This window comes from Myodes glareolus, chromosome 4 (assembly GCF_982192425.1).
Source record: "Myodes glareolus chromosome 4, mMyoGla1.1, whole genome shotgun sequence".
Lineage (NCBI taxonomy): Eukaryota > Metazoa > Chordata > Mammalia > Rodentia > Cricetidae > Myodes > Myodes glareolus.
In genome coordinates, this window is record NC_142029.1 from 26,800,422 (window position 1) to 27,088,779 (window position 288,358).

The window sequence follows — 288,358 nt, forward strand, 5'->3', positions numbered from 1 at the left end:
CCGCCCCTCATCAATAGAGCAAGATGGAAAAATAATAAGCAGCCCTAAAATAAAGGAGTGACTTCAAGTAGATCTCTTACTGTTTCCTTAAGGGTTCTGTGAATGCATATTGTTTGTGTGGGTGCACATGCCTGGGTATGTGGCGACCAGAGGCCAAACTCAGATGGTGTCCTTAGAGACTAGCTATCTTATTTTTTCAGGTAGGATCTTTTCTTAATCAGGAGTCCACCAAGTAGGTTAACCTGACTGGCAAGTAAGGTCCGGGGATCTGCCTGTCTTAATCCCTCCTTGGTGCTGGGATTTCAAGTTTATTGCCAGGCATAGCTTTCTATCTGTATGGGTTCTGGGGAGCAGACTCAGGTAACCATGCTAGCATGGCAGCCACCTTACTTTGTTATTCCCCCATCTCATTGGTTTAAAGATTGGACATCAATGATGATTAAATTTTAAATATTAGTGGAATGCAATGTGTTCTTATATTTGATGTACATCCTCATTTTAATAGTATTTAGATTTACATATGCCGAAAGCATCTAATTTGCAAACCAGAGTCTCAAGTCTTTGTTGTGTTTTTACATGGGCCAACTCCAAATGCAGGCAGACTTGATTGTGTATAGGCCAGAACCCCTGGTCAGATGTTTTTAACCATATTAAATTTTAGGCACAAACAAGGAAAAATTCAAACTTTCCCCAAGTCACAGATGTTATTGTTGGAAAGACTGTCAGGTTTTTAGGAAAGGAAAGCTGAGATAAAATAACTCTGCAGATGAACTTTATTAGGAAACAAAAAATCCAGTCGTGGGCAGCATGGTTGTACCTTGAAATCGGAGAACACTAGGAGAGATGGTATTGGACCACAGGCAGCCGCGATGCAACTTTCAATTCCAGAGGAAAAAGTGGGTTTCTGACTCTTAGAGGCTTTGGGGTGGCGGTAGAACACAGCCCAGCTTGGCCTAGCCTAAGTGTCAAGAGTCACAAGGCAGGGAGGCAAAATAGTTCAATGTTGTCTTGAAACTGCCTGCAGCTTCAGGGTGGTGCTGTTTCCAGTGGTGCTGGTGGTAATGGTGCTGGTGATAATGGTACTGGTGGTGTTACAAGGCCTTAGTCACCATGCTTCATTAACTTTGAGATGGGGGAGAATTTGAAGGTTTTCTATTAACAGTTATATTCTTGGGAAATTGGTTCATATATAAAAGCAGATTTTAGGTTCACATAATTGTAAGAGGGTTTCCTTCTATATTCCAATTTCATGTGAGATCTGAGCAAATTACTGGTTGGATGAATATATCATTCCTTTTACAGGCTGTTTAACACCCCAAGGCTACCCAGCAAATGTGCCCCATGTCCCCACCCTCATTGTGCTGGCTGGAGCCTTCCCCACAAGTTACCAACGTGACCCTTGGGACGTGCTCTTGGCTCATGGAGAGCCATTGCTTTAAGCATGGCTTTATCTAATCTGCCTGTTGCCCAGTTGCTGCAAAGCGAGCCCCCTCCCCCATACTCCTCCATGCTTGGAGGAAGCCCAGTGACCAAACCCACATCTGTTGCCTTGCATCTGGCACATGTGGCTTGCTGGGACGTGACCCAGCTGCTGTGATACTGCACGTCATTAACAGCCCACTCTTTCACCTGCCCCCTCCCTCTAGTAGCAAGTCCTGAAGTCCCTGAGGAGGACACGCACTAGGGAGAGTGAGGAGCAGAGCTGATGACAATGACGATGATGATGATATTGTTGATATTGATGATGATTGATCCCTTTGAAATGATGCACCACATTGATTCCTATCACTTTTGCGGGAAGTACAGAGTACAAGCAACAATTTACACTGTAGGATTCCCCTGGCTGTCCTGTCCCTCTTTCTGTAACAATAGGGCTCTTAAGGTTAAGTGCCTATCCAACAGTTTCGCTATCCACGTTGCTGCTTGCCCGTATGCTGGTGACAATACTGTTAATAGAATTAATTACCCCAAAGCAACTATCCTACACATTTCTGTAGGAGACCCCCCCCAAATGTACTTATACCGTCATGGTCAATCCACAAGTCTGGGCTGGCTATGCTGTGACTGTCCCTCCCCCGGCTCTAGTCCCTGAGGGCACCATCTGCTGACATACATGCAACCTGGGCCGTGTCTGTGTGCGTGATACACTTCAGACCACTGCTGCCTGCAGACTGCGGCTGCCTCTAATCATTTTAGCTCTGGATTAAATTAACAAGCACTCATTAATCAACTGGCAGATGCAAAGCTCTGCCCTCAGCACGGAGTGGGCGATGTAAAAGGGGCCCTTGACAAGCTTATCACCTAAGTGCACGAGAAGCATATGGCCCCGGCTGCTATTTTTAGGTTGGGAGAACTCGAGGTGGGTTAAGTTGTTTAACCTTGTTGTAGCTCGTCTGTGGGAGGGATTCATCTGATGCTTTACCACCTCAGAGTATGCGATATAAGGATTTGAAGGCGGATACATGGAAGCTAGATAGTGTACATGTTAAGGAAGTCGTAAGGATGTGTGTGTGTCTTGTATGTGGGAAGTGCACATGCACACTTATGCAGGCTCGAGTTTAATGTCAGGTTGTGTTTCTTTATCATTCCCTGCCTTTCTTTTTGAGGAAAGGCCTCTCACTGAACCTGGAGCTTGGCAGTCAGCTAAAATGACTGGCCAGTGAGCCATGGGGACCCTGCTGTCTCCATCTCCCCAGTGCTGAGCTTACAGGTGTGTGCTGCTGTGCCTGAAACTTTCTGTGGATGCTGGGATCTGAATTCAGGTCCTCATGCTTTCTCGGAAATCATTTTACCCATTGAGTGATCTCTCAGATCCATCAGGTTAGACACTTCAAAGAGATAGGCTTATGTTATTACCTTCTATACAACCTAAGAGCTGTAGAATATAAAATTTGTTGGGATATTGTAACTTTTTGCATTTAAGGGACTCAGTTTTATTCCAATGCCAGCTAGAAAGTATATCATGCTTTTGAGTATCTACTGGACATATTTATTCCAGGGATTTTCTGGATAGTTGCTTTCATTTTTCTGCTGACAAGGCATACAAGATACACCCTTTTCAGGGGAAGGCTGTGAACTCACAGTAAGATATAATCAATGACTTTAATTAATCCTTTGTCATAAATGCCATCGTCTGACTTCCCCTGAGGAGCTCTTCCACACTGCTCTCATGATCACACCGAGGTAATAAAGTTGCTCCCACCAGAAAGAGACTCTAGGAAGACTGGTGGGGTAAGTCACTAAGTTAGTCAAGGGTCTTGAGTGCAAGAAATAGAAATATATTCTAGTCATTTAAGAAGAGAATGACTTTACTGTCTCATGGGATCTCAAGAAGGCTAAAATATCAGGCTTCAAAAATGGGGGAGACAAAGGGAGCTTCTACAGTGGGAGCAATTGATAACATTGTGCCCTGCACCTGCCCAGTCTGCAAAGATTCAGAGGATGCAGCAAAGGTTGCTTCTCCAGCTGGAGCAAGTGATAACAAGCGTGCCCAGCGCTTGTCCAGTCTGCAAAGATTCAGATGATGCAGCTGCTGTAACAGTTACGATGCTGGCATGGACCTGGCCACGCTTCCTGGATGCCATATCTGAGAATGTCTGCTTGGCCACACCCAAGCACTTGTCATAGTGACAAGGAAAGATAAGGACGCGACTATGATCTTTTCAGCCTCTGGGAAGAGCAAGTTATTTAGACGCTGGGTAGTTGTTCTAGTTTTATTTATGTTGTTATGAATAAAAATCCTAAACAAAAGTAATTCTGAGAGAGAAACGGTTCATCTAACTTACAATTTCAGGATACAGCCCGTCACTGAAGGACGTCAAGGCAGGAACCTGAAGGCTAGCCTGCTTGCTGTTCCATACAGCATTACCTCCCATGGTGGACCTCTCTTCACAGCAAAGGACATGGCAGGAACCGTAGAGGATGCTGCCTGCTGGTAGGAAGCTTGTGCCCAACTATTTGTCCTATGCAGTTCAGGACCACGTGCCTAGAGAAGGGCTCTGCCTAAAGTCAATTAATTCCCTGTGGCCCGGACATGACCTTAGGCCAGCCTGATCCAGGAATTCCTCATTTAAAATTCCTTTTCCAGGTAATTCTAAATCACGTCAGGTTGACCAGCTAAAACTAACCACCACAGTGTGTAAGCAAGGAAATATGTCTCTTTCTCACAAACGGTCTAAGAAGAATGTAAGATCTGGGTGTGTTCCATCTTTCTCAACTGGTACCTCACATTTCCAATCTTCATTCCATCTTCTAAAGAAAGAAAAAGGAAAATAAAGAAAAGAATAAAGGAGTCCATTAGCATCTTCACTGTTTCTCCAACAACTCATGTCTGGAAATAAAGAAAACGTTTTTTTATCTGCTTGAGAGGTTGACAGTGCACACAGCACAGGATTTCTTACGGTTATCCTGTGTCTCTATTTCTTCACTGTCCTGACTAAGAACTTGAATGAGTCCCTTTCATCTTCTCAGTCCGTCCTCACAGGTCACCTGGCGCCATGATAAACGGTCACCTTGCCGTCTGTCTTTTTGTCTTCTATAAGGAAGAGTCGGCTCCTCCCCATAACTCTCCAGTAGCTAGCCTCGGCAAGACCCCAACAGAAGGCCCCTCCATAGTCAGGGTCAGGCATGTGGGCATCAGCATGTGAACTGAGAAAGGTTAATGTGATCTGAGTATGTCCAGAGTGCAAATCATAAGCATTGAATGGGTTGGCATTTAAAAATGATTATGGCATTAATGATGTTAGTCGTGATGCAAACTTGCACATAAGTGCATACCTGCTTTAGCTATGCTCCTTCTCCTCTTAAAGGTTTATTTTTATTTTATGTGTATGAACATTTTTCTACCTATATGTATGTACTTTGTGTATGTTCCTGGTTCCCAAAAAGGCCAAAAGAGGTCATCAAATATCTGGGAATTGGAGTTAAGGATGGTTGTGAGTCACCATGTGAGCTCTGGGATTTGAACCTGGGTTTTCCCGAAAGAGCAGCCAGTGCACTTCTTGTCTCCACTTACTATTTCACTAAGGGTTCTGAGATTACAAACACATGAGCTGCCATTCCTGGCTTCACAAGAGCTCTGGATATGCAAACTCAGGTCCTCCCCTGAGCTGGCTCCTTAGTCCTAGATTATCTCTTAAACATCTGGTTGCAGTATTATGGTCCTGTTGTACAAGTATAGACTGGTGTTATTCTTGCATGACAATGGAAAGAAAATATATCAGACACCAATGCATGTCAGTGGTCTGCCCAACCTGTGCCCTGTGGCCCACATACCACTGTATGTGTCCTAACATAAAATCAGATTACGAGATCTGTGGGAACATTTGGAAGAGGGCAATCAGATTGTATAGTTCTTGAGTGTGAATTTTGTAGGTAACAACATTGCATTGTAATATAAAAAGACTGGCTATGCCTACCTAGGTCTACTCCAAAGGCTACTGTTAATAAATCATCTTATGTAGATGGAGACTGTGTGTTGGGTTCCTAGCTGCCAGACCCAAATAATCTCACTGGAAATATATTAATTACAACACTGTTTGGCTGATGACTTAGGTATATTTCTTGCTAGCTCTTTAATCTTAAATTAACCCATTTTTATTAATCTGTGTATTCCCACTGGTCTATGGCTTACTGGAAAGGTTCAGGGTGCCTTCCTCTTTTGGCAGCTACATGGCATCTCCTTGATTCCGCCTACTCTCTCTATATCTCTGTTTGGAGTTCCTGCCTGGCTTTATTCTGCCCTGCCATAGGTCAAAGCAGCTTTTTTGTTATCCAATGGTAATAAAACATATTCACAGTACACAGAGGGAAATTTCATATCAATCCTGTCAGACACCTGGTATTCTAAATTGTTCCTTCTTAATTCATCAGTGGCTAAGCATCTTTGGATTAAATAGACAACACTAATTAAAAATTAATGTGGCCACAGATCCCTGCACTAACTGAACAGTTTGGAGTCCCTCTTCTCTGAAAGATGTGGTTTCTGGTGATCAGCTGTGTTCTGAGACCTGGGGGCAGCACATGACTCCTCTGGGTTATTAGATCACTCTGAGACCTACATCACTTTCATCACCATCTGGAGATTTTCTTGGAGAAACATTATTCTTGGCCAGTCTCCTAGGCCTCAGAATCTTCTGTCATTGTCAGCAAATACTTGCCACAGAGAATTATAATCTAGAGGATGTGGTGATGTTCTCAGACTGGGAGTTTTGTCTCCATGTATGTCTGTGTACCACATCCATGCAGTACGCATAGAGGCCAGAAAAGACCCCTGGCACTGGAGTTACAGGTGGTTGTGAGCTGCCATGTGGGCACTGGAAACGGAAACCAGGTAGGTCCTCTGCAAGAGCAGCTGGTGCTCTTAACCGTGGAGTTGCGTCTCTAGCCCTGAAAAGGAGTCTGTGCAAGTTTTATTTCTGACAAGTCTTGCTTCTGCATCCACCTCAGAACATTTCTTTCACCTCAAACCAACACAGCAAATGCTACTGAAGGACCTGTGTAGGGTAGGAAAATTGCACAAAGCACATTGACTTTGCATAGTAATCTAAGCAGCCCAAAGTTACAGAGTTACAGAGCTAATAATGTGTTTTATATTGGCATATTTTTAAATTTTTTATTGTTACTTATGGTTTTACATTCTAAGGTGATTCACATACTATTTTTTTTTTTTTACTCACGAAGGATGTTCTTTGGTTATGAATACAGTCATGTTCCCGCGTGTGACAGCTTTATGTGGGCAGTTCCAGGAACATCTGTTGTTTTTTGCCTTGCTACTGTCCCTGACTGCTCTTCTAGGACAGCGCTCCCCTCTCCCTGAGGTTTTATTGGACATCCAGAAGAAATCCTCTTTGGCCACTCTGGGTTTGATCTAAGAAGGTCACATGGCTAAACTTGGTCAGTCAGAGTCTCTGTTAGGGACCTCCTGCTTTCTTCTGAGGGTATTAGTTTGATAAAAGGCTATACATGCATGCCTAGGGAAATGACCTTAGTTCAGATCACAAGCACCCACATTTAAAAATGCTGAGTGTGGGGAGATACATTTATAATCCCAGCACTGGGATGGCAGAGACAGACAGGTCCCTGGAGCTGGCGGGCCAACCATTCTAACATCAGTGAGCTCCAGATCCATGAGAAACCCAGTCAGCAAAAGATCGGTGAAAGGTCACTGACGAAGACACCAGATGCTTGCATGTCTCCACATGCAAGTACATACATCTGCATATATACCCACGTGCACATACATATGAACATAGAAAACACAGACATAACACCAATCTATAAATGCTGGCGGTTTGGCCCCATTAATCATTTCCTCCACTTTACAGAAGAAGTTTGATGGCAGATAGCAGTACTGGGGGCTGACTCGGGACCTTGCCCATACTAGGTAAAGGTCTACCACTGAGCTATATCTCCATCACTGTTTCTTACCTTTTATTTGGAGACAGAGTCTTGCTAAACTGCCCAAGACCTTGAACTTGAAATTCTCCTGCTTCAGCCTCCTTTGTATCTGGGATTATAGGCACAACCAATCATCTTTTTTTTTTTCTGGGCAGGGTTTCTCTGTGTAGCTTTGGCTGTCCTGGAACTAGCTCTGTAGACCATACTTGCCTTGAACTCACAGAGATCCACCTGCTTCTGCCTCCCTTAGCACTGGGATTAAAGGAGTGCGCCACAACTGCCCAGCTATAACCCAGCATCTTTTAAAGATCCAACATACCACCCTGATGGACACTATCCATCTTTGTGTACCCTGCTGCCAGCGAACCATCACTGTCATTGTTTGCAAACAATGTTTGTCCTAACAAGGGCTGGTCACTTAGCTTACATGTGTGTTAAGCTATGCTAAAGATTTAAGTTAGCTCTGAGATCATATTTTGTTCTCATGACCACTCTAGAATTTTCATAGGCCCAATTTCAATCCCCAGTGCATAGTGAAACTGAGTCCCAGCAATGTTAAGAAATGTGTCCAAAGTCACAGTCACTGAGAAGCAGAGAAGTAACCCAGAGCTTCAGTCAGGGCTTCTTTTATTTTTTTAAACATATTTATTGTATTTTCTATTTTATGTGGTGTGTGTGTGTGTTTGTGTGTGTGTGTGTGTGTGTGTGTGTGTGTCTGTGTCTGTGAGAGCAGCTGCTCATGGACACGAGAAGAGGCCATCAGATCCCCTGCGTTGGAGTTACAGACAGCTCTGAGCAGTTGTGGATGCTGGAAACAGAACTCATGTTCTCTCAAAGAGCAGTACAAGCTCTTAGCTGTGGTGTCGTCTCTCCAGCCTCATCCTCTTGGGATTTTGAACTGGAGGGGATCAGATTTCCTGGAGCTGGAGTTATGGGCAGTTGTGAGCTAATGTGGGTGCTGCAAACAGAACTCTTGATAAGTTCTTAACTGTGGTATCATCTCCCCAGCCTCATTCGCCTGGGATTTTGAGCTTCCAGCAGGAGACAGAAGGAACCCCAGTGTTATGAGACCGTTTCCTCTGAGACTGAAACATTCCATTTTACAGGAAATCTCCTTAAACAGGAAGGCAGACAACTCAAAACAGCTGCAGGAAGTCCCTGAAACTAACCGGATTCAGTCGGCCCCTCCCTGGTACAGTAAGCTATAAAAGCTCAGTGTCCCTCTCAGAGGAGTGGAGTTAAGCTGCAAAGAAGACTCAGACAAGCCAACTGGTGAAGGTTCTGGGACTAGACAGTTTCTGGGAGGAAGCAGAACCCAGCCATGCTGTCTGGAAGAAGTTTAGAACAGAGTCTCTTGGAAAGGACGCTCTCCAGCCTGTTGAGTTGCCTGCAGGCTGTGCAGTGTGCTCCGGGTTTCTCAGCTTTAATGAGCTGTTAGCCATGCTGGGGTGGGTCTTCGTGTTGCACCCATCATTGAGTCATTTCTGGTCCTTCATTCCTCATCCATATTCCTGTAAGTAACCCCAGTGTCCATACTTTGGTCTGTCATGGGCTCCCTATCTGGAATGAGTAGACATGTGTGTAGCATCTCCCTAGGAGAAGTTTTGTCCCACAACACGCAGGGATCCAGGCCTCCTCCATGAAACCCTTCTTCATTCCAGAGTCCACACTGTGTCTCAGGCTTACTTGCCCTTGTGACCATCAAGTAGTTAAAACGGCAGCACACCCTTGAGACTCTAGATTCTGATTCTCACATGGCCTCCTGTTAGCAGTGTAACCTCAGTCTCAGTGCCCTCATTCAGAGGATAAACACACGTAGAATCTAAGGTCTAAAGTGTTGAGCGTCATGAATGCTAAGACCTGTGCCGCTGTGAGAGCCCGAGAAGCTGCCAGGAGAGCATTTGCTGCTGCTGTCCTGATGTCCTCTGGCTGTTTTGATATTTCCCTTCTGAATACAGAAGATAAAGACCCTTTGTCTGAATAAGCTGCATCTTAACACCTTCAGTTCAAAAACAAGTGGAAGTGGAAGCCTGTGGTTCAGAGTTTCTGGCCTCTGTCAAACAGGTACTTCTGGAGAATTGCCCTCCTGGCCAAGCATTTGGAAACCTGACACCCAGCAGGCCTTTCCCAGCATTGGCTTTGGCAGGAGGTGGCTGGGGGAGGTGCGGGAGGGAAGGCAGGAGGCCAAGGGAAATGTGAGCTCTGAGAAAACACTCGCCTCTTTCAAAATATCACTGACAGAAAGAGGCGACGTCACATCCAGCTGACATTTCCATTTTATGGAAGATGCAAACAAGTGGCTGACAGAGGGCCCCAGGCGCTACTGAATCATGCTAATAACCTTCGGAGTTTTCCTTGGCGAAGTCACAAACCCCACCAGGCTTGCCGATCTCTGGTGGCTTCATAGCTAAATCTTCTCTGCAAGAGGCTATGCGAGAGCACACGTGGCTTGCTCCAAATTTCTCAGTGCACACGTGTTCATGTATGTGGGTGTGCAGGTGTGTGTACATATTTGTATATCTGTTTCTTCCTCAGATGCTATCCACTATTGTTTTGAGATAAGGTCTTTCATTGACTTAGAACCCCTCCTTTAGATTAGGCTGGGTGGCCAGCAAGCCCAGGGATCCTCCTTCCTCCTCCCCGCAGTGTTAGGATTATAAACCAACGCTACAGCTTGTAGCTTTTTTTGTCGTACATGTGTTCTGGGGGTTTAATGCAGGTCTCCAGGCTTTTCCAGCCAGCACTTCACCAACTGAGCTCTCTGTCCAGCTCCTAACTTTTTAAAAACTTGCTTTATTTATGTTTATTTAGTGCGTTTAGATGTTTGTCTGCACATGTATCTCTGTTCACTACCTGCACGCCTAGTGCAAGTTGAGGCCAGAAGGGGGCATCAGATCTTCTGGAACTGGAGTTACAGGTGACTGTACACAGCCCTGTGAGAAATGGGAATCCAACCTGGGTTCTCTGGAGGAGCAGGCAGTGCTCTTGTTTGTTTGTTTGTTTGTTTTTCAAGACAGTGTTTCTCTGTAGCTTTGGAGCCTGTCCTGGAACTCAGGGAGATTTGCTTACCTCTGCCTCCCAAGTGCTGGGATTAAAGGCGTGCGCTACCACCTGGCTGCAGTCCGTGCTCTTAACCACTGAGCCAACTCTTCAGTCCACTCTCCAAATTTTTTAAAGCAGAAGAGAGCAAAGACTTGGGGGGTAGAAATGGTCACAGAACCGTTGCCTATGACCTCATAGCAGTTCAAAGTCTAGAGCCGCCTCTGGGAAATGGAGAGAAGCCCCACTCTGTTGAATTGCTGTGAGAAGGTGATATGATACACAGGGCTCACTTTGCGAATAGTAGACCCTCAAAAAGCAGCTTCTACAAAGAATAAGGGTCCAAGAGAGTGGACAGTCAGCTTGGGTTGGCTCTTTGCAGAGGCGTTGCTGCAACTTCACTGGGATCACATGTTCTGCCATCCAGAAATAAGGAACAGGAGCTGCACTCTGAAGACTGGGCCACATTACATTCACATGAGGGCTCGGAGTTGGCTTCAGAAATGGAAAGTGTTCCTCAAAAACACACAAAACGTTGGGATGGATATGTACCTAGCTTCAGCATTATAGTTCCTGAGCTTTAATTGGTGCCTTCTGAATAAAGAAAAAAAGAGAGAAAAATGTAACACAAATAAATAAAAGAAAGGTCCAAACAAAGCTGAAAAGGGGACAGCAACTTCTTACTTGGTGCCTCTGGGAGACATTACTGACTGGTCGCAGTTCTTCTGTAGCTGACGTTGAACCTGGGTGTGGCTTCTATGCCTTCAAACACTGCTGAGCACCCTTCACTAATTGATCATTTCAAAGATGAGAGACCAATTCTGCTTGCCACACTGGATTAAACTGTGATAATTTCAGAAATAGAGGCTATGGAGATGTGTGAGGCAGGAGGATGGACACTTTGTAGTCTTCTGGGACAGAAGCATACATCTCCCCTGCAACAGTTTCCAGGCTGAGCTATTTGCTTGAATTCAGATCAAGGCTACGTATTTTCTTTTCCATGAATGGGCTAGTGCCCGCAGCATAGGTACATATGCGGAGGGATCCCTGTGTGTGTGCATGTGTGTGTGTGTGTGTGTGTGTATGTGCATGTGGATGCAGTGGGCAGAGTTGACGTTAGTCATCTCGAGTAACTCTCCACGTCTGTGTGAGACAGGGCTCTCACTGAGCCTGGAGCTCCCCCATTAGGGCAGGCTTTTGGCTAGGGAGCCCCAGGAATTGCCTTGTTTCCCCTTCTCCAGCATTGGGATTACAGGCGCATACAGCTATACCTGACTTTTTAATGTGGGTTCGGGGACCAAACCCAGATTCTGATGCTTGCATGGCAAGCACTTTCAGTCATCTCTCCAACCCACGGATCTGTGTTCTGAAGTCTCAGCAGAATGCTGGTCCCTTGCTGTTACCTAAAGGAGGAAGGACAAGAATGAACACACACACACACACACACACACACACACACACACACACACACCAGGCATCGTTGAAGCAAGAACAGCTTTAGTTGCCCTCAAAGTCGGATAACTGGTATAGAAGTGATTTTGGCTAGATATTGATGTGGAGTTATATAAGCCAAATGTTTCCCATTCTTCAGAATTTAGGTGTTCAGGTGTTTAAGCTGGAAATAAAATGAGACCTGGCAGATCACTCCATCCTTCAGATAAGGAAGGAGAACTCGGGGCTTTAGAGCCAGAAAAGAAAGAGAGGCAGGCCACTGGGCTCATATATTAAAACTGTGCTTTTAGAAGCCCAACAGGTTCTGGGGGTCAAAAGAGGCAGCTACGTGAGTTGGAGAAGAAGACTGAGGGGTGGGCCTTGAAACTCTCCAGATCTAGGATTCTTTTCTCAATGCCTGCTACTGCGCTGGTCTGAGCTTCTCATTTCTGGCCTGAATTAGGCACAGGCCTCCTCGCTGGTCTCTGCTTCCACTGCTGGATGGCTAGCCATCTGCTCTCAACAGGTAGCAAGAATGTGGTGTAGTCACTGCCTCCGCAAGCCTGCATGTGCATCAGCTTTTCTCCGAGCCCTTCCCCATGTCTTCCTCTGTCACAGTTTCCTCTCACCTCCTGAGCCTTTGGGAAATCCTCTACCCAGGCTCTCGATTTCATCCTCTGGGGTAGTTACCACCTTTAACACACACTATACTTTGTTGACTTACTATATTTTTTATCCTGCCCCCCCTTGCTAGGTTATAAGTTTCATGAGAGCTGAGACATGTGCCTGTATTGCTCACTGGTATTTCTTAGAGAGAAATAAAAACACAGTCCAGCACAAAACATAAACAAAACCAGAGAGGGCTCAGAGATCAAGGTTGGCCAGTAGAGTGATTGCTGTCAATCATGAGGACCAGTGTTTGATCTCCAGTAACAACAACAACATAAACAAAAATTGCCCCCGTGGCTCATACTTGGGATCCCAGGGCTGGGGAGACAGAGACAGACCATCCCTGCGATTGTCCCCCTAGGCCTCACTGGCCAGCTAGCCTAGCCTACTTGGCAAGCTCCTGTCCAAAAAGAGAGACTCTGCCTCAAAAAAATGAATGAAGGACTTGTGAAATGGCACAGCAGTTCAGAATACTTGCTGGTCTTCCAGAGGACCTGGGTTTAGTCCTTGACGACAACATGGCAATTACTTAACTCCAGTTTCAGGGATCCAGCGCCCTTTTCTGGCTCCACAGAACCATGCACATAATGGCAGCTGAGATCGACCTCTGACCTCTACACACATATACAAACACCTCACACATGCATGCACCTGCATACATATGAAAAAGAAATAAGCAAAAATATGTATTTCAGAAAGAAATTCCTGTGTTGAGAAATGATTGAATAAAAGGCTTCTGGGTTCACTTCCTTTTCTTTAACCAGAAACACTATCTTGGCTGTTACTTTTGACTTCGAGCTCTGTATAAGATACCATTTGCAGAGAGGTCTCCAGGCTGAGAAAGTGCATTGGGAAGCCACCACTGTTGCCAGACCCTTCATTCCCACAGAGAGGGAGCCAGGTCTAGAGGAAACCCCTGCCTGGTCAGAGTAGAACTGCAGGATGAAAGGCCCGTCTCTCCTGACTCGTGCTGCCAGAAACCACAGGATGCTTCCTACTCATCATTCCCAGAAGGCCCTGTTTTCATCTTCACCCCTGCATTACAGATGCTCTGCTTCCCAGAAGGCCCTGCTTCCGTCTTCACCCCGCCTTACAGATGCTCTGCTTCCCAAAAGGCCCTGCTTCCATCTTCACCCCTGCATTACAGATGCTCTGCTTTCCCGAAGGCCCTGCTTCCGTCTTCACCCCTGCATTACAGATGCTCTGCTTCCCAGAAGGCCCTGCTTCCATCTTCACCCCTGCCTTATAGATGCTCTGCTTCCCAGAAGGCCCTGCTTCCGTCTTCACCCCTGCATTACAGATGCTCTGCTTCCCAGAAGGCCCTGCTTCCGTCTTCACCCCTGCCTTACAGATGCTCTGCTTCCCAGAAGGCCCTGCTTCCATCTTCACCCCTGCCTTACAGATGCTCTGCTTCCCCGAAGGGCCTGTTTCCTTCTTCCCACCCGTCTTACAGATGCTCGGTCTCACGGTTACTCATTTCCCTGCTGAGAAGTGCTAGCAGGAATCCGACTCCCCAAAGACGCTCTTCCCCATCTCTTCTAGGCTCTGATTACTGCCAGTTACAGGCTCAGCAGGCTGTGATAAGCTGGGTTTTCTATTTCTAGCTCAGGTATGATTAGGCACATTGATGCTGTTGGTACCAGTAATTAACTTTCATACTTTTTTTTTTAATCTGCCGCTCGGTTCCTAGAAATTTCGCAAGCATTCCTCACATATGCAAAGGTGGAAGAGGTGGTAAACACCACCATCTGGCCTTCTGGGCAGGTGGTTTACCCCTTTTGTCTTCCCTTCCTTGTGCTTTATGAGAAGAAACATCCGACCAGCCACAGACTCGCCGCTAGGTCTGTCTTCTCCACTTTAAATAAAAAGAAAGCAAGCGCCCCCAAGGCCACAGCTACCGCTTTTCCCACTGAGGTGCTGGAGTTTAGGGATGAACAGTTCGACACACAAGTGGAGCTCATGCCCTCCTTCCAGGTTGAGCAGTTGGAGCAGAAACTCATTGTCAGTCACTATGGTCACTATGTTCCCAGGCCTGACAGGGCTGGCTTGACCTCTCTCAGATGATTTCTGTCTGCCAAGACAGGCCTTCCTTGGCCGCCAGCTTCTGTTCCTTCATTCTGCTGTATTGCCTTTCTGTTACCGATTGTATCTGCCTTTTCCTTGTGGTCTGTCTCTAAGTTCATTGTTATTTGTATCCATTTGCACCTATAGTGTATTTGCTGTGAGATCCCGGGCCCCATCTTGTTCCTGGCTGTTTTCCAATGCCTGGGAGAAGGCTGTTGGTGAGTTAAGCACATCCTTCATGAGCGCACTGGCTTATTAGCCTGTGGCTCATTTGAACCATTCATTTTCAAGTCCCTTGGTTCCCACTTGCCATCACAGCTCTTCCAACCCGGTGTGCATTGTAATAGCAACTTAAGACAGGAAATTTGTTTTATCTCGGAGTTTAGAGCAGTGGTTCTCAACCTGTGGGTCATGACTCCTTTGGTAAACCTCTATCTCCAAAAGCATTTGCATTATAATTCATAGCAGTAGCAACATTACAGTTACAAAGTAGCAACAACATAATCTTATGGTTGAGTGACTCCCCTCTTAAATTGCATCTGTAGGGCATTTTACTACTGCACAGAGAAAAGTAACTACTTTTCTCTGTAACCACTTGGGAGGCCTTCTGGCTGACTCACCTCTCCCTGCTTTGTCTAAGTCAGTAAGGTTAAGCATCAGGTTTTTACAAAAAGGTAGGTTTTCACCAGCGAAAGATCTTGAATGAACAGAGTGAGTTCTTATCCCTAGGTGTTAGCCTGGTATTCTCATGTTTATGTAAAAATTAAAGTGCCTGTAATGTCATTGTAGACAGCTGTGTCCCATTGCAGGGAAAATTTTGTTAGCCATGAAGTCTTGGGTCCATAGGGATCTTTAAATAATTTCAAGACAATAACTCTTTTTAAGACAGTTCTCAATAGATGGCTCTGCTTTGCTCAGACACAGGAGCTACACTGTTTTTTTTCTGGGGGTAGATCCCTTTTATTAAGTTGCAACGTTATAGCATATATTTAAAGATGAATCATTCCTGGTTATGATCCCCAAATACCAGCAGCATTCATTGTACATCCTTATATTTTTATTTTGTTCTTGTTGGCCTTATATTTTTTATAGTACAGCACAAATACTCCTTTTTACTTTAATCTATAATCTCTTTTGTTTTCAGTTTTTTCTTAGTGTTTTTTTCTATATGTATGCACATATGTTCATATGTGCACTGGAATAAATACATATGTGAATATAAAAGCCAGAGCATAGCCTCTGGTGTTCATTCCTCATTCTCCATCCACTTTGTTCCTTTTTAGACAAGGTCTCTCACTGTCCTGGGGCTTCTAGTGTTTTGGAGGCTGAACTCAGGTCCTCGTGCTTGCAAGGCAAATGCTTTTCCAACTGAATAATCTCTCCAGCACTGCAGTGTAATTTCTACTTAAAATGTTGTGACTGGGGAGGGGGTCTGGGTTATGTATACTTCATTCTCCCCTCCTCTCCTAATTTTCCTCTCTGTAACTCTACTGACTTTAAGTATGTTCCCCCATCTGACCTTCTAGCAGGGGGATGATTGAATGACTTGTCTGAAGGCAATAGTACAAGGCAGTGTCTCACAGGGCTGTGACTTCTGAAGCAATATTTGCCTACTTTTTAAAGTTCAAAAACTCTTTGTTTAGACCCCTTCATTTGGATCTAGACTGGGGTTTTGTCTTGACTTTATGTATCTTTCTGGTCCAGCAGTTTTACAATCCAATTGCACATTTCTTGAGAAAACCTTGAAGGAAGGGTAGGTACTTAAGGAAGTCAAATAGAGTAGGGAGCCAGAGTGCCAGGGCTATAAAACTGAGAGACTTCCAGCTAGGCTTTTGTTGGAGGCCTGGGCATGCCAGCTAGGAACAGCTTCTCCTTGTCTTGTCACGAGCTCCCCATAATGACTAGTGTTATCCTAAGTCAGAAGTTTCCCCTTTATGGAGAGTTAAAAAAGAAAAAGCCTTTCTAGAAGAAGCAAAGTTCTTTCTGAAGGAAGTTGAAATCCTGATGCAGACAAACTCATGACAAATAAAACAGTGTGTTTGTCAACAGTGCCTCGTGTGCAAGGTGAGGCTATGGAATAAGCAACTTGGCAGCTCTCAGACTGATGGCCGACAGGGCGAGAGTGAAAGGGGACCACAATTCTTACCTTCAGAGTTCTAAATAAATTCAGGGACAAGACTGCCTCCATCAAGGTTTGGAGGGAATCTGAGGAAAGGGTACCACAATTCTTGCCTTCAGAGTTCTAAATAAATTCAGGGACAAGACTGCCTCCATCAAGGTTTGGAGGGAATCTGAGAAAAGGCTTTGCATCTAGTTTGGGATAGAGTGCTGTCAAGTCTAGTCTCCAGTTTTTAATTTATGTTTTAAAAAATGTATTGTGTTTATGTGTATGTGTGTGTGCGTGCGCGTGCACATGCACTTTCTGCATTCAGAAGCTTGTGGAGGTCTAAAGAGGTGGTGGATCCCCTGGAACCTGAGTTGTAGGTAGTTGTGAGCCACCATGTAAAGACCGTGAATTAAACCCCAGGTCCTCTACAAGAGTGGTAAGTGCTCTTACCTGCTAAACCATCTCTTTAGGATATGCCCTCCTTTTAAACTGAGACAGGGTCTCGCTATTATGCAGCTCTGGCTGGCCTGGAACCCACTCTGTAGACCAGAACTTGAACTCACAAAGATCTGCTTGACTCTGTCTCCTGATTGTTAGGCTTAAAAGATATACCTCATCACACTCAATACCTCCTCTGAAAACAAAAACCCAACCTTTGAGGTTCCATGCAGACCCGTCTCAGACCCACTGTGTAGCTCAGAATGACTCTAATTTCTTCTCCTCACCTCTGAGCCCTGGGATGACAGGCATGCACCAGCATTCCCAGTTTACATGATGCTGAGACTTGAACCCTGGGCCTTGGACATGCTAGGGAAGTATCTCACAACAGAGCCATATCCTCAGCCACACACCACTTGTTCTTTTTAGGCCTCTTCCTTGTATGTTCAACAGAAAGAGGAAGCAAAGAAAACAATGGAAACATCTGATCCAAGACTTTTTACACACGGAATAACGTCAAAAGCAAAGCAAACGGCATAGTGAGAAGATTGATGGTAAGAATATTTATCAAAAGAGACATCTTTTCAAAACAATATGTCTAAAAGCTTTACAAAAGACCTTTTTACAAGGGAGAGGGACCGCTTGTTTTTCCCGGCCTCTCTGGTAGCTTACACCCGAAATAGTCACACAGAAACTGTATTCATTAAAACACTGCTTGGTCCATTAGCTCTAGTTTCTTATTGGCTAATTCTTAATTTAACCCATTTCTATTAATCTGTGTATTGCCACGTGACTGTGGCTTACCGGCAAGATTCTAACCAGCATCGGTCTCAGGCAGGAGATCCATGGCGTCTCTCACTCCCTCTTCTTCCCAGCATTCAGTTCTGTCTTCTCTGCCTACATTAGTTCTGTCCTATCAGGCCCAAAGCAGTTTTTTTTTTAATTCATTAACCAATGAAAGTGACACATGAACAGAAAAACCTCCTACACCAAGACCTAGGTATAACTCTTACCACATTGTGTATTTCTAAGCCAAAAGTTATGCTTAATGTCTCTTCAACTTGAAGATGGTTGGAAATGAGTGAGAAACATATGGAATCTGGGCAAAGGGAACAAGAGAAGTCCATGTGTGGTCTAACAGTTTCTTGGAATATTACCAAGATAGTCTTCAAGAGATGTTGGTTGAACTATAGATGCATTAAAGGGATTTCAAAATGCAAAACCAAAGCTGAGTTTACTCAAGGGAGGGCTATGTTATCAAACACTGCTCCCAGAGGAAGAGCCTGGTATTTTCTAAGCTTTGGGGAAGCATCAAGTCCCAGAGATTGGAAGACTTTTGTAGGTGTTGATGTGGTTACTCTGGGACACTGGCATTGTTTGGTTGGCACTCAGAGCCATGTTTAGGAAGAAAATACGGCTAGCCAATTTTTAGAAGTAACACTTGACACTGATTGGTTTGTGTGCGAGAGTATGCTCCTTGAAGCAAGGAGTTGATTGAATGGACGAGTTTAAAGCCAGTTTTGGTGACTTCTTATCACAATTACCTAACACTCTTTTAAGTTGTTGAGAACCCTTCTATTTACACTTAGCCTTGACAGCCATGCCTATCTTACTCCAGGTCTGCACTCTTTCTTATCTTTCTGTCAAACAATGTTTCTTTCAAGCATATCTTTCTTCAAATAATGTTCTTGATATTTATAATTCATGATAATATTTTTCTACTTTGAGACAGGATATCATGTGGTCCAGAGGAACTTTAAACTCACCACATAGCTGTGGATAACCTTGAACTTCTGATTCTTATGCCTCTGTCTCTCAAGTGTTAGACCTGCAGGTGTGTGTGACCATACTTTTTTTTTTTTTTTTTTTTTGTGGTGCTAGCTACCTAATCTGCGTTTTTGTATGGTAGGCAAACACTCTACCAGCTGAGATACATGCTGAAACACGATTAATAAAAACTCAGAGACAGAAATTGGGGTTCAACCTGAAGGTCAGAAAAGCAAAGCAGCCAGCCACTGGCTCTTACCTCGACCTCTGAAATGACAATCCTGCCTCTAGGAATCTCAGAATGAGACTGAGACTAAGAGCTGTCTCCTCTCTAGTTCTGGGATTAAGGGCGTGCACCACTACTGCCTGATCTCGACAGCAAGCTAGGTATGTGTCATTGCTGCCTGGCCTCTAAGGCTGGCCAGTGTGACTGTTTTGTTTTCATGATCATCAGGCAAGCTTTATTTTTTAGAACACAAATGAAACACCCTACAACATCCCCAGCTACAGCCCTTAAACAAGGCATTTAACTTTCCTGAGCTTCAAGCCCCTCGTCTGTAAAATGGAATTTATACTTTTCTCTAAGATTACTCAGAGATTAAATGGTATAGTGATTAAGAAAACTCTAGAAATTATGAAGCCTAAAAGAATATAAACATATTTAAAATCCTCTTAAAATTAATAATATGCTAATATGACATGCAAACTGCAGTGTCATGTAATTGTGGCTATTTATCCTTTTAGAATTAAGTGCTGGAGTTATGGATGGTTGTGAGTCATCGTGTGAGTGCTGGGAACTGAACCTGAGTCCTCTGCAAGAGCAGCAAGTGCTCTTTACTGTTGAACCATCATCTCTCCAGCCCCTGCAGCTCTTCTTCTTTTTTATTTTAAAACAATCTTTTATCATTTTACATACTAATCCCAGTTCCCACTCCACCCCAGTCTCCTGCTCCCCCACCTGCCCCCCACCCTACCCCATCCACTGCTCAGAAAGGGTAAGGCCTCTCATGGGAAGTCAACAAAGTCTGGCATATCACTTTGAGTTGGGACCAAGACCCTCCCTCAACATCTAGGTTGACCAGGGTATCCCTCCAAAGAGAATGAACTTCAAAAAGTCAATTCAAGCCACTAGCGATAATTCCTGGTTTCACTGCCAGTGGCCTCACAGTCTGCCCCAGTCACACAACTGTCACCCACATTCAGAGGGCCTAGTTTGGTCCTATGCAGGTTCTCCTGTTGCCAGTCTGGAGTCAGTGAGCTCCCACTAGCTTAAGTCAGGTGTTTTTGTGGATTTCCCCATCATAGTCTTCACCATGATGTTTTTGATAAAATTGTCATTTTTATTATGTTGATCCTACCTATCCAAGAGTACAGGAGATCTTTGCATTTTCTGATACCTTCAATTTCTTTCTTTTTTCTTTCTTTTTTATTTTTTTTCAGTTTCTTTCTTCAAAGACGTAAAGTTCTTGTCATACAGGTCTTTCACTTCTTTCGTTAGTGTTATCCCAAGATATTTTGTTACTTGTGATTATTGTAAAGGGTGATGCTTTCTAATTTCCTTCTCAGTCCTTTTATCATTTATATATAAGAGGGCTACTGATTTTTTGAGTTGCTCTTGTGTCCTGCCACATTACTGAAGGTGTTTATCAAGTAGGGGTTCCCTGGTAGAATTTTTGAGGTCACTTATGTATACTATCCTATCATCTGCAAATAGCAAAGATTTGACTTTCTTCTTTCCAATTTGTATCCCCTTGACCTCCTGTTGTTGTCCTATTGCTCTAGATAAGACCTCAAGTACTGCATTAAATAGATAAGGAGAGAGTAGACAGCCTTGTCTTCTTCCTGATCTTAGTAGGATCACTTTGAGTTTTTCTCCATTTAATTTGATGTTGACTGTCGGCTTCCTATATATTGCTTTTATTATGGTTAGATACATTCCTTATATTCCTAATCTCTTCAAGACCTTCATCATGAAGGGGTGTTAGTATATGTCAAAGGCTTTTTCAGCGTGGAATGAGATAATCACATGGTTTTTTCTTTCAGTTTATTTATATGGTGGATTACATTGACAGATTTTTGTATGTTGAACCATTCCTGAGTCTCTGGGATGAAGCCAACTTCATCATGGTTCTTGATTTTGTATGTGTTCTTAGATTTGGTTTGCCAGTATTTTATTGAGTATTTTTACAACAATGTTGATTGGTCTGTAATTCTCTTTCTTAGTTGAGTCTTTGTATGGTTTGGGTACCAGGGTAACTGTAGCCTTGTAAAAGTTTGGCAATGTTCCTTTTGTGTCTATTATGTGGAACAATTTGAGGAGTGTAGGTAATAGCTCTTCTTTGAAGTTCTGGTAGAATTGTGCTCTGAAACCATCTAGTCCTTGGGTTTTTTTGGTTAGGATACTTTTGATGATTGATTCTATTTTCTTAGGGGTTATATGTCTACTTAAATTGTTCATCTGGTCTTAATTTGATTTTGGTATGTGGTACCTATCCAGAAATTGTCCATTTTTTTTAGATTTTCCAATTTTTTTAAAGTGCAGGTTTTCAAACTATTACCTAATAATTTTCTGAATTTTCTTAGTGTCTATTACTGTGTCCACTTTTCAATTCTGATTTTGTTAATTTGGATTCTCTCTCTCTCTTTCTCTCTCTCTCTCTCTCTCTCTCTCTCTCTCTCTCTCTCTGGTTTTTGGTTAATTTGGATAAGGATTTGTCTATCTTGTTGATTTTCTCAAAGAATTAACTCTTTGTCTCATTGATTCTTTATATTGTTTTCTTTGTTTCTGTTTTATTGATTTCGGCACTCAATTTTATTATTTCCTGTTGTCTACTCCTCATGGGTGAGTCTGCTTCTTTTATTCTAGACGTTTAAGGTGTGCTTTTAAGTCACTAATGTGAGATTTCTCCACTTTCTTTATGTGGGAACGTGGTGCTATGAACTTTCCTCTTAGCACTGCTTTCATAGTGTCCCATAGTTTTGGGTACATTGTGCCTTTATTTCATTGAACTCTAGTAGTCTAATTTCTTTCTTTATTTCTTCCTTGGCCCAGGGGTGATTCAGTTGAGAGTGAGTTTGTAGGCTTTCTACAAAATAGTGTTGTTGTTGAATTCTATTAAGCCATGGTGATCTGATAAGATAAAAGGGGTTATTCCAAATTTTTTGTATCTTTTGAGATTTGTTTTGTTACTGAGTATGTTGTCAATTTTAGAAAAGATTCTGTGAGGTGCTGAGAAGGTATATTCTTTTGTGTTTGTGTGGAAAGTTCTATAGCTGTCTATTAAGTCCATTTGAGTCATGACATCTGTTAATTCTTTTATCTCTCTGTTAAGTTTCTGTCTGGCAGACCTGTCCATTGGTGAGAGTAGGGTGCTGAAGTCTCCTCCTACGATTAGTGTGTGGTTTTTGATATGTGACTTAAACTTTAGTAATGTTTCTTTTACATATGTAGGTGTTCTTGTATTTGGGGCATAGATGTTCAGGATTGAGACTTCATCTTGATAAATTTTTCCTGTGATGAGTATGAAGTGTCCTTCCTCTTCTCTTCTAATTGATTTTAGTTTGAAGTCTATTTTGTTAGAATAGGATGGCTAGACCCACTTATTCCCTAGGTCCATTCTGTTGGAAAATCTTTTCCCAAACCTTTAATCTGAGGTAATGTCTATCTTTGAGGTTGAGGTGTGTTTCTTATATGCAGCAGAAGGATGTATCCTGTTACTTTATCCATTCTGTTAGTCTGTGTCTTTTTATAGGTGAATTTAGTCTGTTGATATTAAGAGATACTAATGACCAGTGATTGTTAATTCCTATTGTTTTTCAGTGGTAGTGTTTGTGTTTCCTTTCTTTGGAGTTTGCTGGTGTAAGATTATCTATTGTCTGTGTTTTCATGGGTACAGATAACTTTCTTGGGTTGGAGGTTTCCTTCTGGTACTTTCTGTAAGACTGGATCTGTGGATAAGTATTGTTTAAACCTGGTTTTGTCATGGGATATCTTGTTTCTTCTGTATATAGTGATTGAAAGCTTTGCTGAGTTTGGTAGTCTGGGCTTGCATTGTGATCTCTTAGTGTCTGCAATGCATCTGTCAAGGACCTTCTGGCTTTCAGAGTTTCCATTGAGAAGTTGAGTATAATTCTGATAGGTCTACCTTTATATGTTACTTGGTCTTTTTCCTTTGTACCTCTTAATATTTTTTATTATGTATGTTTTGTGATTTGATATGGCTAGAGGACTTTTTTTGATTCTGTCTATTTGGTGTTCTGTAAGCTTCTTGTACTTTCATAGGCATATCTTCTTTAGGTTGGGAAAGTTTTCTTCTATGATTTTGTTGAGTATATTTTCTGTGTCTTTGAGCAACAATTCTTCTCCTTTTACCCTATTATTCTTAGGTTTGGTCTTTCCATGGTGTTCCAGATTTCCTAGATGTTTTGTGCTAAGAATTTATTGGATTTAACATTTTCTTTAACTGATGAATCTATTTCCTCTATCATATCTTCAACTCCTGAGAGTCTCTCTTTCATCTCTTGTAATTTGTTGGTTATGCTTGCATTTGTAGTTTCTGTTCGTTTACTCAGATTTTCTATTTCCAACATTCCCTTGGTTTGTGTTTTCTTTATTGCCTCTATCTCACTTTTCAAGTTTTGAACTGTTCAAACTGTTTGCTTCACCTGTTTGATTGGTTTTTGTTGACTATCTTTATGAAATTTATTGACTTCTTCCAATTTTTTGTTTGTCTTTTCATCTATTTCTTTAAGGAATTTTTCATCTTTTCTTTAAAGGGTGATAGAGATCATCCTTATAAAGTTATACTTAATGTCATTTTCTTCTTCTTCTGGGTTAGGATGTTGTAGGACCACTAGTTTTAGGTGTTGCCAAATTGTTCTTTAGGTTGTTGGATGTATTCTTACATTGATGCCTACCCATCTCGTCCTCCAGCTGGTGTAGGCAATGTCTTTGCCTCTTGGTTCAATCCTTGTAAGTCATTGTCTATGTCTCAGGGATTCTCTCTTGGGTGGATTGTTGCAGTTGCTGTCTGTGTCTCAGGGAGCCACTGAGGTCTCTGGGGATGGGAGAATTTGGGGGCAGAGTGAGTCTTGTAGATTACAGGGTCATATGGGGGCTGTTGGCACAACCTGCCTGCAGGAGGCCTGCCCACTGGCAGATCTGTACAACTGAGGTGGGTGGGGGAGGGACCTGGGGTTTGCCTTTGAGCATAGGGCCAAGAGACTGGTTGTCCAACTGGGGGGCTGGCCACTCACCTCTTGGTCCATTCTGTGTAGTTGCAGTCTGTACCTAGGAGAGCCACTGAGGTCCGGGGATGGATGAGCTTAGGGGTGGAGTGGGACTTATAGATTACAGGGTCCTGTGTGGGGTGTTAGAGCATCATGCCTGTATAAGGCCTGCCCACTGGCCAACTAGAGCATGTCAGTGAGGGGCTGGGGTTTACCCTGGGTTCTAGAGCCTAGAGACTGAGTTGTCCAGCTGAGGGGCTGGTCTCTCACCTCTTGCAGTCTGTGTCTTGAAGTTCTTCTTCTTTCTCTTCCTCCTCCTCCTCCTCCTCCTCTTCCTCCTCCTCCTCCTCCTCCTCTTCCTCCTCCTCCTCCTCTTCCTCCTCCTCCTCCTCCTCCTCTTCTTCTTCTTCTTCTTCCTCTTCTTCTTCTTCTTCTTCTTCTTCTTCTTCTTCTTCTTCTTCTTATTATTATTATTATTATTATTATTATTATTCTCTTTCTCCTCTTCTTCCTTCTCCTCCTCTTCCTTCTCCTCCTCCTTCTTCTTCATGACAGGGTTTTTCTGTGCAGTCATGGCTGTCCTGGAACTCACTTTGTAGTTCAGGCTGGCCTTGAACTCAGAGATTTACCTGCTTCTGCCTCCCAAATGTTGGAATTAAAGGCACGAGCCACCATGCCTGGCCCCTGTGGATGTTCTTATCTCTCCAATCAGTGTTAAAGTTGCTTAAAGCAATCCTTCATTAAGAGCAAAATCAGAGCTGGAGGACTATGGTTCTGGGGTCTAATCACGGCTGCACCATAGAGAACCTGTGTAGACACAGCTGAGCAGCTAGGAGCATATGTCCCAGAGCCAAGACCACATCACGGAACTATTTTCAGCCTAGCATTCAGGCAAGTGACTTTCCATTTAGTGGCATTGCTCCTGAGTTAAAACCTGCTTGTGCCAGGCACAGTAGAGCACTGGCCTCAGGAGGTGGAGGTAGGGTGATTGCTGTAAGTTTGTAGCCAGCTTGGTTGTACGGAGATTTCTAGACCAGCCTGGATTATCTAGCAAAACCCTGTCTCAAAAAACCAAAAGGAAGCATCCAATAAAACAAAACAAAGAAAATGAAAACCATCAAACAAATTCCCCTTCTTACTATGCTGGATCTACTTTCAGTCTTTCATTTCACAAGAGGAAACCAAGGCCCAAGGGGGAGGTGTCTTGCCCATGAGTCACAATTCAGTTCCTGTGTCTCCTTTCACTTCCGCTCCTTTCCTCTCTCCTATAGCTTTTTCCTTCCTCTCCCCTTCCAACTTCCTTCTTTCCTTCCTTCCCATCAACTTTCCCCTTCCCTTTCTGTTGCTTTCCTTTCACCTCCTTCTTTCCTTTCTTCCTCTTTTCTTTTTAACAGGGTCTTATTCCTAGCCCAGGCTAATCTTGGGCATGCAGTCTTCTTGACTCAGCCTCTAGGGTGCTGCCATTGCAGACGTGCCTCACTCTGGCTGGCTTCCTACTCCTTCCCACCTCCCTGGTTCCTTTTTTAGTATCAAACATCATGAAACATGATGTGTGGCTGATGTGCCTGACAGAGGTGGTGAAGTCATACTGTGTGTATGGCAAATATGTTAACCTTTCTCTTCTTTGTTTGCTCTTTGAAATGTTTTACAGACACATAATCTGGTATGCATTTGCAATACCATATATTGTAATGCAGATACTGTGTAAAGTTCAAGTTAGGGTATATGTATCTGTCTCCTCAGACACATACCACTTCTCTGAGACAAAACTGTTCTCCACCCATTCTTACAGATTTTTAAAATACACAGCACATTGTCACCATCTATAGTCACCCTGATGCAGCAGACGTGAGAGCTTCTTTCTCCCATCTAACTGTGCCTTGGTTCCCATGGACAACTTTCCCCCGTCCCCCCATTCTGAGAATCATGTTCCCACTCTCAATTCTACATGGCCACCTCTTAAAATTTTCTGCTATGAGTTTATGTTGTATGTGACGTTCTGTGCCTGGTTTACTTAATCTCTTAATCTCTCCATTTCTTTTAATTTTGTTGCAAATGTGATCCCTTATTCTTATGGTCAAATAATATTCCATGGTGTGTTGTGGGAATACTCTTCTTGTATACTGTGAAGATGTGTCTTTGTCAAGACAACTTCAGATTTGTTTAATAAAGAGCTGACTGGCCAATAGATAGGAAGGAGGGGATAATCTTCTGGAAAGATAGGAACTCTGGGAAGAAGAGAGGTGAGATTCACCAGCGAGAGGTGGAGCAAGTCAGACATGCAGTATGGAGGGGAGGTCATGAGCCACATGAAAGAATGGAGTTTAATGTAAACAGGTTAAGTTAAGTTTTTAGAGTTAGTTGAGAAGAAGCTTAAGCTAAGGTCAAGCTTCATAATTAATAAGAAGTCTCCATGTCATTATTTGGGAGCTGGTGGTCCACAGAAAGTCTGACTACAATGGTGTGTTCACACTGCACTTTTTCTTTATCCCTTCATCAGTCTGGGCGTGCTTAGGTTGGTTCCACTTCTTGGTAATTATGAATACTGTCCCTACAAACATGGGCGTGTAAGCGTTTTTTAAAATACTGATATCGTTCCCTTATTTACCTGGTAGTGGGATTTCTGGGTTGTAGGCTAGGTCTATTGTTTTATTTTTTGAGGTGTTTTCATATCATTTTCTTTACTAGCTTACCCTCCCATAGCATTCAAGGACTCCTCTTCTCTGTGTCTTCCCCAGCACCTGTTAGCTTTTCTCATTTTAGTAGCAGAATATTTTTTGAAAAGTGTTTTATTTACTTAGATTTATTTATTTTAGTTTATGTGTATTGTGTTTTGTTTGTATGCATCCCTGTGCTGTAAGCTTCTGCACTTTTCTGTGGACACCCGAAACCTCGAAACAGGCTCGTGCTTTTCCTGACTCGAGCCCATGAGAACGGACGACTGCCCTAGGGGTTAAAACACATGACACATACACAAAGAGACTGGGCTCATCTGCCAAGGAGCAAGTGGCAAATGGCAGCTTTATTAAGCATAAGTCGGGTATATATACTGTGGGGCAGAAAGACACCAGCCCCCCATCAGGAACAAGGAAAGAGAAAAGTCAGGGGACCGCACCCAAGGTCGGAGAGCAGCTGAACAGAGAAAAGAGGAAGCCAGGTGGGCGTGCTCAGGCTCAGAGAAAAGCTGACCTGGGAACCTTGCCTGCAGCAAGAACCTTGCTTGCAGGTGGAATTACCATAACAGTAAAGGGAGAGTTCTCTCTAAGCTACACCCTTGGGCCGTAGGTGAAATTAACATAACAAGAGAGGGCAGTTCTATGCTACACCCTCAAGCTGATGCAGTGGAACCAGGAAGCAGAACAGCCCTGCATAGCGCCTCGGGAAAAGTGGGGAACCTGTGTACCTACACTGTGCGCCATATTTGTGCCTGGCGCCTGCAGAGACCAGAAGAGGGAGAGGATTTTCTGGAACTGGGGTTATGGATTTTGGGTGCTGGCAGTCAAACCTGGACCTTCTGATGCTCTTAGGCACTGAGTCATCTCTCCAGCCTCAATTTCTTAGTTGTCTATGATGAAGTTCGTGAAGGATATCCAAAATCTCCCCAGTACATACCCTCACCCCTTCCTTCATGTTGACCACAGTCTGAATCAACTGGACACATGGAATTCTATGTACCACACTTTCCTTGCTATGTATGTTAATTAATTAGTAATGCACTGCTCACATTCATGATGAAACTTTAATTTTGAAAGTCTAAGAATATTTGCATGGTATCAGTTTATTCTCTCAGTAAATCAAGACTGACTTTGATGCAATGAACTCATTAGTCCCAGCTTCTTTCCCAGATGTAGTGATATTTCTTTTGTATTTTAATAAATAAAGCTTGCCTGAAGGTCAGTGCAAAGTAGCCACACTAGTCAAGCCATACAGAGCAGGCGGTGATTTCACATACCCTTAATCCTAGCAGTTGGTTAAACAGTTAAACACTAGTTAACTAAAGTGGCCAGGTGGCGGTGGTACACGCCTTTAATCTTAGCAGTACAGAGGAATATAAGGCGGGATCTTTCAGTCTGAAGATTTCATCGAGGTCAGAGTTCTCTAGTGGCTTGGCTGCTTTGCTTTTCTGATCTTCTAGTTGAACCCCAGTATCTGTCTCTGGGTTTTTATTATTCATGCTACACCCAGACACTTTTGTGGGCAGTTTACACATCAGGAAAGGTAGTAGTTGTTTTCTTTAAAAAAAAAAAACCCAGTACAGTGGAAACTTCCTGGAACCCATGAGGGTGATCCTAGTAAGCGCTCCTGGTAAAGGAGGACACCAAATCCGAATTGGCCATCTTTTGTAGCCCGGCAAAGCTTTCAGTGGTGGGATTAGGTTGCATTTAGTTGAGTTGTTGGCCAAGGTAGTCCTGTGAAGATCCCTAAACAACCCAGGCTGATGCTAGAACAGAGGGTCACTCTCCAAAAACTGACAGTGGGGGCCTATTGCAGAGGACAACATCCATACAGGACATTGAATGTCGAGAGGTTGAGCTGCTGCCTGCCTGGAACCGTCACCTCTACATTCTAATCTCCTCGGCTCAGGAAAGTACTCTGCAGACTACAGAATGAGAAACTTGGACACCCAGCCCAGCCACAAAATCCTATACCTATAATCTGTCCTCTCTGTAAAACGTGCTGGGCCAATGGTGGCACAGAACTTGTGGAAGTGGCCAACCAATGTCTGGCTTAACTCGAGGCCCATGCCACTAGAGGGAGCCCATGCTCAACACTGCCTGGATGGCCGGGAAGTGGAGACTGGAAAGACCTAGGACAAGTGCCTTGTCTGGTTGTCATCAGAGAGGCTTCATCTGGCATCAGATGGGAGCAGATGCAGAGACCCACAGCCAGACACTCTGCAGAGAAAGAGTCTGAAATGGAGGTCTGCCTGGATCCCTCCCTTTGGAGCTGCAGAGAAAAGATTATAGGAGTCAGAGGGGATGGAGGTCACCAGGAGAACGTGGCCCACTGTAACAACTAAGCAGGGCTCACATAGGATCACAGGGACTGAAATGGCACAGGGCCTGCAAGGACCTGCACCAGGCCCTTTGTGTATATGCTACAGTTGTTAGCTTGAGGCTTTTGTGTGACTCCTATAAGGGGGAGCTAGTGTGTCTCTGACTTTTTTTGCCTGCTCTTGGGACCCTTTTTCTCCTATTGGGTTACCTTGTCTAGTCTCAATGTGAGGGCTTTTGCCTTGTCTTATTGTATCTTGTTCTGTTGTGTTTGATTGCTGTCACTTAGAAGCCTGCTCTTTTCTGAAGGGAAATTGAGTGAGGAGTGAATCTGGGGGAGAGGGAGGTGTGTGTGTGGGGGAGCTAGGTTGAGTAGAATGATGGGAAATTGTGCATGGGATGTATTGTATGAAAGAAGAATCTGTAAAAAACAAAAAACAAAAAAACAAAAACAAAAACAAAAGGTCACAATGGAAATAGCACTTTTGCTGTCTGAATCTTGTTGCCGTGATCTAGATGTGGAAATGGGGTTGGAGACAGAAGGGCTTCTGGCTCCCTGGATCTCAGAGTATCAGAGCCTTTCGGGAGACAATAGTGGACGTCATTGTATCAGTCACAGCAGCCTCTCTCCTCTCCGCTCTGTCTGACCTGAGGGAGCAGAGGAAGCTCTGTGCTGTCCACGGACAGGCTCAGTTCCTTACTCACATACCTAGTAAGTTTAGGATGCCCCCCTTCCCGGCAATCCTGTCTTTCTTAGTTCACTTTGTCAAGAATATGACAACCAGCCTGGAAGAGTCCGTTTAGGAGTGAATGCTACCTGTGGGCCAGCACAATGTTCGCAAGGTTTGCTGATAGACTCTTAAAATTTTTTTAAAGGAAAAATAAAGTCAGGAGAGTGAAGAAGTTCAATAATAGAGAAATAAACATATTCATTATTACATATTTTCTTCAAAGACTTTGCTAATAAAGATTTAATGACAACAACAGCAATTCTTAAATTATAGTCATAAAAATGTGTATTTTTATCAGGACCATATGAACATATTCTCACTTAGGAGCAAAGGCTGGGTGATAGTAAACAAAGATAAAAATACTTTAGGTCTTAGTTGAAAGAAAAGTGATCATATTTTGGCAATGGTCCATTTTCAAAGATACTTTTTATTTATTTATATTATTTTAAAAGTGTGTGTAATATACACATATGTGATGCGTGCATGTGTATGCACATGTGGCAGCCATGGATTGCCTTCCTCTATGGGCTCTTCACCTTATTTGCTTGGACAAGGTCAGCCACTGAATCTATAACTCTCAGAGTGGCTGATGAGCAGGCCAGCAAGACTGCAGATCCTCCTGTCTCTACCTCCCAGGAATGAGATTACAGGTACACACTGACTTTTTATATGGGTGCTGGGGATCCGAACTTAGGTCCTCGTGTTGGCATAGCAAGCACTTTCCCAGTATAAAAATCAGCAATACATCAAGGTAATTAGTGCTGTGTTGTGGTTTACGAGTCAGGCAGTGTCACTAACTGGCGGTTCAGACCCGGGGAGCCCATTGCTTTCTGATCGCTTCTTCTCCACCTACAGTGTGAAGATGCTAAGCAAGTCATTTTTAAGTTAACGGGTATATTTAAGCTCTGTCCCCTGTTGTGGAGTTTCACCTTAAATCACTGTTTTAAGGTGTTTAAGGACAGTAAATATTTACCAAGTTTCCAGGCCTTTGTCCAGTAATGAAACTCTCAGGCCTTCATCTAAAACTCAGGAAAAAATATGGGTTAAGTAAAATAAAAAATAATAAATCTATCTTGACTTAAACCCAGGTGTTGTATCTTTAGTACAAAAGCTTTGGTTTGCTGACTTTTCGGGGTAGCTTCTTCTTTCGGCTGCTGCTGACTGTGTCATTGATCACACAGCCGGATGCTTCCCAAAGATGGAGGGACCAGGGTCGTCCGAGGGTAATCGAATATAATGAGTGAATAACCGGAGTTTGACTGCTGTCTTCTAACTGTTCAGGCAATTCATATTCTTATTCTGTGTGCTGAGATGTCAGGAGGTTAGGTTCCCAGCAACATGGTCACTGAGGGAACCTCCCCTGAAGGAGCTTCCATGGACTTTTGGGATGTTTCTGCAGCTCGGTTTGGTTGTTCTCCCAAACTTAGTTCCTTTAGTAAGGCTACATTTTTTTATCCCTTTCCTCTGGGGACAAGAGGCCAGCCCTCCAGGGTACCAGGGTCTAGCAGAGGACTTGTGGTTCATGGGCATACATCACCGCCTTCGCTGGGCATCATGGTCTCCTTGTGAAGTCCTCATTCTCTGGCTGTGGCTTTAGGGAACCTAAGCCTTAGTGTGCACATTTAGTGTCTGGGATCTTGTGGCGCGCCCCTTGACCAGCAAGGAAGAACAGCCACGAAGTCGAGGATTCTTCTCAAATCACACTTTATTGGAGCCTCTTGATTGAAGGGAGAGTGGGAAGCGAGAGAGAGCAAGAAACAAAAGAGAACAAGAAGAGAGAGAGAGAAAGCAAGAGAGAGAAAACGAGAGAGAGAGAAAGCGAGCGAGAGAGAAGGCTAAGCGGCATCTGCTTATATAGGTTGAAGGGACTCTGGTACTGCCCTGATTGGTGAATACTAGTCTGCTGATGCCCGCAGCCTCGGGATTGGCCAGGGACAAGGCTCAATTGTGCATGTACAGGCAAAGGGCGCTCAGCCCCACGCGGCAATACCAAATAAGGGCCTGTATACCTCCAAACTGCAGGACCGCTGGCGCCATCTTGTAATGGCGATAATCGGAGGGCTCCTTATAGGATCTGATAACAGATACTTATTCAAATCCTTCTCAGTTTCCAGGTTTTAAGGATCCCTGAAAACCAGGTGTGGTAGCAGCTGCCTGTAAGCACATGCGATGCAGGGGTAAGAAAGAAGATCAGAAGTTCAAGGCACACCCCAAGTAGATGACAAGTCAGGGGTCAGCCTGTGCTACAAGAGACCTTGTCTCAAACAGAGAAAGAATCTTTCCAATATTATTGTTTGGTACCTTCATCGTCTTTCCCAAATGACTCTCCTAAGTCCTACTTTCCCACAAAGTCTTTCAGCTACAGGGGCCTCGCTGGGAGACAGCATCGGCCTAACAGGCTACAGTTGACTAGAAAGTCTAGTCTGTTACGAAAAAGGAAACAATGCAGGGACTTTATTGAGATGCTCTGGGAGCCGGCTACTCTTCTCAGAATTTGAAATAACATTATCTCCTTTCATCCTTTAAAAATCATATGTGCGCCCAGGAATAATGGCACACACCTTTAATCCCGGCACTCAGGAGGCAGAGAGAGCACTCTATGAGTTTAAAGTTAGCCTGGTCTACATAGCCTGTTCCAGACAATCTGCAGCTCTAGAGTAAGGCCCTGTCTCAAAAAAGAAAAATCACACGTTGTTGGTGATACTACTTTTCTTTACTCAAGAAGAAATGACATTTTGAAAGGCTAGCTGATCAAAAGACACAGGCACTAAGTGATAGCTGAGAGTTGGACACATTAAATAAAGTCACGTTCTTCTTATTTTATATTTAAGTTCTTTGGGAAACGTTTTGCAGTCACCTTGGATTCTAGAGGTAGAGCTGGGGAGGAGGGGACAACAGTGTTATTAATAACCGATACTTCATAGAGTTGCTGTGGAGAGGCCAGGTCCAACATCCAATCTGGATTTGTGGACCGAGTGGAGCCGTTGACCAGTGGCTGTTAGAAACTGGCTCTGCTAGGCGCTGTGGCTCTGATGTCAACAGACAGCTCATATTTCTGCTCCACCAGCTGCTGGTGATACAGGAAGGGAAGATGGGATTGTCAGCTTCCTGAGAAGTGGCTTCTCTACAAACCCACGTAGGTTCCTCTACCTTTTATGTAGATTCCAGGGTTTGGACTCAGGTTGCCAGGCTTGCTGGGAGGTGCCTTTACCCACTGAGCCATCTTGTTGGCTCTAAACGACCTAGATTTGACCATAAGAGTATCCCCAGCTTCCCGTCTCCAACATGTACCACTGCACCAGCAGGCTCCGGTGGAGCCATGAATAGCTGAGAGAGCTGCAAAGCAGCTTCCCTAAGAAGATGCTCTCAGGGAAAACAAGACAACGGAGGAGATTAAAAACAAGGGCACCAAGGCAGACTGAAGCCCCCAGCCCTACAGATACGATGAACAGTAAGCACACTATAACACACCAGATAGACAGACACAAAAGGCCTAGTGGCTCAGATTCCACATCTCTAGTACATTATGTTCATCTTTCAATAAAAATTACAGGGCACACCAAAGACAGGAGGGGAACAATTTAAAGAGACAAAGCAGAAGATCTAGATTGGGATATGATACACAATTTTCATGATCAGATCTGGTGGTTTTAGTATCTCTGTTTGAGGTGTTAAGGTTTGAAATGGGAAAGGTAAATAGCACTGAAGCGGGGTGTGCGGGGACAGTGTGAGCGTGTAAACTGCTAAGATAGCCAAAGGAAACACTGTGACAGAGCGAAGGGGAGGTTTTGATAAACAGAGCATGGCTAAGGGACGGCCAGAAGAAAATGATGACGGAAGAACTCAGGTCAGGAGATGCAGGAACCGAGGGACAGCTCCAGAAGACGCAATGTGAGTTACGTGCTAGGAGAAATGGAAAGTCTGGAACAAGTGAGATGGTTGGGCAAAGGGGGAAATGTCTGATAAAAAGAATGGCAGATACCAAAGAGCAGATGTGCGAAGTGACCGAAGACAACAGTTTAAAGGGTAAGAGGAAACCGTTAGGATTTCACGAATACCCGTCACTGCCTGCTGCGAAGGTCATCAGAATCTTCAGAGACAATTTTGTGAAGCCCTAAAAATGGTTGTATACAGAAAAGGTAGAAAGCAGGGAGGATGGATTTGTTTGTTTGTTTGTTGTTTGTTTTCTTCAAGACAGGGTTTTTTGGTGTAACCTTGACTGTCCTGGAACTCACTTTGTAGACCAGGCTGGCCTCAAACTCACAGACATGCACCTGCCTCTGCCTCCTGAGTGCTGGGATTAAAGGTGTGCGCCACCGCTGCCCCAGCTAGAAGGAGGGAATTTTTGCAGCTCCTGCTGGTAATAATAATGAATTCACAGAAGACTGCCAGAACCATGACCTTACGCGTGGGTCACCAGGCCTTCTATGCAGACATTGGCCAGCACTTATCTGCTTATTTGAACTACTGCCACGCTTGCTACTGATCCCTGTAGCCAAGGTGTTGTTTTGAAACACCGCGTGTGATATTTCCGATTTTACCTTTAAAAACTTCCTCTTGCCTCAGCCTCCTTGGTGTTGCCCACAGTTCACTGTGTGTTTGCACACGTGTTGTCATTGCTCTGCTAGCCCCAAATAAATATTTTCCTTTTGTGATCCTCTTCCCTGTTACTTTAGGTTGACCTCATGGATCAGTGTAATGCTACTAGCAAGTGGATTTCGTCTGCTCCATGACACGTGGCAGTAGTCCTAGCACAAGGAAGACTGAGGCGGGAGAATCAGGGAGTTAAGGTTATCCTAGGCGGCATAGTAAGTTTGAAGTCAGTTTGGGCTACGTGAGACCGTAAGATTCTGTCTCAGAAAAACGTGGGTTATATTTAGTTATTATTACATATTACATATATATAATTATTACATATATCCTAGTTCATATACTCCATACACTTAAGGACTAGGGAAACTCGTAGAAAAAATATGAACATAGTTGAAAAATTATAAATGTAGTCAATATGCCAGGAGGGAAGAGAAAATAGTCATGTAAGTGCTCAATTAAAGTCTGAGACTGGAGGAAAGTGAGAGAGGGCGAAAGAAATGAGAAAGCCAGAGAACTAGAGAACAGCTCAAACAGGTTGCATGCAACAAAGAATCTTGGCATTGCCAGTCAATGGCCATCTTCAGCAGTATCAAAGAACAGACCACTGATGTGGGAAATGACATGGATGCGCTGCACAGCAACCTGGGTAGCAGGAGCCACCCCTGTCAAAAGGAATACTCTGCTTTTCCATTCACATAAAATCCCCTAAGTGCAGTCATTTCAGTAATAGAAAGCAGACGAGCAGCTTCTTGGATTTGGAGATAGGCGGTAAGAGGAGGAGGGAGGCTCGGATCACTATGGAGCATCAAGAAGCTGTTAAGATTATCATCTTGTAGAGGGCCCAGGTTCAGTGCCCAGCACTCACATCAAGCTGCTCACAACCACCTGTAACTCCAGCTTCAGGGGATTTGGCGCCCTCTTCTGGCCTCTGTGAGCAACTGCATATATGTGGTGCACATATAGACACGTACACATACGCATATGTAAAAATCATGGGAAAATATTGGAGAGTGGGATGGGAAAAAAGGAGTGCTCATGTTTCTTGCGATGCTCTAGGTATCTATCACTGCATGGAATAAAGCACAATCCTGCCTCCATGGTTTAAATGTCTTAATAGACTCAAAGAAAACCTTCCAGACAACAAAGTAATATGCCAGTTTAAATGACTTTTGTTGAGTAAAAGTTTAGAAACCACTACTTTGTTACTTCATTTTGCAAAGACAATGCATTCGACCCCCAAATATGAGCTTCAGCATGGCTTGAACCTGACTAGGAGATGACTTGGGACTGATTTTTCTCTTACGCTTCTCCCTAACAGTTCATTCACAGAGATTCCTAGGGCTTAGATGAGAACACTAGATTTGAAATACAAGAAAAAGCGGCCTGTAGGTGTTCTCCACGATGTTAAAGCTAGAGAAGAGGAGAAGATGAAACGCTGTCTAAGTGTGTTCCGGCATGTGCAACCAAGAGTCCACGGGATTCACGTAGCCACGTTCTAACACGGGTAGCTATGAATGGGCCCAAATGCAAGAGAGTGAACTTACTGAAAACATGAGTGCTTTTGAGAATTCGATTGTGAACTTCATGAGTATGGATGCTGTAGAAGGTGGTGCCATTTTGCAATGTCAGCTAGGTGATCCATTGCAAGGTACCACTTTCCCAGCAAGTCTGTTAGTACCGTGTCACTAGTTGGGAGTATTCCCAATTGAATCCTGGTCTATAAAGCGGATCTTCTGCCCCCAGACTTGTAAAGTCAACATAAAACAAACAGGAAATTAAACTGAAATCTCCTACTATACTTATAAACCCAGCTTTTTATAATTTTTTGGCATGGACATAGTGAAATTTTATTAGCTATGAATTTATTATGGGCCTATAACAACCATGGCATCATTTGAAAGAAGACCACGCTCTGCTCAAACTGGCTTTTGGGGCCATTAGTGGATGTATTAGTTAGTTTTTCTCAGTTTTGTTACTGAATACCTGACCAAAACAACAGAAGGGAGGAACGAACAAAGGAAGCAAGGAAGGAAGGAAGGAAAGAAGGAAAGAAGGGAGGAAGGGAGGGAGGGACAGAGCGAGGGAGGGAGGGAGGGAGGGACAATCTGGACTCCTAGCTACATGGTGCAGTACATCACGGAGGGAATCACAGAGGCAGGAGGTTGGAGCAGCAGTTCACATTATTTCTTCACTCATTTAAAGCCGCTTTACAACATCACTCATAGTTACTTTTTAATTATTTATTTTTTTACTACAATCTGAAATTAATAGACAACTTCAAGAACATCTGGTTCTAAGCCAGTTGTGAAGACAGATGTCTATAATCCCAGCATTTGGAAGGCAGCGAGAGGAGAATCAGGAGTTCCAAGTCATTTTTGACTACATAACTTGTTCGAGATATCCAGACCGGACTATAGGAGACACTATTTAAAAAAGAAAAAGAAAACAGAATTTTGGATTACCTGTGATGGTCTAACAAGGTAAGAGCCACTAACAAACCCTGGAGCAGTCCACTAGAGGGCAGCAAGTACAAGTCAAATTTAACTCTGCCCCCAGAAATGATCCAATGCCCCCAGAAATGATCCATGGTATGCCAAAAATATATATTACAAACATGAATTGTTAAATGAAATTCAAATTAATTTAAATATGTGAAATAAATGTTTCTTTTTGGAATTAGTCGTGTGGGAGTTCACTAGATTAAAACACAAATGGATTAGTTCTAGTTTTAGCTCTTACAGTAATGTGACTTGAAGCAATCTAACACTTGCCCTCCTGGCCCACTCTTAAGACATTGCATAGCTTCACAAAATGATAGTGAAGTTCTTTTCAAACTGGAATTTCATAGTTCAGTTATTTTATTATATTTCAGTCTTTTAGAAATCCTTCCGAATACAGTCTTGGACTTTAGGTCACCCATAATTTTAATTGATGGAGATTCTAATTTAGAAGTACCCACCAGGATATCTTGCAGAGTTTAGAACTCTCAAATATTTTAATTCACCTTTCGGGGGAAATTGCCTAATAAAGTGACATGCTTAATATCTAGTAAGGACAGAGACTGCAGCGCTATCTAGAAAAAGGACTGGCTATACCTCAACTACTAGTGCAAAGAAAACAGAAACCCACAACAACATGTCATAGAGACAAGTTGTTTTCACTTTCTATTTTCACTTTGAAAAACCTCTAAAGTTATGGAAAAGTTTAGATATAAAAAACAAGCTGGGTGGTGGTGGCACACGTCTTTCATCCCAGGACTCAGGAGGCAGACGCAGAGGAATCTCTGTGAGTTCGAGACCAGCCTGTTCTATAGAATGAGTTCTAGGACAGCCAAGGCTACACCAAGAAACCCTGTCTTCAAAAACCAAAAACTAATCAACCAACCGAGAAACCAAAACCAAATCAAAACAAAACAAAACCCAAAAACCACCACCACCACCACCAAACAATTGGCTTGAAGGCAAGATTATTGTCAATAGGATAAAGGGCACGAGTTAGACAAGAGCCACTGTTGCATCATCACTCGCGTGGCCCGCAGCAGCAAGCTTCTGGAAGCAGGTGATTCAGACTGTGGTGCTAACTTTCCTGGGGCTGCTGTTGTACATCCTCACCACAGTCACCCGTATTCGTCCGAGATGTGTCAGAAACGGAAACGCCATTCTAAATCGCATTCTTCACAAGCACCCGTGGTTAAAACTGCCAAGTCCAGTGGCAACCGGAACCATTCCTAAGTCCAGTTTGATCATGGAGCCACAGCGTACACTGTGTTGTATATTTTAATGCTTTCTACCCTTGCTTAGAATGTGTTTTCCATTTCCATGCACACAAAAAGGAGTAAACCAGCTTGATAGGGAGTAGAAGTGATGAAGAAACTCATCCTCAAGACACAGGAGGGCTTATCAGGAGCCAGAACACATGGTTCTTTGTGCTCTCCAGACCGCTGGTCCTGGCAGGTTAGCTTGACCTGAGTTAGTGGATGGGGTTCTGGACCCTGTGGATCTGAGGTGGGTTAGCTTTCTCCTCCATCTCAGGATGACATCATTAGCATTCATTCATACATCACTATTTCCAGTCTGCTATCCCTGATGAAAGTGAGGAATATGATTTCAAACTTGGGGCCATTTTCAGACAAGTAACAAAATCCCATTACTTTCAGAGGGTGAGCATGTATTTATTTTATTTTAGGCTGGTTCCCATGTAGCTTGTGCTGGTTTTTAACTCCCTGTGTAGCTGAGATGGTCTTGAACTTCTCATCTATTGGCTTCCACCTCCCAGTATTGAGATTGCAGGTATGAGATAATAGGACTTAAGGTTTGTGCAGTCCTGCAGATAGAACCAGGACTTTGTACATGCCAGGCAAGCATTGGACCAACATACCCCAATTCCCAGACAAGCATTTTAATGAATGAAATACCGATGCCCTACATTCGGACCCAGACTTCTCTTTATTCTGTTCTCATCTGCACAAGGGGGATAGCGGTGCTTCCTATCTAAGGCTGCTCTCCAAATGAAACAACTTAAAACTTGTAGATCTATTATTACTGTTACTTAAATATTAAAAAGATTTTCACTTCTTTATTGGATTCCCAGCAGGATGGAGCTTAGGATATGAGCAAAGTCCCTGCTTGAAGTCATTTCTTCCTGGCCTTTTATTAAAAATGATTTAATTACGCTATTTATGTGTGTTGGGGGTGAGGTCATGCCAGAGGAAAGCCTGCAGGGCTTTTTCCTCTCCATCATGCAGGTCTCGGACTTCTCACTAGATTCAAATCCAGGTGATGAAGCACAGCAGTCAGCACCTTTCACCCACTCGGAGGTCTTCCTAGACCCTGGGCCTTTGCTATGCAACGTCTTAATGCTTCATAAGTAACCGACGCTCTAAAGCTCAAAAGATGCCATGAAATGAACGAACTTTTAAAACGAGGCTGGTCTAATGCTGCCTGACATTAACGATCTTCCAGTCCGAGTGTGTGATACACATGAAATAGAATTGCCGTCTACAGTGGGATACCTGCTGCCAAACATTATCCCATTGCTCAACAGAAATGTCAAGGTGCCTGCCCACACAAAAAGAAGTGACACCTGCTACTGTGATAACCCTGGATCGTTTCTGCCAGGACTGGCTGGAAACAAAGCTCTGATTAGAAAAATGAAAACATGTTTATTTTGTACAAATGGCTGTTAATGTCCAAGAGCCAAGAGGCTGTGAGTGTGGCAGGATAAGGTAACTCTTAGGGTCCAAGAGTTGGGAGTGTCTCAAACCCAAGTGACCGTAAGGGTTCAAGACCTAAGAGGCTGTTGAGTGTTCCAGGACCAAGAGCAAGTGTCCCAGGAACAAGAGTATGTGCATCTCAAGGCCAAGAGACCTTCAGTGTCCATGCTCCCACGGAATCCAGGCTCAGAGCAGCAGTAGCGAGCCCAGCAGCAGCTCGCCCTGGCCCAGCGGTCGTCCACGCTCCAGCCCGCGGCCCTTGCTCTCAGCCTTGATGCGCACGGCCAGGCGGCGCAGCTGCTCCTCCGAGAGCCCATCGAAGCAGCAGTCCTGATCCAGGGCGGCCTTGCGGCTGCGCCGGAGAACGCTGGCGCGCTGCTGGCCCGATGGCCGCAGCACCAGGCTGAGGCTGCAGCCCAGGGCGCGGGGTTCGAGCGCGGCGGCCGGGCCCTCGGCGCGCAGTAGGCGGAGGCGGAGACACGCGCTGCGCGGACAGTACTCGGCCGCCAAGCGCAGTGTGCAATCCCCGCGGCCCAGAGCCACGCTGGCCTCGGCTTGCAGGCGCTCGGGGCGTGGGCTCGTAGGGACCGGGGGCGCACAGGAGGCAGCGCGTTCGAGCTTGTCGCCGGAGGACGGGGAGCGCGAGCTGGTCCGACCTCGAGGGGCCCGCAGCGCGAGTCTCAGCAATCCATCTGGGGCGCGCAGGAGGCGGCGTCTGCGGGGAGCAGGAGAGGGCGGCAGGACCCGGGCGGCATCTAGGTTATGCGGCGCAGGATGCGGGGTGTCTGGGACTCGGCGCGGACTTGCGTAGGTGTGCGCTCGGTGGCGAAGTCCGGGCCTGGGGGCCGGGGCACCTGGGTGGCCGAGGAAGAGCGACTCCTTTCGGCGCGTGTGCGGGCTCTCGAGCAGCGCGCAGAAGCCGTAGGCGGTGCGTGCGCGGGGCAGGTGTGACAGCGAGAGGGCGGCCTGTGAGCGCGGGTCCCAGTCGGTGCGACCAGCGTGGTCGTCCCTCTCCGCGTCTGCAGCCCAGGCATCGCGCAGCGCAGCCCAGGCTGTGTTAGGCTCCAGCCTCGGTGGGATGCAGAACTCTGGGATGCGGTCAGGAGTGAGCACGTTCACGCATGCAGTGGACGAGCGCGCTTTGGTGCGGCGGGCTAGCCCGGGGAGAAACCCGTCTCGGTTCCGCAGGAGCCGTTCCAGACACCACATCTGGCCGCTGGTCCTGGAACTGGGTGATCCTCTGTTTGAGCCTGCCTGCTACATACAAATGCACACCTGTCAGAGGCAGCCTGAAAGAAAGTGGGAATTTCAGTCTCCTTTATTCCACTTCATCCTGTCCAGATCCGTACATGCAAAATCCCTCTCCCCATTGCAAATTGTTTTCAGAGACTGAGAAACAATCGTTTATCACCCGCCCTGTCTCCAGTCGGCTGTCATGTAATTTGTAGCTTGCTGTAGTCTTCTCTGTCCTCCCTTACTGGCCCTGCTACCTTTGTCTTTTAATTTGAACCTCTGACCTCAGTGCCAAAAGGCGCTTTGCTTTGTGCATTTGTACATCTGTTCCCTGAAACCTCTGAAGTCTAATATCGGTCCAGTCAGTGAGAAACACACACACACACACACCCCAGAAACAGTGACTCCTTTCAACGATCTTCAAGCCACCCAGGTCTCACAGCCTGGACCGAATTGGGTTCCCATCCATATACCTGGTTTTCGTAGTCAGATGATTTTCCAACCTGAGAGACGTTGAGAAATTCAAAGCACCCGCGGCGGGTTGATCGCTGCTGTTCCAGGAGAGCTGCTCAGGGTTTTTATACCAGCTGTCGCAGTGCTGCCTGGTAACCTGACTCCTGGTCCTCCCGGGTCCCTCTGCCACGTGGATGGATTTGCTGATCTGATCCCATAGAAGGCTGTTCTGTGGGTTGGAGCCGTCCTCTCCCAAAACTCTGAACAAATTTGTTTCCTCACGTGCAAAATAGGATTAAGTCTGGATCATATCGCAGTTCTTGTGAGGACGGAGAAACAAAATGAACTGGAGCGCACAGAATCACTCACTCAGCGTGCCCCATTTGAAAGGAGCCAGAAGTCGGGTTTGTCTCACACAATGATTTTTCTCATATCCAACCTTCTTGCTGCCTAGCGTTGAAATTCTTCACTTTCTGCATTCAGTTCTGATTTTAGAGGTCTTTTCTCTGTGGATTTTTAATCAGTCTGAGTTGTGGGGTTGAGGAGGGAAACTTTTGGGATTCCGGAAACGTTCCATGTTTGTCTTGGGTGGGGTTAAAGGGGTGTATTCCTATGTAAAGAAGTCATCTAGTGTACACTAAGATTAAAGATAAATCTATATCAATTAAAAAACCACAACCTTCATAAGAAGGGTGCTAATTTTTAATAGGGAAATATCCTTCATACATCTAGCCATTGGCATCATCCTTTGGAGACACACACCAACCATATCTAACCTTTGGAGACTGTACCCCTCTGAGACCCCCATCCCTTTCTCTTGAAAATTGGTGTTTATCCTTCAAGAGAGTTGTTTGCAGCTCGAGCTGAAAGAGGTGCTGAGATATTTCAGTTAGAGTTTGGACACAGGACGATTCTAAGATGCTGCCTTGTGAAGGAATGGCTCCTCCAAGCAGTGTTGAATAAACTAAGTTGAATTCAGGCAGAGGGGGTTTCAGTTTGTGACATGTTGTGTGTGTTTTGTATCCAGGACGCAAGACAATGTGCTAGATGACTTCATCTCTAGAGTTGTCACGGGGACCTTAGGAATCAGATTATCCATATTTCATAAGCAGCAGCAGCAGCAGCAACAACAAAAGAAACAATCCTTCAGAGGTTAAATAACTTACCCATAGTCATCAAGGAAAGGAAATGCAAGGAATGTCCACTAATCGGTAGTAAATGAGTTATTGGGGGGTTAAGGTATATTATCACGCAGTGTGTATGTAACATAGCAAATGTGAAAGACACAGAAGCAATGAATATCAGTATTGTTGTTAACATTGAGAGTGGTATCACTGACAATAGTTAAGAAGATTGTGTCTGAAATCATAACAAATTTTGATTCCAGAATAGGAGCTTCCTCTGAACAAGTTACCAAATGTGTCTGAGCCTTGGTATCCAAGGTAAAGACCACGATAGGACACACGATTGGTTTGCCCTTGAATAAAATAGGTAATCCAAAGGAACAGTTCTACATAGGACCTGATGCACATCATGTCAGCTGCTATGTTCATTGTTATTTAGGTAAATGCTCCTTAGTTCATTCATGTGTGTAAAGCAGAACTTAGGAAAGGCTTCCTGGGTTTTAACCGCCTTGAGAGATACATGAATTCAGGCTGTACCAGATCTTATCAGCTTATGTACAACTCTTAGAAGAGAAAGGGAATGGTAAAGTTGAAACATTTGAACTCCATCTAGCTAGCGCAGTAGCAAGAAGGAAAAATGTAAATATATTTTGTTTTAAATATGTGTATATGCACATGAATGCGTGCACACATGCTCGTGCACCCGCATGTGGATGCCCCAACGGGCCTGAAGAGGGTGACAAATCCCCTGGAGCTGAAATTCCAGGCAGTTGTGAGCTGCCCCGCTTGGATGATGGGAGCCAAACTTGGGTTCTTTACAAGAGCATCTAGTGCTTTTAGCCACAGAACCATCTCTCTAGCTTCAAGAGACTTTGGATTCTATTTTATATTTAGTCTGATAGGGAGAATTGGAGCAGGTTCCTGCGTTTACCTTGTCTGTGACTAGCTTCTTCTTCATTTTATAACCTCTATTCCTGGCTGAAATTCTTGGACCAGGGTTCAGTCTCTACGAGAGTAGTTACATACCCAAAGGACATGCACCTACGTTCAAACTCATTTTTTTCCCCATAGGGAATGTGCTGTCTATTTCATGATATCCCAGCCATTGGTTAAAATGACAAGTACTGTAAGAGCCCAGTCTGATAAACTGTGACTCAAAGTCACTAACGTGTTGGACCCAGCTTGTAAGATGGAAGCTGCCATACCTATCGCACAGACTGCTGTCAGGGTAAGATGGTCCCGAGCTGGCAGATAGTTAGCTGTTGTCACTGTTCCTGTGCGTGTTTGCGTAGCCAGGCCTTAGGTGATTCACACTGAAATTCTTGAAAAACGCCTCTCTGCCCAGCCACGCAAGGCAGGCTTGTTTTATTTTTATCAACAGCTCACCTTCTTTAGTAACACCTTGACAGCGTTTCCTGTGTCATGTTTCTTGAAAACAGCAGAGGCACGCTCTCACAGGCCAGTCCTCTGGGACTGCAGTAAGGCTCTTGTTTTACTTAACACAGAAGCATGCACCATCCAGTGCTTGGGAGGCTGGGGTGATCTGGTCCTGCCCGGCGCCCAGAACATACAAATCCGCGCAGAAGAAGACTACGTTCATTCTGAGCTCATACCTGTAGCCATGGGGATATGAGAGTTGGAGCTGTGGAAAGAACATAAATAGATTGCTCAACGTTGTGGCGGGAGGTACACTCGCAGTCAATGGAAACTGAATCCGTTTAAAAATAGATTTATTCAGGACGGATTGGGAGAGGTTGGATAACGGGTTAAAGTTAGAGAAGCGATGTGTTCTAGTGGTCTGTGGCGCAGTAGGGTGGAGATAATTAGCAATATTGGGTTATGGAAATGCCTAGAAAAGACTTTGAATGCATAAACCATCCAGGCAAATACAGACTTAAAGTGATGGCTATGTTAATTATCCTCATCAGAACATTCCTTGATAAGTAGATGAACCCCAAATCACATGGAGTCCTATCTAGTAAAAGGAACAATTTTTTTCTGTGTCAATAAAAAGAAAGTAATAATAATAATAAAAGGTTACCAAAATAGTGTGCTGGAGGTTGGGTGTGTAGAAAGCAAATGAGGTTATCGGCTGATGCTCTAAGTTACAATCCCATCCTCCCAGGACAGCATGGCGGAAAGGACCTGTGGGCTTCAGCTTTAGAGTCATCAACGTGTGGAGCATGGGGGGAGCCGCTCTTTCTCTGTGGTCTTCAGTGTCTTCTGTTAATTCAGGTGGTTAGAATAACCAGATGTTCTGTCAGCTTCCTTGATGTGCTGCCTCCTGTCTTTCACCTGCTTAGGCCTCCTCGTCAATCTGTGTGTGCGTGTGCACGTGTGGTGTGTGTGTGCACGCACATGTGGTATGTATGTGTGTGTGGGCGCGCGCATGCGATGTGTGTGTGTATGCAGGTACGTACATGCTTTGGTGCACATGTGGAGGACTGAGACAACCTAAGGTGTTCTTACCTTCATTACTTCAGGTTTAAAAAGCACGTAATAACCTTAGTCACTACAGTGTTCATTTTTTTTAGTCTATCCCCTGCTTCCAATTTATCTGCTCTATAGGGTTGTACTTTTGTGATTGTGCTGCTGATTGTGTTTTAATTTTAAAATTACTCTTGTTTTATTTTATCTGTCAGTTTCTGTGCACCACAGTTGTGCAGTGCTCATCGATGGTTGCAAGCAGCACATCTGTCCACCCATGGTGGTGTTTCTTGACATTAGTTATGCTTGTTTTAAGATGGGGAAAGGTAGGATGAGGTGGATATGATGCAGACGCAGTACCCATGTATGAGGTTCTTAAGTTTTTCTGTTTATTTATTGATAGGTTGAGGTAATATAATTACAACATTTCTCCATTCCCTTTCCTCCCTTCCAACTCTCCTACAGATCCTCCTCTTTCCCCCTCAAAGTCATGGCCTCTTTTTCATCGATTGTTATTGCATGTATATATGTGTATTTATGTGATTATGTATATGTGTATATCTTCCTAAATATAATCTGCTCAGTCCTTATAATGTTACTGATGTGTATGTGTTCAGGGCTGACTGTTTGACACTGGACACCCATGATATGCTTTTCCCTGGGGAAGGCCACCTCAGCATTTTTCAGTTGCCTATGGTTCTTTGTGTGGTGTTGAAGCCTTGTGGGATTTTTCCTGTCCAGTTTGATATCATAAATTCTTTAAAAAATTGAAAATGGAATGTCCATTTTCAATTTTTTAAAGGAATATGGTGAATTTGGGCTGTTCCTGGAGGCACACAGCCAACCACCACACCTGTAAACAAGCTCAGAGTGGGAAATGGTGAAATCTCGTATTAGCACAGAATACCACTATTTGCACTAAAGTGTTTGAATTTCCTACTTCTTCTTCTTCTTCTTTTTTTTTTATTCTGCTAGTAGCCTTTGAAAGAACGAACAATGACTGATAGTCTAGTGGTGACTAAATTGTGTGATTGTTGACAGGGGAAAGGGTGGCAGTGTTCAAAGAAGGAAATTAGTAATTCCCACGTGATCAGGAGGAATCGCTTAGCACTCCGAGCTTAAATTTCAACTACAGTTTTCTCTAATAGGTTTATACTATTAAAATTAATTACCCTACAAATTGTTAATGAGTATTACAGGAAAATGACTACTAATGACAGAATTCCTGAGATACAGGTTAAAAAAGATGGAATTAGGCTCATAGGAGCATATTTATACACTCTTTCAAAACTGTGAAATGCTGTTGAGATTTAGGGAATGATCATTGGAGAGTTAGCCTTGCCCACACCTCTCACAAGGTTGTATTTTCTCCTTTGTTCATTTGACCACAGTGTGCTGCTGTGCCCACTTTTCTCGTCTCACTGTTTTCCAAACACCCTTGTGTCATTTTGCTTTGTTTTTATTGCACACCCCATATCAACAGCAACACCCCATACCGGCAGTAACATACTGTTTCTTTAGACTACTCAGTGGACAGGCAGTAGGGCCAGAAGCAGGGACAGGGAGGGCTTAGGAGGGACTGTAGGCACTCCCATTGCTGTGATCTAATACGACCAAAGCAACTTTAGGACAGAAGCGTTATTTTGACTCACAGAGCAAGGCGTTAGAAATTTGAAGCAGCTAGTCACATGGAGGCCACAACCAAGAAGCAGGGAGGAGGGGGAGAGAGAGGGAAAGGGAGGAAGAGGAAGAGAGAGGGAGACGATGCTCTTTTATACAGTTCAGGATCCCAGCCTCAGGAAGGGTACCACTCACAGGAGGCAGCCTTTACCATCTCAGTTATCCAAATCAAGATTAATTCCCCAATGACATGCCCAGAGGCCCATCACCCTGGTGATTGTGTATCTTATCAAGTTGACAACTGAGATTACCTATCCCAAGGGGTATGGAGCCTGAGACAGATTGAAGTGAGTGTTCTAAATGCTGGACACTGTTGGATAAGATTGAAGAGTATATTGTAAATATCAGGTTATTATTTTTTAGCAGGTGACTAACAGATTCATCTGTGCTTTGGAAACGAGACCTCTGGTGTCAGTCTGAAGAATAAAGAAAGAGACCGGAGGCCAGTGGGGCCAGTTAGCAGTTACTGGTGAGCTGGAACAAGGGAGGCAGAAGAATTAAAGAAACAATCAGTATAGAGCAGGCAGATTTGCTGCTCATTGCTTATGGAAAGGGAAGCTGGGAGGATCTGGGTTTAGTCTGATAGAGTAAGGAAAAACAAATGGTTGAGGATTTATTTTACGTGGCAAGAATGGAAGACTGAGGTAGGTCTTTAATCAGTTACTGGTTAGCACTGTTGTTTTTTGTTTTTTCCTTGTATTTTCCCTATTTTTTATTTATTTGAGACAGAGGCTCATTGTGTAGCTGTGACTGGTCTGGAATTCATTAGGTAGCCTAGGCTGGCCTTGAACTCACAGAGATCTGCCTACCTCTTAGTGCTGGGACTAAAGCTGTTTGTCACCAGGTCCAGCCTTAATTAATTTATTTTTGAGACAGGGTCTAAGTATGTAGCCTTGACTTTCTCTCTGTATGTGTGTATGCAAGGCCTTTACCCGCAGAGCCATCTCACCAGCCTATTTCATTACTTTAAAAAAAAAATTCTAACACAGGGCCTCACACAGCCTAGTCTGGCCTTGAACTGGCTTAGTAGCCAAGGATGACCTTGAACTTTTAACCCTACTACCTCTGTCACTCCAGTGCCGGGATTAAGAGGTGTGCACTACTAATGACTGGATTATGAGATACCGGGGATTCGAATGCGGAGCTTCGTTCAGGAGCCCCACACCGCTTTGCCCCAGGCCTCACTCTCTCTCACGTCGGCCCCCTGAAAACGCGAGGCCGGTGGGGGAAGGGCGCCTGCGCACTGGCGGCGTCGCGCACGCGCGGCGCGGGGCGGGCCGCAGCTGTCAGTCTCGGCGCGGGCCACCGCCCTCCAATGCGTGCTGCGTTCCGGCTCCTCCCTCTCCCGCCTCCTGGTCCCCGCCATGGTGCTGGAGTCGGTGGTCGCAGACTTGCTGAACCGCTTCCTAGGGGACTACGTGGAGAACCTGAACAAGTCCCAGCTAAAGCTGGGAATCTGGGGCGGTAAGCGCTACGCCAAGGCCGGCCGGCGTGGGAGCGGGGGCTGCGCGTGGAGGAGCCTGGGAACCCCAGGGACCCCCGCTGGGCATGCTCCTGTGGTCGACTTCCCCGCGCAGGGGTATCGCGCTGCTCAGCGGTCCTCTAACCCCTCAGTATAACAACAAGGAAAAAAAAAATATTTACCTCAGCTGCGGTCGTCAGAGCGCGGCTCATGCTCCCCACAGTGTTAGCCCATCTCCCCTTGCATCTCATGTCCCCAGGACCGGGTTTCCTTCTTTGGGTCCCAGACCCGAGGAGGTCGGATGGGCAAGGATGACATTGAGAAGAAAGGCGTGCCTGTCCCCAAGGAATCTGAACCCAGGGATTCCTACCTTGGGCCACTTCCTCGTTCGTCAGAGGGCCCTGCAGTTTTTTGTTTTGAAATAGATATTCAAGCCACTGGCCAGAGGCGTCATTAATTAGGGTTGTCTGCTCGGGTGCAAGTGCGGGAAGACCTGCCAAGGTTTTTATCCTGGAGATTAGGGGTAGAAAAGTCTTGTGATTGTAGTCTACTTCTGCGTTCTTCAGTAAGCTTGCCTTTGCGAGTGTAACTCAGTGGTCCTGCGCCTGCCTCAAGCCTCCTCAGCACCACAGAATTCCAGCACAAATTGGGGGTTTGGGGAAATGGAGAGTAACTTTCATTTGTTTACTAATTTACTGTAAGATTTGGGAATCTTGTCAGCTTAGGGAGAAAATTAAATAACAACAGCCAACTGAAATGGATGGAACTGCGTTTAATTGTCAGCAGTTTAAGTACAGTCTTGCTCTGTCTGGTTGGCGTTCACCAATGGGGAAGTTAGCCATTCTACCAGTATTTGAAATGTGCGTGACCTGCTCCGAGTTTAAAATGCACTGGGGTTTGAAGATGAGCATTACTTCTAATGGAGTAAAAAACAGTATCTCAGTTATGTTGACTGCCTGCTAAAATGGTATCCGAGTAGATGGGGTAAGCACGTTATTAAAATTCAAGACCATCATCGGGCTATGAAGTCAGTTTATGTTGAGGTTACAAGAAGCAGAATCATGGACCTAGAATGGATGGGCTGTTCCTATCCACTCCGCTGGGCTCGTTTCTCATGTTACATTACATTTCTACATTAGCGATTACAAAGGATTTCCACATTACGTCTGCCACAAACTCTGGCTCCTAAAACGAATGGTTACACAGAGGCACCCCATTTTTATTGGACAATGCTGCCACAGATTTATGACTTGTCTCCTGAATTGTGGAAGAGCTTGTTGTATTTTAAACTAGGCTTCTGCTCATTTTTTGGTGGTTTTCCTATAAATACATACTTTGGATACCCATCCCTGCCACAGACCGCAAAAGGGAAAGTTGCTAAAAGGAGGTAAATGTCTAGAGCCTGCTGTAGGTGTTTGTTCTTCAGAATTCTTGCAGTAATGTCATTTATTAAAGAACAACATTTGAAATGGGAAAAAAAGGGCTTCAGATCAATGCGAACGCTGATAGAGAAAGCCCATACATAGTTCTAGACCTGCTGGTGTGTTGGAAAAGCATTTACTGTATGGACCTTGGCTTCTTCATTCCAGCTGTGACAGAGAACGTGTTTGTACGGTTGGGAGAGTTTGAGTCACTCCTGGCAAGATGATATTCCCGTGTAAGCACTGCTCAGGCCTTAGCAGTTGCCTGTCCTGTGTTTAGGTCTTTTAAAAATGAAATAAAACGCATGGGTGCGGTTGCAGATTCCTTCACTATCAACTCTTGCTCACTTCCAGCATTAGAAGTTGGACTTGCTAGCCTCTGAGGGCCCTTCCAGTGTCAGTATGGTGTAGGGCCGTCTGCAAACAGTCTGGACAGTGAACACAATCTGGAGGTTCTGAGCTCCCTCACAGCTGAGTTTCAGGGTTACAGTGCTGTGGCACCCCCGGCCTCACTGTCTTGTAGTGAGATCTAGCAATGGAGACTTTCCTTTATCCTGTTTTCTGCCACAATTTATTTTGTGGTCCTGGGGGTCAAACTCCGGGCCTCGATGCTGCCCAGTGACACTCTGGGACGAGCTTCGGTCCTCAGCTTCGTTTCATTTTCTCTTTTAGAATAATATAGTTTGTCAGTAGTCTGCATTATAGTCTGCGTTAACTGTCCACTGTGCCAGAGCGGATACACGGGTTTCTGTCAGCAGCTGTCCCGGGAACAGTCAGCGACTGAGTTTTGCTCCCCGCTCAGCTCCCACACAGCTTCACTAATGGCCTCTGGAAGTCATGTGCTTTGTAGTTGTTGCTCAACATGTCTTTTAATCCCTATTTGCCTTAAGATAGAAATGAGACGAGTTGTCTGACTTGACTGTTACTCTTGACAATACTGCTGGAGAAACTGATATTAATCTTTGTTGGGGAGCTTAATATCGAATGGGAATGTTAATGAAATTGTTGATAAGATACCCATGATGCTGACAAAACTTTTCAAGGAAGTTTGAAAATTATATATAATTCTGTTTGAGAACTCTATGTGTGGTAGCAGATAAAATTTATGTGTCACTGATTTTTTTTTCCTTCAAGTTTTGCATGTTCAAAACTTTGGAACAGGAGGGATCTTCTTGTAGAAGTTTCACATATTTAGATTTTTTTGCTATTTGAAGAATAAGTTAGTAAATCTTAACTGGCTTATTAGACTAGCCCAAAGCAGTAGTTCATTGTCAGGATGGGAGGGGTGTAGTGGGGGGCTGTTTGGCAGTGCCTGAAATGCTTTTGGTTCAGGAGGTTGCTGCAGGCATGTATTAGGCAGATCCTAGGGAGATGGGAAGTCTGTAACCGAAGGGTTGTTCAGCCCTGCGTAGTAGTTGAGGAACTGGTCTAAGACGAAAATGGAGATTGTCTCCTGCGTGTAGTGAGACCTATTGGGTGGGCAGATTTTAGTTAAGGAGTAAAAGAGGATCTAGAGAAAGTACGTTACCCTTAAGAAATTTCTAGCAAGAGGAACAGGTGTCATAAACGACTGCCATGTATCCTGTTTGTAAAAATGCATGGTGTTTTCTTGGATGTGCCCAGGGAGTTCTGAGAATCAAAATAAGGTGGTGCCATAATTTGAAAACCATTGTGCTGGGCCTATGAGACATTCACACAGTGAAAGCCACAATAAAGAAGAAAATTGTAGCATAGAAAAGAAGGACAGAAAATTAGAAAGTCTAGAATCAGGTTCTATACTCTGGATATTGCTTTTAAATTGAAGAAGAAACAAGGCCCTCCAGCCAGCACAGTGGGAAGTGCGCTTGCTGCCAAGCCTGAGTACCAGAGTTCTATCCCTAGGATGCACATGGTAGAAGGAGCGAACCGACACCTGCATGTTCTCCTCTGACCTCCACAATGGTGTGTGCCCCAATATAGAAATAAATGTAACGGCTTTTAACTGAAGAAGCAAAACCAATAATAATGATAATGAACTTTCAAGGAGCCCAAAGGTTCTCAACTTTGTGGCTGTCTTTTGGAATTTATTCTTTAAAGATTAATGCCAAACAGTTCCTAAATGTTTCTGAAAGTGGTTTATGCAAAATACCTTTCAGTAACTTGCTGCTGTAGAAACAGGCCTCAGTTATTCACCAGCTATAGGATTCAGGAGAAGAACATTTTAGTTCTCCAAGCGTCAGTTTCCTAGTCTGTAAAGAGAACACACCACAGTGTCTGTGGGGGAAGTCTAAGGGAAGTCTTCTGTAACTGTTAGTGATAGGTGCTAATGGTGGGTGGGACAGCCTGCTGTTGCCTTTTCTGAAACATGTTTCCTCTAACATAAGACATCTGCTAACATCATACATGCTTGTTAATATCTTTTGTCCCCCTCCATTCTTAAAAAGCAAGTAAACTTTTTGCAATCGGATTTATACTTGCCAGGGCTCGCGTTTTCTGTAGCAGTACGTAGGGCAGCCTTCAAAGGCTCAGACTGCCTGGTGGGCAGGTGCTGCCAGATGAGAATGTTTATCTGGGCTTTTGATCCCCACAAACTGGTACCAGCAGATAAATTACACAGCCCTTAGCTGTTTGAGAGGTATCCAGGATTTAATTGCTTTAAGAGTAACATGTTTCTAAAACGGTGTGTCGAAATGTCAGATCTTTTGCAATTTAAGTCCTGTTCTTGCTATGTAGGATCTGCCAATTTGATTTTTCCGAGCTGTTTACTGTGGAGGACCAGGAAGAGCCTCCATTTCAGATTCGGTGGCTCTCACTTCCTTTAAATCAGTGGATCACCCCAGACATGGGTGTAGGATGCCAGGGGTGGCTGTGGTGCCCAGGAACAGGAAGGAACCAGGGTGTAGTGCACACAGAGTTCACAACCCTGCAAGCCAGGCTCTGGGGAGTGGTTTCAGGTCCCGTCCTTCACCCTGGAGCCTTTCTTTCCCTGCCAGCCCACGGTTATGGGTGGGGTTTCTATTCTAAATACTGGGGGCTGGAATTCTTGTAGATTCTGAACTTTGTTTTTCAGAATTTGGGATATTTATGTGTATAACGTTATTTCTTAGTGACGACACCCAGGTTAGCATAACATTCCATTTCACTGCATATACATACCGTGCAGTAGCCTCCAGTTATTTTCAGCGTGCTGCGCTTGGCAGTTGTGTACCATGCAAGATTGGGTGTGGAAGTTTTCTATCTGTGGTAGCAAGTCAGCGCCCAAAGGTTTGGATTTTGGAGCCTTTTAGACTTTATGTTTGTGATGCTTAGCTTGTCTCGCTGGCAGGAAGCAGCACATGGAGAGAGAGTGAGTGCTGGGGCACACACCAAGGATGAGGGAACAGGACCGGGAGTTCACCTTCACTGGGACTTTTTGGCAGGACATGAATGGGAAGGAAGCCATTTGTTTCTTCTCTGTAAATAATGAGGCGACTCCTTTGGCTGTAAGCAAGGTTGAGCTTGGTTGAGCAAGGCTGGAGCAGCCTGAGCCGCCCTTAGGTGTGTGCTGCTGCCCTGTCCGCAGCCAGTGCGAGGCATGCTGGCCCAGTGCACAGCTCTGTCTTTCCTTCTTCCTGGTGGTGAAGGACCAGTCCCGGAAGACACAGGTGAAGAAACTACATCTACTGCATGACAACCTAGCAGGTAGCTACAGGGCAGCAGGGAATGATGGAAAAAGCAGGTGTTTGATTCATTTTTACTTTCTTTAGCCTCATTATATAAAACATTGTAGTGTCTAAGTACTTCTAAACCCGTTGAAGGAGTGTTTTTTTTCTTTAAAGAATTTTACTTTATTTTGGATTTTGCCTGCATGTACGTGTGTGCATCATGTTCTTGCAGTGCCCATGGGAGCTAGAAGTGGGTGTCTTGACTTCCTGAAACTGGAGTTAGGGATGGCTGTGAGCCACCATGTGGGTACTGGGAACTGAACTTGGGTCCCCAACCACTGAGACATCATGTCCTTAGTCCCAGAGGGAGGTTTTTTCCCCTTTGCTTGAAAAGTTAAATTGGGTACACCTTTCTGTGTTTTAAAATAGGATTCTCATTAGTTAAAATCCACTCCTTTTCTAGAAATAGAGCCAAAAATTGGTGCTTTGAAACCATTGCTAGGAAGCTGTGCCGAGTGCCTTGGGTCTCAGGCTCCATGTGGTGTTTGAAAGGAGAAAGTCTTGGTGATGTCACAGCTTTCTGTTTTTCTCTGCCAAGACTTCTTGTTTCACCAGGAGACTGGAAAGGAAGAGTCAGATACTTCCTTTCTCCTGCACAGCAATCCTCCAGCAGAAACAGTCTGGGTTGGCTCAATTTGGAGTCAGATAGTTCGATTCATTTGGAACGAATTGGTTCAATATTTTCTTCGGTGTCTGTGAAAACATGAGTCATTAAAATAAATTGATTCGTGCTTTTGCAGACTGCTTAGTGGTTGAGCACATTTCCTTGGGAGATGAGCGTCAGTAAACACTTGATACAAGCACTGTAGATACATCAGTCTCCAAGAGACACGTGGCACTCACTGTATAGGTGTTTGTCATTGTTTCAGGCCATGTGGCTAGATTGGGGCTGGTGTTTTTATTTCTTGTCATTTTTTTGTCGTTGTTGTGTCATAGTTTGGACGAATCTTCATGTTTTATATTAAGAACTGACCAGGGAGTCATGAGACACAGGCTCTATTCATAGTACAGTGGCACAGTCGCCTTACAGCCTTGGAGAAACCACCCTGCTCAAACACTGCTTCTTTATGTGCTAATGTGAAGAGGGGAGGGAGTGAGATCTGCACGTCCTGGAGTGATTCTGGGGTGTAGCTTAGGAACCCTTTTGGATGTAAGGTCTGGCATGGCCATCTGCAGCGCCATCTCCTGTGTCCCTGAGGGACTGCTCTTGCAATCCCAACTCCACTCTTCACTTCTCTTTTGGATTTTTATATAACCTCTAAAATGAAGAGCCCCAGAGTGGCACCAACAGGCCTCTCAGTGCAGAGTCTGGCTACTGTTTGGTAAATGCAAAAGGTTGAACCCTCTGCCTTTCTACTTTGCTATCCGGAAGAGAGCACGGTGTGCTGAAACCTGACATTGAATATCAGAAGAAAGAATGTTGGCTCTTCCATGTGCAGGTTGTCATGGTATCCATAGGACTTTCATTTAACCTCAAGGAACCTTCTATTTCTCTTCCTTGATATGCACCACCTGCCTCTTGGCCAGGAGGCTGTGAGGATCCAGTAATGTAACAATCTAAATATAGATTTTGGAATATCACTTGATGGCCTCATTGTAGTTGCTTCTGTCCTTCTGTAGTTAAGTGCATTCTAAGGTGATTAAGCCACTGTTAATTCAGTACCAGTGATGAGGGACACCGGTAAGGAGTTCATAATTGTATTGGGGACTTTTGTAAACTTAAATGTTAAATAATGTAAGGGATCCACAGCCCAACCCTTTGAAAAATGGAGAGATGGTTTCTGGTTGAAAGTATTTAATACCAACACTATTTTTCTTTCTATTTGTTTTTTTTTTTTTTGAGACAGTCTCATGTAGCTCAGGCCAGTCTCAAACGTCCTATGTAATCAAGGATCACCTAGAACTTTTGGTGCCCCTGCCTTTGTTCAGTATCTGATATTACCACACAAGATCTGTGTGTGCTGCTTGAGATAGAACCAGAACTGGGTGCATGCTAGGCAAGCACTCTGCTTATTAATTGAGCTACACCCCCAGCCCTTTATGTTTCATAGTCATGTAGTCCAGCTCTCCTTGAGCTCCAGTGCAGCTCAGGCTAGCTTTGGTGTCCTGATCCTCTTGCCTCTGCCTCTTGAATGCTGGGAGAACAGGCATGTGTCACCAGGCCCAGAGCAACACTGTGTTTCCCATGTTTACTTTGTAGATGACTGCATGTATGAAAGCTATCCTTGGACTTAGAACTTAGGCAAGCATATTTCATGTTAGAGTTTTATTTGATTAAAAAAAAATTGAGGGTTTGAGTGCATGTATGTGCGTTGTGTGTGTGCCTAATACCTGCAGAGCCCAGGAGGCCAGAAGAGGGCATTGGGTCCCTCTGGGGTTGGAATTATAGGTGACTGTGAGCTGCCCAGTGTAAGTGCTGGATACTGAACTTGGGTCCTCTGAAAGACCAACACGTACTGTTAACCACTCAGCCATCTTTCTAGCCCCTCTATTTTTTTCATTCATTACATTAACTTGGTCGTTTCTTCTAATTTAATATCTGTCTCTTTTTAAAAGATGGTGTTACTTACTGATTTAATGAACTTGCTTTCATTTTTATCTTTAGTTCATTAGTGAAGATTATTTTGCACATTCTGATTTGGTTTACCATGTTAAATTGCCCTTCAGCCTTGACTCTGAAGCTTCCTGTGTAACTCTTAGCAGGGTGAGCTCATCCAAAATGCCTGGAGTCTTTTAGTGAGCACCGAGTGAAGTTTCCTTCAAAGCTGGACTCCTACACTCCACTCCTTACCCAGATCCTTCAGTCCACACCACAGAGCTCCTTACCTGTCTCTCTCCTGGGTGTCCGTGGACTTGAGGTTAAGTGCCACCTGGCAGTGTGCTTGGCCTTCGTGCTTCCCTTGTGGGCAGAGTATAGCCTGTCTACCCCCATTGTTAGCCTCCTGACCGCATTTCTTTTCTTTATTTTTAAGATAAGACACAGTTATTTGTCTATGCTTTTTTTTTTTCCCCCTAGAAATGTTCTGTGGCTTCTGAGTGTTCTTATCTCTGGTGATCTAGTTGAACAGGGAAGTCACTTCAGTGTGTTTGAAATTACTATTTCTGGAAGGAAAGCGATATCTTTTTTTTTTTTTCGATATTTTTTGCTGGTGTTCAGCTCATTATGAAGTGATCGATTTTTAGGTGAGATATGTTTTCAGTCTTACAGATTATTTAAGTGGAAGTTTCTGCATACTTGGGCCATGGGATGGAACGGATGCACATGTACCTGCAGAACAGCGTGCACTGCGTTGGCGAGTTGGCTGGGGCTTCACCTAGTCAGGGAACAGGCTACGGGCTGAGGGATGAATGCTCTTTCCCCCATTCACTGGGATGCTGCTGATCTGCAGACTGCTCATTTTCCTTCCTCTCTTAGTACTGGACTTGTGGCTCCTCCTTTAGTGCAAATAGCGACCAAATGATACTGTTTGTATCTTGTATCCAGGAAGTATGAGCAAACCTAGCTAATTCTTTGTTAGTTTTATGTGTCTGAAAGTAAAGTAGATGTAAAGTATGAGAAAAAATAATATACAAATGTTGAGACAAATTGAACTTAGAGTTTACTATTTTATTTTTTGTTTCCTCATTTCTCCTATTTTGTGTCATGATTTTACTTAAAAGAAACCTGGTAATCATAAAAATTGGAAACTACAGGAAACAGTTAATAAAAAGCTATCCTTTGTGTAACTGGAGGTTTCTCTCCTGCCTTCCAGTTCCCAAATAACCACTCTGAGGCTTAAAATTATTTACAAACTGTTTAGCATTAGCTAAAGCTTATTGTTAACTAGCTCTCGCAATTTAACTTAACCCAGTTTATTATTCTGCATTTGACTGCGAGGCTTGTGGCTTGTTATCACACATCTTGCTTCTCTGGCTACTGTTGGCATCTCTCAGACTCCACCTTCTTGTTCTCTTATCTTTGCTTGAATTTCCTGCCTGACTCTATTCTGCCCTGCCTTAGGCCATAGCAGCTTTTTTATTAACTAATGATAATAAAACATATTCACAGCATACAGAAGGGTATCCCACTTTTCTGTTTAGTTAAAAAGGAAGGTTTTAACTTTAACATTGTAAAATTACATATAATAAAACAATTTTCAAGCAAGGATTACAGTTATAATATTTAGTCTATTTGTAGCAAAATTAAAATACTCTGTCTTTGAGAGCTTAAAGTTTTATATTTATCTTTTATTATAACTACAGAAAGCTATAGCTATCTAGTCTTCAACTCCATCAAAGATCCCAGAAGGCTATAATATTACCTAAGTAAACAGGAAGTGCATTGTAAGGAACTTCCACAACTCTAGAAATGACAGAGACATCTGGCTTCCTGGCCAGTCACTCATAGTTCTCTAATGTCAGTGCATCCATCTTCAGCCTACAGGCCCGTAGTATCTGGCAGACTTTTCAATGAAGCAGGAAATTTGAAAGGCTGTCCGACCTATATTGTCAGCTTGTCAATCACTTTTTTCTGTGTCCTTTAGAGTGTCTGGCAGTTTATTCTGTGAAGCAGAAACCCTGAAGGACCACCCTACTTTGTTTTGACAAAGTTTAGTGGTCATTTTCTTGTGGGTCCTGCATGTTCAGTTTATACAGCATATAGCCAAGCCATCCAGGCAAGAGCAGTTTTTTTTTTTTGTTGTTGTTGTTTTGTTTTGTCCAAATGGCTAGCTTTGCCACATTAAAAACAAACTCCATAAGGAACTTCTTCAATGCCCATCATCCTCTTGAAATTATTGGTGCTGCCAGGAGCAGACATGTCTCACTGTTGAGAAAAGTCTAAGTTCTTAAAATATTTTAAATGCCATATTCTGTATGTCTTTGAAGTGTTTGAAGATTACCTATTCATCTGAAATATATCTCATATCTCATGCATATATAGAAAACCTAACTAACATGATTGTAAGTTTGACTATTATAGATGACTTTTAATTTGTATTTTTGACTATACATTTTAAAATGAGATGCATAAACATATTTAAGAGTAGAAATATACATATAACAGAATTGACTTTAAATTTTTATCAATAAACCAAAATCCATACAAGTATAAAGTATTTTGAGATTAACAGTTGTTTTTGGATTAAAGTAGATTCAATAATCTACCTCTTTTTCATCATTTCTATATCATATCCCTCTTTTTTCTTTAGAAAGAGATTGACTATGACCATTGATCATTTATAATCAGTCACCTTTAAATGAAAGCAAATATTTATAAATAATATTTTGGGACTTTGGGTGTAGTTTTGTTTATTCTGCTTCCTGCTGATTGGGGGTGCTGGTAATATTATGGGGATCCTGATAAAATTTAGAATTATGGTTAAATCTTGACTGTAGTAGTCTGTGAGGCCACATCATCTCAGGCAGTTGTCTTGAAGCTGCTCTGGATGTTGAATCACCTTGGCCATCACTCCCATGGAGATCTCTTAGGGGGTCTTGCTGGATCAAACTATATTAGCCTGGAAGGAATTCACAGCTTCTCATCTACTGTGGAAACAAAAGTAGATCCTCTTTTCCAAAGCCACATAACCTTAGACCCAAATTTTGAAGTCAAGATACCTTTATGTTGGTTTAGCTTAGCAGCTCCCACAATCAAATGTCTCTCTGCAGTTAGTTCATTAACAGTCAAAAAATTCACACGTAGTATATATACATAATCTGGACTCTATATTTTCCATTTATTAATAATATTTTTATTGCTCTATTTACTTTTTAAGAACCTCAGTTTATTATCTTTATTTTTTTAATCTATGACTCTGTTTATCCTATATCTTCTCTCTCTCTCAAGCCTGTGCAAATTTCTCAAACATTATGACCCATTTAGAGGCCTTTTTGTCTGAATCTGTCTTTATTGTGCATCTGTAATCATTTTTAAAAAGAGTTTTAAAAATACTAAGCAGGCATGGCTAGGACCAAAACCTTGGCTTTGACTGATGGCTCTGCTGTATTCGGGTTTCCAACATGACAAAGATATGTTCTGTGCCCGGGATCCATGCTCAGCACTTCAACTCTAGGGGCACAGTGAGTCCATCAAGTAGCTTGCAGCATGCTACCCACGAATCTCATTCAAATGTTCCATAGCAGGACCTCTTGAAAGAGCAGTCCCTGCTGCTAGCATGAACCAGGAAGTCATCTCTTAAAGGAGTTGTGCATCAGTTCAACTCCAGCAAATAACAGCCTATCTGAAAAATTAGAGCTACCAAGAAACTGCACTTGACTCCCATTTTTGTGGGTCTAGAAGCCCTCCTTTTTTAAGTCTTATGTGGGTTTTTTTAGGTCTTATGTGGTTTTATGCCAGATGGTGGGCACCATTTTTAATTGGAATTGTCTCTCCTGCCCACTAGTTGGCGAATAACCACTCTGAGGCTTAATATTAACTACAAACTGTTTAGCTTATTAGCTCAACCTTATTATTAACAAGCTCTCACAACTTAAATTAACCCATTTCTATTATTCTATATTTTACCATGAGGCTTGTGGCTTGTTACCTCACATCTTGCTTCTCCAGCGGCTGCTGGCATCTCCCAGACTCCGCTTTTTTTCTTCCTACATTCAGTTTAATTTTCCCACCTGGCTATATTCTGCCCTGCCATAGGCCAAAGTAGCTTCGTTATTAGCCAATGGTAATAAAACATCGTGACAGCATCCAGAAGGGCATCCCATATCACCTTTGTCCCACCATTAGTGATGGATCACTACTTACAATATTCTGTTAGTTTTTTTCTTTGTGATTATTTATTTATTTATTTATTTTGTTTTTACATTCCTACCACAGTTTCCCCCCCTCCTCCCTCCCAGTCTCTCTGCTCCACCCCCACTCTACTCCTCCTCCTCTGTTTCTCTTCAGAAAAGCTTGGGCCTCCCATGACTGTCAGCCAGCTATGATATATCAAGTTGCTATTCTGTCAGTTTTTTTTTTCCTTCAGGACAGGTTTCTTTGTGTATCTTGGAACTTGCTCTGTAGAGAAACCTGGCCTTGAACTCACAGAGATCTGCCTGCTTCTGTCTCCCAAGTGCTGGGATTCAAGGTGTGTGCCGCCACCACCACCCTGCCATTCTGTCAGTTTTTAAAGTATACTTCTTTAAACCCTATTTGCCTTGTTGGCAGTGGTCGATGCCAGTTACTCCATTGTAGAACCATAGTTCACTGCTGTAGAAACAGCTCTGTTTCCTGAAGATATACATGTTTATATATTTTCACATTTGTATGTTACATGCATTTTACTGTCTTACCAATTGTGAAAATATCATTTTCAGTGTGGATGATCTGAGCACTCCTGGTGACCATTGGCCCACTCATTGAGAATCTCTGGGTGGAGCAGTCAGAGCTCATGAGGAGGCTCGGGGTGCTCTGGTGACCTTAGGGCTTGTTAGACTGCTTCAAATGGCTGAAAATAGGTGTTCTGTGCACCTCCTCTGTTGGCTCAAATGGGGCCTCTCTGCAATTCTATGTAAGACATCAGGTAATACAGTTGAATACAGAGCTATCTCTGTGCCTCTGTGATTTTAGAGAATACCCTCATTAAGAATGATTTCTCTGGGTGAGAAAGATAGGTAGCTTGGTGGTTAAGAGCACTGTGGCTGCTCTTGCAAAGGACCTGGATTCAATTCCCAGCACCTAGTTGGCCTCTCATACAGTCTGTAACTCCTCTTCCAGGGGATTTGGCACCATCTTATGGCCTCCATAGGCATTTCATGTGCACAGGCAAGCATGAAGACAAAATACTTGGATACATTAATACAAAAAAAAAATTCATCCAAGTGCTGAATACTCTTCTAGGATTGCCCTATGATTTTTATGTTTGGCAGTGATGCCATCCTTTCAAGTCTGACTCCAAAATTAGTTTTTACTGTGATGGCCCCTGATTGACACTGGAATTACTACTTTATTTTAGGTATATATGTATGTATCTCTGTGTGTATATATGTATGTATTTATGTATGATTTTGAGGGAGAGGCTTACTTCTGTAGTACAGGGTGACTTAGAATTCACTATCCAGTCCACACTGGCCTCAAACTAATAGCTGTCCTTCAGCCTTAGCCTCCCAAGCGCTGAGGTCACAGGCATAGATCACCGTATCTGGCTGTTCCTGATTTTAGTTTCCTTCCAGCTGTATTGTAGAGACTGCCTGACAGCAGAACTCATTGTCTCCTCTCTAAGTACAAGCCTGTAGTATTTCCCACCCATTCCTGGGTGGGAGTGGCTTCCCTGCGTCTTTGCCTTTCTTGTAACTTTCAACAATTGTTTTAGAAAAATTGAAATATTCCATATACACGGGAAACACGTATTAGTCGTGGAAGTGGCATTATGGTGTCATGGCTTATGTTTGTTTAGTTTCTGTTTGTTGGTGTTTTGCATACATACACATACATAGTTTTAAAAAGTTATATCAATCTGGGTGGTATGTAGCCTTTTAGTAAACACTGTTCTTCAAACATTTTCCCATGTCCTCCATTGTTTTGTTCCATAATGCAGATACGTTCTAGCCTCTGCCTCCTGCTGGACTTTGAATTCTCACATTCTTTCACCTATGTTCTTAACTGTAGCTTTGCATCCTTGGTGTTTGGTAGATGTGACACATTATACTGATGACTGTATTAATGTTGTATTTCTTGTCTTTTCCTTTTACAGGTAATGTGGCTTTAGATAATCTGCAGATAAAAGAAAATGCTCTGGTAAGGGTTATTATTTTTAAATTACGTGTAATAACTCTGTTAGTTTGGCAGGCTCTTAGAAATGTTTGGTTACTAGGCATCTGTACCAGGTACCAGATAAAGTGACTGAGCCACACCAAGCTGGGTTCCTTATTTAACTATTTGCCATTGGAAGTTATGGATTAAAGATTTACAGTTTTCCTCCAATGATCAAAATAGTGCTTTTTATTTTTTGCAAAATGTAATTCTTTCCATGACTTAATTTGATTGTATAGCTTTTAGTATTTTTTCTTTTCCTTTTTTCTTTTTTCTTTCTTTCTTTTTCTCTTCCTTTCTTTTTCTCTTTCTTTCTTTCTTTCTTTCTTTTTTTTTTGTAAAATGGAGTTCTTTTTATGACCTAATTTGATTGTTATAGCTTTGCTATCTCCATTTGTCTTACAGAAATATTTTTCTTCAAATTATCCTTATACATTCTCCAGGCAAATTACGGCTTGGTGCTAACCAGTGATCTAGATGGTATGGAGGTACCGCAGTGATAAGCTAGCCTGGGAGTACTGAGATAATAGTAAGGTACTGACACCTTAGCTATAGTGAGGCATTTGCATCATTTGTTGTTGAGCTGAAAGCAAAGCAGCATTCACCCTCTCCACCCAATGGGTTTACCTTGTACAAAACTGAAATCTGATGTCACTTAAGAATGTGTATTGACCACATTTCAGATTTCCTGCATGTGTGCTTCCTGTGTGCATGCATACATGCTTTTTTTTTCGCTTTTGAGATAGGGTTTAATGTAGCCACATATTCACTATATAGCTAAGGCTCACCTTGAATTCTTGATTCTCCTGCCTCCATTTTTCAAATGCCAAGATTACAAACATGTGCTAGATTTTCTTATTTCTTAGTTTCAGTGTCTTATTATGCTTGAGCATTCATTCGGTAGCAGACCACGCCTTGGCTTTGTGGCCTGCCAAGATGAGAAAGAGAGCTGGCACACTGGAAAAACTCAGAATACTTAACTGTCCTTCCCTGAGTTTATGTGGCATGCCACCATTTATAACGTTTTATTTAAAAATTTAGAACTTAATGATTCTGTTGATAGGGGCTAGAATCAAGTTTTTCTTTTTCTCATTTTATGAGATTTTGTAGGAAATAAATATAAATACAACCGTGGGCACAGTACTCATTTACATTCCCAGAAGACAGATTGAGCTGTCAGCTATTTTTTTTCTGATTAAAATTAAAATAATAAGTTGCTTCATAATTCATAACTTTATTAGTTAAAATTAGACCCCTTTCATAATTTAACCAACTCAGTTTTGTTGATGGTTTTTCTTTATGGTTTTGTGGGTTGGCCCTTACGTCTTCTGTGTGCCAGGCAGGTGCTGACACACTGTGCTGTGTCCCTAGCCTGAAGTTTTACTTGGAAATGGGAACTTTATTCATTGTTAAAATTATTCCAAGTGTAAAAAAATATGAGCACAAGACAGCACTTATTAAGTGCCTCATGTTGAATATACCTTTCTAGACCCCTGGAAGTCAGAGTTACTGTTTTTTCTAATTCTTTTGTCAAAGGTACTGTGTTCAGTTCCTCTGAACCCAGGATGTTTGTGGAATTGTATGCTCATGAAAATGGATTCTTTGTTAGCTATAGCCTATAGTATTGTAGTTCAGTGTTCAGATATTCACAGCATTCCTATATATTAGGTATTAACTAGCAGAAAGTCTTATTAAAATCTAATAATTCTGAAGATTTGTCATCTTTATGAATGAGAATTATGGCTTAGCAACCAGGAGTCCAGATGAGGCTAAAATTAGTATTGTTTGGCATGTATAATTTATTTAAAAGAAATGATAGCTTGGTAGATAGTCGTTAGCGTCTTCCTTTCCAGGGGGTTTTGTTTACTCATTTGCTGAGTGTATTATCTGAGAGAATTATTAAGTAATTGTTTTTAGCTGACTTAAGTGCACGGATCCCGTTCTTTCCCACTTCTTGCATTTCAGGTAAACAGTGTCTATCTGTTTCATTTTAAAAAATAACCTGTTTATGCAATCACTTTCCTTATGAATGCCCTTCTATTGATAATTTTGCTTCTCTGTGACTTCTTTATGTAAAACCACTGTTTAAGGAAGCATTCATAGCCATGAGTTGCTCAACTGTATATCATTGATGTACAGAAGTGATTTGGGGGTTGCATAGAGAAGCCCTTTAATGTTTTTCTTTCTTCTGAAGAGTGAATTGGATGTTCCTTTCAAAGTCAAGGCTGGCCAAATCGGTAAGTACTTCACCCTTCATTGAATTACTTAGTCTGTTATAGTTTTTACTTTACCTGTACTGTTAAACTCGACAATTCATCTTTGCTTTACCAAAAGTGTGGGAAGTTTTTGGTTTAATTATTTTCAGAGTTTTAAACTAATGTATACCATATATAATACCTATGTACTTTTTAAAGGACAAAGGATTAGAAAGTTACTTTCTAAAACAGAAGGGCATTTTGAAATATGGTCATGACTTCCAGTCTTTGACTACTACACAAAACATCTTTATTTTCAAAGCTGATAACCCAATTTCCTGTATATTTTCTTTATATATGTGAAAGTCATACAATTCAAAAACTCTGTTAAATAGACTTTAAATGAAGTTCATTTCCCTCCTGTGTGTTCACTCATCATCACTTAATATATTATGCAGCAATGTGGTATGGAGGATGTGCTTTGGTAAGTACAAAGTCTCCTTTACAGCTAAATTCTCATCTGTCATCCATAACTCAGCAAATGTGTATGCTGAAGAAAATTTTCAATAGGAAATTTAATCTACAGAGTTCTCTCAAATAGTCCATGTGACCTGATTTTAACTTAAGGAAACAAAATTGTCTATCTGAATCTATCAGTTATCTGTCTACAATCTATTTACTATCTATCATCTATCCATCCATCTATCCATCCATCCATCCATCCATTCATCTGTTTATTATCTATCTATCTATCTATCTATCTATCTATCTATCTATCTATCTATCTATCTATCTACCTACCTACCTACCTACCTATCCATCCATCCATCCATCCATCCATCCATCCATCTATCTATCTATCTATCTATCATCTCTCTATCATCAATTTATCTCTCTACATGGGTTACTATTACTGTAGAATTTGACTTAATGACTCATTTGTCCACTCCTACCCTACTGCTAGATTCTATTATTCCCCTTCTTCAATCACTATTCTACCAAATTTTAGGGATTTATTCTTTGCTCTTTAAGCATCCTTTCTACCCTTTGATTGAAATAGATTTTTTTCTCATATAATATTTTCTGATTACCATTTTCCTTCCACTAATCTCAGTTCCTTCCCACCTCCCCTCCCATCGGGATCCAAAGTCTCTCATTAGAAAGCAAACAGTCTTCTAAAGGATAATAGTATAATAAATATAATATAATACAATATAATGAAACTTAACACATTGGAACCGGACAAAGCAAACAGAAGGAAAAGAGCCCGAGAAGGCACAAGCGTCAGGTGCCCACTCATGTGCGTGCTCAGGGATGCCATGTAAACACTCAACTGGAGTCCATACTGCATAGGTGCAGGACCTGGTACAGACCCTGGTGCGGGCCCTGTGCATCTTCCTAGTCTCTGTGAGTTCATAGGAGCTTTGATCATGTTGATTTAGAGGGTCTTGTTTTCCTGGGGTCTTTCATCTCCTCTGGCTCTTATACTTTTTCTGGCTTCATCTTTCTCAGGGTTCTTTGTGTCCTGACAGGAGGGATTTAACAGAAACATCTCGTTGAGATCTCTTATTCTTTGCATAATGTCTGACTGTGAGTCTTTATTTGTTTCTATCTACTGCAGGAGGAAGTTTTTTTGATGTTGGCTGAGCAAGGCACTGATCTATGAGTGTTTAGAATGTCATTAGGAGTCATTTTATCGCTTTATTTATTTATTTGGCTTTTTAAAAGACAGGGTAGCTTTGGAGCCTGTCCTGGAACTTGCTCTGTAGACCAGACTGGCCTCAAACTCACAGAGATCCACCTGCCTCTGCCTCTGCCTCCAGAGTGCTGAGATTAAAGGCATATGTCACCATCGCCCTATTGGTACATTTATTATTATTAATTTTTTAAAGTCAGTAGTATTTGGTTTTCCCTTAGGTCCCTGGGATATGTAGTCTCAGGTTCTTGTTCCTCCAAGCGGTATTGGGTATGACTTGCATCTTGTGGAGTGGGTCTTAAATCAAATAAGACATTGATTGGTTACTCCCACAAACTCTGTGCTACCATTGCCTTAGTGTATCTTGTAGACAAGACAGCATTGTAGATTTTAGGGTTTGTGGGTGTGTTTATGTTTATGTTTCTCCTTTGCTAGTATTCAGATATCTTCCTGTACCAACGATGCTAGAATGTAGGGTTGAAGACTCTATCTAGGGAACAACTCGGCTTCTTCATAGTCACTGAGTTGTGTAGTGATGTCTTTAGCGTGAGGTTTTGCCATCAGTCTGTGCAGAGCAACCTGTAGTCTTGGCACTAGCCTGGGTTGTTTGGGGTTTCGGGCCCCTTTAGCCAGCAATGAGACGGCCAGTTGGGGCTCTGTCTCCCCCATTATCTGACTATTTTATTTAGATCGCCTTCATATATGCATAAATTTTAGAAAGCTTCTACTGTAGTAGATTTCCATAATGCCAGTGATTCTGATCATATGACTTTACATCCACACATGAGTCAAATCAGATTCTTTTCTAATAAGTCTTGCTAGCGGCATTCGCCTAATGTCATTACTTTTTATAATTATAATGAAGGGGACTAGAGCGATGGCTCTGCAGTTGAGAGCACTGGCTGCTTGTGCAGAGGAACTGGATTCAGTCCTCAGAACCCACATCTCCTAACCCCAGTTATCGGGATGCAACACCCTCTTCTGGTCTCTCCAGACATTGGGCATGCATGTGGTACACATACATACATGCTGTCTGAGAAATCATTTGGATAAAATAATTAAATAAAAATTACATTGAAGGTAGATAATTGATACTTTATTTTTGGAACATGGAAGCCAACAGGGGTAGGAAAGGTTAGGACAGAATTGTAGTAATCATGACAGCTGGCCGGGACGTTAGCTGTCTGTGGCCTCGGAAAGAGGAGTTCTAGAGATATGGAAAAAATAGAGTTATGATAAGGTGCCCCTTTTTACTTGTTTTAAAATTCAGATCTCTTCTCTCTTCTGCCGTGCACTCCTCAAACAATACCAAATAAGTTACTGAGATTAGGACCATAGTTCTTCTATAAAGAGTGATAGTTTTTATGGGTTCATTTCTGCCTCTCTTTGACTTTGAACTGACTTTGAACTTGCTGTGTGGTGAGGCTGGCTTTGAACTCCCAATCCTCCCGCTCTCATCTCCCAACTGCTCACAGAGATTACAGGTATGCACCATCATGCTCCACCTAATACCATTGTTTTAAAGAGAGAAAGAGTGTTCTGCTTTGTCAGTATGTGTTTGTAAAGTAACAAATCTGAGTTGTATAGCATTAGCACCATAAAAGAAGTTAATGCTGATTGTGAAACAGCGCGCCTTGCCTCCAGATCTGGCCTCTTCCTTCCATAGCCGTCTGACCTGCTGCCCACATTCATAAAAGAGAGAAGGGATTTCTCTGCTGCTTTGGTTCCTGCTTGCAGACACTGTTTACAAGGGTTGTGTTGATGGCCACAGGTAGTATTTACAGTGGCCGTGTTGATGGCCAGGCAGTACTGTGTTGATTCAGTTGTTGGTGAGGCAGGAAGAGCGTGTGCAGTCTTCAGGTGTGTCCAGTGCAGAGCTCTGCCTCCAACGTCCTCACTGACGACCTTGCTGAACAAAAATGATTAATTTCACCCCTCTCAGACTGAGCTGCCTTTCCTATTCCAGATTGCTGTGATTACTATTTGATCTATCAAATGAAGTACTTGTCATAAAGTTTGGAAAGTATAAAATATGTACTTTAAATACCATCCTTCCCTTTTATCCCCAAATGACAAACATACTAAATGCCTAAAGAGTTTTGTCCTTTTCATGGGAAGTGAGAAATCTATTTGTATCCTCTTTAGCAGTCAAATAAGGATTTATGACGGAAATTATGTTTCTTTAGATAAATTAACTTTGAAGATTCCTTGGAAAAACCTTTATGGAGAAGCAGTTGTTGCCACCCTAGAAGGATTATACCTGCTTGTAGTCCCTGGAGCAAGTATGTTGTTTTACATGGTAATCATTCAGTGTCATTGCAATGAAGTGAAATTGTTCTCCTGTGAAGTAGTCTAATATAACGAGGAAGGTAGAACATCCGTTAGAAACTGATCACATAGTGTCATGAATAAGCATCCAATTGTATGCACACGTTTTGCTACATTTGTATACCAAATGTTTTTCTGTTGTTGCTGAAGACAGCAAACTGTCTATTTTAATTTTATTCCCCATGATTACTTACTTTAAGTTGTGATCCATTTGACAGATGTACTATTGAAGTAATTGTGTGAATTGAAGTAAGAAAATTAGAATGCACCAAAATATTTATTTACTTATTTCAAAACTGGAAACTTTTTCCATGTTTTGTTGCTTCCGATTTTAAACAGGTGTTCTTTCAAACATATATAGCAGGTTTTTTCTTCCTTAGGAATCACAATATTTTAATAATTACTATTTTGAAGCTTAATATCTTTAGTTAGTAGTGTTTTCAGCTAAAATGGACAATATGAGAAAAATTTGAATGCTTTGAGAAAAATTGCTCAGTTTCTCAACCATAGTATAGATACAGTGTTTACAATGTAGCTATAGTATTTATTTTTGCACCTTGCTTGGTTCGCTGTTGACAGTACTAGAGTCCTTACTTAGTAGTTACCACATTAAGCACATAGCATTGGCTTGACGTTTTCATGCTTTTTGTGTCTCATGATTTTCAAGGTGATACTGAAAATTTTGAAAAGTAGTGAATATTAGCTGTCTTTTGCTATTATGAAATACTATGATTAGTTCCCTTTTTGTCTCTTATAATTTTTTTTTAGTTCATCATACAGATAATGCCTCTCATCATGGCAGCTTCATATATGTGCTACTATGTTTCATTCAAAATCTTCTTCTTATAGTTTTTTTTTAACTTTTGATTTTCTTAGACTATTGTTATCAGATATGAGATGACAGATCAAATGATGTGTTAGTATTATGATTTTTTACTTTTTTATTTTTTTATTTTCAAGATAGGATTTCTTTGTGTAGCTTTGGTACCTGTCCTGGAACTAGCTCTTGTAGACTAGGCTGGCCTCAACTCACAGAGATCTGCCTGCCTCTGCCTCCCAAGTGCTGGGATTAAAGGCGTTCTCCACCACTGCCCAGCATGTGTTAGGATTATTAAATATTCCTCAGATGCTTTGTGAAAACATTTTTGTCAATCTGTATAGACACCAGATGATAAGTGTTTGTTTGTTTGTTTGTTTGTTTTTGAGGCAGGATCTTTTTGTGTAGCACTGGCTGTCCTGGAACTCTGTAGACCAGGCTTGGCCTCAAACTCAGAGATCTTTTGTTTCTGCCTCTGGAGTGCTAGATTAAAAGCATGAGCCACCATCACACCTAGCTTTTCTCCCACCCTCCCTCCCTCCCTCCTCCCTCCCTCTTTTCGTCTGTCTCTCTGTCTCTCTCTGTCTCTCTTTGTATTTGTGTGTGCCTGTGTGAGTTTCAGCTCACCACATGTGTGCAGGTGCTCCTGAAGGCCAGAAGAGTGTGTCAGCTGCCTGATGTGGGTGCTAGGAACCGAACTTGTGTCCTCTGCGAGAGCAGCAAATGCTCTGAACCACGGCACCATTATATCCAGCACTCTTACTTATTTTTATAGATAATAAATTTTTTACCACTCAATCAGTGAATATTCTGATAATATTTTTGTGTCTCCTGCTTTTTTAAGTGATCTAACCAGCCTTTTCTGTTTTTTTTTGTTTTTAGCTACCTACTGCTTTCTAATTTCTTTCCTTTTTTCCTTTGTGATGCTTTATAAAGAAATAGGAATCATCTATGTGTAAATGATTTTTATATAATTGTAATGTAATTTTTATGTAAAATGTAAATTCTTATATGGTTAATCTTTACAGAAGTGTTTTTAGGCTTATAAAAATAGTGTTAACTTATGATTATGATGAGGTTGAAGTTTTCCATTTGTGTACTGATTTCATTTTTTTTTTGTGAGAATTAATTATATGTTTTTAGGTATTAAGTATGATGCAGAGAAAGAAGAAAAATCCTTGCAGGATATTAAGCAGAAGGAACTTACCAGAATCGAAGAAGCCCTTCAAAAAGCAGCAGAGAAAGGTAGAATATGTTTATTTTAAATACCTAGACATACCTGTATTTCAGACATATTTCCTATCATTTCATGCCTTCTTTTTTTCCTGTGTTTTTCATTTTTTTTCAAGACAGAGTTTCTCTGTGTAGCCCTGGCTGGCACTCACTCTGTAGATCAGGCTGGCCTTGAACTCACAGAGATCCACCTGTCTCTGCCTGCTCAGTGCTGGGATTAAAGGTGTGCACCACCACCATTCTGCTCTCATACAGACGTTTTAAAGCCCAGTTTTAAAGAATCTTCTTTTCAAATCTTAAAATACTGTTTATAAATATTTTATTGACCAACATTGAAGATCGATTGCTTTTGCCTGGTGACAGCTGTGTTTTGAGAACACTGAGATATGTGTGCTTTATGTGCTGCATTCATCTTAGCCTGTGTTTTTGTGCGATGGCCAGGGTAAGCTGTCACAGTGCAGATGTGGCGAGGCACTGCTGCTGTGACCCTATTTCCCCATCTCTTCATAAGATAAACGATTTTCAAAACAAGTCTTTTCTTCAGGTTTCAACATTTGAACACCCTCAAAAATTTGTTTTTATAAAAGAGAAGTTTGATAATTACATTATATTTTGATTTTGACTCTGATTTCTAGCACCAGAGCGAGTGAAAGGAGAAGCGTTGTTAGTCCGTAGTGTGATGACTGAAGGGCTCTCCAGAGTCCAGTGTGTCTGCCTCTTTAAAGTCAGACCATGTCCCTATCTGACTGAGGTATGACTCAGTGTCTCACAGCGGTTTTCAGTCATTTGCTGACTGTGTATGTGTGGGTTGCAGTGATGAGGACTTATAGTCTCTGATAACATAAGGCCAATGTTTTTGAATTTTTATTGTTCACTGTGTATGAAATTTCTTTTTTTTGTGAACAAAACAGAACAAGACAAGGCAAATTTTAACCTAAAAATCGCCCGAATTACAGTTCCACACAAGGGAGGGCTCTTTCTGTGGTCCTGGTAACATGAATCAGTGAGAAGTCTTTTTAGAAATGACTTCTTGAGCTGAATGTGGACTCTGACTCTGGCTTCTCTGGAGGTTAATGTGGGAGACCATGTGGCCCAGTAGTGTGGGCTAGCCTGGGCAACATAGGAGACCCTCCTTGAATATTCATAACAATATCTGCTCCTGGAGGTTCCTGATCACTGACCCTCATCCCTTTTTGTCTGAAGTATGTTTTTCTTATGCAGAAATGTTGATTCTTTACGAGAAGTTACTAATGCCAGCTATAATACAGAGCCCTACTGTATTCGAAGAAAATGTTTCCTTTTTCTCATTTCTGCTTTAGAGTGTCATCTTCCCATTGAAACTTCAGTACCTGCATCTTTAGGAAGTTTTCTGTATTTGTGCTGCTTCTTTTTTCAAAATAAAGCATGCTGAGGTTTTCTGAGGGAAGCCCAGTAGGATTTTTAATAAACAGTTTTGTTTCATTAGAGTATGTAGAAATAGTTCAGTAAAAATGAGGTGTGATACTTGGAGAGCACTAGAATTTTATTTCTTTCTATAGAATTTCCAGAGTAAATATATTTTCTTAATTCACATGCACATGCACACTGCCCTACGTCTGTATGCGTATGCACACATACGTGTGTACATACATACACACATATAAGGTATAATGGCATATTTAGGCATACTGGTACATAATTATATATTTATAGTCACATATGTAATTAATAAGTTACCTTTTATGAAATCTCCAATGTCCTTTTTTGGCAGGACTATTGTAACTGCTTAAAAAGTACTTTAGTATTTCCAGTACTCTGTAAGAAAGATGTGAACTGACCTGTTTTAGTAGTTGATGGTTTAATTGGCACACTGATAACATCCTATACATTCTGTCCTTTGACTGTAGGTATTTAGGGCTTATCTCTGAGCTAATATGCTTGGGTCTGGCGGAGAATCATGGTTCTGTATAGAAGGTGAACACATGTGGAACTGGTCCTGCACGAGTAGGTCCATTAGGTCTGTCTGTCTGTCTGTAATGCAAGCATGGCAGCATCTTGGGTGATAAATTTTGGGATTTGTTAGAATGTATTTAAAATTCAGAAAATAGGTCCTAGAGAGATGGCTCAGGGGTAAAGGCTCTTGCCACCAAGCCTGACAAGCTGGGTTTGATTCCCCAGATCCACATGGTGGAAGCAGAGAACTTGCTCCTGCAAGTTGTTCTCTGATTTCTGCATGTGCACTTGTTCACACATACACATATGTAATAAAATATAATGTGAAACAATAAAATTCAGAAAGTGAAATTCAGTTTTCTAGTTCGGTTTTAATGTATAAGTTCTGAATGTAAAATAGTTGAATTTGTAATTGAGAAATATGTTGAGAGATTATTTCCTGTAACTGAAGGAATCTGTTTAATCGTTTTGACTGTGTTGTAAATATTCTGTCCTCGTTTCCCTGGATAGGCATCATCTTCTTAGGATGCTTCTCACGTGAATGATAACTACATCCTTTAAATGCTTCACATCTTACCGTAGTGATGAGTTACTTAGTTATCACGTTTTCTTCAGTCTTATCTTCCCGCTCCTCCTGGATTTTGTTGCCTGTGCAGCGACCTGGGGAGATGAGGAGAGGGGGTGCTCAGGCCTGCATGGGCAGATAATAAGAGCAAAGGTAGAACCTTCATGCTGACCCACTCTGAAACGTGTAACCTCTTAAAATACTGCTACCATGGTTTGGAATAAAAACTGAAGTTTTTATTTTAATTTTAGAGAATTTACTTAGCTGTAAAAATAACCTTTTTCTCCTTCCCAGTCTCTGGAGTGGCTTTCTGTACTTGGGAAGGCGATCATACACAGCTTCCCATATGTTAACTTCCATATATAAAATGTTATTTTTGCAAGATAATACACACACACACACACACACACATACACACACACACACACACACACACACACACACACACCCTTAAGCTAGAATAACTTCCCTCCAAGAAATCTTCAGCCTCCCAAATATACCAACAACATAACAATAAATAGTCAAAATGTAATATTAAGGAGGTTCAGAAGTAGGATTTCGAAGGCTCCGTCTGCTACCTGCTGGGTAATTTTGTGCCACTTTGCTCTCTTGTTGGAAATGGACCTCTGATGTCAAGCAGTTCATTTCAAATGGACAAATAAGACATTTTTTAAATGACAAGCAGGAGAAAGCATTAAGTCCTATCAAAGAGGCCCAGGTAGAGTATGGAGAGTTCAGAATGAGGTGACAGTGTGAAGCTGTGTGCTTTAGTGGGTTCTGTGAGTGTACAAGAGAGAGAAAGAACACTACCGATGGGGAGACGGGGTAGAAAAGTACAGAGCATGGTGGTGAATGGCTTTAGGGTTTGAGAGATCATAATTGTATATAAGGTTGGGAAACTAAGTTGAGATCAATTTTAAGAGATTTGAATGACAGGGTGATGACAAAGATGGCAACAACAACAACAGCAAGAAGTCATTTATTGAGTATCTATTATTTACCAGACACTCATCAAAGTCCTGTCTGTGAACAAACTCACTTCATAGTTACCCAGTGCAAAAGTGAACTTTAGCCTCTAGCCAGTGGAGGAGTAGGGAGTTCAGAAGTTTTCCTCTCTCTAAAAGCCTGAAGCTGCAGTCCGGACTATGCTTCATTTGGGAGGGGAATGTGAGAGGGTGCTGTCTAGCTGGCCGTTATTGACTCCAGTGGGTAAAGGGTGCAGGCAGCCTATCTGAAAGGGACACATCACACTAAAGTATGATGGGATTTTCTCACCTGACTTTAAAATGAATGGATGCTATCCAATGAAAATGGATGAAATGACAGGCAGGAAAAGAATCCAGAGAGCATTTGTGTTGTGTTTGAAAATGAAAATTACAGTAAGACCTGAGCTGTCATTGCTATTTACCTGCTTTGATTTACTTGATTATTATGGTTTTCATGATGTAGAATTTTTGTTTTAACCTGAAAATAAGGTTTGTATGTTGAAAGAATGGGCCTGATGTCACTGGGGATGTCTCCTTCGGAGCAGGTGGCTTTCCTGTGACACGCTGGCTCTTCGCTTGTCCTGTCATGCGGTTTCTGAGTCTTTGCAGCTAAGTTTAGGTGCATTTCCCATGCAAAACTAAAGGTGTCTTATAATGCTTTGCATTTCGGTTACTGCTGCCATGGGATGCAGGCGCACACGCAGGGGAGTTCATGTATGGCTTGGAAAACTTGCTTTACAAGGACGTCAAGCCTGGTGGGTATGCATGGTTATTTATACTTCATGAAATCGATGTTCTTATCCATGCCTGAGCTTTTAGTGGAGTCCATTCGATGGTGCGCCATTCTTTGAGAAATATGGAAATGTAATTCATGTTCACACCCTCATCATCCCTTCCTTTCCCCTCCCCTCTGCAGCCATTCACTCATTCACTGAGTCTTTGAGTGTCCTCTGGCAAACTCCATGCTGGGAGCCTGGTGTTCGTGGGTGAGCGAGCATAGTTCACTGCCCCTGCGGTGCGAGCTCTCCTATCTGCAGATGATGGTGGAATTTGCACTGCCCTTTGGCCTTCGTGTTCTAGGACAGTGGTAGAGCTTTCCTCCTGACTGCTCTCTCTTGCTCTGAGTGGGGATTTTCAAATTTGCAAGAAGCAGTAAGATGGAATTATTTATTTATTGTAGTACTTTGTTCATTGCCTCAAGGCGGGACTTTCTGATTGTGTAATCTTCTGTAGTCTGCTGTCCCTTACAGTGTATTAAAACCTGAAGCTTCACAAAGGCAAACTGATGACTGTTTACTGTAGGATTTGGAAGGGAACCTTTTGTACACTAGGACTTGTACCAGATATATAGCAATGATTTTTGATATTTTGAATAAAATGTTACTCTTCAGGAGTTTTTTATGTTAATTTAATCACATTTTAGATTTGCTTTGACTAAATGGTAAGTGGATCTGCATCTGAAAATTTAATTTTAAAGTTTAATTAGATTTTAATTTTAAAGTGTTATGTTAGAATTCTTATGCAGATAGAAGCTTCTGTAGTATGTATGTTCATTTTGACAGTGGAGAGAATTTGCATGGTAGATTCACAGCATTGAGTGAAATTATCCTGAAATTATTTCTCTTTTTACAAGTCTACCACGGTGGTAACCTTGGCTGGCTGCTGGTTTGTTACTTGGCCCAGCACAGAGGACAACATGGGCGGGTAATCCTGGGCTCACTGTGCAGTTGTACAGGCTGTGCCGAGTCGGCTCTCTGTCGTCACTGGTGCCGGATTTTCTGGTCTTTCTAGGAAGACTCTGCCTGGAAGCTATAAATGAATGTCTGTGACCCATTCTAATACGTTCCACACTGGGTCTTGTTAAAAGCCAGCAGAAGTCACAATGCAGGAAGCCTTAATTGCTTCATCTTTCTCCTTGGATAAAGTGAGGGTCGTGTGCAGTGAGAAGGTTCCTTTGATGAGGGCTTCATTCCCTTAGCTGGGAGCGAATGTGTACTTTATGACCATTTCCTCTTTCAGTTTCCAAGTGCATATTCTCCCCTTATTTCCCGGCATTTTTTTTTTTTTACACTTAAGAGAAGCGATTCTCAGAAAATCAGAGCTAGCTATTTTCATAATGATATCAAAGCATTTAATTTTTCATGGAGTTGACATTTGTGTGCAGGAATGCAAGCAGTGCTTGTAACTCAGCGGTTGTCATGGCCCGATTCAAGGCGGGACACCTCACTGTATCACTAGTCATTGTGTTCTTTGCTACTGTGCACTCATTACAAAAGCAAGAGGAAGTGTGCCAGGATAGCTTAAAGTCTTTTTTTGATAAAATTGAACTTTAAGTTTAATAGACATCAGTTCTTGAGCAGGCCTCTAAAGTTTCGTGGGACACCAGAGAAAGCGTGTAGGAAACATTTCTGAATGCTGAGGTGGGTTGTTTGCAGGGGTGATTGCTTGTGCAGATGTGGGAGTTGTTAGCTGAAGTTGCTTCTTATGGACAAAAGCTATTCTTTTTTTTTTATTTGAAAGATTGACAGATTGTCATCATTCAAGTTTGAGTGTGTAGCCACGTCACAAAAGTGAACTGGCATATTTGAGTGGTAGCACATTGTGCTTTTAAGGAAAAATTAGAATTTTAAGAACCCCTCATTTGCCACCTCGAGCTTAACAGCCACCCTGGATGGACAGACTTTCCCACGAGACTGGGGGTGGTTCCAGCAAATGTGCCTCTTGTGTTAGACAGTGACGAGGCTGAGCCTGAGGGCCTGGCCCAGCTCATTGCAGCATGATTTCCATATAACGAGTGGGCAGTGAGCCACGGATGTGTGGAAGGCCCACGTGATTGTGAGGTGGCCCACTGATTGTAATTCGCCTGATTATAAAACTAACTGAGAAACTCCACTTACTGAACTTGGGTGCATTCCCTATAATTATACAAAGACCATGAAAACATTCTTTACTTTTCCTGTTGCATATCTGCTTTGAAATCATATTTTCAGCATGTACTTCAGTCAGAACAGTGTATTTCAGTAGATTGAAGGCAGAAGCAGATATGTGAATCCAGCCATCTTCTACTAAATTAAGGGGATTCGTAAAAATGAGAAATCATGTGATTCTTTTCACTGTGACTTTAAATTGTATGTATATATGTCTGTGTGTATGATATGTATATACTAGTGCATAATTATAAGTATTTAAGTGATGATTTAATATTATTTTGAATTAAGAAAATAGTTTATATTTTTATTTCCAGCATGATATATATGAATAATTCCAGCCTATGATACTTAAAATCTCTTCAGATTGCTTATGTTTTATGTGAATTAAAGGCTTCTGAGACCAAAGTTTTGAGAACTGTTATAGAGTATTGATAATCTTAAATTTATTCTTCATTATATTAATTAGGAACTTTCATCACTATGTAGCACTCTTGTAGATTTAGAATGCGTTCAGGAGAACTGACATTAAAGACAGAACAGGGAGTAGACCAGTTTCGAAGCTAGAGAGATAACAGCTTGGTCTGGAGACTCCAGCGAGTGAAATGGCTTCTGAACAGCACTGACTTTCTGGTTATTTTACACGTGGTGTTACTTGAGGACTCAGTCGTTCTGCATATTTGGTTTGTGGAGTGGAACCAGGAACTGTGACTGTGTTAGAAAATGTTGGTGTCTGTGCTATCCAGCTTCTGTTATGTGTGTAAGCGTTTTCTTCTAGAAACGTGAGTTTATTTTTGTAATCCGAGTTCACTTTTTAATTTTAAGGTGAAACAGTTTGCAAATATCAACAAAACAAAATAGAGTTTGCATTTATATACAAATATATTTCTCTTATTTATGTATTTTGTTATAATGTCTACGTGTGGATGTTTTAATTCATTTGAACAGACAAGTATTATGTACTTTTTGCTTGGGTATGACTCTCTGTCCTTGGAAATCTCCTGCTGGATAGGAACCTCTTGCTCACTGGCAAGAGAATCAGGCAAAACTGCAGATATAATGCCTGTGCTGTGTATTAGACTTTTGTGTGAGGACAGGCCCTGAGCTGCTCTGAGGAGCTCTGACAAGCTTCACACAGGCAGTGAGTCACATGGCAGGAGTGTTGAACACAAGATAGTGACAATGAAAAGTTTGCTCAGTAACGAGTTTGAGGATGGCAGCCCATTTACGGAATGATGTGTAGGGAGACAGAAGGCATTGGCATTATTATGTGTGTTTCATAATTACAGTTAGCATTTCTGCAGTTTCCCATGATGGATGACTGGCAGGAGTAACAGGGATCAGGCCTGTGTCATGCAGGCACATTTGATTTTATTTGGCAGGCTGCAGAGAGCCTTTAAATGATTTTGAACAGGGATTGATGGGCTCAACTAGTATTTTAGATGTAGTAGCAATGCAGAAGGTCCTTTAGCAGAAAGTAAGGATGGGAGCAGGAACATGTCCGGGGAGTTTAGGTCACAGCTAATGCCTGGCTGTCCGTTGAGTAGAACGTTCACAGACTGGGTAAGAAAGGTGTTGGTTAATGTGAAAATGTCAAATAAAAAAGGATGCAGTTTAAAGAAATGGCTACTAGTTGAATATACTGTTAGTATACATTTTATGCCCCGTGCCCTCATACTTTTATGAGCTATAAAGCATGCCTAATGCACAGTTCTGTTTGTGAAGGGTGTCATCTAGAGAGGCCATCAGCACTCAACCCATCCATCCCATTTGTATTCCTCTGTCCCTGCCACGCATTGCTCAAAACCTTTCCCTGATGCTTTTAGATCATCATCATTACATTTCCAGTATTTTGGTAACATTGAATTTAAAGTAACACTGTAAATGAGTAGCTGTAAACATTAAAACACCATTGTGAATGGATACATTTTATCCATATTTTGTATAATTGTTCCTGCCAAGTTATTCTCTAGATTTAAGGTTGTTCTTTACTGCAGAGTGTTTATCTAGTAAAGGAAGCTTGTGAGTTTGTGTTTGTGTTGAAGTAGTAAGTCAGCCAGTGTAGACGGAGGTAAGTGACGCTGAGCTTTGATGTCAGGAAGAATTCTCTTATTTTCTTTTCTGTCCTCTTGTCTGCTAACTTGACTTTTATCCTTTTCTCACTAAAATGCTTCCACTGAGAAGGACGTAAGCGTAAAAAGCACAAAAAACATTTTAAGAAACGTTTTAAAGGTCTTGATCGCTCCAAAGGTAGGTACATGCAGTTCTCCCTGTGCTGTTTGTACACCTTGATTTTTGTCTTGGAAGGTAAAATGAACAGTAAAGTGCAGCTTAAATATAAACCCGAATTTTAAGTTGAAACTGTCTGTCAGACTCTAAAATAGACCTAAGAAAGGGCCCTAGAATACCTTGTAATTTCTATTACGTAGTGGCATTCGCGCTCCTTGGCCGTCGGTTCTGAGGTGTGTGAGAACTGCGAGTCTTGAGCTCTTGTTTTTCTGTTTCCATAGATAAGCCCAAAGAAGCAAAAAAAGATACATTTTTGGAAAAATTGGCAACTCAAGTAATAAAAAATGTTCAAGTGAAAATCACAGACATTCACATTAAATATGAAGATGACGTAAGTAATTTCAGTATTTTAAGTTGGTCGTTAAATGTGTTTTATGATATTCTATATCTTATGATATTTTGTCTGCAGATTATTTGAACCTAATTTAAATTTCAGATTGCCACTCCTGTAAATATGCCAGTGTTTGACCTTTTCTAAGAGGCTGTGTTAGCTGGGCTATACATAAATAAATATAGTGTAAAACCACTCCATATAAAACCATGTAACTGTTCTTTATGGTTTATTTGTTGTACATGTTATGGTGTAACTTTAAGGAATGAATTTCATGTTTATATTGTCAAAACATTGGTGATGGAGTGACGTTTGGTAATGACACCAGCAGTCAAAGTAGTTACAGCTTCCTATCTGTCCCTGGAGTGGTCCTGAGCTGCTCGCGAGCACCCACAGTGGCCTTGAAGCCTGTCTTGATGCAAGTCAGCTTAGATTCTCTTGCTAATTTGCCGTAAGATCTGACTAGATTGGAAGCATTCTGTTAGACAGGGTTTTAGTTCCCTTTCCTGGGTTCTCTGTGTACACTATTCAATAAGACGTATTTGTAGATTGAGAAAAGCAAAATAAAACACAGAACTCTGTTCCTCACGTCATCTTTTGGCTTTCTGGAGGAATTAAAGTGGACTTTGATAACAAATGTTCTTGGTTAGAATAAATCGGAAAGCGTTGTGCTCTGTGTATCATGGGAGTGAAAGAGTTCTTGTTAAAGCCGGGTAGAGAAATGGGGCATTGCTATACTATGGGTGCAATTGCTACAACTAGTTTGAGTGCTTTCCCCCAAAATCTAAAATTAAGAATACAATAAGATTCACAACCCATTTCTGGATATATGACCAAATAAATTGAATTGAAACATCTTGAAGAGACATCCACAGCGTAGTTCACAATAATCGAGATACAGGAGCAGCTGAAATGCAGTAGGCAGATGAACAGATAGCAACAATACTGTATATTTCCACAGTGAGGTACTTTTTGGCCTGAAAACAGGCAGTTCTGCCATCCCCATCAACATGATTGGAGCTGGTGATTGTAAAAAATTGAAATAAACTAGTTACACAGAAAAATACTGCATGATCTCACACAGATAGCCAACTCTATATATCTATATCTGGTATCTAAAACATCAAATGCATAGTTGACTGATGGTTGTGAAAAACAGGAAATGATCAGTGTGTGAGGTGAATCACCCAGGTTCCAGTCCTCCACAGCAAACCCAGTTATGGAAACATTGCATTTCACTCTGTATATCCTAGTGACATCCTATTGAATGAGAACCTCAGTTTGAATCTATCTAAGCTTCTCACCACTGAAAATACAATTAGGAAGTCATGTGACTTCTTTTTATTTAATACGAAATGTACAGAGATCCATAGGAGTCCCCTCAGTCATATCTAGACTGGTATCTGTGGCATATTTACCTGTGACAACATGTAGTACAATAACCTAAAAGGAAGAAAGTTTAAATGTGTGAACAGTTCTTATATCACATGTCTTTCAGTCTGGTTGCCTTAATTATTTTATCTAGAAGCATATCAGAAGTATGGGATGTAAGAAATGGACCTTGGGGAATTATGGTCTTTTAGCACTGTAGCGTTGGGCTGTATCAGAGGCCCGTCTGAAATAGCTGGAAGTTATTTGAAGTAGTTATCAAAAGATGACTAAATCATTTCCCTCTTCCCATCTCCCTTCTCACACACACACACACACACACACACACACACACACTTTTTTCTGAGACAAGATCTCATGTAGCCCAAGCTGTCATTAAACATTATATATAACAGCATGACTGCTTGCCTCTAGCTACTGAGTACAGAGATTAAAAGTGTGTACTACCATGCACAGCTCCTTATATACTTATATAAATTAAATATTTATGTGTATTAATTGCAAATAAAATCCATGAAGCTGTTTGTGCTTTCCAGCTACCCCAGAGCATGCACATGTACTTCCTGTTTGAGAAGGATCCATGTGACAAGACTGGAGTTCCATTTGGATGGCTTAGAACAACACTTCCTTTTCTAGTGGTTCATACCTCCATCACAAGCAAACAATTGTCTGTGGCTTCTGAACCTCTTACGGCAGTCTCAGGCAATGACATCATGTATGTCATGGCACAGGCTAAACACTGTCTATATCACATATCAAAGTTCAGAGATAAAAAAGCAGTTTGTCATTGGGAGATTTGAGGTAATAGACTTGGGAAATTACGTACTAAGATTCTGAAGCCGGATTGAGACAGGAGGATTGAAAGTTTAAGGCCAGGCGAGATCCTCTAGCAAGAAAAACAACCCCAGCAAAACCCCAAACCTAAGATTTTCCCTTTCCAGGCAGTTTTGAAGCTTCAAGGCAAGTAAAAGACTATAAAATTGGTTCAAGTTTCCAAAGATGAAAATCCGAGGTGTTGGAGTAGTCATTTAGTGGTAAAATCATTGTCTGTAATGCCTCCTTGTACCTGCCTGTGAAGAACATTCTGTGAGTCTACCCGTCACAGTTAGAGAGCTTCTTAGTTGTCGGAAATCAGGGTTCTGGGAAAATACCGAGTTAGTGGCATTGGCTTTGTCATGATACTCCTATGGACACATGACTGTATCAGGGCCTCCTCTCCCTCCTTTGAAAGTCCCTTGGGCTGTGTGACTTCCTCCAAGACACTATTTATAATTTTTATTATTAACTTAGCATTTTATTTTTAACTTAAATTTTTATTTTCTGAGAATTGCATATACAAATACTATATTTACATAATCTCCACCCCTCCCTCCCAACTCCTTCTGTGTTCCCCTTACTTTCTTTCAAATTAACAACCTCTTCTTTTTAAATTCTTATTTTTAGTTACACAAAACCACAAACTATCCCTGAATTCATTTGGTATTATTTGTATGTACCTGTGTTCTGGGCCAACCACATTTCGGGGAGATGCTGTCTGTTTTAAAGGTCCTACCACCTCATATTTTAATGTCCCCTTTCTTCCTCTGTAGGTCACTGATCCAGAAAGGCCGCTTTCATTTGGTGTCACATTGGGAGAATTTAGTCTGTTGGTAATGTTGGCTTATTAAAAGTTTCTGTGGGATCTGTAAAGTATTAATAAAGTAATTAAGTATTAGTAAAGTTTAATGAAATAAACTGCATTGCCTAAGGTACATTGTTGCCTCAAATAGCTTTTGCGTTTCTGAAGAATTCTCTTGCTGCACATTTGCTACAAGTTCCCCATTTTCAGTGATGCTTTCATATTTAGTAATTACTTTGATTTCCTTAATGCTTCCACATAACAAGTGTTAAATCATTTAGAAGAAATGAATATTGCACCTTACACACGTGGGGAGGGGACAGATGACTGTGTAGTGTTCTGAACTCATACTTGGTATTATTTTGTAGGATCCCCAAAAAGTAGACAAAATGTGTGTGTGTGTGTGTGTGTGTGTGAGAGAGAGAGAGAGACAGACAGACAGACAGACAGACAGACAGTGGAATGTGTTGTTATTCATTTTGATTAAATACTTCATAATACATTCAGATTATTTTCTGTTTAATCTCTTAAATGTAAGAAGGTATGCATATCCTCAAAGTGGATCTTTTACTGTTCTAAGTAACTTAATGATAAGAAACATGGTTGGGGACATGAAGTAGCTTTTGATAAAACAGAATCTTCTGTAAGACCAGAATCTGAGTTCTTAAGGGTCAAGAGAGCATTGATTCAGAAAACTTAGCCTAATTGTGTGTTCACAAACAGCGTCCAACTTAACTTTGAACATCTGACAAGACATAAGTACTAGCAGACTCCTCCGCCTGGTCTGCAAGGGCATGCTACTGCAGATGGTCTCCTCATTATGTGCTGTTGGGAGTCCCGCGTCTGTGCTCAGAGTCTGTGCACAGGTTTTATTTGTCCGCTTCACTGTTCCTTTTGCCAGCCTGGTAATTCTGCTCAGGTTTCAGAACCCACACAAGAGAGTATCCTACCTTTGCTGTTTGTTTTTCCTTCCTTCTTGGAGCTCTTCAGCCCCTCCTATGCTCCCTGTTCTGCTGTGTCCCCAGGAATCTTCATTTCTTCTGCTTTCTGTTATTCTCTTCTAGAGCAACTTTCTTTTCTCTTTCCTTACATCTTTTCATAAGCAGTCAAATACTTTTTTCTTTTCTTTTTTTTTTTTTGAGACAGTCCCACTTTGTAGCTCTGGCTGACTTGGAACTCACTAGGTAGACCAGGCTGGCCTTGAATTCATAAAGGTCCTCCCGCCTCTGCCTCCTGAGTGCTGGGATTAAAGGTGTGTGCTGTCATGCCAGTCTTCAACATTCTTGTCTCTTCCTCACAAGTAAGATTAAATAGGGACTGCTTAACTTTCCATTCCCAACCAGACTCTCTAACCACCTCCTTTTCCCTGCCGTCTTTCCAGCCAGGCTTGTTGAGAACTGTCTGCTCTCTGTGTCTGACTCCCACTCAGTGCCTCCTGACGCTTCTGCTTGTGAAATCGGTCTTAAGTAGTCATCAGTAATGCCCGCCTGGTGGGTGCTGTCAACCGTGCTGAAAACAGGCTTGCGCTGCAGCCTTCTTCACAGGGCACACACCAGCCTTTTTTCATGTTTATGACTTCAGACATATAGTAACCCAATAATAATTTTCTAAATAGAGGAGCCTAGTTGAATTGGAATTTCTTCAATTTTAATTTTCATTGCTTCTTTGATTTTGTCTTATAAACATATAGATAAACAGCTAGCATTATCCAATATTACTTGTAAAGTAACTTAAATTTTTAAAAAATGTTTATTTTGTAAATTGGTGTGTGTGTGCGTGGGGGGAGCATGTGTGCACCGTAACATGCATGTGGGAGTCAGAGGACAACTCGTATGTGTCTGTTGTCCCCTTCTATCATGTGGGGCCTGGTGTTGAGTTCAAGTTGTTAGGCTTGGTGACCAGTGCTTTTACCCACTGAGCCATCTGGCTGGCCACTTTTTTTTTTTCTAAATTACTCGGTTATTGCTTACAGATACTAGACTGTTGGATGACATGTACTGTTTCATAAGAGTTGACCTTCTTTTCTTTTTAGACGACAAATGAACACTGGACTCCGTGCATTTTAAATGAAGCAGAAAAAATTATATATAAGGTATTATATTTTTCATATATAAGGTTTTAGAATTTTTTACTGGGGATGAATTTTTGCACTCATGAAGATAAGATCTTTAAGTGCTGGAATATCTGTTCAGCCAGATGGTAGGGTGGAGCAGCGACGTTGGAGCCCAGCTACTGGGGCCAACTTGGAGAGGTGTCTGCTTTGACCTTGTCCTCAAAGTGTCATCAGTCATTTTAATGCAAACTCTGCAGAGTGTCATTAATTACATTTTAAGGATCGATTGAAAGTAACACACCTACACCCTTGGAAACTTCAGGAGAGGATGGGAGGAAGCGCAAGCAGCACATTTGGTGTATAGTAAATGACCCAATTCTTGGTAACTGCTTTGGGCCATATAAAACATAGAGGAAACCTTTGTATTTATGATAAAAGTAGCAAGTGGCATGCCAGGCAATATTGTGTATGCAATCTCGGGCATCCCGAACAGTGCCTCTCAGTGTGCTCAGGTAGTCTACATATGTTTAACCTTCTTAAGACTTCCAATTTATGGGATTATTGTTGTTTCATTCTAAGTTTTAGCCAATCAGGAATCTGGGTAATCTATATATAAGCACTCTTGAATTTAAAAGAGTAGATATTATGTTTTAAATTGTCTGTCATAGTCAATTTGTTAAATAACATATTTCTGGATTCTAAAATAGTACTTGTTACCTTTGACAGAATTAGGTATTTCGTACCGATTGAGTGTTTAACAGTCTACCTCCTAAAGCAGAAACATAAAACGTGTTGAGTGTCAGAGGGTTGATGTATTCCTTGGCAAAGTTAAGGTCATTAGAGAAAATTGTGTTTAATCGGAGTGACTAAGTGAGGCCTAGATGCCTTGGATCTTTATAGTTTGTTAATGAAGGTGAGTCAGGGGTGGGAAAGTCCACGGTCTGGTTTGGATGAAGCTTTTACTGCATGACTTGCTGTGCTCACTTTTCTACCCTGAAGTTTAGGTTCTTCATCCCTCAAGTGAAGGGTCTGGACACAAACAACATCCCCAAATGGTATTTTATGAAAGACTAGGTAATTGAGGTGTTAGATGTAGAAAGAATAATTTGTGGTCAGGCAAGAGAACTGGTTAAGTGCTATCCTGTGCATAGCTGAGCATATGTGTGTTCTGTGTTTAACACAGGACTTCTCAGTGCTTGACATGGCCCCCAAGCATGGTGGTTCCCCAGGAGTGTTATCAGCCAGTCTGGAGCCTTCCCTGCCTTCTGACCACAGGCTCCTTTCCCACAGTCCTCCCCAGGACAGCCATTGATAACTGCAGGAGGGAGCTTGTGTTTTCTTATCTAGCAAAACAATCTGCTAGATGCTCAGGTCTCACTATTTGGTAACTGAATGACTGAATCTCCTGAAAATGTGTTCCCAGAAACACAGTTTAACAAATGCTGAACTTAAACAGTCCTATGGATTTGCCCCCCTTCATTTTTGCATATTTTTTTAAGTCCAGAATTTCAGGGAGCATGAGGGCAGTTGTTGAATGCTGATGTACAGTTTCAGGGTGCTTTGCCTGACCACTTTCATTTTTTTTTTTTTTTTTGCATAGCTTGTGAAACTTGACAGTCTCAGTGCCTATTGGAATGTCGGCTGCTGCATGTCTTACCATGGATCCAGGGAGCATATCTTGGTAATTTCAGTCTCTGCCTTGAAACGCTAACTACACACCAAAGGTGTGTTTGAAAGGGAGGTCAGGCTGTCAGTCATTTGTTTAAATGGCCTGTCACCAAAACATAGGTGTGAAAACACTTAAACTCCACCTGTCTCTTCGGAAGACCACTGTGAGTCTGAAGATCTTTTTGAAACCATTCACTCGACAGTGACAGGGGAGCCCTTTACAGTGTCCTCTGAGGTTGTTCATACTTACTTTGGTGGAATTCTTAATATACTGTTTCCTGTGAGGATTAGGAGTGTCGTGACGATGCCACCTGTTGGACCCAGAACACGTGTGTCTTACATGTGTTTAAATAGCTGTGATGATGACATCCTACAGGCTGGATAGGCATTCAGTGTTTCAGTGTACTGAGCCAGGGTCTTATGTCTTCAGTTAGAGGAGAGGGGCAGGACTCCAGAAACACTCTGACGGACTCAGCCTCCGACCAGGACTTTGTGGCTATGTATCTGTCTGTGGGTGGTTCTCACAGAGAGGAGTGTAGTTACATTCCGAGATAGTTAGGTCTTTGTGTCCTTATTGTAAAGAAAAACACCTATAAATTTTTTTTCTTTTTTTTTCAAAGTTTATTAAATTATGAAAGTTTCCATTTCCGCCCCTCCTCCCAACACCCTCCCACTCTCCCCCTCCCCCTCCTCCTCCCTCTCCATCCCTAAGAGCAGTCAGGGCTTCCAGCCCTGTGGGAAGTTCAAGTTCCTCCCCCCTCCCTCCAGGTCCAGGAAGGTGAGTATCCAAACAGACTGGATCCCAAAAATCCAGTATATGCAGAGGAAACAAGTCCCAGTGTCATTGTTAGTGGCTTTTCAGAAAGGCTCCAGGCCAGCCACATTCAGAGAATCCGGCCACATTCAGAAAATCTTGTTGGATCACATGCTCGTTCAGTCCCAGTCCAACTGGCCTTGGTAAACTCTCATTAGATCCGTCCCCTTGTATCAGTGGGTGATCGCACCCCTCGCGGTCCTGAGTTTTTTTTCATGTTCTTCCTCCTTCTGCCCCTCATTTGGACCATGGAGGACTCAGTCCGGTGCTCCAATGTGGGTCTCCGTCTGTATCGCCATCCATTGTCGGATGAAGGATCTATGGTGATAAGCAAAATCTTCATCAGTATGGTTATAGGCCAAGGCCGGTTCAGGCACCCTCTCCTCTGTCTAGAGAACAGTCTGGGGATCTCTCCTTGGACCTGGGATCCCATTTATAATCAAGTCTCTTGTAAACCCTAAAATGACTCCCTTAGTTGAGATATATTCTTCCCTGATCCCATATCCATCCTTCCTCCCTCCCCCCATCTCAGTCCCCCGAGTTTTCCCCATTCCTCTCCTACTCCCTTCTCTCTAACCCTCTCCCCTTCCAACAACCCTCCCACCCACGCCCCCATGCACCTGAGGTTACCTGGGACTCTTGTCTATTTCCAATCGCCAGGAGGATAAGTACATGATTTTCTTCAGGTTCACCTTAACACCTATAAATTTATGCTTTGTATTTTTCTTATGGACGAGTTGTTACAAAGATAGCAATGAAGGTACTGATGTGAGAACCATTCTTTAGTTTTTTTATATATGTGGATAAGTGTGTATTTGTCTTTCATTCTTAAATCTCTTTAGGATCAGCTGAAGCATGAAATTCTTACAAGTAAAAACATCCCTCCAGATCATCAGTACAGTGAGTACCAAGGGGAGTTGATTTAAAGAAGAGACAGGGAGGGCTAAATGAAGTCACTTTGACAAACAGAATGCATTAATTTTATGGTATTTCACTATACAACATGTGTGTTTCGGTAGTAGCTCCTTATGGTTACTGGACTGTAACCATACTGTCCTGGGGCGGGGGGTGTCTCACCTACAGTCCTCTTGCTTCGGCCTCTGCTCTCTCTTACCTTGTTAAGGCTCTTTGTTTTGAAGTTGAGGCCCCTTCCCTCCTGCTTATCTTCCTTCAGTCTCCCCTCTCTTGCTTCCTCCTTTTCTCTTTTCTCCTCTCTCCCTTTTGGAATCTTTGGATTTGTTTTTATTCAGTGAACTTTGTAATTCTTCGTAATCATTATTAACATCCATGTCCATTTCTTTCTACATTTCAAATTGTCCTGGTCCTGGTTTATGTTTGTACACTTGAGTAATGAAATTTTAAAGTGATCCCAGTTTATAAAAAATTTTAGTTTCATTGATGATAACTAGTTCAGAGAGTGTACAACTTAATTCTCAGGCATTTATGAGTAATATAAGTCAGTTAGAATGTTATACAATCTAATACAAATTATAATTACCATAAGGTAATACATCTATATGACTTTGATACTATCTGTAGTCATCATCTTGAGTAGGCTTCTTGTTTTTGCTGTCACTCAACCTCACAAACAAAAAAAAGAGTATTTTTTGTTTTTCTTAAGGTTGTCTGTGTATGATCAATTTAAAAACAGTGTACTGATAGTTTGTTCCCTAGGATGTTTTTTTTATGTTTCTGTTTCTAAATTTCATCAAAGATTAAGACAAAAATTTGATTTTATTTCTCTCCCCGTTTAATATTTTAAATGAACCATTATTAAATCACAGAGAAACCCAGTTTTAGATGGGGTCTGTCTGTATTCCATATATACCTTTCCTGGGATCACATGACTCCATTTAACTCTAGGGAGATTGGGGTTAGCCAGTGAGCGCCCTAATTTGTTTTACACGGGTAAGGGGAAACCTCATGTGTATATATATATCTCTTCTCTCTCTCTTTCTCTGTGTCTCTGTTTTCTCTCTTTTAAAATTGAAATAGATTTTTTCATGCAGTATATTCTGATCACTGTTTTCCCTCCCTCATCCCTTCGCAGATACTCTATATCCTCATTTTTCCAACTTCACACCTTTCTCCGTCTTTAGAAAATAGACAGATACAAAAACAAAAAAAAAAAACAGAATAGAAGAAAACAGAGAAAGAAAATCAACAAAAAAAGAAGCATGGAAGCACACACACATGCAGAGATACAGGCACTCGCAGAAAAACCATAAAAATGCAGACTTGAAAGCCATAATATATAAATAAAAGACTAGTAAGGTAAAAAAAAATGCCCAGACAAAGCATAATGAGACAAAAATAAACATCCAAAATTACCAGTGAGTTAGTTTTGTGTTGACTATCTATTGCTGGGCATGGGGCCTGTCCTTAAGTGTGGTTTGTATACATACCCAGTGAGACTCCCTTTCCTTCGTGAAGTCGTCAGTTGGAGGTAGCTTCTTGGTTAGGGATGGGAAATCATGTCTTCTTCCCCCCCCCCCCAGCTTGGACCTGTGCAGGCCCTGTGCCCACTGCCACTCTCTCTGTGAGTTCAGATGCCTTGCACATTTCTTGATAGTGATTTTTTACATATACATGATATCTTTTACTTTTTTTACTATCAAAGTGCAATATTCTCATAATTATTCTCAGCTATTCATAGTTAAGAGCATGTAAACATACCTTATGTCTTCCCATGTGATGTCAGTTTTCCAGCCAATATCAGCCTCTGCAAAGCTCTACATGAATCCCTGTGCAGAATCAGAGCTCAAAACACCCAAACTTGATGGGAACATAGAAGTCCAAAATATTGCCATTGAGCTGACGAAGCCCCAGGTAAGGTTCCCGTGGATAACTCTGGCTTTAATCAGCGTTGAATCCTGATTTTCAATTGTCCTTTTCATTAGTCATTCTCTATGGTCTGGTGGTACTTAAGTTCTGTTGACTTTTGATGCAACCCCCCCTCAAAAAAAACCCAACCCCCCCCAAAACGGGGTGTGGGGGACTTAAAAGAGAAATGTCAGAGAAATAGTTTCCATTAATCTGACCCTTTTCACAAGTGATACTTGATCTTATTAAACTGTAGTGAATGATATTTTCTTTGAATTCATAATTATAGGAGAATTTTAGTGTGCTTTTCTACTCTCATTTTCTCTTCTCATATTTTAGACTTTGTGTGTGTGTGTACATGTGTGCATGGGTATGGGGTTGAAGAACCACATGAAAGAAAGAGTCAGTTTTCTCCCTCTACCTTGTAGGCTCTGTAGGTTTAACTCAGGTTGTCAGGCTTGGCACCAGCCTTTTATCCCTGGGCCATCTTACCACCTTTTTAGTTTTTTTAAAAACTTTATTTATTAATTTATTTCTATTTATATATACTGTGTAAGGCTCTGTGAATATATGAGCTGAGGGAGATGAAGTGAGGGTGTTGGGTTCTTTGGAACTGGAGCTATTGGGGTTATGAACTGCCATGTGGGTACTGGAATTAAACCCAGGTCCTTTGCAGGTTAGAGCAGCCCCTGCTCCTAACCCCCAACTCATCTCAGATTCTAATAGCAGACACTCAAGTACCATTCCTTCAGTTTTCAGAGCAACTGTTTTTACTGTGTTTATTTTCTAAGTTTTATAACCTTGAAGGGTTTGGGTAGCAGCCCTGGAGACTTGAATTGAGAGGAAAAGAAGTGTTGATGCCTGGGCTTTTAGTTTGATGCTCTCTAATAAGTGGAATGTAAATGGCCTTTGTCACTTTAGATTTTCTAATAGCTGCATTACCAAAAGGGAAAATAATTATTTTTCATCTGTTTATTCTTGCCTGGTCCAGAACTCACTATATAGCCTAGGATGGCTTTAAACTTGCAGTAATCCTCCTGTCTCAGCTTTCTTAGTGCTAGGATTATAGGTGTGTAGCTTAAAATAAACCCCAATAATCTATTTTACTTAATGTTCTATAATTTTATTTCATAGAATTGTGAATATAAATTGTAACTAGGTATTTTATTTTGTATCATTTCTATTTTATTGCTTTGAAATCTGGGATGTAGTTTATTGTTGAAGTTTAGGCTAGATACGTTTCTCAGGTAACCCTCAGGTAGAACTGTGTTAAGGAAACTTCAAAGGAAGTCAGACTTTCTCTGTATCAACTTGTGACCATTCTCACCTGTTCTCTGTGTGTTTCTCTTCATTTGAACTGTTTGTCATGCTTACACAGCACAAAGTTGTGTTGGTAGGAAATCGAGAGCTCAGATAGCTTCATCTTGCATAGCTATGTATCGATTTTCTGGAGTGGATTGGGAGTCAGTTCCTATAGCTGTGGCAAAGATGAAGGTCCAGAGAAAAGTGGGCAGGTTTAGAAACACAAATACAATCAATACTAGGAGGCACTCCATTTCACTGTTGCCAAGTTATATATTTATTTCTCATTTCAAAGTATCTGAAGAAAGTTTATTATTGGTCTTATGACAGTTTGAATACCAGCACAGTTTTCTTTATAGAAAAACTTAAAATATTGTGCTTTAATTTTCAATTGATAATCTCAGGTTTAATCAGGTGTAGTTGTTAGATTATTGAATTATCAGAGATTTTGGGGTCCTCTAGAAAAAGAGATGCAGATCTAATTTTTATTTGCATGTTCAGTGTAACAAACCTAATTTGATCTTGTCTCAATAGTACTTAAGCATGATTGACTTTTTGGAGTCGCTGGATTATATGGTTAGAAATGTACCATATAGGAAGTATAAACCTTGCTTACCACTTCACACCAATTGTCGGCAATGGTAAGTTAGAATTTGTTGTTTTTATTTAAAATTATTCTCTGTCTGTCTGTCTGTCTCTCTCTGGGTACACATGCACATGTGTTGTAGATGTGAAGATGTGTTTGTTAGCTGACTGTTTGGAGACTGGAGGTTGATGGTGATTTCTTTCTCAGTCATTTCTCTATTCACCACCCCTACTTTTTGAGACAGTCTCTCTCTGAATCTGGAACTCTCCCATTTCAGCTCTCCTGACTGGCCAGCCAGCCCCTGAGCTCTACCTTTTTGTTCTACCCTTCTTTCCCTCAGCACTGGGACTATAGATGTGCACTAAGGAACCTAACTTTTACATGCATTATGGGGATGCAAACTCAGGTACTTGAACTTGCTCATGAAACACATGGACCACCGAGTCATCTTTATTTTATGAGAAATGAATAATCATATATTTCAGGCATTCAGAGTTAAGAAATTTTTAGAGTCTAGTTGTCTGATGTAGGAGTTCCCTCTGTGTGTTGTGATTACCCTTAATGAATAAAGAAACTGCCTTGGCCTGTTGATAGGGCAGAACTTAGGTAGGTGGAGAGGACTGGACTGAATGCTGGGAGGAAGAAGGGCAGAGTCAGGGGACGCCATGGAGCCGCTGCCGCTGGAGATAGACATGCTGAAACTTTGCTGGTAGGCCACAACCTTGTGGTGCTGCACAGATTAATGGAGATGGGTTAAATTAAGATGTAAGAGTTAGCCAGTAAGAAACTAGAGCTAATGGACCAGGCAGTGATTTAATTAATACAGTTTCTGTGTGATTATTTTGGTTCTGGGCGGCCAGGACAAACAAGCGGTTCCTTGCAAAAGTTGTCTAGACTCTTCCGAAACAATAATAAAAGAGAGATCTTTTCTGTCTGTGCTACTGTTGTTTTTGTTTTCTCCTCACAAACGCCTTCTTTTATATTCTGCTTCTGGATTCTCAAAGTTTTATCTTCGCGTTCAAGACTTTGAGCATGTTTAAAAAAGTCTTGTCAATCATCCACATGGATTCAAAATTATCATTGGTAGAACACAGCCCTGTGTTAGGGTCCTGGAGAAGCTCCACAGAGGCCCCTTCCAAACTGTCCCACAGGACTGCAGCAGCTTAGCAACTGTAGTAAGTTTCTCCCTGCTGCCCCATCATGCCCAGGCATGGGCCTGAAAGTCCTTGTAATGGTCCAAAATAAGACACAAGGGAGGAGGTTGAGTTTGACTGGCCCACTCCTATGAGAAGTGATGAGATAATGCTACAGACAGAAAGACATAAAAATAACACTAACAGAAATGTACTGTTATGGTGTACAAAAAAAAAAAAACCAACAAAGAAGCCAGGGGTAGCTGATGGCATGTCTCCCTGGGAAGTTCCATTTGCTGCGGGGGCGACCCACTTTTCGGGCTCAACCAAAGAAACCTTCTGTCCCTCCCAGGTAGGTCTGGGATGTGTCCTGGCCCATGAGGTGGAGGTGCCTCTATTGCGTCCATCCGCCAAAACCCCAGCCTTCGATTCAGTTAGCTCGAGCCTCCTGGAGAAAGAAACACAGAACATGGACCAGAGTGACAGTCAGAACAGTGAGAGACCAAAACAAAGGGCACTCGTATGTTAGGGGCCTCTGGGGGACCTCCCAGCCAATGCACCATATGTTAGGGTCCAGGAGAAGTTCCACAAAAGACCATCGTCCACTTACGCAATCAACAAGAGCGTTTATTTTGAGAACAAAAATACCTGCATGCGGGGGTGACAAGATGGCGACTGATGGAGAGGCTTGCAGGCTTTTAAACCAGATTAGGGGAGTTCCAGGGAGGGAGATTAGCCTGGGGCTGATAGATTGGTAGGTGGCCCTAGTGTTCAGGGACTTTCCAACAGCAGGTTAGGGAAAGCTATCTTTAGCTAGCAGGAGACTCTGGTAGTCAGCTGAGCTAAGAGAAGGCTGCGGGCCGCTTGCTGATTGGTTGCCCCTGAGTTGTAGTTTTCCGAGAATTGCATGCTCAGCTCCAGCCACTTTCAGCAAACTGAAACTACGGCCTCATCCCTGGCAGGGGCTATTAGAAACCTGTCATGGCTCTGGTCTGGCTCCCTGGCCTTCTTCCCTATATAACTTATAGGGGAGTTACATGAAATAGTGTATTATGTGAAATGCTTGTCACGGTTGTGTGGGCATCATGCAGTGTAAACTAAGATAGCTGTGACATCCCAAGATAATAAATATAATTGTATGAAGTCACTGTGCTGTATGTGGTCTGCCTTTTAGCAAAAAGTCGCTGTCCAGCATGACTGTCCAGCTTTCCACACGTATCATTTTGTGCCTTTGTGTGTTGGCTTTGACATCCTCTTCCTGGACTGTTTCTTTGCTCCTCTATTTAGGTCAGAGAGTTGTACTGGGAGCTTGTAGTATTACTATTGGAGTTACTGGCTAGTGAAGAAGAAGAACAACAACAAAAAAATCAACAATGTATCTCTGAAAAGTCAAAAAACTATTTTCTTATACCCTTATATTCATGTGTACATTAACAAAATTTGACTTTAGGTGGAAATATGCAATTGATTCTGTTCTTGAAGTTCATATAAGAAGATATACTCAGATGTGGTCATGGAGTAACATAAAAAAACATAGGCAGTTACTCAAGAGTTACAAAATTGCCTACAAAAACAAGTTAACACAAGCAAAAGTCTCAGAAGAAATACAAAGACAAATTCAGGTATGTTTCCCCTATGTTAGTTTTGGTATATGTATAAACACCCTTTGATATTCTTTGCTTATTTATTTGAGACAGGGCCTCACTCTGTAGCTTTTGCTGTCTTGGAACTCACTCTGTAGCCCAGGCAGACCTTGAACTCACAGAGATCTGCCAGCCTTCTGCCTCCCAAGTGCTGGGATTAAAGGTGTGCACCACCACCGCCCAGCTCCTTAATATTCTTATATATACAGTTTGAATTAGAATGTATTTGACAAAGAACAGACTTATTGTTTTGAGAATTACTTGAAAAATAGAGTATTCTTTATTTTTTTCTTTCTTCCTTTTTATTAACCAGCAATCTCTTTTCCCTAACACAATGTCACATATGGTAAAACTCCTACAGACTCTTTTGGAAAATGTATTTGGTTTTTCTAATACTGTTTAGAAAATGGACATCAGACTCATTAAATGTTCATTTGTTAGATCTTGTTCTGATCATAAAAATCCTAGAACTTATATAGTACTGTTATTTCCTTTTTGGAGCTTAAAGTATAATTTTATAAACAAAACAAAACAACAACCCTTTCCTCCTTGAGGAAGGCTTGGGGTTTTACTTGTGCCCTGAATACAGAACTTGGTTATTGCTGCCATTGAGGCACAGTGTCTGGGATGCGAGAGTGGGCTGGACTCTTGCTTCTGAACCGTGATGATCACCATGTGACATATCGGGAAAAGCATAGGAATGGGAGCCAAAGATGAGGACTCAGGTGCTGGTGCTTACCGGATGTCTGGTCTTAGGCACAGGCTTTTCAGCTTCTCAAGTACAGTACTTCTTTCTCCTCAGCAGCAAAGCGAAGGCTGTGCTTGTCTTACAGTCCTAAGAGAAGCACAGACAAAATACACAAGTTACCCGAGACACGGGCCAGCCAGTGAGTGTTAGAGTTTTAGTTCCTCCTTTAGTCTGTGTGCTCACTCTAGTAATTTGCATTCCTTTTTGTTTTTGTAATGATATCTTGGCTATAAAATAGTACAGACTAGGGGAGAGTAAGAAGTAAGAATCACACACACACACACAATACCTGACTAAAAATTTTATGTCTTTAAAATTATGTAAATGAAGCACGATTAATAAAAATTCAGAGAGAGAAATTGGGGTTCAACCTGAAGATCCCGAAAAGCAACAATGGCTCTTACCTTGACCTTAGTCTGAAATGGTGATCCTGCCTCCTGGAATCTCAGAATGAGCCTGAGCCTGAGGACTCTTTCCTCCCATTTTATAATCCTCTCTAGGGTTGGGATTAAAGGCTGTACCACCCAGTTTCTATGGCAACTAACCATACCTGCAATAAAGGTATATGTTACCACTGTGTGGTCTGTAAGGGTGACCAGTGGGGCTGTTTTACTCTCTGAATTTGAGCAAGCTTTGATTTATTAAAATACAAATGAAATGCCACTACAAGTATATATGCATGTCTGTGTGTGGATTTGTACACACAAGTACAAAGTACAAGGAGGCGAGAAGGGGGCATCAGTTGCCCTGGAGCTGGAGGTAAAGGTGACTGGGAGCTGTCAGAGGTAGGTATTGGGAAGTAAATTCCAGTCCTCTGCAGGGAATTCAGAGCTGTTTTCCAGCCATCTCTTCAGCCCTACACATCCCTTTTCTAAAAAAAAAAAAAAAAAAAAAAAACAAAAAAAACCAAAATCCTTTTAAAAGATGTATTTATTTTGTTTTATGTTTGTGAGTGTTCTGCTGGCATGTATGCCTGTGCACCATGTGTATGCCTGGTGCCTGTGGAGGTCAGAAAGCGCATTAGATCTCCTGCTGCAGATGGTGGTGACCCTCCATGTGGGTTCCGGGAACTGAACTTGGGTCCTTTGTTAGAGACCAGCGGTCTTGCCCTCTGAACCGTTTCTTCAGCCCCACCACAGCTCCCATTGTAAACATTCTTGCTTTTATGAGCAGTTATCTATGATGCCTCACAGAAGGAAACTTTATTTTCAAACTATTCAATAAGGATTCAATTTCTTATAAAACCTTTACTTCTCTTACTATGAAAAGTAAAATAATTAGGAGCCTAATGTACATTTTAACTCATGCTTTCATTTGATCACTGTCCGTATTGGTAATGACTGGATGAATCCATCAATCATGTTTTTTATATCATCATTATTTCTCTTGTTTTGCAGGACTTGGAGAAGAGTCTAGATGTTTTTAACATTATTTTAGTGAGACAACAAGCACAAGTTGAGGTAATCATTTTGGTTAACTGACTTTAGTTTTTATTAATCATGTTACTATTACTATTTTAAACCCAGAATAAAGAAATCTTCATTTTATGGGAAGTTGCTGAGGTTTACCCCAATGACAATATAGGGTCTTTATTGCTTCATTTAGTCTCTAGAGAAAAGTAACTGGAAAAAAGCTGCTAATGTGAGAAAGAAGGGCTTTAAAATCGTGTGATCTAAAACTTATAAAAAGTGAGTCTGAGTTCTCCACCAGTCTAGCAACTCAGAGCTTTACAGTTAACATTTTACATGTTACAGTTAACATGACTTAGCATACTTACTTTAGCTTTTTATCTACTCATTACTTAATTTTAAAAAATACGTTCTTTCTCCATTCCTCTTCCTTCTTATTTCTTCCCTTCTGCTGTTTTTCTCTTTCTTATTTTCCAAAATCAGGACAATTTCTCTATCATATTTTTTCCTGCCTGCCACCAGGACTTGGTCTACCCTGTTCTTTCTGAGTTACTTCTCTTCCTTCTAGATTATGCTTAAGTGTGTGAACTTGAAGGTCAGATGGTCCCAGTTTTTCAGGCTTTTGATTTTGTGACCTGTGCTAGCAATTTAATTGCTTTGTATTTTGGTTTTCTCATTTGTAATGGGACCTGTGTCCTGTCCTTTTTGTGGGGACAAATAGCAATAGTTCAGTTAAAATACTTGGGCTGTTAGGGGCCTGGCCTTCAGGAATGACTCAGTGACTCAGGGATGGTGATCTTGATCTTCTTCTTCTTCTTCTTCTTCTTCTTCTTCTTCTTCTTCTTCTTCTTCTTCTTCTTCTTCTTCTTCTTCTTCTCTTCTTCTTCATCATCATCATTTGTATTAGCAAATGGGAGTGAGCAAAACAAAGAAATTCCTTTCAGTGGGAGAGAAGGATCATAAATATACAATTGACATAAACAGAAAAAGATGACTGACTGTCTCTGTCTGCCTCTCTTGCTCATTCTGTCTGTACACAAACCCTGCATGAAAACATCTATATAATGTATATAAACATACAATGTGTATATATGCACATATATGCTAATTCAGGAATGAAAATACCATGTTTAATACATATTGATATCTTTTCCTGTCTTCGCTCTTGAATGCTTGCACTCATGGGTGATGTAGGACAGACACTGGACATTTACCCCATACGTAGCCTTATATTCAGTCATCAAACTTCCTTTTCTGTTAACTTTTTCTTTTAACGTCTCTTTCATATTGTTTTTACTTTTTATTGGGGGGTACTTAAGTATGTTTATGATTTACTATCCATTGAAAATTCTCTTAAAAGAGAATTTGAAGATTGTTAAAATTAGAGAATGAGAGGGTAGAGTCTAAATCATTGACCCCTTTTCTTAATGCTGTTTTCTGATTTTTGAAAAATGGGCCAAAAGAAGGAGCAGTAGGAATCACAGTAGGATTCATGTTGGGCCAGAGGTAAGATGGGATTTGAGGACTGACTGTTTCTGCCACTGTCTCTCCTTCCCACCATGAGCTAGTCAGCAAACCAGCAATGCGTGTAAATTTTGAATTGTGCTTTTTTAGATGACTACATTATGGGTACAGAAGTATCTTCCTTTAAAGAATCATTTTCATTTTATAAACCTATTATTCTAGTGTCTCCTTAGACACCAGCATATTACAGTACATAGGGAAATTCAGAGTCCTTAGCTATAGCTAAACAACATATCTTCCCCAAAATCCTATCAGGAGGTGTAGAAAGGAGGTGATCCATAGACCATACGATCCAGGCCATACTGTGAGCGTCATTTCAGAAAAAAAAATGGCCTCCTTTCCTGTCTTACTCTATTGAAGCATTAAACAAAACTGACCATGGTTATACTTCACGGTGAACAGAGTGTTTCTTCTTTTATTTTTCAGGTCATTCATTCTGGGCAGAAGTTAAGGAAAAAGTCTGCTGAGGCAGGCGAGAAACGTGGCTGGTTTAGTGGGTTTTGGGGAAAGAAAGAGTCCAAGAAGAAAGATGAGGACTCATTGATCCCTGAAAGTAAGTTTCAAGACAGACAGTCCTCATGCACTGATGAGGAAAAGCCATGCAGGCTGCTTCCCACACCCAGCAGAGGAACACGTGACCACATGAACACATATGACAGGCTATGTACATTGATCCAGCAAAGGAACACATGCACATGTATGACAGACTACATAGTTGCTTTGTGTATCTACCTAGAGTTGAACTTGGAATTCTTGAAAAATGACTTGTGAGAGATTTAACATGTTCCTGCTTAGAGGTCTCAGCATTCTATATTCCTTCTTGTTAACTTTGAGATAGATTTTAATCACAGGTTAAAGTTTTGAAATTTTTAGTGAATTTAAAAATATGTATATCTGAGAGCTGAATTTTCTTAACAGAGAGTGTCTTTTTACTGTTTCTTAACATAAACATCAAATACAGGGTGTTTGTTTTAGGTAAGCCAAAGTGATGTGTTAAAATGAATTTGTTAGCTGGTGTGTTAAAATGAATTTGGTAGTTGATTTTGCTTTAGCATTTGTGTCTGTGATCTTTTCCCCCCAACCTAATATTTTTATTGATTGTTTAAAAAGATATCTTTAAAACCAAAGCCATTCATTTCCTAAATGACTGTCTTGTATTATAGCCATCGATGACCTTATGACTCCAGAGGAGAAAGAAAAGTTCTTCACTGCCATTGGCTACAGTGAGAGCACCTACAACTTTGCTTTGCCCAAGCAAGTAGGTGTCGGGAGCCTTCACAAGTGTCTTGCTTGATTCATTTGCTGGGTTATCTTGACTTGGGTTAAATTAGTGATGTTCTGAGTAGCTACTGGAAAGTTGTTGTCCTTAGTGTAGTTGCCGTATGCTGTTCTGGGGCTGTACCAGTGAAATTCCTCAACTGTAGGGTGGCTTGATTTAACGAGTGAAGGAAGAACCTGGTGAAAGTCCTTGTTAGAGCGAGTGGTTGAACCTTTAAGACGTTTTTATTGTGAAGTTTAACTCTTAACCAAAATGAACAGAACAAAAACATCCTTCATATTTGACAGGTTGAAAAGTCACTGGCTACAGTGACTATCAGTATCAAGGTTTAGAATATTGTACCCTCCTTGAACCTCCTACACCTCCCCTCGTCTCTTCCCAGAGATAACCAGTGTCCTGATTATGAACACAGTCACTTCTTCCATTTCCTGTGTGTTTTGCTATAGACACCCCATGATTTTGTTCTACAGAATATTTGTCTTTCTGTAAATGGAAGCACAAAGCGTGTTTTCTTTTGTCTGGCTTTATCCTTGGGGCCGTCTCTGCTGTTGCACCCAATATATTTTTGCTCATTTTCATTGCTATGTAGGATTCTATCATTTGAAAATCCGGAATTTGCTTATTTGTGCTTTTGTTGAAAAGCATTTGGGTTACCTTTTTTCCTTCCTTCCTTCCTTCCTTCTTTTTTTAAAAAAAACAAAACTGTGTGTTTTCATTCCTACTGAGTAAATACCTAGGAGTGAATTGTTGGCTCATAGGGTAGATGTATGTATAACTTACAGACAAAAAAGAAGTTTCCCAAGCATACTGCTTGTGATGGCTGCTCTTCATGTTGACATTTAGCCGTTCTACGGAGATAGCTGCTTTCCTGCTGTATTTTTAATTTACTGTTTTCCTGATAATGATGTTGAACATGTTCCCATGGCTCGTTGGCCATCCTGTATGTTCATTGTAAGTACACATTTTAAGTGAAGTGGTTTGTCCTTCCACTGCTGTCTGTGGGACACTGCGAATTTACTTACAAGTCTTCTATCCTTTGTACTTGTGTACAACTTTTAGAATTATCTTGTACTTTCAGGAAAACATGCTGCTGTAGTGCTGTTAGAGATCATGTTGACTCCAGTGTAGAAGGAGCAGTGGGAAGTTTTTCGTCCCGCCTGGCTCCCAGCCACCTGGCTAGCTAGCTTATACCCCGAAATAACAACACACAAATTGTGTTCATTTAAACACTGCCTGGCTCATTACCTCCAGCCTCTTATTGGCTAACTCTCACATATTGATTCAACCCATTTCTAATAATCTGTATCCTACCACGAGGTCGTGGTTTACCGGGAAAGATTCAGCATGTCTGACCTGGTAGCTTCATGGCGGGCAGCTCTCTGACTCTGCTTCTTTCTCCCAGCATTCTGTTCTGTCTACTCTGTCTATCTAAGCTGCTGTCCTATCAAGGGCCAAGGCAGTCTCTTTATTAACCAACGAAAGTAACACATACACCACTCCAGAGATGATTTTGGGGAGATGAGAAGGGTCATTGAATCGCATATTGTGTCCCCTCACTGACCAGTGGTCACTGACCATTGTCCTTATTTCCCTTCTCTGAGTGATGTCTGTTGTTTGGTTCCCTCTAATGAAGATATGATTATAATTAGTTTTCTAAATTTTTGCTGTTTTTTTTCCTGAAAATAACTATTATTTTCTCTTGTATCTTAAGGATACATCCCCTACTCTTGTATTTCCACCCCACCCCCATCCTCCCTGTCTCTGATTACTCACTAAGTCTAGTGTTGCTCATGTAAGATAGGGGGCCATCTAGTGGAGAAAGTTTTTCTTCTCCATCTAGTGGAGAAGGTTTTTAGTATTTACTGTGATAAAATTTATACTTGCTTTTGCTCATGTAGTTTGACTGTCCCAGGTCTCACCAGTCTCACAGGTCTCACCAACTCTTCCCTTCTCCTTTGGGACTTCGGATGTGAGCTGTGCCTCTGTGGTGTCTTCTGTTCCCTTTTCAGCTCTCTGTATTTCTCATTTTTCCACTTTTCATTTGAAGAGTTTCCTCTGATTCTTTTTTTTCCATTCAAATATTTACACTTCCTTCCCTCCTCCCAGTCCCCTCCTGTTCCCCCAATCACTCTCCTCCTTCCCCCTCCCTGCTTCAGAGAGGGCAGGGAACCCTGCCCTGTGGGAAGTCCAAGGCCCTCCCTCCTACATCCAGGCCTAGGAAACTGTGCATCCATATAGACTAGGGTCCCAAAAAGCCAGTACATGAAGTAGAAATAAGCCTCAGTGCCTTTATCAAAGGCTTCTCAGTCAGCCCCCATTGTCAGCCACAATTTGATCACATGCTCGTTCAGACCCAGTCCAGCTGTATTTGGTGAGCTGCCAAATACACTGCCTCAGTTGGTGGACCAACCACTCGCAGTCCTGACTCCCTTGCTCATCTTCTTCCTCCTTCTGCCCATCAGCTAGACCTTGGGAGCTTAGTCCGTTGCTCTGATGAGGGTCTCTGTCTCTATCTCCATCCATTGCCTGACGAATATTCTATGGTGATATTCGAGATAATCATCAGCGTGATAGTGAGGCAAGGACAGTTCAGGCACCCTCTACTTTGCTGTCCAAGGACCTAGCTGGGACATCTCCGTGGACACCTGGGATCCCCTCTAGAGCCAAGTCTCTTGCCAACCCTAAAATGGCTCCCTTAATGTAGACATCTTCTTCCCTGCTCCTATATCTGCCCTTCCTCCATCTCCACCCTCCGACTCCCCCAAGCTCTCGCCAGTCTTTGTTCCTGTGTCTCAACCAGACCAGAGGATGTTTCTTCAGCGCCACTGCCTTGTGCTAGGACTGATTTCTAGTATCTTCCTGGCGAGTCTCATTTCATAGGCTGTCTTCATGCTCGTAAAAGTTCAAATGCTTCGAGGGGAAACAAATCCCCAAATTCCACATTGTCTGTCCAGTGGTTGTCTGTCCTAAGTATATTTTTGGTTTGGAGTATCCTCACACATGCATGTGCATGTATGTGTATAATGGGTGTGTGTGCCTGTGCATGTGCATTGTGCATGTGTGTATGTGTGTGTACTGTGTACTGTGGATGTAAATTTCTACAGCTGTCCAGCAGGTATTTTTGTCTACAGTTTTTCTTCTACTCTGCTAGTGGACTGGCTTGCTTAGTTTGCATAAGTGAGAGCTTCTCAGTGGAAATTTTCTCCCTCTGAAAGTTTTGTCGCGGTTTTTTTTAAAACTAAGCAAACGAATTTAGATGTTTGTAAGTGTGATAGTTGTCCAAGTCAGCTTTTATTGAGTTTTCTAGTCTTGTTCAATTATGGAGAGTATGTGGTGCTGGAACTTGTAAGTTTTGTTGAGTCATTTGATAATTCACCATGTTTAATTAAGATGAAGCCATTAAAGCTAGAATTCATTCACATGATAACTGTCCTCATTCTTCCCCCTGTTTAGTATGTGGCCCATATACTGACTCTGAAGTTGGTGAGCACCTCTATCATAATAAGAGAAAACAGGAATGTTCCAGAAATCCTGAGAATTCAGATAATTGGCTTGGGTACCCAAGTATCCCAGCGGCCAGGAGCACAAGCACTTAAGTAAGCTTTTAAGAACTTAACTTCATTTTCATTACATTTATAGTTGTAGGCCCCAAGTATATAATCTTATGCAGCATGAAAGAAAACTTGTTTATGTTTTATGGTAAACGGTGTAAGTCACTGTTCTACCCTCCCTCCTTGCCTCTGCGCGTGCTTGCCAGGCGGTATTTTATTTAGAGTGTCTGTTCTGTGGTAGCTGTTTAGGGGATAGTACATTTTTGTTTTTGAGACTCTTACATTGTATTATAGAAGAGTATATAAAAAAACCCATTCAAGACTATTTAACACATTAGACAACTTACCGTCGAGCATGGTGTGAAATGCCTGCAGTTGGACTACATGGCTCAGTTGTGGGCAGGAGAAACTGAAGCAGTAGGAGGTGTAGGCGGCTGGATGGGAAGGATGCCAGGAGAAGCAGGGGGAGGATGTGGGAGTGGCGTGGAAACAGGGTGATGGTATTGTCTGTGTTTAAACACGTGACCAGAACTTGTGCCCTGTGCTAGGAGCATGATAAATAGCTAATAAGACAGTGGCTGACGGCACAGAAGCAGGTTTTGTAGGTAAGTGAAGGCCAGCCTAAGAAGATAAAGTGTAGCTTCGGGCATAGGGATGGTTTTCAAAGGCGTTTCAAAGGAATTGCTATATTTTTTTTTACATGCTTGCTTTTCCCTTATTGAATAGGATAGAAGCAAAATTAGAACATTGGTACGTCACCGGCTTGCGACAACAAGACATTGTGCCGTCGCTGGTGGCTTCCATTGGCGATACTTCATCATCCTTGCTCAAAATTGAGTTTGAAACCAACCCTGAGAGCAGTCCTGCTGATCAGACTCTGCTCGTCCAGTCCCAGCCTGTGGAGGTCATCTATGACGCTGTGAGTACAGGCGGGAAGTGTCCTTGAAAGCTGTCGCTAGGGCTGGGGAGATGACTACATCTGTGCACTTGGTATGCAAACATGAGGCCCTTTTGAATCTTCCGCTAAAACATTCTCATGGGCATGCATGTGCCTGTAGCCTAGCACTGTGGGAGATGGGCAGGAGGATTGCTGGGACTTGTTGGCTGCCAGTCTAGCTTCATGTTCAGTGAGAAGCCCTGTCTCAAGGGAAGAAGGCAGAGAATAACAGAACAGGATAGCATGTTCTCTGACCTATGCACACGTGCATGGGTGTACTCTCCTGCATGCACACATGATTACGTATTACATATACATACACCATTTACACACACACACACAAATAAATTTTAAAAGTTTTTTTTTTTTTTAGCATTCAAAGGATGGCTCGGTGGGTAAAAGCATTTGCCATGCAAGCCTAATGACCTGAGTTCAATTGCTGGAACCCATGTAAGGGCAGTAGGAGAGAACTGACTCCATAGAACTGGCCTTTGAACCCCATACATGTACTATGATATACGTGTGTGTGTGTGTGTGTGTGTGTGTATGTATGTGTGTCTGTGTGTACAAGCACTCATATGTAAATGATAAAATAAAGTAAAAAACATTTTATACTATAGTTGCACACACATGACAAAATTTACCATCTTACACATTTAAGATTGTGGTTCAGTTTGTTTAGCACATTCACAACTGTAAAACTGATCTCCAGCACTTTCTTCCTCATATAAAATCTGATATTTTTATATTCAAGTTTTATATGTAGGTAAGAGTTAACAGCTTTCCCGGTTTCTTCTCTAAATGTCAAAGAATGGCAGAATCTAAGTACAGTGTTGAGGGATGGGGTTTCTACTGGAGGCCAAAACTAGAGATCTTGTCGGTTACATGCCCTGTAGACCTCTGCCATGTGTGCAGGCTTTCCTCTCAGTAAGCCAACTGGGCTATCCTTGCTCACCGGTGTTTCTCACTCCTCAAGGGAATGTAGAGAATATTTTTGGATTCCTTAGTTCAAAGCCACAGCTATTTATAATTGAGGTAAATCCTTTAGATTTTAACAGAGATTTAACATATAACCTGTTGTGTTTTAAAATTCTTTTTACAGAAAACTATCAATGCTATAGTTGAATTTTTTCAGTCAGATAAGGGGCTGGATCTTGAGCAAATTACATCAGCTACATTGATGAAGCTGGAAGAGATTAAGGAGAGAACAGCTACAGGTGAAATTTTCAGTGTTGTCTGTCTGCACCAACTAAACTTGAAACTTGGCCATTGTAATGGAAGCGTTGTGTTTGGTTTAGGTTGTATTTCTCTTTTAAAATTGGGCTGTGTTCTGTGGCTATGTCAGAGCTGTAGAACTTGCTGTGCTGCCCGAGAATGGGAGTAGTGGAGGGTGCAGATGTTTCTGTCTCCCTTCCGTCCAAGATCCTGTGCCTAGGAATGATCTCTGTGGACCGACCCTCCACCTCCATTCTTCAACCCACTCACTGTACTGTGCATGCCTAGTGTTAAAGAACCCAGCAGACTATTTCATAAGGTTGAAAAGCCATGGAAACAAATCATTCTAATGCCTAAACAAAATGCTAGTTATATAAGATTTGCTCTGTTATGTGTATATTCTATGGGATGTTTGTTTTCTATCAACTTAATGTAGTTTTTGCTTTACATAATTAATTGAGAACCTAATTTTTGACAGAATTGACACTAATGTCAAGTAAAATTCTCAGTCTTTTTGGTAGACAGATTGACCATATCATTTTTTCCCTGACTTTCTTTTAGGACTTACACATATTATTGAGACTCGGAAAGTCCTCGATTTAAGGATAAATCTAAAGCCTTCTTATCTAATAATTCCACAGACAGGTTTTCACCATGAAAAGTCAAATCTTCTCATTTTAGACTTTGGTACTTTTCAGGTAGGTATATGTGTACTTTTTTCTTTCTGTCTTTGACAAGCTTGGTAACTGTGATAGCTTGCTGCTTTTCTTCAGTTCACTTAAATTAAGTCTAGACTTATCTCACACATATTGTTATATGGCTACCCAGACCAAAAAAAATGTCATTAGAAATTCCTGTAATGACAAAAATTTGGCTTTGAGGCCTGGATGGATGATTTTTCTGCTTTTCTAATCGGAGAGAAACCATCTTTGTTTTCATGGTTTATAGAGTTTAATTTTACAGTATCATTTTTTGGGCCATATATTTGACAGAAAATTATCTATATACACATATATATTTAATATATATAATTTATTTCATATATTTATATATACATAGCATGTTATATTATGTATATATATCATACATTTATATTTGATTGCGCTAAGGAATCTAGAGTGGGAATTTGGATTTTTCATCCTGTTAAGCCTAAACATTTGGCAAAAGGTCACAGTTAAGCTGATTTGAGCCTTGATTCCATCTGGGAAGGGGTAAAGGAAGTAAGTTGGAGCCGAGTCCTTAGTTCATGGTGGGCAGTAGCAGAGACGAGCCATAGCTGGCAGTACTTCTTAGGAGTCAGGCAGAGGAAGGAGCTTTCCTTCTTGACAGGACATTTGAAGCACACAACTGTGTAATTGGCTCAGCATCTCTTGCTCACACACAGCAGACATGTGGCGAGGTAATGTATTCCTAACAAACTGCTTCCAAATCACCAGGGAACTAGGCAGGATATGAGCTCATTAAGGCAATCTCCTATCTTCAGTTAGAAGTTTTGAAATTTGACCAAAGCGTGTTGATATATATGTATGTATACTTTATGTTATATGAAAATATTCAGTTTTTTTTCTTCACTTCTTTTTAGCTCAACAGTAAAGACCAAGGTACACAGAAGACGACTAATTCATCTCTGGAAGAAATAATAGACAAGGCATATGACAAGTTTGATGTGGAGATAAAGAGTGTGCAGTTGCTATTTGCAAAAGCAGGTCAGCCACCGCTCAGGTCTTAGGGTGGTCCGATTAACTCCAGTAGCTTTGGGGGTGTGCGTATATGCATTATTAGGCTTGGCAGTGTGTGTGCATGGGTCTGTCTGCTCATGGGCATCAATCCCAGCCACTGTCCTGTACACTTGTCCTGCTGATCACCTCAGAAAACCCAGTAGGAGTAGCCTAGTGCATAATGCCATAGTTATAACAGAAGTTGACACTGGACTATTAATCCTAGGCTACCCAGGACCATTTAAACCTAAGCGTGTGCATGGCCTCTGTCTGTAGCATGACTGAGCTGTCAGGACACAGCAGAAGATACAGTTGGTTCAAACTCTTCTGTCCTAAGGCTTTGAGCTGTTTCTATGTTCCCTGTGCTGTCTATATTTGAAAATGTTTACTGATTTAGTCTGGTCTTTAATTTTTGCTTTGTTATAACTACTTTTATAGGTATCTGAGAAACATATTTAAAGAATACTACATCTAAAAATACTATAGTAACCTTTCTTGATCTAAAAATCCTCTGACGTATGCTATTCCAAAAATCTGAACCATTTTGAATGCTGATATGATGCCACAAGTGAAGAATTCCAAATGTAATCTCAGATATGAACTGCACTTAAACACACATGTCCTGCAGATGCCAAATGGCTTACATGTAGGATGTGTGTGTAACACAGGCAGACTTTGTCGTTAGCCTTAGGTCCCATCCCTAGGATAGATATCTCATTTTATATATGTGTGTATTCTCAGATCTGAAATTTGAGATAGCTTCTCTGTTCTACCACATTTTCACTATAGATACTCATCTTTTAGATACATTCTTGAAACTTAAAAAATAGTTTATTTTCTCACAGATTTGGTGGGTTTTTTTTTTTTTGTTGTTGTTGCTTAAGTACAGCTTTTTGGTCCACCATATTCCTTCAGTAGAAGAAGTAAGTATTGATTAAATATCTTTGAGCATGTCACATTTTGTGGAAAGTCACCTGAGGATGTACTCTCTGCAGACAGAGGCTATGCACAAGCTTAGGTTTGTGCATAGTGAGATCTTTAACATTAAGGTAACATGTCTGCTTGGTGCCTGTCAAGAGCCTTAGAGGTTCTTAAAGGAGAGTATTAACACAGACAATAAACACTACTTTTCCTTTTGCGTGTCCTCACAAATAATTATTTGAATAATGAGCTCTTCAGTCCCTGGATAAAGGTCTGTGTTAGCCACATGGAAAATACGTCTTTAGAATCTTCTTTTTGGAAAATAGTAGTTATTACACAGCAGTCTTTTTTTTTTTTGATAACGTTTTCATCTTCTACCAGTCTGTATTAAAATACAGATTATTTAGTTTATATGCCGAAGGGAGTAAAAGTTCAATAAATTTGTTAAGTATTTTCTAGTAATGTAAAGTGATTTTGCACAGAATATCTGACAGTTGTAAAAAAAGTTATTTACTATTTGAATTTTTACTTTTAAAGAGGAAAACTGGAAAAAGTGTAGATTCCAACATCCATCAACTATGCACATATTACAACCCATGGATATTCATGTAGAGTTGGCCAAGGCAATGGTGGAGAAGGATGTTAGAATGGCCAGGTATGTATGTGTGTCTTGTATTAGAAATCAGCAGGGGTGCTACATCTGTGTCAGCTACTGAAGTTTAAGGAAACAGAGTTGGATATACATTGGGGAGGAAATCACAGTGATTATTCTATGTTCTAGCACAAACACATTTTAAAGAAAATACTTATTTGTATAATATGCTGTGCTGGCTAGTTTTATGTCAACTTGACACAAGCCAGAGTCATTTCAGAGAACCTTCATTGAGAAAATGCCTACATAAGATGTGCCTGTAGGGGAGCTTGTAGGGAATTTTCTTACTTAGTGATTGGTGGAGGAGAGCCCAGCCCATTGATAATGGGACCACCCATGGGCTGATGATCTGGGGTGGGGAGCAAGCACTCTTCATGACCTGTGCGTCAGCCCCTGCCTCCTGGTTCTTGTCCTATTTGAGTTCCTGTCCTGACTTCCTTTGATGATGGACAGTGATATGCAAGTGTAAGCCAAATAAACCCTTTCACCCCCAAGTTACTTTGGGTCATGGTGTTTCATCACAGCTATGATAATCCTGAGTAAGACATATGCTGTCTCTCTTACTTCAGAATTTGTATTTAGATTTTTACATTCTTAAAAATTTGTTATCTGATATTCTGAATATGTGAAAGTCAAGATTCATTAATTAGAGACCTTTTCTTTTTTCCTAATAGTGACAGTTAATGCTGAGAATTTTACTTAGAAACTGTTGCATTGAATGCCAGCTGGTAACCCATTTGAGAGTTAGGCATCTGCTGACTTGAGCTGTTCACAGCTTAGCCGGGGAGCTGGAGGATAAGCTGAAGGAGCTTGTGAGAAGCTTGTGGTCAGGACAGCTAGGAGACAGACAGGAGGCAGCTCCGTCCTGTAAGGAAGGAGGACAAAGCAGCTGCCGCGGGGCAGATGAGTGATGAAAGCAGGCTAGATACTCAGCCGCATAACACACGACCTCAGGGAGTTTGCATGCCAATATGAAGGGACAGGAAATAAGACATCACTTGTCCCATATCCGGTGCTGCCAAGTGCAACAGATAAACAGAGCAGGGCAAGACAATGTGATAGAGAGCAACCAGGCAGATACTCAGGTATTAGTTAATAGAAAGGACTCTTTGATGCTAGGAAATAAAAATACATAATGTGGTTTTGGGTTTTAAAAATAGAGAGCTGTGCTCAAAAGGACTTTTATAGTGTATTACTTAACTTTAAAGGACTCTGTGTTAGTGCACCCCCCTTATGGCACCCAGGAGCCAAAGAGTCTGTGAGTTGAGGCTGGCTTGATCTGCACAGCAAGCTCCAGGCTAGCTGGGGCTACATAGTGACACCCTATTTTTTTAAAAAAGTTCATTGAAAGAGGTTTACTGCTTATGTAAGATATATGTAGGTGGTCTGAAAGTTGGCTCTCAGTGAACTCCCCTTCCCTAAGAGTGCGTCTAAGTGTGATGGGTTGAAACACGGCTGGCTGGCCAGCCAGTGACCTCACCATGTCATCTCCTGTTCATTTGCTTCTCCTCCCTGAGACCTCACAGTCAAATTGTATTTTTAGATTTAAAGTGTCAGGAGGATTGCCTTTGATGCATGTGAGGATTTCTGACCAGAAGATAAAAGATACGCTGTGTTTGATTAATAGTATACCCTTGCCACAGAAGTCGTCCACACAGTCTCCAGAGAGACAGGTGAGTATGTCATTGTAGTAAAATGGCAAGTCAATGCCACGTGTTTAGGAAACCACACTTTCAGAGTAGTTCTGATTGTTTAAGGGCAGGTTTTCTAGCCAAAACGATCAAAGATGCAGAAATGGAGCTTGCATAGACAGGCAGATCTCTGATTTCAAGGCCAGCCTGGTCTACAAAGGAAGTTGCAGGCCAGGTAGGGCTACATAGTGAGACTCTGTCTCTAAACAAACAAACTAAACTAAAAAACAGCAGAAATGAAAGGAAAATGTCAATCACATTTGTAAAATATATTTTATATAGAACTAGAAATATAAAGTTTTAAAATACATTTGCAAATAAAATACCTATTCAAAATTACCCCTGTTTGGTGAGTCTTAAATGTTCTAGGTCACTTTAATTGGAATAATCTTTGTAGCTTGAAATAAATGTTGGATTTCCACTTACTTAAAAAAGGAGTTTGAGAAAGTTAACAGATAATGATGCCATTATCATGAGCCCTATGATACTTATGTACTTTTATATTGTTACTCACAGCAACTAAATGATACATGATGATTCATAGACTTATTTACTTGATTTGTACATAATTTTATCTTTAAAATGTGTCTAGTGATTTTAATACTTTGTAAATTCCAGCTGACCATTCTTTGATTGCATTAGTTTCTTGAGGATTTGACTGTGACGAATATGTACATATCTTCCCATCTTCCTCTGTCCTCTGTTGCTCTTTGGTATGTAGAGATATCTCATCTGCAGTATTTAGTTCTTCTTTCCAGCGTGCATTAAAACACATTTTGTGTTCTTTGTTAGGTAGCCTCGATTCCTGTTCTTTCAGGTGGGACGAAAGGTCTTCTTGGCACTTCACTGTTGCTGGATGGATTGGAATCAGGTGAAAACCAGAAAATACTGTTTCTCTGTGAAGCTAAACCTGCACATGGTTATGTAGTGTGAGTGTTTGCAGAAAATAAGGAGTCCTGAAAGCACCATCCTGTCTGTGCTGCGGTCTCACTGGATAAATGAAGAGTTTTCTTATTAAGGGAGGGTGATGGAGTTAGCAGTGTTTTCCAAATATTTAAATAAGTTGTTGTATTTCTCTGTGGTACTTTCATCTAACCAGGACTAAGTGATGCATCACAATTTCAAATTAGAATATAGAATGCAAACTTTGTAGTAGAGACAAGGTCAAGGCCTGGCCACTCCAGTGCCCATAGTGGCAGCCACATCCTGATACATGGCAGATGATACCCAATAAATATTTGCTGAATGGCAAGTGAATGAACTGAGTTGGCAAACAGTAACTTCTGAAAAGATGGTAGAGTGCTGTTTGGTTCGAGTCACTTTAGGACTCAGAAAATTGCAAATATTTTGTCTCAATGAGGATTCATGCATGAATGGCCTTTGTTAGGCTTAGTGTCTGTATGGGTTCTCAGTGGATGTTGTCTGGGCTGATGTGTGTCTCTTTGCTTTAGAGTCTGATGACGAGTATTTTGATGCTGAGGACGGAGATTTGCAGACTGCTAGAACTGTGAAAGCCTCAGAACTGAAAAAAGCCTCTGAGGTTCCAAATGAGGAGCTGGTTAACCTTCTGCTCAAGTTTGAGATTAAAGAGGTATGTGCTTTTCTGTTCATGAACATGTTCCTGTTAGTGTTCCGTACACATGTGTTAGAAATGTGGTGTTCTCATTTCTTTTCCCCCCATACACACAGTTTCTGAACTATGAAGAGTGTTTTAAAAAATGGTTTAAGGGGGATCCATGTGTGTGTAATCTATTCTGGAAAAGCTCAGGTCTCTTAATTAGGATTTGCATTTCTGTGTAAATTTTGTTTTTTTTGTGTGTGGATGCATATATCACCCCCACCCCTTAAAAATTAAGCTCTCTTAAATTTTTTTAAGATAGAGTTTTGCTGTCTATTCCAGTCTTCCTTTGAACTGACTATCTCACTGTATAGCCCAGGCTTTCTTTGAATGTGTGACGTTCATCCTGCCTCTAGCAGTCCCTCTCAAGTGCTGAGATTATAGGCATTTGCTACCACATGCAATGTGACTTCCCCTTGAGCTAAAGAGTACTTGTCTTTGTAATGCATGCATAATGTGGAAGAAGTTAGCAAACTTTCATTTTTTTTTTTTTGCCTTTAAAAGTCATGTAGAAAGCCAAGCATGGTGGCATAGGCCTGTACTCCCAGTTTTCCAGAAGACTGAGGCAGGAGGATTACAACTTCAGGCTCTGCTGGAGATGTAGGCCTTCCTGGTCAGTTTAGCAAGACCCTGTTTCACAATAAGCAAGCAAAACAAAAGAAAAAAAAAAGAAAATCAAAAAGGTGTGGGGGTAGGATTGACAGGAGACAGAGCTGGAATGTGTGGGGCACGCTGCTTAGATCTTGTGAAGCCCTAGCTTCAGTCCTGAGACCTGTGTTTAGAGTAGCCACATAGAAAAAGAAAACTTGATGAGATGTTTACAGCATATTTTGGTGGTAAAAGAGATTTTGGTATACAGGTATATTATTTTGTTTAGTTACACGTATATATTTTCTTTTATAAATGACAGTGTTCATCTCCAAGTTGATGGAATTGCAGCCTTTCATTTTCACCTTTGCTTTTCTATGCTCTAAAAATTTTTATAATATTTTTTATCACTTTAATAATAAAGTGCAAAATAATACAAAGATTACTTTGATATTCCAGAATGACAGCCTTTCCTAAGTCATCATGTCAGATTTGATACATCTGAACGTTATTGGTATCTTCGTAGTCTGTTTCCAACCCTTGGCTTTTGACCTGTTTGTGTTTCCTACTTTGACCCCTGTCTTCAGATGCTTCCAGGTGCTCTTCCTTTCTGCTGCTGGACCACCCCGGCCACCATCATTTCTTATTTGTCGTTTAAAAATGGCCTCACCTGTTTTGATTTTTTTTTCATGGGCTGAATATTTTGACTGTCATTTCCAAAATTAATTTAAATGCCACAGGAACAAACACTCTCACTTTTTGCTTTACTGGGACTGCTGCTATCAGAAGAATCTATCAATTTGTTTTTTATCGAAGTTTAAAAAAGCAGATGTAAGAACCATAGCCTTGTTTATGTGTGTTTGCAGTCCTGACGCTAGAATTCGAGGATAATCCCAGACTTTGTGTCTGGTGTGAGAGTGTGGTTAGAGTCTTCGCTCTTGCATTGTGTGTGGGGAAAGACTTTGTTTCTGTCACTTTAAGGATGACTGGCTTACCAGCAACTTTCTTTCCACTGCCCCATGGATTCTTGTAGGTGATTTTGGAACTCACTAAACAACAGAAAGAAGAAGAGACAATTTTAGTATTTAATGTCACCCAGTTAGGGACAGAAGCAACAATGAGGACATTTGATCTGACTGCAGTGTCCTATTTGAGAAAAATCAGCTTGGATTACCATGAAATTAAAGGTAATGGCCATGAAAATAGAAACAGCACTCAGGAGTAAAAATAGCACCCTTGTGTGTCTGGAATAGTTTCGTTTATAATGAAATACTTCGTTTCATTGTAATTGGTATAATAACCACACTGTTCTAACACTTTGTGACTACTAACTCCATTCTAGACCATGGCTATGAGACATCCATGTTACTGTCTTCAGTTCACATGTAACATGCAGATGGTCCTTCACTCAAGCTTAAACAACTGTGCGTGATAGAACCCTGGCTGGAACACTGGAAGCCTGGCTCTGGGATCTGGCAGCCTCAGACACTGTGGTTCATCCCCTCAGAGTCCAGGAAAGCCCACAGATGTTAGGGAATATCATTCCCATTTCACAGACAAAGAAAGGCTAAAGAACCCCAAACAACTTACTCATGCCCTGTATCTTATTTGTGATGGATTTTAATATTCAGACCTGGACTTAGAATACTGAAGCTTAGAGCAGTGGTTCTCAACTTTCTTAATGCTGCAACCCTTTAAGACAGTTCCTCATGTTGTGGTGACCCCCAACTGTAATGTTATTATGTTGCTATTTTATAACTGTAATTTTGCTACTGTTATGAATTGTAATATAAACATCTGTGTTTTCTGATGGTTTTAGATGAACGCTGTGAAAGGGTTCCTGCCCACTGGTTGAGAACCACTGTGTTAGGGTTTCACACAGCACAGAAACACTGTGATAGAGATAAGGGGGGAAGATGCAAAGCCACTTGTGAACGCCTGTAGCTTATCATTTCAGTGTATATCTTGTGAGCTCAGGTATGTGAGGCGTGAGTTAGGGAATTCGTCTGCAGCAATTAAAATTCTTCAACTGTTTACTCAGTACTTTAGTCAAATGTTAAGACATTTTATGACTTTTAGAAAATAGTTGAAACTAAAATAAATTCCAGTTTAGGAGCAAAATAATGTTTCCTATGTTACTAATTTTTTTAGCTAATGCATTACTATAGAATTTATATTGCAGACCTGAGAAATGAATGCAAGCAATAAATTTTCTAGGCTGTTTCTTCTTTAAGACTGGAGAGGGAGCTAGAGAGGTGACTCAGCAGTTGCCTGTACTTCCTGCTCTTGCAGAGGACTTGGGTTTGATTTTTAGCATCCACTTGCGGCTCACAACTGTTTGTGACTCCTGGTCCAGGAGATCTGACCCTTCTGAATTCCTAGGGCACCAGGCACAAATATGGTGTACATACATACATGCAAGCAAAACAGTCATACAAAAAGTGAAATAAATGAATATTAAAAAACAGTTTATAAAAGGAAAGACTAGAGACCAGAGGAAACAATCTAGTTGTAGCAGAAGCAGGATTTACAGATGGAAGAGTAAAGTATAGATATGACTCAGTGTTGACGAGCCAAATCTCCCTATACAGATCCGGGAGCCAGTTCTTCTGCATGTGCATACACACAGCGTAGTTCTGAGCGTAAAAGAGGTGTTTGTTCAAGTAGCCCATGCTGGCCTTTGACACACAGTGTAGCCCAGACTGGCCTTGTACTAAAACGATCCTCCCTTCTCTATCTCCCAAGGGCTGGGGTTACAGCTGTAAACCACCACACTCTGCTGAAGAGGAAAATTTAACAGTTATCCTCTGTTAAAAAAAAAAAAAAAGACTTTCTGTATCCTTTTCCCTCCTAGGTCTAAGCAGAGGAACTGTTTAAATTATTTTAATCTAATAAATATAAATAAAACATTTTTATACAATTTTAGAATTCAACAGTTTATTAGAAATTGTCCCAGTCAATTTTCCTTATTTTGCAGTTGAAAAAGTTAAATAGCTTTGGGTTAAGGCCTGAGGTGAATTAGAATTCACATTTCCACATTCTTATATCCTTAGTCCATTCCGCTGCCCTGGAAGCACACAGGTGGCCTTAGGAAAGTCTTGAGAAGTTTTGACTCCTTTTGAGCACAGTATGAAAGTAAGCTAAAGGTGAATGTTTTTAAGTAAGCTAGATGTTTAAGGCAAGGATTTAAGCTGGCGTATTTCCCCACCAGTAATAGGCCGGTTATTTCATAACCATGGAAAGGTACACATGCCTTTAAAGCACCAACAGACAGACATATAGATCATTTTGTAAAAGTGACTTACCTGCCAACCCCTTCTCTCTTTTTATTTAATCTAGGATCCAGAAAGAAGCCCCTTCACTTGATTAGCTCTTCAGACAAACCTGGATTGGATCTTTTAAAAGTGGAGTATGTTAAGGTAAGGACCAGGGGAAGATGATAGAGCTGTTTGAACCCCTCACTGTACCCCTGGAAAGACGATGACTGTGTTTCTCTGATGGTTCTGGGTGTGGATTTGGGTTAGCTCACATACAGTCACTTGCCCCTGGACTTCTGCTTTCACTGAGACCAGCATATTATAAAGCTGCCAGGCAGCTAACACCAGAGATGGAACCCAGGGCCACGTGGGCACTCGCCTGTCTCTGGGCATGTTCACACCACTGCACTCTTTGTAAAAATAGATGACAGTTAGTTGAGCATACTGCATTAAAAAAGGAAGAGAGAATTAGATTGAGTTCAGAAGAGAGCTGCTAGCGCTGGGGCTGGACTGGAAAATGTACCCCGTGAAAGGGGCTGAAGGAACTGAGGCTGCTTGCCTTCATTCTTGTCGGTTCCCTGACTCTTTGCTGTATCTGTGTGAATGTTCGTGCTGTTGGGCACTACTTGGTTTGAAGGAAAACTTGCTTCTCGCTGTTCTCAAAGTAGTTGTAAGTTAGCAGAGAAAGCGACCACAATTAAGATGTAATTCTGGCTGGCTGACAACAAACAGAGTGACTGGTTTCCTGAGGGAAAGCACAGAGCAGAGTGGATGTGGAGAGGGGGAAAGTAGCCAGGTCAGAACGCTGCTCATGGGAGGGGTCTTCAGAGTGCGTATTTCTTCTCTGTTCTAAAGGACTTAGCTGAGTCCAGTGAGCGGTTATGATGAGAGATAGATCTTGTTTTATGGTCTCAGGACAAAGATCCCATTAAAGCAGAGCTTTCTCAAGAGATCTGATTTGTGAGCACTGATGTCTCTCACTGGAGATTGAGTTGAACGTTGTAGAGTGGTATAAGCATCAGTTGATGGGTGGCTGAGATGACCTTTAACCTCCTCACCTCCAACTTCATCTTTCTGATACTTAGTTTCTCCGAGGGAATAAATGTTCTCCCATGCTAAATAAGAGCTCTTTGCATTGTTATGAAAAATAGTATTTGTATGCAATTTTAAAATATGACAAAGTGATATATGATTGTCTTAGTTACTTATTTCTGTGGTAAGATATCACAGCTTAGAGAGTTTATAACAGAAACTTTGGGGCTCATGATTCTCAAGGGTTGGATTCGTGACCATCGTGGCTGAGAGCAGGGCAGTGTAGGCGTGGTGCAGGAGCATTAGCTGGGAGCTGTCATCCTCATCTGCAATTGAAAGGCAAAGAGCTAATTGAGAATGGTGTGAGATTTGAAATGTCAAAGCCTGCTCCTCGTGACATACTCCTTTCAACAGGTCCACACCCCCAATCCTTTCCAAATAGTTCCATCAACTGGGGACCTAGTATTAAATATATGAGCCTATGGGGCAGTTCTTATTCAAACCATGTGCTTTCTCATTTCTCTTCCTCCCTCCCTCCTCTTCCACCTCTCTTCACATAAACACATACACACTGCTTATAAAAACTTTTTTTTTGAATTTTTATTTTTCAGGTCGATAAGAATGGACCTAGTTTTCAAACTACTTTTGAAAAAACTGAACAAACCATTAAGGTAAGAAGTTTTATTCAGATGGTATATCCTTTCTGAAAATCTCTGGAAACCTACTCTGGAAATCTCCAAGGTCCTTTGGAGAACGTTATTTGATCTGAGATATAATCAAGAACCAACAGAAATTATAAGTTATAAAGCCCCACAGGTGTTACCATGGCCTCTACCTGTGATCCAACTTAAAAAATAATACTCACTGTATCAAATTCTATGCTTTAAAGAGCCTCAGTGTTATTCCCAAATAAGGAGGTGCCATGACAGAGCATTTGGCTACAAAGAACTAACAGTATTCTAAACAAACCAAGTTGATACCATCTCCAGTACAGGAGTGAGAGACTATGTAAGTGTAGATGCTAAGTGCTTCTGTAGCAGTTATGATGTGAGTAAAAAGTATAGAGAAGGAGGAGTCAGAAAGTATTATGAGTTACATTAAAGAGTAAATGAAGCCAGGCTGTGGTGGCTCATGTCTTTAATCCCAGAACTCGGGAGATAGAGGCAGGTGGATCTCTGTGAATTCGAGGCCAGCCTGGTCTGCAAGAGCCAGTTCCAAGACGGACTCTTTCATAGAGAAACTCTGTCTCAAAAAAACCAAAACACACACACACACACACACAATTATGTATATATGTGTGTATATATATATATATGTATGCGTGTGTATGTATGTATGTGTGTATGTATATGTGTGCCGCCCCACCTACCCTTCAGTGGGATGTCCCAGTGGGTAAAGTCACTTCCTGCCAAGCCTGACCACCTGAGTTCAATCTCTAGGGTCACATGGTAGAAGGACAGAAACAACCCATTTCTTCAAGTTGCTCTCTGGTTTCCACAAGCACACAGTGGTCTGCATGCCCCTTCATGACCACATGCAATAAATAAATGATAGAGAAACAAGAGAGATGAGCTGTAGCTCACATTTGGGAGTGATAACATCATCTGCTATAATATAGTGGGCATTCTTTTTTTTTCTTTTTCTTTTCCTTTTTTTCCCTCCGACATTCTTTTTTTTATTACTTAGTTTTTATAAGCATTTTTTTTTCAGTTTACTTTCATAAAACCACAGAGCTGTAGAAACAATTTGTGTTGCTATGTTAGCTCTCAGGTGGCATTTCTTAAGTGTAACGCTTTCCCCTGTTAGTCAGACATGCTGTGCTGGCTTTAAATGCTAAGACCATTACTATGTTGTAGAAGATCCCTTCATACTTGAGACCATGTTCATGTTCACAGTAAATCACCGTGATGCTCTCCTGTGTCCTTGAGTATGCAGGTGTCATTTGCCTAGTCTACATCCCTGCGCCAGGGAGTCGTGGGCTCTTGTCTCTCTCTCCGTCCCTGTGCTGGAGACAGTCTTTGCTGAGACCACAGGTGGCAATTAGGAAAGAGCTAATTTTCTTTGCAAAACCCTTTCAGGTGACCTTTTCATCTTTGAATCTGTTGCTACAAACACAAGCTCTTCTGTCTGCTCTTAACTACTTGACGACCATCGTCCCATCAGATGGTGAGAACACCGGTGTTGTCAAGGAGGCGCAGGCTGCGACCGAGAAACAAAAGAACTCCCCCCTGCAGAAAGGTATGCGAGTTATCAGTGTTCTCTATGACAGACACCCGGAGAAAAGCAAATTGAAGGAGCAAAGATCCTTGTTTTGCTTACTGTTTGGAGATGTCAATCCACAGGGACTTGGCACTGTTGCTTCTGAGCCTGTGTGTTGCCGGGCAGAACATGATGGTGAAGCATATGGTAGAGATTGTGGTGGATAGGAGGCAGACAGACAGACAGACAGACAGATAGATGGACAGAGGTGGTCTGAAGATACGCTATGCTCCGCAAAGCACACCAGTGCACTGCCTCTTAATAATGCCATTGGAGTATGAGCCCATTAATGGATTAATCCATTGGCGGAAGTCATGTTATTCATTTTCTTTTAAAACAAACGCAACAAACAAACAAATTCCCACGGTCAGCAACCAGATTTTCAGCTCATGTCACTTTAGGTTCAAACCATACTGTGAAAAAGATTTCTATGTTTCCTGTTTGTAACATTCTTAAAATTTTAGTGCTAAGTGGGAAATGTTAAGTTTAGCCATTGGAATCCTATTGCCTCTGCTTCTGTGCTTTTCCTCAGTTGAATCGTATGTGGGCACTTGGTGCATAAAGTAGGTGTAGTAAATAGGTGGGCACACATACTTGCAGTTTAGCATTTGGAGGGCTGAGGCAGGAAGACTGTGGTTTCCAGCAAGTTTGAGTAGGCTGCATAGAAAGCTCTTGTTCTCAAAAAAATAAAGCAATACACACACACACACACACACACACACACACAGAGCAAATAGAAACAATATATAGGCAGAGTTTCTCTGTGTCTCAGCAACAGCTCCCAAACAACCATTCAGAGGCTTATTATTAATTATAAATGCATGGCCGATAGCTTAGTCTTGTATCCAGCCAGCTCTTACAACTTAGATTAATCCATTTCTATTCATCCATGTGCTGCCCTGAGGCTCAATTACCTCATCTATGAACTTCCCATGATGCTTCTTCCGTTTCTGGCTAAGACTCTTCAGATTCCACTTTTCTTCCCAGTATTCCCTCAGCCCTGAAAATTCAGCCTAGCTATTGGCCATTCAGCTCTTTATTAATGATAAAAGCAGCACCTATTTACAGTGTACAAAGATTGTTCCACAGCAGCAATACTATTGTTTTTATGAAACTTTGTTTTTATTTTGCTGCTGGGGATTACCTTTGGATGGTTACTAGGAAAACCTGTACTGTGTGTGTACTGAGCCTTTCTTCCCATCCTAGTGGTTCTGGAAGCCCCCCGCCCCCAATAATTAGTCTTTGAGGAAAGAGACCCAGAGACATGAAGACAGGGACTAACTGATTGCCTCTTAAAACAAATATTTTTTCAATGTGTTGGGTGTTCTGTCTGCATGTATGTTTGTGTACCATGTCTGTGCAGTGCTGGTAGAGTTCAGAAGAGGCCACTGGATCTTCTGGAACTGGAGTGAAGGATGGTTGTGAGCCACCAGGTGCTTGCTGGGATCTCAGGTTCTCTGAATCGTTTCTTCAGCACTCCACTGATTACATCTTATTGGCTGAGAATCTAGAATTTGTATCCAAAAGAACTTAGGTCATATTCTGGCTGTATTACTTAAACTGTGTGATTTTAGGCACATTACTTTTTGGTTTTGAATATTATGTTCTATTTACTTTAGACTTTTTGTTTTTATATGTGTGTGTTTTATATGCTATGTACTTTAAATTTTATAAATATTTTATTTTCATATATTATATATTATGTAAAATATATGAAGAAACTTCTGTAGAGTTTAGCTTACTAAATCTATTGTTTTATTTTTAGCCATGGTGTCCTCTAGAGATAGTGACATTATTAACTTTAGGCTGTTTGCCAAATTGAATGCTTTCTGTGTCACTATCTGCGATGAGAAGAGCAATATTGCTGAAATCAAGATACAAGGTAAAGTGTCACAGTATTTAACATTTGCTCCGTTCTCTTTATTGCAGCGTTAGAGAATATACAGACAGAGGGCTCTGAACTACTTCAGTTAGGCTGTGCCGGAACTGGCTGTTTTCTTTCTAGGATTAATGATGGCCAAGTTCTGGCTAGTGTAGTTTTTTCTCTGTCCTTTCCAAATTGGTAATACACCTACTTATCTAAAGTTTGTTCACAAAACTGTTATAGCCTCTTTCAGGCAGGGTGTCTACTGCTGTGATAAACGTTAGTACCACAACCTGGGGAGCAAACGGTTGGTTTCAGCTTTTAGTACCGCATTTCAGTCCATCATGGAAGGAAGATAGGGCAGGGACTGAAGTAGAAGCCATTGAAGAAAGCTTGTCCCTAATGGCTTGATCAGCCTTCTTTCTTTTACAGCCCAGGACCGCTAGCCCAGGGGTGGCACCATACACATGGGCAGGACTCACCACATCAGTCATTACTTGGGGCAGTGCATTATAGATTTACCTACAGACCACTCTTATGGACACATTTTTCTCAGTTAAGAGTCCTCTTTCTCAGTTAAGAGTGACTCTAGCATGTGTTAAGTTGACATAAAACTAGCCAGCAAAGTCTCCATGTAAATGGCTTAGTATCTGTAAGGCATAAAATTTACTTTATGTTTGCTTATGCTGGCTTGATCTTTTTGCACTAGATTTTTTATTTTGCCTTCTCGGGGATTCAACACTAATGTAATTTTATTTTATTTTATTGTTTTTTGTTTTTAACAGTCTTTATTGTACACCAAAGAATATAGGAGTCTTTTCAGTGTAGTAGGAAAAATGATACACTTAGTGTGTTTTTCTATTTCTTTTATTTTTTGAGAATTTCATACTGTATACAATGAAAGATGATCATAGCTACTGCCATTTCCCCACTGTAGCTCCTCTCAGCTCCTCCCATAGTGTCCCCCTCCCAACTTCATTCCCTCTTATTTTGCTTAATAACGTACTAAATCCTTTTAGTGCTGCCAATATATGCATGGATGATGTGGGACCACATATGGGAGCATGGGTAACTTCCCAGTGGCCACATCCCCAAAGAAGAATGATTCTTTCTCAACAAACTACTACCAAATACTGTTCTTTAGTATGGGATAGAGTTCATATAATTAGTTATATGAATTATAACTAAATTAAACAAAAATTAAGTTTTGTGTTTAAAAAACTAAAAATATTTTACATGAAATTTACTAATTTTGAGTTCATACATTTTGTGTATCCCCAAATAATATAATATAATAAAAATAAATATTTATGTTATATCTATAGAAATTATAATGATTAATTTTTTTTCCAGGCCTTGATTCTTCCCTTTCTCTTCAGTCAAAAAAGCAGTCACTTTTTGCCAGGTTGGAAAACATTATTGTCACAGATGTCAACCCCAAAACAGTTCATAAGAAAGTATGTAACACTGAGTAGATACTTACTATTACTGCTTAGAGATTTTATTTTAAAATATCTTACCTTAAAAATTAAATGTATTTCTATAAAGATTGTAATTATAGTATTTTCTATCTGGGACTTTATTTTGTAATTGTTTTTCTGGGCAGAATTCATTCACTTTCTGTTTTTTCAGGCTGTATCCATAGTTGGAAATGAAGTTTTTCGTTTTAACCTGGATTTGTATCCAGATGCTACTGAAGGGGATTCCTACACTGACATGTCCACTGTGGATGGGGTGGTGGCTTTGCATGTTGGCTGTATTCAGATTGTATACCTTCATAAATTCCTTCTCTCACTTCTGGTAAAGTCACCATTTTATGCTCACATTTCATGTTAGAAGCTGTAGGTGTTATGATTATATATGTTGTAAACTTTGGGTTGTGGTATATTTTGATTCTGCCTGGTGTTTCTGTATGCATGTAATGGCCGAAAACCCTCTTTAACACTTGAAATTTAAGTCATTGAGTTTTATCTGTAATTGAAGTTAGTTTTCTGGAACTCAAACAGCAGAAGCCAACTGTCTGAGTGCCCAGGTGTTAAGATGAGTTCACTCTCTACCCTGCTCAGTGACAGATCACTAGTCAGAACTGGACAGCTCCTGACTGAGGATGGATTTCTCCTATCCCTTCCTTTCACCAGAAAAACAGGGTTGAACTCGTAGGACTCTGTGGGAGGAACTTGCATATGTGCTAGCAGAAGGTGGGCCCATTTATAGATGTCCCTGTTTCTGAATTCCTTTTACATTTTGTTCGCAGAGCTTCCTGAACAATTTCCAAGTGGCCAAAGAGGCACTGAGTGCTGCCACTGCCCAGGCTGCAGAAAAAGCTGCCACGAGTGTGAAAGATCTTGCCCAGAGGAGTTTTCGTGTGTCAGTCAACATTGATTTGAAAGCGCCGGTCATTGTCATTCCACAGTCCTCCGTCTCCACCAACGCGGTTGTGGTCGATCTTGGATTAATTAGAGTTCACAATCAGTTCAGTCTGGTGTCAGGTGAAGACACCGCAAGTCCTCCAGTGATCGACAAGATGGAGGTGCAGCTTACGAAACTGAAACTCTCTAGGTATGCATGTTCGGTAGCTGTGCTCTGGAGTGTATGCGAATTTCTCCTGGTATTTTTATACTGTGCTTCTTTCACAAAGAACCATTTTCTGATCAGCTGGTGTACGTATGTATACATCCTTCATGTAGAGCCACCAGTTGCTTTACATTTTCTGTATCTATATCTTATTGTTCAAACAGTGATTGCTAACTGTTTGGGAATAGACATCTTAGCCAGGTGTAGTGGAGCATGCCTTTAATTCAAGCACTTGGGAGGCAGAGCAGGTAGACCTCTGCGAGTTCAAGGCCAGCCTGGTCTGTTTATCGAGTTCCAGGACAGGCTACACAGTGAAAGAACAAGAGAGACTAGTATAATAGAATACACAAATACACATCTTGATCCTTTGTCTCTAATGTCTTTGCCTGTGTCTCTCAAAACCAAGGACATTTATTCTTATATTACCCGTGATATAAGTAGTAGTTTTTAAAAATTAATATTGGCATGCTGTGTAATGTGAATCAGTATTGAGGTTTTGTCAGTTATTACAGTGGTGTCCACTGTAGTAATCCCCCTCCCTGCTCCCACCCAGAACCACACATGGCATTCATTTGTGCCTTCTCTTGTCAAGGTGATTTCTAGGCTAGCAGGCCCTAACTTCTAACAGCTATGTTCCCCTTTTGTCTGAGGTTGGTGGTTTTGAAGAGCACTGTCTGGCTCTCCTTGGGAATGGTTACCCATGGCTTCAGTGAGCTTACACATGTTGATAGAAATACGGTGTAAGTCATACTGTGTCCTCAGTGGTATGCTGTGTGGCATGCTAAGACACAAGATTTAAAAATGATTTTCATATCATCAAAAGTAATTTAATTATAAAAATTTAAAAAAAGACAATTATAGGGTAAGTCAAGGTGATAACCCCCATGGAAGCTTTCTAGAGTGCCTTAGTGACAGCTGGGCCTTGATTTCCTTATATCACTTTGCTGCTGCTCCATCACGGCTGTGTTGTACAGTCTCATGGTCAGCAAACACATGGCTGTTCTCTGCTTAACTGCAAGCATGCACTCTGAGGAAGGCACTGTCAGTGCCTGTATCGTTTTGAGAGCATCACAGTGTGATTGTAATCAAACCTAGAGTCCTTCCACGTGTGCTAGTGCAGTCAGGACACAATAAGTGTGACGTGGATGAGTCTGCCGCAAGTGTAAGATGCTGTCTTTTTAGATGGGTAATTATTCTTATAAGTGGAAAGAGTAGATATTGTAGAAAGTATAGTTAGTGAGTAAACCACTGATGGGGACATTTACCATCTTGTGAAACATTATGTACTGTACATAATTGCCTGAATGTTATATGTACGATAGGTAATATTATCTATATGTTATGGGTATGATGGGTGGTCTGGTAGGTCATCTACACCACTTTCTCCACAAACACAGAAGTAAATGCAGTTGGCTTTGTGAAAGGTACATGGTTGCTAAGCAATAGGACCTTTCTGCTCCGTTGTCTTAGCAGAGCACTTAGGTAGATGTGGCCCATTGTTGACTGAAGGATTGTAATGTGACACAGACTATATTATCCCTAGACTAACGTATTTGATTATTTCTTATGTATCTGCAGCATTGTGAATAAAAACCCTAACCAAACCTTTAACTCAGTTCTTCTCTCTATAGTTTTAGGAAAAAAAAATGTTTACTTAGCTGAGAGTGGTGGCACACGCCTTAATCCCAGCACTTGGGAGGCAGAGGCAGGCGGATCTCTGAGTTCAAGGCCAGCATGATCTATAGAACAAATTCCAGGACAGCCAGGACTGCTGGAATATAGAGAAATGCTGTATTGGGAAAAAATTTTTCTTAATGGCTCAGTGTTCACCACATATTTTAATCTGTCTCTGCTAGTGGATTGTATGTTAATTTCTAACTCAGCTTTGAAACCTCTCAGCTGCAATGTTATAAGCTCGTATGCGGAGCAGCAGATAGTGCTTGGCATGCATGCTAGTTTATAACCCTTGGCTGGGTTCATTGTCCTCTGTGAAGACCTGTGATGTGCACTCTCTCTCCCTTTTACTAGGACAGCAATCCAGCCAGGCGTCTCCCATCCTGATATTCAGCTGTTGCACCCAATTAACTTAGAGTTTTTTGTCAATCGGAATCTAGCTGCAAATTGGTACCATAAGGTGCCTGTTCTAGAAATTAAAGGGTGCCTTGATTCAATGAATGTAAGTACATGAATGAAAATAACTTCTCTGTTGAAGTTTCAACCTGGAAGCTTTCTCAGATGTACCTACGAGAAATGCAAATTTTACTGAATATTGAAAGACATTTTGGTGAAAGGTCATTAACCTTTTTAGTAGAATTTAATCTTAAGTTAAGTATGGTTCACTTTTAAATGTGCTACACACCCATTACAAAAGTCTGGGCACAAATTATTTATTGTTACATTCTCTCTCATAATATGTATTATGTACACACTTGTTTTTAAGGAAAGCAAAGTTTGCCTAAGGCAACTATGGTACTCTTTAAGGAGTGAAATGCATGAGTTTCCAGAACTTGTTATTTTAAAAATGGATTAGATTTCTTTAGGTACAATTAGCTTTAAGGAAAAACTAGTCAATAAAGTTAATATTGATTTGAAAATTTTGTTATTTATATGTTTCAAATTTTTATTTAAAATTGCATAAGTTAAAGTGAAGCAAGTATCAAAATACATTTGTCATTCTCGGTTACTGTCAGGATTATTCTCTCATTGCTGAGAAATTATTTTCTGTTTTATAGTTGTTTCATTTAAAAATGAATATTTTGTTCTCAACTATTTCACAGGTTAGTCTAAATCAAGAGGATCTTAATCTGCTGTTTAGAATACTGGCAGAAAATCTTGGTGAGGCCTCTGAAGACTTGGATAAAGGGAAGCCTAGAATACAGGAGACAGGTAAGAGACTGATGGCCGGTGACAGGTGCACATGTGCCTCTATACAGTCCAGTAGCCACTGAATGTTGTTTTCAAATCTAAAATTTGTTAAAATATTTTAACTGTAGTAGAGACTGAACCAGGGTCTTGTACATGCTGTGGTACATACCATATTATTGAGTTATAGCTACAGCTTGAAACACAATAAGCATGTAATTAAAAAATACATATTTACAAATTTTGATGTGTTTTACCAAGAAAGATGATAAGATGCTGTTGAATGAAAATGTGACTGGAGCTTACAGTCTCTTTTTAGCTAAGCAGACAGTTGCCAGTTAACATGTTTTCCAGACTGCTTGAGCTGGGACAAGGCCATTAGGAAGGGTGGTCATTAGCCAGTGGTAGATTTCTGCAGAAAGCATTAATTTGTATATTAAAAAATTTTAGAACTTTAGGCTCTGGCATCATATTCGACCTGATATTTAAGTAAGACTTAGTGGTAAAGTATATGAATTTAAATTGTTGGTAAATTATCACCCTCTAAAGATGGTAAATATAGTATATTAAAAATAACAGGAAGATTAAATTGTTAATTATGCCTGTTATTACTTAAATTTAAAAAGTTATATTTTAAAGCTGTTGTATATATGCATACATAGGAATAATATGCACATATGTACACAATTAATGAATATATTATGCTCATAAGTTGTATCTTTTATCTTTTTGAACAGTCATTGGCATGTTTGTTTGCCCACTGTGCTTCCCTGCTGTTTTCTTAATTAACAGTCCTAGTTCTGTATATTTCATACTTGTGTGTGTGTATGTGTGTGTGTGTGTGTGTGTGTGTGTGTGTGTGTACATGTGTGGTTTTTCAAGACAGGATTTCTCTGTGTAACAGCCCTGACTATCCTAGAACTCTATCTGTAAACCAAGCTGGCCTCAAACTCAGAGATCCACTTTCCTCTGCTGCTGTGGGAGTTCCTTCAGCTCCTTCAGCCAATCGCCGCTGAGTTACCAGCCCATTGGGGCGTGGTCTCTCCCTTTAAAAAAAGCAGCGGCTGTCCTCCACTCTCTCTTTGTCTTCCGGCTCCGTTTCCGGCCCCTGGACTCCTTTCCTGTTCGCGCGGAGGGGCTGTTGTCTGGGACGGTAATCTGTAAGTTTTTTCCCCTTTGAATAAATAACCATTCTATTAATCATAATTCCAAACTGGTGTGGGATTGTCTGTGACTTACGCCTTCATCTGGCGCCCCACGTTTGGTTGTAGAACCCCCCCTTCCCCCCCACTCAACTGTTTGCTACCAGCTCGGCTAGTCACGAGACCTCCCTCAGCTGCGGCCTGTGCCCTGTGTGTGGAGCCAGCAGTTCAGTTAAACCCCACGCCTCCCAAGCTCCACAGGCTCGGGACAGTCTCTGCCTGCCTGGTTTGCTCTTTTCTGAGTTGTTTTTAAATTTCCCTTGTAAGTGCGGTGCTTTAGTGGCGTGAATCAGAACGACTCGGTCACGTGGAGGCATACGCGGCTTCCGGGTTGCTCTTTTCTACCCCTGGATTCTGGGTTTCTGGTTCCGTGTATGGAATTGATTTAATTAAACTTTCTTTCTTGAGCAACTTATATTTCCTAGTTTTTAACAAATACTAAGGCAGACACTGAAACAGGACCTGTTTAAGTCACCTTTGCAGTGGTTCTAGTCGCAACTTGGCAACAGCGCCACCAACTAGACAAGAGGTAATATGGCAGTTTTTGTTTCCAACGCCAATTTTACTGTTTTCTTTATTAATACAATGGATTATGTCATGCAAGGTTTATATGACTATGGGAATATATTAATTTACTTGTTGCTAGGTTTCAGTTTTCTTTTCAATATTTTATCATTAAGAAAGATACGATTTTTACGGACTAATATTGAACAACTAGTTGAAAGGATTAAAATTATTGAAAATCAGGGGTTATCTGAACAAGTGGATACTATGATAGACAAAATTGACTCCATGTCCAAGGGTACTAGGAAGTTACCTGAAAGGGTACAGGCTGTTGAATTTGACGTTCAGATGTTACCACAAAGTTTTGATAAGGTAACAGATAGAATGAACCTCCAGAATGGGAACCAAAAAACTGATACCTTAGTGAAATTACTAGAAACACGGGTAGGTCAGGAGATTCAGGATTTAAGGGATACAATGATAAAAAGATTAGAAATGATTGAAGAAACTATTGGAGCTGGTGAACAGAGTAAGAAGGCACAAGGACAGGATACAATGCCACCACCAGCTGTTAGAACTGGCTTACCCAGGGTCCTAACAACATACCCTGTAATTTATTCTGACAAAGGGTTAACTTCCAAAGGCTCAAAGGGAGTTAAAGAAGCTAGATGGACACCAATAGCAATGAATGATTTAAAAGAAATTAAGCAAGCTGTCGTTAACTTTGGCTTGCACTCTGCATTTGTTAAGGAAATGATAAGGACTTGGGCTTCTAATGTCAGAGCTACCCCCCATGATTTCTCTCAGCTAGTGTCTGCAGTTTTAGATGATGGGCCTTCCTTGATGTTTGGAATTTATTTCAGAGAAGAATCCAAACATATGGAACAGCAAGGAAGAGCAAAAGGTGTGGAGGTTTCCCAAGATCAAATTCTTGGTGTAGGAGCATATGCTGATCCACAGGTCCAAGCTCTTTATGATGAAGAAGTGCTGTCCTTATGTCACAAAGCAGCCTTGAATGCTTTGAATAGAATACAAGATCCAGCAAAAAGGGTCGAATCATATACCAGGGTTAGGCAGGGACAGAGAGAACCCTTTACTGACTTTGTGCAAAGATTAATTAAGGCTCTGGACATAGGGGTAACAGACCCAGAAGCTAGACGAATACTTCTTGAATCTCTAGCTTTTGAAAATGCAAATACTGAATGTAAAAAGATAATTGGGCCTTTAAGATCTAGATCAGCACCAATGGAAGAATGGATACAGCATACAATGAATGTTGAGATGTTTAGCTATAACGATGAATCCTGGGTAGGAGAAGCGATTTCCAAAGCTATGAGGAGACATCAAACTACCAGGTGTTTTAATTGTGGTAAATTAGGACATCTGAAAAGGGATTGCAGGCAAAGAAATCCTAGGAATAATATCTCCTCTGGGAATGACAAAAGTAGGAGATCTCAGCCTTCAGGTATATGCAGAAGATGCGGTAAAGGCCGACATTGGTCCAACGAATGCAGGTCAACAACAGACAGACAAGGCAACCCGATACCATCGGGAAACTCCTTGAGGGGCCTCTCGCAGGCCCCCAAGCCAAAAGTGGCCCAGTCATTCCCAGTTACAGTCGAAAATGTGTCTCACCAAGAAAATTAAAAACTCCAATGTCTGCCGTAAAAAGTAATACTGGTCTAAATGATGAATTACATGTGGAGAATGAGTCAAAAAATTCAGGAGGACAGAGTAAACGTATATTTTGGCAAACGTATATTAACGATCAAAGACCAAAGCTAAGAGTCTGTATAAATGGCATTTTTATTGAAGGCTTATTAGACACAGGTGCGGATGTAAGTATAATTACTCCAGAATCCTGGCATCCGAATTGGCCTCTTCATGAGGTAGATGTTCAGTTCCTGGGAATTGGAACCCTATCTCGTGTAAAACAAAGCACAAGATGGGTGGAATGCATAGGGCCTGAAGGGCAAATAGGAAGATTAAGGCCATATATAGCAAATATTGCAATAAATTTATGGGGCCGTGACCTGCTACAGCAATGGAATACCCAGATTAACATTCCTGTAGTTCCAGGAACTCACAATTCTGGGAAGGATATAATGAGGTATTATGGAAAAAGGTCACCAGCCATTCAGGCTGTACAAGAACACACAGCCAATAGCAAACCTTTAGAGGTACCAACAGCCCTACCTTTAAAATGGCTAACTGAGAAGCCAATATGGATCAAGCAGTGGCCTCTAGCTGAAGATAAGTTACAGGCTTTGGAACAGCTGGTACAAGAGCAACTAGATGCTAACCATATTGAAGAATCAACCAGCCCTTGGAATTCTCCTGTGTTTGTTGTAAAAAAGAAATCTGGTAAATGGAGAATGGTGACAGATCTAAGAGCTGTCAACAAGGTAATTCAGCCTATGGGTCCGCTACAATCTGGAATTCCTTTGCCTTCTCTATTACCAAGAGGATGGCCTCTTATAGTTATTGATTTGAAAGATTGTTTTTTCACTATACCTTTGCAAAAAAAGGATAGAGAAAAATTTGCCTTCACAGTGCCTACTTATAATAATTCTCAGCCTACTAGGAGATATCAATGGACTGTCCTCCCACAGGGGATGCTCAATAGTCCCACATTGTGTCAATATTTTGTTAATAAGCCACTGGAAATAATTCGTAAGCAATTTCCCAAGTCCATAATTTATCATTACATGGATGACATTTTATTATCTGATTCAAATAAAGATATTTTGGAAAGTATGTTTGAAGAAGTAAAGAAAGTTTTGCCTAGGTGGGGATTACAAATTGCCCCTGAAAAGATTCAAAGAGGAGATTCTATTAATTACCTAGGCTACAGAATAGGGTTAGAGAAAATTCGAACACAAAAGGCACAAATTAGGAGAGACCGGTTACGGACTCTTAATGACTTCCAAAGATTGTTAGGAGATATTTCCAGTCTACGACCAGCTGTTGGGATAACACCTGATCTAATAGTTCATTTAAACAAAACCTTAGATGGTGATAAGGATTTGAATAGTCCCAGAAAATTGACAGTTGAAGCAGAAAAGGAACTGACAATGATTGAGGAAAAATTACAGGAGGCACATGTGGATAGGGTCAACCCGAATCTTAGTTCCATCCTAGTCATACTGCCTTCCAGAATTTCTCCTACAGGGATTTTAATGCAGAGGGAAGATATTATTTTAGAGTGGATATTTATACCTCATAAACCAAGTAAAAAATTAAAAACTTATGTAGAAAAGGTTTCAGAATTAATTATAAAAGGTAAACTGAGACTTCGTCAACTAGCAGGTATAGACCCAGCAGAAATTATAGTGCCTTTTACTACTGAGGAAATAAGAAAGTTATGGGAAGATAATGAACCATGGCAAAGAGCTTGTGCTAATTTTTTGGGAGAAATTAGCAGCAACTATCCCAAAAGTGATAGACTTAACCTCATAAAGAGAACTTCTTGGATTCTTCCTAGAATTGTACGTGATGCTCCAATAACTGGAGCTCGGACATTTTATACCGATGCAAATAAATCAGGGAAAGCAGGTTATAAATCAGAAGAATTGAGTAAGGTGGAACAAAGCCCTTATAATTCTGTCCAGAAGGCAGAATTATATGCCATTCTTATGGTGCTAAGGGATTTTAAAGAACCTCTTAATATAGTTACAGATTCACAATATGCAGAAAGAGTTATCTTGCATATTGAAACCGCTGAATTCATACCAGATGACACAGAGTTGACTTCATTGTTTATCGAGGTACAGGACATAATTAGGAATAGGCTTTGTCCAATGTACATAACACACATCCGGTCCCATACCGGTCTGCCTGGGCCTCTAGCACAAGGTAACGCTGAAATTGACCAATTATTGATTGGAAGCGTTCTGCAGGCCTCAGAATTTCATAAAAAACATCATGTCAATAGTAAAGGCTTAAAGAAAGAGTTTTCCATTACATGGCAACAAGCTAAGGACATTATAAAGAGATGTCCTACTTGTTCTTTCTATAATCAAACACCATTGCCTGCAGGGAGTAACCCAAAGGGTACTCAAAGGAATGAAATCTGGCAGATGGATGTGTTCCACTTTATGGAATTTGGTAAATTAAAATATGTACACCACACCATAGACACGTATTCAGGTTTTCAATGGGCAACTGCCCTGAGCTCAGAAAAGGCTGATTCGGTAATCACACATTTATTGGAAGTTATGGCCATCATGGGTATACCTGCACAAATAAAGACAGACAATGGTCCAGCATATGTATCTAAGAAAATGAAACGCTTCTTTGCTTATTATAATATAAAACACGTTACAGGTATACCAAATAATCCTACAGGTCAGGCAGTTATAGAAAGATCAAATCGTACTATAAAGGATATGCTAAACAAACAGAAAGGGATGAAAGATACCCCCAGAAATAGATTGCATAATGCTTTATTAACCTTGAATTTTCTTAATGCTAATGAGAAAGGAACAACAGCAGCAGAGAGGCATTGGATAATGGAAAAAACTTCTGAACTAAACCAACCTGTTTATTTCAAAGACGTGCTGACCTCTCAATGGAAGCCAGGAGATGTGCTACGTTGGGGAAGGGGTTTTGCTCTTGTTTCCACAGGAGAAGAAAAATTGTGGATACCATCAAAATTAATAAAGGTTCGATTTGAAGAGGAGAAACCTCTTGGAAAGGAGAAATGACAGCATCTACAATGATGATAACCATACAGGTGGTAAGAAAAGCATATAGAATGGGGGCAGGGTTCTGTTCTTATCTCCACAGGAAAACACTGATCTTTGAAAAGTTCAAGGGACCCTGGATATTTGAATACTGACAGATGGAAAATAACGGCCCAATAGGGACTATCAAGAAAACTGAATAGGTTCTGTAAGTACCATATACTAAATCATATTTCTAAATTTATAGAGCTGGTTTTAGAGTTGGACTCTGGCTCAGTCCCTCTCTAATTCCAAGCCTGTTGTTTAAAGAAAAACCCAGAGTTTCTGGAGTTTCTGTCTCATGTCAAGAGCCATGATATGGGACAGAAAGAAATATGAGTTTAGAAAACATCTTTACTTTTCTTCATATCTATCATACCTTCATTAAATATATCTATCATGTCTCTCATTGAATATAGGTATTCATGTATATGTCTATATAATTAATGTTTAAGTTTTCCACAATGAACAATGAGTTTTTCCTACAGTGACATTTGAAGTTTCCAGGAAGAAGATGGGGCCCCATAACAACAACTCCACCTGGTTGATATGACGTCATGATACTGATAGCGCTACTACAAGACCTGTTTTGGGTACCAGCTGCACAAGACGGTTCCAACGTGCTGAAATGGTGCACATCTTGTACAACATTCTGGCCAGACCTCCACAAAATACTCAGAGACTATTTGCAATTTTAAAAGACATTGATCTTGAAATTTAACCATCATTTTACTTTCACAGGATCCCCCAGAAAGAACGTCGCCCCCATGACAGCTGGAAGTAATTCTAGAGAACGACGTCCCCTCTCCCAATAAAGTTTGTCCTTGGGTTTAGGGACATCATTTAGGGGTTGGTTATAATTAGTATACGGTTGAGGGTTGGGGGAGGAATTTTATAAGCACAGGAATCTTAAAAAAAAAAAAAAAAAAAAAAGGAGGGATAATTGGATTATGGGATAAATAGATTTGTACTTGTGAGTTATTGCTTTTAGACAAACATATTGGTATCGATTCTTATATATTGATACAAAGTTAAATTATGTTGACTATTTTATGCATGCATGCTTCATGCTTCTACTTCTGTTTAAAACATTTTTATGTATTTGTATATATATATTGTATTGATATATGTATATTTACCATATTGCATTGTACACTTCTACCTCTGATTAAGATACTTATATATTGTTTATGTATTGATATATATTTACCATATTGCAATGTATACTTGCACATTGTTTATATTTGGAGGTCTCATTGTCCTCATTTATTGCACACTTGTTTATTATCTCAGTCTTTAAGTTAGATAGATATTGAGAATTATATAGATCAACAGTCATCTAAGTTTGTCATTTATAATTAGACTAATCAGGTTCTTTAGATATATAGAGATTATATTCAGTATAGATAGATAATCTTCAACCTCTTCAAAGAGCTGTAGAAAATGGCCTTTAATCTAATTCAGAGTTCTATGGTAGGGAGACACAATCACTCCTGGCAACACTGATCTATGCCCGAGAGAATGTTGAGCACCAAAGACACTCCACCTGGAGCCTTTCTTCTTGGCAGAACTGGCCTTTGGGTAAAAAAATGCTCATACCTCAACTACTGACAGAGTTACAGAATATCCGTAAATGGATAAAACAAGACTGTCATATCCTGCCAAGACAGGGTAAGATAGTTTTGAAGTTTCTTGCCTTTGAAAATGGTATGTCATTTACATCAGGCCTTAGCCAAAGTTGGTTGCTTCAACGCTGCAAATGTGACTTTGGGTGTTTGTCCAGGTAGCCAGTTGTCTCTGCGATTTGGTACATGTTCTGGAAGTTGTTTGATTGCACTTCCTAATTACTCAGATAACATTATTTCCCTTCTCAGATCTTCGATGGGATTGAAGATTATATAAATGTAGTTACTTTCCTTTCATGACTTGGCCAAGTTATTTGTTATACAAGACTTAAGCTAGTTAGAATAGGATATTTGTATTTATTGTATATAATTTCGTAGGTTTGTACTTATTGTATATAATTGCGTAGTAGGCTTAGAACTCTCTTACTTAAACAAAAGGGGGAGATGCTGTGGGAGTTCCTTCAGCTCCTTCAGCCAATCGCCGCTGAGTTACCAGCCCATTGGGGCGTGGTCTCTCCCTTTAAAAAAAGCAGCGGCTGTCCTCCACTCTCTCTTTGTCTTCCGGCTCCGTTTCCGGCCCCTGGACTCCTTTCCTGTTCGCGCGGAGGGGCTGTTGTCTGGGACGGTAATCTGTAAGTTTTTTCCCCTTTGAATAAATAACCATTCTATTAATCATAATTCCAAACTGGTGTGGGATTGTCTGTGACTTACGCCTTCACTCTGCCTCCTCATTGCTGGGGTTAAAGGCGTGGGCCACCATGCCTGACTCCCTCTGTCATTTTTTTTTCCTTTAGAATGACTTCCTTCTATTAGATTCTGTTGAAGTATCATAACTTTTTAGATACTTCACGTTTAGTTTTTCACTGTTAGCCATGTTGCATTGAAATGTCCTTATGTATTTATTCATTGTGTTTCTGTAGGACCACACTAGTGAAAGGAAATGCAATCTGTATTGTATCAATGTCATTTAAATTTAACTAACATTATAGGTTTTAATAAACTAACTTAAATTTTAAATTTGTTTGAGAGTTTTATACATGAATGTGATGTGTTTGTTCAATCTAAGGTTTGATAGTGTTACAGGAGCATGTACTTAGCTCTCCTGTTGTTCTGTTTTCCTGTAGCTTTCCAACGGTTTTATAAAATTTGTTGACACTTTTGCCCATTGACCAGGTGAAAACTATTTCACTGTATGTTTTTACTTTTCAATTGTACACAAACCTAAGCACACACCTCCAGCTGTAATGGTCCTGAGCCAGATGTCACACATTCCCTGCACACTCTCCCACACTTCCCTCCCTGTTAGGACAGGTCCTGCCTACCTCGCACTCCTCTCAGAGGTCACTGCTGTTCTGACATATGACCCTGCTGATGGCTTAATTTGACTTTTTCATGAATTTTATGTAAATGGAGTTATGAAAAGTTTGCTCTTTGATGTTTGGCCTTCTTTTCTTATGATCCGTGAGGTTCATTCAGCTGGTTTCTGTAGTGGTGTTTGCTATAGGGAATCCCTGTCTCTGCCTTATGAGGCTGGAATTATAAGTGAGCCATCACACTACTTGGACTTCCTTATTTGATTCCTGGAGAACCAAACTCCTGACCTCTTGCTTTCATGGCAAGTACTTTAGCTGCTGAGCCATTCCTACAGCTCCTTACTGGGGACATCTTCTTCTGTGACTGTCCAAACCTGTTAACAATTAGTTTTATTTGAAGCAATTCTGGAATAAGAGGATAGATGAAACTTTGCTCTCTGAATTGCCTTCTAAAAGGTATTAATGAGTAGTATGGTTTTTCCATGTGAGTTTCTAGTATAGTATGTATATACTCAGGGCTGTGCAGTGTTGGATTAGTGGTCAAGATAATGTTAATTGCAATAATGTTAGTGACAGAGTTATGTTGTTGACAGTGATGTCTGTCAAGTCAGACTGATGAACTTGGACTCTAGCCTTTGCATATGACACTAGGCAAGGTGCCTAATTTGTCTAAAAAATTAATGTGCTCACCTGTGGGATGGGACAATGAAGTTCTTCCCCTAGAAGGATGACCAGCAGGACAGACCACTGAGCTTGTTGCTCAGTGTCTGGAACCATATGTGTTAGGGTGCACATATAACAAATGATAGCTTTATTATTTTTGTGCTATAGGTTAGAAAACAGTTGTACTGCACTTCATGGCGTATGTTTCAGAACAGCATCATAGCCATGGAGCTTTTCTTTTCCTTACCAGACTAGAATACCTGGCCCCTTTTCCTTTCTTAGCCTTAGCCATACTACAGTCTGTTCTGTTTGCAGACCCTGACTCGTGCCGTCTCTGTATGGCTTCCCATCGTTTCTCTCCTTTAAAAACGTGGGCTGTCTTTTCTGAGAGGAACTGCTCTGTGTGGGTCATTCATCTCTGTGAATATTTTCTTCAGCTCGCTGATGTCTCTCTGTGCATTTTATGGACAGCCTGTTAATATTTGCCTGCTCCCCGTGAATAAGTATGGCCTGATTCTTGTGTTTGACTTGGCAGCGTGTGTGTCCTTTTACTAACATGAACTTTCTAAGACTGAGAACGGTTATGCATTTGTGGGTTTTCAGAGTGCTCATACATGTTTACAGTGCGTGTCAGTGAAAGAATGAATGAATAGAAGCAGGTATTTCTGTTTGCCCACTGTAGGGGAAGCGAAAGCATGCCGAGAAGTCTCTGCACCCCAGGATGTGCACACCACACAAGGTGCATCACCAGCCAGAGTGGAAGAGACCAGGTCCATAGACATCATTAATGTACTACTGAATTTTGAAATTAAAGAGGTATGTAATTTTCATCACTTTTTACCAAGTGAAATGAACAGGTTATGGATATTTCTATCATTTCTACTAAGTTAAATTTGTAAATAATTGATATGTATGAAAAGAATCTTAGACTGTTAATGTGAAAGTGTGCTTTAAAATTTGGGGATTTACTAAGGACCAGTTACATTTTAGGAATCCAGTATTTTGGAAGCATTTCCTGTAGCTTGCTTTTTAGACATGATAGGGTGTTGGAGTGTGACTTGCTTTGTGTTTTCATGTAAGAACAACAAATATAGAGAAATCGTTTGCAAATAAATGTTAGAAACTCAGTAGAATAAAGCACAGATCGTGCTCACTTAAAAATGCTCTATTACTTCAGTATGGATTTTCTTCTTTCTTTATCTGTTCAACAGTTGTACCATGTCTGTGCCAGGACTAAGAATATATTAGAAAATACAAAGATTTCAAATACAGTTTTGTATGGCCATTAAAAATATGCTCAGACTAGGCTACTTTCAGGGCTTGTTGTGGAGATGGTAGTGACTGGGCATCTGAGATAGCTGAGAAGTCTAGGGACGGTTTCTGGGAGGAAGTGACATTTGAGTGGAGTTTGTAAAGAAAAAAGTAATAATTTGAGAAAATAGATTAAAGAGAGGGCCTGGGACATAGATCGAAAGGGTGGGCATGGATAGAAAGGGGTGGGTATGGATAGAAAGGGGTGGGCATAGATGATAGGAAGGGTGCACATGAATAGAAAGGGTGGACATAGAATACATAAGCTCTTTCCCTAGCATTTATTATATACACTAAGTTCCATTACTGTGAACCTAGTTGACCTGGAGGGAAGGGATTTATTTGTGCTTGCCAGGTTCTTAGCATTGCACTGTCGCTGTGTACAGGGAGACTGCCACCTAGTGGGTAGAGGCAGGAGTGCTGCGAATGACCTATTTTGCACAGGATAGCACCCCATTAAGTCGCCCAAGATTAAGAAGCCTTGCCTGAGGATTTGTATAAAAAGTAGCTGATGCTTTCAGCAGAGTTTCAGACAGAAGCTATTGATCAGTTAGGATTTCTAGGACTGGATCCCTACCTGCCTGTCTTCACGCCATTCTCTTACCCTCCCTCAATCCCCGTATTTCACCTTTGAAAATCTCTAGAAAACAGTGGTGATGCATCAAAGTCTGAACAAATGTATAAAGAGTAAATAACAATAGGTGATTTTCAGCACCAGAATACCTTTTCCTTGTGTGAATTCTTCATATCACTAGGTAGAGTTACTAAGTTCCTATCGTCACTGTGCGTTAGTAAAGCGGTTTGTGGTAATTCGCCCTCATTCTTTTAGGTTATGGTTACTTTGATGAAAAAAGCAGAAAAGAAAGGAACACCTTTACATGAACTGAAGATCCTGCATCTTGGGGTGCAAGCTAAAGTAAAGGCCCATGACATGACTGCTGAAGCTTACCTGAGAAGAATTAGCGTGCGGTGCTTTGATTTTCCTGGTAAGTGCAGAGGCCCGTCTGTGCAGGTCTCATAACGAGCATAAATACAGGGCTGCATTCTGTTCTTCTACTTACCGTGTGTATTCCTTACATACCCAGTTGGGGATGGTGTAATAAACCTCACCTAAATGAGTATAGTGACGGTAAGAAGTCACATCCCAGGTACAGAGCCCAAAGACCCCTTTTGAAAGTTAATTTACTAGGAAGCTTAACTTTACATTTATTTACTTGCAAATTATATAACTGTTAAGATCTATTTTAATTACATTAGTATGTGCTTATAAAAAGTAAATATTAAACAAAACATAAATATATAGGAGACACTTAGTGTCACTTCCTCCCAGGCGACTGTGAAGTTGCTGTTTAGTGGGTATCTTGGATTTTTTAAATTCACTGTTGGAATTTGCAGCTATCTGAATATTATAGTTCCTGGTGTTTAAGCTTCCTGAGGACTCTGTGGAGCATCTTTGAGAAGAAAAAGTGTGTTTGAGACTAATCCCTTCCTGTGTTTTATAGCTGTCTTTTCTCATGCTAGGATCTGTTCCCGTGATGGTAATACCTGCAGCACTAGTGTATGAATGACAGCTGGTATTGACGAGTGCTGTTTTCTTGTTAACTTTGCAGTCTTTTATTTTTCCTTTCCAGTTTTTGAAAGCTAGACTTACTGAGATACAGTTTATAGACAGTAAATACATTTGTCTGTTTTCTGTACAGTTCTCTTATAAGGATTTCTCTGTGTAACTGGCTGGTTTCCATTTTAAAAGATGTTTGAAATATTGAAGGGATGGCACGGATCAGATTTTCTTTTTCCTTCCAGATTCTAAAGGTGAACCTCTGTACATTGTCAACTCCTCTAACGTTTCTGATGGAACCCTCCTGAAAATGCTGTTCATTAAGGTATCTGTTCTAGTTCATTTCTGTCGCTGGGATAAATACCCTAATGAAAGGCAGTTTAGTGAAGAGAAGATTGATTTTACCTTTAATTCCAGGCTGCAGTCTATCATTGTGGGTAAATAAGGATAGGAACTTGAAACACATAGTGACATCATGCATCCACAGTCAAGAACAGAGAGAAATGAACACGTACATACTGCCTGCTTTTTGTGTTCACTCATTTCTCCACTATTATGCTCCTTGCCTAGGGGATGGTGCTGCCCACAGTGGGCTGTGCCCTTCCCTATCAATTCACTGAAGGCAATCCTATATACACATGCCCACAGGGCAGCTTCATGTCGACAGCCCTCATTGAGACTTGCTTTCCAGATGATTGTAGGCTTCGTGAAGCTACAATTAAAGCTAAGCATCACAGTACTTCATTTCTTTTCTGGGGTTAATACTGAAGTATGAAAAGTTATTTATATTCCCCTCACTTTTGGATGGGCCCACCTATTTAGATGCACTAACATCTCCTCCGGAATAGAATAAGGGATTTGAGATTTTGCATCTATAGTATGTCAAGTATGTTTATGTGGTCAGTTTTGGGGGCATATTCTTATTTGCATGTAAGAAACGTGTTTGTCATCTCTTAATAGCATGTTTTAAGATGTAAAATATATTTTTTTTCAATGTGTGAAATTCTAGTGTTTTTAACTCAGTGGTTTAATTATCAACTGCTTATAGGCAGACAGCGATGGACCAGAATTTAAAACTGTTCATGATAACACCAAACAGAAGCTGAAGGTGAGTCTTTTGTAATTCATCTTAAGACTGTGTTATTGATGATTAAATGTATCTTGTGGCCAATTTCAGTTGTAAGATGCAAGATCTAAAATTAGAATGAAGTAGTAGTTATAGATCTAAAGTTAGTGCATATAGAATTGAAATAAAAGTCTTGCCAAAACTTCTTTCTGAAAATATTCTTTTAAAACATAAATTAATTATTATTTGTGGAATATACAGATAATTTTTATTTTGAGGGAATTTTGTTCACTTTAGCCTACTGTAGTTATTTGGCCTGATATTCATGGCAGAATTGAACATTTGAATTCTGTATTGGCTTTAGGGCTAGAAGAAGATTAAGGAAAAGATAGAACATGGCCAAGTATAGATATACACAGTCCATTTGAGCATGTATACTCAGTGTAGGAATACTACCGTATCCTTATTTAAGACCCAATCAAGCGCTGGGCAGTGGTGGTGCATGCCTTTAATCCCAGCACTAAGGAGGCAGAAGCAGGGGATCTCTGTGAGTTCGAGGCCAGCCTGGTCTACAAGAGCTAGTTCTAGGGCAGGCACCAAAGCTAAAGAGAAACTCTGTCTTGAAAAACAAACAAACAAACAAACAAACAAAAAGACTCAATCAAGCTTGACTGAGGTTAGAATTAATGTCTGCACTGGGAGTGGGCAGGGCATTGGTTTGTTGTCTGGTAAAGACTGACGTGATAATAGTAATAAAGAGGATTAAAATGAAATTAGTAATTCATTCTTAATTATTTAGAAAGGGTCTCAGTTGAGTCATTCTGTGTTAATTACATACATTGAAACTCAGCCCAATGATGTTACTGTGACCCCAATGACATGACTGTCCCCCTAGTGGCATGACTCTCTCCCAGTGTTGGGACACACACACAGTGTTGTGACCGTCCCTGAAACCCTCCCTCTGATGTTCATTGTTCTAGGTTTCGTTTTCATCTTTGGACTTGGTGCTTCATTTGGAAGCCTTGCTTTCCCTCATGGATTTTTTGTCATCTGCTGTTCCATCCTCGGACTCTTCTTCCTCTGGGAAAGAATCTGGACCGAAGTCACTTGTGGGAGAATCCAAAAGTCTTGCCATCAAAGCTGGTATCAGTCTTTTCAATACGTTCTCAGAGAATAGCCTCTATATGAAGCTAGGATAAATGTGAACACTTCGATGTTTACAATGTCTAACATATGAAGGTGACTTCTGAAGAAAGCGGGTTCTACTCTTACAAGATTACATGGCAGTTTATTGAAGAATTTGAAATAAATGTTAATAGTAATCATGTACTTCCAGCGGGTTTCACTCTCTGCAGGTTCTTTATGTTGACCTTTTCATAGTCTTCTGTCCAGTAAAAGTGAGAAGGTAAGAAGTTAAAAAATGGCGACAGTCATACTTAGCCACAGAGACCCACTTCAGTCAGTGCTGCTGCGCACAACACTTGTAGTTCCTTTTGGGCACTGAGGATGATCTCACAGAAGGGACAGAGTCACCTGACCTCTAATTTCATCCCTGTTTCTGTCACACATGGAACTTGGTCTGTGTTCACCAGGTGCATGACTTACATTCTGAAATATTGGGTATAAAATGCCAAGTGGATAAAGAACATGTGCCTGATTTGTAATTAAAATGTTTACTTATTTTTAAAACTGATATTTTCTGGTTATTCCCAGGTTGAATTGTATCTATTTTACTGACATCTTAAGTATAAAATTTCAGAACTATTTGATTCTATACAAGGATTTTACTTTTAAAACCATAGAACAATGTTGTTGTTAGAAGAATTTCCCCTTCCTTGTTGTTTTGGTGGTGTCCTGCTGTGTAACCCAGACTGACTTCAAACTTTTAATCTTCCTGGCTCAACTTCCCAAGTGGGAGAATGCTCTAAATGTGGCCACCGCACTTGACTTCCTTATCACAATGTACCTAACACATTAATATCTTTAAGAGAGCATATTCTTAGAAATCTCGTTTCCTTATGTATCGTATACATATACCATTCATAGCACATCTGAGTTAGTGGAAGGCCAGTGTTCAGACCTTAATCCAACTGAACTGTTATCTGGTTTTGCTGCTCAACTTGACTTGATGGTTTGTTTATCCTGCACCAAATGTTGAGAAAGAAAGCAGCCTTTAATGTTAGGGTTAAAAAGTGAGAGCTCCATGCTTTCCGTTTATAGGAAAGTTCGGTTCCCTGCATGTAAGACAGAGATGTGAGAGAGTGTCAGGACCTGCACAAAAACAAAACAAAACAAAACAAAACCATTCAGTTGTGATTACTTTTTACTTTTATTTGTTTGGTTGTTTTGAGATAACATCTTGCTATATGTAGCCCAGGCTAGATACAGCTAACTCACTGTATAGCTCAGGTTAGCCTCAAACTCATACAGTCCTTCCTTCTTAGCCTTTTGAATGTAGGATTTGCTACCATACTTAACCTGACTATATCCTTACATACACATTTTTTTTTGATTTTTTTTTAAAACTTCAGTATATTTTGTGCTATTATTAGTGACTCTTTCATAGAATTACTTATGGACCCATCACGTAAAGAAACTGGGTTGGCTCCTCAGTTAAAGAATATCTAAAGGGCACAGTAAATAATATGAATTCCATTGACTGTTGATTATTATTTTGATTTTCATTATTATTCTTTGATCTAGTATTTGATGTGACTTGTTAAAATTTTTTTATTAATCAAATTCTAGAATCTAATTTAGAGGGTCTCCTTTATTTTCCTAGAAGAAAAAAAAACCCTACAGGAACATGTCTGCCTAGTGAGTAGCGCTGTCTAGGTGTTGTGGTTGCCTTATCCATAACTGAAAGCCAACATGCTGGGTTTTATATGAGTTGCAAAATCTGTATTTATATTGTCTTGATAGAGAATTTATGATTCCCTTTGCACGTTATGTGATTTTTTTTTATTAGTGAACTTAAACTGTTTTGTTTTTTTTTTAACCATCTTTGTACATCACTGACCCCTGATTTCCACTACTTTTCAGGGCCCAGCACTTCTGAAGGTGATGTGTTTGATTTGAAGGTCACAGCTGAATTAAATGCCTTTAACATCTTCATTTGTGATCAGAAGAGTAACATAGCAGATATTAAAATACATGGTAATTATCCTTCCAAAGTAATTTGGAAAGTTGAGTGGATTCATTTATATTGAAGATGTATGCAAGCTTTGAACAACTATACTTTGAAATGATAGCGGTAGACTTGTTATGATTCATTGCTGACTTGAGATAGTCCTTATACATTTTAAAAATTTTAGAATAAATCTAAGGCTTAAAGTTTTATTGTGATTGCATTTTCAGGATAAGATAACTTGAAGCAGGTAAATATCGCAGTAACTCTCAGTGTGAAAATAACAGTCATTATTCTTGTTTCCCTTGACTTTTGAGCACACATAACAGAGCAAAATAAATTTGCAAAAGACGTTTTTTTTTCCCCTGAAACAGAGTTTGCCTGTGTAACAGCTCTGACTTTCCTGGAACTCACTCTGTAGACCAGGCTATCCTCAAACTCAGAAAAATCCCCCTGCCTCTGCCTCCCAAGTGCTGGGATTAAAGGTGTGCACCACCACCACTGGGTTTTGACATTTTAAACTTTTGCTGTCATGAGTTGAGACATCAGCCTCAGGTTATCTGGTAGATTCTAGGAAGTCTGCAATGGCTCAGACCTTGAAGCTTAACACTGGCCAATGTTGAACAAATTAATTTAACTTTCTCTACCCTCCTTCCCCTTTAAGTGGAGACATGGTTGTTGTGAGGGTAACATTTGTACACTTATATTGTGTGGACAAGTGTGAGCCACACTGTGAGCAGTTTTAGAAGGTTGAAAAATCAGCACCATTCAGCAAACACTGCCAGACCTTGGGTGTCGGCAGTCTCTCATGAGGAAGAGTGGTTTCCAAATCCTTATGCCTTTGATATCATGAACATGGCAAACTTTTTAAAATTTAGAAGATTATGCTATAGATGTAAATTGTTGTAGAAATAGTTCTTAGCCACAAGATGACGTTTACTTCAGTATTAATTACATGCATTTGTGAAGTGCATTGGAAAATACTGTCTCCCCAAGTAGTGGCTCTGACCTCACCAATGCATAGGATATTATTTTCAGAGAAATGACATGAATTTATTTAAAACAGTGGCTTTTTAAAAATGTTTTTTGACTTTTATGTATGAGGTGTGTTCTGACTTAAAAGTGGTCCCTCCTTTTCTTTCTAACCCATCTCATACATGGGAGGTGATTGTGTTAGCATGTCTGATAGTAATTTTTATTTACCCTGTATCTCAGAAGCATGTTAGTGCATTTAAACTTACTTCCAAAAAAGAAATATTTGTAAGTGGTGTGTCTCCTGTAGGAATGGATGCCTCTATTTCTGTGAAGCCAAAGCAGACTGATGTGTTTGCCAGACTTGAGAATATCGTAGTTATGAATGTTGATTCACTGTCCATTCACAAAAAGGTAATTACAAAGCTGATCTCTGTGTTGAAGCGTGGTGTCTGGGGACCAGGTGCCACTACTTATGTCTTCGCTGTGTGTTTGTTGTTCATCTGACTTGTGTTGGGCATATTAGGGCTGGAGATGGAAATGGAAGGTCGATTTCAGGTTGTAAAGCCTGCTGTGTAGTGATTTGAACAGTTATTTCCGGAAAGCTTATTAATGAAGTGACACTTATAGAAAAGGAAAACGATGACGGACGTTGAAGGTTGAGTTTCCGTGTTGTTTTTCACTTGTCAGTTATAAGCCGGCCTCTGGGGACAGGAGCTGCGGAAGAGAAGAGGGAGGGAGAGGGTAGGCAAACCCACCCTTTAAAGGGGAACACAGGGAATGTGCATAGGGGGTGCTCTTAGTGGCCGCAGCTGAGGACTATTTTGTCAGGACCCCAAGGGCAGGCCAGTACAGATGCCTGAATACTAAGTCAGGCCCTGTGAATCAGGATGAGTACTGAGGGTCCAGTGACAAGGTTTCTGTAGCTCTGCTGTAATAACCGATTGTCTTGTAATGTCAGGCCGTCTCTATTTTGGGAGATGAAGTCTTCAGGTTCCAGATGACGCTGTATCCAGATGCCACAGAAGGCGAGGCCTATGGTGATATGTCCAAAGTGGATGGCAAACTTAGTCTCAAAGTGGGCTGTATTCAGATTGTCTATGTTCATAAATTCTTCATGTCTCTTTTGGTAAGTGTATTTTTATTTGTACTTATTTCTCACTGAGGTCTAAATATTGTGGCCATATACCTCAATATAGAGAGTTAAAATCTGCACTAATAGGGTATGTTTGTTAGTCTTCCAGCACTGTGACAAAATACTTGAGATAAACAGCAGAAAAGAAAAAGACTTGTTTGGACTCCGAGATTAATAGGCCTTTGACCATGATTGCTTGGCTCTCTTGTTATGTTGAGGGAGACAGTTCTGATAGAATGTGTGTGCTGGGACAGGGCTGCTGACTTCATGGCTGCTGGGGAACAGAAAGGACAGATGGGGCCCAGGTCCCAGCGTCTCCATAAAGGGCATGCTCCCCAGTGACTGCACTTCCTCCCATCATGCACTACTCTAAAAGTCGTGAAGCATCAGTAGTGTCACAGCCTTGTAGCCCAGCCTTCAGCACAGGATCTTTGGTGAGCATTTAAGATTGGGAGCATAATAAATGGTTGTGTAATAAACACCCAAACTCTGAACAGAATGTTCTAAATAAGTAAATATTGTACTTACTTATTTTTCTAAATAACAACGTGTATTTTTAAAGATTTATTTATGTATTGTCTATACAACATTCTGCCTCTATGTATGCCTGAATACCTGAAGAGGGCACTAGATCTCATTATAGATGGTTGTGAGGAACCACGTGGTTACTGGGAATTGAACTCAGGACCTCTGGAAGAGCAGTCAGGGCTCTTAACCTCTGAGCCATGTCTCCAGCCCCCTTTTAAACTGTCATTCTCTAATGTTTTCATAGTTAACATTTCAAAATACTTTTGGTATTTTATTTTTATTTATGTTTGTATATACACACACATATGTATTGTTTGCTTTTTAGTACTTGGAGGTTTTGTTGTTTTTGTTTTGTTTCAATTTGTTTTGTTTTTAGAGACAGGGTTTCTCTGTATAACAGTCCTAGCTGTTATGGAACTATCTCTGTAGACCAGGCTGGTCTTGAACTCACAGAGATCCATCTGCTTCTGCCTCCCAAGTGCTGGGACTAAAGCCACCATCACCCAGTTTGTTTGTTTGTTTATTTTACACAGGACCTCATATAGCCAGACTGGCCTCAAGTTCACTGTGTCGCTCAGGATAACCTTAAATTTCTGATCCTCCTGCCTTTATCTCAAGTGCTGGGACTAAAGGTATGCACTACCATACCCAGCTATTATTTTTATGTAGTTTATTGTTTGTATTGTTTGCTATTGTAATTTAGGGCTTTCCAATATTAGTTGTTTGGTAAATACCCAAAGGTCATTATGTAGTTGAAGAACGAATATTGAAACTTAGAGTTTTGATTATATTTGTGATGAGCCAAACCATGAAATTCTTACTTCTACTGGGTCCTTGCAAATATTTTGGGCTGAAGAGTGTAAATCTTCTTACTGGTTCTCCATTTCTATCTCAACCATCATGTTTATGTTTCTAGAATGTATTTTGGGGTAGTGAAAGAGATGAAATCACTCTTGTATGATTAATGGATGCACACTAAGAATATTGTTTTTAGATTCTTCATTTGGAAAATACTTTATTTCAGTTGAAATGGAGGTGACGTATATGTTACCACAAGTAACTTTTGATTCCTGTTAATGATTGCAAGATGATAGGACGATAGACAATTAAGCATATTTGTACGTCTAGGGTACATTACAAAATCTTCATGAATTAGCTGCTAAAGCATTAGTTGCCAAGGATAAACTTTATTCTTGTATCCTGAAAGCACAAGAGTGGAACCTATTTTGGGAAAGGGTACTAACTTACATAACTTCCTTTTCGTTTAAATTCCAATGTAAGATGTGTCGTCATTCCGAGGAAAGTGGGTGCTTAAGTCACAAGTAACATTTCTCTCACGCGTGCTCTTTATTGAGCTCTGCAGGGTTTTCTCTGGTGCACTGTGTCTACCTGTCATTCTCTCCGAACAGAGCTTCCTCAACAATTTCCAAACTGCCAAAGAAGCCTTGAGTACAGCCACAGTCCAGGCTGCAGAGAGAGCTGCATCCAGCGTGAAGGACCTGGCGCAGAAGAGCTTCCGGCTTCTGATGGACATCAACCTGAAAGCGCCTGTCATTACTATTCCCCAGTCTTCTGTGTCTCCTAACGCCGTTATAGCAGATCTTGGCTTAATCAGGGTTGAGAACAAGTTTAGCCTGGTTCCTGTGGAGCACTACTCTCTTCCCCCAGTGGCTGAGAATATGAGCATCCAGCTTACTCAGCTGAAGCTCTCCAGGTTTGTGTGTGTCGTCTAGCAGTTTATTGCTTTCTGTGCATTTCCAAAAATTTGTTTTCACCTGCAGTAATTACTATGATAATTCATAATTCTCATTCTGTATTTATTCCAGTTAGGAAACTGACTGCTGCTTTCTGGCCAGTAGTTAATAGTATATGCTTTGGAGGGCCTATGTTTTAGCTTAATAATTTTATAGTATTTTTCCATTCTTTAAAAATGATTATAAAATTAAAATTTCCTAATGAGGAAGGGACAGGGCACATGCCTCTAGATCCACCAATTCAGGATGCTGAGGTGGGAGAGTCATGAGCTCACAAGTTTGAGACGAATTTAGGCAACATAGTGAGACCCTATCTCAAAATAGAAAGAGCTCTATACTTAGTAAACATTTGTTTTGTTTTTCTTAATTCTACATAGCTATTGATTTTTCTCTGTGATAGAGAGACCTTCCTGAATTGTAGTGTGATTTAAGATGTTCATTCCCAAACTTTGTTAGGCTTAGGAGTTTCCAGTGAGGCATCCAAGAGTCCTTAAATCAAAACATGAAACCCTTGACTCTGTTGGACAGCAGTACTTACTCGGTTATATAAATGGTTATTGGCAGACAAACTAGAAATGGCTGTTGTTCTATCTTCATTAACTTGTAGGTTTGGTGTGTTTTTCTCCTTGAGTTTGGAGAAATAATGCCACATTAAGGCTAAATACACAGTGACTTCATTAAGGATCTGGTTTTGGAAAGGTACGGCCTTTGCTTACACAGCATTGGACTAGTGTCCTATCAGACAGTCCTGGTAACAGCAGACACATTTATCAGACCTGATTCAAAGTTTATCTGAGTTTATTGTTTCAGATAGCTATGCATATAAACCTGACTTATTCCGATGGGTTGATGTCTGTAAAGAAACCTGTTCTAAAACAATCCTGATTGTAGCTTTTGAGCGTTTAGGAAAGTGTTATAAAAACATACAAAATATGGCTGTCTTCATTTTAAGTTATAGACTTAAAAATACGTGGATATTTATAAGAAATCCTTGTTATTCTTTCAGAACTGTTTTACAGTTTGATTCGCTCCAGCCTGACATTGAAATCTTAGAACCAGTGAATATGCTTTTATCCATACAGCGGAATTTGTCAGCAGCATGGTACACACAGATTCCAGGCATGGAGATCAAAGGAAAGCTCCAGCCTATGCAGGTGAGTATGTAAATTACAGACAGTGCTGGGTAGGCCTGCCTTGTTCGCAGTGCAGTTTCTGGTGTGTCTGAAAACCAACAGTGAGGTCTTTGTTCCGCACTCTTCTTCATTTCACTTTAGATAGACATTTGGTAAAGCCAGGATGAAGCCAGGATGGGGCCTGTGTGGATCCACTGAAAATATATATTTTTTAAATTGGAAAGTTTGATTAAACTCTATGTATGTATGTATGTAAGTACGTACGTACCTACCTACCTACCTACCTACCTACCGTGTTCTGCTCTGCCTGCATGTAAGCTGCAGGCCAGAAGAGGGCACCAGATCTTATTACAGATGGTTGTTAGCCACCATGTGGTTACTGGGAATTGAACTCAGGACTTCTGGAAGAACAACCAGTGCTTTTTAACTGCTGAGCTGAGCCAGATCTCCAGCCCTGATTAAATCTGTAATGTAGTAAAATTGTCAGAGTGTTCAAATTGATGCTCAGATACTACATTCAAAACAAAAGTATTCTATGTTTTATTCATGCATGATTTGCATGTATTGGGGTACAATAGTTTGACTAGTATTGAATTGTATAGGGGAGGGGCCCTCTTTTATTTTGAAATAGTTATTTGAGTAGGCGTGTGCGTTTATTTGGGAGGCAGCAGTATTTTCAGTAGCATAGTTTAGGTCTGTCAAGGGATTTGAGGTCAAGGGTCAAACCAGGAAGGATATCAGTGAACAACCCTAATAACATGTTTCCAGGAAATTGCTTCAACAGTTAGAAACTGTGGGGTCATACTCTTAGCATTGTTCTCCAGAGTTGTAGAAGGGCCACCTAGTAGATGATGTAGTTTTTCAAGTTAGCTGCTCTCAGGCAGGTCTGATATCTTGGGTGACATCATAAGTAAGAAGTTTTAAAGTTGATGCCACATCTGTTACCAGAAACCTGGGGCATAGAGTAAGCAAAACATCCTTATTACCTGGTGCTTCGTGTTCCCCCATCATCGTGTAGGCAGGAAGCTAGACAGTGCTTGAAGAAGGTGCATGTATGTATTTTGTGTGCAGTTAAATGCAGATGCTTTAAACAACCCATGCACAACTGCTTATACAAGCTTTGAGGACTGCTGTGTGTGCTGGGGGAGGGAGGGCTGAGCAAGGAAAAGATGAGAAGCTTCTAAGCAAAGCCTGAACTAGTGGGTCTTAATAACCTGTGGCCGTTTCCTTCAGTCTGGCCGCTCCACGTTGTTCAGCTCTCCACCATAACGATGCTATTGTTCATGTCCTAAAGATAAAAAAGACTTGCATTAAAGAAGCGGGGAAACTTGGCTCACACACAGCTTAAAGGCAAAGAGCTGGTACAGATCTGTCTCAAGAGCTTTTTAGTCTTTTTATCTCACATGCCCTTTTGTAAAGGTAAAAAGGGAGATGCTGCTTTTCCGGTGTGCATGATGTCTTAGAAAGTGTATGTTGGTAGTTGGATTAGCTATTATTGTAAGAGGTGGCATTTTTGCTAAGCTGCCAGATGTTTGTGTGTGTCTAGTTGTGTCTGTAATGAGATCAGAGCTACAGAAGGACAGGTCCGTTCTGGCAGAGACTGGAAGCTGAACATGTCCCTGTGTTGGACTTGGAGGAAAACAAGTGATAGCAAATGAGCTGGTGCTGGATGAGGTGAAAGAGAGGTGGAGTGGAGCCTGGAGCGAGGCCTAGGAATAGGGTGGTGTGGTCCCAGGGCAGGCAGGAAGGGCACTGGGTTCCAAGGGTCTGGATGCACTGGAGGTGTGTGTCATCCTTGATGAGACAAAATATTTCTCTACTGATGCTGCGGTTTCAGCACATGTGTTTTCTCTCTCTCAAGTAGATGAATCATTCATTCATGAGGCTATAAAGGCATAATGTTTTTCTTACATCAAGTAACCAAATTTTTGGTGGTTTTCAGGTTGCTCTCAGTCAAGACGACTTGACAGTTTTAATGAAAATTTTGCTGGAAAACCTTGGGGAAGCTTCTTCCCAGCCAAGCCCTACCCAGTCTGCACAGGAGGCTGCAAGAGTAAAGAGAGATACTCGGAGTGGACCTGACTACCTTAAAGGTAAAAGCTGATGAAGAGTTTTGTGTTGGCATTGAAAAATTAACAGCATCATACACTGTTCTCTGTTGGTTGTGTAGCACAGTGTTGTGAAAAGAGTCACTATTCTTAGTGTTTACTGTGGAAGGTCTGCTGGAGTTGTGGCAGGGTGTATACATTGTCTACAGTCAATACGTGATATTTCCACAACTGAAGCAAGATAAAGGACCCTTTGCTCTCATGAACCTCTCTAGAGTGCTACTTGAGCTTTACTGATGAAGCTGCCATTAGTAATTACTGTCATGTTGACAACATTACTTCCATAATTAGGCTGGGCATGTTTTGGGATTCTCAGAGTGTGTGAAAGAAGTTTAAATAGCTGAGGCCAGGATCATACTTTGAGTTTGGGTTTGCCTCAGGTGTAGACAAATGCTGGATAAGTAGACTGTTGTTAATAGGACACAGGAGATGAACAAATGTTAGTGATGAACGGTCTCATTGAGTTTGACCAGATTTGTGTTTCTGGTTCTCATTTTATAGTTATTTGTTCAGATGCAAACTGCAAATACAGTGGCGGAACAGAAATTATTTTCTGTAAACACAGAGCAAGCCCGAGGGTTTTCCAGCCTGGCAAAGTCTTGATTTTCTAGTAATTTTTCTAAAGAAGGACCCCGGGTCTCCAAAAGGTTGTAGACTTGTTTTATCTGTTCTGCATATCCTGTCTGTCTAAAGACGGGAAGGAAATTGAAATTACTTCTGGAGTCCCTTCATGTCAGTATTCTGAGGCTTCCCCATCATAATGCATTTCAGCTCTGCTAGTGAGCAAGTCTAAGATGCATCAAAGGTCCTGGAAAGTGTTCTTGGCCCACAGATCTTTTGGCAGCTCCTCAGTCTAGACAGTGTTTGATGTCACTGTTTAATACCAACTAGTTAGGAAAAACGTGCTGTGGTAATAACAAACTGCAATAACAAGCCTTACTTTGAAGGGATGTTTCAAAAAGTTGTCTTGATATTATTTAAAGATCATTTTTTTTTCTGTAAACTACCTCTGCCATTTTGCCCTTTATTAACTATATAGGGATCAGTAATTGCCATTTTTATTAATTGTCTAGTGGGTTATTTAAATATGATAGAAAGTATGATATAAATTTAGAATAATAATTTATCATTCCCGCCTTAAAATAATGTAGCTGTGTGTTTTCTTATTTATGCTTGAACCATCAGAACAAGATTTGACAGACCCAAAGGGCCCCGTGGATCAGACTGTCACCCTTCAGTTTGGCTTCCACTTTGACTCTCTGTCCATTATCCTTTACAACAATGACAGCCACCAGGTAAATAGTATATATTTTTTGTTACCAGAGATGACTCCTTTGCTCTTGAGAGTATTCAGTTTTTGTATGTTGGCACTTTTTGTTTTAATTATTAATTAAATTTAGTGTATCTACAATCCCTGTTTGACCTGAAAGTGTACATGGTTCATATGCTCAGCCTTTCCCCTAGGTTTCTAATCTTACCAGGCCAAGAAAGGTGTTCAGGGTTTCTCTCTCTCCAGAAAAACAGTACCAAAATGCGTTTATCCATCACTAATAGAGAGTTTTCCATATGAGTGTCTGGCCATATGTTTAATTTTATACATCAGTAGTCATCACTATTTAGGAAGAATAATACTGTCTTTGGAGCCTTTCACGATTATGTCCAGTCAGTAATAGATAAGTATGTATATAATAGGTCAGCAGTACTTTAGAAAGCCATTTTGTAATGCATAGTATCTTGTAATAGATATTTTATAGATTAGTTATGTCATATGTTAATGCCCATAACATATCATATAATGCCCAAGTTCATATCTATTAAAGAGTTTATATACTATTTGCACTTTTTATTTTATGGATGTTATACAGTGTTCATACATTTCTCCATTTGAGCTTTGTGATAATGTCCGTTGTTTGTGCAATAAACTGCCTAAAGTTCTAGTGTTTGGTATTCGTGCAAACCTCAGCAAATGCCTTTACTGAAAGTGCAAGATCCGCACACTCTTTATCTTACCTACAGACAGTCATCTGTTGATCTCCAGCCTTCAAATGCTGCTGCTGTCTTTGGCTTCTTTCTTCAACCTTACTTTTTAGACACTGCGTACTGTCACCTTTCTTTGGGTGCATATCTTCATTTCCCTTAAACTCTCCCCCCGTAATTTCTCACTGTTTTATATGAGACCCTTCTTAGCTCATGCTTGTGGTGCAGTGGCTTCCTTTGTCTGTACTAGACAGTGGCACAGCTTGTGTCCTTAGTGATTCTCGTGGAGACACTTGGAGGTTTTTATTTAGAAACATTCACTGTAACAGTACACGAGCCTTGCCTCCTCTCAGTACCACCCCTCCAGACCATCTGCATCAGGGATTGTTTGGAAATGTCTGTGTATTACAAGTCATGTCTGTCAATAGTTATACAGTTTATAGATTATGTCTATAAACTATAACTGTGTTATACAGTTTATAGATTATGTCTGTGTTTTATCTTATAAGATAAAAGCATTCTCTTTGCCAGTAATACTGTCATTCTCACCTCCTTGCAGTCACTATACTGTCTGAAGTTAGTGAGTATGTTGAGTACTGACCAGTGTGCCAACAGGACACACAGATACCTTAGTGCAGCCATGTACTCAGCTGTGTTCCTAGTACTTAGTTCCGTATGTGTGACTCAGCACTTGGAAATGCTGTGAGGTGGTTTGCATTTAAGCTCTGAATTGAGGAATGCGCTTAAATATACTTGGGTAATCTTTAAAGATCATGTATTCCTTTGCTTGAAAAATGTACTACAGGAGTCCAGACTTTCATTTCATAATGATAGTTTCCGTCTTGGCGAGCTCAGACTACACCTGATGGCTTCTGCAGGGAAGATGTTCAAGGATGGGTCTATGGATGTCAGCCTTAAACTGAAGACATGCACCCTTGATGATCTCCGAGAAGGAATTGAGAGAGCAACATCCAGGTTTGTCAGATCAGAATTTGCATGCAGGGTTTCAGGTGGATGTTAGCCCGCCATTGCGAGGTGTGGATCCTTAGCAGAGTCTATCCTTTGGTCTTATTTTCAAAATTGAACTGCGAGAAGACATAATGGTGCTCTCTGCTTCAAACTTTAAATGAGAGGGGAATTTATTAGTAAAGCCAAGTACCATTTTAACAATGAGAACTAGAAGGTTAAAGAGTTTTAATGAGTTGGTGATGTATTTTTCCAGGTTATTGCCAATAGGCAGAATTATTATTATTATTTTTTAGAATCCTTAAATTTATGCATCCTTCTCTTTTCTTGTTTACTTTGTCTTTCAAACAAATTCTACAGAATTTCTTCCAGTTTCAGTAGGAATATACGCTTTAGCATCATTATGTTATCAACCCATGTTGAAAGATTAGCTTATATCAGTCTGGCATGAAATATGTAACCTAAGTAGCTTAATTGTGTTTTTATTACTTTCTCATGGAATGAGATGTGTCATATTTGGTATTTTCTTGTGCAAAAGACTATGTTGCTATTTAAACTTGGACAGCATTGTCTATTTCCTGGATTCTGCTGAACCTGTGACTTTCAGAAAAATGAACAAGCAAGGAAAGTTTGCTCTAGTAACCCGGTTTTCTAATTACAAATTTCATGGCCAGGATAGTTATCCACAGATCTTTAGGCAATAGTGTTGGGTTGATTGATGAAATCATCTTCTAGAGTAGCCTTAATCTTCTCAGTACATGTGAGGGTGTCGAGGAACCGTCATAGATACGGATACAGTTGTTAATTTGGGTTGCACTGAGCACTGTGGGAATAAATCTGATCTCTTCCGCACACATGAGGATGTATAGGAATCATCATTTTAGATACTGATAAACACTTGTGGATTTGAGTTGCATTGAACACTGTGGTAATAAATTTCATAAGGTGATCAAATTATGTAGATAAATTATTTCAGGGAGGTTTTATTTAGTAGAATAAAAAGGTTTGCTATATTTTGAGGGACTGCATTCATACATTGCTGATTACTCACGATCATTTCCGGCACTCTGGTATTGCATTATAATTACAGAATATCCCATAATTGTTTAATCACATGAATCTTTCTTTGGAGATTAGGCAGCCATGTCTTGGCTGCTAATTGGGTGATTATATTCCAATTAACACCGTTCTTTTTCTATTCAGAGTAGAAACTGAAGGGTGAAAGAGAGATGATTAAAATGCAAGGGGACATTTTCATTCCTTTGTTATCTGAGCAGGAGAAGAGGAGTACAATAATGAATGGCGTGTTTGTTTTTCAGGATGATCGACAAAAAGAACGGCCAAGATAGCAATAGTTCTATGGTTGATGTAAGATATAGACAAGATAAAAATGGAAGTCAGATTGATGCTGTTCTTGACAAGTTGTACGTGTGTGCCAGCGTGGAGTTCCTGATGACCGTGGCAGATTTCTTCATCAAAGCTATGCCTCAGAGTCCAGAAAACATAGCAAAAGAAATACAGATTCCATCAAGACAGACAGCCATGGGGAGAGTCAAGACAGAGAAAGGTTAGGAGAAATTACCTCTCTGTCTTGCATGAAGATATCTGTATTTTAACAAAAATTAGAAACAGAACCCAGAGGTGGAGAATTTGAGAAAGTAAAATTAGGCTTGTAGATTTAAGCACATTCTTTGTAACACTCCAGTAAGTAAATGTTTTTAAATGATGATGTAAAGTAGGGAGTTAACCAGTTAGTGGCTGCTTGTTTTATAAAAGGGAGTCATTTATTCAAACAAAACACTTGGAAGCATCCTAGTGCATTGAAGGGTAACAGAAAAGCTAGAAGGAGGAGGTGGAAACAGAAGAGGACTCAACTGACCCAGAACCCCCTTTAGTTCTTTAAACTTTGAGGAAGACTACAAATGCCTGGTATAGAATGGTGGAAGCCGTTTTCCACTTGGTAGTTTTTATATTCCAGCTTTATCAAGCATATTGTTGATTTTCTGTGTTGAATTTAAGATTGTTTTAAGGTTAGATGTGTTTGATTTCTTTTCTTTAATGTAAAACCTGGAAAAGTCTCAAAGAGAGCTTATATTGGCAAGATTGGAACATTGCTTTCCCATTTGCTGTGACGTTTTTACTAGTGGTCATGCCTGATGATGCCATGTTTACTTCTGTAAGTTTGTACTGTGGGTCACATGGCATGGAGAGTGGTGGTTTTGATGAAACCGAAGTGAACTAGTGAGAGTGGTTAATCTCCTTCATCTGAGTCTTTTCCTGAAAGCTGTTTTCTGCTCCTCGCCCCTGAAGCTGTACTTAACACATTTGTGTTTGTTTATATGTGCACACACCTACATTTCATCTCAAGGCACCTCCTAAATCATGCCATTTATAAATGCTCCAGTAGCATTGACCGTCTTTGGTTAGACTTCTAATTGCATATATATATAATGTATATTTAATATATAACATAATATATATTCATATTCAGCAAATGGGTAGATGTGAAGATTTACATTAAAATTTTTCTGTCCCTGATGTTTCTTCAGATGACTCTGTAAGACCAAATATGACCTTGAAGGCCATGATCACAGACCCGGAAGTGGTGTTTGTTGCCAACCTGACAAGGGCGGACGCTCCTGCTCTGACAGCCTCATTCCAGTGTAACCTCTCCCTGTCAACATCCAAACTCGAGCAGATGATGGAAGCTTCTGTGAGAGACCTGAAAGTGCTTGCCTGCCCCTTCCTGAGAGAAAGGAGAGGGAAGAACGTCACCACGGTGAGGAAGACTGTAGACATTGGCGGTGAAGCTAGTGAGAGAGTGTAATTCTAGACTCTGCTAGAGAGTGCCTGGCTGGACATCACAGACTTGGGCTTTACGGATCTGATGTTAGGAGGCTCAGTCATTGCCACCAGTGACAGAAGTAGGGGTGCCTCCAGGTGAACTCTTTTTATCGTTGCATTTCTCTTGGATAGGTTTTGAATTTTATGAAGACCCAGTGTTTTTTCCCTCACCTTTTTATTTGTTCTCTGTAGTACAACCAATGAGTGAATGAGAAAATAAATGTGGTATGAAAAAAATTGTAATTGGAGTCATGTGACTAAAAAAGAGGGTTGTATTCTGTTGTTAAAAGTTAATTTAAATTCTGCTTTATGTTATTTTTGAAATTTGTGATCTTAGCTTAATTAACTTACTTATACCAATTATTTTTAGTGCCATATCTATAACTTTATGGTAAGAGAATCTTATATTGCTTGGCTCACTTGCAGTATTGTTTTCAATTTGGAGGGTTTTGGAGGTATGTTATAAGCACAGAGAAGTGAAGCCTAAGCTTCCACGCTTGATCATGTCACAAAGAACTAATAGTAGTCACTTCACTGAAGACAGGTTCTAATTAAAAACCACCATAGTTAAATGCCGTTGCCATGGCCTCATTTATTAAGAGACAAAGTTACTTGTATCTTTAATGATATATGTAGGATTCTAGTTTTCATAGTTCAGTCCTCAAGTTTGAAGACTTGAGGTCTGTCCTCAGAAGGACCATCTGTGCTGTTCACAACCCGTTAGTCTTCATGACACATCTTGTACTCTCTGCACTCTAGGTGGTAGCTTGTGTTTATAGTTACCTCAAAGGAGCACTTTATGTAGGGCATCATAAATGATAAATAAAGAAGGTGTTTTACCAAGAAGGGAATACTTTGGAATAGAGTCCTTGAACTGTGCCAGCTTTGATTTGGTATAGAAGAGCGTCTCTAGGAGGGACAGCTAATGTGCCTTTGCTTGCCATAGAGCTGGGGGGAAAGTTCTTATAACTGTATGATACATAATGGATGCATTCCTAGGGAAATGTGACTTTCTTTTTTTGTTTCTAGGTGTTACAACCCTGCTCTTTATTTATGGAGAAGTGCACATGGGCTTCAGGGAAACAGAACATAAATATCATGGTTAAAGAGTTTGTAGTTAAGGTTGGTGCCTCTCATACATGTTCTTTCACTGGAGGTTCAGTTTTACTTTTACACGGCATTGTGTATTTTTAGTGCTTTGCAACCATATCTTTTGGTGTCTCACAACCCTGGTGTTATTGCTGGGCACTTAATTGGTAATCAGGATAACTCTGTAATTCAAGTATCTTTTCTTTAATATACATGCTTATTTGTGCTGTTTTGGAAAGAATATTTTCTCAAATAACTTTATAAATATTTTTGTTTTATTTATTACTGTACCTGTGTGCCTGTGTGCATGTGTGTATATACACATATACATGTATACTATGGTACCATGTAGAGTTCATAGGACAAATTTCTGGAGTCAGTTCTTTCCTTCTGTGTCTCCTAGGAACTGAACTCGGGTCGACAGGCTTGCATGGCTAGACTTAACCCATTGAGCTATCTTACCTGCCCATAGTAATGCCTTTTATCTGTAAATGATGAGAGTCTCTCTCTCTTTTTTTCTATTTGTTGCATGTGTGTATTGGGCAGGTTAAGTAGGTGTGGAGAACAGAGATGGATGGGAAAAGAAGGGAAGAAAGGACGGTGAGGTGAAGTTGAGATTACTTTGTTTGTAGTTATTTGTTTGGTTTTTATTTGCTATTTAATTTGATTCAGCTTAATAATTATGTGGTTAAATATTCTGTATGTCTTTACAAATATGTATAGTGGCAGGTATATACCTGAGATGAATTATTAGGACTTATTGTGTTTTAAACCCTTATGTAATGTATTGCAAAGAAAAAAAACCTCAGTATTTTCTAATAGCATTCAGTTTCTGTTTTCCCATTTTCTTATGTCTCACTTGGTGTGGTGTGTGCATGGTGAGTCAGTGTCTACCTCTCTTTCTCTCCATCTTATTGTTTTGAGACAGGGTCTCTTGTTTAATCTGGAGCCCAGTGGTTGGCTGCACTGGCCATAGAGCAAGCTCCCAGGTCCTGCCACAGCTGGCTTTTTATGTGACTACTTGAGATCTGAGTCAGGTCCTCATGCTTTAAAGGGAACACTTTACTTAGCAGGCATCTCCCAGCCTGGCCTTTAAATTCTGGAGGTTGACTTTGTGCCCATTTACAAGTGGGAATAGAGAAGCATTCTGGTTTTTTTTCTTTCCAAAGTATGAAAAAAAAAATGGAGGGATTTTTGCCAGTCATGATAGATCAGAGACCAATAATGACTGAACTAAGGCTTAAATTGATTACATCTACAGTTTTGTCTAAATGACAGTGTAGTTTTCTGTCTTTAAAAAATATTGAATAGTCTTAAATTGTGTTTTGCCAACTGGTAATGAATTTACCAGCTTAAATATATGGAATGCTAAGTGGAGCAAAACCTTTGAATTTACATGTATTTTTCTAAGCCATTAGGTTAGTTGCTGGAATAATATTTCATACCTGAACATATATTTATTCAATAAAATTTTTATTTTTATTTTTTATTTTTGAAGCAGGGTCTTACTTTGTAGCCCTCGCTGGCTTTTAACTCACAGAGATCTCCTGACTCTGCCACCTAAGTGTTGGTTAGGTTAAAGATGTGTGCCACCACACTCTGTCAAACATTTTTTTCTCTTACTGTGTGTAAAAATGTCCTGTGTAGGGCAATCATAGTTAATTCCTACAAGAGAGTTAATGACACTTACAGGAGAAAGAAGGAAAACGGTGATTATAGCCTTTTGTGCAGGCAGCACATGCATCCAGGCCAGTGCATATGAAAAGCTCGCTGAAAGCAGGCCTTCCTGAACTGAGTCTTCAGAGTCCTTAGGACGAGATTGATGAGGAGGAGGAAAAGGCTATCCCTATAGGACTGGCAGTGTGTGCAATGGAAAAGTATAAAGAGGCTGAACACAAGAAGAGCTTAGGGGGTGGCCCCTGTGGCCAGACAGATGGTGTGGTAGAGTGTAAGCCTAGGTAATGTTCATCCAGCCAGGGAAAACAGCGGTCTCAGCTGATGATAGGTAAGGAAGCAGTGTGTGCTGGAGTCTGCATGTCTGTTCAGCCTATTAGAAAAGTGGGGATTAGAGAAATAACCCGTAAAGGACTCCTTCTAAGTTATTTACCCCAAGGTGTAACAAGCGCTGGAGAATTCTGGCTAGCCAGTCAAACAGGCACTGCCTCACAAGGAACTTTTTGTACCCAGTCAAGGAGAGTTTGAATTTATTCTGATAGTGCTGGAAGGTTTCCAGGGATTTTAATACAACAACAATGCTTTGCCTACATTTGGTGTTAAAAACAGTTGTGCTGGTGGCATTTGGGGGTGGGGGTGGGGCTGAGGGTGCCGGCTGGATTATTGGTATTATTTGTGTAGCGCTGAGGTAGAGATAGGAATGAGAGTGAGCCAGGGCATTCTCCAATGATGAGCAAGCATCATTAATCCGGGATGGGATGAGAGGGTCTTCAGTCTCAGCCTCTTGCTTCTGACCTTGATGAGTGAAGTTAGCTAGGAGCCCGTTGAAAAAGTTGGCTGCATGTGCACATTTTTGTTGTTTTTGTTGTTCATGTAATATTATCTGGTTCTGAATTAGTAGTTTCCACTTTGGGTTTGACTGTTGATATAACATGAACTATTTAATTCCCGAGGACCTGAGCTGAGATTCTTAGGCAGTTAGTTGAATTCCCGTTTTCTTACTTTCCTTTGTTCAGAACTTAATATATTTAAATTTGTTACTTGATTTTTGACTTTTGAAACCATGTATTTCAATTTTCATTTGGGAAGGAATCGATTCTGAATATATTTCTGCTTTCCTTTTTAAAGATCTCGCCTATAATCCTCAATACTGTGATGACCATCCTGGCTGCTATGTCTCCAAAAGCCAAAGAAGATGACTCGAAAGACACTGCTAAGGAGATGGACAATCTCTGGGCCATCAAACCTGTTACTGATTATAACTCTTGGTTTCTTGGTGTTGACACAGCAACAGAAGTAACAGAAAATTTCAGAGACTTTGAACGTCCCCTGATAGAGGAAAACTGTGTGGTTGCTGTGGAGTCAGTTCAGGTCACCCTAGAATGTGGCCTTGGGCATCGCACCATGCCCCTGTTACTGGCAGAGTCTAAGTTTTCTGGAAATATTAAAAACTGGACTTCTCTAATGGCTGCTGCTGCTGACATGACATTAGAGGTACGGCCGTCTTGGCACCTCCAGAGCACAGCTGGAAAGCACCCTTACATATGTGAGAGAGACAGCTGCAGCAAGTCTCCATGCGAATAGATAGCATAGTCTAATGTTTAATGCGATGGTGTAGAATTACATGTTATAATTATTCTTAGAGAATATCTTGCTAAGTAGTTTATTGGCAGCAGAGCAATAGAAAGGGGGAAGCTACATTGTATTTTGTGTGTGTTTCTTTAGGTGGGATTTTAAAATGGCTTTTGATATAGAATAGTAACTTAGTATGCTTTTTCTACTGATTACATAATTATATGATTAATGTTGAACAACCAAGTAATTGAAATTCTGCACCTTTTCAGGTTCACTATTATAACGAAATCCATGCTGTCTGGGAGCCACTGATTGAAAGAGTGGAGGGGAAAACACCATGGAGCTTAAAGCTTAATGTAAGGAAGCCAGTGCTTTGCTCAGCGTGATGCCAAGCGTCGTCCTTAGGTGTTAGTTCAGGGATTTCCAAGATTTGGTCCAGGGTCTGTGAAGCCACTTAAAATGTTCGTGAGGCGATAACTCCTTTCACAGCAATAATGAAACATCATATATAATTCTTATTCCTATTTTCTCATGATATACAGTACAGTTTTTGAGAGACTGATTACAGAAGTTTAGTCTGTGTAGCAGAACTGCAAATTCATGTGTTACTGCAGACATTCATGATACGTATCAAAGTCTCTCTTCATGCTTACATTTTTAAGATTGTTTTTCCATTAAAACATTGATACAAGGGATAGCTCTCCCACTCTTAGGACCACAGGACCAGCTCTCCCACCTGGTCCTGCTGCCACAAGGCCATGCTGCCACAAGGCAGATGAGAGATGGGGAGAGCTTTCCCGTGTTCACAACTTCGCAACTGGCTCACTGACACCTGAGCTAACAGAGATGACTCTGTGGTGCTGCCCTGGCAAGGTGAGGGCCTGCTCTCCCGAATGTTGCCGCTGGTCAGGGTCCAGGACAGTTCTCTTATGACCACAGGGCCCAGCCTTGAACCAGACCAATGGCCTCTTACAAGGAAAGATAAAGGGACAAAGGGGTTCATTGCATGACTCACTGTGTCCAGTTTCCATGATGAGATTTTTAAGTTTTCCCCTTTCTTTTTTATTTGTTTTTTCTTTTTAATTTTATTTGAGGGGTGTGCAGGGGTGGAGAGTGGATGTGAAGGGATGGGGAAATGAATGGATCAAGATACAGAATAGACACATAGAATAATAATAGTTAAAACATACCTTTTATTTTTATATATTAAGTGTTCTCAGTTTAATTTCTAAAATAGTACATGTTGGTAGATAAAACTCACAAATGGAACCTTTTTAATTATCCAGTGATTTTTAGGAATGAGCCTCCCAAATTGAGAATTAATATTATTATAAACTCTGTTTTTGACATTTATTGTTTGTTATTTGACATTTAGTACTTCAGAATCCTTGATGTGGAAGTTTGTTTTTCTACGTATGCAGGAATGTGAGGTGTGTGCTATTAACAGACTATAGCCACTTGCCTTGCTGAGGTTACTGATGGAGGAGTCTCACATGTAGAAACAGCTATAGCAAATTCCTTTTTAGAGATGACCACTGAGTTAACTTGTATTCCTACTCTTCCTGACTAAAGCAGGGGCGGTATCTGGTCTACCTCTCTCTGACATAATGAGACTGGAAGAGAATATTTAACGAAGGTTTTGATTTGCTATTGGAATGAAAATGTGAATGTTATTTGCAATAAATTTAATCCAGAAGCTTACCATATTACTTACCAAAAAAGTAGTAGGAAAAATCATCTTATTTCCAGATGACATCCCTAACCAGAATCAGTTAGACTTTGGAGTTACCTTTAATTGCTAATGCATGCTCAGGAGCTAGCTCACCCCAGCAGTGCTTGTCAGGTGTGACTGAGTCCTCAGCATTGTCCTTAGCATCGTGATGAGTGTTTCCTTTCCGTAGCCTAAGTGCAGAGAGAAGGCTGCTGATCTTCGCTGAATCACAGGGTTGCTCTTTATGGTTGAAAATGAGATCTTGAGGAGACATATTGTAAACTAACTAGTTCAGCTGAATCCCTCAATGTTGAACTTTTAAAAGCTACCGTTGGCTATTTGACTAATAACTAATTCTGTATGGTGTTTCTCTTCCTAGGTGAAGAAGAACCCGATCCAGGATAAAAGTTTGATGCCGGGAGATGATTTTATTCCTGAGTCACAAATGGCAGTTCATATTTCTTCAGGAGCTACGATGAATATCACAATATCCAAAAGCTGTCTTAATGTTTTCAACAATTTAGCAAAAGTATGTGTGATTCTGATTTGGAACATTTCATATAGGATTTATGAATGAAACATGTATGGATTTTTTTTGTTATCAAAATAAATTTCAAGAGGACATGTAGCCATGGTAAAATGCTCATAAGAAGTATACTTCTGGGGTCTCACTGTGCTGTGTTCCTTTGCAGGGCTTCTCAGAGGGGGCTGCTTCTACTTTTGACTACTCTCTAAAAGACAGGGCTCCTTTTACAGTCAGGAATGCCCTAGGTGTTCCCATTAAGGTGCAGCCCAATCGTAACCTCAAGGTGATGGGTTCCCCAGATAAGAGTGACATTTATGACGTGGACACTGGTCAGCATTTGGAGCTGGAATATGACAACCTGGAACCTTCGCGTCAAGGAAAGCTGTCGATTCTGAGCCGGCAGGAAAGTTCCTTCTTCACCCTGACCTTTGGTATGCTGCGCTTCCGTGTCTTCAGAGCATGGCAGGAACTGTGGCAGCTTATTTTTGATAAGTCATCCGATACGAGTTTGCTGAAGCTATCCTGTGAAACATTTGTCAGAGGTTGCAATAAATAGTGGACAATTCATCTATGGGTTTCTTCTAAACATAAAGTTGACCTTAACTAATAAATGCACATAAAACTTGATTATTACTATGCCCTAAATAATAAGTATTATGTTTCAAAAAGGATGAGCAATCAGTTCAGGGAGAAACGTGGTTATAGTCAGAAGTCTAAAGCCTTAATACCATTACAAAGGCAGGGGAATTGTTGTTATCTAGTTGAGAGAATAAAAAAAATAGGTTGGATTTTATTTACTTTTAGTATATTTAACCCCTTGCTGTTTGTAGCAAAAGTTTTATATTATTGTCTTTTTATTTTTAAATCTCAGAGTCTTAGAAAAACATGTTTTCTAAAGATAAACAAGCATACCCTTGTCATCATTGTGGCATGTTATTATTTTGCTTAAGTTATTTACTTATATTTTGGGGTGTTTTCCTTTCATGTATGTCTGTGTACCATGTGTGTGCCTCGTGCCCTTGGGGGCTGGAATAGGGCCTAAGATCCCTTAGAACTGATATTGTGGGTGACTACGAGGTGTCATATGGGTGCTGGGAAGTGAACCCAGATCCTCTTAAGTCTGTAGGTCTAGAGTTTGCTATTATTAAAAAAGTGAATATTATAATTCTCTTTTCCTGTGCTCTACTTTAGTACCACATGGCTATACGGAAGTGGGCAGTGTCCCTGTGGCCAGGCCTGGCCGGCGATTGTATAATGTACGGAATCCCAGTGCCAGCCGTTCTGATTCTGTGTTGGTGCAGATTGATGCGACAGAAGGTAATAAGGTCATCACTCTCCGCTCGCCTCTGCAGGTAATGCTGTGGCAACGTGTGTCCCTTTGGGTGTGCTGGGCATTTGTCATCTAGCTGGGTGTGAGAGGTGCAGTAAAACTTCCTGAGCACCTCTGACGGTTTACAAATAAACGACTAAGTGAAACAGCTTCTGCTCCTACCTGGTTCTGGTACTATGATTTATTTTAAATGGCTTGAAAAACAGTTTCATGCATGTATTTATTTATTTATTTATTTACTCATTTACTTACTTACTTATTAAATAAAGTCCAGTTTTACTGCCCACAAACCCATAAGCACTTACGTTCCTTTAGAGATTTGGAACACTTAAACATCTAAACATTATTATGTTCTTTGAGAAATTTAGAGCTGAGATACTATAATATGGTTGATTGTCAAGTAGGATAGCCTTCTGTTCTCTTAGTAGATCATCACTTGAGGATGGATTTTTCAGATATGTGTTAGGTGTTCGAAATGACCTACTCTCATGTAAAAAAAGAAAGGCATTTTAATCTGTATAAATATTTTCCTTTCTATTTTTAGGGTTATACGAAACCTTTAGTCTTTCCAGCGTTACTACAGGCTTAGTGTATGTGTCAGTGTAAAGAACATTTCTCCTTGCCTAGTGCATGTGTACAGATTGGAGCTATTTCACAGCTTGGACCGCTACCTCTTAGGTCATTGTTAGCTGCGGCACAGTCTGCAGTGCAGTCAGGAAAAGAGCTCCATGGCTTTGCTCATTTCTTTGTCACATGGTGTGGTAATGGGAGGCTGTGATGGAGAAAGCATGGTTGCAGTCTTCAAGAGTGCTGCATCTTTAATAGTGGCCTAGACTAGCAATATACACGTGATATGTAGAGAATGTGGCGATGTGAACTCGCAACTGTTACTTAAACATTAAGTACAATGTTCACATGTAACAATTACATACCTAAATATTCTTGTTAGCCCATGGAAATAGCTTCCAAAGTTAAGTCAAAGCTTTCTGGATCTATGGTAAATCTCCATGCATGCTACATGCTTTCTTTTTAACTTATATATCACTTTAAAGAAAACATTTATATATCCATTCAACAGATTAAAAACCACTTCTCGATATCATTTATCATCTACAAATTTGTCAAGAATGTTAAGCTGCTGGAGCGCATTGGAATAGCCAGACCTGAGGAGGAGTTCCATGTCCCTTTGGATTCCTATAGGTACGCACCTCTGTGGATGTAGTAAGCTTCCAAATGGGATGGTGGTCACCAGAGCTGGGGATGGATGGGCAGCACTGCCGAGGAAATTCTAAGGGGTGTTGGTGATGGAGTAAAGAACAGTAAGTGTGCACAGTTAGATAGGGTATGTGGAAGTACTATAGGGAAGCCTGCTAATGTGTCCGATTAATGTGAGTTGTTAATTATATAGATAAATAAATGTTATAAAAGAAAATAATGTGTATTCTTAGTTTTATGAATTGGATCTCTATTTTAGGGAGAGCTGCCTCACATTTTTAACTGTCCTAGCCATACAGCAGACATCTTTAGGTTACATAAGTCTTTATCCCTTAGAGCAGAAATACATATGTTATCATTGAATTGACAGTATAAACTTTTCATCAGATATTTGATGCTTTGCAATTTTCTAAGATTACATATTTTATTAGCTTGCCTTTATAACCAAAATGAAAATGTTTTAAGTTGTCCTTCCTCTATGGGACAGCTCTGTCACCTCAGGTGTGTTCTCAACATTCTTAACAGTGGTTTCTGCATTTGTAACAATACCGGTACCCACCTTATCGAGCCATTGCGAAGACCCTGAGGTTCTTTTCCTCACCTTCTCTCGAACCCTCTAGATGTCAGCTGTATGTGCAGCCAGCTGGCAGGCTGGAGCAGCAGTACACACAGTCCACCACGTACATTTCCTGGAAGGAAGAGCTTCACCGTAGCAGCGAGGTGAGGTGCATGCTGCAGTGCCCTGCGGTGGAAGTCAACTTCTTACCGCTCATCGTGAACACGGTCGCTCTGCCTGATGAGCTGAGCTACATCGGTGCCCACGGGGAAGACTGGGACCCAGCCTACGTTATCCACCTTTACCCTCCTCTCACCTTGCGGAACCTTCTTCCGTATTCGCTAAGATACTTGCTTGAGGTATGTGTCTTGTATTTTTATTATTATTGCTGTTATTGTACGAAGTGAATTCTCGTTCTGTTTTATGATGTCAGTTTAAGTCGGTGTTTCATGTTTTTAAGATGCATTTATTATCATTAGCCTGGCACAGCTTTGCCGTTTAGTCCTCCTACTGTGTGCTTTCTGTTCCCATGCTTCAGTCCTCACAGTGGTCTCCGCAGTGGGTACAGATCCAGGTCCTGCTGCTCGACAGTGGTGAGGCTGGGATGTAAACCTAGGCAGTTCAGCTTCCCAATCCCTCTTCTTTTCTCTGCTGTGTTTGTCATAAATTAGAAGTCTCTTCATTATTTTAAGTCTCATTACCTAAAGGAGAGAAAGATGCAAATGGAAATAATTCACTCTGATTTTTGCCTTAAAGTTCATGCTAGGAGTGAAATTCACCATCTGCCGTGGACACAGGGGTGTTATCAATATGACTAATTTGTACATTCTGTGATGTTTTAAGATGCAATGGCTTGAGGAAGTGTCTGGAACTCAAAAGATTCCTTTCCTTTGTCAAACAATGGTCCCTTCCTGAGTTATGGAGACAAAAGTTAATGAAATGAACCAAATAGCATCCAAATAGAAGGCCCCATTAAGGAAGCTGGTTTCATTTGCTAGCTTTTATATTTTTAAAAGATTTCTCTTGTATTTTAAGTGCTTGTGTGTACATGTGTGAGTGCAGCATTTGAGGAGTCTAGAAGGCCTGATTTCCTGGTGTTGGGAGGTGCAGGTGGTTGTGAGCCACTGGATGTGGGTGCTGGGAGCTGAACTCAGTTCACTGCAAGAGCAGTACATGTCTTAATTGGTGAGCCATCTCTCCAGCCCTAGCATTAATTTTTAAAGTGATTCTACCTTCTTTAGCCCGACTTTCCTGGTTCTGTACATACAGTAGCGGTGAGCCGTGGTATGGGAATAGAGAGGATGAAATGATGCACACTCAGTGAACTGGCTCATTTTATGATCCAGCGCTAATGGGAACAGCCCAGGTCCCAGATCCAGTCTTTTGATTCTTGGCATAGGTACAGGTTTTTCTCAAAAAATAGGGTGGTTTCGCTACAGGTAGCCGTAAGACACTGACTGTGGCTATGATACAGTGTTTCCTTTGGAGTCCTTCGTAATTGCTGGGCATTTCTAATATATGAGTGTGGTTAGACTTGGTGGTCAGCCTTCCTTGGTGGAATATTTGGCACTGTGTAAATACAGATTGTGTTATTAAAGAAGCTGGGTAACCACGGCTTTATGTGATTGTTTTTAGGGGACTGCGGAAGCCCAGGAGCTTGCAGAAGGCAGTGCCGCCGATGTGCTCCAATCTAGAATCAGTGGCGAGATCATGGAGCTGGTTCTGGTGAAGTACCTGGGCAAGAACTGGAGTGGACACTTCCGTATCTGCGACACACTTCCCGAGTTCTTCCTCGTGTGCTTTTCCTCAGACACCGCGGAAGCGATGACAGTCGACTTGTCAGTACACGTCAGGCGACTTGGCTGTCGGTTGGAGCTGTCTGTCTTCAGTCCCTACTGGCTAATCAACAAAACTTCTCGGGTTCTCCAGTATCGCTCTGAGGACATACATGTCAAACACCCGGCCGATTTCAGGGATATTGTTTTATTCTCTTTCAAGAAGAAGAACATCTTTAGTAAAAATAAGGTATGTTCTAGCAAGTTAAAATAGGAAAGCTTCTAAATCTAGAGCCTTGGGAATCTAAAAGCATGTTTGGTTGTGTGTTCAGCACCCTTGGTATAAATTAAGTCCAAGGAGACTTTAAAGCCTGCAGAGTCCAGCTGGACTTTAGGAATGTGCAGCAGCAATCATCTGAAGCAGAGCTGGCGCCCCATTCTTCAGGAGCTAGCTACGGGATCACTGCTGTTACTCAGGTCCTGTCAGGTAGAATGGCTCTGTTTTATTCTCTGTCTTGGTACTGGTGTGCATGTGAAACTCACAGCAGTTGGACTGGCCTATATCACTTGGGCTTCCCGGTGCTTCCTAAGTGTCCAGTCGTGGTCAGCACTCATCCCGAGGCTTTTATATATGCTGTGCCCGCTGCACAGAGTTCTAGTCTCTCCTATGTGACCAGTTTCCCCCGTCTGTCTTATTTGCTGCTCATCCTTAGATTTTCTGTTTACAGTGACTCTCCATATCCCAGTCATGTTGCTTGCAGTCCTGGGTCTCAGATCTCAGTGTACATTATTGTCACCCAAGTGGCTTTAGAATTGTTTGCTGAGTCCCATCCCTGGGTTTACTTTAGTAAAAGGTCTTGGCAGAACCTGAGAATCTGTATCGAACAGAATCCCAGGTGATGCTGCTGTCTAGGGATGACTGTTAAGAATTTGGATCAACACGTGATGTTGGAATTGCCTCTGTGTGTGACTTTGGGGTGTCCTCATGTTTTTTTATGGTCTTTGTGGATGGGGAGGGGTGAGCTTAACTGCAGGGGTGCAGTTAAGTCTGTCCTGTAGGACTTCCCTCTAAATCCCAGAGATACTCACTGTCCTGTCACCCACTGCATTTTATGTGTAGTGTCATAATTATTAGAATCAGCTTCCTTTTATATGCATTGAGTTAAATGCTCACTGAGAATGACAGCCATGTCCTGCGTTCTAGTCTTTCACATTGCCTGTCTTTTATTACCTGTTGAATGATGTCTTTATTTGCTAACACTTTTGAGACTTTTCTATCTCTGTCATAAATCTAGCATTGCAATATTTAGTATTGTGATCCTTTTAAAAAGCAACATAATGCATGTTTAAATTCTTTACTTTCATTGCTGAGGTGAATGGGAAAGTCAGAGCTATCCTCCTGGTCTTTGTTTCCTTGGAATCATTCCATATGGTTGTGATTATATTTTTCTGTGTCTCAAGATAGTGGGGAAATTGCCAGAAGTCTAGGACTTTTTTTCTATGAAGTAAAATTAATATCATTTTTTAGGTTTCTTATATGTGTTTTGTGTTCTCTGGTGTAGGTACAGTTAAAGATTTCAACTAGTGACTGGTCCAGCGGTTTCTCACTGGACACCGTGGGAAGTTACGGGTGTGTGAAGTGCCCTGCCACCAATATGGAATACCTGGTAAGAGTATCTGCTTTATTACCTTTGTCTGTATACTATAATATAGTAAGTACAGTAGTACACTGTAATATTATAAGTCAAATTATTCTGGGGAGGACTGTCTCCAGATATTCTGTGATTGCTGTATCAGAGCAGAACTTGAATTTGTCAAAATTTAAGAACAGAGTTGAATCCAATGGAGATGGCAACTTGGTTAATATTCAAGATACACTAAAATTTTCATTCCAAATACCCTGTCAATTATTTCTTAAATCTTAAGTGTGACTCCTTTAAAAATCTGAGTAATCTGGTGCCACATAACCTGATTACTACTGTTTCAGAATTCTAAGTTTATTGGTAACAGACAAAGCAATAAAATTTGAGCCTAGTAATTATAAAAATTAACGTTGGATTATTTTTAATAAGTAAAACAAAACTAGACAGTAAATCTGTCATTGAAAATTGTCATGAAGTTAGTGACCTGTGTTCTGCAGTTGATTTCTGGTAAAGCTAATGTAAGATACCAGGCCTTTTCTGTGAGAGACGGTGATAGAATACAGCTTTTATTCGTTACATTGTTTAAGAACTCTTACCTTAGGTATTTTTAAGTTGTGTGTGTGTGTGTGGTGTGTGTCTTCATTTTTGACACTGAACAAAGAGCATGAAAATGAGCTCGCTTGTTTCCTTCCTTCAGGTCGGGGTCAGCATCAAAATGAGCAGTTTCAACCTCTCAAGAATAGTCACTCTGACTCCCTTCTGCACTGTTGCAAACAAGTCCTCCTTAGAGCTGGAAGTCGGAGAGATTGCCTCCGATGGCTCCATACCGACCAACAAATGGCACTATGTCGCCTCTTCAGAGGTAAAGTTCCCTAAAATATGACCGAGTCCTAAAATGTACAGATAAACAGAGACATGGAAATGTAAATCGCATTGATATTTTATTACACACTCTCATGTACATGTGTGTTAAGTATGACAGCAGCTTTCAAAGATCTTTATTTCATCCCATTTGGAAGTAGGAAGTTTTTGGTAATTTTTCCAGTGGTCTTGTCTCGATGGCTACCAGACACTCTCTAGTTCTTCCCACATGACTAAAATTGAAACGTGTTATGGAAATCACATAGAACCAATGTGCCGTGTAAAAATACTGTCTTCTTGTCTTTGATGTGAGTTTGCCACAGTAGTATATTGATTCAGAAATAGAGTTTACCGAGTGTTCTGTAATAGAACCACATTTTGTGTTATATTAAGGGAACAGTCCCAGTTTATAGATGGAGAAACAGAAGCTAAAATTGACAGCTGCTCCTGGGGTCTGGACTTGCAGCCTGCCTTGTGGTAGCCTCTTCCATGTCTGCATTTGGTTTTCTCGTTTGTGTGAAGAAGATATTCTGTGAAAAGTCCTTTGTGTATAAGTGAAGTGAATTTGACAAGGCACAAGAGCAAATGCAATGATTGACGGATATAGACTTTAAGTCTATGGAGGCGTTCTTCATCAATAAGCTCTTCGGCTTCTTATCATGTAATTGCTACAACTACATTTAGATTAATAGATTTTTATTCTGATGAATGCCTTTTGGTTGCATAATTATATCAATAGTGTTTTGTTTTTAATAGGTTCTTGCTATTAAATTATAACCAAGGCTGCCCTTAAACTTGGAACCTTCCTTTTTCAGCTTCTGAGTGTACCCCCCCCAGCTTATCAGTGCTTTCATTATGAAGCAGAAAGGAATTTAAACAATTGTGATGGCATTTTACTCCGATTTAGACCTGAAAACTTGGTTACCCAGTGTGCCTAGCAAGGCAGCATCCTGGGTTACCGCACAGTGTCAAAGCTGGCGTTCTACTTGTGTTTTCAGTGCATTCCGTTTTGGCCTGAAAATTTATCCGGCAAGCTATGTGTGAGAGTGGTGGGCTATGAGGGATCCTCCAAGCCGTTCTTCTACAACCAACAAGACAATGGCACTCTATTGAGCTTGGAAGAGTTGGTAAGTCTTCATATTGTAAGACACCGTGTCTTTGACTTTTAAAACTTGCTTGGACATGTTTCTGTAAGCTGTGCTGTAGAGATCAGTAATGATTTGTAGGCCTACTGTGTGCATATTTAATGCCAACATATGTTTGTAAGAATCAGAAGCAGTAAGAACTGCAGAAAGGAAGCAGTGTGTTTATACAGCTGATTGAACTGTGTAGCGGTTCATGTGTAACTGAGATCCAGCTAGTACATTGAATGTGCTTTTTTCCCCGAGACAGAATGGAGGTATCTTGGTGGATATAAACACTGCTCAACACTCAACTGTCATAACCTTCTCTAATTACCACGAGGGATCCGCACCTGCCCTGATAATGAACCACACACAGTGGGATGTCCTCACATATAAACAGAGGTATGAGAAAAGGCTGTGTGAGAAACTCGATTTTTTGCTGTCATTGGACCATGGTCCCTTCTGGAAAATGGTGGAGTTTCACATCCCAGATGTCTTCAAACTTTAAGGAGCATGTAGTGTTTATTCCTGATATGCTGGCAAGTCTTAACCCAGTATTCATTCACCGAAACATTTACATACCTACAGCAGAATTTGCATGTACCATGTTAACCTGGGAGAAAGAGATGCTCTTAAAGGCCTCAGTTGGTTGAAATATATCTTTTTACCAAATGTCGTGACAGAAAACATAAGAAAACCTTTGGGGTTTTAGAAATTTCAAAATGCATACAAATGACTGTGAAGTTTTTTTATTAAACATTATCCCTCCCTTTGTAACCTGGTAATGGTAAGTGAACCTCTCCCTGTAAATGCATCTCTAGTTTGACGTAGGGTCAGTAAAGGTTAAGGGAGATGTGAGTTGTGATGCTGTGTCTATGCCAGGGGTAATAGGAATCTTATTATTCTTGTTCTTGGAATGTTATCATTTGGATAATGTCATTATTTAATGATGTGAAAATAGTTTAAACCAAGCCTATGGCTCACTCAGGTCTGTAATTTTAGCTATTTAGGAAGTTAAGGCAAAAAGATCACAAATTTAAACCCAGCCCAGGTGACTTGGTGAGATCCTGTCTCAAAATAATGCATGAAAAAAGGACCAGGGATATAGCTCAGTGATAGAGCACTTGCCTGGCCTATAAAACCATGAGCTTAATAAATACAACAGAGGGGAGGGGAGAAAATAAGGAAGGAGGGAGGGAAGGATAAGAGAGGAAGGGGTTGAGGAGAGATATCTAAAGATTTTCAGCTATGCAACACATGTAAATAAATATGCATGCATGTTCAAATTCACTTAAGATTTCTGTTTTCCTGTTTTAGATTTTATTTATTTATTTATTTTATGTGTATGAGTGTTTTGCCTGCGTTTATGTCAGTACTGTATTGTGTAGTTCCTGTGGATCCAGAAGAGGGCATCTGACCCCCTGGGACTAGAATTGTAAACAGTTATGAGCCACCATGTGGGTGCTGGAGACTGAATCCCACTCCTCTGGAAGAGAAACCAGTGTTCTTAACCACAGAGCCATCTCTCCAGTCCTTGTATTTACTATTCTTAATTTTCATGATATGAATGCGGGGAGAAACACTGAAGCACAAATTAGGACAGAAATCCAATTGGTTTGCTTTTATCTCCACTGAGATGTGTTTGCACTCTATAAACCTATAGGTCTTCAACTTTAGTCGGCCCCTTCAAGCTCTTTGGGGATCTTGTTCTGATTTCTAATGGGTTAATGTTGATAAGGTTCAGCACTTTACAGTTTAGTTTGTTTAGCTGCTGGTTCTCAGACTACTCTTTGAATAGGAATGGATGGACTCTTGTTTCCTTTTTGTCCTATGGTACTTATTATTGCTAAGCTTTTGCATTTGATTAAAAACTTTAAACTTAGAAACTGAATTAAGTTCTGCCATGGGTGATGTTGACTGTTCACAGCATTTCATAGAGGGACTTAGGTAGACCAGTGTGTTTGCCTTCATGGGTTCCTCTGGTGTGTTCCTTCCCGGCTCAACTCTGAAGGTGTTGAAGTTAGAAGTAGTGCTGTGCTGCCATATTCTGTCTGCCCAGACTTCAGAACTCTTAGTTGTGGAAGATATTAGTGCCCTTATTTGGGGTTGATCTGTATTTTATTACTAAACAAGCTCCTAAGACCTTTGCGGTTTCTCAAGGCCAGGGTGTGCTGATCTTCCCCCTGTCAATCATTTCAGTGGCTCACAGGAGGAATTTGTATTGCTGCCAAGAGAAACCCGACTCTTTGCTTGGGCAGATCCCACTGGCACCAGGAAGCTCACATGGAGCTATGCATCAAACGTTGGAGAGCATGATCTCTTAAAGGTACCATTTGTTATGGAAGTGCTGTCTTCACGGGTTGAAAGTGAATTAAAATGTTTGTAGAAAGTTATGTGCTTTATATTGCAAATAATTTGTATTGGTTGTTTTTCCGGTTGCTATGATGACGTTTTGGCAAGGCATCTTTATCGAGGAAAGGGCTTGTTTGTGCCTTTGTAATTCATGGGAACACAGTCCCTCAGGCCAGGGAAGGTGAAGCAGCTGGTCACAGTACATCTGACGTGAGGGAGCAGGGAGAGAAACGCTGGTGCTCAGTTTGTTTGTCCTTTTTATTCAGTCTAGGACTATAACTTCTGGAAGGGTGCTGTGCACATTTAGGCTCATCTACCCACCTCTATTAGATTTATGTAGAAAACCCTTCACAGATATGTCCAGAGATTGTCTCCAACATGATTCTAGAGCCTATCAAATTGACTTGATAAAAATAATCAAAGGCTCACCCAATCGACTTGACACCCGATACCCAACCAACTTTTACATATTGGCCTTCCATCCCTTGACTCCCTCCTGTGAGCATTTAATAATGTAAAATGCATTCAGTCTGCCTTCACAAGTCCCTCTGGTCTTTAACAGCCCTAACACTATTCAGAAGTATAAGTACAGTCTCTTCTGAGACTCAGGCTGTCTCTTAACTGTGACCTCATCCCCACCCCTGGACAGTCATGAAGAAGCTACATATTTCCAACATACAGTGGCTTATAGTAAATATTCCATGTCTAAAGGGTGGGGATGAGGGCAAAGCATGAATGATCATATCTAAATAAGGGAACCCGGCAGGACGAAGGTGAAATTCTGCATTTTCATGTTCAACATCTGGGGCCTGTAGAGGAATTATCCGAGGCCCAGAGAGCTGTGACACCCTGCCAGCTCTGCTGCTGATAACAGACAGCCCCTCTCTGTGAAGCAGCTGCCCTCTGTACTTGAAGATGTCCCATGGTTCCGGCATCTCAAACATCCTGGGATTTCTACTACAACTTAGGGGTCATCCCCACAGCTCCTTATGATGACCTTTTAGGGGCCTCCTTGCAGGAACTATTCTCCAGTGTGGAGACAGCACTGGTGCCAGTAAAGGGTGCTCAGTGCCCTGCTCAGTGCCCTGTCAGCCCTAGTTAGGAACTCAGACCAAGGCACTACTCTGCTGATAATAGGGGGAAAAAAAATTGATGGTTTTGTGTATGTGTGTTCTGTGCATGTATGTATACGTTCATATGGGTGTTGGCACATGTAGTGAGTGTGTAAGTGAATGTGCTTATGCATGTAGAACCCTGAAATTGATTTCTGGGGTCTTTCTCAATCTTTTCCCACTTTATCAAGACAGGGTCATTTAATGAGGTTAGTCTCAGTTGCCAGCCTGCCCCAGAATCCTCTGCCTCTGCCTCCCAAGTGCTGGGATTATAGGCAACCACCTTTCCCACCTAGCTTTTAAATGGGTTCTAGAGCTCAAAACTTTAGATCTTGTTTGCAGAACTCTGCTTTCTCCACTGAGGCTTATCTCTAGACCTGGTAAGTGTTACTATTATTTTTATATAAATGCTGGTTTATGTCAATTTAATGACTGGATTTTTCTATTTTGTAGTCATTCTTTTTAGGCTTTTCTAATCCATCCCAGTTGTCAAATTCAGTTTTAAGTTTGAAAACTCCATTCTAGTTTAACTCGAAGTCTTTCTTTCTCCAGGATGAGTGTGGACAGTTTCCATACGATGCAAACATCCAGATCCATTGGGTGTCCTTCCTCGACGGGCGCCAGAGGGTTCTCCTTTTTACGGATGATGTTGCTTTGGTTTCCAAAGCACTCCAGGCAGAAGAAATGGAACAGGCTGATCACGAAGTAACCTTGTCTCTCCACAGCCTTGGGCTTTCTCTGGTTAACAATGAAATAAAGCAGGAAGTCTCATACATTGGAATCACCAGGTATATATATACAAAGGGAAATAAGATGTCAGGAATTTTTAAAAGGCCCAGAGTCCATAATACCTAGTTAGTGAGACTATAAACAGATTCTTGTTCTCAGTGTGACATATTTACTAATAACTCTTTGGACTGTCAGCTGAGAGGCCCAGAGACACAGAGGGCTCAGATATATCTGTACCTTCACAGTATTCCTGTCAGTTGTCAGGGAAGGAAGTCCTTCCTCCCATCCTTCCTCCCTCCCTTTCTCCTTTCTTGTCTTAAAAAACGAGTTACAAAAACATTGTGAAAAACTAAAAATAGTACCTGCATCTGCAGTGGAAATAATTCATTTTGTACAGTGGAATTTGGAGAATCTGGCATGCCCTGGGAGAGACAACTAGAAATAAGTTAGGAAAAGGTTCATAAGGGAAGCAGTATGTACTATGATATGTATTTGAAAGGTTTGGGATGTGAAGTTCAAGGACAGTGAGATGCATTGTTGAGGATTTGTTGGCGTACTACAGAGTTCTACAATAGCCCAGAATGGAGTATAACAAAGGTTATTTATCTGGGAATAAACTCACAGAGAGTGGTGATCCACAGTCCTCTGTGTGTGCTAGGAACTGGAACCGAATCCAGCAGCAAAGAGACCTGTGCATGCTTTTCATCTGCATTTATAATACATGAGACCATGCCCAAAGTGGGCTGGTATCTTTAAGACTATTAGCTGAAGGAGTTCCCACAGCACCTCCCCATTTTGTCTAAATAAGAGAGATCTAAACCTAATACAAAACTATATACAAGGGCTGGAGAGATGGCTCATTGGTTAAGGTCTTTCATAGGTCCTGAGTTCAATTCTCAGCAACCAGATAACCATCTGTAATGAGATCTGGCGCCCTCTTCTGGCATGCAGGCATACATGGAGGCAGAATGTTGTATACATAATAAATAAAATCTTTAAAAAACAAAGCAAAACTATATACAATAAGAATAAATATCAAGTATTATCCATGGAAAAGAAGAGGCAAAAACATACATAAAAATTAGAATTACAACCAACACAAACAACATTAAACAAGAAATATATGCTAAAATTTTCAATAGTTATCCTATCCTAAGAGTCTAAGTCTTATATTTGATGTGACTTGGCTAAGTCATGAGAGGAAAGTTACTATGACTGATCTAGTCTTCAGCCCCATCAAAGACCTGAGAAGGGAAATAATACTATTTGAGTAAACAAAATGCAATCAAGCAACTTCCAAAAGGTGCAAGAAATGACAGAGACAACGGACTACCTGCAATCACCCAAAGTCTCATTTGCAACTTGGGGCAAACAACTTTGGCTAAGGCCTAGGGTAACTTACAGACCATTTTCAGAGACATACATACAATATGGCACAATAACTTTACATAGGTACACAAATATTGTAAACAGCAATAGTAGCATATTCAATATAACAAATATAATTTGAATTTGTCAGTATACAAGAATCTATACCAATGTAAATTATCTATAAATAATAGCTTACAAGTAATAATCTAATCTATTGATTATCCCATCCCATCCAATCCCCTTTTTTTTCTTTATCAAAAGAGATCCCTGAACTCACTTCATTTCCACCCCCAACCATATACCACTTATAACTAACCCCTAATAGATGTCCCTAACCCTGAGAACAAACTTTATTGGAAGAGGGGACGCCATTTCTAGAATTACTTCCAGTTGTCATGGGGGCAGTGTTATTTCTGTGGGATCCTGTAAAAACTAAAATGATGGTGAAGCTTCAAGATTACTGTCTGGTATAACTGCAGATAGTCTCTGAGTAGTCAGTAGAGTTTTTCTGAAGTTCTTACTTGAAGTTCTGGCCAGAATGTTGTAAGAAGGTGCATCATCTCAGCTGCCAAAGTTGGAATCATATTGAGCAGTTTGTAACCCAAAACCGATCTTAAAGTGGTGCTGTCAGCATAATGACATCATATCAACCAGGTGGAATTGTTGTTGTGGGCCCCATCTTCTTTCTGGAATCTTCAAAGATTACTGCAGGAAAATTTATTGTTCATTGTGAAAAGCTTAAACATTATTCATATAGACATATATTCAATGAAAGGTTTAAACGTTTACGGACAACAGAATAGTGAGGGCACACTCCTGGGAGAGTTTAGGCCCAGCATCCAAGACAGCATTTTAGGACTCTGAAGGGGAGTCAGGCCCATGTGGCAGAGTTTGGGTCCCTTGTTACAGAACTCTGAGGAAGGGGGCAGGTTTCCCAGCATGAGCAGCAGCTAATTGCGTTTATATTCTAAAAGGCAGGCTGGAGGGTGTGGGAAGGGGATGTGTGGGTACCAGTAGCTGCAGGTGGCCCTGTGAAATGTTAGAGCCTCTATGTTAAACTCTCTTTCCCAGGTCAGTAGGGTGCCTGCCAGCATGTAAGAGGGGAGAGGCCAGGCTTATTGCGACCTGAGAGCACTCTGCTCTGGAGTCTTTTATGGCTAGTTGTTTAGAACTTTTGCAACCACTTATTTCCTCTGGTTCTGATTCTGCCAAGAAAACACTTGTTTCCTCTGATCACACTGAGTTTGGTGAAGGTCTTATTTAGAGAACAGTTTTCCACAATGAAACAATCCATGTAGATGCCTCCCATCCGTGAGGAGGTTTTCCCAAGTTTCTTGGTTTTTATCAGGGAAGCTGTTGGATTTATGTAACACATAGGTATCATTATCAATGACTAGGTATCAGTAAGCTAAGTAAATTAAAATGTTGTAGATTCATATTTAAGAACAACGTTCTTTAATATACCTCAGCAAAGTACAAATTATAAGTCACATCTACCTACTACCTGTTTATGAATAGCTTTCAATTTCAAACCCCAAATAATATTTTATAAGAAGTGAGATGATATGACTAAGTGTCTTTTGCAAACACATCCCTGTTTATTGTCTCCCATGTGTAGCTGCAGTCTCATTGTTGCTCTGTGCGCTCAGATCACAGTGAACATTGTCTTGCTATATTGCTTAATTTATTTATTCTTACTACTGAATACCCATTATATAAAAATGAGAAGAATGGATTTTGAATGTACCTCTTTTAGGGCATAGCAGAGTGAGCATTATCTTCGACAAAATTAATTTATTGTGTAATGCCATTATAGCTGTACCAGAAGGAGATAGAGTACATTGATACTTCCAAACTAAGCATGTTTGCAAGTGAACAGCAGCTGGAAAAATTAGAAACTTTTGATACAGAACGTCTCTCCACAGCACACATTTTCACAAAGACAAGCATGAATGGGGCTATAGCCAAAGTCAGCTTCTGGGGAACTCATTTGTCAAGTGTAGCAAGGAATGCCCTTTGTCGTCAGCCATGGGCTGGTTGAGTCCGTCTGGTTGCAGCAGCTAAAGAATGTGTGCAGAGATGAGAACTTACTTAAGGCTATTAGCATTTAAGTGAGGACAGTTGTATAAGGAGTTGAGGACATTCTGAACACCACCAGTCAGGTATAAAAGACCAGTCACAGGTGGCTCCCTGGCTTTGAGGAGTCAGCACATGGTCTTTGCATTCAGTCATTGTGCACCTGAGAAGTCATTGCAGAGCCTACAATGACTGATCAGCTTTTAAGTGTAGGTAACAGAATATTTTCAAACAGGAGAAAGACAAATTCTGCTTGACTGAGCTGAAGTCTGAAATGCATTACAACTGGGAACAGAATCTTAGTTGGACAAGTTCATAAAACTTTGAACTGCAAAGCATTTCATGCCCTCTGTTCTTTATATTATATGTCAGCAGATATGTAGGAAGTACTTCAGTCTGTTGTATGTTGTCACACTAACCACATGGGTTCTGTGATGTTTTGATGGTGATAGAAGTTCACTGTCCTGTGTCTTACTGCACAGCAGTTGGAGGGCTTAGCAGTGGGAGCCTCTCACTGAACTCTTTCAATTCTGGGTCAAGAGTAAAATCTTCCTAACGGGAAAGAGCTACCCTTCTCTACTACTCTTGTGCTCTAACTGGAACTGGAAACCATCTTTTGCTAAGGAAGTGACTGTTTCCATATGACTTTTAATTGACCACTAGAAAGCCAAATAGTGCGTCTATGTAAAATTTGTGTTGTCATAAGCTTATTTTAAGGCAGGCAATGTTTAAATCATAAGCCACATCAGTCTGTCTGAAGTTAGAGTCTCCAGTTCCCATGTGTTTGGAGAGGACAGATTTTATATCACAAACCTTCATTTGCAGAGACAATTTTTTTCAAACCTTCAACATATATGCGAAAGAAATGTCTACATTTCAAAATTCACCTGCCCAGTTGAGGAACTTCCTTGTAGTCTTTCATTGCAAGTGATTATCTGCAATGTATTGATAGACTAAAAGGCAAATATCAGCACAGGAATTTATTAGAATTTTATAAATCCCTGCCAGGTAATAAATAAAGAGTAAAGTAATTGTAATGTTCTTATAGATTGATGTCAGGACTTGGAAGTAACTGTGAAATGATTGGTAAGATGTGTGTTACAAATCAGCATGGATATGGGGCTGGAGAGATGGATCAGAGGTTAAGAGTGCTTAACTCTTGTAAATAAACCAGAGTAGACTTCCTGCATCTATGTTGGGTGACTCACAAAAGCCTCTAACTCCTGTTCCAGAGATCTGGTGCCCTCTTCTGGCCTCTGTGGGCACTGTGCACAGGCACACACACACACAGTCACATAAATAAACAATAAGTACTTTTAAAAATCTATTTGAACAATTGATCACTTGCACTTGATTTGGATAATTAGGAACAATAATTATGTAAGATGTTGACATCTCCACAAGAGTATTTTATAGATTTATGCTTTTTAAAAAAAGTATGTTTAGTTATTTTTATATTTTAAATTATATGAAGGTTTTTTTCTTTACTTGACATTGTCAACATATAATTTCTGTATGTGGCCCTGTGAAAAAAATAAACAGTAGCAGTCAGTTGCTTGATTGTTGCCATGAAAGATATTTTCACCTCCCCTTGTTCTTCGTGCATCTTTTTGTGCAGGCGAAATTTGCTGTTTTAAAATTATCTCTCATATCAATATAGTTTTCATGAGAAATTGATGACTAGATAAATACAAATTTCAGTAACAATCCCATGAAAATATATACTTACAATTTAGTTTTATTTGTGAATTATTTTAGTTCAGGTGTTGTTTGGGAGATGAAACCGAAGCAGAAATGGAAGCCCTTTAGCCAGAAGCAGATAATGTCACTGGAACAGTCCTATCAGAAGCATCTTGTTTCACAAGACCGTGGCTGGATTAAACTGGATAGCAATTTTGAGGTATACCAAAGTGTTGTTTTCTGACTTTATAGTTTGTGGTTTTACAGTTTTGTAGGTCCTTTGGTTCTAGGTAATGGTACCTGGAGTAAGTAAACTTTTAATGCCCTATGTACAGAAACTAACTTAAACGTAAATAAACCTGTATTTATTAGGAAGATTGTTAATGTACTTAATCAAAACATAGTTATGAAACTATTTAGTTCTGGATTTCTTCTTTCTTTAGCACGTGTTCTACTTGCTGGTCAGTTCCATGGAACTTGTTTTCAGTAAGCTTATGGAGCTATTATGACTGTGGAAACAGTTTCTCACATTCTGAGTAACACTTGCACTTTGATGAATGCAGTTTGTGATGTTACATATTTCATGTAGCACGAATTCTAATTGGTCTTAATAATAGAAACCTGGAGTCAAATATCAGGATAAATGCTGAAAGATCAAAGAAGTAAACAAGCCAGCCACTAAGGAGGTCTTTTACCTCTACTGAATCCTCAGACCGAAGGGGACAAGATCCTGTCTCTACGAATCCTCAGACTGACTGCTCTGAATTCCTATCTCCTTCTGCCTTATATTTTTCACCTTCCTAGTGCTGGGATTAAAGGCGTGTGACTTACAAGTACTGGTATTAAAAGTGTGAGCCAGCACCACCTGGCTCTTTTATACTGAATCAAAATCTTCTATAGCCCAGGGTGGCCTTGAACTCAAATCTGTCTGCTTCTGCTTCTGCTTGTGCTGGGATTAAGGGTGTGGCCACCACTCTCTGACTTCTGTGGCTAACTAGTGGCTTAGCTCCACACTGTCATCTCTCTCAGCTTCAAGCTTTATTTGTTAGATCACAAACAAAATATCACCACATTTTCATTGCTGAAAAACATACATAGACTTTGCTGTATTATTTCATCCCATGAGAGTGATGTTTGGATGTGGATAAGTCCCCACAAATAAAGGTGTGCTCTGCATGGGTCACCCAGAGCAAAAACACGAAGTCCTCTTTGCTGCACCATGTCTCCAGAAGCTTCCCTGCATTTCTAGACTATTCCACTGCAAGCCTGAACTTTGACTGTTCTCATCTTTGCCATCTTAGGGCAAAACCCCCAGTCATGTGCTCTTCCCACACCCATCAGTGTTTATGGGCTAGATGAAAATTTTATGCCGTTAGGTTATACAAAAACAAACTCAGCTCCTTTATAAAACCTTTTTGCTAAGGATTGCCTGGGATTGGGCTGGAGAGATGGCCCAGCAGTTACGATCACTGGCTACTCTTGCAGAGGACTGAGGTTCAATTCCCATCATCCAGTGGCAGCTGACAACCTCCATTAACTCCAGTTCCAGGGGATGTGATTGGTTCTTCTGGCCTCCGTAGGCACTTTGTGCTGTGGTACATACACATAACACATGCAGGCAAAACGCTCATAAACATAATATAAAAATAAATTGAACCTATAGAAAATTATCTGGAATTCTCTATTATTATTGATTTTTACTGTAAAGCCTTTTAAGCACAGTTTCTATAATTTAAAGCATTTGGAATTCCTAGTTCCCTAGTAAGTATTAGGAAAGTGATTCTTCTACCCCAGAGGCCATGGGCACAGGTGACCCGAAGAGCTCTTCTGGTTGGGCGTGGTAGCTTGTGTATGTAGTGTCAGAACTTGAGAGGCTGAAGCAGGAGGATTGCTGTGAGTTTGAGGACAGCCTAGGCTGTAGAGTGAGACCTGGCTTCAAAGGAAAACAACGGAAACAGAATAAAGCAAGCTCCCTTGGTGAGACAGAGAGATGACTGTGTCCTGCTTATGCAACATCATGAGTGAATCTGTCTTAAATGCTGCTAAGTAGCTGCTGGGTGATGCCAACTCGTCTTTTGTTTCTTACAGGTCAATTTTGACAAAGTTCCGATGGAAATGCGGCTTCCTATCCGGTGCCCTATTAAACGGGACTTCTTATCAGGGATTCAGGTTGAGTTTAAGCAATCTCCTCACCAGAGAAGCTTAAGGGCCCGGTTATACTGGCTCCAGGTAACATCACCCTCAGCTAAGTAGATCTCTGTGATCACTTAAGCCAACATGGAAATTAGAATTAATTTATTCTTAGAGAGCTCTAATTTGTGTTAAATTGTTATTAATAATAATATTATTAATTATCTCAATAATCAAGGGGGCACCTTGAGCAGAGTAGGTGTGCATGAGGCCCCGGGCAGTAAAGTTGTAAAAGTAAATTTTCATTTTATGTATTATTATTAGTATTAATTTGTGTGCACGTGTGTGTGTGTGTGTGTGTGTGTGTGTGTTTTCCCCTATTCTCACACAGCCTGTGGATTCAGCTCCTCACCATCCCAGTCGAAAGCATTGCATGTTATTGAGACTGTCAGTCTGACCATTGGCCTTTCAAGGGTGTTTTCTTACACTATTATGTTGTTCTTAAATGTTCCTTCCAGTTTGTTATGAGAACCTAAATTAATGGGCTTCTTTATGGCATGTTTGAGGTGATTTCTTGGTTCAGTAAGCTTATTTGAACCATGTTTGGAGGTGATTTCTTGCTAGTCCTCTCTCCATCCTCCCTCTCTTCTCCCCCACCCTCCCTTTAGTATCTCTCCACCTCCACCAAGTTTTATTTAGGTTTCTTTTTTATCTTTCCACCTTCTCTAATTTTGTATTCACTTCCTACTTTCATTTTATTTGTGCCCACAGAGTCAGAATCTCATATTCCAAAGTACCTCCATCTGCCTCGATGGCTCAGTGTGCTATCAAGGTCAGGGTCAATGCAGCTATGAGGGTTGCATTTCATCTTTCCAATGAAAGCATGGCCTCGCTGGCCCCCGTAGCGTTTTACATGTAGTGAAGCTGCTCATGGCACCTCCTGTGTGTACAGGTGCCTAATTACCATCTCTGAAGCTGAGGTTTATGTTTGACTTACTCTAACCTGATCAAATGTTTTGTGCTTCCAGGTTGACAATCAGTTACCAGGCACAATGTTCCCAGTGGTATTTCATCCTGTGGCTCCTCCCAAATCCATTGCTTTAGATTCAGGTAAAAAAAAAAAAAAAAGGAGAGAGAGAACTACAGACATACTTTCCATAAAAACCCTAGAAGATACCAGTTTGGCTCGTGGAAAGGTTGACTTTGTTCCTGTATGTTGTGTTTCTTTTAGAGCCCAAACCGTTCATCGACATGAGTGTGATCACAAGGTTCAACGAGTACAGTCAGGTCTTACAGTTCAAGTGAGTAGAGCCTTGTCCTGATCCAGGAATTACAGCGAGGATCCATTTGGAGAATAAATTTTGTTGTCCTTTTGTTGTTTGTCCATTTGAGGGTGGCTCCTGTACAGAAATTCTTTTCCCAATGAATATATTGATCCGGTTTGAGGCTGTTAATTAAGAAATTGTTTGAGTTTCTTAATACTTAAATATATTTTAAAGTAGTCTGCACACATTTTAAAATTCAGAATTCCTTTAGCCATCTCTCATTCGAGTTAGGATACAGAGTGGTGAAGGACAGATCTGTGAGCTGTGTTCTAGGCAGGCGCCTAGAACTTGAAGAACAGGCGGTAGGTGCTGTCTCTCATTTATTGTCTCCCGTGACATGATCCATGTGGGCTGTGGAAAGTGCTGATGCAGCAGTCCGCCCTCAGCTGTGTCTTTCCACACTGTGAGACTTTAATTTTATTAGCATAATGTTAAGACACAAAGAAGAACTTAGAATTTACTGTAGCTCTTGGGTGGAAAAAAATCAGTAATGACCATGGTTAGAATTTTTTTTTTTTTGAGACGGGGTCTCAGCACGCAGCCCTGGTTGTCCTCCACCTCACAGAGATCCATCTGCCCTTGCCTTCTGAGCGCTGGACTCGAACATGTGCCCGACTACTCCTAACTTAAAGCATTATATGTATTTCTCCATAGGTATTTTATGGTTCTCATCCAGGAAATGGCTTTAAAAGTTGATCAGGGGTTCCTTGGAGCTGTGATTGCACTGTTTACCCCAACAACTGCCCCTGAAACTGAAAGGAAGCGGGTAACAATTTTTATTTCTTGAGCCAAACATAAAATGAAATAAAAAATTAAATTAGCCATTTTCGAGCTAATCCTTATAGTGAGAAAAAAATTAACTGTTGGGAATTTTTTTTTCAGACAAAGTTAATCCAACAAGATATTGATGCTCTCAACACAGAGTTAATGGAGTCTTCCATGACTGATATGTCGATCCTGAGTTTCTTCGAACATTTTCATATATCTCCTGTTAAGGTTTGTTATTAGACGATGGGTGTGATTGCCTCAGAACTTTTGAAGGGTCTATATACCGGTATACCTTCATTTGTTACATCAGGTATTTGATGGGGTTTCATTTGACTAAAGGTGATAATTAAGGGAGTCCTCTGTGACATCTGTGCAGCCATAATTCCCACAGAGGTACCACTGGAGCGTGTTCTCTGGAGTTGAATTAATGACCCCTGTACGCAGGGAAGAAGCTGACAGTGGCGTTTCTTAATTAAGTGTGGAGTGCTCACCAGTGTTTAATGTTTTGGCTGCATTTTGAGGCAACTACCACTTTCTAAGCAGAGCTGTGATGGGCACTCTCGCTGGCATGTGAAAACGCTGAAGTGGGTATTATGCTGTTGACATGGTGCTTTCGCCCCACCCCAAATGCGATTGGACCTAAGGGAGTGGAAAATTGAATTACCTTCTACTTCCCTGACTGTACTCTGCGAACCCATTTCCTGTCTCCCTTTGGTTGTTCTTTTCAGCTCGTGTGGGGAAGATGACTTCTTAGTAAATTCACTTATGCAGTCAACTATTAAACACTGAACTTGTGTAATGGTCCAGATTTACAATTAAGTAATGCTTTACAATGTTGATGATCCTTTGCATTCTCAGGAACTGTCCACAGCACTATAGAGCCGGTCATAGTCACCAGTTTGTTCAGCTAGCAGCATGCATAAAACAGAGTTGGTATTCTACGCTGTTATGTACTAGTTTGGAGATATCAGGCATTTCCAGAGTTTTAAGTTTAAAATCACTTTGTGTAATCACTTTATGTAATAGATTATATAGTTATGTAATAGATTGAATATAGTTTCATTCCAATTAACAAGTGAAGGTCAGTTATTGTTGGGATTAATGTTATAATTGTTATCATAAATTATTCACCTTGTTTAGATAGAAATAGATGCTTAGCCATTGTTTTACCTGGTGGATTGCTTGGGTACCATTCAGCCTGTTTTACTCTTAGGCAGTGATAACATTTTGCAAAGGATTCTGGTCTTCTTCATCTAGATACAGAGGTGTTTACTCACTTTAGGAATGGAATTTTAATCTTAGATCAGACTAATTTATATTTTATGGAAAAACCAGCAAGAATCAAATGGCCTACACTGTGTCTGTTCTGTTGTATGTAAATAGGCTGTAGGAGGCTTCTCCAGGGCACCTTTGGTGGTGCCGGAAGATCTAGTTCCTGTGTCTACACAGCTTTGAGCTTCTCATGTATTGAATGTTATTTTTTTTCAGTTGCATTTGAGTCTGTCTTTGGGTTCCGGAGGTGAGGAATCAGACAAAGAGAAACAGGAAATGATTGCAATTCATTCTGTGAACCTGCTGTTGAAAAGCATAGGTGCCACTCTGACTGATGTGGATGACCTCATATTCAAGTAAGACCCTTGTTAGTGCATGTTGGGAACCACTCCTACCCAAGGTTCTTCAGGATAGTATCAGTGCTACCCATTAGTGCAGTGTTAGCCTAGAGAATGGTTGGGTCTTCCTGCTCATGACTTGAAGAGTGTGGTCTGTGTCTAGTTACACTCAAGTTATATCTTTGTTTACTCATGAATATTTCATAAAAACTAAATTACTCTGAAGTGTATATTACAAATTGACTGTGTGTTAGCATTGAGTTTTATTTAGAAACACGTAGCGGGGTGGGGGGATTCCAGTGTGGAATGTAGCAAAGTATAGTAAGAACCCGTCACTGCACTCAGGAGGAGGCTATGTGTGCTTGCCAGCTCCAATTGCACTCCACAGCTTCTACTGAATGGAATGGCGCACAGTGGTATTGACAGAAGCAGTTAGTTACCCGAGAGAAAAAGCACATCTCACATGTGTGCTAAGTTTCAGAGAAAATGAGGAGAAAGATATAAAATTCAAACTGAAAGACTTGAAAAGTTAAGGACTGGGGAGAAATCTCAGCTGGTGAAGTGCATGAGACCTGAGTTCGATCCCCAGAACCCACACAAAATCCAGGTGTGGTGGTGTGCACTTGCAGTGAAGGTGGAGGCAGGTGGGTGCTGGTTCTCATTCGGCAGCAGTCTAGTCTGTGTACTTGGCTGTGTACCTGGCTGTTTCCAGACCAGTGTGAGAGCCTGTCAAAAAAAAAAATGGCAGACAGTCCCTTGTGATAGTGTGCAAGGTTGACTTCTGGCCCCTGTGTGCTTGTATACATACTTGCATGTGTACCCAGGTTCACAGGGGCATCCCCCAAGCATTCACACACTCATAAACACAGAAGTAAAAGAAGCTGTTATCAAATCTCCGAGTAAAGGTTTTGTTTTGGTTTGGTTTTTGGTTTTTGGTTTGGTTTTTTTTTTTCTTTTAGCAGTGAGAAAATCCCAGTGGAAAATACAAGATACGTTTGACTGTGGTAGAACGTGTGTGTTTGTGTGTGTGTGTGTGTGTGTGTGTGTGTGTGTTGGTGCTGGGGGCATGGGGAAGAAGGGAGTGGCAAACCGTTGAATTTACTCTCCACAGCCGAAAAGAAAGCAACAACCCCAAGCGACACTTTTCTCAAAACCAAGCTGTGGAATAGGATGGCAGATAGGACAGGGTGATGGCTCTCATCTCAGGGTTAAACATGATCGCGAGAGTCAGGGGCAGAGCAGCCACAGACTGTGTGGAGGCATCCCGGAAAGAAAATGGAAGTGGCAGGCAGGTATTAGAGATGGCGAGATGGCTACCATTACTATCAGACATACATATAAATGAATGAAGAGTTCGGAACATGAATAATTAATGCTAGAGAGGGTGAATTTTAGAAATGGGTACTTTTTAAAATGTTAGTTTTATGAATGGAAACTTATATGTGTATACATACATATATCATATTCTCACATATGCAGATATACACACATAGATGCCTTCAGGGTTTTTCTTGTCTACCACTTAGTTATTTTGGGTGTGTGTGGTGGTGGGGGTTTAATTATTAAATGATCCTGAATTGCAACCAAAGAGGTATCCCTACTGTGTACCTGGCAACATCCTTTATTATAACAACCTTGGACTTGTCTAAAAGCAGGGATTGTTCTCTGTGACTCTGTTGTATGATGGAATGCTACACACATATTCAAATGCTTATGGAAATTTTGAAAAAACCATTTAAAAAATATAAACACAATTCATAATGTTGAGTTTAAAAGTGATATACAGAATGTTTTAAGTTTTGTGGTTGCATAGAGAAGGAAATAAAGAACCATAAAAGGGAAGCAGTAAGAAAAAGCTTAAAAATTTACCATGTCATTTTGCCGTTTTATTGTTACTTTTGGGTGTGTGTGTGTAGGTGTATGTGTGCGTGTGTGTGCATGCATTCCCTACTAAAGAACCAGGGACTCACACATGCAAGACAAACACTCTAACACTGTTCTATATTTACAGCCCTGTGGTTGACTTTTTAAAACTGTTTTCTTCTTTATATATTTATAAAAATCTTACATGAGAACTACTGGTTTTGTAAAAATGTTGTTACCACAATATTAAGATAGCAAGTATGAATTAAATGTTACTGAAATTAACTGCTACTGCAAGTTTCTCAGACTGTCATTGTAGGAGCCTTCACTCTTTCCCTTGTCTCCCTCAGACTTGCTTATTATGAGATCCGCTATCAGTTTTACAAGAGAGATCAGCTCATGTGGAGTGTTGTTAGACACTACAGTGAACAGGTAATTTCTTGCCGTAGTAGCTTGGGAACACACTTCATAGAGTGGGTGGGTAAGACACTAGTATGTGTGGGAAGATTTGTGATTGACTTCAGTCTTACAACTCTGAGGCTTTGTTGTTGTTGTTGTTGTTGACTGTTTGAAACATGTTCTTGTACAGCCCAGCTTGACCTTAAACATTATAGCTGAGGCTATCCTTGAATTCCCAGTCTTCCTTTCTTAGTCTTTCCCCAGACCTGGGTTTGCAAGCATGTGCCATCAGACTCAGCATTGCTTAGTGGTTTTCTTAAGTATCTAAGTTCAGTTCTTTTTTAAAAAAAATGAATTTTACTCTAGATTAACTTTCTTTTGTTTCATTATGCTACTAAGGCTCAAACATAATTTTATGCTCGTCTTACCATGAACTGATTTCTTTCATTGTAGCCTAGATGTTTGTATCAAGAAGGAATCTAAGATACTCTTAGTAATCCTAGCTTTTTCTTCTTGGACATTTCATACATACATATATGTTTTGATTACATCCATTCCCCCATTTCCTCCATTCCAATTACTCCTCACCCCTTTTCCCTCCCATCCCTTCTCTTGCTCTCACCCCCCCCCCATGAGTTCACTTAGTGCTACTGGTGTGCATGGGTATGGGACCATCTACTGGACTGTGGGTAGCCTGTAGTGGCCACATCTCTGCTGAAAACTGACTCCTCTCCCTCCCCCATAGCCATCAGTTGCTGAAGTTTCTCAGTGATGGGCAGAACTTCATGGTGCCCTGCCCATCCCTGTTGGGTTTTGCTGGCTTGATGTTGTGCAGATCTTGAGGTACAACCAGTTTCTGTTTCTCTAGGTTGCCTTCCATTACACTCTTTAAAATGTTTTCCTCCAAGGCCCCTTTCCATTCTCAGTGACACCTTTACTGCTTCAGGAAATGTAAAATAGGATAGGGGATTGCAGAAGGGCCTCTAAGCCAGCTTCTTCCTATGTATCAGCTACTGTGTGAGCTGGTTATGTAGGCAAGGAGGGGCAGCATTATAAGCCTCTCTGGTACAGTTGCCACATAGTACTGCAGGGCAGCATTTGTCTTCTGTCCTCTGTTGGGAGAGTACTCTTTTTGTGATGCGTGTGGATGGTAGGTTGAAACAAGTATACATTTTCCTTATTTTGCCTTAATTAATAATGATAAGATAATAAAGATAACCAATGGCCATTGAATTTTATATTCACTTACTGTGCATACTCTTCCATGCAATGTCAGTGTAATCTTCCATTTTGCAGTTTGGAAGGCCAAGATTAACAAGTAACTTGTCTGAGGTCACATGTCTGCTGACTGACCGTTGTCTCAAACGTGTAGCCGTTTGATTTAAGGCTCACACAAGGGGACACTAGGATGTGGGGGTGCAGGTGGTTATTGTACACGCTGTCCTTGACCTCCATTCCTCCTGCTGTCCCCTCTTCTGCTGCTTCCTAGCGTTTCTTCCATATCTGGAAGGGACTTTGCTGACTGTCTTTTCTTCTTTAGTTCCTGAAGCAGATGTATGTGCTTGTATTGGGCTTAGACGTGCTTGGAAACCCGTTTGGACTGATCAGGGGCCTGTCTGAAGGAGTTGAAGCACTGTTCTACGAGCCCTTCCAGGTACTGGCTGTTTAGTTCTGTACATGTACAAAACAGACGCTCTGCTTTCTACTGACAAGTGTTGGTATTTTAACTGTATATGGCAGTGGGATAATGTTCAAATAATAAAAAAAAAAAATTAGTTTTCTGTTTTTATTTAAAGTACTTTAGGTGACATTGAAAGATTGTTTTACTTCAAACGAACACATCTATTGTTTATCTGGGCAATGAAAGATACCTGAGTTTTCTGATATTCCGTGTAAGCATCTGAGAGTTTGAGAGTTTGGTAGATTACAGATGGCTTCTGCTGACGCGGAAAGGGCAGAGTGAGGTCTCAGGAGTTAGCTGGCCACCTTGGAGCTCTCATCCCACGAATCCACCTTTGTTTCAAGAATCTAGAAGTTCAAAGTCGTCAGGGTTTTAGAAGAACCATGCGGAGAGAATAAGGGAGAGGGGAGAGCCAAATAGCGTGGTCCTGTCCTATGAGCACAGCTTGCTTTTGCACTCCAGTGGAAGTTGAACCAGCTGTGAAGCCAGTTTCATGTTGTGGCCAAAGCCAGTGACTGTCACCTGTGCAATGCTCATCTAGCAGGATCTGTTGACATTGTGTGGGTTAAAACTATTCTTAGCCACAGTCATTGTAATCTATCAGAATTTAAGGTAGAGTGGAAATGCTTTGGTTTCAGTCCTTGCGTATTTTTATACATTCTTTGTCTTCGTGGAATCCCCGAAATTCTAGATTAAAAGTCTCACACTTAGTGATATTTAATTCTTAACCTTTTTTTTTTTTTTGGATCAGGGTGCTGTTCAAGGCCCTGAAGAATTTGCTGAAGGATTAGTGATTGGGGTAAGAAGTCTCTTTGGACACACAGTAGGTGCGTATGACTTTTGTGTACATATGTATGTAATTATTACTCTGAAGTGCATTGTCTTTGGAAAGCAAGTGGTTATTTGTAGTAAGAGAGAGTTCCCCTTCCTATTGATCTCTCTGAATGCACATTTCCTTTCTTTCACCTGGGACGTGACTTTATTTTTTTTTCTTTTTTTTTTTAATGAGAAAGTAATTTTATTAAATTATAAAAGTTTGGGACGTGACTTTAAAGTGGCCTCTTGGGTTCTTAGTGTTCATAGGTTGACTGAATGTGCTTTAAAACTTACGTTACTCCACTTGCCAGCAGAAAGTCATAGTAATTCTTGTATTTACATGTGAGTAGGTACCTGTGTAAAGGAGGGGTATGTGCCGCTGTGGCTGTGGCTGACTTCTTGGTGCACTCTTCAGGTGGTGCCGCGGGAGTCGTGTCTCGAATCACTGGTTCTGTTGGGAAGGGCCTGGCAGCAATTACAATGGACAAAGAGTATCAGCAGAAGAGAAGAGAGGAGATGGGTCGACAGCCTAAAGATTTTGGAGACAGTCTGGCCAGAGGAGGGAAGGGCTTCCTGCGAGTGAGTCTCCTGTTGAGTCTTGAGGAATCTATCTCAGATGCACGGAAGCAGTGAAACTAATGCCATCTGCCTTATGATCCTTTCTACTGTGAATTTCCTATGATTTAATATTTGCAAAATCAAAATGCTCACTTATATGTGTGCGTTGTTCACTGTCAGTCCTCAAATCTTAAAAAACAAAACAACAAAAAACAGAAAAAAAAATGTAGTATGTCTATGGAGACCTCTAGTGGTTGGTTTAGTGTCAAGCACTTTCCGTTTGTTGGAGACTTGATGGTGGATTTCTCTTGCAGGGAGTTGTTGGCGGGGTGACTGGAATAATAACAAAGCCTGTGGAAGGTAAGTAGAGAAGACTTTCCTACTGTACAGAGGTGAAGGGCGTGCGCATGCCAAGGCTATTGCTTCTTGGTGTTTGATTGCTGATTGAATTTTACATAGTCCTGATATTTACTCTTTTTATTTAATTATTTTTATTTATATTCCAACTCCGATTACCCCTCCCTCCCACTCTCCCTCATCCGACCTCTCCCTTTCCTACCCCCACATCCACTCATCAGAGGGAGTTAAGGCCTCTGTTGGAGAGTCAACAAGTCTGGCATACCAAGTTGAGGCAGGTCCAAGCCCCTCCCCACTTTATCAAGACTGAGCAAGATATCCCACCATAGGAGATGGGCTCCAAAAACCAGTTCATATACCTGGGATAATTCCTGGTCCCACTGCCATCACCCCCCAACAGATGAAGCCACATAACTGTCACCCACATTTAGAGGATCTAGTTTGGTCCCATGCGGGTTCCCCAGCTGTCCATTCAGAGTCTGTGATCTCCCACTAGTTTGGGACAACTGTCTCTGTGGTTTTCCCCATTATGATCTTAACCCCTCCCCTGGCTCATGTGATCACTCCTTCCTCTCTTCAGCTGAACTCCAGGAGCTCGGCCCAGTGCTTGGTTGTGGGTCACTGCATCTGCTTTCATCAGTTACTGGATGTAGGTTCTATGATGACAGTTAGGGTAGTCACTAATCTGATTATAGAGGAAGGTCCGATAAGGCATCCTCTGTCCCTAGGAATCTTAGCTGGTGTCATCTATCATGTGGATTCCTGGGAATTTCCCTAGTGCCATGTTTCTCCCTAACCCTATAATGGCTCCCTCTATCAAGATATCTCTTTCATTGCTCTCCCCCTTCATAACTTTCAAAAACCTGCTTCTTTGTACATTTTTTTTATCAAAGTACAGAAATTGATGAGTTAAATCTAAAGTTTAAATGTAATTCACAAGATCTAAAATAACTAAAATGTCCTTAAAAATTAAAAAGCAATGTTGGAGGACTCACGTGTCCCAGCAATCTTGTATGTCCAAATTTTGAAGCTTATTGCAGCGTAAAGCTCCAGTAAGCTTACATAGCAATCATTCTGGCAGGAAGGCAGGCATGGAGGTCAGTGAGCTTTTGCAAGTCTGCAGCTAGATCCCTGAGATGGGTGCTGAGATGAATCTAGAAATGGCTTCAGCAGCTGGCACATCTGCATGTGGAGAACAGTAATCCAGCCCTGATAGAGACTGCCTGTAAAAATAAACCCAGAGTGCTTGAAACGCCAGAGTGTGAGACCGAAACTCAGAACTTCGAAGCAGATGCAGCAGCTAGTTCTGTGATTTGGCAGAGCGCTTCTAGACAGGACACCAGGGTGTGGGTCCCAAAAGAAAAGGCAGATAAGTTAGACTCACCAAGATTTTAATTTTTATGTGTTGAAGAAGAATAATACCACGAGGAAATAAAAAGACAGCTTTCCAAAATTAAAAAAAAACCATCCCTTGAAAGAATATTATCATAAAAGGAAAAAGATCCACAAAGTGAGCTGAATGTTTTATGAACTATATTTAATCAGAGATTTAAATATTGACTATAGAAAGAAGAATAATAAGATGCTAACAATAAGACGATAACCCAACTTAAAATGGGCAAAGGAGCTAAATAGACTTTTCCTCAAGGAAGAGACGCAAATGAGACATTACATTAGTTGTCAGGGAAGTGTGGATGTAAATCTAAGCAAAATCCCACCTAACATCCATTAGGATCCCTAGAGTCAAGTTCGTGTGAGTGTGGGGAACTGGGAATCTTGATGGCTGAGGTTAGGAACATGCAGTCGTTAGTCTGCTTGCTCATCTGCCGTTAAACATGGAGGTACCACAAATCAGCAAGGCGCCCTAAAGTATTGAAAACAGACATTCAAATAAAGTCTTACGTGTGAACATCCGTAAGCTTCATTATTGATTGTGGCAAAAACATGGAAAGACTATTACCAATGCATAAATATATAAATATGGCATATCTGCCCAATGGAATATTATTCAGCCATAAACAGAAACCAAGAAGTAGTACATGCCACAGTGTAGGTGAATTTAGGAAACGTGATGCTAAGTAACAAATAGCGCAGTCATGATAGACAATACAGTGAATGCTGCTTGGATGCAGTATCCAGAAGAGAACTCCATAGGAAGCATTCTAGGTGATGCCCAAGTCTGAAGGGGGAACAGGGGAAGAGGAGGTAAATTGGATAGGTCAGATGAGGAGCTGGGGAAAGGGGGAAGTGATGGACTGTAGGCAGAGTGTCTTTCTGAGACAACAAAGATTTTCTCAAATTGATGGTAATGATGTACCGTTCTTTTTTTTTTTTAATTTATTCTTATTTTACATGCATTGGTGTTTTACCTGCATGTAGGTCTGTGTGAGTCAGATCCCCTGGAACTGGAGGTATGGGTACTGGGAATTGAACTCAGGTCCTCTGGAAGAGCAGTTAGTGTTCTTAACTGCTGAGCCATCTCTGCAGCCCCGATGTTCTTAATACACTGAAAGCATTTAATTTATATATTGGAAGTTTTATAGTGTGTGAACAGAATTTTCAATAATTATGAGTTGTTTTTAATATACAACTCATATATTTGGATGAGTTTGGATGTCTAAATGGTTGTGATGTAATGAACGGTTACTGACTGAGCTGGATCAGCACCTCTTGAGTCTATGTGGACCTCAAGGTCTTTTGGGGGTTGCTGCCCACCCTTAGCATAAGTGTCTACTGCAGCAGATCTGGTTTTCGCAGGAATCTATGCTGAGGATGCTTTGAGAACAACCACATAATCATGTTAAGATGAATGTACCTTCCCCAGATATCCAAATGGCACATGGCTTCTGAGTTGGCTTGGGTTTTTGTTGAACTTGCTTACCTTAAAATATTATTGCCTATTCATTGTCTTTGGTTTCCTAAAGGAGCCAAGAAGGAGGGCGCTGCTGGTTTCTTTAAAGGAATTGGAAAGGGGCTCGTGGGTGCCGTGGCTCGTCCAACTGGTGGAATCATAGATATGGCTAGCAGCACCTTCCAAGGCATTCAGAGGTAACAGCATCTGCATGGTGGGAAGGCCTGTGTTGTGTGTATCTATCGCTTCTAGGAACATATGAATGAGCTGGGAATTTAGCCTGTTCTTAAGGCTCTTGAATCTAATTGAAAGTTATGGAAGCTTTATAAGACAAAGTACCATGGAAAGGAATATGAAAAATAAATCTTATGGCCCAGTTTTTATTTATTCAGCACTTCAAGTGTACCTCTCTTACGCCAGGCACTGATAGCAAGGCCACAAAGTGTCCATGACCTTTCAGAACTTGGCATTTTCTTTCTTTAAGAAAAGGGTGAATACTTTAGAGTCCATTAGGCAAATAATTTCTTCTTCACTTTGAACATGTCTTATAAATTACTAATAGTTTTTAATTATTTATTTGCGAGTTTGATCAACATGAATTTGTCTGATTAAAAGATTCTCTCATTCAGGGCAGCAGAATCCACTGAGGAGGTGTCCAGCCTCCGTCCACCTCGTCTGATCCACGAAGACGGCATCATCCGTCCATATGACAGGCAGGAATCTGAGGGCTCCGACTTGTTAGAGGTAAATTTTGTTCTTCATGGCTGTGAATTGGAAAGATTCCAGGACTGAGAGTTCATGGGTGGATTTTCAAGGACCCGATCATGAGTCTTTGAAGGAACCACCCATGGTTTATAGAGGAGAATTTATTGTTTTGTATGATGGCCTGGCATGTTAAGGGAAAGTAGCTGGTAACTGTTTTCTGCCTTTGTGCAAAAAAAAGGGCACAAGGCTTTTTCTGTGCAGAAAAGACTGTCTTGAAAGGAGCTGTTGGCTGTTTCACTGTCTCTGCAGCAGCTCCTAGTCACTGTGCTTAGGTTTGACTTCTTGCTTTGTGGCTAATTGTTGGAATCCCATAGCTTCCTTCGCCCTCAGCCAGATGGACTTACTCCTCTTACTGTGAAAATCTAAATTTATCCTGGTAAACAGAACTGTAAGAGAGAAAAAGAGATTATACACTTAGATATATTATAATCTTGTTAAACATTTAAAAATTAATATAGGTTGGCATTTTGTCTTGGTTTTAGTATCATTATATTTAAATAGTATATCCATACTTAATTTGCTATTCTCCCATGACTGGCTTTCTTTCAACAGAAACTTATTGATATGTTTGTGCCCTATGATAAAGAGGGCTTAGTTATTCTTAGCCTTTGGTTTTCGTTGTATGTGATTACATTTTATCTTTTTACACACTTCTAACTTTATTTTCTTTCTTTTTCTGCCTACACAGCAAGAACTGGGAACACAGGAGTAAATGTTTCCTGTACTGCCTGATTCCATCCCTAAAACTCAAATCAAACTGCTCCTATTTAACTGTGTGAATCAGACTGAGGGTTGATTTTAATGAGATTTTCTTTATAACTCTCACTTCTATCTGAACTTTTCATAGTTGTGGCTTGGCCATGGTTGAAAATTGTGGCTTCTTGTAATTCTACACAGGTCTAAGAGGTGTAAAAGGTGCAGGAAATAACTTTGCCGGTTTGGGGTTGGGGTCTAAGGGTATTGAACCCAGAGCATATATTTTGCTACAGTTTTGGAAGTTTATCATTTTTGTGTATTGGGCTGTTCATGTACAGATGAAGTTGAGAAGGGTGGGTCTTTGCAGTGAATGTCTCTTTATATTTGTGCATTTTGATGATGGAATTATGTAGAGTTATGCTCCACATGTCTCCAAAATTTACTCAAGTTATGGGACTGTTAATAAGTAATATGTCAGTTTCTCTGAGCGTGTTCTTAGACCTGAGATGAGACCTGGCATAGGAATTGTAGGCGTATATTTCTTCAGTATTTTTTCCTTTTTTAACTCAGTTATGGCTAAATAAATGAAGTAATTTTATGTGGTCTGCTCCTTTAGCCTTTAGCAGAATACTTTTGAAAAGCTGAGCCTCACTGTTGGTTATACGTACTTTGTAATTACTGATTTTAATTATCGTAGTAGAATCAGTAACAGAACATGTAATTAGGCAAATTACCTCTGTGGCAGTTGAATGTATAAATACTTTTACTTTTAAGAAGCAAACTCTTTAGAGACTGGGATGATGGCTCAGTTGGTAAAGTCTTTACAAACAAGCCCAACGACCTGAATTCAGAAATCCAGTACCCATTTAAAAGTCATGTGATGGTGGTACATATCTCTAACTTCAGTCTGAGAGAAGGGTCAGGAAACGGGCAGAACCTGGGGCTCACTGGCAGCCGGATCACTTGTTTTAGTGAACACCAGATTTAGTGGGAGACCCTGCTCAAAACCAAACCAAAACAAAACAAAACAAAAGAGATTAATGGAGGAAGATACCTGATAGTGATCTTAGGCCTCCATACATACATGTGTGCACACCTCCACATACACATGCACCAATATCAACATGCATATGCCATTGACACCTCATAAATTTAACTCCCATTAAATTTAACTCTTGACGTGAAAAAATTATTATAAATTATCATTTCTACCTCCAGTTAATTCTCAAAGTAATTTGTATTTTAATTTCTTTAAAATAAATAATAGAAATGCTTACTTTGTGATTTAACAGGTGTCCTTATCTCACAATTTCAGTTGAAGCTAAAATAGAAACCCATCCCTAATATATGTTTGAAGATAATAGAACTGTTAAGATTCAAGCATTCAGTTGGATTCTAATTTGTTTTTCTAGGCAGAGTCTCACTGTGTGGCCCTGTCTGGCCTAGAAACTCTATAGACCAGACTGGTCTTAACTCTTAGAGATCCTCCTGCCTCCAAGTGCTGGAACTGAAGGCATGAATTTATGTGTTTTTAAACATACAGTTATAAAAAACCAATTATTCTAATGCTTTACATTAAAAAAAACACTATTTAAAGAAAAATAGTTGATGTCCAATGACCAGTTCGTGTTAGTTGGACAAAGAAATGACTTACATCATTGGGCGGGGGTACAGCGCAGGTAAAATGGCATGCCCAAGGTCTGGGTTTGGCCCCTGGCACCACTGTGTTTACCTGAAAATAAGACTTCTGTGCTTATGGGACCAAGTATAGAAAAACATGTAAATATTAACAGTAGCAAAAAGAAAGGAAGAATCTTCTTGTGCCTGGATAACGGGATAGACAGATGTCCCCGTGTGTGCAGCTTCTCTGAGAATCAAGCACAATCCCTCGCTTCAGATGCTATAGGTTCTTGTGTGAGAGCCACTTTTAGTTTTCCTGACTGTATCTCGACTTTCTCAGACTTTTGTGAACCTCTGAAACCTAAGGTCTTTATTGGTTATTTTTATTTTATTTTTTGCTCCTTAGTGATTCTTGAGATTCTCCTTTTTATAAATGTTTATTACTAAGCACAAAAGTTACTTTAACTAAGCATCTAGGCATCTCGTATGGATTTTTAGTTTTAGCTCGATATCAGACAACCCTTTAAACTTTAATATATGTAATAATTATTGGAAGAAACAGAATGTAAGTTGCTGTAGAGTTTGATAGTTTGTTCGTGGGTAACTGAGAAGTTTAGCCCATTGCTCGCTCATCTTGCTGTGATAAGCGAGTTGGGTAAGAAGCACTTACTGGTTGTTTAGACTCTACTGGACTGACTCCACAGGGAGTAAGTAGACATGTAAAGATCACAGAGTTCTAGAGTATTATATTATATCCTCCTAGATCTTACTGTAATATTAGTTTATTCTAAATAATTTATTTGGGGACCATTTACCCCTTTTTCTTTTTAACTCCCAAGCATTCCTCTGTGTTCTTTACTGCTCGGTTGTGAAAAGCCTTATTCATGTGCCATATGTTTGTAGAATAGTTCTCCAATATTCCCTTAAGATAATACTGCTTATGCTGCCCATGTGTGTGTGTATATGTATATACATATGCATATATAGACAGGCCTTATTTATTATTTATTTTGCTTATAACTCTTTAATGTTCATACAAGATTTAAAGAGGCAGTCTTTGCTTTTTCTACCTAAGTGTGTTTTTCTATATATGGAAATGCTTCATTAACATTTTACCCTTGGCCTGTCTACCCTCTGAGATAACCTTACATTGTGTATTTGACCTCAGTCCCTGACATTGGTTCCTGTACCGTACTTGGTACTGTTAACTCTGTGATAAACACTGCTGTATACTGGCATTTTGCCATTTCATGCCCTGTGCCGTTTCCTTAGAATTAGTTTGAAAGGGATGAGAGGGAATGGGCAAAGGACCCACTCTTTAGTCTTACTCAATTGCCTGTGCCGAGTTTGGAAGAGAGAGTATCACTTTGGTCAGCCTGGCCTCCTGCTGCCCTTGGTGGCTAAGGAGCTTGCTGTGGCTTTCAGAATTCAGTGGTTCCTTACTAGCACTGAAAAGGTATTTTTTCAGTACTAGATTTCCCATAAGGCTCTTGGTGGTTGAAACTTGATAAACAACGACGAGATTAGGAAAGAAACAGGTGTGTCTATACTCCCTGCAGCTCTCCGGCTTACACGTGCATTCCAAGCTCCGGCTGAAGGGCCTACATTGTTATAGTGTGCTATTCTGTTTCCCCTTTTCTCTGAAGAAACTGATGGCAAAATATTGGAACTAATTCACAGGGGCACACTGCCCATCTCTGAGATGTAACCTGAAGATGCCACCCCAGCTCTGTAGGAATTCACTTCCTCATTCATGGCTTTTGTAATACTTGTCCATGGCTTTTTGTAATTGTCAAGGAATGACTAGGGGCCAACATTCTTTTAAAATGTGGGTTCCATCCCCAGCATCACAAATGAAAAAGGTACTTAACCTTTGAAATCCCAACCCCAAGCGTGCTTCTCTGCTGTGTGTACATTGACTCTGTGATCCTACTGCTGTTGGCGGTGTTTCAGTCGTGCAGTGTGCCAGTCTCGCTCATTCTCTGTGTCTGTCTCTGTATCTTATGCCCATGTATTATTTGATCTTTAATCGTTTATTATAGGTGATATCGATAATAATCTTTCATTAGTATTTGTTATAAAAACTTTGTTTTTTAATGTGTATTGACTCATTTAAGTCAATAGTTTTAAGAAACTTGAAAAAGAAAATAAATATTTTATTGGCTACAATTTATACTTGGATTATTTTGTCCATTAGGAATAAACCATGCAGACGATTTCAAATCATTTTGAAATTCTTCATGTCCATGATTGTCTATTTTAGTCAGAAATATAATTTGGTATTAAAATGTTCCTTTTCAATTGTGCTTGCTCTACACAATCAAATGTGATCAAAACCAGCAAATACCTTGGAGGTTTACCATTATGTAGTACATAATCCTGTCTGAAGAAGTGGTTGGGTCTTAACATTTTAAAAATTATTTTTTTATGTAATTATGTCTGTGCCTGAATGTATGTATGTGCACCGTGTGTGTGTGTGTGTGTGTGTGTGTGTGTGTGTGTATGAGAGAGAGAGAGGAGAGAGAGATAGAGAGACAGACAGACAGACAGACAGAGAGAGCGCGCCTTTGTAGGCCAGAAAGAGAGCATCAGAGCCCTTGGAACTGGAGTTGCAGGCAACTATGAACTACAGTGCGGGTGTCAGGAATCGAACCCTGGTCCTCTGCAAGAGCAGTAAATGCTCTTATTCCTTAAACCAGTTCTCAGCCCCTGGGCCTTAGCTTTTCTGAAGGATCACAGACTTCTCTCAAAGGAATCAGAAGAAAAATGTGAACCATTCTCTGTAAAGAATTTCAAAGCCATGATTTCTAATGTTTGTGTTCCCTGTAGCACTTATTGGGCCCACCCCAAGCCCTTGCCAGGGAGGGACCCTTTAAGGACTGCTAAGACATTGATGGAGCAGTTTTATATTTACCACATGTTTATATATTCTTGATTAAGGTGTGTGATTGCTTCTGATTGATAGTTTAAATCTCTTAAGTTACTAAGAACAAGATGTTTTTCATCAGACGCTCACCTGGTAAGCATTCAATACATTTCTCTTTAAGGCAATAGTGAAAAGTACTTGATATTATAAAGAAGTTGTTTTATTGCTTCGGATGCCACTCTGTAGTACGCTAGTTTTATTTCCAATGCACCTTTTCCTAACATTGATTTTCATCGACTATTATACAGATATTTAAATCTATGTAGTTCCCAAGTCTTAACTCTTGTTTCTTTCTCAGAACCATATCAAGAAGCTGGAAGGTGAGACCTACCAGTTCCACTGTGCTGTTCCTGGACACAAGAGGGCAGTCCTTATGATTACAAACAGGTATTGACATCCAGATGCAACCTAGCTGTGTTCATGGGAGGACTTTCAAGTGCCGTTGACAGAAGAGTTGGAAAACTGTACTTCAGGGGCAGGATGATCATTTTCATCCCGTCACGGAAGCACAGCTCTAGGTAGTGTCCCAAGGGCATGTGTTCAGAGTGCCTTGTTCTGGAGATGGAGGAGCTAGGCCCAGCTTGGCTTGGGGCTTCTCCAGATGTGGCAGCTGCTGATGGCACAATGAGCATTGCCTACATCCTGCAGTGGTGACGTCATTGTAAGGAGACACACTTCAAATTGAAGATGGTGATTCTACTTTTCCTTGTGAGGTTTGATTTGGGGTATTGGTAAGCCCCTCTTAAGGATGGTATTGTTCCTATATGCTTAGATGAGTGCCTTCTGAGTATTTTGGTAAACCCTTCTTCCAGAGAAAAGGGATTTATGCTAAAATATCAAATAATGTTCCAAGATTTACTCTAGAAATGAACTTGTCTCCAGATAGCTACTGTAGATTAACAATTTTCCAAGGGCTCTATTTTGTAGAATTAAAGCAGAGTGTTTAGACACTCTGCCCTAGTTTCTTCCCTCTCCCTCTCCTTTGCCCTCCTTCCCTTTCTCCCTCTAATGCATCCATCCCATCTATCTGAGCTGTAGTGAAGAGCTGCGGGCAGGCCTGCTTTTCATCCCGCCCGGCTCCCGCACAGCTAGCTTAGCCCCAGAAATAACAACACACAAATTGTATTCATTTAAACACTGCCTGGCCCATTATCTCTAGAGAGTTAGTTACTGGCTAACTCTCACATCTTAATTAACCCATTTCTAATAATCTGTGTAGCACCACGAGGTGTGGCTTACCGGGAAAGATTCAGCATGTCTGACCTGGTGGCTGGCTCCATGGCGTCTGCCTCATTGCTCTCTTCCCAGCATTCTGTTCTATTTACTCCGCCTACCTAATTTTCTGTCCTATCAGAGGGCCAAGGCAGTCTCTTTATTAACCAATGAAACTAACACATAATAGAAGCCCCACCTACATCACTGAGCTTTGGAAATCAAACCCAGGGTGTAATGGTTGATAGGCAAGTATTCTCATACTAAGCTGCACTCCTCACTGTTGGACCCGAATATACCTGGATGAGAAGAAAAATAAGAAAAGGTGAATTGCAGAATCCAAACTTTGAAACATGTCTTTCTAAAGAGGTTAACCAACGAGTCGTAAGGAAGACTTGTTCAGTCTTCCTATTGGTCCATCAGTAGAGGTGTAATCACAGGGACTGTAGAGACAGCTTGGTGATTAAAAGCATTTGTTGCTCTTTTGGAGCTCAGGTTCAGTTCTCAGCATCCACACTGGGCTGATGCCTCTGGCCTCCGTGGGCAGCTGCATGTAAGTGTACGTACCCACAAATACAGACACACTTAAAAATTAAAGTAGACCTTTAAAAAGATCAAAGCTACACAGAGAAACCCTGTCTCAGGAAACCAACCAAGCAAACAAAGGGATCTGGGGTGGAGATCTTGGAGACTCCTTGCCACAGTGTGTCACCCAGGAGATGACAAGATTTGAAGGTGATACTTGGAGCAGGAGAGAGAATGGAAGTTTCAGGTATGGGGGAATATGCTATTATTGGACTGGTCAGGAGAAGAGAGAGCTTAGAAACATACAGAACAGGAAGCTGCATCTGGCACAAGGCTGATACTGAACTGATACTGACTTGGGCTTAGGGTCGGGTGTGGGGCCGCTCATCAGAGACTGGTTAGAACAGTGTGCTGGTGCTAAATGTGTCAAATGAGGGAAGACTCTGCTGGCTCTTGCTCTGCAAGGGTCAGGGGTGCTATAGGTATCAGCCCTGAACATGGCCAAAATTCTCGTGGCAACCCCTCTGAGAAACAGTGTCGGAGGCCTGCTGTAATTCCCATTGTTCACCAGGTTCATTCAGGTCTGCCTTCCTGAGCACGCAGAGTCTGGCTGTCTTTTCCCTCACCTTACAGCCACCATCATAAGTAAGGCTGTCACTGGTTCCTCCTCAGGCTTTGCAGTCACGGCCAGTCTTATTTTTCTACTCCAGACCCTGAGCCTCTACTCTCTTGCTTGTCACTAAAGGTTTGTTTAAAACAAAGGGTCTTTATACTGTGTCCAATACCTGCAAGTTGAAGGCATAATTTCAAGATTACGGTGAATAAATATCATCTAAAGTCAGACCTTAAAGTGATTTTTCTCACAAAGGTATGCATTTGATATTCCAGCCTCAGACCTCCACACTCCTTAATTAGCCTTTTCTTCTGCTGGGGTTGGTGGCGCAGGCCTGCTATCCCTTATGCTTGGTAGAGGGAGTCAGGAGGATTACAAGGTAAAGGCCTTAGGGTATTGAGTTTGGGGACAGCCTAGGCAGTGTTGAAAGACCCTGCCTCAAAATAGAAACCAAGAAGGTATGTGGGGGAATACCTGAGTGAGTGCTTCCCTAGCCTTTGTAAGGTCCTGGATTCAATTCTCAGCACCACACTCAGTTCCTTCTACACTTAATCTGGCAGTGTGTCTGTACTGTCTGAGCAGTCACCGTCTCTCTCTAAGGAGAACTCCTTTTCAGTGATCAGCTCCAGCTCACCTCCCCCATGCCACCAGTGAAGCCTGCCCTTGTTGGAGGAAGCCACTTGTTTGTCCTGGCCACCCAGAACCAAAATAATCACACAGAAACTATATTAATTAAATCACTGCTTGGCCCATCAGCTCTAGCTTCTTATTGGCTATTTCTTATATTAATTTAACCCATTTCTATTAATCTGTAATCACCACGTGGTTGTGGCTTACCAGGTAAAGTTCCCAGCATCTGTCTCCTGCAGCTCCATGGCTTCTTTCTCTCCGATCCCATCCTTCTTTCTCCCAGCATTCCATTTAGCTCTGTTCCCCTATAGCTCTGCTATAGGCCCAAAGCAGTTCCTTTATTAACCAATGATATTCACAGCATACAGAGGGGAATTGCACATCATGCCCCCTTCCCAGTGTAGCCTGCGCCCTCCCTGGCACAGTCTGCCCCCTCCCCGGTGCAGCCTGCCCCCTCCTCACTGCTCTGAATCTGTGTGGCGTCGTCTCGTGTACTTGTTTTCTCTTCTAGGCACTGGGTGCCTCTCAAGCCTCGTGCCTTCGTTATTTTCTCTGGCATGTTTCCCTAGATGTTGTTTGAATTCACAAATCTACATTTCTAGTTTTTCTGTATTTAATGGAGACTTAAAATCAAGTATAGTTATAACAGTAATTAATCCGACTTGCTGACTGGGAAGTCAGTGTGGGTGTCCTTTAAGGATTGTATTATTTTTCATTATTATTGAGTAAAATGAAACATTCTTCCTATGATATACATTAGCGTTAAAATGTTCAAGTCTGGTATTTATTAGTGGGTCTTTGCTGACATTTGGACTTGTGACATTTCCTGCATGGTCTGTCTTGGCTGGAAGGCTTAAGTGACTGACAGAAAAGAGCAATTAAGAATATTCCAAGTAAATCCTCCTCAGGGGCTTTACTCTGTTGCTTCCCAGATGAGGGCGCATCCTGCACCACTTGTGTTTCAAATGCGATTCCCTGCTCAGTTGTTTTGCTATTTCAAAACCAAAAACAGTATTACTGAATTCTGCAAGATTGACAGAAGGGGAAGATTTAAAGTCCATTTTGTTAGGTAGAGATTATATTGCATTTCATTTGACATTTATGTAGACTTTTTTAAATGAAAAATTTACTTTTCTGTGAGTAATTTTTAAAAATTTTTTGAACGTTTTCTTCTTAAGAATTTCATGCATATATACAATAAAATATGATCTTATCGGCCTCCATTTCTCCCTGCCAACTGCCCTTGTATCCTCCCCTAACAGGTTTCCTTCTCAAATTCATATCCCCTACCCTCCTTTCTTTTCTTATTTAATAATCCACTAAGTCTAATTTTTGCTGCTAGTGTGTACATGACTATGGGCTTTCCATTGGGGCATAAGAAACCTACCAGCAACTGTACTCAAAAAAGAATGATTCTCTCTCCCCAAGGACTACCCACTGCCAGGAGCTCCTCAGTAATGGGGTCTGGAGACCGTTTCCCATCTGTGCTGGGATTTGGGCTGGCTTGAACTCACGTCTTGTATTAGTAACCACAGTGACTTTGGGTTCCTGAGTGCAGTAGCCACGTTAGGTCCAGAAGATAGCATTTCACACTCTCCTCCAGTCCTCCAGCTCTCATCCATTCTGCCTGCTCTCCCCTGAGTCCTGGGGTGAGGAGATTGATAAAGATTTCCTGCCCCACTTCAGGCTGAGGTCTCAGCTCTGATCCTCAGCACTCTTATGTGGGTCAGTTTTGTTGTTTAATAAACATGCACAAAATAAAGGATAGAGCTGACACAAGGCTGTATTTGTTTTCTTTTCCAAAATAGGCGGGTGCTGTTTATAAAGGAAGTTGAAATCCTAGGCCATATGTCTGTGGACTGGCAGTGTCTGTTTGAAGATTTTGTGTGTCCTCCTGGAGTCAGTGAAAACCTGCTGAAGATTTCAGTTAAGGTAAGAGAATATGGATCCGCCCTTCAGAGCCAGGGACGCAGTCAGTCTTGCTACAGTTACAGAGGTAGACTGTCAGGAGGAGCAGTACCATCACTGTCTGTCTTACTACATGCTAAGTGTAAACAAACATAACTCATTTTGTGTAACAGTATTTTCAGACAAAGAGGAAAAGCTCAATTTATCTGCCAGAACTAGGGTGCTGGCGGGTGCTTCTGCCTTTTGGTAAGATTGAGCATTAGTGAGTAGGGGTTTTTCTTTTTTTATATGTATATCCATTTTTCCAGAATCTGAGACTTTTCTAGAAATACTTGCTTTGTCAAGCTTTTAGGAGACTAAGTGCTTCAGTGAAAATAAATGTGAAGTCTAAGGTCCATATGCTCAACAGGTGGAAACACTCGCTGTGCAAGCTTGGCGGCCTGAGGCTGACGCCAGAACTCTGGAGAGAAATGACCCTGTAGAGTAGTCATGACCTCTTCACACATACTGCGGCGTGCACACCTACCTGCCACACACCACACACACAGTTAAAAATAGATTCGGTCTAGATGGCTTTGTTTATTATTTGATGCACATAGAATGCAAATATAACTTACGTGTTGTGCGTTTTCTGTGTCTTTGCTCCCGTCCTTTTCTAAGGATGAACTTTGCAGTTACACAGTAAAGCATAAGCAGGAGTGATAGCTCACCTTTCCTGGGGTTTTGGGCTTACCCACTGTGGACACATACTCTATTTTAGATGTATTCTTTCTTAAGAAAATTACACAACTGCATATTAAATATGGTAACTTTATAGTATGTTTGTTATTGCTAAAATAACAATGATATTATCCCCTTTACTGAAACTCTCCAAACAACATTTCCCACAGAATGTAATAGACTTTAAATAGGTTTGAAGTGGCTGTCCTTCACTTCTCTCATTGTAGACCTTTACAAACAAGACTCCTGAGTCTGCCTGCCCATTTGTGTTTGGAGCAGATCCTTACACAGTATAGAGTACCCTGGTAGGAAACGTAATGTTGGAGCTGGGGCAGACTGTCCTCTTCATATTTTATAGTTCCCTATTTAATTCTCATCTCTCAGTTACTTTTGCATTGCTGTGATAAAACACCATGAGAAGACAACTTTTAAAAGAAACAGTTTAATTTGTTGCTTATGGTTTCAGAGGATGAGAGTCCATGATTCTGGAGCAAAGGCACGGTGGCAGGAACAGCTGAGAACTTACTTCATGATCTGAAAGCTAGAAGCAGAGAGCAGGAGAGTCTAAGTCTGGGCCAGTCTTCTGAATCCTCAAAGCCTGCCCCCAGTTACACACCTCCTCCAGCAAGGCCACACCTCCCAATCCTTCCCAAACAGTTCCACCAACTGGGTACCAGATATTCAAACATATAAGCTTATGAAAGCCATCCTTATTCAGGCCACCACAGTATTTTGCCTTCACATAAGTGTTGAGAATTGATTCGATGTATTTTACATTGTATAAGAATTTTATCTATCAGCAAAGGAAATGAAGGGGAGGGCCTTTTGGTCTTTCACTGGTCTGTCATCTGGCTATTTGTTGTTGCCTGCAGAAGCCCTTATTTTACACAGATAGGCCTATAAATTATGACTCTAGTGTGCAGTTGCTCTCCTTGTGGCAAGGTGATTTATTTCATATAGTGGATTGAATGTATTCCATAGTTTAGTGCTTATATCGTAAGTTGACATTTAAGCATCCAGTGTAAGATCATGCTATTTTTTTCTTTTAGAGAATAATTTCTGTCATTATTTCCTTTAAAACCAGGAACAGGGTCTGTTCCAAAAAAAAGACAGTGTCAATCAAGGCTGTCTTCGGAAAATTTACCTGAAGGATTCTGTCACAGCCAAGGTAAACTGTTGGTTTTAGCCCCACCGCCTCGAGGTTTTTAACTGGGGGGCCTTTACAAGCCTGTCATAGCTAAGTAGCCATTATTTCTCACATACTTTCTCCTACTGGTAACTTTGCATAGATGCACCTATGAATGACAGACTGTGAACCCACCAAAGTGGAAGGGTTGTGGTTCACACTGTGTGGGTGGTGGAAGCCTGGGAGTGTCACTGCTCACACTGTAGGGGAGGGTGGTAGCCTGGTCCTTGTCTACACCTGTGTGGAGTCTCGTGTCCTGGCCTGCCCCTGCCCCTGGGTGAGCCACAGGTCATCCTAGTAGTCATGACCCTGCTTTGCCTTCCAGAGAGCACTTGACGCCCTTGAGAGCGCACAGTCGTCCAGGCACCAACAGAAGCTGATGAAGCAGCCTTCCCTCCGGCTCCTCAGACCCCAAGTTCCATCCTGACCACAGCCTTTACCGGACTTCTGAGAGGGAAACGGTCACTTCAAAAGTCCTGCGAAAGAGAACATTTCCAGCAGTTCCTTGATTTGTTTTTTTTCTGGGAAATCCAGCACTGTGTTTTCCTTTTGGACTCTTATTTTGAGTTTGGGTTTTGCAACTCGGCATATATCAGGAGTCTGTTGCTACACCATGTAGGTCAGACCTCAAAGAAATACCACTTGAGACTCAGAGGGAAATGTTCATTAATATTAAAATTGGGAAACAAAGAGTGCTGGGCTTGTTTTTAATGAGTCTGTACTGAAGAAAGGAGGTTTTAAAATGAGTAGTGTTCTCTGAAAGTTTTAACCACACAAATAGTGGACCCTCTGACCTTTGTTTAAAGGTAATTTGTGCAATAATTGACCCGAGAGAACACTTTTGGTAAACCGGGGAACTGACCAAAGAAATTCAAAGGGAGAGATGGCATGTTTTTATTTTTGTTTTTGTTTTTCGTGAAAACATTTTTCTCCTAATAGGATGAGTTTTACATCGGTGTTTCCCCTCCTTTCCTGCTACTTACAGAATGTGGGCAGTCTGGAATCTTCGGGGAGCCGTACTCCATTATCTGTAGTGAGACCCTCCCTGGATATTGGAGTGGCTGCTTTTTCAGGATGCATTCACGGGCACAGTTACATTTTTTTCTGGGAAGTGAAAACAATTTACTGTAAGCTTCTCAGCATTCAGAAATGTTTAAAGCACAGTATTTTTTATATTTCCAGAAATTTATTTTAGAATTTATAAGACTGCTAAGAGCGCCATAAGTTAACATATGATGCTAATGCATACCTGTAAATGTCTTTTAAATACTTGCTAAGAAGAATGTAAAATCTTTACTTGCTTTATTATGTTAGTTTTTATAAATGTCAGTATAGAGTTGGAAGCAGGTGTTCCCTGTGTGCGCCGGTCAGCACAAGTTCCTGTCCTTCCTCCCCTCTCTAGTACGGGTTATATATGGCTGCCTGGTGACTCTGAGACACTTTGTCTTCTTGGATGAACCTTTAGCTTTGATCAGGGTGTTGAATATGGCATTTGGATGAAGGCGTGGGTGCTCTGGGCCTGCTCTGCCTGTGTTGAGGTGTGACCCTCCTTTCACATAGTAGGCTGTGCTTCTGAGACGGCACGAGAAGACGTCTTAGTTCCCCCACTGCTGCCCGTCCTGTTTCTCTAAGGGAGGGCAGAGCTCAGTGTCTGATTTGTGGTAGTTGTTGAATTTCCAATTAAATTCTTTACCCCCCAACCTTCTTCTTTCTTTCTTTTGATAGGGTCTCACAATGTAGCCCAGGCTGGCCTTTAACTCACTGAGAACTGCCCACCTCTGCCTCCCAAATTCTGGGATTAAAGGTGCACGCCACTCCGCCTGGCTTAATACCTTTATTCCTGTTAAGAAAATCATCACATGTGAAATGCATAGCTTTAAACCTAATTGAACTTTCTAGAACTAGAAGCCGGAGATAAGTCTTCTAGCAAGTCCAGCAGCATCCTGTGTCTTTAAAAATGACTTAACCAGGAATTTGAATATCTGATTACATTTTTTCATGTTAACCATAGCTGTTGATGGTATCATAAATATTTCCGGCATTATTTTGCACTGGTGGTTTATTCCAGAAACAGGTATGCAGGTCACTGGACTGAGAACAATTAAATCTATAAACCTACTGTCTTAGTTGATTACCTTCAAGTATCTGTGACTTTTTTGTTTGATGCAATTTCCTCGGACAGAAGTAACCCACTGGTTGGATGTAATTAGGTATAGTGTGTTTTTAAAAATGCATTTAGAGGCAGTGACTTGCTTATAAAGTTCTGAGAGAAATAAAGCATTTGGTACGTTGCTTACATGTTGAGGTCTCTGTGTTAAATACTGAAGTCACATTCTCTTCATGTCTTCTTTCCCCTTCCCTCTTCTGATCCCATGCCAACCAGAAGATAGGTGAAAGGCAGGGGCTTTACACAGTGCTGGTGAGGGAGAGCCTTTTCCAGGGTGCTGAGCCCCTTCCCACACTGGAACTGTGTGGCCCGGCTGCAGCACTGGGGAATGCACAGCCGCATTGCACTGAGCTCTCAGCCCCCTGGGGACTTCCTGGGAGACAGAATTCATGGTGGCAGACTTGCCTTTTTGGTGGTTTTGCAGATCTGGACTGCTTCTCCTTAATCCCTTGCAGTCCCCTTAGTCTTTCCATTCCTGGCTCCCCACCTCTCCCACTGGGCACTCATCGGACCCGTCTGAAAGCCCATCCAGCACAGAGTATGGGATAGGAAGAGCAGGCTCGCACAGGGCCTGTAGCAAGGCAGAGACATCAAAATCCAAAGAGACAAAACACTGAAGAATACACTAGGGCTTTCTAAGAAAATGCGATCTGGGATCAACATCCTGCCTATGCTTATTGGGTGAGTGTTTTATATTGAATTATGTATGAGTGAATACCAGTGTCTTTAAGTCTACTGATGTGGGGTGCTCCCTGGCCATCTGTTTTGTTTGTTTCTTTTAAACAAAGCTCCCATGTATGATTCTAAGGCACAGGCAGAACTACAAAGTGATAATCTGACTTTAAACAGGCACAGAAAGCACTACAGATACCACTGCCAGTTAAAATGTGGCATTGCATTAATGCCTGAGCTGTAAGAACTATCCACATTTTGGAGAGAGATGAGTCTTTTTTAAAAATGTCTTATGACATTTATTTATTTGGCTGGGATATGTCTGGTCAGAGGATGACTGCAGGAGTTGATCTTGGTTCTCTCCTCCATCATGTGTGCCTTGGGGATTGAACTCACATTGTCAGGCTTGGCTGCAAGCTTCTTACCTACTGAGTCACTTACTGTCCCCACAAAGAATCTTGAAGATAAGAAGGTTGCTCATTTCAGAGTCTTGTGTCCTTGAGGAAGGAGGCCTTTTGATTGAACAATGTGGCCATGATGACTGTGACTACTGCTGAAAGGGGTTCTGGATCATGTGTTTATTCTGGGAAGAGAATGGAACCTGCTAGGGCAGAGGGACATAGCTTTCTTCTGGTGGCTACCATGATCCTGGTGGTGACCATCCTCTGGTGATGATCATGCCTCTGGTGGAAGAACTTAAGTTTCTTTCTGAGTTCATTCTCAAACCCACCCCCCCACACATGGAAAAGCCTGTGCCATTTAGGTATTGTACATTGTGGGTCATTTTGGACTGAGAGAACCTTCAGAAAGATTTGAATTATGTTTTAGCTTCACATACTGTATATGTATAGTCCCTTATGCAATACAAAAAGCTTTGAAAGCCAAAAAACTGTGAGTTTAAATCAAAGTCACCTGGCAGCAAAATCTCCACTGAACTGACACTGTATTCCTTGTGCTCTTTCTTTATGTAAACTCGTTTGCCGTAACTGTTGGTGATTATGGAGTGTAGCCACATAGGATAGGAACCCTGCTGCCTCTGGCCCCAGGGGCCCCAGAAGACACTGTTGATCTCTCTGTCCTGTTCAGTTAACCTTTCTCATTGCTGTGACCACATGGCAAACAAAACAAATGAGCAAACAGTGGTAAGGAGTAAGGGTTTCTTTTGGCTCACAGTTAGAGGGTACAGTCTGCCATGGTAGGAGAGCAATGCAGCTGACACCTTCCAGCTGTAGTCAGGAAGCAGAGTAAGTGTGCTGTTCAGCTTATTTGCCCAGTTTGTTTTTAAGTTGGCGACTCCAGCTGATTGAATTTTGTCACTCAAAGATAGAGTGGGTGCATCGTCTTACCTCAATTAAAACAATCTAGAAACTTCTTCACAACATGCCCAGAAGTCTGTCTCCCAGATGATACTAGAGCCTGTGTGGTAAACAGTCGATATTAACTACACACTCTCAGAATTATCAGGTTATTAAATGTCTCAAACTTTAGGGGGAAGGAAGGCTAAAGAAAAGACCATGAAAAGTGATAGAATTCTTTCCCATTCAAGCCATGTCTCTACTGCATCTTACAGTCCAACTAACAAGACATTTTGCTGTTGAGGTCAATGTCTAGTAGAACAGTGCACCTTGATGGTGCCGCTCGAGGGTTTATGACACCCAGAAGAAATACACACCAAGAATGGAACAGTCCTGTCCTTTGTGTGCACTAACTATTAGCTACTTTCCAGGAGGGTTTTAAAAATTGACCTATAGTGAGAAATTAATTAGGATGGTGATAAAATTGGACAGCCTGGTTCTTCAGGTCAGTTTCAGTCACTAAGATATTAACCCTTTCCAGAGTGGATTTTCTTCCTCAGCATTAATTCTCATAAACCCAAAGAGAGTTACTGAAATCAGGATTCAACAGTATTTGCCAAGACTCTGTTTCCACTCCCCACCCTCTGCCCTTGCTAGAGAGGGATACTCAGTGTCAGTGTGCAATAAACACGGCCAATATTGGCGTCTTGGATTTCTTTTAGAACTTTGTGCCTTTATCCTGCCCCTCCTAGTTATTTACTTCCTCTCCATATACATTTTAAGCCTAACAATTGCATAGGCATCTCCCATACAAAATACTCAAGAGTCTAAACCAACCAGCCCTTGGTTCAAACTCTTTTCCCTCCTGGAGAATTCTCACTCATAGTCTAATGTTACCATGATGGCTGATAATATCTGCAGTATATGTAGCCTTTGAGGTATAATGAGGAGGAAGGAAAAACTTGACTTCTCTGTTTCTAATGCTCTTTTAGAACTGAGAATGAAATGCACCAGACTTTACCACAAGCCATCAGAGAGTTCTGCTGTCAGAAACAAAACACATGCCCAAGAAGTGCTTTATCACCGAGGCTAGGGGCATGCCCAGGAAGAGATGAGAGGGCATGACATCACAGAGTGATGTAACGGATGAGTGGGTGTTGAAAGATGTGATTTGCATGGGCGCTGTAAAGGTTTAGCTTCACCAGAGGGTGCTGCTGCAGCTTAGTTAAGCATGCAGTTATTGATGGTTTAAATTAAGCAACTGTACTTGAAGAGGGCATATCTCCCTTCCCTGTGGAGTACTCTGAGAGGCTTAACCTACTTTGACACTTCTGATCAAATTTTTCCTACTTCACTTAATTCACAGTGGTTCATGCTTTCAAAAAGTAGTTAAGGGGGCATGAATTAGTGAATTAGTAACCGAGTTCTTAGCTTTTTCAATAATGAACTCTAATCATTTGAGTAATCTGTTCTGAATAGCAGATTTTCTTTTCCCTAGGAAGTCATACTCCTGAGAGGTTCTGGAATAGTTCTGAGGCCAATGGAACATTTCCGATTGTGTCTGAAGTCACTTCCAGCAGGAAACTATGACTTGTTCATGCTAAAGATCCCTACAGTTAAAGTTTAGAGACTCAGAGGACACTTGCTCCAAGCTGACTCCAAAAGAACAAAGAAGACCTCTTGCACATCTCCCAGTGCACCCGGGTGAACGGGAGCCGCATGAGATACTGCTTTGTAAGTGCTGGAAAGATGAATTACTCATGACTAGAAGGGTGGGTTAGCATGCATTTCCTGAGTCCCACAAAATTGCCACTGTCAATGTGGCGCGGGAGAATTGTATTTTGTCAATCATGTGTTTTAATAAAACGCCGATTGGCCAGGCAGGAAGTATAGGCGGGTCAACCAGACAGGAAGTAGAGGTGGGGCTATGAGAACAGGAGAAGGCTAGGAAAGAGAAGCGCATCCCCCACTCCTGCGCAGACCACCGAAGAGGCAGGATGTAAACTGCCCAGCTGAGAAAGGTACTGAGCCGTGTGGCTAACGTAGATAAGGATAATGGGGTAACATAAGTTATAAGAGCTAATAAGTAGCCTGACCTAATGGGCCAATCAGTTTATAACCTAATGTAGACTCTGTGTTATTTTCTTTGGGAATTGCTGGTTGTGGGGTACCGGGCAGGACAGATACCCCAACAAGCAAGCCGGCCCTCATGTTACATCAATGAACATGGAATTAGGAATCAACTCTCTTACAATTGTCATCCTTGTTTAGGTCAAATGAATTACTTTTGATTATTCTAAAAAAAAATCGTTCACTTGGCAACCTGTTACAGCTTGAGTCTGTGTTTGAACACTCAGTTCCCAGCCAGAGGAGCACCTTTGGGTTCCATGGCTCAGCTAGCAGAAGTGAGTCACTAGGGCCTTGCCTTAAAGGTTTTGTCTACTTCTAGAGCCTGCTCGAGCTTTCTGCTTCCTTGTTCACCAGATGGGAGGACCTTATGCTCCCTTCATCACACATGAAGCCAGCTACCATGCTTTCTCCCACCAGAGTGAACTACATACATCCCCTGAACCAAAATAAACCTGTTTCCCCTTTTAGTTTCTTAAACTAGATGTTGAATTATAGTAATAGTTACTAGTGGGGCAGTCCTTATATTTAGCCTACGCGTATCACCATATGGCTCTCATCCATTGAGCTCAATCCTTAGGGCTGATACAATGAAGATGCTTTTGTGTGAAAGCTTGTGTCAGGGACACTCTTAAATACAACTGAAGGTTGGGTCTTGGGTGCTACCATCTGTTCAACTCTAAATAGAGTTTACATGTTGTCATTATCACCTACTTAACCCATCTGTAATCTGAATGGCATCAAGTTGTCTTATATACCTCATCTGCCCCATTCACCCTCTTAGGATGTGGATGCATTGATCTCTGTCAGTGTTGTGGGGATCAGCTGAGGCAGAGTGGCTTCAAACAATTTCATATTTCCCATTACTTCCCTAACAGTAAAAAGTACCCCAGCCTTGAAAACAATTACTTACATGAAGTAAAATGTCCAAATGTCCCCATTATCATAATTTATTTTCTATGTACATATTAATATTACATTATCTATTTTTGTTAAGAGTTCTTATATGTATATGTGTGTGCACCTACATGATTTTATGTGTACCTTGTTTGTGCAGATGCTAGGAAGGACCGATGGTGTCAGATCCCCTGAAACTGGGATTACAGGTGGTTGTGAGCTGCCTGATGTCGGTGTTAAGAACCAAACTCATGTCCTCTGCAGGAGCACCAAGTGCTTTTACACTGAGCCATCTCTACAGCATGAGGCTGCTTTGTAATAACTTAGATAAAGTGTACATTTGTAAATTTGTACAGTTCTGTTAAAAAAAAACCTGAGAAAATTCCTTTGATTCTTTTAACTTGTTTCTTCATTTGAAAATAACACTTTTGGACTAACTATGCCTTTATGGTAACCTTTGAATTTAAATATGGATAAAATGACCAGTTTTAGATTATTTTTAAAGTGTGAGCTTCGTTTCTAAAGGAAGCCTCTCTTCCCTCATTCTCACAACTGCCCCACAGACATTAGGTTTATATTCTAAACTAGCAGTGAGCTCTTTTTAAAAAGCATACAGCCTTCATCGGAAAAGAAAGTGTGAGAGCTAGCCTTTTCATGGGGGAATGGTCTGGACTCAGAGAGAGATAATGAAGATGCATGGAGGAGCTGAGAGTGGGCATGGCCAAACCTGGAGCCAGCCATGGCCGTGAGATGGACCCTGCCCTTCCCGCAGGGGCGCACCCTCAGCTTCAGTAGCTGAAAGGGACATCCCCTTTTATAAAGCCATAGTTCATCTTTCAAACTTGAGGGCCATCTGCCACATCATTAGGGGGCTTTCACCATCCCGATGAAGAAACAAGCTCGTAAGAGTGGTTGACTTAACGATTTAATCAAGAAGTAAGTGCTCTATGCGCAGCCAGCCCACAGCACCTTCATTTCCAGTGCATGATGCTTCCTCTCTGAAAGCACGGTGTTAGTCTAGGGTTAGACATTTTAAGCTTGAGAAAGCAGGCTAGATAAAGCAAATTATAATGAGTAGGGATGCAACCTTAGATATTTTTACTGTCTATATGTGTGCATTCAAATGTAGTCGTCTGACCTAATTCTTTCATGACAAGATGTTAAAACATTAGGGGTCTTGTGGCTTCACCTTCAAAATGTTCTTTGTCCATAAGAAAGTTTCCTGTTCTCTGGGTTTTTCAACCCCGGGGTCTTTTCATAGTGAAAACATGGAGTCCTCGTGTGCCACTAAGACCATCACTATGCTAATGCCTTAACATCCCACTTGCACTGAGCACAGGTTTACATATGTTTCAGTCTTAAAATGTGTGCAACGCATTTGTAAACACAGAAAACCACAGAAACCAGCTAGAAAGGATGGAAAAATTACTAAAAAGGGATCAATAATTAGGATTGACAGCAGAATCCTTAACAATCACGCCTGGGAGACAGTGGGGTATTACTAAGAGAATATTGATCATTTAGTTGTCTTTATTAGCTAAATTATCATTCAAGAGGAAGCTTTCCAGTCTCAGATAATTTCTTAAGAAACACCCAGGGGATAGGGAGCTAAGTCAGCGGGTAAAGTGCTTACCATGCAAGCGTGAGGATCTGGGTTCACGCTCTCTAGAACCCACATAAAAAGTCAGTACAAGCTTGTGATCTCAGAATTGAGAGATAGACAGGAAGATCCCAAGGGCTCATTAGCAGGCCAGGTTAGCCAATCAGCGAATCAGGCTGAGTGAGAAACCCTGTTTCACAACGCAATGTGGAGAAGGATGGAAAAAGAATCAGACATCAGTTTCTGGCCTCTTTGGGTACATGTAGGTACATGCGTGCACACACACACACACACACACACACACTAGGTAGGGGGGTGACTAAAAATGTCCTTCAGGAGAAGAGAAAGCTAAGAGTAGATGTGAAATATAAAACATAATGGGAATAAATTGGTGAAAGTTAGAATTAAAATAACCCTAAAAGTAGCAAAGATGTGTAAGTTTGTCAAAACTACAAGATGTCTTTTGGGGGAAAAGGGATAAAACACTGAAGCCAAGTTGTCTTTTCCTAAGTTCTGAGCTCTACAGTGTTCATGGCTGTGTCACACTAAAGGTTAGGAAACTCAAATTCCGCTCTGCTAGACAGCATCTCATTAATTCACAGATCTCAACAGACTGCTCCAAAAATTTACATAAAAGAGCAAAAGGCCAAGAATTACCAACCCACTTTAGAAACAGACAAGTAGGGAGCACACAGAACAAATAGGGACTACACAGCAGCCTGCAGTTTGTGTGAAAAGAAGAGGAAGTGTGTCAGGCACTCTGAGCGGCTTTGCAGTCTCAAGCATTTATCCTTAGAAGTGACACTGTGTTTTCAGTCTTAGTTTCTTTCTTCATAATAACTGAAAGGCAGGGCTGAAAAGATGGCTTAGTGATTAAGAGAACATACTAGGCTACCAAGGACCCAAGTTGGGTTCTCAGCAACCACATCAAGTAGCTCACGGTGCCTATAACTTCAGCTTCTTGGGATCTGACACCCTCTTCTGGCCTCTGTGGGCACCCGCATGTATATATGCCGCACGTATAGACATGCAGACACACATAAGCACAAATAATAATAGAAATCTTAAGAACAAAAAAAATGAGGGGCTGGAGAGAGGGCTCAGCAATTAAGAGCACTTACTGCTCTTCCAGAGGACCCGGGTTCAATTCCCAGCACCCACATGGTTGCACACAACTGTCTGTAACTCCAAGATATGACACCCTCAGAAGACATACATGCAGACAAAACACCAATGCACATAAAATAAAAAATAAAAAAAACATGAGCAAGAGGTAAAAATATCTCATGTGTCCTATTAAGAGATGAAAGGCCAAATGTGTCACAAAACAAAATCAAGAGTTACAGATCTTGGAATGGGACAGGTAAGGATGGTGGGAGTGCCGTTGAGAGGGTTGGGAAAGAGATAAGAGAGGGTGGGGTGTGGATAGTCAGAATGTTACATGCATGCATGACATTTCAAACCTCAAGATTTGTCAATAATGTCTTCTAATGCTGAGGTACAAACCAGGAACCAACCGACATGACTGGCAAAGAAAGCTGTTATTTGTAATATGTTCAGAATTACCTTAACTCAGTATGAAGAAGACAACTCACCAGGAAAATGGACAAAGACTGTGAGCAGACAACTCAGAGAAAAGAAATTTGAAGATAATTTCAGGACAAGCCACTAGAAACAACCTGACGTTCCACGTGTGTCTGTTTGGCTAAAATGGATGAATCAGAGTGGCCGATGTGTCATAGAATGTAGTGCTGGTGGGAAGTGAAACCATGCTCAAAGAGGAATTTCTAATGTCTGCCCCTTCTAGGCACACACAGAGAATGGTTGTCTGAAGGAACTCAACATGGAAATTCATACATGCCATGGGAGGGAGGGTAAGTGGCATAGTGCTCATTGCAACTCGGCGGATGTTGACAATGGTGTGGGCACCATTATCTACCAGTCGTGGACTGAAAAGATGCACAAGAAGGCTAAGATAGAATGTTCATTATAAATGACTGTAAACTCTATGGATCTGTCTTCTCATGTTTACACACTGAGTTTGAACCACCTCTGTATATCAGCTCCCCATAGCCGCTGTTTCTTGTGTGAGTGTGCACGCATGTGTGTTCATGCTGTGAGCAGACATGCAATACACAGAGGCCAGGAGAGAACAGAGTGTCCTGCTTCATCACTATCCAAAATAGTTCCTTGAGATTAGATGTAGAGAATTACAGTAATGTAGTCCCACATTAGCTCAGAATGGAATATAATAAAGGGTTCTTTATTTAGGAGTAGACTCACAGATCAACAATCCTCTGCATGAACAGGGAACAGCCGAATCCAGCAGCCAAGAGACAGAGAACACGTTTCTACATCTGTTTTTATAGTACCCAAGACCACACCCAAAGTGGTCCAACATCTCAAAAGTCATTGGCTAAAGGAGTTCCCACAATAATCAGGTCTCTGTATTAGTTACTTTTCTCTTGTTGTAAAACACCATGACCAAAGGCCACCTACGAGAAATAGAGCTTATGTCGGCTTACTGTTTCAGAGTGATTGCATAATGGTATGGGAAGTGACCACAGAAAGTCGGAGGGAGAGGCTGAGAGAGCATATCTCCATCTGCACACTGGAAACATACTATACAAGTGGGGCAAGACTGTAAGTTCTCAGTACTTATCCCCAGTGATATATTGTTTCCAGCGAGGCTCTATCTTCTAAGGGCTCCATAACTTCCCCCAAACAGTCCCTCTGAGTGGGCACCAAGTGTTCAAATCCATGAGGGTAGTGGGAGACAATTCCTATTCAAACTACCACAGTCTCTCACTAAACTTCAGGAGGGCCACTTTATGGCTAGTCTGAAGGTTTGTCAAGCTCAGCTCTCATCCTGTCTCTGCTGGCCGCACACAGCAGCTCTATGGCTCTCTTGAAATTGACCCTCTCTGAATTCCTGGGATACTAGGAACTGCAGGACCCTTGGGTCTCACTTCTCTGCCTCACTCATGGGAACTGTGTCATCGTTTATACCTCCTTGCTCCCATAGGGATGTTTTTGGAGACCCACCAACCATTCCTAATTGGCTATTGTGGCACGTGAGCCACACCCAGCTGTTAAGAGGGGTGCTAGGGATCCAGACCTAGGTCCTCGCGCTGGCACCGCACTCTCACCCACTGAGCCACCTTTCCAGTCCAGCATTCATGGTCTCCCTATATCTATGGATCTGACCGATTGCTAGTGTTCTCAAAACAGTGCCATATGAGAGCTATTTACATGGATTTACATTATGTTAGGGATAAGAGATAGTCTTGAGAGGACATAAAGTATAAGAGAGAATTTTGCAGAAACAGACAATCTAATTTTTTTCTTTTAGGGAGAAGTCTTAGTTGCCAGTATAGTTCATGTTCAAATATAGTTCATGCAAATGTAAGGCACACAGACCATGAGGCGTACATGAACATTATCTATGCCAACTTTAGGGAAGTGATTATTCCCAAGAAAGAAAGGAGGGAGGGGATGGAGCAGGGAAGGGATGGGTTTGGGTTATATCTGTCAAGATTTGTTCATTAAATCAAAAGAGCAAGGTAGTTAACAAAAATGGCAAGATGCTCACAGCTGTTGCTAGAGCGGTGTTTCTCAACCCGTGGGCCCCCACCTTTTGTGGGGCTACTGATCCTTTCACAGGGGCCACCTATCAGATATCCTGCATATTAAATATTTATATTATGATTCATAACAGTAGCTAAATTATGAAGTAGCAATGAAAATAATTTTATGATTGGGATCGCCATAGCATGAGAAACTAAGGGGTGACAGCATTGCGAAGGCTGAGAATCACTGTGCTAGAGGGGCAGTATGATTTTGAGGTTACTTCCCATACGTTGTGTGCTTTCAACCTTTAATATTTAAAAGGAAAGCGAGGGACAGAGGAAAGTAGGAGAGACAGGTTGGGGGATGCATGGTCAAGTTGGGCATGAATGGTCAAGCACATGCATAAAGGGGCCTTGGAGCCGACCCTCCCCTCTGCCTTCTTCATGGATGGACCAGAAAGAGGCCAGACTTTTCTCCTTGGCCAAACCATCACCCCAGAGGGAGAGCTGATGTGGAAAAGAGGGCTACTGAAGGCAGAGGGCAACAGAAGACAGCAGGGGTGTGAGTGAGTCTGCCTGGACAGATGACAAGGGCAAGGCTTGGAGGCTGGAGCTGGGCAACACGCGTAATCTGTGTGTGTCTATAGGCTTGGGAAGGTGCCCCCTCTGAAGTAGGACAGTATCCTGGCTAGTTGTATGTCAGCTTGACACAAGCTAGAGTCATCTGAGAAGAGGAACCTCAATTAAGAAAAATGTATCCGTAAGATCAGATTATAGGCAGACTGCTCTTTCATTTCCCAGCCACCCAGACCTGAATAATCACACAGAAACTATATTAATTGTAACACTGTTTGTCAATGGTTCAGGCCTCTTAGCAACTAACTCTTACATCTTAAATTAACCAATTTCTATGAATCTGTGTATTGCCATGAGGCTGTGGCTTCCCTGGTAAAGTCCTGACTATCTGTCTCCTTTGGCAGCTATGTGCTGTCTCCTTGACTCTGCCTTCTCTCTCTCTCTCTCTCTCTCTCTCTCTCTCTCTCTCTCTCTCTCTCTCTCTCTCTTTAAGCCTGGCTATATTCTGCCCTGCCATTGGCCAAAGCAGCTTTACTCATTAACCAATAAGAGCAACACATATACAGAAGAACATCTCACATCATTAGGCCATAGGCAAAGCCTGTAGGGCATTTTCTTAATTAATTAACCCAGACCATTGTGGGTGGTATCATCCTTGGGCTGTGGTTCTGGGTTCTATAAGAAGGCTGAGCAAGCCACAAAGAGCAAATCAGTAGGCAGTGCTCCTCCATGATTCCTGCCCTCCCTTCGATGATGATCTGTTAAATGGAAGTGTAAGAGATATAAACTCTTTGCTCCCTGTGTTGCTTTTGGTCAAGGCATTTCATCGCAGCAATAGAAACTGTAACTAAGACAGAGAGCGAGGAATCATCATCTTAGCAAGTAAAGAAAGGAAGGGTACAATGTGGAAGATGTCAACTAACAGAAAGCCACGTTTAAAGTCTAGAGAATACTGCATTTGAGGTGGGGCCCAAAACAAGGGTTAAGTGGCGATCTATAAATGAGCGATCTGAAAGCATTGCCACCGAATCCAGCTACTAATGCTTCCCCAGACTCAGTGGGAGGTGAGTGAGGAAGGGAGGTGTGTCAGGCATGTGGGGGCAGTACCTTGTTGCAGGTGGCAGCCTGCTCCCCAGAGAAGTCAGTCTTGCTGTGCTCACTGTCTGAGTGACTCCAAGTCTATACTAATTTTCTGAAACCGGGGAGGGATTCAGCAAAATTAACGTTTGATTCAGGAGGACCCCGTGCCGTGCAGCCGCCATCGTCCCATGCCCTCCACCCAGCTGGACTGTCACACTCAAAAAACTAGACAGAAGCATGACTTTTCTTTACTCCTCTGAAGAAACTGATTTGCCCAAGAAATGGTTGACATTTCGGAGATTTTTTTTTTTTTTTTTTGGCATTAGCAACTTCTGACAATTCAGGGTCCTCCCAACGAAATGTCAAGGTTTGATCCTGACATCTGCTAACTGCTGTAGTGGTGGGGGACCACAAGCTCCGGCAGACAGGGGCTTTCAGGAAGGAGGTCCCTTGTGTCACAGAAGAGTGAGCTGAATCCTATGGGATAGAGTGAGGAGGAGCTGAATCCTATGGGATAGAGTGAGGAGGAGCTGTCCAAGAGGTACCCAAGGAGGATGAGGCCACAATCCAGACATTTTATTTTAAGATAGAAATCCTGTACAGTAGTTCAAATACAGAAACTCCGTCTATGGCCATGCCACCCTGAACACTCCAAGTCTTGTCAGAACTCTTAAAATATGTAAAGTCAGACTGTGTAAAAGGAGATGTGTGTGTGTGTGTGTGTGTGTGTGTGTGTGTGTGTGTGTGTACGTGTGCACATCAAGGCCACAGTTTGACACTAGATGGCTTCTCCGATTACTCTCCACCTTAGTTTTCCAGATGGTCTCACTAAACCCGGAGCTTGCTGATAAGCCCGATTGTCTTGCCAGCAAGCTCTAGGAAGCCTCCTGTCTCTGCCTCCCTAGCACCGTGATTCCTGACGTTTTAACTGCGTGTCCTGCGGGATCTAACTCAGGTCCTCATGCTTGTGTAGTCAGCACCTCACTGACTGAGCCAGCTCCCTGACTGGAAGGGCATCTCGAAGACACGTTGGTTTGTTCTCCTTCAGTCACTTGAGTTAGGCTATCGAAGCGTGGTTGGCTGGGGCTCGGGGGACCTGCCTTAATGAATTAGATAAAGTTGATTCATATCTCATACACCAAATGATTGTCAATTGCTCCTTCTTAGGTAATTGAGAATGCTTGAAAGGTAATTTAAGTGGTACTTGGTACAATTAATTAGCTCTCCCCAAGCTGTACATTTCATTGATGAAGCAGAGGCCTGGCTGAATCACTGGCAATCCCTGCTGATGAGGGTTTTTCTGGGCAAAAATATTTTTCTGGACTGTGATCTCCTGACAGGAATTGGATCTGGACTTGGGAAGCTTTGCTCTCTCTAGACTCTCTCATTTAGCCTTTACACAAGCCAGCCTGCACTATTTAGCTACTAATGAAATGTTTTGATAAGAAACATCCCTCTTCTAAGGTAGGACCAGAGAGCGGAAGCCGGTGTGACTAAGGACTGTTCCGATTAATTAATTAAGACAGCATTGTTTGGGGAGGTAAGCTGGCTGCTTCACAAACATTTCCTCTTGACTCTGTGTCTTTGTCAGAACAAAGCTAGACACAGATGATTGTCCTCCTGGATGGAGATGAGCCTCCACGTCTTTGTTATTGGGGAGCTTGCTTTGATATTATCCTTCTGCAGAAGGTTGTGCGGCACACCTCTCTATATAGAGGTAGGTCCCTTATATGTCCTTGGGAGTGGCTCTTGTCTTCATAGAGCTAAAAGGCAGAGCAAGAGTGACAAGCTGAGACCAATCTCCTCCTCCTGGGCTTGGTCTGTGACTTTCCTTTCTGCTCCTCTATGGAGAATTCCTCACAATCTCCTCTGCAGACATATCACCCGAATACACCCTATCTTGTCTGATCTTGGACAAGTACGGTCAGGCCTGGTTAGTACTTAGATGGGAAAGTTCTTAGAATTTCATGTTGCCTCTGCACCCTCCCCCCATTGCAAAGAGGAATTTAACTTCTGTGCTCCAAGCTCTCTCATCCGTGACCCAGTCTCCAGTTCAATCCCACCCCAACCCCGCGCCCATGGACACCATGCTGGTGTCCGCCATCCACATCTGCTCATGATCCTACAGCCAGCCACATGGAGCCTGCTGGGTCCCAGGCCTCTCACAGGCTGTGCAGATGTCACAGTAACCTCTTCCTGATCACAGGGTGACCTCTTAGAACTTGTCCCTGTCATTGTCCTCCTGGGCATCTACTCATCAGATCCATGACTGAAACGTTCAAGTTCCCTTGATCTTAGAGAGTTGTGTTTTGATGCCCTGCTTAGGGTTACTGTTGCTGCTATGAAACACCATGGACAAAGCAAGGCAGGGAGAAAAAGGTTTATTTGGCTTACACTTCATCATCACTGCTCATCAGACAGGACAGGAAGTCAAACAGGGCAGGTGCCTGGAGGCGGGCGGGGATGCAGAGGCCCTGGAGGAGGCTGCTTACTGGCTGGCTTGCTGTCCTTGACTTTCTCAGGCTGCTTTCTTATAGCACTCTGGACCATCAGCTCAGGGATTCGCCATCTACAGTGGACTCTTCCCTCCCACATCTTCACATCCGTCACTAAGTAAGAAACCACCCTGCAGGCTTGCCCACAGCCCAGTCTTAAGGAGGCATTTTCTCAGCTGAGGTTCCGTCCTCTCCGATGACTCTAGCTTGTGTCAGGTTGACATAAAACTAACCAGCACGTTTTGGTAAATCTCTGTCGTGATCAAATACGAATCTGCATATTTTTTTTGTCACAAGCCAATGAAAGAAACACTTATTGAGCACCACCGGTTTACACCAAACACTATTAGGTTGGGGACCCAGAGGTGCCTGGTCACAGTGCCTGGTCATTGTTCACCTGTGGCCTTTGGTGTAGGGAGGTGATTACAGGCAGTGTCCCCAAATGTAATTTTGATTGTTTTTGAAAACCTTGGGGGGGGGGAGGATGTGAATTTCTCTTTCTTTAGTTTTCTTACAGCAAAAGTATACACTGGTTCGTGTAGACCTTATTAATATGTGCATAATTACTAACCTACACACCTGAATTGCACACTTTATGTTTAAATCGTGAGGCATAGTCTTATTAACCCAGAAAGAGCGATGGACAGGCTTGCTGATGGACTCAGCTGCCTTTTATAAACGCTGAATTGGCTTCTTGAGTTAAAATAATCCTGTGTCTCTTGAAAGTTATCCTTGCTGGCAGTTTATAAATGCTAACTAAATTCTGTCTTCGACCCAGCACCAGGCCCTGGCACTGGAGACATTTGATATTAGGAAAAGGTGAAGTGTGGGCTTAATTAATCATTTGATGTTATTTTTTACATTATTTATCATATCTTAGTAAGTGCCAATGAAGTACTGAAGAAGTATTTTGTTTTTTTAAAAAAGATTTATTTATTTTATATGTATGGGTGTTTTGTCTGCATGTATGTCTGTGTATCTCTTATGTGCCTGGTGTCTGCAGAGGCCAGAAGCAGCACTGGCTCCCCCTGAGACCCCAGCTATAGACAGCTGCTATGTGGGTATCGGGAACCAAAATGGGTCCTCTGGGAGAGTAGCTAGTGTGTGTAACCACTGAATTTCCTCTCCAGCCCTTCAAGGACGTCTCCCCCCCCCCCCCTTCCCTGGAATTACCCATTTGTATTTTCCAGTCTGTGCTTCAAAAACTGCGCTTTTGGTACAACTGTATTGTGTCTTCCTGGGATCTTTGCCACTATTTTGTGCACAGTTTGACTTTGAACTTCCAGGTCCCACATGTAGGGTTGTGGGAAATGACTCAGTGGGTAAACTGATTGCTGCAGAGGCGTGAGGACCTGTGTTCAAATCCCTAGAACTTGTGTAATGAGTCAGTGTGGCCTCTGTAACCCTAGCACTGGACTTGGGGGAGGGAGAGATGAGCAGATTTTGGGGGCTCATTGGCTAGCAGATGGTAGAGAATGGATGATCTGCAGATCAAGTGAGAGAGCCTTTCTCAAAAAAATAGAGTGGAACACAATAGCGGAAGACACCCAGCTTCTACCTCTGGCCCCTGCCTGAGCACCCAACCCCTGTGCACATACCAAGCGGTCTCTCCACCTCTGCACCCCACCCCTGTGCACATACCGAGCAGTCCCCCCACACCTCTGCACCCCACCCCGTGTACATACCGAACGGTCTCCCCCTACCTCTGCACCCCACCCCTGTGTACATACCGAGCAGTTCCCCCCACCTCTGCACCCTACCCCTGTGCACATACTGAGTGGTCTCCCCCTATGTCTGCATACCCCCATGTGCACACACCACATGTGCACACACCACATGTGCAAAGAAAAGTAGATTCCAAATGCATTAATGTGACTTGGCTCGGAGGCATTTTTCAGGTCCACATATCTTTCCCATAGGTGTCTTTGTGCAACCCTCTTTGCTCAACAACACCTGTACCACATCCCTTTGCTTTCAGACATTTACTTTAATTTGGTCTTTCAGAAGAGAGGTTTTATGTGTTGTGACATTTGTTTTATTTGGTCCGTCACCTTGGGTGCCGGTTACTTTGGAAATGGGTTACTCTTGCCAGCACATTTCACTCTCAGACAGAAGGCAATAGAGCGATGCAGAGAGACCAGAGCCCTTCCAGACTGCCGTAGATTCACCCTATGAATCCCTGCTCAACTACTCTGTGGAGGCTCAGTTTTCATTTTTTAATTGACTTTTATTGAGCTCTACATTTTCTCTGCTCTCCTCCCTGCCTTTCACCTCCCCCCTTCAGCCCTCCCCCATAGCCCCCATGCTCCCAATTTACTCAAGAGATCTATGTAGATTAGATCTATGTAAGTCTCTCTTAGTGTTCTCATTGTTGTCTAAGTTCTCTGGGATTGTGATTTGTAGGCTGGCTTTATTTGCTCTATGTTTTAAAAAAAATCCATGAGTGAGTACATGTGATAATTGTCTTTCTGTGTCTGGGTTACCTCACTCAAAATAATGTTTTCTAACGCTCTTCATTTTTCTGCAAAATTCAAGATGTCATTTTTTTCTGCTGTGTAGTACTCCATTGTGTAAATGTATCACATTTTCCTTGTTCATTCTTCAGTCGAGGGGCATTTGGGTTGTTTCCAGGAGGCTCGGTTTTCTTAACGGTGAAGTAAAGGTACTAACAATAATCCATGCTTTGTCCTTAGAGTTAAATGAGTTATGTGTGTACAGTGTCTGCTGTGAGGTTAAAGTTCAGATGAACCAAGTAGAGGGCAGTTAGTGACTAAGCACTAGTACCCTTTGCGTTTTTGAACATTTGAACCAGCATTCATGTTAAAGACATATATTTAAATACTATAATTACAGTTAATAGGTTGTACCAGTATCCTAAAGGGAGGAAAAATAACCTTCAGAAAGGTATGTTATAAACAAATTATAAGAACCCTTACACACAGCTTTAAAAAATCCACCCCTTGCCATGTGTGTGGTGTATGTATTTGTACATGTTTTTCTGTGTACCATGCGTGGTGCACGTGGAGACCAGAGGTGGATGATGGTGTCTTTCATTAGTCTCTGCTCCCCATTTTTAGAGACAGGAACTCTCTGTGAACCCAGAGCTCATGGATTCAGCTAGACTGGCTGGCCAGCTAGCCTCAGAGGCCTTCTGCTGACGCTGGGGTCACAGGTGAGCAACTATTGTGCCTGGCTTATAGTGAGTCCTGCATCCAAGCGCATCTCAATCACACATATCTTCTCGAGGGATTTCTGGAATCCGTGATGTATTACAGAACGGGTATTTTTATTTTAAAAGGATTAAGAAAAAATGGGGGGGGGGTGTTATATTTTTAAGGGACCAAGCATTCTGCAAATGAAGCGAGGCATTTAAAACAAGTCACTATTTGTCTCAGTTTTCAGACGTCCTTTTGGAAAGGATTCTGCCTGACTTCACTGCCCAGGCTCCGAAGTTCCAGGATCTAGGAGAACCACGTGTGGAACACATCAAGGGAGAAGGGTTTCCCAAGCACCGAACTGTGTTGTTTTCCTTGGAGTTTGGAGAGAACTGCTGCTTAGAAAAACTTCCAAGGTTTCTGTGACTTGTTACGCATCCAAGGTCATTTCCTGGCACGGATTCTCCAAGGCCCCACAGTCTGCCCGCCAGCCAATGCGCAACTAGCGTTGTGTAGGGGCCCTGCTGCTGGGTAAAAGAAACCTGCGCTGGCTTGGTTTGGAGCGACCCTTTACCCACTCCAAACTGTCGTTCCCAGATCTTCCACTAGAGGGCAGACGCCACCAGCTGTGAGCACTCTCATAGGAGGCTCTGCTACCAAGACTTAAGACAGGTCCTGGCATCTTAGGGGGATTTGGTGGCTTCTGGAGTGCAGGCTTCTCTCCATAAGTACCTTTAAAGATTTCCTGGGAAGAAGTGGAAGTCCTACATTGCAGAGCTCTGAGTTCAGAACCTTGCCATTTGTTTTTCTTAATTTATTTTGAAAATCAGCACACAAAGTAACAGGCTTCCTAATGGCATTTTCATAATACCCAGTTTTGATCGGCTCTCCCCGGAATCTCTGGTCCCCCTGTCCCTGCTTGTTTCCCTCCTGATGCTCCCCATAAAATGGGACAGGGCTTGTTTGGATGGCTTGAGAGTGCCCTTTGAGAAGGGACAGCCGTGAGGGCCGTTCCTAACCACACTGCTTTATAAAACCAAAGCCCCAGAAATAGAGAACCAGACCAACCACTCCCCCGAATGCCAGGCCATCCCAAGTCCAATTAACAACTAGCGTGGAACCTTTTAACAGGTACCCATGTCTATTCTGGATTTTAAAATGTCTGGCAGGAGGGCTCATTGTCTCCCCTCTTCAGCCCTGTGCTAAGCATGCTGTCCTTCTGTTCGCCACATGGTGGCACAGCGACTTAAGTTTCTGGTTGACATTTCGTTTCAGGACAGGAAGGACCTTCAGCTCTGTTCAAAGGGAGTCACGGGAAGCAAGGCGGACATTGGGCTTGTTTATGAAACTCTTAATTCTGGTGTGAGGCGGTGGGACAGTGCCGGGATGCTGGATTCTGACGAAGTGGGAGGGGCCCTGCCGAGGGTTGCTGAGGGGTCAAAGTTGAAGACACCCACAGCTCATTGGTAGACGCTGGGCAGGCCCGTTCCTGTGAACTACACAATTCCCACCTCCTCCCACCCCTAGTTGAGTTTTCCTTCCTGCACCCTTCCACTTTCCAGTATCTTTTCCTTTTTCTTTTTAGATTTATTTTATTATGTGTGTGTGTGTGTGTGTGTGTGTGTGTGCATGTTTGTGTAAAGGCATAGTGGGTATGGGAATGGGTGAATGTGAATGTGGGTACCCATGTAGGTCAGAAGAAGGTGTTAGATACCCTGAATCCAGAGTTACAGGTGACTGTGAACCTCCTGACAAATGTGGGCACTGGGAATTGAACTCAGGTCCTCCGGAACAGCAAGAGAGCCATCTCTCCAGTCCCCACCTCCTTTTGAAACAGGGTCTTACCTTTGTGCTAAGGCTGACCTTGAACTTGCTACATAGATCAGGCTGGCCTCAAAGTCTCAGGCGTGTGGCACTATGCCTGTCTCAAATGACCTTTCTTTTATAGATAGTTTGGCCCTGTCTCTTCATTTCTCAAAGGGTCAGTTTAAGTGTTTCCATACATTTTGGGGAACAATAATGTCTAGTGCAATAGTGATCTATTTCTGAGCTCCAAATTTGGACGTGTGCTTTTGTATGGCTCTGTTAATAAGAGGAAGTACTTAAATTTGAGACTAGTTTAGCCCTTGTAGAGGATGCAGGTACATATACACATGCATGTAAACACACGCCCCCCAACACACACACACACACACACACACACACACACACACACACACACAGATAGGTGGCCTACTAAAGTGTGTCTGCTCTGTGCTGTACTAAACATGGTTGAATCTCATTTCTAGATTTCATGATTTTGGAGAATGACAGAATGCAGGAGTCCACAGAGGTGCTGATGACCACATGGCCATGTGGGCGCTCTGGGTTTTACCTCCTACAGCTCGACAGGAGCCCCTGATAGCATCACGGGCAGACAGCAGACCTGTGGTGGCAGTAGGTGGAGCCACATGGGGTGGCTGGATGGAAACCTGGAACAGGCTCCCACACATCCCAAGCGGGGAGAAGAGCAGTCATCTCTTCCCTGCTCTGCAGATTTGAAGATCAAAGCCCTGAGAGGTGGACTCATTCACTCAAGGTCACTAGCCCATGTTGTCCCCTTCTAAGCCTGGCTCCCCCTGGAATTATCCCTCTGGAGCAGAGGTATGGTCACACAACCTATTCTTCCTGATACATGGTGTGTGTGTGTGTGTGTGTGTGTGTGTGCACTTCAGTGTGTGTGTGTACATGAGACACACTCAACAAGCCGAACAAAACAGAATGTGTGCAGCTGCATGTTAGAATAGTGTACACATCGTTGTTCGACACCCACTTTGGCAGAGGCATCTTGTTCCTTGCTAATGCAACCTTTGGTAGGTGCTCATAATGCACCTACTGTGTGCCGATCAAATGAAGATGAAGACGTCATGCTCGCTTTTCAATGACCTCAGACCTCTGGAATGACTTTTGATGGAGGGCGAATACCGCCACGCAGCTGGCTGGGGATGTGGGGTCCTGGCTGGTCTGTCTGGGATGAAGCTGGCCCAGACCCTTGCACCTGTGAGGTGAACCTCTTGCTTCTCCCTCACTGGGTGTTGGTAGGTGGATGGCAATCAGGCCTCCATCAACACATCCTGCGAGGACGACATGGGCTGACAAGGCTTGTCTGCAGGAAGGAGCTGGGGATGAATGAACAGGCATGGCTATCACTCCTTTGTCAAATAAAGGAAGTGTTGATGGTCCTCTTCTTATGGATTCCTATGGTAGGCTGTAGACCAGGCACTGTTGGGAATGAAGGTGACCTAGACATGGTCCTGCCTGTCCAGAGGACTAGAAAAACATGCCATCATGGCCCCATGGGTGCTGAGCCTGAGGAGAAACCCTTGCTCTGAACAAGTGAGCATGGGACAAAGACAGAAGAGGGCATGACCTCTGGCTCAGAGTGGCTATCTTGAGGGGGACCCTGTGTCTCTAATTTTTATGTTGTGTACTTCCACACACTGAAAATGCTGAAGAAATGTGACCCAGAGAGGTACAGACAGTAGCCCCCACTCTTGGTGGATGCTAACGCATGAGCGATCTACATTCCAGTGTGGAAATGTTCAGGGTCCTGGAACCCTGTGTACCTTCTGGGGTCCAGTGATGAAGACACAGGCTCCTGCTGGGCCTGGAGAAAAGAACACCTTGTCCAGGTCCCGACTCTCTGTGTTAGCATTGGCCAGGGCTTCTGGGAACGGTGCTGCAGCCTAGGTTTCTCTTACTTGGTTGGTGAAAGTGTGTGGAGGAGTTGTGTGTTTAGATTCCCCCTGCCTAGAGCTCCCACAATCTCAACAGAGAGAAAGGACACAGCAGAATATCTCTAGGGCTGGGAGCTGAGACCTACCAGGGATTGATGCTCTCCTGAGCCCTGCAGCCTGGTGGCTCACAGCCTGTAGCAGACTGTGGGTGAGACACACACTGTGCTACTGTTCTCTAGAGGAACAGAACTGATTGGATGAACGTCTATCCAGAGGAGGTTAACTAGATTGTCTTATATAGAACAACGGAATGGTTCAATAATGACTGTTTGCATACTACTAGAGAGGCTGGGAACCTGGTAACCGGTCAGTTCACGAGGTTGGATGCCTCAGCCGTTCCAATCCAATGCCACAGGCCTGGAAGATTCCTGGAGAGCTGCTGCTCTTTACTCCAGGTTGAAAGGATAAAGAAACTTGGTTCTGACGTCAGCAAAGGCTGGAATTATTATCTACACCGCTATCGTCGTCAGTACTATCACCACCAGCACCAGCAGCAGCATCACCACCATCAAAATGAACACCACCAGCAGCACCACCACCTGCAGCATCATTATCATGATAGACATACTCAGTATCGAGACGCAAAGGCAGGCAAGCAAGGAATATTGCTTTTTCCTTGGACCTCTTGGTGTCTGGGTTGCCACTGGAATGTGATGCCTTCTATGGAGAAGAACCTTCTTCCATCAGTCAACCCCTTCCTGGAAACGACCCACAGACCTGTCTAGAAGTGTGCCTCTTATCGATTCAAGATCCAAACGGGTTGAGAACATGAACCATTCTCATGCATAAAGGAGCATCCGTGAGGATCTGCTGGGAGAGCATCCTTGGGAACCCCAATGCCTCTACACAGGCCGCTGGCTTGATGTCCAGAGGCAGGTGCCCCTGAGTGCATGAGTCAGGATCTTCCATGATCTTACAATCAGCAAAGTGGGGAGAAGATGGTGACTGTCTCCTTGATTGAATTCTGCCAATGGCAATGGCTCCTGCTGGTGCAGCCAAGATATACCCAGGGTAAAGACAGGTTGTTCACAGGGCCGAGGCTGCTCTGCCATGCCTGCTCAGGAGTCCCCTTATTGACCTCTGGTTTCAGTTCCCTTCTCTCAGATGAGAAGTTGGCTGTGTTTAGACATGTCCCTTCTCTTCATGGCTAGAGTAATCCCTTTGAGGGGTGGGGCTGATATGGAGACTGTGGAGCTCAGTTTCTGCACACTTCTTCCTTGATCTGCCCCACTCCCACAGTAGGTTCTGCACAGCACCCCCACTCTGCCTGACTGTCTTCCCTGTACCCTACCCCTGGGTTTCTCAGGCTCAGGAGGTGGCTGTGGAGCCGAGCAGACAAGGAAGCTGTCAGGGCAGAGACACCTCGCATGAAATTCCCCCTCTTTTAAGCCACAGATGGTTTCTACAGAGTCTGTAAGGTTTGACTAAAGAAATTTCTAGGTTCTGGGGCAGAGTGAGGAGGGCTGAAATTCCTGTGTCCTGTACTGTTTACTCAGGAGGCTGTAGGATGTCCATGGGCCATTCTCTGTGTTCTCTGTGGGAGCGCCTGGTAAGAACGTTGCCCCAGTCTCCTGCAGGCATGGGCAGCAAGAGGCTTTTCTTCTTCTACACGCCTGCAGCGTTTGGGTAAGACAGCTGAGGCAGAATGTGACTGAAAGTTTAAAGAGTTGACGGGCCAGTGAGGGAAAACAAGCTGGAGAGAAGGCTTCATTCATGCATCTAAAGACCAGTATTTTCTGGCTAAGTTGCTTGCTCATTACTGTCCAACCATCCTCCATCTTTGTCAACAAGGCTTTATAGAGTGCGTCCTACATCCTGAGTGCTGAGCTGGGTCATTGCAGAGAGTATCGCTGAGCAAGGTCATTTTCCCCATGGAGCTTTGAGCCTCCTGGAGAAGCAGAGGGTAGGGGACACTTCCCCAATAATGGAACAGCAACCTTTACATGCCTATGGTCCTCTGCTGTGTGCAGGGCATGCTGGGAGCCTGGGATGTGCTTGGATCTGTCTTCCTGGTGTTCACATCCTTTCCCCCACAGTGATACTTTGCTACTAGAACAAAGTTCTTTGCCCTTCCTTTAAAGTGCTTTTTATAGTAATGTAGCAAATTTGTGTAGATTGAACCTTGCCAGGGACAATATGGCCCACAAAGAAGGTCACCTCCACCCAGGCCTCCAGAGAACCTGCCTTTACCCAAAGAAGTCACCCACTGTTTGCTTTCTGTCCTGTTTAGTTAGAGTTTCACAGTGCTGCCCATGCTGGCCTGGAATTGCTGAACTCCAGTAATCCTCCTGCCTCAGATTCCCAAGTAACTGGAGTTATTAGTGCATGCTACTGTGCCCACCAAAGAAAGAATTATATGCTATTTTTCTTCCTTCTTTCTCTTTCTCTTTCTCTTTTTCTCTTTCTCTTTCTTCCTTCCTTTTTACTTTCTTCCTCCCTCCCTCCCTCCCTCCCTCCTTCCCTCCCTCCCTCCTTCCCTCCCTCCCTTCTTCCCTCTCTTTCTTTCTTACAAAGGTATATAATTCGTGGTGTTGGAAATGGAACGCGGGGCTTGTGCCTGCTAAGCAGACACTCTTGCACTGAGCTGGCCCACCCCTCAGGAGTGCGTGTATGGGCATGGGGACATCGGTGAGAATGTATACAAGTTTGTATGTCTGTGATCATATGTGTACACATGCGTGTGGAGGCTGGAGACTGATGTCAGGAAACATCCTTAATTGCTCTACCACTTTATTCCTTGAGGCAGGGCCCTCCATCAAATCCAGAGCTCACCGATACCTCAAGTCTCATTAGTCAGCTTGCGGTCAGGATCCTCTGCCTCCACCTTCCAATGCTAGAATTATAAGCAGGTTTCCATGCCCACATTTCTGTGGGCTGTGGGGATCTGAACTCCACCCTCACACTTGGGCTACAAGTGCTTTAACCACAGAGTCGTCTTCCTGCCCTCTCTCGGGATTCTTGATGCCCTTCTCCAGGTAGAGATGGTCAACAGATTAGAATAGACACGTGAGATGGTGGGGAAACCCGGTCAGAACAGTGGCAAAGCATGGGGGCACTGGGCTGGGGTGTGTGTATGAACTGGCCATGGGCACAGGGATGAGCCGCATATAGTGGAAGCTCAGGGTTATTTCCTGAGCCCTCCTTCTGAAGGCCTGGGGAGCCTAGCGAATGTGAATTCAGACTCACTGTAGCCCACGGCCTCTCCACTCCAAGGAAGGGCGCCAAGAGGACAAGGACTAGAAGATGAGCAAGCTTTTCTTCCCTAATCAGCCAGGCGGCTCCTGGCCGGTGCTCTGAGGAGGCTCTGTAGACTGAAGACCACGATGTGTTAAACTATTGTTTAATGTTTGTCTATGCCCACAGTGTGCTGCATGACACCGGAAAAGATTTGTGGCTGGCAAAATGAAACTGAGCTCAGAACTGGCCTGGTGCCTCCAGGTCCTTACAGGCCAAGTTCTGCTTTCCTCTGTCTATGCCAGCGACTTCACAAACAGAGGAGGATGAGCTCCCGCCAGTGGGGACCAGCTGACCATGCTTCTTAGGAAGGGCCTCGCGCCTCGCTCTTTCTACCCTGGTTACACGCGGCACAGGAACATAAGTATCTTCAAGAATGAGAGAGGGTCAGAGAGGGAAGGTGACTCCCACAGATAACACACAGTTTAGTGCCAGCAGCCTCTGGGCCAGATCTGTGACATCAGCAGAGCTGGGCTTTGTCCTTTCTTATTGTCCCCAGGTTTGACTGTTCCCTCCCTAAAACTCTCAGACTTCATAGTCTTCCCCCCTTTCAAAAACCACCTGCCAGACATCTGCCATATACTCTTTTATACTAAAAAATATAGTGGCTGATAGCTAACATGCCACTTGCAAGTCTTATATTAGGTGATTGGTTTTGCCTGTGATAATTTGTAGAAGGCCGCAACCACACTCTCCACCATAGATGGCGCTGCACCGCCAGGTGAGCTAGAAAGCTCACACGTGTTGGTATTTTTCCACTACTCCCAAGGTATCACCTGGGACTGGGAGCAGTTGACCAATCCAAGAATGACACGTCCAGAGCGGGGTCTGTTTCCTTTATAAGGGATGGGTTCCATCTTATCTGGGTCCCCGGCCATGTTGGCTTATGCTCTAGCTCCCAAGAGGATTAAAGCCATTCCTGCAGAAGGATCCTAGTGTTCCGCGTGGTTCTTGCTGGCGAGACGGTAGCGTGGGACAATAATTTTTCTAAATTATGCGACAAATGCTGTTATCAGCCTCGTTTCATAAATGTGGGGACATAGAATGTAAGGTGCTCATCTGGGTAACAAAGGAACAGAGGGGCTGGGCCAGTTCCCCTCTAGTACAAGATATTTCCATGCCAGGGTGGAGAACGTCTCAGACCATGGCTTGCTCTGGGCTGAACATGGACATCACCTGTGAGACTTTTCCCTGATACCCATGATGCAATGCTCGCCCTTTCGTGAGATTTAGTCTTAATCGTCTTGTGGGAGAGGCCGTCAGCGTGGCTGAGACTGGAAGCTGTCACAGGCGGTCAGAGCGACCTGCAGGATAGAGACCCACTCCTGAGAAAGAGGCCCAGAGTGAACATGCAGGAGAGGCGGTGAGGGATGCATCTGCAGAGCTCAGGCTCTGAGTGGGTGGGCATGCAGCTTGGTTGGGTGTGGGGGGCAGCAACCACACTCTCCACCATAAGATGGCGCTACACCGCCAGGTGAGCAAGAAAGCGCACACGTGTTGGTAACTTTCCACTACTGCGTCCCCGCCTACTCCCGAGGCATCACCTAGGACTGGGAGCAGCGGACCAATCCAAGAGTGACACGTCCGAAGCAGGGTCTGCTTCCTATATAAGGGATGGGTTCCTTCATATCTCCGTCCCCGGCCATGTTGGCTGATGCTCTCTCTCCCAAGGGGCATTAAAGCTTTTCTGTAGAATAATCCTGTGTCCGACGTGGTTCTTGCAGGCGAGACGCTAGCGCGGAACAGTTGGGAGTGTGCTGGTTTAGCATTCAAGAAGCCCCGAATTTGAGCTCTTGTACCTCAGAAACTGGACTAAGTGCACACATGGAATCCCATGATTTGGAAGGTGGAAACAGGAAGATTAGAAGCCTAAGGTCATCCTCATCCACTTCAAGGCTAGCCTGGACTACATGGTACCCTGACCCCCCTAATCGTCCCACAGATCACACTGCCAAAAATAGCTGATCTTGATCTCAGGAGGTTGTACAAGAACGAGCTGTGCTTCCCAGGATGTGACCCGGCCAGCTGAAGCTCTAGAATCCTAGGATCAATTACTGCGTCCTCTGAGAGGGCAGTCCCCTGAGAGGGCGGTCCCCTGAGAGGGCGGTCCTCTGAGAGGGCGGTCCTCTGAGGGGTCCCTGCTCCAGACAGAGGCCAGGGTTTGGTCACTACGCTACTAGTTTTATTATTTTGGACTTCATCCCTTTTCCAAGTCTTCTGGAGGCTGCTTCAGCCCTTGAGGTGCTCCCAAATACCAGGGATGTGGGAGACGGACTCGGAGGACCATACTGAGGGGGAAGAGGGAAGGAACGGCTGGGGTTTGGGGTTGAATCCGTAAAATCTCCCAGAGTGGGGTCAGGTTCTGCAGTTTCTTCCTGGATGGGAGGCTCGTGGCGCTGCCCCGTGAATACATCCGCGTGGTGTGCTGTTCACCACCACCTGTCCTGTTCTCGTGGGAAGGGAACCTTGTGCTTTGAGAATGCATTGTGTTCATCTGGGCGGCCTCCCCCATGCTTAGCAGAAACCAGACACCAAACAGCTGTCCATAAGGAGCTTCCAAATATCTGTCATGGTTTGCATAAAGCCAAGAGAGTTCCCAAGATAGGGAACTTTTGGTCCCTATGGAGACCAATCCTGATTGGAGATGGAGAAAATCTTGGTTCTTAGTGCTTGGGTGACCTCAGAAGCGAGAGTCCAGGGTGGAAGGAAGCTGGGCTGACATAAAAAGGAATCAGACTTGGTGACTTGTCAAAATTCAAACATCAGTGCCCACCAATATGTTTTTATGGGTGTGCAGTCAAGTTGATCGGTTTACAGCATGTTGATTGTGGCTCTTTTCAGGCTAGAACCAGAGAGTAGCTATGTCGGAGACCCTCTGCTGTTCAAAGATTTAAAAGTTTGGGGCCGCGATGTGGCTCAGTGGTGGAGTGCTTGCCTAGCATGCGCAAGGTCCTGGGTTTTATCCCCTGCCCCCAACACCCAGAATTTATGAATGTATATCTGAACTTGGTGACTGAAATATATGAGGGCTATTTTCATCCTGGTGTGGCTTGAATGAGATGGTTTTGTGGTCGGGAAGTGGAGACAGGGCAGGGCAGGAAGACGAAAGACCCTGGAGTTTAGCTGAATCCCATTCAGCCTTTCAGATGGCAAGTCTGGCTTTCCATGGGGCATCTGTGGACTCTCAGTCAAAGTCCTCGAAGGTCTAATAGAGAAAATACGGACTTGATGACAATGAGGCACAAGTGTGGTGACTAATGAGCCTGCACCCATGGGGTGTGGTTAAAGAGCTGAGGCAGAGTTGAGGTGTCTAGGACCCCAGCGTAGGGCCATGCCTTGGAACCCATCCTGTTTCACATTCACATTGACCGCTTGGATGATGACACAGAGAACAGGAACAGTTAGCCTATGGGAGACTCAGAAACAATGAGCATCAGTAGCTGAAGTCAGAGGCCTGGCCGGCCACTCTGTATCTGAGAGGGAGATGCCACAGAGAGGCAAGTGCGCTCAGCCTGAGATGCAGAGTGCCGTGCTCTGACCGAGAGAAATGTTGGCATTGAATTACACTGGACAGAGGAGCCGACAGTGTTGGATCCTGTCTCAGACTTTTGTATCAAGGGACCTTTGCAAGCTGACCCTGTGGTAGCCTGGCTAGGGTCTGGCAGGTCTGCGACCATCACGCTAGAAAGGAAGAAGAACCTGTTTGACTTGGGGGAGAGCGTATGAGTGGAGGATCACTTAGTCGGTTCCCTAGGCACAAATCCTGATAGAAGAATTGGGTACATGTATTTTGTTTAGAAAGTCCAGAAAACACTTGAAGGAGGGAGGCTGGGTGGGGAACGCGGCCAGCGACCCCCAGGAGCAACTGGAGATTGATGCTGTGAGGAGCTCCGGGTAGTGGGGTACAGAATATATCTCAGTTACCCCATCTTATGAGAGGGATTGGGTATGGTTTGTATGCCAGCTCCCATAAGTCTTTGGAGCTGTGCCCAGGGGTCTTACCAAAGAGTGAGGTGCTTAATAATAGAGGGCTGTGTGAGCAGGTTCCCCACACATGTCCTGTGGGCTACAGGAATTTGAATGTGACTTTAAAAGAACTTGAGGTGATGGGGAGGAGTTTTTTTTCCATTTCCAAGTGTGTACATGTATTCATGTTTGTAGGTTATGTGTATGCATGTTTATAAGCGTGTGGACAGATGTGGACGTCTAGGTTTGTATCAGGAATCATCTTCAACACTCTTCCCCCTCATTCATTTAGGCGGAGGATCTCCTTCAAACCCAAAGCGCTCCCATATGACTGGTTTTGCTAGCCTGCTTGGTCTGAGGTTCCTCCATCTCTGGCTACTGAGGTTGGAATTACAGCTGGGCCACCATGCCCACTTGAAACTCATGAGTCCTGAGGGTTCAAATTCTGGTCCTCATGTTCGGGTGGCAAGGGCTTTAACTGAAGATCCTCCTTAATACTTCTAGCTCCATGAACGGGGATCAGGGTGGGGGAGGGCTTTGCAAGGTAACACCCTCCTCAATCACAGAGGCTAGAAGGCCAGATCTTGGGGGTGCTCTGGGGGGATGCTGGATTGGCAGGAGCTATGAAAAGGATGGTTTGTCATTTTCAGGCCTTAGGAGCTCTGGCGCTGTCAAAGGGCTGGAAGTGGAGGTCACCACTGTCATTTCTCAGAGCACGAATCACACTGTGTGCCTTGTTCTGTCTGTGCTGAGGAACACCTGTAGCTACTTGGAGTCCAGGCTACCATGCCCTTCACTCCCAGCCTCAGCTCTGCTAAGTACTTCCAATCAAGACTGAGTTCCACAATAGCCCCTTGGGGCAAATGACTTCACACAAGATGCGGTGGGGTCCTGCATATCTTGTAGCCCAACACAGTCTGTCAGCTGTACAGAGACCTCTGCGCTGGTCCCTTCCACGCCTGCCTCCTCCCTCCTGTGCCCTCTCCCCAATACCTGAGCTTGGCAGCTCAAGATGGAGGTAGCTCATTATTTTGCTGCAGTTGGCTTGAAATCTGAAATCAATCCGCTATCAGATATTCAGTCTTCCATTCGGTAGGTGTTTCAAAGGTGCCTTAGCATGCAGAAATGACATTGCGTTTCCTAATTATGAGATCCTGTCGTTGCTGCTCAGGCTAGAATGACTTGGCTGCAGGGTTTTCTTTTTGTCTCCTTCCCAAGGTTTAGCATACAGTACAATTATTTTAAAAATCACTTTGGAAGTATATATTCCACCGGTGAACTGTGATTGTGTTTCTTCCTGAAGTGTGGAGGCAATTTGAGAGGAAGGATAATTTGGCAGAGACTCTGGAGCCCTGAGAAACCTGTGCTTCTTGGCCCACTACCTCCTTCACATTAGAGCTGATGAGACCGCTCACTGTGAAGTCTATAGACCTGATGGTCTTGCTTGAATCTAACTGGTCAAGTTCATGAACAATTTGGAGACTGGAAGGGACATCTGGAAAAATCCTGCTGGTGAGAAAGATGACATTAGAGATAGGAAATTAATCCAAGGGCTTCCTGGAGGTTAGGGTCCCTCCGGTCAGATCCCTGAAAACCCCAAAACCAACATGGAGGGATTGGCCCATGGGAAGCCTAAGGTCTTGCCTGTTCAGGGCCTGGTAGGTGGATGCATTTGTGAGCAGTAGGGTTACAGAGTGGGGCCTGCCGTTTGACTCATCACAGGCTCTCTGTCCGTGGTGAGACTATTACATTCCTCAGGCTTGGTGGCTTATACATAGAAACCATTTGGTGCCTAATGAAGGCTTGTTTCTTGGTTCATAACCAGCCATTTTCTTTTGCTGGGTCCTCATTCAATGGTGTGTGTGTGTGTGTGTGTGTGTGTGTGTGTGTGTGTGTAGTGATATTTTGTTTATTTTTTAACAAATAAAGCTTGCCTGAAGATCAGAGTGCAGAGCTAAGCCACTAGAAGTCAGGCAGTGGTGGCACACACTTTTAATACCAGAACTCAGGAGACAGAGACAGAGGGATCTCTGTTATTTCAAGGCCACACTGGGAAACATGAGATTGAATCTGTCTAAAAGAGAAACAGAGCTCACACAAAGGTGATCCCAGCACTTGGGATCCCACACCTTTAATCCCAGCACTAGGAAGGTAGAGACAGAAGTGATATGGCTGGGCAGAGAGAGGAATATAAGGCAGGAGGAGACAGGAGCTCAGTGCAGTCTGAGGTTTGGTGGAGACAGTTGTAGTCTGAGCAGACAGTCTGAGGACAGAATCATTCCTTTTCATGATATAGCTGCCAACTTATCAGAAGCCCACCCTCAAATCTCTTTTTATTGGGAATCAGCCAGGTTTCACCCAGGGATTCTGGGGGAGCACAGACATTCGGCCCAGAGTAGCAGTGAGCTGTGGGCATAGCCCATGGCATGGTGAATCACACAACCATGATAGTGCAAACGAAAGCTGTCGGGACCTACTTTCTGGTCCTAATGGTATTAGCTTGAGATCAGGAGAATGCTATGTTGGCATAGATATCAGGAGAGCTGTCACCACTGGGGAGGTCAGGGAAAAGAGCATGCTAGAACATTCTATGGTGATGAGAATGTTCTCTGTTCTAATTAGTGTGCTTTTCTCAGAGCAAATATATTTATCAGATTAAATATGGCAAAAGAAAAAAGCATGGTCAAGACTTCTTACTACCATAGATGAATGCGAATAGCATCTCACAGCCCACGGGAGCTGTGCAGGGGCCGGCAGGTGACACAACACCCACAGGAGGTGCCACTCAAGGCCGTGTGCCCTTTTTTTTTTTGTGAATAAAACTCATCACATCTGCTGCCCATTCCTGCCGAAGTCATCCTAGCCAGGAGCTAAACACTTAGACACACCCCACTCCCTTCTCAGGAGGCAGCCTTGATTGCTGAGTGTAATGTATTCCGTCTGCAGCCTGCCCCATTCACACCTGGGCAAGGATGTGCCTGTCAGGGAGAGCAGAGAGTCAGACACTGGGGGACAGCCGCTGAAGGCAGACAAGGGCCTCCGGGGCTGCTGTGATGGTCTTCCAGTTTTGTTTGACATGATACATCCCAAGGAAACTTTCTATTTTTTTTCTCTTTCTGCCTTCTTTCCTTTTTTTCCCCCATGGGGTGGCAAGGACCTCTTCACACTGAGAAATTATGAATATGCAGAAAAGATGGCTTGAGACCACTCGCTGTCTCTGAACTGAGGCCAGTTGAATTCCTGGGACTTGAGTCTCTGGTACTTTTCCTGCATTTTCAGTGGCACCTGAAATAGAATGCGCTTCATCTGAAATGTAAAACACAGTCGGGGAGAAAGTTCGCCCTGGTCTCCCATGCAGCCGGTGAGGGGATCTCAAATTTGATGGATACACACACACACACACACACACACACACACACACACACACACACACACTTTTTTCTTTCCCTTTCTTCCAATCACTACCTTGCTAAGCCACAGACAGGATCATGGGATAAGAAGGTGCATGATACCCGTAATATTCCACCCGGTGACTTCCCTTACAGAGCAGGAGGACTTGCTCATGGCATCTTCTGGGTCACACTCTCCTATCCTTGAGAAAGTCTTTCTCATAATTAAGATTATGTCAGCATCTCCCTTACAGACCCCAGCAGGTAGATGCTCCTTGGAGAACAGCTTGGTATGATAACACCTGGTCCTTGAGAAAGCTTTCTTTTCTGACAGTGCTGGCCCCCACCTCTATGCCGTGAAGGCTAGAGAACGGAAGAAAGTCCGGCAGGTGGGAATGGGGTTTGTGCTGCCTGGAATAGCTGTCTGTATGGTTGGCTGGGGAATTGGATGGAGGAGTCTTCACAGGATCCTGTGGTCTCCTGGAGTGGTGGGCAAGTGAAACAGGATGTGCCTCTAACTCCAAACCTCGTGATTCCTATATTAGAAACTCATGGGGGAGGCCTGTTTACAGGCAGGCTGAGTTTCTTTGGACTCCCTTCTATGCTCTGCCTGCCTGGGTGATCAGATCATACAACACGGCCCCTGGACACTTGGACCTGTCACTGTGGTCTCCACATGATTCCTTTGACAGGGGCCCATGAAATCTTGCTGGTCTAGGCTTTGCTATTTTGTTGCTGGTGGCCTTAGCCAAGTAACCTCTCCGCTGCCTTGTTATCCTCATTTACAGAAATAGTAGCAGGGGCTGGCGAGAGGGCTCAGCTGGTGTAGATGCTTGCTGCCAAGACTGACAACCTGAGTTCTATTCCTGGGACTCACATGGTAAAGGAGAGAATCGATTTTCACAAGTTGTTTTCTGATCTACACACACACACACACACACACACACACACACTCAATAAATAAGTAAATAAATGTAATAAAAATTAATAATAGGCCTGGAAAGATGGGTCAGTGGCTAAGAGCACTTGCTTCTCTTGCAGAGGGCCCAGGTTCAGTTCCCAGCACCCACATAATGGCTCACAACCCTCTATTTCCAGGGCACCTAGCATCCTAATCTGGTCTTTGTGGGATCCTGCACACATGTGGTGCCTATGAACTCACACAGGCACACACAGATATACCTAAACTTAAAACACTAAATCTTAAAAAACAACCAGCCAATGTCTATTGTGGAGTTCTGGCCCTATCTGACCCTGGATCAAACATGTTCCTAGAAAGAGCCCTGAATGAACTCATCTAATTCACACAGGAGCCCTAGGAGGTTGGTGCAGCCATTAACTCATCAAACAATGCAGCTGGTGGAGCTGCAGAGTGGGCCGTGCTGCCTCTGGGACATGATTCTGCTCCCTCTCATTCTGGCTCAGGGATGTGTGGAAGATGTGTAACTACCCTGTGGCTGGTGCATGTTGGACCCCAGGTTCCGTGACCCTGTAGCCCACGTCTCTCTGCCCAGCTCCTCAATTCAGCCTTCTCCACCCTCCCCTTTGCCATCACCTCTCCTGTTTTGGACAGCCTCAGATCTTTGATTTGTGAACAACCAGTTCCACTGGCTAACTTACACGTGACCATTAGAGACTGATGCCGGCCTGATGCAAGACTCTCAATCTGCCTACTTTAGGAGGCGTCCTCTCTTCCCACTAGGCTCATACTTAGTGAGGTGCCCCAGTGAGGAGCAAACCTCAGGACCTGGAGAGGTGGCTTACGTGGCAAAGTGTTAACTGCATTCTCATAGAGACCCGAGACCTGATCTTCAGCACCTATGGCAATAAGCCAGGCATGGTACTATGCACCTGTCGACCTGGTGCTGGGGAACAGAGGCCAGGGCTCCCTAGTCTGAATTGGCAAGTTCTAGGTTCAGTGAGGGCCCCTGCTTCAAAAACTGAGGATGACACTTGACATTGACCACTAGCGTGCACATACACGTGTATGTGCCACCCATTCACATATGCACATCCTTACAAGAAAACTTTATTACCTAGTGCTTTCTTTTATACATTTTTCTACTTCACAAACAGAAGCTAATACATGGGAGTTATTTTTGGGTCTTTTTTGAAATCTTGACAGCTTGAGAAGAAATTCTCTTCACTATCATCTTGATGGGGTCTGCAAGTGTCGGGGGGGGGGTGTCCTTGCAGAAAGCCACTGTCTTTTCTTAAGGGCCTAGAGCTACTGGCAGGGTGAAGTGTGCCAGAGTGATGGGCCAGCTGGGTATGAGTCTGTGATGGCCCCTGTCCTGTTCTGTCTTTGAATCTGGCCTTTTCTCCCCTTGGGACTGCTGAGGGCACAGGCATGGGTGACCCCAGAGTCTGAGGGGGAAGAATTAGATGTGGCTAGCTCGACAGGGAGGAAGGCCTGACCAGGGCTGCTAGCGAAGGTGGTGGTGTTGTCTATGAGCCCTCACGGCCCTTCCTTGTTATGGGAAGTGTGTCCTGTGCTCTGTCTGGTTGGCGGGTATGTTCCCCAATCCCAGGCTTCAGTCAGAAGCCTGAGCCTGTGGCTTACAGAGAACCTTCCTGCTGCTCTAGGTGTCTAGGGAAGGAGGGAGAGAGGGACAGAGACACTGTCTAACTGACTGTGAATGCCTGAGCTGTCTGGCTCTCCCCTTCTCCTGCCCCCTCTTTATTCTCTCTGGCCCTCCAGCCCATGAGATCTTGACTCTCATACTCAGGCTGGGTCATTCCCCTTTAATCCTGTCTGGAAACATCTCACATGTGGAGGAGATGGGATTCACTGAACTCTGTGACCAAATTAGTTGCAAGATCCAGGTTTTTATTTTTAGTTAGTTTGTTTATATCTTTCTGACTTAGTCCAGAAGCCTAGGACAGAGCCTGCCACACGCTAGCTACCGAATAACTGATGACTGAACCGTGGATGGGTACCACCTCATTGCTATGCAGTCTGTACTATGAAGTGGGAGGGTTAATCAATATAAACTTTAATTCCTGGCTTTGAAGAAGTCCTAACCTAGCAGAAGAGAGAGAGAACAAGGAGTCGGGAACTTCTCGTGTGTAAGACTCTTCCTTTGCGAGCCACTCCACACTTCTTGCTGCTTGTGCTGAGTGTCAGTCCTTCTGTGTTCTAATTTCTGTCTCTCCAGCTCAGATCTTGACTCCAAGGTTCAGCCCATCTGTGCCACTGCCACCCAGCATCCCCCTCACACTGGCCACATCCAGGCAGACACAACTGCCAAATGCTCCCATCATGCACTGCTTTCCATCATTTAGTGCTCAACTATGAGATCACTTTCATTCTACACCGACAACCAACAAGCTATCCCCACCTCCTTCCCTGGCAGTGTGCCCCAACAGACTCCCAGCAGTCGGCTTGCCTCCAGTCTTATCCGCTCCACACAGCTGTCCTTTGCCTCTGGAAGGCCTCCACCAAGCAAGTCTAGGTTTGCATCCAGGAGACGGATAGCCAAGGTCCCTGTTTTCACATGCCAACAGGACTCATGCTACTAAATGCTACTCTGGCCTTCCTGGCTTACAACCTCCCAACGTGTTTCAATTCCTGTTCTACTTATCTTTAACCTGTTTGGGTCATAAGTCTCTTTTAGAATTTGGTGGAGGCTGAATTTATGCATCCCTTGTCCTTGCAATTTAAAGGGACAGGACACTGAATTCTGAAGGTGATAGGCAGAAAACCCTAGAACTATGGTCAAGTTTCAATTTTTTTCTTCTTAATATGCTACACAGGGCCTTTTGTTGTCGAACCTGTCACCCCCCCCCCCAAATCTAGTCATGTCTGCTGGTCTCACTCTTCATGTCCCAGCAACATGGAACTTTTGGGGGTTTCCTGCAAAGGTCATCCATTCATTTAGTGACCACTGAAGAAGGGCCATTTCCTTTAAGTCGTCCATCACCAGACTGAAAAAGGTGAGCTCACTTACTCAGCTGGCCTTTGCATTTTAACCCCAGGCCATTCTGTTGTTAGGATACACCATCCTCTAGTGCCGGCATTCACGTCAAAGTTCCGCTGGGACATCCTTCCTGGGGGACCCTAGAAGATGTCTCTCCACACTGACTTCTTATAGGATCCCCACTCTTGACTTCCCATATCTTCTCAAAAATATGCCCCTGCCTTTAATACATTATATGATATCTGTTCACAGAGCTGTCCCTTGTACTAAATTATAGCCTTTTAGGTTTAGTTTGGTTTCATTTGTATGTGTGTTTGGTGTATGCATATGCCTATGTGTATCTGCCAGTGTGGAAGCACATATGTGTGTGTTTGCACCAGTATACATGCACGTGTATATATGTTTGTATGAATTGTGTATGTATGTGTGTGCCAGTTTACATGTATGTATATGTGTGTGTCAGTGTGCATGTATGTGTGTGTGTGCCAGTGTGAAAGCAGGTGTGTGCTTATATATGACAGTGTGTGTATATGTGTGCCAGAGTGTGTGTGTGTGTTGTGTGGCCAGAGGTCAATTTCTGGTATCTTCCTCTTTTGTTCTTCATCTTAGTTTTGGAGACAGGTTCTCTTCCTGAAACTAGAATTTGCTTTTTCAGCTGGATTAGCTGGCTCAGGAACTGCTAGGATCCACCTGTCTCCACCCCCAGCATCACAGTTATAAGCATGCTTTGTGGGTGATGGGGATTAGAATTCAGGTCAGGTCCTCTGCTTGCCCAGCAAGTACTTTACCCACTGAATCACTTCCAACCTCTAAGTTAGGAATTCTTTTCTTTTTCTTTTCTTCCTTTGTTTTGTTTTGTTTGAGACAAGGTTTCTCTGTGTAGCCCTAGCTGTCCTGGAACTCAATCTCTGTAGGTCTGACTGGTCTTGAACTCACAGAAATCCACCCGCCTCTGCCTCCTAAGGGCTGGGATTAAAGGTGTGCACCACCACTGACCTGCATGAATTTCTTTTATAGGAAAGGAAACATCGTCCCTAGTGACCTCTCTACTTTCATGTCTTTTTGTTGCTGTTGTTCTGCCAAAGGGTCTAATTAAGGTTTCTTAATTAAGGGGCCCTTTACAGGAGCCTGGACAACGTACTGATGGCTACACTATTGAGAAAAATGTCTCTCCCTCCCCCAGAACATCTCCTTCTTCCTCTATATGGGTACCAATCTCATCTTGGGACTCCTCCCTCATGATTGCGTGCAGACTTCATTACTTCCCAAATTCTCCACCAAAATATCATGCCTTTGAGAATTAGAGCTTCAACATTCCATTCCTCACAAGTAGCTGAAGGTGGGGCTTCTGAAGGTGTTGGGTAAGGAGAAGGGAGTCTCCACAGCCCCAAATCTTGGAAGAGCTTCTCGGATGTGTCACAGGATCCACATCTTCACCACCAGCAGGATCTGAACACTTGTTTTGAGAATAGGACAAAAGGTAGTGGGGGAAGGAACATGGCCCAACTGACAGGCTGGCCTCGGGGTCAGGCACCAGCTCGGTTAGATTGTAGCTGCAGGACACCTAGTAGGCATGACTCTCTCTCTTCTTCACCTGTTACAATACCAGGTGTGATTGGATGCACTGTGGGATCCTGTTCTGTGCTCTTTCCTGCCTGACGTGGCATTTCTGCTGCAGCTTTGCACCTGCAGTTTCTTTAGCAGCCAGAGATTTAGTGGGCTGGGGCTAGAGATGGCCCCTGGAGGCCACCGGAACACCTCGTGCCTTGTTTAATTTGCTACCTAGATAGAAAACTCCAGCTAGGATGGCATCTGAGTGTATTCAGGGTTGATAGGGACCTCAGATGTCACCAGGGCTTTGACTGCTGGTAATTAGGCCCCAAGCGATGGCTGGCTACACCGTCTCCAGCTGTTTGTCTCATGTCATCTTGGTTCTAACCCTCTTGCTATCTTTGTACATAGCTGCTGACTGTGATCTTCCTGCTGGGGCTCAGCCCCTTATGAGCAGGAGCCGTGGGAGGGTAGGCGAGCGTATGAGTCACACGGGCTGCTGGACTCACAGACCCCTGCTTGAAACAGAACGCTGAAAGGAGGAGAGAAGGGAGGGAGGAAATCTTGCACAGAACTCCGACTCACCTCAGCCCGGCAGGAGGGTCACAGCTGTGCCCTGGCTCTTACAACAATGTGGGCAGGTGGCTGCTTCCGTCTCACCTGAGAAACAAAGGACTTGAGGCAGACAGGCTAAGGAACTAGTCTACCTCTCTGAGCAGAGACTCCTTGGTGGTTATAGGCTTTTGAACCATCTCTAGGTCCAGAGCCCCATCCACGTATTAATTACTTGCTTTATTGCAGTACAGACACCTGACAGAAGCAACTTAAGGGAGGGAGAGTTTATCCTGGCTTCCAGTTTGCGGGTTTAGGCCATCGTGTCAGGAAGGCATGGCTCCAGGGGCGGGAAGCAGCCGGTCACCTTGTGTCTACAGTCAGAAAGCAGAGATGGATATTGTATACACCCAGCTTGTCTGCTTCTTTCTCATCTAGTCTAGCAACCCAGACCATGGAATGGTGCAGCCTACAGGTCCCCAGGAGGAGGATGCATCTTCCCACTTTAAGCCAGTCTAGATGCCCCTCCTCCCCCCTCCCCCACCCCCAGACATGCCAGAAGTTTGTCTCCTTGGTTCTCGAGCCTGTCAAGTTGGCAGACACTTTAGCCAGGACAGAGGGAGGAGGGAGGGTAGCTTAGGTACCCTTTGGCCTGCTTTTCTGTAGCACATCCGGTGTCACAGGAAAATACATGTCCCTGGGCTTAAAGGCGTGTGTGAGGTGGGTGGGTGAGAAGGAAAGAAGGAAGGAAGCTACGTGCTGGGAGATGAAGGCTCTGGCATGGAAGTGGAGCCCAGTACCTGCAGGCTGTGGGTCATCCTCGGCACCCTCCACTTTGCACCCCAGACTCTTTCTCTGAGGACACAAGTGCTTGGTTTCTGGAAGAAACCAAGGGGAAGAGACATTTGCTGAAGGGCAAATGTGAACACTGAGACCAAAGGCTCAAGGCACTTGCTGGGTCATTGGACCAGCACACTTTGGTTTGGATCCAGACTTATGGCTATATTGGTATGTCTTAGAGCCACAGCATTAGAGCCTCGGCGTAACTGGATGGAGATCCCACTTTTAACACTAACGACAGGTCTTAGGATAATTTTTTTTTAAAAGAAAACGAACCTAGGTCATATGATCACTGTTGGGAAGGAGCCCTTTGGCTCTTTCCTTCCAGGTGGTGACTGCAGGAGGGTGTTGGTAGAGAGTCTAGGGAGGACAGACGGCAGGAGCAAAGCCCCCCTCAAACCTTACAGTCATTTCCACCACATTCACCGAAAACATATTGTACTTGTTGGCTCCTAGTCTCCAACAAGGACAGTTTCCCCACCCTGTACTTCTTTCTCTCTACATCTCCATTATTAATTCTCTTCTTTTCCTTTCTGGAAACCAAACTTTGTATTTAGCCATTGACAAATAATGACACAGTCTGTGGGCCCAGACTAGCACAAGGCACCAATCCGGGCTCAGCATCACCCTGTTATTTATTGTCTCATCAGCATAGCTTCTCAGCTGAACCTTACGCTTAGGAAGCGCCTCACAGAACCCAGTGCAGGGGAAAAGACGAGGTTGGCTTGTTGAATGGTTGGAAAGCAGACACCGGAACCAAAAGTATATGTGGCCAGTGAGTGGCTGGCTGCAAATGGTATGGTTTAACACCAGGTATCCTGGATGCCACTATGAACCTATCTGTATTCTAAAGATGGCAGCACCAAACTCCTTTGTCTAATAATATGTTTGGCATTTAGAGCATGCAGGAGAAGCAGCTACAGGTCCTTCCAATTTATCTGGAATATTTGGGGATGTACAGGGAGTCACAGATTTAGGAGACTTCTTCGCCCTTTCAGGGTGACTTATTCTGTTATGACCCACTGGGGTATTTTATGGGATCCCTGGATTTGGCATGAGACTGGTTCCCTATTAGCTGCATCTGGGTCAGATGGGCATTCTCTCAGCACACACAGCTGCTGATAGCTGTGTAAGGGCGTTTGGTTGTATTTATTTTGAGATGGATCATGAACTTGGTATTCCAGAACTATACTTGAGAGAAAAAAGCGAAGACATGCGTCTGCAAGACCCTTGGTAAAGCAGCCAGACTCCCTGGAAGACCTTGGAGGCCTGCTCATGAGTTCTCTTCTCTGTCTCTACCTCTGAGACCCCAAGTGTCCAAGAGGGTGGCTTTCAAGTGTCCCACTTTGTGCATCTTCCCATATGAATTAACTCAAGGATCAGGAAATCTACTGTGATGTTAAAAAGGGGGCATTCACCGAGATGCTGGAGGGGCCCTCCTTTGCCCAGGTAGATATTTCTCTCTGCCTCCCTGGCAGTGGGTAAGAGGCAGCATGACACATTGTGAAAGCCTATGCCGGTTGTCACTTGCCAGCCACGGAGCCAGTGACAGCCAGTGACACCTTCTTGGGGGGAGGGAGGACCAAAGCCCTGATTTATGATGTTTGTCAGCTTCCATGATGGAAATATTCCCATCACGGCCAATTTCAAACAGTCAGTGGCTTAACAAACAGGTTGAAAAATTCTTGAAAATATAATAGGCTCCAGTGAGCAGCAGGTGCTGGTTCCTGCACACCACTGCCTGGACCCCCACTTAACTCTTGTTTCCCCAGAGAAGGTTTCTGTCTCTATCTTGCTCTCTCTAGGACTAGGGTGAACACAAAACTTTGTTAGGCCATGTGGCAGACCTCTATGATGCTCAGAGCTCAGAGGAGCTCAATAAATGCTGGTTCTTCTAACAAAATTGTATGTACACCACAGCCCACTCTTTCATTCTATCTTAGTTAAAATGTACTGGGACTGCCTATTTGCTAAGGTCTAAGGCTTTATTTTATTTTTGATTATGTGTGTGTGTGTGTAAGTGGGCTTTTGTGTGGCAGCCTCACAAGCACATGTATGCAAATGCACATGACAGCTAGAGTACCACCTTAACCACCGCTTCTCAGGAGCCATCTACCTGGATTCTGAGACTGTGTCTCTCACTGGAACCTGAAGCTTGCAGTTATAAGAGGCTGACTGACCACCAAGCCCCAAGGATCTGCCTGTCTCCGCATTTCAAGCACTGTGATTACAGACGTGTGACAGCATGCCTGACTTGTTCCATAAACATGTCCTTTGAACTCAGGTCCTCACGCTTACGCTGAAAGCAGTTCACGGACTCCACTGTATCCTCAACAAAGGCTTTAAAGCAGATCCTCGTCTGTAGCATCCTACAGAGCAGTTTGGGAGCTGGAAGGAAGATGGGCACTCGAAGAGCAATGCTGCTGGGTAGCAGCATGAAGGTCACATGGGGCCAAAGGAGGACAGACATTTGCTGAGAGCACACAGCAGTTGAGCGGGGGAAGGCATCCTATGAAACAAATATCGACAAGTGACCCTTTTGTGGTTGCTCCTCTCCACAGTTTTCTGAGTGACATCTTTTTCCTCACCCGTCATGAAATTTGGAAATCTGGAAATATGCTGCATATTTGTGTATTATGGCATGCATGACATGGTTATTCTTTATATATAAAAACACCAAGATTTTTACATTTCTAAAAAAAAGCCCCAAAGGATGGGGACAATATCACCCTCCATCGAGGACCAGAACCTCAAACAGGTGGGAGCTATATCTCTTTGGTGGCCATCAAACACAGACTAAGTCATCAATGGCTGTGTACAAACGAAATGGATGAATAAGTAGATGTCATTGCCCATAGGAGAACTGGTTCAAGATGTTGGGCAGAATAAACCAGCAAGAAGTGAACGAGGAGACGATGTGAGCTATTTCCAAATAAGGAAGTCAAGGTGTGTGGTGGGGTGGAAACGGACACAGGATCCAAGCGACAGGCCGTCTATGGCAGGCTCAGATGCCCCATTCCAGGACACAGATACACTCCCTTTGCCCATCTCACTGAGAGGGAAGACCCCCCCCCCACTGACAATCAGGATGCTCTACTGAACCCCTTAGAGATGAGCCAAACAGGGCTGCACCAACCAAGGCAGAGATGAACCACCGCGACTAACTGAACTGCGCTCCAAAGTTTTAACGAAAGAGCCGCAATTACCAAGTTCTCTGCCGTTGGCACTTGAGAATCCATCTCAATTTCCCCCCCTTTTTTCTGAAGCGACAGTGATTAAGGGTTCATTCTGCACATGAAACAAGTGATCAATGGCTCCTGGCGGTTGCTATTGTCTGTCTCGCTCCCCCTAGCCGTAGACAATGTATCTCGGGGAGCTGCTGGGACCTGAGAAAAATGAGTTTGCCAGACACAGTTCTATTTTGATTTAGATCGCAAATAGCTTGGCGCAGTTTTTACATTGATAACAAGGAGATGGTTGCATTTCCCAGGCTCTACAGTCTGAGACTCCTTCCTCTCTGAGGAGAAAGAGACTGATCTTTTCGTTCTAGTTGTAGTAGCCTGGACTCAGATATTTGGCATCTGACTGGCGGGAGAGCTGACTTCTGCAGGACCAACACCAACATGGTCTCTTGGTCCTTCCTCTGCCATCTTAACTACTCCATACCAGGGATCTGGGAGTACCCTCTGTCCTAGAGAGGATGAGGGTGAGAGGAAGTCAGATGTGATAGAAGGATGGTCAGCTACAGCCGGAGCCCCTGAGGTAGAGGGCAGGTGAAGGGGTGTGAGTGACTTTCTGTCTTTTCTGGTGTGATGGATGTTTCATCTCAACTGTCAACTTGATGGAATCTAGAATTATCTAGGAGACAAGCCTTTGAGCATGCTCCCAATGACCTAGTCAATGAAACCCTGCCTCTCAAAAGTCCCATTGCCTTCTTATAGCACGGCGAGTCTTCAAAACATAACCCTTGGGTGAGGGGCTACAAAGATCCAAACTATACTACCTTTTGTTCTTCTTATTCATTTATTTATTTAGACACAGATTCTCATGTAGCTAAGAATGTTCTTTCAATCACTGTGTAAGTGAGGATGACCTTGAACTCCTGATCCACTTTCTTCCGCCTTCCCAGAGCTGAGACTATAGGTATGGTTTAGCATTGTTGGGGATCGAACCCAGGGCTTCCTGGAACCTAGGCAAATACTCTACTAATTGAGCTATATGCCCAGCAGCAACTCCCACATTTAAACATTTGCCTTTTCACTGGTAACAGGGGAGGCTTAGTTACACCAGGAGATACAGTTCAGTGCCTTGTTTGGCCAAGCTGAGCTGTTAAAGTGAGAACTGACTCGATGGTGAGAGGTGAGAGATCATATATGTTAAGTATGGTGTGCGTGGATTAGAGAGGTGTGGGTGGGCGAGTGTGTTCGCAGGTAGAGACACAGCCTATGGCCGTAGAGGCTCACTGTTGATCTCATTTTGTGGCACTGTAAGTCATTATAGATGCTTTTGTCATGCGCAGATTGTAACATCATAGCTTCCTACAAGGCGCCTCAGCTGAGCTCCCTCTGAATCCTTCCCTTTATGCCCAACTCCCTGACTCTGGATGCTGACACCTCTGTCAAAACATCTCTGAAGTGCACACAGTCTTCTGATCACTGCCTTGGAAGGAATTGTACGTCACATGCTGCCCCTACTGGGGTGAAGCATTTTTTTTTAAACTGTTGTCAGTTAATGACTTCAATATTTGATGAAGGCTGAAAGTGGGACATTGAAAGTTGGAAGGAAGAAGGAAAGTCAGGTGTGTTTTGGTCACATGGCAAGTCCCCGATGTGCAGACGGATTGGCATAAAAATATCAATCGAGGTCACATGTTGAAACTCAGGAAGATCTGAGGTAGTCAGACCCATTTTTGCTCAGAACCTGGGAGAGACAATGTGGTTGGCCGGATGAGCAGGAGATGCTGAGACTGACGCTGCTTATCCAAGGATGAGGATTCTGTAGATGCTTACAGGAGCCCAGGCAAAGCTGCAAAGGAGTCTAGCATGTGGGAAGCTATAGGTGACTGAAAATATGAGAACTGCAGTGTGATGGTACAGGGGAAGGATGAAGGTAAGAGTGGGCTCTGGGTACCTGGCAGCATGGGATGGAATGCTTCCTCTGACAGGGTATGGGGATTTGAAGGCAGGCAGCTTCAGCAGAGCATCCTGAATGGGGAGCTGCCTGTGATGTTAGACAGCGGCACTAAGCTGTGTGAGCTTCTTACTAGGATCTCAGGAAGCCTGGGTGGATGGTGGATTAGTTAGCTTTCTCATAATGCTGTAATTAGACCTCTAGTGAGAACAACGCAAGGGAGTAGAGATGACTTCAAATCACAGACTGTCCATGGTTGCTTGGTCCACAAGTTTGGCCAGAACATCATGGAGGCGGGAAGAAGTGACATGGAAGAGTTTCTTTACTTCATGGTAGACAAGGACCAGAGACAGAGGGAGACAGAGGGAGACAGGGACAAGTTATCCCCAAGGGCTCCTTGTTTCCCCAGTGACTGCCTTCCATCACTTGGCTCTACCTTGTAAAGCTGAAGAACCTTCCAGAATAGTGCCACCAGCCGGGATCCTATGCTTTAACACATTGTTAGGGCCTATTGAGAGCTAGGCTGATCCAAGGCTTTCTCTGAGGCCTTGATGTATGGAGAAGGAACATAGCTTCTTCTCTGAACTAGGAACATGCTTGGCAGATCTAGTAATAGAGCTTGAAGTGGTCTTATGGGATCAGTTCCAGGACGGATTTGCCTACATAGCTTTCCAGTGAGGGCACAGGCTTTGGGTTGAGGTTAACACAGCCTTCAATTTTGGCTCAAAGGCTCAGAATCTCTAGGATCTTGGAGACTGTCAGTTGGTCTGACCTCATCTTCTTTGTCTTTAAGGAGTCATGATAATAGTAGCTATGCCATTAATTATTGCAAGAATTTTAGCCAGGGCCTTTTATCCAGAGCTTTGGCAGAGTTCCCGTTTCCCTATGCCCTGATGTAGGGAGAAGGAAGCTAGCTCCTCCTCTAGAATCAGGAATATGCTTGGCAGAGATGGTAATGTCCTGGAGCCACAGCCCTGGGGGGAGCAGTGTTGTCAGATCCTGAGAACCCAACTCTTCCCCTATATAGGGATATGGTTATCAGTTCCAAGGCTGTGTTTGCTTTGTCTGCAATGTTTTCGAGATACTCTGTGTTCCCCCTATGTAACATAGCCTGATTAGCTTCCTGCTGACTTTGTCCCTTTCCCCAGAAATAGTATATGAAATTCTGTACTTTTAAATAAGCTTTCTTGGCATAAGACATAGCTTGTGCAAGACCTCCCGAGCCCACCTATTCTACCTTCTTTACCACTGTTCCCTTGGATCTTCTTTCTTAGGACCCTGTCACTAAAGAGACTTGCTGGTACAGGTCATAAGGCTATGGAGGATACATAAGGCTATGTATTCAAACAGATTGCAGTGTCGCTGGGAATGCTATATACACACAGGAATCTAACTACGTAGTGAATTCAGGATTTCCTTTGTTGAAATCAAGGAGTCCTGGGGATATCTAAAAAGATGGGAGTTGAAAGAGATATGGACTGGAAACAAAGAAAATGAAGGTTCAACAGTCGTCAGACTTCGAATGCCGTAGAGGTGTATGTCACATCACCTAGAGAGAACGGTGTGTGAGAAAAGAGGACCGAGTCCAGGGAACACCAGGATTCGTGGATGAAATGATGACCTGTATTTTGGTTTCATTTCTGTTGCTGTGAATAAGACACCCTTAAAAATACAACATAGCAGAGGAAGTTATTTGACTTGCAATTCTAGGTTATGGCCCATCCTTTTGGAAGAGTCAAGGTGAAAACTGAAGTAACTAGTCATATCACATCGCTAGTCAAGAATAAGGAGAATAAACTCACCTTTGCCTGATTGTTTGCTCTTAACCAGCTTTCTGTCTTACCTAGGCTGTTGCCTAGGGAGTAGAGCCACTGACAACAGGTTGGTGGGAGAAGATAGAGGGAGGTGAAGGTCACCCCAAGTCAACGTCATGGAATCCTGAGGAGGGAGCATTTCTCTGGAGGAGGGCAATGGTGACAATGTCATATGCCATGAAATGACCTTATGGGTTCAGTTTCAGGGTGGATTTGGCTACATCGTCTCCCACTGAGGGCATGGGCTTTGGTTTGAAGTTAATGAAGCCTTCAGTCTTGGTTCAAAGGCTTAGCATCTCTAGGATCTTGGAAATTGTCACTCAGTTTGACTTCATATTCTATATTTTTAAGGAGTCGTATCAATAGCTACTTTATTGAGTCATTGCAAAAATTTTATTCACTTTAACTGTTGCAGCTTTGATAGACAAAATGATCATGAGATCTACTTACAAACCTGTGGTAAGAATTACACAAGAGAAAATACTAACTCCATAACTCCTATCCAGTCCCAGATGAGTGGGGCAAGGGATCCAGCCAGCAAAATGCTTGATTAAGGTCCATACTGGGAGAAGTATGGTGTGGACCTGTGAGAGTCATTGGATCATGACTGAACCAGGGATCACACTCAGATTCTATGTACCTGGAACCCATGTTCAGAGAGTCTGATCCGAGAGCTCAGACACTAAAGTGTTGGCATGGGTGGTTATATGTACTGATTTTAATGAGGATCTAAAAAATAAATCCCAAGACATGTGGATTTAAAACATAAGAAGAGTGAGCCTTCTAGGCAAGGGCTTCAGCCTCCATTTCTGTACCCAGAGGCCACTTGGATAGTGCACACTCAGATACTGGGCCCTTCTTTACTAGGAGCTTCCACTCAGGTTCATTGTGGCATTCAGGGCCAAGTCCACCATTAGTACACAGGCAGGGCAAAACTTCTTTAGCTCACAGCTAAGGGCCCTGTATGGTCCAGGTTTGGCTTTCCTGAGCCCAGGACCTGGGTCTGCAGCCCTCATCTTGAAGGTGAGTGAGCAAAGTCTGACTAGGGATGGTTATGTAAGTATGCCATTCTGTACAAATCCCCGGACTGATTCTATGTCATGAGATGGTCGCTTCACCCGGTAAATGACCCTTTGACTCCAAAGGCCTTTCAATGATAAAATAAAAGTTTCAAAAAGAATTTGTGTACAGACTTATTTGACAAGATCAACATTTTTGTGACCCAGAAACTGAACTTCAGTGGGCAGTAGATAAGGCTGTAGACTTGCTGGGCTCTGGGCCTTGAGAACAGGTAGAGGTGGCTTGAAGTAAGTGTCTGTCTGATGTTAGGGTTCAAAAGGTCTGGACTCATGACTGGACACAGGAGCAAAAATAATGAGATGAAGCTGACAACTGTTACACATGCTTGTCTCCATTCAGTGGCTGGAAGTTTTTTTTTCAGTGTTTTATTCCATGTACGTGTGTGTGTGTGTGTGTGTGTGTGTGTGTGTGTGTGTGTACATGTGCATGTGTGCGAACGTGAGTTTGCAAGTATAGATGCACATTTGGAGGCCAGAGGACAACTTGGGAAGTTGGTTCTCTCCTTTCACAGTGCTGCTTCGGAGGGTGCAACTCAGGTCATCAGGCTTCGGCAGCAAGTCCTTTACCTACTGAGCCATCTTGCTGGCCCTGGAGATGGCTTTCCCTTAATGTTTTGAACTATGATGTACTACGAGCTGAATGTCTGTGTGGAAGGAAAGAGCAGATGAGGCTATACCTCCAGTGCCTCGGTTGGCTCCCGCTCACTCAATGACTAGACCTGTGATGACCTCAAAAACCTCTATAACAAGACAGTCAAACTACCATCATCAGATCTGGGCTGAAGATGCTGAGGGAAAAACCCAAACAACTCAAAAGAGAAGGATTTAGGAGAGAAGGTACAGAGGGAACCAGAAAATACTCCAGGTGGATTCAGATTCCCCAAAGAAAAATTCCGAAGCATGAGAGCTGGAAGAGGCGACCCACAACTACAGGGAAACAGCTAGTGAGCTAAAAGCAGTAGCATTTGCTCCTGCTGAGATGTGGATAACACTGTCTTAGGGTTTTGGTCATTGCAAAGAGACACATGGCCATGGCAACTCGTATAAAGGAAAGCATCTAATTTAGGCTGGCTTGCCGTTCACAGGCTTAGTCCGTTGGTTAGCACGGTGGGAAGCATGGCGGCATGCGAACAGATAGGGTGCTGAGGAGCTGAGAGTTCTGCATGTGGATCTAAAGGCAGCAGGAAGAGAGAGAGACACTGGGCTGGCTTGAGCTTCTGAAAGCTCGAAGCCCACCCCCACTGACACGCTTCCTCCAACAAGGCTGCACATGCTCTCACAAGGCCACATAACCTAATCCTTTCAAATAATGCCACTCCCTATGTGCCTGAAGGTGACATTTCCCATTCAAACCACCACACAGAGCAATCTGAAGATGGCTTTCAAATGAGCATGTCTGAGTTTTACAAAGCTATGGAGGAAGGAATTGTACCTCAAATGGCAAGAAATCACAAAACAAAAACAGACACATAGAAATCAAGAGCAGGTACATATGAAATGGACTAATTGGTCCCCAGATGAGGAAAAAATAATTTGGAATAAAAACTTGCCTTGTTTTGGAGGCAAGATTAACTAGATATGCCTAAAACAGCAGCAGTGAATTTTGGGCTATACCACTGGTGACTTCACCCCAGGGGCTGCACAAAAACAAAGAGATGAAAATAGACAAGTTAGCAGACATGGAAGACTGAGGGATTCCAGCATACATCTAGCTGGACTTTCAGAAGTAAATAACTGGGAAACTGGGAAAAATGTTTTTCAAAAAAAAATCTCATAAAACCTGAGATTATGAAGTTGAAAGACACAAGCACTCTGATTAGTGGCATATGATAAATGCTGAACAAGAATATGCCTCCCATAATGCCAAGTGCATAGAAACTCCCCCAAAAGCCACAGTCCATCCTTCCTCTCTGTCTGCCCCCTTCCCTCCCTCTGACTCATCAGCATGGATACGGTGTTTCTTCCGTCAGGTGCACTTTATTGCCAGAATTCCAGAGAGAGAAACTCAGAACCTCCTCCTGTTCAAGGACTCATTATTCCCGAGTCCCTTAATGGAAGGACTCCCGCAGCCCTGGGGAGAAGGGGCCCTTGAGGAGGGCCCCACCTGTCCCAGCTGCTTTGCTGGGGGAAGGCTTCATAGCCCTTCTGTTCTTTCATCTGTCCCGGATGGGTGACAAGCCATGCTACTTCTGTGTTTTCACAGATGTGTTGTTATTGGGGTGCTCTTTGATACATGGAGATGAAAGATGCTGGATTAATTCAAAGCTTTATCATTTATTTATTTATTTATTTTGTACTATTATTAATAGTTAAATTGCCAAGCACACTCTGACAGCCCTGTCAGCAGTCCCACGACGCGTCGTCCTCCTTCCTGCGCGAGTAAACACTGCCTTCAGAGGCTTGACTACTGTTTTATTTATTTTTTTTCTTACTTAGCACTGAAAAATGACTTGAAATCACAGTATTTAGGTTGATGATATTTTTGATGTACTCACTCCTTTAAAGCTCCTTTGTACTCCCTGCTTGGCAGGAACGACTGGCAGACAGGAAGGAGTTCAGGGGCCAGCCTGACCTTGGCCTTGGAGACTGGCTGGTGCCTGCACAGGGGTGGCTGTTTGGACAACAAGGTGTCATCAGGGTTTCCTCACATGTGTTGGAAGTGCACACAGAACTCTGGTCTGGATGTCCTGACTGTCATTTTCTCCCAAGTCATCTCTGAACACGGAATGGAGCTGCTGTCTCTAAATCACAAGTTCCTTGGCCAAGCTGGTGTAGGATTGTTTACCCCCATTTTTGTTCTTGGGATGGAAAAGAAGGACTTCAGAGCAAAGCAAATTCACTTTTGAGACTCATTCATCTCAGCTCCTGCCCCCAAGCCCCAGGAGAGATGTTGACATCATTGTCACAGGCTGTACAATTTACGAGGGAGGCCAAATGTCTTTTTGGTCCAGGCTTCACCCTGGATGCAGAAAGTGCACATGATCAGTGGCAAGCTGAGGATTCTCTTAAAGGAAAATTGACTGGAATATTCCAGTCAGATTGCAATTTACCATGATAACTAGAACACAGCGGCAAAACAAGTCACAGGTGCCTAATCTAGACTGGTCTGAATAAGACCTTCCTTAGAAATTCTTGTTTCTGAAGGAACTGGGAGAAAATTCAGATGAAGATTGGTAGACTATGAAATGAAAACAGTAAGATAAATGATTGATCAAATAAAATTCTTCGCTCCCCGATTGTAACCTAAATCTCACATCCTATCCAAAGCAGAAACTTTCCTAAGAGAAAGTCTGTTTTGGAGCAAAATACTGATTAGGCTTTTGGGTTGCTTACTAATCCAGTTAATGATGCGGAGTGAGTCATGTGAACACGGTGGAAAGGACTGAATTTGGGGAGGTTTGGAGAGAAGCTGGAGTCAGCAGAGAAAGTAAAATTACACCTCATATCCATATGGGGCTTGGAAGGGAAGTTATCTCTAGAGTCATTGTAACATGAGTGGGGCCTGTTTTTTGGTGTATCTGTCCTGCCCATTCCTCCAGCTGTTTAGTCCCAAAGTAAAATCACACAAGGGACTCCGTAAGTTATAAAGCTGATTGGCCCGTTAGGTCAGGCTTCTTACTGGCTAACTCTCACATCTTGATTAACCCATTTTTCTGATCTATGTTAGCCATGTGGCTCTGTACCTTTTGCAGTGGGGCAGCTCACATCCTGCTGCTTTGGTAATCTGGGCAGGAGCTGGAGGAACCAACTTCCTCCTTCCCAGAATTCTCCTGCTCTCCTTGCATCATTTCCACTTCCAGTCTGGTTTTCCCGCCTACACCTCCTGCCTGGCCAATCAGTGTTTTATTTAAAACATGATTGACAGAATACAGGCAATGCTCCCGCACCAAGTCGTCGCTGTAGAAAGCAGTTGATCAGTCATTTCAGAGAAAAGACAACGATGACTTGTAGCTACATGTAAAATAAACCAGATTTCCTGAGCTAGAAGAATTTTTCAATTACAAGATACCATCAATACTGAGCTGTGGAGGAGGAGGAGGAGCTGGAGAGATTGCTCACTAGTTAAGAGCGCTTGGTGCTCTGCACAAGCTCAGTCTGACCAGCATCCCTTCTGTCACCATCGTTACTGACTTCTCTGACCCCTGAGGTGTCGTACCTGAGTCCCTTAGTGATGACCCAGGAGTTTTCTAGAGCTAGACCCATCTCTAATGGGATCTCAGATACTTGATTCCTAGGTTCAGGCTCTTAGACAACTTCCTTAACCTCATCTTCCACATCAGAAAGATGAATTAATGAGGCTGGAGAGAGGGCTCAGCACTTAAGATCTTACTGAGGTCCATGCTGGGAGGCTCATAACTGCCTGTAACTCTAGCTCTAGAGGCTCAGGGGCCTTTTCTGAATTCTTTGGGCACCTGTGTACCCACCATTCCCCCAGTGTTTGGATGGAATGTTCTGTAGATGTCTGTTAGGATGTCATTTAACTGCAATGTTTCTCCATTTAGGTTTTGTCCAGATGACTTGTTTTTTGGTGAGCGTGGAAAATTGAAGCAACTCACTACCACTGTGTTGTGGACAGTCAGTGGTTTTATATCTAATAGTAGGTCATCTATGAAATTGGGTACAATTGTGTTTGATATATCTATGTTTAGAATTCCAATATTGTCTTGGTAGATCTTTCTTTTAAAGTTATGAAATGTTGATAAAGGAAACAGAAGAAAACACAAACAAATGGGAAGGTGTTCTATGTTCATGGACTAGAGGAACTAATTATTCAATGCCCATATGCTTCAATGTGATCTACGGGTATAATGCAATCACTCTTAAATTATTTTCCTTATATTATTTGCAAATTTTAATTAAAGCACAAATATAACTTACCCTTTGTTTTCTTCCCTCTACTTCTCTTAGGTCCATCCCTGCCCCAATAATGGCCTCTTATCCTTTAACTATTATTATTATGCATATGTGTATGCATAATTGAATACATATAAAATACAATTTCCTGATTCTATTTTAGAGTTGGCCACCTGACTTTAGATAACCATTTAGGTGGCTTATTGCTGGAGAAGACTAAATTTTCCTTCTCAGTAGTTACTAATTGCTTACAGTTCTTCATTCAGGGTTATGAGCACTGTGAGATTTTCCCATCTATGTTGACTTGTCTATTTACATTGTCATCATCCAGGTGTTCTCTAGGCAGCCATATTGTTGAGGTATCATGAATGTAGTTCCCTTGTCACATCTGAAAGACACAATTTCATGGCTTTCAAGTCCTGTGGCTCTTATATCCTTTCTGCCCCTCTTCTTTGATGTTCCCTGAGTCTTAGGTATAGAAGTTCCATTGTGAATGTATGTGCTGGGGTTGGCATCTCATGGTCATTTGTTCTCTGCATTGAGACTAAATATGACTCTGTTATGGTCTCCTTCTGCTTCACAGAAACATCTTTGATGAGAGATGAGAGTTACCTGTGGTTATAAGGATGAGTATGTAGAGAGCAGTGAGGAATGATGTAGGAATGGTTTAGGAAAGAGGGGGTAGGAAATTCTCTTCTAAGATTCATGACCTCACTGGGCATGGACAGTTGGCTAGCTTCCCCATTACAGAAACAGGAAAAACAACCCTAAAAACTGTTTGGGATCACAAAAGAGCCTGAATAACCAAAGAAATCTTGATCAAAAGGAGAAAAGCTGCAGGTATCATATGATCTGGTTTTAAAATTTACTAAAAAGCAGCGAGGATAAAACCATCATGACACCAACATAAAACAGATCTCTGCACTCGCAGAACAGAGTAGAGAGCTGTGTAATAATCCCATGCGTTTATGGCCAACTGTTCATTGGCAAAGGCGCCAGGAACAGACGATTAGGAAAGGATGGTGATTTCCTAAACAACACTGGAAAAATGTGTAGCCACTTGTCCAAGAATAAAAGCAGACTTTATGACACTCCACTCATCAAAATGAAATATAAAACTCTACAGTTCTAGAAGGAAGTGGAGACATCCATTATAACATTGATCTGGGCAAGGGTTATTTGGAAATGACTTTAAATGTTCTCTTCACAAACAATAATGAGCATCTGAAGCAATGGATGCATTCGTTAGCTTGATTTGGCCATTTCACAATATCTGTATGGATACGCACATCCGTGTATGTGTATATATATATACATATATATGCATGTGTACATATGCATAACTTTTGTCAACTAAAAATAAGTAAAGCAGGACTGGAGAGATGTCTCAGCAGTTAAGAGCACACACTGCTGTGGCAGAAGACCCAAGTTTGGCTCCCGGTACCCAGGTAGGGCAGCTCACAATCACTCATAAATCACTCATAAATCACTCATAAATCAATTCTGTGATATTCACCACCCTCTTCTGACTTTATGGATACCTGCACACACCCCCACACATATATACATAACAAACTAAAACTAAAATAAACAAATCTTTAGAGGAATGGGAAAAGGGCTAAGAAGATGACTCAGTGGCTCAAAGTGCTTGCTCCCTGAGCCTGACAAATTGGGTCTGATTCCTGGACCATATAGTAGAAGGAGAGGATGGACTCTCGAAAGCTGTGCTCTGACCTCTACACATGCAGTGTGTATGGCACATGCATGTCCATGCTCACACATATAGCTCTCTCACATACAATAATAAACAAAACAATTTGAAGTTGAAAATGTAAAAGGCAAAGTCCCTGAGACAACCTGTGCATAATGAGCAGTGTGAAGATCCTGGCACATGTCCTTCCTGTGTCTGTCTGCATGTGAATGCAGACATTTTAAACTGTAGTTGGGACAACGCTGCATGTACAGTTTTTTTACTGTAAAAAGCAGTGTAATTTTCTCAGACTCTCTCATGTAGTTTTCTGTACTACTTCCCCAGTCTTTTAGAGTGAATACTGCAGACTCCTTGACTCTTTCTGGATGCAGAGTTGGGTTTTCTTCATAGAATATGCACATGTATGACTTTTATGAGCCACACTAAAGGATGACATCCAAAAAATTCTATATAAGCGTAAATGCTGTTTGGGGAATGACCCCTCAAAGGCTGTGATGTTGGGAGGCAATTGAAAGACAAATTTTGGTTCTGGGAAGGGCAAGGAATTAAGCCTTTTGGTTGAGCTAAATGGATTCTATTTCCGGGATGAGTGCCTGAGAGAATGTTTATTAAGCACCTGGAGAAATGGAAATTAATATGAATGACTATTAGCCTCTAAAGCCCATGGAAGGACGAGGCTGAACCATGGCAGCAGAGAAGAAGAGAGAGCCATGATATCGGAGGACTCAGCATGTGCGGGGACTTTCAATGAAGACAGAGACCTGTGGTGTAATTAAATCAAGTCCTTGGACAGCTGAGCGGCAGGCTGTTAATGCACCACAGAAGAGGCTGAGAACACTTTTGAGAATGGAGATTTGGTTTCAGTGTCTGTGGAAGCCAAGCCGATCCTGTGGCCCAGCATCTCAAAGAGAATGTGTGTGCTAATCAGTGATGTTCCTGATAGGGAGGGGTTTGGTTCCACAGATTTGCCTACGGTAATGATATGCAGATGGTCATTCATTTATTTAGAAATGTCATTATTTTATCAAAGGAGAAGATTAATCAGTGAGCCTCGTCTGGATGCTGGGTAAAGTCTATGTGTATGTATGCATGTTCGTATGCGTGTGTATGGGTGTGTGTGCACTTGTGTGTGGAAGTCAGAGGTTGATCGCCAGCATCTTTATTGATCACCCTCCACTTATATACTGAGATAGGGCCTCTCTCTTGAACCTGGAGCTAACCCATTCACTGAGTCTAGATAGTCATCTTGCTATGGGTGTCAGTTCACCATCTCCATGTCTTGAATGCTGGGATACAGGCAGACCATGCCCTGCCTGGCATTTATGTTGGTGCTTGGGATCCAAATGCAAGCCTTCATGCGTGTGTGACTAACGGTTTATCTGCTAAGCTATCTCCATAGAGTAGGTATGTACAGCATTAGCTCTTAGCCAATCCACACACTTCTGAAGATATTGAAGATATTGACAGCCCACAGCTCAGAAATGCTTGGCAGAGGAAGAATAATGTGAATAATAAACCTATCTTCCCTGTGCCTTTGAAGAGCCAGCTTCACACGAAGCAAGCTGGTAGCAGAAACAATCAACCACCTGCCAGGGACTCCAGACTTCTGAGGTTACTCAAAGGATAGATTTGTTAGCAGAGGTCTCTGGCATACACGCCTCCTTGATGCCTACTCTTTCTCTCAGATGTTCTAAACAAAGCAAACTCACTCTTCTGCCAGGGTCCACACATCCTGCCAGGTGGGTAGTCAGGTGAATCCCAAGGGCCTGCTCAGCTGCTCAGAGGAGGAAAGAGAAGAAAAGAGGAAAATGGTTTTCGTGATGTAGATGGCGCGGGCTGTGGCCATTCCTGGAGTCATGTAGGCGTCTGATGGGGTAGGAGCTGTTTCTGCCAACCGGAGAGGGATGCTGCGCTTTCCAATGAGATTAGCATTGCGTTTCACTTGTTTTACCTTACGGAATAAGACTCAGGCTGTGGATTTGTTTCCAGTGAGGCAATATTCTCTGAAAGGAAAAATAGCACATTCCCAGAGACTGAATTTGACAGCTTTGGAGTCTGTTTCCTGCCCTTCTTAGGATGATGTCACATATTCGAATGCTGAATTCAAGGTTCTTTTGACTTGTGCATTCCTGCCATGCGCTCCCATGAACTCAAGGTTCCTATAACCCATGAGGTTTTCTTTCAGGCCTCTAAGTCCTGGGAGGTTGGTGAAATCAATGCTTTTCTCTGTCATGAGCAGTGTCCCCTGGTGAGTTGCTAAGATCCAACTTGACACTCAACCCCCTTAGAGAATTTCTGTGTCAGTCAAGTCTCCACAAGGGAATGGATGATATCCTCATATTAAGGTAAGTCCATGGTGTATGTGTGTGCGCATGCACAGAAAAGCCACCAGTAGAAACAGTAGAGCTAAACACTGGCAGGAGCATGCAGAGGCAGAGGGGAGACCTGTCTACAGTCTTCATTCCAAAGAGAAGACTTAGCAGAATCCAGACCCAGAATGTCAGTCATGCATAAAAGGCCACTTTGTGGGAAATCAGACCCAGCTGGTCAAACACAGGTTGCACAGCCCTAACCCAAAAATAAGAAACTCAAAATACTCCAAAATCTGAATTTTCTGAGTTCTGAACATGACTCTACAATTGGAAATTTTTACCCTTGATGTTCTGTGACAGTCATAATCAAGACAGACACACTGGAAACATTGAACAAAATTACCTCCAGCCTACATGTATAAGGTGTATATTAAACATGGTTTTCTGTTTTGATTTGGGTCTTTTCCCCGAAGATATCTAATTTTATATATGAAAAGATTCTCAAATCCAAAAGGAAATCTGAAATCTCAAAACACGGCTGTTCTCAAATGCTTCACAGAAGAGTTTTTGAGTCTGTAGGGCCTGTAGCTCTCCTGGTTTCAGTCCCTCTGATCTGCTGGAGATCCTAGGACCTGCACAGAAGAGGGGGGCAGTCCTGTGCTTGTGACTCAGATGGCTTAGCCCTGAGTCCAAGAGTGGGGGCGAGATAGAGAAGGAAGAGGAGTTGAGGGAGGGGAGGAAAAGGACGGGATGAAACACAGCCCAGCCCCTGGGACCAGCAGAGCCCTTTCCTGTCCTTTGTGTCATTGAAATTTCACAGTTTCCAAGTAGCAAATGCAAAATCACTGTCGCTTTCTTTTATGCGGGAAACTTAACCCACAGCCACAATAACGGCTGACGTTCTTGCACAAGGCATCAAAGGAGAAACGGCATAATTAAGCAGCGTGGATGCTATTGTCCTTACTTCTGTAGCGAGCCTTGAGGTGCAGACTGATAATCACAATAATTTCTTTCCTCATTGATTCCATGTTCTCCTTATCCTTTACTAGTCCCCCAGTTTGAATGGGCTTCTAAATTTATGCATGGCCGAATACACTGGAACCTTCATTCCAGCGAGGTGGTGGACTTGAGTCTTTTGAGGTCCACTGCTCAAATGCATTGTCTACGGAAGCTCTTATAAGGCACGTCAGCGGATCAGGTGATGGTTCAGTCAGAAAATGTTCACTGCACCAGCTTGAAGACTTGAGTTTGGAATTCCAACATCAGCATTCAAAATTGGGTATGACAGCCTGCATCTATAATCCCATCACCGGGTGGGAAGACACAGGGAGATACCTGGAGTTTGCTGGTCATCCAGGATACTCAAAAACAAGATATGGAGTAACTTAGGGAGACTTCTGGCCTTCATATGGAATGTACACAAGTACCCATGCACCTACCAACACACACACACACACACACATACACACAGAGGACATTTTGGGTTTCCAATATAGTTCTTGCTTTTCTCAGACATCAATGATTGATAGTCTTCCTGGATAGTGCATTCATGCTCATGAACCCTTTTCAGTTCACTTCGGTTCAATGGTGTAAGGTCAGAAGGGTCAATTCCAATTCCTTGGAACTATGACTATGACTTCTGAACCCACTGAATCCAGACTGTGGGGATGAGAAGCAGTGATCACTGGAATAAATTAAGGGAGATGATAGAACACTAGTTTTCTAGTTCTTGCCTGGATTTTCTACTAGCTTCTTGAAATCCTAGCTGTGAGAAAGCTGCTTTTCAAAGAACATTCTGTGTCCTGTGGGAGAGTGCCCTAAGCACACAGGTGTTTCTCCAGAAGGCTTGAAACTAAACCTTCAAGAGACCCCACAAACACACACAATCCTACAGGGCCAGACCCTTCTGAGTGAGGGAAGACCAATGAGTTCCTCAGTAGTATCCAAGGTCTGACTTGACTGTTGTAAGATGTGTCCCCTGGTTTGAGACGACATGACCTGGGGTACCACACCAAATAAGACACTCTGTAAGTCTGTAAATTGCGTTTGTAGTCCAAGCAGTCTGGATGGATACTGCAATCTCATGTCTATCACGTATGGCTAGCCTCAAATCTGACAAATCAAACCCATTCTACCACTAGAAGGGTCTAACTTAGCCATCTGATGCCACTCGGCATTGTTCTCTGATAGTATGTGAACCCTCAGCATTGAGAGAAGCCTGCACATGTGTTAGACTATGCTAGTCATGAACTACATACCATTTATCCTTGAGAATATTATTACAGTGTTATTAAGGGGTCATCTTTTATCTCCACAGATGTAGTCACATTGTATGTGAGCAGGCAGCGCACCCATTGAGCAGGTACCAGGTAACTAGAGAAAGAGACTACCTTGCAGCCCACAGAACTGGACATCTTGTCTACCTGATAGATGACTGTCTTCTCTGTGGATGCTCCAGGTGGTCATTTAGATGGATAGGGTAGCTTCACATTTTGTGTCTGAGAGGTTCGTTCCCTTACTTCTCTTTCGGCTTTCCATCTTTCTTCTATCCTATTTTGGTTCTCATCAGGCAATCTTCTTACATCCCACAAGATGGAGTAGAAGTCCATGCCATTTGTCCTTTTATGAGTTAACTTGTTCTTAACCTTGGTGTGTCAGAGAGTCCACTATTTGGGATGAAAGAAATAGTACATCTCCATTTTCAGAACCCTCAAAGTTATATTCAGAGTTTCTCCTAATTATGAGTCTAGTCGGCACACCACAGTGGTGCTAGCCTACCTGTGACTTAGCATGACCTGAAATCACACAATATTCAACAACACATCCCGCTGTCTGTGGATGGAGGCAACGTCTATGCAGCGCTGATCTGATACCACAGCAGCTTTTAGAGAGCTGTTAGACTCAACATGCAGTTTTCCTGCTTGAGCAGGGGAGCCAATACAGATGAAATCCGTTGTTCTTCCCAAACTCAGACACTTGCATTGCAATAAAAGTTAATTTACTATTTTTAGATTTATTTTCATTTGGGTCTGTATTTGTATCCTTGTGATGGTCTGCCAAATGTGTGCAGTACCTGAGCAGGCCTGAAGAGGGCATCAGTTTCCTTGGAGCTGGAGTTACAGGCTCCATTGAGTGACTCAATGTGCGAGCTATGAACTGATCTCTGGTCCCCCTGGGAGAGCAGTGTACACTCTTAACCACTGCGCCACTTCTCCAGCCCCATATATATTACTTTCAAGTATTCAGTATTCCTTGTCTTCAATTTTTTTTGTTGATAAACTTGTGAAAACTGTCATTTCTCAGAGTTTGCTAAAGTTTGAACTGGATGGTTTGAAGGAAATTCTTAGCTCTGTATTGGACACTTTCAAGTTTGCATTTGCCAAATAAGGAAGCCCCGTGCTACTGGAAAGAGACTGGTAGAAGCCATATGTCTTAGACTGGCCTGGGCTGATTTGTGGAGTGGAACAGAGGGAAAGAGCTGATAATAGCACCCTTGTTTGCTTGTGAGCTCTGGTCTGCTACACTTGACTTTTGAGAAAACCCTTCTGAAACCTGTTGTGAAGAACTGGCATCCGTGGTGTATGGAGGAGGGAAACAGATGCTTCTCGTGACAGCCAGCTCCCTGCTTTTGTTCCCTGCATGAACGCCAGTGCCTTTAGAGAATCCTTATTTTGAGAGTCCCTTTTGGACACTACAAAGCCCTCAGTATTTTGGAAATGGTAGGAACATTTTTTTCCCCAAACAAAACTTTGCCTGGGAATAAGAGCTTCAGACTCTGCAGATGGCACTCTGAAACACTCCATGAGGCAGCGACGTTGGCTGTGTAGTGGAAATGGAAGCTCCTTGAGCCCACGTCACTCATTCCTTTCTGCACAGCCATGCACTGGCATCATAGCTTCTTCCAACGTTCAGGAGCTTCATCAACGCCCACAGAGCTGTCAGCTTGATTAAAGGCAGATCTCCAGGGCTGGGGAGAGTTCAGTCGGGATACTGCTTGCCATGTTTAAGGCGAGCAGAAGGATCTGACTTTGTTCCCTAGAAGCCATGTAATAAAAGTCCAGGCATGATGGTGTGTGCCTGTAATCTCAGCTCTAGGGAAATGGAACTGGGTAGGTCCTGCTATTCACTAGCCAGTCAACCTAGACTATTCTGTGAGCTCCAGGTCAGTGACAGACCCTGTCTCAAGAAAAAATTTCAAGGTAGTTGACAATTGAAGATGACACTTGAAGTTGACTACTAGCTACCAAATGTATGCGTCTGCATACACACATGTACTGATGTATACAATGCACGCATGCAGATGCACAAACACACACGCATTTGCACATACATGCACATGTTCATCTGCACACACGTATATTTGTTTACACAAATATTTTTATGTACAAGGGTGCATGCACGTGTATGCACACATACACAGAAAACAGATCTTTGAATTACAGAGTATCCTAAAGCTTTGCCAAGAAATGGAGTCAAGTTCAAGAAACCTTCCTATACTCAGAAAAGGCTGGGTTTTTTTTGGGGGGGGGGAGCTCAGGAGCCATGGATAACAGGAAAAGGCAGAAGGAATATAATGTCATTTTCTCTCAAGGAAAACAAAGCCCACTCTTGAAACTTCCTGAAGAAAGAATTTTACCCATGTGAGTGAGATCAGTCTTTCAGTTCATGCCTTGAAGTTGCTACCACTGTGGATGCGACTGAAAACTCCCAAGTCTTCTCGCCTGAGCTGCTGATGCAGAAGGAAACACAGACCACCATCCCCACAAATGTTCAACTACCTTTGGAGTTGCCTCCAAGATGGAGGCGAGATACCAAATTCTCTGTCAGTTTCTTTGAAATGATAAAACAGAAAACACCTGGAAACTCTTCAAACATTTGACCAATTTTATCTCTACCACAAAGGCCCTAAAGTTGAATTCTGGATTCTGAAATAGACTTTTCTCTGATCTGAGAATATGGAAAATGTGTGGAGACAAGGAAGTATATGCTGATCTTGGGATAGAAGTGTGGACTGCCGTACAAGCTTGGTACAGTTAGGAATTTAATTAAAGTCACCTTAAAAGGTTCTCATGACTCTTGAGAGCATCTGTTTAGAACTTGTGAGGTGAGCTGTGGAAATGTCAGTACTCTTAACATGAACTTAAAAAACGTTAATTGTTAAAAGAGAAGATAAAAATTAATTGACTATCCAGTCTGACATGGCCATTGCTGGTTCCTACCACCCAGGGGTTAACACTCTTGTTCAAGCAAATGAGTATTATGGGTTGGATCTAAAGTAATCCCCTCAAAGGTTTGGTCCTTAGTGGCATTGTTTTGGAAGATTCTGGAAAAATTAGGAGATGGGGCTTAGCTTTAAGAATCAGGTCACTGGGGTCATGTCTTTGGAGGAGTGTACCTTGTCCCAGGCCACTCTGCTTCCTGCTCATTGTGAAGTGAATAGCTCCTCCCTCGACACAGTTCTAGCGCCCATGGGTCCTTCTCAAACTCATGTGGCCAAAGTACCCAAGTATGGAACCCCCTGAAGTGTTAGACCCAAACAAACCTTACCTCCTCTGAGTTGTTCTCTTAGAAATTCTGATCAGAATTATGTAAAAGTAACTAAGACAATTATATGGGCATATCTTCAAAAAGGACAAACAATGATCTTGACTTTGCCTGTTTTGTCCTTGTGTCTGATGTACTACTAAAGAAATACAGGTATTACTATGTTTTGTGCAAACCTATAAACATATATATCACAGCATAAAAACTAAATGTCTATATGATTACATGTAAGCTATATTTTAATAAGATTGGCTTATTTTGTGGTCTCATGTATATTATGTCCTTAAAATATTTCTCTGAAAGTGTGTGCCGATTGTACAGAATTGTCAAGGAGGATCATGGGACATAGAGCAAACATTATTCTAAATTCAGTGCCTACCGGAACTGTGACTATTTGGAGAATGCCAGCCAGGGAGTATACATGCCTCTGATTTTTCCTTTCCCCAGTTCCCTTACTGTGCTTGCTTACTGCCTGAACCCTCTAAAAGCCAAGGTTAGGGAGAGGTTTGGGAGCATCCTCAAGGTCCACATTCAAGGTCAGGCAGAAGTTAGCACCGGAGGAAGGGTGGCAGTGGTGAGGAGGGGCAGGGGTAGTGTAGGGGTGGGCAGACACCTCACAGGGTCTTCCTTTAGTTCCTGCCAGCGCTGTCACCCTCCTCCAATTTTGTCCCTACTACGTGACTTTAGCTAGACGGCTGAATCTGTTCTCACACTGCTCATTCTGAGCAGTCATCTTGCTGAACAAGCGTCTCCCTGTCACAGGGGAAACAAACTTTGGTCACATACCCACTTCCTCTCTCACAAATCTGGGAGGCAAAGGAACACAGAGTCTGAACAGTAAGCAAGAGGTGAGACAGGCCTGGTGACTTCAGCACTCATGCTTGTTAGCTGGAACAGGTCGGTGACACCTTCATGCATGTGCTATGGCCTACCAGAAAGAATGTAAGTTCAAGATTAAATATTTATAGTAAATACTAGCGGCTGGCAGAAGACAGAAGCCTTGTTTATATGAAAGCTTACTGGACTGAGATTAGCAACTTCTCTTCTTGTAGAGGCTTAAAGTTGCTTGGGTTCTTCATCCCCCACATGTGAGTCTGTGAAAGTTATATTTGCTTGCAATATGTATTATTTAGGGATTTCTTTCTACAACTCTGTCACTGCCATAATTTAGTAACTCGTAGTTGTTTTTGTCTTCAAGTTGTTTCTCTGCTTCCCATTTTTTTCTTTTCCAAGGTGGATAGTAAGATTTTCATGCTTAAAACCTGCGCTAAGTTCTGAGAACGCAGTTGATTATTTTTGGCTCAAAGCAGTAATGCCCTTCTCCTTCACTCTGCATCCATAGTCTCTCTCGTGAATGTTAGACACATTTTAATGGTGGGAGGGGGCCTGAACAAGTCAGTGGGTTTAAATTCTACAAAGGCTTTGGTCCTGAATCTCAACATCAATGTCTTCTTTAGCTTTCGACTCATATTCTGATGGTTACTGCATTCCCCTACATGTGCACATGGGTGTGAGCAAAGACTGTGTCATTTTCCCCCCCAACACTACCTTCCTATGAAGAGTTGGCATGCTTGGGTGAATAAGTAACCCCTGACTTAAATTACTACCTTGGAATCTCTAAAATCTCTTGAAGAGAATATAGATGTTTGGAATTGCCTAGCAATAAGGTAGTAACTTTCTTGAAAATAAGATTCAAACCACATTATTTGTCATCATTTATGAGTTTTATTATACGATATTGAAAATTTTAAAAAGCACATACCAAAATTAGCTAGATCTGAAGTTCCTACATCTCAGTTAACTTCTGTAGAGTTTGGATACGCATCCTGAAGCTATGGGACTTCTCAATAGGTTTTAAAACCTTCACTCTTAACGACATTTTCATCCATCACCAAGCACAACTCTATGACAGAAGTAGAGAAAGAGCTGGCTTTGCACCCTCTTTCCTGAGTGTGTCCATCACCTGCGCCTTTTTCCTCCCTGCACTCTCAGCCACGTTAGTTCTCTTTTCTGAATGTTATACTCTACCTGCATGTACATTTATTTACACTTATATACATTTCCTTACACATATACACACAGTAACTACATTCTACATATGAGGAAGGACAAGGACATTAACTGTGAAAGAAAAGTTAGATAAATTTGATTTAATCAAACTAAATACTCCTCGTTTTGAAATCACAGTTAGAACAATAAAAGACACAAACTTCACATTAGGAGAAAATATTCATAAATTGCACAAAAAAGGACTTGTATTAAGACTATATACAGACACCCACGGGAGTCAAATGCCTTGTGGTATTGCTGCTACTAAGCAACCCTTGTTTGAGTAAATATCCTCCTGGCTTCATTCATACAGGCAACCCAAATTAAATTTAGTGGGCTTTCCTTCACTTTTCGTTTGGGAGTAACACTTCTGTGTATTCCCACAAGGGATGCCCCATGCATGCCTTGAACACAGCTCTTTCAGAGTTTCCAATCTGAAGTGTTTGTCAGATGAGGTCTTGCGTATTTCATGTTTCCTTAGAGTCATTGCTTTCACACAGCCGAATCAAATGCTTGTTGGGTAAATAGAAATGTCCACCAGACAGAATTCTTGAACACACAGCCAGAAGGAACTCTCTGAAAGCGGGCTGTCAGAGAGTCTTGAGAATTTCCAAGCCTTGGTACCTCTTCTATCCCCAAAGTCTCTCGGCTTCCCCCTGTCCCTGCTACTCAGCCGAGCAGCCTGTAAGCCATTCCCTTGGTCCAGGCACACAGAGATCTCTGATGCAATCATGCAGTGACCCACAGCTATGGGATAAAGCTGGTGCATTTGTGCAAAGTTCTTTCAGAACAGTTAGTAGAGAAACACTTTAACCTGCAGAATGTTTCAACAGAGGGCAATGGGAAAGAGGGGCATAATTTAATTCCACTGCAAATATACAGAATTTTATTATCATCTGGACTAACACTAGACTTTAGTTTGACATGTGTCATATAAAGGGGTCTATAGCTAGCTTTGATCACTTGTGAGTAAACTCGATTAATTGTTAGGGATTGGGCATTCTTGTTCACAAGCCTTGAGGAAAAGCTAACTGGAGCACCCTCCAAGATTACTTTCAGACGGAACACACTTTCTCCCTATTAGGCAGAAGGCACTGGCTTCGGAAGGAGTGTGTGCGAGTAAGTAGGTGACTTTGATGTGAAGAGCGGGCTGTGTCCTGAATAGAGGTCGGAGGGAAGATAAATGCTTCCTCTGCATCCATACTTCACACTGGTGGACAGAGTGATAGCCAACCAGTTTATTTTCCAGTGGAGGGACGCGGCTGGGTGACACGTGAAGAAAGAGCCTGCGTTTACCTCCCAGGTATTTGACCCTGTCCTTCTGAGAACTACGGGGCATATTTCAAGTCTAAATCCACAGGAGAGCATTTCCAGAGCACATGGCCCAGCGCTTAGACAAGAACAGGAAGCAACCAGAATGGAGATGCGTGGAGGAAATCTAATTCTGTGACCTTCATCTATGTCAAGTACAAAGCCCGCCACTTGTGTTATGTTTTGGTAATACGGCTTGACTGTCATCTTCCTCCTAATGTGTCTTCTGCCTGTTGAAGGGTCCCACCTCAGGACTTTTCATTGGGAAGCATATGATTAATCTTTCAGAGACCTCTTCACCTAGGTTTGAAGGCAGTTTGTTTAGAACATCGTTCTTGCCCTGAACCCCCAAGTCCCCTGGGCTGCGTGTTTGTCGAGCCAAAGACCTGGCTGAAAGGAATGACTAATTTGGTTCAACTTGAGAAAACAGCTATTTGGTTTCAGTTCAGATAGCGTGTTTTTTTTTTTGTTTGTTTGTCTGTTTTGACAGTCAGTGACTGATAAAACCCATTTTGTTTTTAAAAATGTGGACCTTCTCTGTGTATATTTTTGTGTAATGGAGTTGGGGAGGGGTTGAAATGGGGTGAGTAGTCTCAACTCTAACAAATTTTATCCCATCCTAGGGTCCTGGCTTCCCAATTCCCACCCCCTTTACAAATTCTCCCTTTGCCATTGAAACCTCAGAATGGCTTTAATAGATAGACTGGTTGGTATTTTAATAACAAAATATTTTATCAGCTCAAGATTCAACTATGTGTATTAAAGCAACACAAACAGGGAAGTGTCTGAGGACTGCTGGTGTTTGACTGCTGGTCCCCTGTGATGGTGGCCGCTTTTATTAAGTTCAGCATCTGCTTCAGTTTGATTTTAAAGCATCATTCAAGTTTGGCAGTCTTAAGAAAGGTCATGTTCACATAGGTCAGTGAACTTGAGACTTGTGGATTTTAATTTTTCTAACGGTTCACTTGCTTCCTCAGGGATTTTGCTTTAAAATAAAAGGCAGGTCCGGAATTTCATTCTGAAAGCTAAATTTGGACTGGAGAGTTGCCTCAGTGGTTAAAAGCCTGTACATTGCTCTTCCAGAGGAACTGAGTTTGGATCTCAACATCCACAACAGGTAGCTCATAACCTCCTAGAACTCCAGTTCTGGGGCATCTTATGCCCTCTCTGGCCTTCACAGGCCCTGCACTCACGTGCACATACTTCCACACAGATACACACACATACACATACACACAGAAATAAAATACAATAGAATAACCTGACAGTGACTCTAAGCAGACTTAATTTTCCTTTTTTGTTGAACTTTGACATTCAGTGTGTTCATGTATTCAATCGCATTTTCAACAGTTTGATAAGGGGAATTAAAACAAATTGAGTTGTAACTGCTGGCTCTCTGAGAGATGGGTCAGCACACTCTGCCCTGTTTCTGCTAGTAAAAGTGATGTGGAGTCCTGGACTGACTCTGTGTGAGCTGGAAATAACGTAGACATCTTAAAGCTCTGAGAAACAATGGTTCTAGATAGACCAGGAAGGGAGGGGAAGAAGCTCCCATCTCATTTCCGCGACAGGGAGGGAGAAAGACCCTCTGTTCCTTTCCCTCTGGGGCACTTAGAACTCAATACAGCCTCAAGTCCAGCAGGATTGATTTTCTGAGACAGGGCCTCTCAATGGTCTGAATTTTGTTGATTAATTATCTTGGAGAAGCCCAGAGATCCTCCTGACTTCACCCCCTGGAGCTGGATGACAAGTTCGGGTCACAGACTGGCTTATTAAATGTGGGTCTGGGAAACTGAACTCAGAATTGAGTCCTGTACTAGCTGAACCTTTCTCTAGCCTAGTGATGCCTTTCCTTTTGGTCCTAGCAGCAGAGAAATAGCCTCTACATCCTTCTCCCATTCTCCGTGACTTTTCCTAGAAGATGCCCAAAGAGGGCAGCAATTGACAGGTGTGTGGAGGTCTGAGGATGGCAATCTTTCATTCGAGATCTGTTTTCCTGGAGGGGGTTGAATCTCGTTGGTTCTCTATCTCTTTCCGCTGTTCCCACCACATAATAGTTAATAGGTCCAATGGTTGGGGCTAGTCATGGTAGTGAAAGCCCCTATTTTCTTAGTTTAGCTATGAGAAGAGAAAACCCAGAGAGACTGAAAGAACTGAGGAGATTAAAGGAACAGTCTCCAAAGTTGTGTATGAATTTCTAAGTTCCACTCCAAACCACACAGGTATGGATCTGATGTTTAACACCACGATGTGGGCTTTGAGACTTTAGCTGCAGGTAGATGATGGCTGTGGTCCTAGCCTCAGCATTGGGGTAAAGTAAAGAAAGTAAAGAACCCACCAGATCAGATGTGTTGGAACACGTCTTATAAGCATAGCCTGCAGAAAGTAGATTTGAGCTTGCAGCCTGAGCCTAACCTAGTTTCTGGGTCACTAAAGCAAGTAGACAAGCATCAGCCTTCTTTGGAGGGCTTCTACAGGACCAGGACAAAGGACAGTCTAAAGCTACTCAAGATGCAGTCTACACCCAAGAAAGATCCAAGGTTCAAGAAAAAAGACAGCCAACAGTAGAAATGATGTTCGAGTTGAAAGCAGCCACTGAAGCCATGACTTAGGAAATGAGGTCAAGAATACTCAGCAAAGAAACGAAAGACACACAAAAAGGAAAAAAAAAGGAAGATTAAGACCAGAAAAGTACAATGGCCAAAGGATGAATAAATCCCCAAGAAAAGCTCAGCAGCAGAATGGACGTGGCAGGAGAGCGGGTGACCTTGAGGATAAAGCGACAGAAAGAGTCCAGAGTGACAAGTGTAGAGAGGGAGTGAGGATAAAATGGGGAACAAGGACAAAACCCCCCAAACTGGAGCAGCCAGAATCTGTAAGAAAATATTTTAGAAAGAAGTTTGAAACACATATTTGTGGATCAGAAGTATTTGCAACCACAAACCAAAGCCCCTGGTTAAGGGCAAGGAAAATCTTTGCTTTCCTTGAACATGTGCCACGCTGCTGTTAAGGACAGTGAGCCACACGAAACATGCCAACACATGGCCCCATATCATTTCTTTAGCCAGAAACTGGTGAATTACGTTTCAGCCTCAACTGTGGCCGTAAGTTTGGAATCTTCCAGCTGAACACCATGCTTATTTCAAGAACAAAAGATGAAGAAAAACTAAAGAGAACAAAACTGGAAAGAAAGTCACAAAATCCTTTCTCTTGGTAGACGGTTTTCCCCACAGAAAGCCTTTGGAAGCCAGGGTCACGTATTAGACTTAATACATGAATTGTGCTGCCTGATCAATGTGAAAAAATAATGCTGTGTTTTTAAACAGTAGTGAGGCCCTGTTGGAAAATGAAAACATTGAAAACCAGTATCATTTGCAACGGCAGCAAACACGATGAGATACTTAGGAACAAATCTAAGGAATTATGTGTACTATCTTTGCAGGGAAATCTATGAAATCCTAGATTGCATGAAAAGAGAATTGCTGAGAATAATTAAGAAAAATAAGATTACTTTATTGGGTTTTTCTATTCAAATGTCAAACTCTCTTATGTGGTTTATATGAAGCCAAATCTACTTGTCCTGAAATATTAATCTTGTCGTATAATTCTGACTTTAATTCCCCATTTTAAAGATTTTTTTTTAATTGTGTGGGGTGGGGGGTGGGGAGAGCTATGAGCACAAATGGGTGCAGTGCCCGTGGAAGCCAGAAGAGGGCACTGGATCCCTGATTCTAGAGTGACAGGTATGAACTGTTTGATGTGGGTGCTAGGACTCAAACCCCAGTTCTTTGCAACAGCAGGAATCATAACCTCTGAGCCATATCTCCAGCCTCTGGATTTGAATGCTTAGAATTTTTTTTCTAAAGATTTTGTTTTCTTTACAAAGTATGCTGGAGTGTGCTTTTCCTACAAAACTCATGTTTGGATAGCAAGGTTTTGTAAATTCATTGAATTATTTGTAAATTGTGAGGCCTTCTCTATTTGTGGAAATAATTTACATCTGATTGATATTCTTTCAATTTTTGACAAAATTAACCTCAAAAATCATCTGACGCTGAAATTTCCCCTGTAAAAAAATTGAGATTGTTAGCTCTTTCTTCTGCTAGGACAGATGTTTATCTTTGCCTCCATCTTCCTCATTAATTCTGGTGATGTCTTTCAACAAATCTACACATCTCATCGGAATTATTGCCTTCGTATCGGCATAGAATTATTTGTAATATTTCTTTGCAATATGTATGTGTGACTGTAATGATTTATTTATCTATACTTTGAAGTACTGTGTAAGAAGCTAGGGCTGGGTGTATGGTAGGCAAGTACTCTACCAATGAGCTACATCCCCAAGCCTCTTATTTTTTTTTCTTAATTTTGTTTTGAAACACTGTCTCACTAAATTGCAATACTGGCTGGGTTTTGTCAACTTGACACTAACCTAGACATATCTGGGAAGAAGAAATCTTAACTGAGAAAATGCTCCCACAAAACTGGCCTGTTGGCAAGTCTGTGGGGTATTGTCTTGATGAATGGTGGGTGTAGGAAGGCCCAGCTCACTGTGGGAGGTGCCGTCCCTGGGCAGGTGGTCCTGGGTGCTATGAGAAAACAGACTGAGCAAGCCATGATGAGCAAGCCAGTAAACGGTGTTCCTCCACGGTCTCTGTATCAGGAATTCCTGCCCTGAGTTCCTGTCCTGACTTCCCTTCATAACGGATTATCCCTAGAAGTTGGAATAAAGCCCTTCCCCTACAGCTTGCTTTTGTTCACAGTGCTTTACCGCAGCAACAGAAAACAGACTGAGAGAACTGCCCAGGCTTGTGATTCTTCTGCCTCAGCGCTCTGAGGAGCTAGACACACAGGCCTACATTATCAGTCCCTGCTGGTTTTAGAGTTTTGATAAATGCAGCCAGAGGGTTTGTGACATTTTTTTTCTCAAAGAACTTTTTATTTATATTTATTTCATCTCTTCTCTTTTGTTTTACTGACTTAGTTCTCTCTATTCAACATTTTACTCATATGGGATTCAAGTTTCTCTTCTTAGCTCATCTTCTCAGTGAGGAAATTCAGACCATTGCTTTTATGGCTTTTCCTCTGCAGACAGAGCAGCTGGGGCTATGAACCCACCTCCTGGCAACGGCTCCTCTGCATCCCACATTTTCTCTTGATGCAACTTCATTATCACTGAGTTCTGAGCATTTCCCTGCTTTCCTGAGGATTTCTTCTTTGGCTTTTAAAAGTGCTTAATGTCCAAATATTTTGGGTTTTCCATCCATCTTACTACTGTTTTCTACGTAGGCCTATTGTGGCTGGAGGCTAGCCTCTGATTCTAGTCTTCTTGGAGCTGTGTTTTCTAGCTTCGTCTGTGGTTGATTTCAACAAATCCTGTCTACACTGATACCTGAAGGAAGTGTGCTCCGCTGTTGCATGAGAGTGACCTTCTGGAAATGTGATCTGCCCAGATTCTGTTCTTGCTGGTCTTTGTCTGTGTGTCCTGCTGACTCCATCCCTGTGACTTTCACTTGGCCTATGTCCCCTTTAGTTTATGCACCATGAATCTGGAAGTTCTGTTGAATCTATGCATATTTGGATTGTTAGCTCTTTTCCCTAAATTGACATCTTTATCTTCACAAGATGTCTCTTTTTATCTTTGGTCCTTTTTTTTGGGGGGGGGGCTTTGTCACTATTAATAAACCCACCTAAGACTAGGTCTTCCTCGAGGTAACATGTCCAACATTTTTCTCTCTGATGTATGTGGAAAGTCTGCATATGTCTATGCATCTCTATGTGTCAGTGTTAATTGTCAACTTGACTTAGCTGGAAAGAGCGGCCCTCGTTTGAAGAGTTGCCTCCATGAGATTGGCCTGTGGACATGTCTGTAATTTTTGTAATTGTTTTTCGATGTAGGAGAGCATAATCACCGTGGATGTGCTATCCTTGAGATGGTGATCCTGGGTTGCATAAGAAAGTAAACCAGTAAGTAGCATTTTTCCTTCATTATCTATGCTTCAATTCTATCCTCTAGTCACCAACCTGAAGTTCCTGCCCTGCCTTTTCTTGATGATGGACTATAAAGTATAAGAAGGATTATACTCTTCCCTCCCCAGATTGCTTCTGATAATGGTGTTTAACACTGCAACAGAAGAAAGCAAACAGGACAGCATGGGTGTGGGCATGTGTTCGTGTGAAGGTGGATTTGCACCTGGATGAGCATGCCTATTGAGACCTGGAACCGGTGGCAAGGGTCTCCCTTGATTGCCTTCCACCTTATTGGCTAAGAAAGAGTGATATGGCTAGTCTGATTGACTAGCTTCCTCTGTGGGGAGCCTCTTGTCTCTGCCTTCTAAGTGCTAGAATTTCAGATGGGCTTCTGTCTTCACCCGACATTTAGATGGATGCTGAGGATCCAAACTTCAATAAGTACTTTCTCCAATAAGCCACCTCTCCAGCCCTCCATTTTGTCTTCGACATCCAACTTCTATGTTCTTTTCTATCTGTATCACACCTCTTAGAAGCAGCATTGAACTTACAAGTGGTTTGATTTTGACTTGTCTATCTAGTCTGACATTCTCCGTCTTTTAATTAAGATCGTAATCCATTTATGGTTAGTGAATTATTGATGAATTGGTTGTGTCTACCATTTTGCTATTTATTTTTTCATTCTTCTTGTTTCTTGTACCTTTTAATCTTGCCATATTTTTGATTACATGACTGCATTTGAGTATATCATTTTATCTCCCATGGGGCTTTTGAACTCTATTGTTTATTCTACCTTTTCCTTATGGTTGTTCCAAGGCTCTGAATATACACATTGGACTGCTTAGTATACACCCTGAATTAATACTACAGCTCTTCACTTACAATGAATTTATTGTGATCATATACTCCGCTTACCTAATTCTATCCTTTGTGTGATTGTTGGCATATTTGACTTCTCATTTCTTTAATAATTACATTTTAAATTAGTTAAGAAATTAGAAAGTCTCCTTTATTCTACCCACATGATTACTTTCTGTTGCTTTGAATTTCTTCATGTAGATCCAAATTTGTATCCGGTAACATTTTACATTAACCTAAACCATTTCTTTAAAGAATCACGTAAAACTTATAATAGTGTGGGCTGCATAGATAGATAACTCAGTAGAAGAAACAAGCTGGGTTCACAGTACCTAAAACAGGTAGTTCACAATCCTGTAACTCCAACCAGGATATTCAGTACCCTCTTTCAGCCTCTACGGGCACCTGCTCACGTGCACACACATACACACACACACACACACACACACACACAGAGAGAGAGAGAGAGAGAGAGAGAGAGAGAGAGAGAGAGAGGGCGGGAAGGAGAGAGAGAGAGAGAACTGAAAATCTAAAACTTATGATAGTGTGTGTCTTTCATTTTTATCTTTGAGGTATGTTTATTCCTAAGTTTAACCCTTTCTGTTGACAATTTCAACATTTTAAAAATGGCATTCCATTATCTTCTGGACGGTATATCTCTAAAGGGAAACTGCCTGTCATTTCTCCTATTCCTCTCTGTGGAAATGTGTGCTTTCCTCTGGTTCTTGGAATAGTCACATTATCTTTTTTTTTTTTTGCCTGTCTGGATGTGATGCACATGTATATATGTGGTCTTTGCCACTTGGGTTTCTTGGGTTCCTTCTGTGCACTGACTTATATCCTCAACCAACGAAAAGTTATTTAGTTGAAGAACGTTGTTACTTTAAAAGTTATTTCTTCAGATATTTTCCAGCTTTCATCTTTTCTCCTCTGCTTCTGGATTCCAATCCTTTGAACAGGAGCTTAGTGTTTTCCGTATGTCCACCAGACCTTGTTCATTTTCTCTCCAGCCTTCCCTCCATCCCAGATACAATCTTTTCTGTTACTTTGGCTTCAAGGTCATTTTCTTTTGTAGCATCTGATGCGTTTGTGAGTTTACTTGGTAAAAAATTTCCATTTAGTTATTAGAACTTTTAGTTCTAGTGTATCTAGGATTTAAAAATAACACTTTTCTCTCATTTATTTAGATTCTCACATGCTTATTCATTATGTCTATCTTTTCAAAAAGTCTTTTACCATAAAAACTGTTTGAATGCTGTCTGCTAATTTTAGCTTCTCTGGCCTCATTGGATATGTTTCTATTTATATTTTTCTCCCTTTTTAATCAATCACTTCTTGCCTCTTTATAAGTCTAATTTTTTCGATTGTGTAATGGACATTGAGTGATTGTATTTCTCTCTCTCTAAACGGATTTGGCAGTGCATTTATGGTTTAACACTTGTGGTCTTTATTAGTAAAGGTTGATTAGAAGCATTAGCTGTTGAGGGTTAGAATTCCCGTTGAACATCTGGAAGTGTTCTGCAGGTCTCCAAACTGTTAAGTTTCCACTTTTCTATCAGGCGATTCCTGTAACTTCCATTTAAATCATATTTCCTGGGCGGGTTCGTCTTCAAGCAAGACCTGAGAAATATAAAATAATAGTGTTATGCATAGGAATTAAAGGAATAGTTAGAAGGATTTCTGGGGTTCTTTTCTGTTTAGCTCCCACCTCTGTGATCTCAAAAAACAAATGTCTTTGAGATCAGCATGCTTCAAAATCCTGTCTGTAAAATCAACACAGTTCATTGGCCCAGATTCGCAACTGACACCTCTTCAGCTCAAGACTTCATAGTTCTCAAGCATCACTTCTCTCCCTTATGATACTGAACCCTGCTTCCCTTCCTGTGACCCTGAATCCCACCTTGACCAGCGAGCTGATGGCGATTATTCTGTCCTTTCCTTCTCGAAGGGAGGACAGCGCTGTGTTGAGTTATCTGTCAGGGGTGCCCCTCACATGCCGTATTCAGCTCACAGTGGACTTGGCATCTCACTTACAGTGGAAGGCTAGTCTGGCATCATGCGCAGCATGGTACAAGCAAAAGTTTTATGTGTGCATATTTGATTGCCTTTGACTTATTATTGAATGTTGGTTAGCTAAATACAACTGCTGTTCTTCCTCACACTCCTTAATAAAAGCCAAAATCATATGTGAGCAACTAAAATAGCAAGGACTACGACTGTGAAATATGTATGTATATAACTAATACTACTATGAAAATATATTTTCTCAAAAAAGCATAAGCTGGCATTTAAATTTGAATTCTGAATTTAGCATGATAATTTGAAAAATTCTTTCTAGGAAGAATTTAGAAAAGGCAAGAGGAATTCTCTCTACAGATTTAGTATTGGAAGACTTTTTTTTCTATTTGGAAATATTGATTTCTTCCTAACGTGGGTTTCGTTATGGCATGCATTGAGTGGCAAGTATATTGTATTTTCTTTTTTTATCACAACTGAACATCTTGATTCAGGTCTCAAGGTCATTGATTGATGGTGTGTTATCTTAGAGATGGTGATGGGATGTTTTGTTTTAAGATTTAACTGCTGTGAGTAAAGCAATGGGTAGGAGTTTATAATTTTACAGATTCTGCATCAAATGGTTAATTTTATGACTATTCAAATTCCTATAATTTCTGAATATCTATGGAGGTGTTGGCAGGACCCTCCCACCACCACTATGTAGGTCTCTTGGATCTCAGAGAACTTGCCACTTAGTTAAGGGTAACCTTAACTTCTGATTTCTTGCCTCTACCTACCAGTGCTAGGAGTACAGACTTATATAACTATGCTTGGTTTATTTAGCATTAGGAATTGAACCCAGGATGTTTTGCAACTTAGACAAGCACCCTACCCAACTGTGCCAAGTCCCCATCCTGGTAAAAAATAAAAAACAAATTTTTTTTTCTTAGCAACAGCATTGAATTTTAAGGAAGCAAAAGACTTCCCATATTTCTAGCATCATGGGATATGGAAAGAATTGATAGTCAGTATGCCACAAAACATGACTCTGTTGAGGTAACCAAACTGTTAGAGTTCCTAGTTACTTAGTGAGAGAGTAGAAAATGCTGAGATGAAGGCTGTCTGAGCTCAAAGATTACAGAAATGGGGCAGATACAGCGGTGGAGGTGTATGTATGGAGTCCCAACACTCAAGGTTGAGGATATTGTTCATGGGTTCGAGATTAGCCTGAGATGCATAGGGAGGCCCTGGGTCCAAAACAGTAAATGTTACAGAACCAAAAAACTTAGGCATTCTCCTTTTCACATTAGAGTTCTACTTGATCTCATCCCAAGATCTCATTTGTCATAGGGGTCAACAGCATGTCTCAGCATCTTAGCATCCCCTCGTTCAAGATGTGTCTCTTAGGTCAGATATAACATGTCTCACATACACTCACTGCTTTCTCTACTCAGAAGACCTAAGTGTGTGTGTGTGTGTGTGTGTGTGTGTGTGTGTGTGTGTGTGTGTAGTGTTTGGGAATTGAATCATTCTTTAATATTCTTGGCTACATCTTAACAGATTTTTAAGATGTTTCCCAAAAATTGTTGATGTGGCTATACTCATTTAGAGTTTCTGTTTTACATCTCCACTTCTTGGAAATAGCAAAACCATATTTGCTTAAAGAACACAATGAAGATTTTTCTCTTTATTCTCTATTGAATCAACGTCAAGTTTGGTGTATTTTAATTTTGAGACTCTGAAAATGCTCTTGGATCATTTTCAGGTGCCATGGAGATGTTTATTTTGCATGCTGCTCAAATCTAGTGTTTTCTAACCCACACACAAGCAATCTACAAAGAGCCTGAAGGCCAGACCTCTGTTTGTCTCAGGCTACTGCTAACATACCGTCCTGGGCTAACTCTCAGAGAAATAGTGTTTGGAAACCATGGGCTGAAGGATTCCATTAGCGTTTGCACAGTGATAGGTCACACCCACCTGCTCTTGGGGGTACCCTCAGAATAACCTGTGTTTCAAGGAGAGAGGCAGTCTCCCCAAATCCTCCTGCAGTCATATGTTTGCCTCAGACAAAAGATTACCTAGTGTTTAAAGACTCTCCACCTGGAGTTGGCAGTCGTCTTAACCTTTCACATGCAAAGGATTAGAGTCTTTTATCATAAAGCAATAAGTTTTGTACAGGTGAGAATTTGTAAAAGATTTTTCTTTTTCTTTTTAGATCAGGTCTCATGTACCCTAGGGTGGCCTTGACTTCACTATGAATAAGATCAGCATTGAATTTCTACCCCAACTGGCCTTGCCTCTTGGGTCCTAAGAAAATAGACATTTGCCAACACCGTAGTTATTGTCATAATTAGTAATAATGTTACTGAGACAGTGTTTTACTATGTAGCCTAGGCTGGCATACAGTTAGCCCAGGTTGGACTCAAACTGGCAATTCTCTTGCCTCAGCCTCTGAAGTTTGAGATCCACACCTGGATCTCAAAATTGTTTTAATTGACAAAAGTGCAGGTTTATGTATATGTGTGTATGTATGTGTGTATGTATATGTGTGTATGTGTGTATGTATGTGTGTATGTATATGTGTGTATGTGTGTATGTATATGTGTGTATGTGTGTATGTATGTATATGTGTGTATGTGTGTATGTATGTGTGTATGTATATGCACATGCACGTGCAAGTTTAAGTGTGTGTGCATGTGGAGGCTTAGAGCAGGTGTGAACCTGGAGCTCACCAACTAGACTGGCTGGCCAGGAAGCCCCACAGGTCCTCCTGCCTCTGTTTCCCCAGCACTGGGATTACAAGCAGATATACTACCAAGCCTGGCAGTTCTAAGGGGGTTCTGGGACTTGAACTCAGGTCCTTGTCTTGGCAAAGCAAGTCCTTCCACTATTGCGCAATCCCACTAGCCCAACAATGATGTCTTTTGAGAAAGGCACGGTCAGGTGAAAAGCACTTTCAAGAATTAATTGTGAGTGCTGTCAGAGCAGTCCTAAAGCAGTCTGCCCACGAGGACTCCTGAACACACCAACCAGTCTGTTTGGTATGGGAAGCAATGGTGAGATAACATGAATGAAAGTACCCTAAACATATAACATAAATAAGAAAGCATACTAAAATATGCAAACAGAATTTATATTTAAAGCATCTCAACAGCCGATGCGAGCTACATGGAAATTAAGGACTCCATGGAAGACTCAGAGGAGAAGCCCAAAGAATAAGAGAAGGAATTTGGAACGAATGCTGGGGAACTCTTTTCAGATCTGAGTAGATTTGAATTGTTTATTTACTTGGCATGTCCCACTGTGTGTTCTAGAACCATTAGTGCCTTATATAAAACACTTCAGAATGTGGCTCTGACACGTTAGATGCCTCTTGGTTATTCCACGCCCAAAGCTGATAGGCGAAACAGAAAGTACACCGGAAGGAAACAGCCCTGTGCAGAAATGGACTGTGCAGGCACCCGTAAGCGGCAGCTTCCGTTTGCTCTCTGTCTCCCCAGGTGCCAACAACATCTTTATCCCCATGCAAAGGTGATGTTTCCCCATCTTGTCCAAACCCTGTTTCAGGAGCTCTGGCTTCAAAAGCACCGTTTTTACAAGGAGTGACGTGGCAAGCTTTCTAATTTGGCTAAAATTCCTGTGACTTAAGCAGCCGAAGAGGCTCTCGGTACCGCACAACCTTCCCGAGTATGGTCTGCACTGGCCTGATGACTTTTAGGGATGATACTGGCAGGCAGCATCCTAATGGAAGGCGCAACTCAAGTCCCCCAAATGCCTGCCCTCTTGGTTTGGTGGAGAGAGAGAGAGAGAGAGAGAGAGAGAGAGAGAGAGCGAGCGAGCTGCTTGTGTTGTCATGTTTTCCTCGCTTCAAAGATATCATGGCTCTGTGCATATAACTTATGAATCAAAAAACTGCTGGGTTCTGTGCAGAGCCCAAAAAGCCATTTGTAAATTTCTGGATTAAGCGCCACTGTTGATTGGTCAGGAAGAATCAGACCTTCTGATTCAAGGGAGTTGCATCCAAAGATTTAGAGTAAAACTCAGTCCCAGTGAAGGTAAGAAATGAGGATTCTTGTCTTGCAGGAAATAATGTGTTTCTTTATTGTACGAATGCCTTGGTTGAAGGCAGAAGATTTGTTTTGTTGCTGTTGGAATAAAGGATTTGACTTAATAACAGGAGCAACAAGCAGGCTGCCCCTGGCTTTAGGTTTTTGTGGTTTGGTTGCTTTAAGGAAGTCTAGTTGGGAAGAGCAAAGCGCAGCAGGTGCCAGCCAGGGTAGGCACAGTCAGGTAAGCAGGGCCAATCAACCTCTGTCAAGAACTCTTTGGCATGACACCAAGGGAAAAGCCATTGCTGGGTCTCAGTTTCTTCTTCAGTGTGGACTGACATTTTCCGGAGGCCACGCAGCTCTGAGTGTGACCTGGTGTCCAGTTGTCCAGGTTTCTCCCCTTTTCAGTTGATAACTTTTAAAGTAATGACTCAGTTGTCAAATAGTTGTCCTGAGTCTGTACTTCACCAGTGTGGGGGGCAGAGGCAGCAGCCAGCAAGTCTTATCTTCCACTGTGTTTGACACAGAGACTTAGGTAGCTCAGACTGGCCTCAAACTCTGCGTAGCTGAAGATGACCTTCTAATTCTTCCTTTTCTTAATTAAAAATTTTAATTATGTATATGTGTGTATCTCTGTGTGGGCATGTGCACATGAGTGCAGGTGCCTGAAGAGGCCAGAGAAGGTATTAGATCTTTTGACACTGTAGATAAAGGTAGTTATGAGTCACCCAATGTGAGTGCTGGGAACGGAACTCAGGTCCTCTGAAAGAGCAGTATACATTCTTAACCACAGAACCATCTCTCAAACCCTGACCTTGAACTTTTGTCCTCTCCATT

General features: G+C 42.1%; 2 protein-coding genes across 6 annotated transcripts; one reads left to right on the plus strand and one right to left on the minus strand.

Moving 5' to 3' along the window:
• Positions 1-39,601: 39,601 nt before the first annotated feature.
• On the minus strand, positions 39,602-48,432 carry LOC125393620 (C2 calcium-dependent domain-containing protein 4A). 3 transcript variants are annotated; one of them, XM_085689989.2, is made up of 3 exons: positions 48,234-48,432; positions 41,379-44,124; positions 39,602-40,929 (listed from the first exon to the last, which is right to left on the minus strand). In XM_085689989.2, exon 3 carries the CDS (start codon positions 40,879-40,881, stop codon positions 39,859-39,861), a length of 1,023 nt encoding a protein of 340 aa, XP_085546115.2. In that variant the 5' UTR covers positions 40,882-40,929; positions 41,379-44,124; positions 48,234-48,432; the 3' UTR covers positions 39,602-39,858. The 3 variants fall into 3 exon arrangements, with proteins under 3 accessions (XP_085546115.2, XP_087761479.1, XP_087761480.1); XM_087905353.1 differs by having other exon boundaries at positions 39,602-40,961; XM_087905354.1 differs by having other exon boundaries at positions 39,602-44,124.
• Positions 47,896-210,277, plus strand: Vps13c (vacuolar protein sorting 13 homolog C). Of its 3 annotated transcripts, XM_087905351.1 has the most exons (85): positions 47,896-48,053; positions 61,828-61,871; positions 64,081-64,123; positions 67,964-68,059; positions 70,066-70,167; positions 74,331-74,393; positions 78,750-78,815; positions 79,076-79,185; positions 82,164-82,223; positions 84,225-84,284; positions 85,846-85,926; positions 87,570-87,627; positions 89,429-89,556; positions 91,387-91,493; positions 94,022-94,193; positions 96,360-96,422; positions 98,322-98,448; positions 99,059-99,153; positions 102,628-102,770; positions 103,452-103,644; positions 104,765-104,879; positions 105,439-105,575; positions 106,460-106,583; positions 108,054-108,171; positions 109,712-109,841; positions 110,652-110,730; positions 111,311-111,450; positions 113,099-113,252; positions 115,405-115,484; positions 116,966-117,025; positions 118,433-118,592; positions 120,379-120,495; positions 121,831-121,934; positions 122,110-122,277; positions 122,732-123,036; positions 125,080-125,227; positions 125,829-125,937; positions 136,627-136,760; positions 138,085-138,241; positions 139,059-139,138; positions 139,862-139,921; positions 140,860-141,022; positions 142,922-143,035; positions 144,289-144,392; positions 144,940-145,107; positions 147,051-147,355; positions 148,402-148,549; positions 150,471-150,621; positions 151,822-151,931; positions 153,419-153,588; positions 154,899-155,146; positions 156,129-156,358; positions 157,453-157,545; positions 160,315-160,680; positions 161,031-161,117; positions 162,852-163,001; positions 163,165-163,429; positions 164,190-164,350; positions 165,407-165,528; positions 166,164-166,458; positions 167,735-168,124; positions 169,437-169,541; positions 170,215-170,379; positions 171,377-171,505; positions 171,771-171,904; positions 173,702-173,828; positions 175,519-175,754; positions 180,901-181,042; positions 182,911-183,051; positions 183,981-184,062; positions 184,184-184,253; positions 184,932-185,043; positions 185,160-185,273; positions 186,534-186,673; positions 188,869-188,950; positions 190,458-190,571; positions 191,350-191,425; positions 191,830-191,993; positions 192,287-192,332; positions 195,254-195,377; positions 195,810-195,924; positions 201,486-201,574; positions 205,976-206,099; positions 207,880-207,963; positions 208,307-210,277. In XM_087905351.1, exons 1-85 carry the CDS (start codon positions 47,954-47,956, stop codon positions 208,406-208,408), a joined length of 11,247 nt encoding a protein of 3,748 aa, XP_087761477.1. In that variant the 5' UTR covers positions 47,896-47,953; the 3' UTR covers positions 208,409-210,277. The 3 variants fall into 3 exon arrangements, with proteins under 3 accessions (XP_087761477.1, XP_085545404.2, XP_087761478.1); XM_087905352.1 differs by lacking the exons at positions 74,331-74,393; positions 78,750-78,815 and having other exon boundaries at positions 47,897-48,053; XM_085689278.2 differs by lacking the exons at positions 201,486-201,574; positions 205,976-206,099; positions 207,880-207,963; positions 208,307-210,277 and adding an exon at positions 196,634-197,239.
• Positions 210,278-288,358: the final 78,081 nt, after the last annotated feature.

Bases quoted from the DNA above. Each gene is read 5' to 3' on its own strand.
- Vps13c (XM_087905351.1), top strand. From the start codon at position 47,954: ATGGTGCTGGAGTCGGTGGTCGCAGACTTGCTGAACCGCTTCCTAGGG. The intron at 98,449-99,058 runs GTAAGTTTCAAG...CTTGTATTATAG, and splicing joins GGACTCATTGATCCCTGAAA to CCATCGATGACCTTATGACT. The intron at 188,951-190,457 runs GTAATTTCTTGC...TTTCTTCTTTAG, and splicing joins TTAGACACTACAGTGAACAG to TTCCTGAAGCAGATGTATGT.
- LOC125393620 (XM_085689989.2), bottom strand. From the start codon at position 40,881: ATGTGGTGTCTGGAACGGCTCCTGCGGAACCGAGACGGGTTTCTCCCC.